The following is a 216,568-nucleotide window of genomic DNA, read 5'->3' as shown; positions in this document are numbered from 1 at the left end:
CTGGCTCCTTGGAACTCAAGCTGCTCTTCCTAATCTTTTGCTTCTGGTAGGACTCAAGCCATCTGTCCCTCACCTTTGGCAGTTTCTGATGCTGTTACCTCCTGCTTAGCATAACTAAAGGTAACTTGGCTGAAGCTGCCATAATTGCTCATACATAAAGCTGGTGGTGAATGGAGTTAAATCCAGAGGGTGGCTGGTCACCTGTGGTGTTCCCCAGGGATCAGTGCTGGGACCAGTTCCCTTTAACATCTTTAACTATGATCTGGATGAGGTAGGTGTGCAGATGACTATAAACTGAGTGGGACTGTTGATCTGCTGAGGCTCTGCACAAGGCTCTGGACAGGCTGGATGGATTGGTCAAGGTGGATTGTATGAGGTTTAACAGAGCCAGGTGCTGAGTCCTGCACTGGAGTCACAACAACCCCATGCAATGCTCAAGGCCTGCAGCATAGTGGCTGCAAAGCTGCCCAGCAGAAAGGGACCTAGGGGTGCTGGTTGAGTGCTGGCTGAAGGTAAGCCAGCAGTGTGCCCAGGTGGCCAAGAAGGCAAACAGCATCCTGGCCTGGATCAGCAAAGTGTGGCCAGCAGGAGCAGGGAAAGGGTCATGCCCCTGTACTCAGCACTGGTGAGGCTGCACTTTGAATCCTGGGTTCAGTTTGGGGCCTCTCACTATCAGGAGGACATTGAAGGGCTGGAGCTTGTCCAGAGAAGGGCAAAAAAGCTGGTGAAGGGTCTGGAGAACAGAGATGGTGAGGAGCAGCTGAGGGAACTGAGGTTGTTCACTGTGGAAAAGAGGAGGCTGAGGGGAGACCACATTGCTCACTACAACTCCCTGAAAGGAGTGTAGTGAGGTGAGGGTTGGTCTCTTCTCCTAGGTAACAAGCAATAGGATGAGAGGAAATGGCCTGAAATTGCACCAGGGGAGGTTCAGGTTGGGTGCTAGGAAAAATGTCTCTACAGAAAGAGTGGTCAGGGATTGGAATGTGTTGCCCGTGGGGCTGGTAAAGTCACCTTCTCTGGAGGTGTTCAAGAAACATGTGGACATGGTTTGATGTCCGTGGTGGTGTTAGTTTGATGGTTGGGCTCAATGACCTTAGAGGTCTTACCCAAACGCTATGATTCTGTGATTCTCACCCAGCACTCAAGTTCTGTGTCTGGTGTAATGTTTAGTGATTACCAGATACTAATTTCTATATTATCCTATAGCAAATTCAATATGTAGCTGCCTTTAAACAGTTATGATTAAATGGGTTGTTGGCATGTTCCATGACTGCTTCAAAGAGCTGCAGCAGATCTGCAAAGATCTGTAAATCATTGCTTCCTTTTAGGGTAGCCAAATTGCTTTCTCCTTGAGGGGTCACCTCTAATGTGCAGCTGCACATTAATTCCATTCTCCATCATACTGCACTGTTTAGGCCACACCTTGAGTCCTGTGTCCAGTTCTGGGCCCCTCAGTTTAGGAAGGAGGTTGACTTGCTGGAAGGTGTCCAGAGAAGAGCAGCAAAGTTGGGGAGGGGTCTGGAGCACAGCCCTGTGAGGAGAGGCTGAGGGAGCTGGGGTTGCTTAGCCTGGAGAAGAGGAGGCTCAGAGGAGACCTTCTTGCTCTCTACAACTACCTGAAGGGAGGTTGTAGCCAGGTGGGGGTTGGTCTCTTCTCCCAGGCAATCAGTACCAGAACAAGAGGACACAGTCTCAAAATGTGCCAGGGGAGGTTTAGGCTGGAGGTTAGGAAGAAATTGTTCACAGAAAGAGATATTGACCATTGGAATGTGCTGCCCAGGGAGGTGGTGGAGTCACCATCACTGGAGCTGTTTAGGAAGAGACTGGATGGGGTGCTTGGTGCCATGGTTTAGCTGATTAGGTGGTGTTGGATGATAGGTTGGACTCAATGATTTTGAAGGTCTCTTCCAACCTGGTCTATTCTATTCTATTCTATTCTATTCTATTCTATGCTATGCTATGCTATGCTATGCTATGCTATTCTATTCTATTCTATTCTATTCTATTCTATTCTATTCTATTCTATTCTATGCTATGCTATGCTATTCTATTCTATTCTATTCTAGTGCCCACTAAGGTCTCCAGTATGGAGCTCTGCCTAAGGTCTCCAGCATGCAGCTCTGCCATTTCTTTGTGTCCTTCCTGAGGGTTTCCTTGACAGCTTGGAAATCCAAAACCAGAGGAATTTTCCTGGGCTCATTGTTGTCCTGGACTGAGCCCAGTGAAGAGCAACAGAGCTGGTGTAGGGTCTGGAGCACAGGTCTGATGAGGAATGGCTGAAGGAAGTGGGGCTGTTCACCCTGGAGTAAAGGAGGCTGAGGGGAGACCTCATTGCTCTCTACAACTCCCTGAAAGGAAGTTGGAGCCAGCTGGGGGTTGGTCTCTCCTCCCAGGTAATAAACAACAGAATGAGAGGAAAAAAGCTAGAGTTGTGTCAGGGGATGTCAAGGTTGGAGATCAGGAAGATGTTCTTCACTGAAAGGGTGGTTAAGCATTGAAATAGGCTGCCCAGGGAAGTGGTCAGTCTCTTCTCTCTAGTAACAAGGGATAGCACAAGAGGAAATGGCCTCAAGCTGGCCCAGGGGAGGTTTTAGGTTGGTCGTTAGAAGAAACTTCTTCACTGAAAGGGTTCTCAAGCACTGGAACAGGCTGCCCAGGGAGCAGCCTGGTTGTATCCCTATCTCTGGAGGTGCTTAGAAGAAGCAGAGACATGGTGCTGAGGAACATGGTTCAGCACCAGACTTGGTAGAGTTAGATAATGGTTGGACTCAATGATCTTAAAGGTCTTTTCCAACTCAGACTATTATATTCTATTATTCCATCCTATTCCATCTTACTCCATCCTATCCTATCCTATCCTATCCTATCCTATCCTATCCTATCCTATCCTATCCTATCCTATCCTATCCTATCCTATCCTGTCCTGTCCTGTCCTGTCCTGTCCTGTGCTCTCTTATTCTGACAAAATGAAATGATGAAAGAAAAAAAGGGAAGTGTTTAAACTACCAGGGTATCCGGGCAGAAAATGAGGCTGTGCATTCACAGCACTAAAATGTTCCTGAAGACAACTCCTGCGGACAACAGGGGGGGATAGAGGGACAGATTCGGGAAACAAAGGAACTGGGACACAGCATTCCAGCGCTTTTGATTCTATCTTAGAATCACAGAATGGTTCGGGTTGCCAGGGACCTCCACAGGTCATCCAGTCCGACCCCCCACCCCGCAGTCAGCAGGGACATTCTCCCCTAGATCAGGCTGCCCAGAGCCCTGTAGAGCCCGATCTTGAATACCTCCATAGATGGGGCTTCAACTACCTGCCTGGGCAACCTGTTGCAGTGTTCCACCACCCTCACGGTAAAGAACTGCCCCACAACGTCCAACCTAAATCTACTCTTCTCTAATTTCAAACCATTGCCCCTCATCCTATCACTTCAGGCCTGTGGAAACAGTCCCTCTGCAGCCTTCTTGTAGACCCCCTTCATGTACCAGGAGGCTGCTATTAGGGCTCTCCAGAGCCTTCTCTTCTCCAGGATGAACACCCCCAGCTCCCTCAGCCTGTCCTTGTAGCAGAGCTGCTCCAGCCCCCTGATTATCCTCATGCCCCCCACTCTGGACCCGCTCCATCATGTCCATGTCCTTCTTGTGAGCAACTACATTGCTCAGAGAACAGATGGAGTGCCTAGTGCAGAGGAACAGTCCAAATCTATGGATTTTTGTGGTCATTTTCATAGCTCTTTCAGACTTTGACAGGTATCAAGGTAAAAGGCAATGAAGCCATGAGATGTTCCTGAGACTTCACCAGTTCTGCCCTTTTTTTGCTTTAAAAGAAAAGGAAGGGGGGAAAAAAAGAAAGAAAAAGAAAGAAAATAATAAAAAGGGGGGAGAAAGAATAAAGAAAAATATAAAAGAAAAAAAAAGAGAAAAATAAAATGAAAGAAGAAAATAAAGGGGGGGAAGGAAAAAATTAAGTAAAGGAAAAAAAGGGGAAAAAGTAAAAAGAAAATTAAAGTGGAGAAAAAATAAGAAAAGAAAAAGGGGGGAAAGGAAAAAAGAGAGAAAATAAAAGGAAAGGAAAAGGAAAAGGAAAAGAAAAGAAAAGGAAAAGAAAAGAAAAGGAAAGAAAAGAAAAGGAAAGAAAAGAAAAGAAAGAAAAGAAAAGAAAAGAAAAGAAAAGAAAAGAAAAGAAAAGAAAAGAAAAGAAAAGAAAAGAAAAGAAAAGAAAAGAAAAGAAAGAAAAGAAAAGAAAGAAAAGAAAAGAAAAAGAAAGAAAAGAAAAGAAAAGAAAAGAAAAGAAAAGAAAAGAAAAGAAAAGAAAAGAAAAGAAAAGAAAAGAAAAGAAAAGAAAAGAAAAGAAAAGAAAGGAAAAGAAAAGAAAAGGAAGGAAAAGAAAAAGGAGAAAGAGAAGAAAAAGGAGAAATCAAATCAAAACACAAACTAAAACAAAAACAGCAAGAAATAAACAGAAAAACAAATCAAACAAACAAAAGAGTTGAAACTGAAAAAAATACTTCAGTCATAAGCTGGAAAAAGGCAAAAAAATCAGGGGAAACAGACAAAGGGGGGAGAAGGAGACACAAACATACACCCACCCTCCAAAACTGGAAAAGCAGATCAAAAAAGCAGATCAAAATCCAAGCTGGTGGAGTTCATCACTGAACCTGCCAACATACCCCAGAGAGAGAAAGCACATTCAGACTCCCACCATGGGATCTCACTAACTAGATCCCAAACCTGGTCAGGAGGGGAAAAAGCTCTTTGTGCACACACACAGATTGCTTCCCAAGCTCTGGGCAATGGACACGTCATGCTGTCAAAGGTCAGGGATGGGCAGGGGCCACTATACTCTTTTGCTTCCTAAAGGGAAGAGAAAAGGAATAAGGGAGAGAAACTGAGGGGCTGGGAAAGAAAACTGAAGCTACTTTAATGGAAATAATAAATAAGATGAAATATATGCAGATATATACAGAATCAATGTGGAACCCAACTCCTCGATGGCAGTTACATCACAGACACCTCTGGGTGACAAGCACTGGGGAAATCCCAGACTGGACTCAGCAGAATCTGGGAACCTGATTCAGGAGCTGGATTCTGGAACTGGATTCAGGAATGCATGGATCAGAACCAAAAGACAGAAGGAAAAGAGTCCACATTGGACCCTGGCCTTTGAAGATTAATAGAATGGAATGGAATGGAATGGAATGGAATGGAATGGAATGGAATGGAATGGAATGGAATGGAATGGAATGGAATGGAATGGAATGGAATGGAATGGAATGGACCAGACCAGGTTGGAAGAGACCTTCAAGATCATTGTGTCCAACCTATCATCCAACACCATCTAATCAACTAACCCATGGCACCAAGCACCCCATCAAGTCTCCTCCTGAACACCTCCAGTGATGGTGACTCCACCACCTCCTCAGGCAGCACATTCCAGTGGGCAATCACTCTCTCTGTGTAGAACTTCTTCCTAACATCCAGCCTAAACCTCCCCTGGCACAGCCTGAGACTGTGTCCTCTTGTTCTGGTGCTGGTTGCCTGGGAGAAGAGACCAACCTCTGCCTGTCTACAACCTCCCTTAAGGTAATTGCAGAGAGCAAGAAGGTCACCCCTGAGCCTCCTCTTCTCCAGGCTAAGCAACCCCAGCTCCCTCAGCCTCTCCTCACAGGGCTTGCATTCCAAGTCCCTCACCAACTTTGTTGCCCTTCTCTGGACTTGTTCCAGCAAGTCAACCTCCTTCCTAAACTGAGGGGCCCAGAACTGGACACAGGACTCAAGGTGTGGCCTAACCAGTGCAGAATGACCTCCCTGCTCCTGCTGGCCACACTGTTCCTGATGCAGGCCAGGATGCCATTGGCCCTCTTAGCTGCCTGGGCACACTGCAGGCTCATGTTCAGTCTACCGTCAACCAGCACCCCCAGGTCCCTCTCAGCCTGACTGCTCTCCAGCCACTCTGACCCCAGCCTGTAGCTCTGCATGGGGTTGCTGTGGCCAATGTGCAGAACCCGGCACTTGGATGTGTTCAATCTCATGCCCTTGGACTCTGCCCATCTGCCCAGCCTGTCGAGGTCCCTCTGCAGAGCCTCTCTACCCTCCAGCAGATCAACTCCTGCCCCCAGCTTGGTGTCGTCAGCAAATTTACTGATGATGGACTCAATGCCCTCGTCCAGATCATCAATAAAGATGTTAAAGAGCATGGGGCCCAGTACTGATCCCTGGGGCACACCACTGGTGCCTGGCTGCCAGCTGGCTGTGGCACCATTCACCACCACTCTCTGGGCTCGGCCCTCCAGCCAGTTCCTAACCCATCGCAGTGTGCTCCCATCCAAGCCATGGGCTGACAGCTTGGCCAGGAGTTTGCTATGGGGAACGGTGTCAAAGGCCTTGCTGAGGTCCAGGTAGACTACATCCACAGCCTGCCCCACATCCACCAGGCAGTCACCTGGGCATAGAAGGAGATCAGGTTGGTCAGGCAGGACCTGCCCTTCCTAAACCCATGCTGGCTGGGCCTGATCCCTTGGCCATGCTCTAAGTGCTGTGTGATTGCACTCAGGATGACCTGTTCCATAATCTTGCCTGGCACTGAGGACAGGCTGAGAGGTCTGTAATTCCCTGGCTCATCCAACCGGCCCTTCTTGTGGATGGGCACCACGTTGGCCAGCTTCCAGTCATCTGGGACCTCTCCAGTGAGCCAGGACTGATGAAAAATGATGGAGAGTGGCTTGGCCAGCTCATCTGCCAAAGATGCTTGAAGATGGTGATCCCAAAGCTTTATCCACAAGATAATGTCCATGGGACAGAAACCCATGTTGGTCAGTTTGGGGTCACTGGTCCTGCCTGCTTCTGCCCACAGGTCCCACCTCTGACTTCCTGCAGGCACACAATTTACCTGTGACCATGGCCTCCCATAGAAGGAAGTCTAAGCAAAAGCCTTCCTGCACCCCAACACCTGACACTAACTCTGCCCCTCAGTGCCATCACTGCCAGAAGCAGCCTCCAGCTGTGCAAACATGCCCTGAGCTTCAGAAAGTGCCTTCAGTCAGCTGAAAAGTCAAACCACTTAGATTTAGCTAGTTCTAGGTCATCACAGAATTAGTTCTGTTCTAACTAAACCACAAAGAAAACCAATTCTGAAGCAGGGCAGACCAAGCTCAAAAATAAATGAGAGGATCTGGCTTTTCTTTGCTGCAGTCTGAACAGAGTAACCAGGAAAGTTTGGATGAAGGAGAAGTAACACAGGACTATGGTATACATCTCAGATGTGTCAGGAAGGAGTTAGAGGCATCAGGAATTCTTTTGATGGGCAGTTTCAATTAAATCAGGGATATTCAAACCTTTGTAACTGGTTTGTTGGGGTTTTTTTTACCTGTTACAAGACAGAGATCAATTAATGCTGCATGTGAACTGGATAAAAAAATGGCTGGTTGGCTGGACCCAGAGAGTGGTGGTGAATGCAGTTAAGTCTGGCTGGTGCCAGTCCCTAGTGGTGTCCCCCAGGGTTCAGTGCTGGGGGCTGTTCTCTTCCATATCTTAATCAGTGATCTGGATGAGGGCACTGAGGGCACCTTCAGTAAGTCTGCAGATGACACCAAGCTGTGACTGTGTTGATCTGCTAGAAGGTAGGGAAGGTTTACAGCAGGACCTGGACAGGTCAGACCAAAGGGCCAAGGCTAACTGTATGAGGTTCAACAAGGGCAAGGGTCAGGTCCTGCACCTGGATCACAACCACCCCACAGTGAGCTGCAGGCTTGGGGAGGTGTGGTTGGAAAGCAGCTTGGAGAGGGACCTGGGGGTGTTGGTTAAGTCAACTGACCCTGAGTCAGCAGTGCCCAGGTGGCCAAGAAAGCCAGTGGCATCCTGGCTTGGGTGAGAAACACTGTGGCCAGCAGGGACAGGAGGTGATCATCCCCCTGTGCTCAGCACTGTCACACCATGAGTGCTGTGTTCAGTTCTGGGCCCCTCACTGCAGGAAGGACACTGAGGGGCTGGAGCATGTCCAGGGAAGGGCAGCAAGGCTGGAGAAGGGCCTGGAGCACCTGGGCTGTGAGGAGCAGCTGAGGGAGCTGGGGGTTTGCAGTCTGGAGAAGAGGAGGCTGAGAGGAGACCTCATTGCTCTCTACAGCTCCCTGAAGGGAGGTTGGAGTGAGGAGGGGGCAGCCTCTTCTCCTGGGTGTCAAGCACCAGGACCAGAGGAAATGGTTTCAAGCTGCACCAGGGGAGGTTCAGGCTGGATGCTAGGAAATATTTCTTCACTGAAAGGTTTCTCAAACACTGGAATGGTCTGCCCAGGGCAGTGCTGGGGTCACCATCCCTGGGGGAGTTCAAGCAGTGTGTGGACCTGGCGCTTAGGGACATGGTTTAGTGCTGACCCTTCAGTGCTGGGTGAAAGGTTGGACTGGATGATCTTTGAAGTCTCTTTCAACTGGATGTTTTCTGTGATTTCTGTGAAATTGCTTTGGTCACTGCTTTCTGGACAGGCAAAGACAAATTTTCTCCTAGAGAAAAAAAATACCCAACACAAAACAAAATCAACTAACTGAAGGCATTTAGGTAGCAAGTGAAGACCCTGATCAGAAACTGTTTTCTAGTCATGCTGGGAGAATGCTTTCAGATCATGTTCAAGATTCCAACATTGTGGATGGCATAGTCTCCCAGACTGGGCCTGCATTCTTAGGTGGATTAAGCCTTATGCTGGCTTCATATCTCTCTCACAGGTGCGAACTTAAGATTTATGGCCCAGTCATTTAGATCACTTCCATATCCTCCTCCTGTGCTTCAACACACCAAAGGCATTGGGTTCCTGGTTGCATGTGTCCTGAAGAGCAGAACAAGGGCTAGGAGGTGCATGTGGCCAGCACTGTGAAACAAATTCCCCATCATGTGTTTGTGGGTAAGATTAGGAAAACAAATTCTGGGGAAAGATCTGATCAAACCTTTACAGTGAGGGTGGTGAGACACTGGAACAGGTTGCCCAGGGAGGCTCAGGACACCCCCTCCCTAGAGGTCATAGAATCATAGAATTGTCAGGGTTGGAAGGGACCTCAAGGATCATACAGTTCCAAGCCCCCTGCCATGGGCAGGGACACCTCACACTGCAGCAGGTTGCTCACAGCCACATCCAGCCTGGCTGCAAACACCTCCAGGGATGAGGCTTCCACCACCTCCCTGGGCAACCTGTGCCAGGCTCTCACCACCCTCATGGGGAAAAACTTCTTCCTAACATCCAATATGAATCTACCCACTTCTAGTTTTGTTCCATTCCCCCCAGTCCTATCACTTCTTGACACCCTTGAAAGTCCCTCCCCAGCCTCCTTGTAGCCCCCATCAGATACTGGAAGGCCACAGCAAGGTCTCCTTGGAGCCTTCTCTTCTCCAGGCTGAACAACCCCAACTCTCTCTGTCTGTCTCCATAGGAGAGGTGTTCAAGGCTGGATAAGGTCTTGAACAATTTGGCCTAACAGAAGGTCTGGAAAGTGGGGTGGAACAAGATGGTCCCTTCCAGCCCAAACTATCCTGTGATTCTATGAAACCTGTGGACAATGACACCAAAATATTTTGCTGGAGAGACACATAACTTGTTTAAAACCTGTAACTGGGATGTGATTTTCTTGCCATGGCAGACTTTGTCAGCTATTCTGCTGGTTTGGGGGCGGGGGGGAGGGGGTTTGTCCCAGCTACTCTGCACATGGAGACAAGTCAGGCTGACCTGGAAGTCATCAGAAAAATAATCTCTTTATGGTATGGCTCAAAAACAAACAATCAAACAAAAAAAAAAAGCTGTAATAATACAGTGAATGATACAAACCAGAAATCTGATAAACCTCTTTTTAAATAGTGATGTTCCCTATCTTTTTAAATACTTCAGGAAGAATTTCACGTTTCCCTTCAGAATGCTCAGCCTTTCACCATCAATACAGCCAGATGTCAAGTCTCAGAGATTAGGATAATAGATGATTGTCTCTGCTCAGCCAGTTGCTCTGTCACTCAGTGACACCCCACATACTTCTCACCCTCAGGAAGCAGAATCAGGGAGAGGAAAGGAGACCCATGGGTTGAAATGGAAAAAAAAAAGTGAAACAGAGTTATATTAGAGTTAACATTAGAGTAATAATACTAACAATAACAACAATCATCATCCTCATCATCACAATAATAATAGCAACAAAGAAGCAGCTGTATCTCTAACTATAAATATACTACCAATAATAATAACTGCATTAATACCATTACTACAATATTAACTATACATATACTACCAATAATAATAACTGCATTAATACCATTACTACACTATTAACTATAAATATACTACCAATAATAACTGCATTAATACCATTACTACACTATTAACTATAAATATACTACCAATAATAATAACTGCATTAATACCATTAATACACTATTAACTATACATATACTACCAATAATAATAACTGCATTAATACCATTAATACAATATTAACTATACATACTATACTACCAATAATAATAACTACATTAATACCATTAATACACTATTAACTATAAATATACTACCAATAATAACTGCATTAATACCATTAATACACTATTAACTATACATATACTACCAATAATAATAACTACATTAATACCATTAATACACTATTAACTATAAATATACTACCAATAATAACTGCATTAATACCATTAATACACTATTAACTATACATATACTACCAATAATAATAACTACATTAATACCATTAATACACTATTAACTATACATATACTACCAATAATAATAACTGCATTAATACCATTACTACAATATTAACTATACATATACTACCAATAATAATAACTACATTAATACCATTAATACAGTATTAACTATACATACACTACCAATAATAATAACTGCATTAATCCATTAATACAGTATTAATAGAAAAGTAAAGAAGGTTATACTCAGCCCACGTAGTGGTTGTGAGCTGCACACTCCCAGCAGTGAACACCAGGTGTCAGGGAAGGTGAGCAACACAGCTCCAGTGAAAGCATGATGTTCACTGCCCTAGGAGCAGAACCCTGGATGAGACTCTCCGGGGAAGGTGGCTTTCATGAGCAGAGACCAACTCCAGATAGCTTTCCAGCCTAAATGTGATGTTGGCCAGCTTGGATCAGATGCCCTGGCTGACTCAAAACTGCTCAAGGCCTTGATCACATTGGAGACCCACACACCACAGCTGGCCAGAAGCAAGCCCAAAGTGTTTTCTCAACCTCATCCTCAGTGAATCAGGAGCTGCAGCCTTCTCAGACATGCAGCTTTCCTGAGGAGAAAACTGATTCTGGGGTTCTATCCCAGTGAAACCAGGACAACAATGTATGGATGTTCTGTCTCAGACCCACAATCCTCTTAATAGAAAGAAAAAACGACTGAAGCATTAGACAAAGTTTCTTAATGTTTGTAAGTTGCCACAGGAGAGATTCTCACATGGATTTGTGGTGGGTTGAAATTACCTCCCAAGTAATTTGGAGAAAATTACATCCCCCCCCCAAAAAAAAGAAAAATTGCTGGACCAGCTCAGTGGGATGGAAGCAAATGAAGCTCTATTTACAAGCAAAACTGCAATCTAGAAAGATGAAATGCTATGGATGTGTAAAAAATATATGCAATATTTACAGGTATTTACAATTTATGAATGACACAAGCACCCCCTTGGACAAAACCAGGGGGCTACCAATGGCTTCCCCCTCTCTCCCCCACCCCAGGACATGGGAAAGAGAAAGAGGAGAAAAGCAAAGAGTAGCTTGTTAATACTTAGCCACAACAAAGAAATGCAGCCAAGGTCAGCAAGCCAGCAGAAGCCAGCAGCTAGTATCTGCTAGAGGGAAGAAACCAAGAAAAAGTTAGCTTATACAGCTAATTTTGTGTTAGCTAATCAGACCAATGGGATTATTTAGACCTTATCATTATTTTCCCTTTACATCCAGTGGTGATTTATTTACATTCTGCCACTTTCTACTCCAGATCTGTGGAAAGTTTCCTAGGCATCAGCCTGAAACTGCCACAGGATTGAATGCCTGGCCAGACAGGGTTATTGAGAGGGGAGAAAAATCCACCAATACACACATCCTTTTTATGTGATATGTGAATACCCCTACACTGGACAAGCCTTCCACATTTAGGGTTTTCTTTCCCAGGCCTCAAAACCTGAAGAGATCCATTTCAGAACAGTTGAAACAGGTCTTCAAAACCATTTCTGCAACAACTTCCCTATCAGGCATCAGTGGGGCAAGAAAAAACACCAAATGCCTTAGTTTTGGGGGGAAAAAAATTAGAATCACAGAATGGTCTGGGTTGGAAGGGATCTCCAAAAGACATCTAGTCCAAACCCCTCTGCAGTCAGCAGGGGGATCCTCAACTAGATCAGGTTGCCCAGAGCCCTGTCCAGCCTCCCCATGAATATCTCCAGGGATGAGACCTGTTCCAGTGTTCCACTACCCTCATGGCAAATAACTTGCTCCAAACCTCCAGTCTACATCTGCTCTTCTCTAGCTTGAAGCCATTGTCCCTCATCTTATCACTGCAGGCCTTTGTAAACAGTCTCTCTGTGTTCTTCTTGTAGGCTCCCTTCGGGTACTGAAAGGCTGCTGTTCAGTCTCCTGCAATGTTTTTACTCTTTGAAGATTCCAAACAGTCAGAGAGTCTATGTTACAGCACACATCTGATGTTTCACCACAGTTTCCCACCCTTCATGATCATGGAAGAGAAAGATGATGTCCCTGGTAACACAGAGGAAGAAGACCTCTCTCTCTCTCTCTCTGGAGTGCCAATCATCAATAAAAGTGCACAGTCAGCTTTGTGGTGAGCTCTGAAACAGTAAAAAGCAGCATTTCTGTACCATGTCTTGACATTTTCCTGCTCAAAGATGTGAAACCCGTGGTTTTGACTGGTATTAAAAGCAAACATATTAAAGTCCCGTTTAGCAGAAGAAATAAAATGGGAAAGCCATGGGCAATGCTAGCACATGAAAGATATTTACCTTGTAATTTCACATTCTGTCATCTCCTGTAATGGGAAAATAATAACAAACTGGCATTAAAATCTCCTGTCAGGGAAGAATGCCAATTCTTGTCTTTAAACCTTTGCACTTCAACTCTTGCCTACCTGTTCTTTTCAGATCTGTTGCTCAAGCATTCAACACTTTACGTGGTTCCCTCCATTATCTCTCTGTTCAACCCTGATTATATACATCAACTGGGAGATGACAAATGGAGCATGAAGACAGCTCACAGGACTACGAAAATCCCCTCCTACAGGCAGTCAGCAAATGAGAAAACCTCGCTGAGAGATGACAAAGTTGATTCCCCCTGCATGTCCCATTCTGTCCAACAGGATGATTCACAGCGTCTCTCTGGGCCATGAGCTGTGGCATGGGTGAGCTCAGAAAGAGAACACACAGATCCAACAACCTCCTTTAGCTTTTGATAGACCACAGGCTGCTTTTTTTTTGTTCCCCAACAAGAAGCCAGAAATACCTGGCCATTTATTTATTTATTTAAGGTGTCCTGGTTTGAGCTGGGACAGAAACAATTCTTTCATCAGTGATTTCAACTTTTATCTCTCTCTCTTCTAACTGCACTTTCTGAAGTTAATGCCTTTATTTTTTTTTCAGACAATGATGTTTAGAGTTACTGCCAAGAGTTGGGTGGCAGAAAGGCTCCTGCTTATACTTAGAATCATAGAATCAGCAAGGTTGGAAAAGACCTCAAAGATCATCAAGTCCAACCTGTCACCCAACACCTCATGACTACTAGACCATGGCACCAAGTGCCACATCCAATCCCCTCTTGAACACCTCCAGGGGTGATCACTCCACCACCTCCCTGGGCAGCACATTCCAATGGCCAACAGCGCTCTCTGTAAAGAACTTTCTCCTCACCTCCAGCCTAAACTTCCCCTGGCACAGCTTGAGACTGTGTCCTCTTGTTCTGGTGCTGGGTGCCTGGGAGAAGAGACCAACCCCCTCCTGGCTACAACCTCCCTTCAGTTAGTTTTAGACACAGTAAGGTCTCCCCTGAGCCTCCTCTTCTCCAGGCTAAGCAACCCCAGCTCCCTCAGTCTCTCTTCATAGGGCTTGTGCTCCAAATCCCTCCCCAGCCTCATTGCCCTTCTCTGGACATGTTCCAGCAACTCAACATCTTTCCTAAACTGAGGGGCCCAGAACTGGACACGGGACTCCAGGTGTGGTCTAACCAGTGCTGAGTACAGGGCAGAATGACCTCCCTGCTCCTGCTGGCCACACTATTGCTGATTCAGGCCAGGATGCCCTTGGCCTTCTTGGCCACCTGGGCACACTGCTGGCTCATGTTCAGCCTACAGTCAGTCAGTACCCCCAGGTCCCTTTCAGGTAGTTGTAGACAGCAATAAGGTCTCCCCTGACCCTCCTCTTCCCCAGGCTAAGCAACCCCAGCTCCCTCAGCCTCTCCTCATAGGGCTTGTGCTCAAGGCCTCTCACCATCCTCATTGCCCTTCTCGGGACAGGTTCAGGAGTCTTGAAGTCCTTCTTGCTGCTGTGAAGACCAATGTCACTGTTGAATCATCCTGTGTAAGATACTAATAGGAAGTATTCTGTGCAAAAAGAAAAAGGTCACACTTTGAGGAAGAAGCAGACAGGACAGGTGACCCAAACCTGACCAACAAAAGATTCCATTCCATATACCACATATTCAGTATGAAGCTGGGGGACCACAAAGACCAAGCCCTCTCCTTCAATGGCCAGCATTTGTGGAAGAGTCTGTCCATTCTTCTGCCTTCCAAACATATGAATCCCTGAATCCAGTTCCTACATCCAGCTGCTAAATCCAGTTGCCATCAGCAGCTGAGTTCAGTCTGGACTCTGAAGAAGTTTAGTATTGGTGTTGCATGTATTTTTATGTATTTCATGCATGACATAATTTTCCTATTAGCATTTTCCATATAATTAATATATTATATTGATGAGTCCAGTTCTGGACCCCTCAGTTTAGAAAAGATGTTGAGATGCTGGAGTGTGTCCAGAGAAGGGCTGTAACAAAGCTGGGGAGGGGTTTGGAGCACAAGCCCATCCTGGCCTGCATCAGGAATAGTGTGGCCAGCAGGAGCAGGGAAGTCATTGTGCACTGGTTAGGCCACACCTTGAGTCCTGTGTCCAGTTCTGGGCTCCTCAGTTTAAGAAGGAGACATTTGAATGTGTCCAGAGAAGGGCAATGAGGCTGGGGATGGGTCTGGAGCACAGCCCTGTGAGGAGAGGCTGAGGGAGCTGGGGTTGCTTAGCCTGGAGAAGAGGAGGCTCAGGGGAGACCTTCTTGCTCTCTACAACTACCTGAAGGGAGGTTGTAGCCAGGTGAGGGTTGGTCTCTTCTCCCAGGCAACCAGCACCAGAACAAGAGGACACAGTCTCACGCTGTACCAGGGGAGGTTTAGGCTGGGTGTTAGGAAGAAATTGTTCACAGAAAGAGAGATTGGCCATTAGAATGTGCTGCCCAGGGAGGTGGTGGAGTCACCATCACTGGAGCTGTTTAGGAAGAGACTGCATGGGGTGCTTGGTGCCATGGTTTAGATGGTGTTGGGTGATAGGCTGGACTCAATGATCTCAAAGGTTAATTCTCTTCCATTCCATTCCATTCCATTCCATTCCATTCCATTCCATTCTATTCTATTCTATATAGAATTGTTATCTATATAATAATATTCTGATTAATATTACTATATTTTCTTTTTACCATAACTGTTTCATTAAAGCTGGTTTACATTTTTTTTTTCCCCAGCCCATTAGTCTCTCTCCTTTAATCACTTTTTCTTCTTCTAGGAAAGGAGAGGAGTTGATAGAGAGAGCCTGTCATTCATTTAGTGGTCAGCCCAGCCTTAACCTTTGACATATGGTAACATAAGAAATGGGTGCATCAAACTCAGAACCTGCTGGAAATGTAACTGTAAAAGGCATGGTGGGTTTTGTGGGGTTTTTTGGCTTTACATTCCTAGGAATGCAACTGAACTGCTCCCTTCCATAAACACATTTGAATTCATTGGATAAAATCCAAATACCTTAGTCATGCTAGGAGGCAGCAGCCATTAGCCTGTGTGTATTAGCTGGCCAGACGCTGGCTACAGAATTCGAATGTGGCTAAAACTGATGCTGCCACATGAGGGAGAGGGGAGAGGGGAGAGAGAAAAGAGGAGAGGGGGGAGGGAGAAGCAGTAGAGGGATTTTTCTCCATTGCCACTCCCTTCAAAAGAGAACCCCGTAAAAAAAGTAAGTCTGTGTTAAATCTGTTAGGGGACTGGAACAGCTCTCTTATGCTGAGAGAGCTGAGGCTCCTTAGCCTAGAAAAGAGAAGACTGATTCGGGATCTTATCAATGCATACAAGTATCTGAAGTGTGGAGATCGTAAGGATGGGGCAGAGCTCTTTTCCGTGGGGGCCAGTGATAGGACAAGGGGCAGCGGGTACAAACTTGAACACAGGAGGCTTCATGTGAACATAAAGGAAAAATTTCCTTCCTGTGAGGGTGCTGGAGCAATAGAGCAGGCTGCCCGGGGAGATTGTGGAGTTTCCTTCTCCGGAGACTTTCAAAACCCACTTGGGCGTGTTCCTGTGTAACCTGATCTAGGCATACCTGCATAAGCAGAGGGGCTGGACCGGATCTCCATATCTGGATCTCCAGAGCTCCCTTCCAACCTCAACCACGCTGTGATTGATTCTGTTTCTCGTGGAACGAATCTCTTTACTGCAAGGGGGTAAAAGATGATTTGGCTGTAGGACTGCAACGACAATGCAACTGTATGCAGATTGCTGTTCAGACTCTGTAGGCACAGAGAAAGGAGGGTATCATGAGGTAAAACAGAAATATACAGCACAGCAGCTGCTCCGTAAATAAATCTTGGTGTAGATAAGCACTAAATCTGGCTTGAAAGACCCCATCACGCAGGCTTACCTGCCATTATGTGGCTCCAGGTGTTTCAGTATCATTTGTAGCATGATTCTCTGTAAATACAGAGGAAGAGGTGTACTGCCTCAAGTTAAGAACCTGCTCAGCCCAGCGTCCTGTTTCCACTACAGGAGAGCACCAAGGGAAAAGAAAAGCAAGGTAAATAGACAGTACCTCCCACAGCCTCCAACTGCTTTCAGTTCTGGGGATTTCCTGAGCCCAAGAGAGTGTTTATTCATCAACTCTCAACACAGCCCTCTTCCAAATAGTTGGCCAATCTCCCTTGCATCCCAGAGAGACACTCTGTACCCAGGGTGCCATTGAGAAAGGCACTGCAACACATCCAGCCCATGTCGCTTAGGATGTGACAGGCCTTGGGCGTATCCTCCTCGACTAACTTCTTTTTTGAGCAAAAACTGCAAGCCTGCTGCATTGTTCCTTTCAAGAGACATGAAGTCAGAGAGACGAACATCCTTGTTACCCTTTTCCAGTACTTCCTTTCTACGAAGCAGGAAACAGAGCGAGGCACAATGCTCACGGTGTGAGCTCACCACAGATCTGTGGAGAGTCGTAAATATGTCCCGATTTGTTCTCCATGCCTTTCTTTGAAACAAGCCTTGTTTGTCCAAACACCAGGCTGGTGTTTATGCAAACCACAGATATCACAAGCCGCACTACTGAGGGGGCAGTGACCAATTCAGATATCGCTATCACTTTATGTAACACAAACTACCCTGCATGCAGCCACCCGGCATTTAATCTACATTATTATTATTATTATTATTTTCTTTTACTGCCTAGTCACCCACAGCTCTTTACAGACAGTCCTCACCCCTGCCAATTAAAGTTTTGTATAGTCAGCAAACATTCCCATCTTGCTGCTTACCCTTTCCTCCAAGGGAGGGATGAGCTGCCAAGCACTGCTTAGCTGCCTCCTTGCACTCAGCTGCTCACTGATGCTGCTCTCTGTGCCTATGAAGCAATGCGTGCCACCACTTGCCAATTAACACCAGCCACTTCTTGCAAACGTGGCTACCAGCAGCCAAGCAGTATCAAGGTCTGGCCTGGCACGTGCAGCACCTGAAAAGCACGGATGCCATTAGGATTATTAACTTACGTGCACCTATCAGCCGTGTGTGTTTAATATTAATCACGGGTATTATCACATGACCAGAGGAAGAGCATACGAGATGGTTTGTGACCCCGTGCTAATGCATAACTATTCATTTTATGGCCTTCCCCACCATTAAGAGAATCAGGGGCGCTGTGTTGGATTAATTCTGGTCACAAGCAGAGCTGGGGGAGAATATTCTGCCGCTTCTGTCCAGTCAGACTGACCCTGAAAAATTAAAAAAACAAACAACCAACCCGCTAGTGTAAGTTTCCAGACCAGTTTCAATTATTAAAGCACCAGCTGCATTGCTGTGGATAGCTGCAGCCCACAGCCAATTCCGTCCCAGGGCCTCGCCTCTGAATTGTCTTTTGTTTGCATCTTCTGATTTTCTTTAAATTCTAATTAGTTTGGTTGCAAAATAACAAAGCCCTGCCCCTTCGAACCCCTTCATGCAGGGTCCCAAACTTCACTGTAACGCAGTTTTGGGGTTGATTTGTGAATGATACTGAAATATATCACCACCACCCCACCCCCCACCCCACCCCCCAAAAAAAAGAAAGATTAAAAAATTTAAAAGTTCACCTTTTCAGAAATTTCTACACTTAGAGAAGCGGGGGGGGGGGGAGAGGGGGGAAGACAATGGCAGAAGCTAAGGAATACAAACATCGTTTTCAAGCATACAATCCCATTTCCTACTCAGGTAGCAAACACTTTGCTTCAGACAACTTTCATTTTACTTCCTTCTGAGGTATTTACCAACCCCCCCCCCCACTCTGCAACTCCAGCGCCAGTGAGCACAAAGGAAAGGGGCAAGGAGGCTGGAGAAACGTGTGCTCACACAGTTCCATTCCATCTGATGCTTCCTGCAAAGCCAGGGTTACAATTTATGTTTGGTGGGGGTTTTTCTTTCTTTCCCTTCATCTACTAAAAGCCCTGTGTTCTAGGCGCTTCTCTTTTGACGGTGAAAGGTGTTTGGATACGTTCACCGTGGCACTTTTCCAACTTTATGCAAACACTGAAGAGCAACCTCGCTTGAAAGTGGACAGTTTAGCACGGCTTGGGTTGTTGCTTTTTAAGGAAGAGGGCTCTGCAATCATCGGCGACGAGTATTTTTAATCGATGGGAGGCACTACCTACCACTCACGCAAGCGTTTTGAACCGCTTAAAAATGTCTTCATCTGCGTTTAAATATACATGTTTAAAAAAATTAAAAAAATATTCCCAGAAGCAGGATGTTCTTTTCTTTTTTTATTTTTTTTTTGCAGCGTCCACAGCACACTCTGCTGGCTGTTGTTTAAAGTTAATGCCAAACGTGGTCGCCAGACTAAAGAAAGAACAAAAATATATACTTTTTTTGTTTGTTTGTTTGCTTTTGACGCAGCAGAAACCTGCAGTTTGTGCAGGTAATTTACTGTGGGTACTTAGGACGAGAACGGAGAGGCATTAGGGCTATGTTCTGATGACAGCAGGGAAGGGTGGTTGGCAGGAAACTAATTTAATGGAAGGGAGAGACTTTTTTTTGGTGGGGGGGAGGGGGGAGTAGAGAGATTCCTTTCTGTGCTGTAAGGTCACACTAATTCGGCATGGAGGCAGGGAGCAGGCGTTTGTACCCATGTCTTCATTTCCGTGGCTACAAGGACAGGGCAGACTCTGCCTAACGGACAAGCAAGGATCACTTGGCTATTCAGTATTTAAGCTGGCTTTATATGAAAGTGGCTTAGAGCCACATTTGCATGACAAAGCCATTTACGCAGTAGCTCATCAATAAGGAAGGCTCCAGGCTCCATTTATTTTCCTTTTGCTCTTGCGGGCGCAGGGATCCTGTGCTACCATTAAGGGTAGTGATGGTGATTTTGCTTAAGAGGTGGTCTTGGTCCTCACACCCAGCATGGCTTGGATCATCATCCAGGGTTGCGAAAACCCACTGTACCAGTAAGAGCCACGGTACTAAATACAGGCATGGGGCTGGTGCAGGCATGGTGCTACTGCAGGCAGAGTGTACTAGGTACAGGCATGGTACTAGCACAGGCATGGTGCTACTGCAGGCATGGTGCTACTGCAGGCAGAGTGTACTAGGTACAGGCATGGTACTAGCACAGGCATGGTGCTACTGCCGGCATGGTGCTACTGCAGGCAGAGTGTACTAGGTACAGGCATGGTACTAGCACAGGCATGGTGCTACTGCCGGCATGGTGCTACTGCAGGCAGAGTGTACTAGGTACAGGCATGGTACTAGCACAGGCATGGTGCTACTGCAGGCACAGTGTACTAGGTACCGGCATGGCGCCAAAGCAGGCACAGTACTAGTACAGGCATGGTGTTATTATAGGTATGGCACTACTAAGGGCATGGTGTGGGGCACGGTGATAGAACAGGCATGGAACTAACACAGGCACGGTACTAATACAGGCACGGTACTAATACAGGCACGGTACTAGTGGGGAAATGGTGCCAGTACGGCCATGATACCACTACAGCCACGGTGGTAGTACAGACATGGTACCGTTTCAGTCCCCTTTTCGAGGAAGAAAACGTGGCCGAGGCGGTTTTGGCAGGCCTCCCGCGGTGGGCTACGGCAGGCTGCCCCCTCCCCACCCCCCGCCTCTGGCGACGGCACGCCGGCTTCCCGCAGAGCGGCGCAGCCATTCTGTTTTCGGGGAGCACACAGCCCGGCCTGTGGCTGCCGGTTCCCGCCCTAGGCCGGGGGCTGGCGGGGCGGCGGGCGTTGCCGCCATCTCCACATTGTGAGCCCAAAAAGGCGGCGGGAGAGAGTTCGGCAGGGCAGCGGCGGGCCCGCCGCATGCCGGCGCCCGGTTAGGGGAGCGCCAAGCCCGCGCGGCGCGGCGGGGACAAAAGGGGCATTGGCTGGGTGACGCTGTGAAGGAATTCCTGCCGTACAGGGGGAGGGGGATGGGGATGGTGTGCCGTGTGGGGCTGGGTGGGTGTTTTTTTCCTCTGGTGTGCTGTATTTTAACGAGGGTTGCTCAACGGCCAGGCGGGAGGTTGCTGCAGAAAGCGCTCGAAAAGGCGCACGCGGCCCAGCGCGGAAATCGCAGGGTCATCGGCTCCCCTCCCCCAACCCCGCCTCACCGAGCCCAAACCGCGGGCCCATCCCCGCGCCTCTCTGCCCCCCTCCTACAAGCCCCGGTCCCCGTCATGTCCCCCGCACCCCTCGGCGTGTCTCGTCCCCCCACCCCATGGCCAACCGCCACGCAGGCCCCAACCCCCGCCCCAGCAGACCCCCCCCAACCCCCCACGACTTCCCGGCACCCCCCGTGCAGCGGCGGCGGGGCGGAGCCCGCCGTGGCGGTGCGGGGAGGCGAGGCGGCGCTTGTGCGCCTGCGCGGGGGGCCTCGCCCCTTTCGCCCCCTCCTCTGCTTCCCTCTCTGCGCCGGCGCAGTGCGGCGGCGGCTCGGCGAGGGGAAGGGCGAGTCGCCGCTGCCGGAGCAGGGGGGCGATCCGCGGGGCTCCGCGCGGCTCAGCCGCCGCCGCCGCCATGGCGGCCCCAGCCTCAGCGGAGGAGGCAGAAGAAGCAGCTCCGATCGCAACGGACGGGCGCCCGCCTCTCTCGGCGGCGGCGCTGGCGAGGATCGAGCGGAACCGGCAGCGGGCGCTGGCACTGCGGCAGGCGCGGCTGGCGGCTCGGCCCTACCCTGCCGCAGGTCGGATGGCGGCGGCGGTGGAGGCGGCTCCCCGCGCCCTTTTTTCTTTCTTTTTCGGTGGTGGGGAGGTGGGGGGGCACGGATGGGAATCGGGGATGCGGTTTGGGGGGGGGGGTAGGGTGGTAAATTTAGTCGCCGTGCCGCCGTTGGGCGCGTAAGCGGCGGGGGCGGCGGAGAAGAGGGAGCGGGAAAGGACGAAGCGGGGGGGGGGGAGGGAAGGGAATGAGGCGCGGGGGGGGGGGGGGGAAGCCGCCGCGGCGCGCGAGGGCCCCCCCCCCCCTCCTCCTCACACGTGGGGGGGGGGGGGGGGCCTCGTGCGCGCGCCTCGCGGGTCGAGCGCCCACGCCCTCTAGCGGTGCCGGTGTTGGCGGCAGCAGCAGCGGCGGTGGCCGCTCCTCCCGCCGCGGCCTTTTAACGGCGGCGTCTGGGTTTGTCTTTCAACTGCAGGCGGCGTGCGGGTGAGGGCTCCCCCCAAGGTCGTGGATACGGGAGGGGGTTTCTTCCTGGAGGAGGAAGAAGAGGAGGAGGAAGAGCTGGGTGCTGAGAAAATCGTTCATCCACCCGGTAAAAAAAACCAAACAAACAACTGCGAAAAACCTCCTATAACGCGCCCCACCTCCCCTCCCTAAAAGAAAAGGAGGAAAAAAAAAAAAGCAAGGCAAAAATTGCTCAAAAGTGCGGCTTGGAGAAAAAAAAAAAAGAACTGTGGAGGGATGGGTAAAGGGAAGAGGTGGTCGGGGCGGCGGGAGGAGGAGGCGGTGCCGTGTGCGTGGAGCGGCGGGGGAGGGCAGGAAGGCGCGGGGGCGACAGTGAGCGCAGCAGGGCGGGCTGGGCGCCCTTCTCTCTCTTTTTTTCTCCCCCCTTTCCCGGGCTTTTTTTTTTTTTTTTTTCTTCTCGTTTCTCCTCCCTTTTTTCCTCCATCTTTTTTTTTTTTTTTTCCTTATCTCCCCTCCCTCGTGGTGGTTTTTTTTTTTTTTTTTTTTTTCCCTGCCTCCTTTTCCTCCTTCCCTTCTCTCTCCGTCTTCCTCTTCACGCGTTTTCCTCTCTGGATGCTCTTCATTTCTTTCGCGACCGATGCTTCCAGCACTTGCTTCCAGCAGCTCAGCGAAATACCGGGTAATTCATTTTTTTTAAAAAAAAAAAAAAAAAAAGAAAAGAAAGAAAAAAAGGATAAAAGATAAAATATTTTAAAAAATTTTAAAGGGGGAGGAAAAAAAAGAAGAAAAAAAAAAAAAAAAAGGAATAATTTTAAGCCGGGGAAGTAGGACACAGCCAGTGCCCTTGAATGTAGCAGCGTGGGTTATTTTCTTTATTTCGCCTATTTTCCATCTATTTCTTTCTTTCTTTCTTTCTTTCTTTCTTTTTTTTTTTTCCAAAACCGATTTTATTTTCTGCTGTTTCTTTGGGGATTTGGTTTTTTTTTTTTTTTTTTTTTTTTTTTTTTTAAATATGGGATTTAATATATTTTTATTTACGTGATGTGAATTTAACGCGGGTTCGTGGGGGTTTTTAATGCATTTTGTCTTTAATGTGAATTTCGAGCTTTTTGTGCCCAAATCTGGAGCGCCGCTGCGTCGTTAACCAACAAAAAAAAACCAACCAACCCACCCCAGATTTTAAGTTGCCGATCGGGTATTTTAAAACGGTTTTCTTGCCTCTTTCCCTCCCCCCCCACCTTCTTTTTTTTTCTTTCTCTCCCCGCTGGGGGATTTCGACATTTTAGCTTCGCGATATTTCTGCCTTTTCACCAGCGCCCCACACCCTCCTCCCTAAAAAAGCAAATGGAGGAGTTGAGGCTCCCAAAAATAGACTCACTTTCTTCTGCGGGGTTGCCTTTGTCTTGCTTTGTTCCGCTCTGAATCAGCAAGCAGAGGGCTGTTGGTGCAGTGTCTCTTTGTTAGAAATCGCCAGATTTCGTTAGGAAGAGTAAACAACGAGTAGGGTTTTTTTTTTTTCTTCCCTTTTTTTTTTTTTCCCCCTTCTCCCTTTTTTATCCCTTCTAAATTTTTATTTATTTATTTAATTTATTATTTTTTTTTTCTTAAAACCAAGCAGGATCGGGGGATGCCTTTTGCTCTAAAGGGTGTGTAGCGGGGGGGGAGAGGGGGGGAGGAGGAGGAAAGGAGGTGGGGAGGGCGATTGGTGGTGGTGGTGGGTTTTATTTTTTGCTGTGTAATTCATAATGTGTCATTGTCTTAATAAAACTGCCTCTGCGTTCGGGAGTGCTGCTTTAAATGATGAAACGTGATGTAAGAGCATGACTATGTGAAGCATGGAGCATCCCGCTGTCGCTAGCCGGGAAAATGTCGCCTCTTTTTTTTGTTTTCTTTCTTTCTTTCTTTTCTTTCTTTTTTTAAAAAATTCCTTTCCTTGATGCAAACGCAATTAAAAAATGTGTGGTGCTGTATGCCGAGCATTAATCTTCCCTTTCAGGTTACAGCTAATAATCCGCAGCCTTTCTTGCCTTTTTTTCCCCCCCCCCCCAACCTTCTGAGGCTGTATGGAAAACATTTTGATTTTTTTTTAATTTTTAAATTTTTTTTAAAAAGAAAAATATTTATTTTTAAAAGAAAAATATTTATTTTTCTAAAATACATTAATTTAATTCATGTTCTGTGCCAGAAACTGCCATGTTAGAGTGTTGCGAGGAGCCGTTCCTCCTCCTCGCTGCGGTTGATTCGCTCGGTCGTTTCTAGGTGGCCCACGGAGCATAAAACAGATGGCGATGACGCCGGAGGGATTCTGCCCGCCGAGGATGAGGCCAGGACTGATGGCCGGCAGCTAAGATGAGTCTGGGCTTGGAGCAGTGCTGAGAGGGCTTGGGGAGAGGATTGTAGTGGAGCTCCATCCCCATTCCACTCCTAGCAGCTCTCTGGCCATCCACCTCCATGTCTGCCGGCCAGAAGAGACGAGGCCCTTGCCAGCCGCCCCAGGCCTCCATCGTGCTCGTCTAGGGAGAGGCAGGTGTGGCTTGAGCTAGGGAGAAAACCGGAGCAGTCCTGAGAAGGCTTTCAGCTACCAGTGCAGCTCCTGTACCACTTCCTGCTCAAGCCACCATCGTCGGACCTCATCCCCTTCTCCACTTCCTGCCGTTCCTGCCTTGCAGGACCTCTGTTGAGAGGGCTGGAATGGAGGAAGTGGGAGGAGGGGATAGGAAGCACTTTTTATGTAGGGAAAGGAGGGGAAAATGTTCTCGTGTACTTAAGCCTTTTTTTTAACTGTCTAAATGGAAACCAAAATGTCTGCGTCTGAATGTTGAAACTCAATACTTGGAAGAAATTCTACCGTTGCATTATAAAACGGGTTTGGATTTGTACTGTATCCTCCTGGAAAACTTGATTAGAGGAGTTGAACCTAGTCTGTAACCAATGCTACAATGTGAATTTTAGTAAAGTTGCCTTTAATACCAATTCCAGATTCTTGTGTTTAACGTGGTAGTTCCTTAAAGAGAAAAGAAATACATACATATATATATATATAATTTTTTTCCCCACTAGCACCTGTACTAGAATTTGACTATCTCATCTGTGGAGACTGTGGCAAAGAATTCATGGACTCCTACCTAATGCAGCACTTTGATTGGGCAACATGTGATAATTGCAGGTATTGCAAATAATCAGGAGAGGGAAGCTTTCTGTAAAAGATAGCTGGTCGTTAATTGCCATCATGTTCGTTAATTAAAAAGGCGATGAGACTTCTGTTTCAGTAACAATATTTAGTGAGAAAGAAAATTGGAAGCTGCTCGTCTTTTGGTGGTTTCCTTTACGGAACGAGAAGCAGCAGCAGCAGCAGTGTCTCATGAGCCTGTCTTGGGGTAGGGGACAGCAGTCGATCTTTACATAACATGGTGGAGACGTCATTGTCTTAAAAGCAGTTGGTGTGGAAGTGCCTGGTTGCAGAGCAGAGCTGTTGCAAAAGCGGCTAGAACGCAGAATATCTGCTCTCGGGAGGCAGAGCAGGGATTAGCGGAGCATTTGCTGTCCCTGTGGATTAACGCAAGGGAAGTTGGTACTTTGGTCGGCACTGGTGGGCCCGGAGGGGGAGGGGTGTGGGTGGTGTGGCATGGGGTCCAGAGGGCAGAACCCCCCCCTTGCCCCCATCGTGGGCAGTCGTTAGTTGACCTGCAAGGTAAGCAGGAGTTTGACCTTGAGCAGGAGGCAATCTCTGCTCTTATCTCGAACACAAAAATGCTCCAAAAGCCATCGAGATAACCAGGGCAATGGAACAGCCACGTGTGAGTGCAGGAATGAATGGGCGGATGGCGGGGGGAAAAAAAAAGCCCAGGATTGGAGCTTGGGAGTTTGCTCGCAGCTTCCTCCCTTACTGCAGGGAGCGGTCAGGGTTGAGCACATGGTGTGGGCAGTCCACAGCCGTCAGGAGACAAAAGTGCTGTCTCTGGGAGGCGAGATGGGTGGAAAATGATGTCGAGAGGGCTAGGAGTGGTTTTCCTTCGGACCGAGGAGCTTTCGCAGCTGAACGCGGAAGGAGAAGCCGTGGTGCATTAGCTTCTGCTGTGGACTTTGAGTTGTAGACAAGCTGGGCTTGCAGCAAGCGCTTGCCTGGTGGCTGTTGTTAGCACTTATTGTTGGGCAGATTGTTCCGGCTCAGGCCATGCCAGTTGTACTTCAGTCGGGATTGCGTAAATGCGGGGCCGGTTTCTTTCTTTCCTTCATTAACTCGTGAATGCTGCTGTGGTTCCACAGTTTTTTCTCCCTTGTCCGTCTGGTAAAAGTCAGAGTCTTCTAATGTCTTTATTTTACATCTGCCCTACTGCTTTACACTGAGAAAGGAGTGCTCTGTGTTGCTAATCTCGTTCCGGGATCTAGAAGCATATGGAGTGTATATTCTCAGGTGATCCAACCTGTCTCACATTACACATTCTTTCTCTCTTGACCATGTGCCGGGCTCGTACTTTTGTCCTCTTGAATTGCATCTGGGTTAGGTGGATGCCTAAAAAATTATTCATACTCCTTTTAAGTCTTCAGTTGACGCCCTCCTGCAAGAGGGCAGAGTAAAAGCCCTTCCAGTAAAACAGGCTCCACAGCCTGCGTTTTGCTCAAACGGGAGAGTTTTTAAACTTAAATTTCAGGAAGCCTGTCCTGGATTTTTGGCTAGACTGCTGGCATCCAAAGTTATTTGCATATGTAAAGAGAGTTAAGGGCTGCCTGAATTTCAGGAATGTTGGGGGGCGGTGGGGGCTTAGATGCTGTTAATGTGCGGTTTTCAGGTGGAGCTTTCTCACCATTGTTTTACATCTTTCCAGAGATCCCGAGGATAAGCATAAGCTTATAACAAGGACTGAAGCAAAGGAAGAATATCTCCTTAAAGATTGTGACTTAGACAAGAGGGAGCCAGTGCTCAAATTTATCGTGAAGAAAAACCCTCACAATTCACGATGGGGTGACATGAAGCTTTATTTAAAACTGCAGGTATAGAAACTTAAGATTTCTTAAGATAGAGGCTTAAGATTTCTTCTTGCTTTTGGGTTGGTTTTTTTGTTTTCTGGTAGCCAAAATGGTGTCACTTTGGGCTCTGACTTCTGAATGACTTTGTCAAAGCCGAGCAGGTTATCCGTGGCTCCTGTAAATTCTCCACGTGGTTAACACGGAAGAGCTGAGGTCCAAATTACTGGAGATTTCTGATCTTATTTTTTAGAGCAATGTAAAAGGTGGTGGTGGGCCCTCAGTGCTCTGCACGCTTAAAGGTCACAATGTGGCTGGTCGCTCGGTGCTAACACTGAAAAGCGCAGGGCTGCTGCTGCTGCTGTTTTATGGCCCTTTGTAGCTGTGGCCTTAGGAGCCAGAGCTCTGCCCTCAGAGGCGGCAGGCAAGGCAAGTCGTTTGTCCACGCCTCTGGTCAATTTTTCGGAGGCTGCTTTTAGTGGGCAGGCACAGAACCGGAGCTGGGTTTCACTTCATTTACTAAGTTACATCCAGCTGATAACTAAAAATGTTACCTCTTGCTGGGGGAAGGAATTCCACCCATGGGAGACAGAGGCAAGACTCAGTTGGCTGGTGTACGTGTAGGGTAACAAAGTAAATTCATGAGTTAGGATAGTTTACGTTTATCATTTCGGGGGAGGCAGGGCAAAACCCCAAACAAACACATTTGTGTCCGTGCTGTAGGTAATCAAGCGTTCCCTTGAAGTCTGGGGCAGCGAGGAATCCTTGCAAGAAGCAAAGGAACTGCGCCGCGACAGCAGAGAGAAGATGAAACAGAAGAAGTTCGACAAGAAAGTTAAAGGTACAAGGGTTAAGCTTAACAACACCGAGAAGTTTGACAAGCAAGTTAAAAGGCATAAGGCTTAAACTCCCATACTGCAGTACCTACAGCAAAGTGCAGTTCTGTTTTGGATTTCTTTCTGCATCTGATTAAGGCGTTCAGAAAACCTTCGGCGTGGCAAAATGGAGGTTTTTCAAGAGCAGTGTGGGAAAGCTGGGAGCAGCCTGGTCTGACCTCACAGCCTGAATGAACCTCTTGTGCTATGAACACGAGGTGACAGAAATCAGCGAGGGGATAGTTCACGATGGGTGTTTTTGACCCAAAATGTGCCATAAATTGTTCCTTGTCCTGACTCGAGGCGAAACATGGATTTATGTGATTTTAAATTGTGCTATCCATGTGCCTTTTCCCCACTGTTCAGGCTGTCCCCAGCTGCTCCTTTACAGACCCCTCATGGTATCCCCTGCCACGATTTTACACGATCCTGGTAAATTTTCCTTCTGATAAATCCACAGTGAGGAGAGCGTTCGACGCAGGGCAGGCGGCCTGCCGTGCTCCCTGCTGCCGGGTGCACGGAAGGGCTGGCAGCAGGCTGCAGTCCAAGGTGCCAGGGTTCAGCACGAGTACAGGCCTTAACGTGACACAGTTTGCAGGCTGCACGGCCCTGGCTGCAAAAATGTGACTCTCTTCTGGCTGTGGGGAATGCTTGCCACCCACTTGCAACATCCGGATCATATCTGGGGCTGGGCTGCCAGCCTGGTGTCTTCTTGAAAGCCCGCTGACTTCACTGCGGCTGCTGCAGAGGCAGCTCTCGGTGTTGGGCAAAAAACCTCTCAGACTGCCAAGTCATTTGGGAGGCTTACTGTGACCTGAATGAGAAGCACTCCTTCTTGGTCATGTGAAACAATGAGGTGGCTCACAACAAAAAAACCCCAACCAAAACCCCACCACCACCACCTTCTCCTCTGCTTTCCACCTGCCTCCCCTTTTTTTGGATACCTTTGAATGGCTTTTGAGTAACAACAGGGGAAAAAAAAAACCCTTGTGGGCAAGGTGCTAGGTCCAGATGGAAAATGCTCTGAGATTTCCTGTCAGTGGAAAATGCTCTGAGATTCCCTGTCAGCTCCTTACCCTTCAGAACACACAAACAAGGTGAAGATTGCAAGGCAAGTCCAAGCTTGTTCTTGCAGCAGCAAGCTTCTCACCCAACATTTAGGGAAGGCAGGCAGCGCAGCCTGCCACAGTCATCTTGGAACCCTTGGAAAGGTGTTTAGCTTGAGAGGTCATTTTCTGCCCTAGGTCTCTAAAAATTCATTTATATATTTTTTTTAAACAGATAAAATTATTTTTATAGATAAAAATATCTAATTAACCTTTTATTTCATCATTGCCACAGTCTCAACACCTTCTTGTGTTTCCCCTCAGAACTGCGGCGTGCTGTGAGGAGCAGCCTGTGGAAGAAACAAACTGCTATCCACGAACACGAGTATGGACCAGAGGAAAACATTGATGAAGATACATATAAAAAGACATGTACTGTATGTGGCCATGAATTAACTTATGAGAAGATGTAATCTTTATTTCCCCCCCCACTTCTTTTCCCCTCCCCACCACTTTCTTTCTTTCTTTTTTTTCAACTTTAATTATCTTAATGGTATTTTGTATTAAAGCCAAATAAATGCTAATTACGAAGAAGCTGTTGCCAGATTCTAAGAGTGATGTTCCTCAAATGGAAGAGAAGAGGAAGCTTTTGCTTTTAAGCTAGGGCAGAAGATGACACACAACAGTTCAATCAACTGATAAACCAGCAGGACAAAAGATAAATTGGTATCACTCTGCTTCGTCTGCTGATGAAATTAAGCTTAACTTCACACTACTTGTCTGCTGGAGGAGGAAGTCTCCTCGGTTTGTCCTCTTATCTGGTTTCCAGTTACTCTGTCTGGCCAGAGGGCAGAGGTAGCTGATGCAAACCCATTCATGCCAGACCCTACCGTCCAGCAGGTTCTGCTTTACTTTGGAGATTCAACTCCATTAAAGGAGAATTCTCTCAAAAGGGAAGCCACAAGCTCTCGGGGAGGGTCTGACACATCTCCACAGGGGGGATTCCTCTGATGCCTTTTTTTTTTTTCTCTTTAACCAAGTTTTGGACCGGAGACCACGCTGGCTGCGGTCTTTGTCACAAATTTGTAAATGAAAAGCACAAAGAGCTGTCCTGAGGGGCAGCTGGGGGGGGAAGATGCATTCCAAGGTAGATAGCTCTTAAGTGCGCCCAAATGGCTCCTTTCAGCCGAGGGTGGATTTCCTTTCAAGTGTAGATTTCTCCCAATGCAAATCTTCCGGACCTTACAGCTGTTGTGGAACGCTGCTGGAAGTGGCCGAAGCGAAGCAACACCCTGCCAGCAGCACCTCTGCTTTTGTTTACCTTTGCAAATGGGGGGCAGATGTCCCTGCAGTCTCTGGGGTCCTCCCAGGGGAGCCTGGGCCACTGGCTGTGCGGGACTGAAGTGTCAGAAGAGGAGAGAAAGCCTCCGGGGAGGCCAGATGGTTCCACCATCAGATCTTTGCTTTTTCAGTGCTCTCCTGTGGTCTGCAGCCCGGGGGAACCTTCCCACCACACTCAAGGGGCTGGGGGAACTGTGAGGCCTGTGAAAGCAGCGTGCAGGGTTGGCTGCAGGGCAGGAGGCAGGTCCTGGCAGAGCTTTTGGTAGTCCTCCAGGCCACGGTTCCATGACTCAGTGGTGTCTTGGGTCCCAGGACTCTCAGGGCAGCTGGGTGGTGTGCGCTGTCTGCTGAGTCACTTCCCTGTGGGCAGGCTGCAATCGGCCCATGGCAAGTGGCACTGGCCCGCCCTGGCCTCGCCTGCAGTGGCACCACCCAGAAGACAGGAGGTGGCGAGGGAGAATTTCCACATCAGCACCCACCTGGGACATGGCAGGATGCCAACTTGGCTGCGTGGGTTGGGGAAGCTTGTTCCACCAGCCAGCAGCACCAGGTAGCACAGGCTCCTGTGTCAGGCTACCTGCAGCAGCACAGGGTAACAGAACCACTCCAAAACCAGCTGCCTCACACCAGCAGAGGCCGACCCTGCCCCCCAGAGAAGTGGGACCTCATCAGCCTCACCAAGGCTAAGTGCAAAGTCCTGCACGTGGGTCAGGGCAAGCCCCAGCATCAATGCAGGCTGGAAGGTGAAAAGTTGGAGAGCAGCCCTCTGGAGAAGGCCTTGGGGGTCCTGGGGATGCAGAGCTGCCCAAGAGATAGCACTGAGCACTGCCAGCCCAGAGCCAGCCCTGTCCTGGGCTGATCCCCAGCAGTGTGGGCAGCAGGGGCAGGGAGGGGATCCTGCCCCTCTGCTGAGAACACCCCTGCAGTGCTAGGCTAGCTCTGGCGTCCTCAGCACAGCAGCGTTGGAGAGGGGCCAGAGGAGGCCACAGCAATGCTGGCAGGGCTCTGCTGGGAGGCTCCAGGCTGAGAGAGTTGGGCTTGCTCAGCCTGGAGGAGAGAAGGCTACAAGGAGACCTTCTGGTGGCTTTTCAGTACTTCGAGGGGCCTCTAAAAAAGCTAGGGACAGACTTTTGAGCAGGGCCTGATGTGGCAGGCCAAGGGGTGATGGTTTGAAACTAGAAGGTCTAGAGAGATGGAAGAATTTTTTCATGCTGGGGGTGTTGAGACCCTGGGCCCAGGTTGCCCAGAGAGGTGGTAGATGCCCCATCCCTGGAACCATTTCAGGTCAGGTTGTTTTGGGGCTCTGAGGAACCTGCTCTAGTTGCAGGTGTCCCTGCTGCTTGCAGGGGGGAGGGGGTTGGAGTAGATGACCTTCAAAGGTCCCTTCCAACTCAAAGCATTCTCTGACTGCTTTGCAACAACGGCCCCCCCCACACAGGTAGGACAAACACTCCCAGTAGCGACCTGCTTCACCTTCATTTATTTTCGTCTTTAATTGTGCATTTTAATTTTGTTTTTCTTTGCCTTTTTTTTTTTGTTTTTTTTTTGTTTTTTCCAACCACACCACATTCCTACAGCATCTTTAAACTATCCACCACCTCATGCTTCAGCAGATCCAAGTCCCCCCAGCTAAAGCCACCCGGCATCTCTATGCCAGCATCTCCTCCTCCTCCTCCTCCCTACAGATCCAACCAGTTGCCCGCTCAAGTCAGGCATTGACACCTCTGGACCTACAAAGAGGTGGGGAAAGGTTGTCCAACAAACTCAAGAAATGCAACCCAAAGCCCATGCTCACCATGGAAATCAAATTCATTTTGAAAGACATTGCTCTTTTTTTTTTGTCATTGGGGTTTGGTTTTTTTTTTGGTTTGAGAAAAATATGGCAGGATTAGGCTTCTGGATCCCCAACACCTGTAGTTTGTCAAGGCTCAGAGGAAGTTACAGGTTTGCAGGTTTTGAGCTGTGTTATCAGTTTTACAGAAGTCATATTTAAAGATGAGACACACAACCCCACCTCCCCCTACCCCAACACCACCACCCCCTACCTATTAGTTAACAACCAGAACTCTGATATTGAGCTGAGACAGTGAGGAAAAAAAAAACCCACAACCAACCAAAATAAACCCAAACCACTATTAATTAAAACCTCTAACAGGATTAAAACATGTCTTAGGAAAAGGAGAATGTAATAAACCAACAATCAACCCACCCTGGAACACAAACACAACTATTGGATTACCCAAGTAACAAAGAAAGATCTGAAGAAGAAGTCTGTGCATGACTGACAAAACCCTTGCATACAGCAAATGTACAACAATTAAAGAGTATCCCCTAGAAGAACAGAGCTGGGGAGGGGGGGGGAGGAGGAGTGGGGGGTGTCAGTCAAATCAGAGAGGGCAGGCAGGGAAAGCAGAAGGGACAGAGCTAAGTCTAGGAGGATCTATGGGATTGGGACAGGGCCACGCACAAACTTCGGCCTACAAAGTAGGAGGTTCTGTTTTTCACCCCTCCTGGCTTGCTCTCAGGAGGTCGATTGGTCAGCATATGGATGAAATGCACCACCAGGTATAGCACTTGGAAAAGAAAAGAGGAAAGTTGGTACAGGAAGAGAATTACTCAAGGTTCCTATTTGGAAAAGAAAAGAGGAAAGTTGGTACAGGTAGAGAGTTACTCAAGGTTCCTATTTTCACTAAGCGTGAACTGAATAGCGGTGGGGGTGAAACCATTTGAACATCCATCTGCAGAGGTGAGGGACCGCAGACAGCTGGGAAACACACCACACACGGAGGGACCTGAGCACCTAAGGCAGCGTCCTCGCCACTCATGGCTGCTCACCCTAGCACAGGCCGCTCTGGTTTGGCCTTTCTGTAGGTGTTAATTGCATAACTCAAAACTAAGGCTACTCTATTTTCAGGCGTTTCTCCTGGCCTGCGTCTCCTGTGAGACCGAGTCTAGCGCTAAAATGCTTCCTGAAGTCACCAGAGCCAAGTGCTTGCCGCCACATTTTAAAAGCAAGGGAAGGGCAGCAAGACGCAGCCACCACAAAGCAGTTGCTATTAAGCCAGGTGAGGTGAGGGCACTTGGTTCAACCCACTGTTTCAGAAGCTGTCCATGAAGTTCTTCTACTGATTGTTTGTAGCTACTGGAATAAAACACTAAGACAAAAACACTAAAATAAAAACAACAAAACAACCCAACATATTCAGCTGTATTAAAATTGTGACCTTCTCAGCTGTGGAAACCCAGCTGGCCTGGGTAATAATTCCTTGTGTGCTTCTACACTGCTCTGAAAGCTTCACTCGAAAGTGTTTCACATGCCCAAAGTTAAAGGCATTTTGTCCTGTGCCATGCCAGAGAACTTACCACAGGGCTCGCTGAGAAGGTGCATTCCCCTTCACACTCACAAAACACTGAGAACTTCCTCTCCTTCCTGCAGTTCCTATGACTTAAGGGCCAGGCAGAGGTAACAAATTCAAATCTATCCTATCTTTATTTGGGGGATTTTCTTTCTTCCTTTTTTTTGGCCTGATTTTTATTTTCACATAAGCAGGAAGGGAGGAGAAAACAAAACAACAACAAAAATATTATCATGAAGTGTCAAACCAGATTAAAAAGACATGAAGAATAATTACATTTTTTTGTTTGTTTGTTTTTGGTTGTTTTTAACTTCACATCTACCCCTCCCCTCCCCCCCCTCCCCCCCCACTATCAGTCTTCTCTTGTAAGGCTTACACGAGAGGCTTACACAGTTTGACTGTGGGTTTTAGAGCACTGCATTTTGTATTATAGAGGAGCACATCAAAAGCCAGGTTTTTTTTTGTTTAAGTCAAAAAAATTTTCTTCTATCCCCATTTTTTTTTGGAAATAAAAATAAAAAGGTTAAAAAAAAAAAAAAAGAAAAAGAAAGATATTTAATTCATTTTCTTTCGTTTTCTGTTTCAATTCATTAAAAGTCCTGCAGACAAGACTGTGCCCGTCAACAATCCTCAAGCCTGCAGAGCACAGAACTGCTGAAACACGGCCAGTATGTGGTGGTCCAGTTCAGCTGTAAACAGGAGGTTCTCCAGGGTCACCATGTACTGCTGGATTATCTGGTGATGCTGGGGGGGGGGGGTAGGAGGGGGGATGAAAAGCAGAAACAAAACAGAAACCTTTACTGCTTCCATTCATATAGAATAGACCAGGTTGGAAGAGACCTTCAAGATCATCGCGTCCAACCCATCAACCAATCCAACCCCACCAAAACAACTAACCCACGGCACCCAGCACCCCATCAAGACTCCTCCTGAACACCTTCAATGATGGTGACTCCACCACCTCCCCAGGCAGCCCATTCCAATGGGCAGTCACTCTCTCTGTATAGAGCTTCTTCCTAACACACAACCTAAACCAGCCTGAGACTGTGTCCTCTTGTTCCGGTGCTGGCTGCCTGGGAGAAGAGACCAACATCCACCTGTCTACAACCTCCCTTCAGGTAGCTGTAGAGAGTAATAAGGTCACCCCTGAGTCTCCTCTTCTCCAGGCTAAGCAACCCCAGCTCCCTCAGCCTCTCCTCACAGGGCTGTGTTCCAAACCCCTCACCAACTTCGTTGCTCTTCTCTGGACTCGTTCCAGCAAGTCAGCCTCCTTCCTAAACTGAGGGGCCCAGACCTGGACACAGTACTCGAGGTGCGGCCTAACCAGTGCTGAGTACAGGGGCAGAATGACCTCCCTGCTCCTGATGCAGGCCAGGATGCCATAGAATTCTCCAGACGTAAGCATCACAGGTCAAATGTTTCTCACAAAGCTGTCCCACGTCCGCAGCACAGAAGCCGCTGACAAGGAAAGCGTAGGGCAGGGCCACTGCTGACTGCCAGGAGAAGACAGGTACTGAAACCCTGTCTTGAGAAGCACTGTGCTTTCTGTAGCTCTTCACTTCTGGGCCCTGAATTGTCCACAGGGCACCACACAACTGCAGAGGTATCCCATGAGATTCCTGGCATTTGTTTGCCTCTGAAGCCTCATACGCCACCGTGGATCACCAAGCCAGGCTGCCCAGAGAGGTTGTGGAGCCTCCTGTCTCTGGAGGCATTCAAAACCTGCCTGGACGTGTTCCTGGTGCTTTACTCTAGGTGATCCTGCTTTAGCAGGGGGGTTGGACTAGATAGATCTTCAGAGGTCCCTTCCATGCTGTGATTCTGTGAACAGTTCAGCCTACCACTCCCATTCTCCCCACAGATCTTCTGCCTGCACAGGTATACTTCTCTGTTGTCCTTACTTTCAGCCAGCCACCTGTGCTTGTGATCTCATTTCATACAGAGCCAAGAACCCCAAAATTATGTTTAATAGATATTCATGCATCTTACTAAAAAGGAATTCTGTACTGTTTTAACCCTTTTAATTAGAGGCATAGAACAGAATCGCAGAACAGACATCCAATTGAGTGGTTTTATTCACTCAAACCTTCTCCTTCATATAAATACAGGAGGAGCACAGCAAAATCTGTGATCACACCTTGGTGTCTTTCTGCAACACGTTCACAGCGTGGGAGTTAATCAAGGACCAGTTATTCCACCCCAGAACCAGAGTTACCACCTAGCCCCACGGCAGCCTTCAGCGAAAATGTGCTGCTGCCACCTACTGCTGTTCTCGTGGAGTGCTCACTGCTCCAGCCACAAAACTCGTCTGGCCGGCCCTGCCCTGCCCCACAGCCCTCCCACACCGAGAAACCTACATACCTGCAGGAAGATCTGCTGCAATCTCTCTATACAGCTCTTGTACCAAGGTGTGAACACATCAATCCCGCCAGTCTCGCAGCGCACTAAGTGCTCAGTTAACAGCATTATGAAACGCTGCAGGAGAGGGGAAAAAAAAACACACAACAATACTCAGTCTCCTCAGAAAGCAGGGTCCTACCCTCAGGTAAGAGGATCTGGGAGGAGGGACAGAAGCTTTGAACTGATTGTAGCGACAGGGCAAGAAGGAATGCATTGAAGCTTGAGGAGGGCAGATTTAGGCTGGAGATTAGGAAGAAATTCTTCACAGTGAGGGTGGTGAGACAGTGGAACAGGTTGCCCAGGAAGGCTGTGGATGTCCCTTCCCTGGGAGGTGTTCAAGGCCAGGTGGGATGAGGCCTTGAGCAATCTGCTCTTGTGAAGGTGCCCCTGCCCATGACAGGGGGGTTGGAACTGGATGATCTTCAAGGTCTCTTCCAACCCAAACCATTCCATGAGTCTATGAACTATTTTGCTTGGCAGACACCGAATTTAGTAAGCAAATAAATTCTGGTTGTTCAGGAAACTGTCTGCTAGCAGAACTCTGCTCTTCAGCACTTGAAACTGAGCAGATCAAGCTCCAGAGCAATCTTTGACTCCAACTAGCCCATAGCAAACCCATCAACCCCTTTCCATATTCTTAGCCCAAGAAGGTGCCTGAGGAACAAGTTACACTTGAAAGCTCATAAATGCAGCAACTGTAAAACCTTCAAAGTGAGAAGAGACTTTGCCCATCCTTACCTGGAATATAACAAGGAAGAGATTCTTCTGCTCACTCTGGGCTGTCTCCACCTTCTCCTGCAAGCGCTCTATCTGCTCCTCCAGGGGTCCATCCTCCCTGTCGCTGCTTCGATCATCGTCATCATCATCGTCGTCACTGTCTCGCTGCAAGTGACAATGACACAGGACTAACTAACCAGCAACCTGTGGATACTGGTCAAGCCCCTCCAGTTCCACATGCCTGCATAGCAACTGGAGAGCTGCAGCTGCTCTGGAGTTTGGGGAGTACTGCATTTAGAAACAGGGGCAGGGTAGGGGCAGGGTAGGGGCAGGGTAGGGGCAGGGTAGGGGCAGGGTAGGGGCAGGGTAGGGGCAGGGTAGGGGCAGGGTAGGGGCAGGGTAGGGGCAGGGTAGGGGCAGGGTAGGGGCAGGGTAGGGGCAGGGTAGGGGCAGGGTAGGGGCGAAGAGACCTTTAGATCATGAGAGTCCAACCTGTCACCCAACACTATCTGATCATCTAAACCATGGCACCAAGCACCCCATCCAGTCTCTTCCCAAACATCTCCTTGGGCAGCACATTCCAATGGGCAATAACTCTTTCTGTGAAGAACTTCTTCCTAACATCCAGCCTAAACCTCCCCTAGCACAGCTTGAGACTGTGTCCTCTTGTTCTGGTGCTGGTTGCCTAGGAGAAGAGACCAATCCCCAGCTGGCTACAACCTCCCTTCAGGTAGTTGTAGAGAGCAAGAAGGTCTCCCTTGAGCCTCCTCTTCTAAGCAACCCCAGCTCCCTCAGCCTCTCCTCACAGGGCTGTGCTCCAAACCCCTCCCCAACTACAGCAGGAAAATAAATTTTGAAGGACAAAAAAAATGCCCAAATGGGGAAGCCCTGAAAAAAACCCCAAACAACAAAACCCCACAAAGATTTCAGAGCAGCTTTAAAGATTTACCAGTCCTTTATCTAGTGGAAACACAGTAAAGGTAATAGCTGTGCTGGCTTTGTCACCACCAGATAATGAAGAGCTTTTTAAAAAGAAAATGTAATAAAGCATAGGTTTTCTAAATGGTGTCTGCTGCAGCAGGGCAGGTAATCCATTCCATGAGCAGTTCTGGAATGTCAGGGCTCCAAGAAATAAAGCACTTGGTGAACTCAGATGAGTCTGGCTGGTTGGCAGAAAAGGAAGACTGGAGACTGTAGTCTATGGTGTTGAAGTGGGGACTTCCTGAACTCGTGATCAGAAGGGATGCTAGAAAGGATCTGCATAGTATCATAGAATCAGTCAGGGTGGGAAGGGACCACAAGGATCAGCTAGTTCCAACCCCCCTGCCATGGGCAGGGGCACACCACACTACATCAGGCTGGCCAGAGCCTCATCCAGCCTGGGCTTAAACACCTCCAGGGACAGTGCCCCAACCACCTCCCTGGACAACCCATTCCAGGGCTTCACCACTCTCATGGGGAAGAACTTCCTCCTCACCTCCAGCCTCAATCTCCCCACCTCCAGCTTCATTCCATTCCCCCTAGTCCTGAGATCCTGAGCAGTCCCTCCCCAGCCTTCTTGTAGCTCCCTTCAGATACTGGAAGGCCACAATTAGGTCACCTCACAGCCTTCTCTTCTCCAGACTGAACAGCCCCAACTCCTTCAGTCTGTCCTCACAGGAGAGGTGCTCCAGCCCTCTGCTCCTCCTCATGGCCCTTCTCTGGACACCTTCCAGTACCTCCAGATCCCTCTTGTAATAGGGGCCATGCTGCTAACTGGGAGCATGGAATGGTCTCAGGGCCTCAAACCCCAAGCAAACCAACAGCCAAACCCACAAAATACACCAAAGCACCAGACTCCTGAGCTCAGCTAACAAAGTCTTAGGGAGGAATACAAGGAATATAGGAGGAAAGACAGAATCTGATGGGTGGTGGTTATATCCAAACCCAGACACTGCTTTAGTCTCACAAGAATCTTTCTGTGCAAAAATTAGCAGCTCAAAACTCCAAAGATTTGCAAAAGGAGCACATGCAACTTGTGACCCACACAGGGCCACATGTTGCATGGCCCTGCTGCAAAGCAAATGAAGCTCACCATCAGAAATCAAAATGGCTAGCCAGAGCCAAGTGAGAATTTAGTTTTACTCTTGCTAAGGGAATTTGCCTTTTTCTCCCATCTGCAGAGCTTTTCTGGCCTCAGAACACTCGAAGGACCAACGGGACCTCAGGGAAAGCAAGCAAGCCTGGGACACTTCAGCAGTAAGGCAACTCACTTCATGCTGGGGACATCAAAACTCCACATCTTATTCCCTCTAAAAGGGGGGATGGTCATGCAACAGCCTGCAGACCTACTCACTGTTGCATACAAATGCTTCCTCCTGGCACAATACTCATTTAAAGCACTCAGTAATAAAAAGCTGCAGCAAGAGCCAAGCACAGCAATGAAAACAGTGGTATGTTTGTTTAGAGACTCCAGAGAAGCTCTCTGCTTCACACAAGGATCAATGACTGCATCTAGACCTTCAACAGTCACAGGAATTTCTTAACTGAGGATCAGTGCAGATGGAGGATGCAAGCAACCAGGATGTGTGCTGGTGGGAGTGAAGGAAATGAGGTGAAGGGGGCTGGGATGAAGCCACACTGGCAAGCTGTGTGTTATTAGTGATCTCTCAACAGAAACTTCTGGAAAAATGACTGACTGGTGCAGGGTTCTTCAAAACCCAGCAGCAGCCTCTGTGCCACGTGCCAGAGTCTGATACCAACTTTGTCCACAGCTTTGGAGCTAGCTAAAGGTTTTATGTGGGTAATCATACTTACAGGCTGCACCAAGAAAAATCTCTCTCACTCTCAGCAAATCTCAACACATTTGTAAACTGACTCCTTTCTGTCACAACTAGGTATTGCATTCAGCCAAGCTTCCTTGGGCCCCATCTTTTGCAGGTGCCACAGAGGAGTGACTTCATCTGATTTTACTGTCCCACTTGGGACCACAGAGCACAACAGCAGCTGCTTGCTCATCAGTTTGTTGTACACAGTAACCCAGCTCATGCAAAGGTGCTCAGTAAAGCTGGAGGAAGGAAGTGAGAGATGCCAGTGTCAGAATCCAGCAGCACCCATCAGAAGAATGGTAACAGCCAACTTTTCCATGGCACTTCTGCATGGAAGCCACAAGAGTACTCATTAACAGAACTTACTATAAATGATTTGTAATTGCTCCTGTTGTTATCTAATGAAGATAATTGGAATCCAGGTTAGAAGGCAAGTGGAAGACACGCTTGTTTTGAAGAGAAGCTGGTAAGAGAGGGCTTGAATAGAGCAAAGGTGCTATGAATTCCCTAATTTTTAAAGTGAATTCTTATGTTATAGCTACCATCAGAAGGGTAGAATGAAGACATGCATCCAGTTTTTCATGTCTTGGTGCTACAGATGACCACATATGGACAGACATGCTTCCTAGGGGTTTGGAGCACAAGCCCTGTGAGGAGAGACTGAGGGAGCTGGGGTTGTTTAGCCTGGAGAAGAGGAGGCTCAGGGGAGAGCTTCTTGCTGTCTACAACTCCCTGAAGGGAGGCTGTACACAGATGGGGGTTGGTCTCTTCTCCCAGGCAACCACCAACAGAACAAGAGAACACAGACTCAAGCTGCACCAGGGGAGGTTTAGGCTGGATGTTAGGAAGAAATTCTTCCCAGAAAGAGAGATTTGCCATTGGAATGTGCTGCCCAGGGAGGTGGTGGAGTCACCATCCCTGGTGGTGTTTAAGGGGAGACTGGATGGGGTGCTTGGTGCCATGGTTTAGTTGATTAGATGGTGTTGGGTGACAGGTTGGACTCGATGATCTCAAAGGTATTTTCCAGCCTGGTTAACTCTGTATTCTGTAAAACCAGCTGAGTGTCACAATTTGACAGCATGAAAGTTGGTATAGCTTTGCTTCAAGTCATAAAAAAAAATTGCCAACAAACTACTCACCCTTTTGTGCTGCCTGGCCAGTCTGGCCTTAGTCTCCTCCAGCTCTTTATGGATCTTCAGAACATGCTTATTCATCTTACGAATTGTGGAATGTAAGATCTCCCAGATATAAAACCTAGGGAAGGCACCAAGTTCAAAACAACAGGTTACACAGCACCCTCAGACAGAAAACTAGAGGCAGTGCCTGTATCTGGGGGAAATAAAAGAAACCTTGGTATCATCTAAGACATCTACTGGAGTGAGCAACACTCAGCATGCAGGAAAGCACATCTGCAATGTCAGAAAGCTTGACTATCATTTATTTCCTATTTTTTTTTTCCAGTAAACTTCCAAACCAGCATACTATCAACATCAGACTGACTTCTCACACCAAACACATCTCCAGTTCTCAGTAAGTGATGTATCAACGGCAGTACAAGATACACACCTCAGCCAAAGGCTGAGCTCCACAAAGCCAGCAGCTACAGAACACACTTTGACTAGAAATGTTTCCAGTCTTGTTCTGCTTTGGCTGATGAGAGGTCCCTTTCAAAATGACATGCAAGCAGCACTCTAGCACTGTAACACACACATTCATACCCCAACTCAGAAGGGCAACACTCAAGTGCGTATTTTGTCCAATGATAAAAAGCTCAAATTGCACTTTCCACCCCCCCCCCACTACTCAGCTTTCTCAGATTAGAACTATGCAGTGGCCACTTAAAGCAGCAATTCAGAGGAAAAGAAAGACAACAACCCAAGACAAATTCTTGTTACCTCGTGAAATCATGGGCAAGTTCTGAGGAGAAGATCCAGTTTGCTACGGCAGCGCAGTCAACGATTTGTGTCCGAATCATCTTGTCCACAAGCACAGCAATCATCTGTGTGTTGTGTGGGAGACATTGAACAGAAGCTCTGTGAAGTATTGCAGCCTCAGACTAAAGCAGAGATGGTTGAGATGGTTTGATGCAGCTCCACATTAGTGATATTACTGGGTCATCTCATTTGAGATCTCATCTTAGGAAGCTGGACAGTTCTAGCCTAAACCTGCTCTGAATAAGGGATCTGTATCAATTACATAAAGCCATTCTGACTTTGTTGCACAACTTTTTCTACTTCTTGTGATGTGTCAATCTTTAGGACACACACTGCCATACAGAAGCAACAAATACAAGCACCCTGGACAAGCAATAGTGTGGCCAGCAGGAGTAGGAAAGTGGTCATGCCCCTGTACACAGCACTGGTAAGGCCACATCCCAAATACTGTCTTCACCTTTAGGCCCTTCACTACAAGAAGGACATTGAGGTGCTGAAGCAGATCAAGAGAAGGGCAACAAAGCTGGTGAAGGGTCTGGAGAACAGGGCTGGTGAGGAGCAGCTGACAGAACTGAGGTTGTTCACTGTGGAAAAGAGGAGGTGGAGGGGAGACTTCATTGCCCTCCACAACTCCCTGAAAGGAGGTTGGAGTGAGGTAAGGGTTGATCTCTTCTCTCTAGTATCAGGTGACAGAACAAGAGAAAATGGCCTGAAATTGTGCCAGGGGAGGTGTAGGTTGCAGATTAGGAAAAATTTCTTTGCTGCAAGGGTGGTCAGGGATTGGCACATGCTGCCTAGAGAGGTGGTGGAGTCACTGACCCTGATGGCATTCAAGAAACCTGTGGAGATGGCACTTTGGGACATGGTTGAGTGGCCATACTGAGGCCATGGTGGTATTGGGCTGATGGTTGAACTCTGTGATCTTAGAGGTCATTTCCAACCAAAACAATTCTGTATTCTCAAAGTGAGGCCTTAGAGACAGAATTCTAGTGTCTGACATCAAAGCATGTCTCAGATGACCATAATGAAGATGCTACTGTGAGCTGGCTCTCCTTCAGCTGCAAGTTTTCAAACATGACAGTTAGCTCCTCCCTACAGGACCTGAAAGAGGACAGAGCCAGTGTTGCACAAGCAGTGGAAGTGCTCCACTTGCTTGCAGGCACTGCTGTGGTTCTAGAGGGGGCTGCAGAGAGGAGGAGTTACTAAAGCAGTTGCAAGCTGCTCAGAAAAAAGGCTTATCTTAGTTACTCATGTGATCGAAAGCCACAGCATTTAAGAACCACAGCCTGCACTGTATTTATCCTTTCAGCCACCCTTTGTCAAATAAGGAAGTGTAACAAAGCTCCTTTTAAGGAAGGAAAATTAAAATAACTGAATGAATCATACAGAAGACTCAGCACTCGACTTTCGAGTCCCAGGATAGCAGCCTATGCTCCATTTGTCCTTCGGTATTGCCAGGAAGCATTTCTGATTACCTAACCTGATCTTCCAACAAACACAGTCCTAGGACTTTGGGAAAACCTCTCATCTCCATGTGAAAGTTTCTCTTCCCAAAGTCACCAGGGACTGCTGATTGTTACTGCTAAGTCACTCTCTGCAGCGCGTGTCACTCATTAGCACAATATGCCCTGTGTGTACTGCTTGAATGAAATCAAAGGATGTTCCCACAGACATGGGAGTAGGGTGAGCAGCATGAAAACAAGACTCTGGACAAGTGCCCTGCTCTCCAGGGATCGTTTCTTCTGTGTGCCAGGGAGGTTGTGGACTCAGGACACAGAGAAGTGCAAGACCAGAAGCAAAAGACTGAACTGTAACAAATGCAAGAGAGGAAAATCCAAGTTCCATGATCCAGTAGGACAGCAGACCTTCCTGTCTCCTGCATGTGACATTTCTAAAAGCCACCTTGATTTATTCATTGAAATCTGACATGACTTTTTAGGCTGGGTTTGAAACCTCCAGCTCGAGTTTGGTCATGCTGCAACACAAAGGAAGACAGAGGAAGAGGCCCTCTTCAGGATCTTCATTAATAATTTGGATGAGGAGATTGAGTGCACCCTCAGTAAGTTTGCAGATGACACCAAGCTGTGACTGTGTTGATCTGCTAGAAGTTAGGGAAGGTTCACAGCAGGACCTGGACAGGTTAGACTGATGGGCCAAGGCTAACTGTATGAGGTTCAACAAGGGCAAGGGCCAGGTCCTGCACCTGGATCACAACCACCCCACAGTGAGCTGCAGGCTTGGGGAGGTGTGATTGGAAAGATGCAACTTGGACAGGGCCCTGGGGGTGTAGGGTAATAGTCAACTGAACCTGAGTCAGGAGTGCCCAGGTGGCCAAGAAAGCCAGTGGCATCCTGGCTTGGGTTAGAAACACTGTGGCCAGCAGGGACAGGAGGTGATCATCCCCCTGTGCTCAGCACTGGTGAGGCCACACCTCGAGGGTTGTGTTCAATTCTGAGCCCTTCACTACAGGAAGGACACTGAGGGGCTGGAGCATGTCCAGGGAAGGGCAGCAAGGCTGGAGAAGGGCCTGGAGCACCTGGGCTGTGAGGAGCAGCTGAGGGAGCTGGGGGTGTGCAGTCTGGAGAAGAGGAGGCTGAGAGGAGACCTCATTGCTCTCTACAGCTCCCTGAAGGGAGGATGGAGTGAGGAGGGGGCAGCCTCTTCTCCTGGGTGTCAAGCACCAGGACCAGAGGAAATGGTTTCAAGCTGCACCAGGGGAGGTTCAGGCTGGATGCTAGGAAATATTTCTTCACTGAAAGGTTTCTCAAACACTGGAATGGTCTGCCCAGGGCAGTGCTGGGGTCACCATCCCTGGGGGTGTTCAAGCAGTGTGTGGACCTGGTGCTTAGGGACATGGTTTAGTGCTGACCCTTCAGTGCTGGGTCAAGGGTTGGACTGGATGATCTTGGAGGTGTCTTCCAACCAAATACATCCTGCAATTCTGTAATATTAGGTTGTAGCAATGTAATTTATTCTGATCCAGTTAAATGGCAGTAAGAAGTAGGTCAGGCTATAACTGTTACATTTTCAAGGTCAGTAATTTGGGAGGGAAGTTTAATATATTAAAAAAAGAAAAATCCTCTTTTTTTTGATGTTTTCACTGTACTGGTGGAGAAGTGACACCTTGCACAGGTAGCTTCTGGGTGCAGGTTTTCCCCTCAAGAATGGGCCACAGGTCACAGAATGGTAAGGGTTGGCTGGAAGTGACCTCTAGAGAACCTAGATAAAGCAGAGCCACCCACAGCAGGTTGCCCAGGATCACAATGTCCAGGTGGATTTGGAAGCTCTCCAGAGAAGGAGACTCCACAACCTCCCTGGGCAGCCTGTGCCAGGGATCCAGCACCTTCACAACAAAGAAGTTTTCCTTTGTGTTCAAGATGGAACCTTCCAGTTGCCCCTTGTCCTGTCACTGGGCACTACTGAAAAGATTCTGGTCCCATCCTCTTGCTACCACCCTTTGGAATTTTACAAATTATAAGGAATTATGAAATTCCTTCCCATTCTTCTCTTCTCCAGGCTAAACAGCCTCAGGTCTCTCAGCCTCTCCTCACAGATACGCTCCAGGCCCCTCAGCATCTTTGCAGCCTCTGCTGGAGTCTTTCCAGTAGTTCCCTATCTCTCTTGAACTGGGGAGCCCCTTGGTCCCAGGGGCACCACTTCTCATAGCCTGGCCTTTGCAGCTGTGAGGTACTGTCCACTTGCAAGCACAACAAAGTGCAACACAACCACACCAGTAAGTAATAAATGAAATAATGAATGCAGGCAAATTCAGGTTGAGTTCCTTATCGATTTCTATTTATGGGAGAATGACAGCTGAGGGAGAAAATAACTGCTGTGAGGAAACTGAACAGCTTAAAACAACTGAGGCACTTTTCATGGGTCTTTTGGGGTGTCATTTCCTCTGGCTCAAGACTGAATGTAATGGCACCATCAGATTGACCAGTTGTGTTCTGAATAGCCACTAACTGCAGCTCTCCTTGCTCTGCCCACACACAACTGTGACTCCAGCAGGAGCTCAGTGGAATAAATGTATGGCTCTCACCAGCAATGCAAAAACACCAAACCAATAAAACCCTTTAAAACCACACAGGTTTCCACATTGCTATGATTTGATAGGAGATCCACATCTCCATTTCAATTTGCACACCTACAGTGCTTTGCAATTTCGAACAGAAACATGATTTTAGCCAATATTATTCTCTTCTGTGACAAAACAGCATAGTATGAATGAGTCAGAATGACAAGCTTTTGCCCTCCCACCATAAACTCTGACGAAGATCTGGCCTCGCTGATGGTATATATTTTGTGTCTATCCTTCATTACAGGCATTAGCAACAAGAGTAAAATGCAAGTCTTTCAAATAAGATGGCAGTAGACAAGTTATTTTTTTAAGGATACAAAGCACACTGCAATGTTTTGTTATTATATATGACCTCTGTGAGTTGAAACTCACAAGGAATGCTCGACATTGCAACCTCTTACCTGTGGATGGTTCTTCCAGACCTCATACACAACTCTCAGGACATGGAGCTTCCCCTCATCACTTTCAGCAAGTGTTTTGAAGACCTCATGAAACCTTTTAATAAATGTAAGCAGTCAGTGGAGGGGGTGGGATTGGGTCAAAAGAGCAGCAGATAAAAGACGACTGGTTTAGATTGTCCAACAGGAGGAAAAAAGTGACTATCTGCAGCAATTCTCCAATGACTATTCCCTGGAAAATATAACCATTCTGACCTAAAACAGGCTACAAAAAGCAACTTAAATCTTAGTAGTGATCCTAGTCCCTGAAGCTGGGACTACATTTCTCATGCTCTTAAAAGCAAGAGGCACTTTCATGCCTCATGTGCTTATCTGTACACAGCTGGATCCTTGGACCTTCCTTTTGACTCTTATCCAATCTGCCCCTTTTTGAGGAAAATGCTGCTAAAAGCCTCTATTTCTGCAGAGTTATGCTGAGGAGTGCTACACAGCACTCAAAACTCAGCCTGCTGTAATTTAACTATAAGCCATAAGGGGATCTTTTTGATAGCATGGCTGCAACTCCCAGTGTGCAGCAGAGAAAATGCCACAGCTCTAAGTATTCATGTCACCCTGCCTCTTGTACTACTGATTGCAGGTTACTACCTACAGCTTCTTATCAACCTTGCCTCTGCCAAGCTCCCAGGGGTATGTTTTCCTAACAGCTTTATGTATCTCAAAGGACAAACGAAAAAACAACTCATTAAGATGCATGTGACTATCTTCCACGGATCAAGACCACTTTAGAGGAACTCCAAAGCACACAGGATTAGAAGTTAGTTATTTTATCTCATTTTGCTCAAAAGAGAAGTGCAGTAAATTTCTTAGAAGTTAAAGGACATCTTTAAGGGATGCACTCTAATATATTCTGGCCAGCCTGATCTAGTGTGAAGTGTCCCTGCCCATAGCAGGGGGGTTGGAACTAGATAATCCTTGTGGTCCCTTCCAACCCTGACTGATTCTATGATTTTAGAATGGATGTTACTCTGCGTTGGTAGACAGAATTTTACAGAAGACTGCTTTGAAGTTTCTTCCCCACCCCCCAATTTATTTTTTGCACAAATGCAGCTGTCCTAAAATCATGTTCATAGTACAGGATATGGTGGGAGGAGCTACCCAGTCAGCCAAACCTAAGGAGAAACCCTTGCTCCTCACCATCATCAGCAAATCAGTAACTCTAAAATGGAATAGTGTTCCACACCCATCTCACGTGTTTGGACTGACATCACATGGCTGAAACGTACACATCTCTTAATTCCACTCACAAATATAACCCAGGATTTCCATGCTACCAGTGAGGTTGCTCTCCCAGTCATACTGCATTTTGGAGCACCCAAGACACGGCTGAAGCTGGCAGGCCAGTCATTGTGTCATGCATTTCACTGCCAGAACTAAACAGTTCTGTAAACCCCCCAAATAATGCACATATTACACTTACTTTGCCAGGGCACTGAAGGAGTGGCTGAAAGACTTGGCAGCTAGGTGGAGCAAAGTCTGAACAAAGACTTCTATTTTCAGAGGGTTGAAGGTAAATCCTTCATCTGCAAGTTATTTAAAGTTGAAGCTGTAAGTACTTCATGTGAAGCATGTAAGCTATGCACAGGACTGCAGAGATAACTTCAGGGTTTAACTCATTTCACACACACACAAAAAGTTTCATCAACAGGGTTTTGTAAGGGAGATAGTATACTAGTTTTGCCATTGAGAAAATGTGCAGGAAGGATTCCAGGTCAGTGAAGAAGCCATCAGAGACACAGACAGCTTATCAACGTGTAACAGCACTGAGGGACAACAGCAGAGAAAGAGCCAAGGGAGATGCACAGTTAGGCATCAAGCTGAAGGCCTGGCAGGCCATAAAGAGAGTGGATGAGGAGAGGGGAAGGTAAGGATGATTAAGATAGAGAGGTTGGCTGTTTAAGACACATGGGAAGTGTCCAGCAAGCATGCATAGCAAAAATAGATTCTAGGGGTGAATGGTGCCATGTCCCCTTCTCTAGCTGCAGTTACCTGCAGCTGATGACAGACAGGGAGGCAGGCAGTCATTAGTGGGTGGTGTCTAAAGCAAACCAGGAAACATGGCAGGGCATAAGAGCACCAAAAAAAAATTGATTAAAAAACCCCAGATCATTGATGCTCTCTGCTTGCATAACAGAACACCTGCAAGTGTTACAGAAATACTCAACCCACTCCTTAATCCACTGTATCCCACTCCATCTCGCCCCCTAAATGACACAGGCTTTAGGAATCAGTGCTGCCTGTGGCTGCAAACCGGGTAAGAACATGAACGGAGTCCCATCATTGAGTTTGCACCTACAAGATACAAACTAGATGACCCTGGAGGTCTTTTCCAACCTTAGTGATGTTATGAAGACTACAACCAGCAGGCTTGGCTATCATATCTGCTGTGGGCCTGCACCAAGGGGAGGGAAGCACTCAAGTCAAGGCACAAGCACTGAATTCTCAGGGGTGAGTGCTAACAGCAGGAACTGCCCTCTCTTGCTGAAGGCAAAGGCAGTACTGAATTCTTTCATACTACTTCTATCAATAATCACAACACACAACTCAGGCACCAGGTTACTTCTGCTAAGAAGAACAGGCCTGCTTCTGCATGCAAGGCACTTACAAAGAAACCCACACCCAACCTAAAAATGGTGTATTACTTCCATTCAGTGGCAAACTGAAACCAGCTGTTACCACAAAAAGCATACATTTCTGTTAACCACCACACTCATCCAAAGGATGGCAGATGGAGGTACACACAGAAGAAACATAACTTACCATCATCATCATCCTGGTTTGGATTAGGCACGTCTTTCAAAATGCTGAAGATTTCATCATTACTGGCCTTGTTTTTAATTGCAATTGTTAAACAGAGTGCCACAGTGTATCCAGGAAGAGACCCTAAACAAAAGCAAAGAGGTCAAAAACACAGAAGCAAGTGAGTACTTCTAACACCAGAGTGCCTCTTAAGACAAACAAGTACACTTCCCAGCTACTCCTAGAACTAGCTGTTTCCACTACCACTGTCTAGATCACTGTTCCATAAATCTGCTCAGGCTGTTCCCTGGTCTTCACATGAAATTCAGAACTTTCAAGTAGAACCTTTAGAGCTGAGGTCAGGTAAGCACTCTCCTGTCTGAAGTTCTGCTTATGCTTCCATCAGTTTCCTACAAATACAATACTTCCTTGCTTTTCCTCACTGTATCTTTGATGATGGCACTTTTATGCTTAAGACTGCCTTCACACCGAGTAATAAAAGGAATGACAAGGTATCCTTCCACCTCGGTCTTTACATCATCTGCTGCCTCTGTATGCTTCATTAAACCATTTGTACTGGTAAACTCTTCTACTGTTTCACAAAGTTCAGAAAATAAACTCACATTATCACTTCATATGCTGACTTGTGCACAACATTGTGCCCAAACAGGGGAAACAGATGAATTTTCCAGTTTTAGGCTTCTGGCAAACAATGCTGCACAACACCACAACCACCTCAGCAAGAGTAACTTCATGTATCTGGATTTTTCTCTTCTTCATAAAGTGACAAAAAGGATTATGTGACAGAGATCCAGGCTTGATGTATAGTAATTGCTCACAGGAAGCATATTTACCCAAAATGATGAAAATCATACGTATTTATTTCAGCTGTGTTCTTCCTTATGAAGACAAATGATATTACAGTCAATCTAGAGTGCTCCCTTGCTCTGAAATACTACTTTCTTCACCAGGGCCCTCAGTGACTGCAATACTTACTGTTACTTTCATCTCCGTATTTGTAAATGCACACTGGATTAGCAGGACTGAGGACAGAAAAGCTTGCAGGAACAATGTCTATTATCCTCTGATGGTAGGAGAGTCTGGAAATAACAAGCAGTAGAATTAAAATGGGAACAACACCACAACATAACTGTTTCCCTGTATTTTGACTTTCACAGAATGGCTTAGGTTGATTATCTGCTTTACTACATTAGAGATCATCTACTCCAGCCTCCCTGCTATGGGCACGGGGATGCCTCTCAATTACACTCAAGGCCTCCAACCCAGCCCTGAACACACCCAGGGCATCCCCAAAACCTCCCTGTGCAGCCTATTCCAGACTCTCACCCCCCCTGTACTGAAGAACTTCTTCCTAAGACCTGGTCAAGCCTACTCTTCCTCAGCTTAAAACCATTCTGCCTTGCTCTATCTTTAGATATCCTCATGAAAAGTCCCACTGCAGCCTTTCTGTAGGATCCCTTCAGGTATTGGAAAGCAGCAATAAGGTCACCCTGGAGTCTTCTCTAGGCTGAACAACCCTGTCTTCCTCAGCCTGTTCTCACAGCAGAAGTGGGGAAGTTTAGGATTGAGGTGAGGAAAAAGTTCTTCACAGAACAAGTAATTGGCCATTGGAATGGCCTGCTCAGGGAGGTGGTGGAGTCCCCATCCCTGGAGGTGTTCAAAAAGGGATTGGACATGGCACTTGAAGCCATGGTTTGGTAGTCATGAGGTGTTGGGTGAGAGGTTGGATTTGATGATCTCTGAGGTCTTTTCCAACCTTACTGATTCTACGATTCTAAGTGACCCAGCCCTTGGATCATCTTTGTGGCCCTCTTCTGGACTTGCTTCAACTGCTCTGTGTCCTTCTTATGCTGGGAACACCAGAAGTGGATGTTGTATGTGAGGTGAGGTCTCACAGGAGCAGAGTAAAGGGGTAGAATGACCTGTTTTGACCTGCAGGCCACACTCCTCTTGATGCAGCCCATCACATGATTTGCCTTCTGGGCTGCATGAGGGCACTGCTGGCTCGTGGCAAGCTTCTCATCAATCAATACACTCGAGTCTCTTTCTTCAGAGCTACTTTCAACCCACTCTGCACCCAGCCTTTCACAGAACAAAAATCATGACATTTACACAAACAGAAAGGTACTTTCTGCTGAGTAGTGAGAGCTAAGTAAACCAAACCTGCTAGTAGATGTTTTTTATTTGAAGTCCATGATGCTAGAGTTTCATCTTCACACAATTAATTTACCTTGTGGACAGATTTAGAAGCTGCCTGTTAGGATGTTTTATGCAAAACATCCCTAAGATGGGCTACAGGAAACTAGTAAGATTTTGGCATTCAAAGCAGAAAAAACAACATTAAACTGGACATTTTCATTTTACTTTCCAGCTTACTTCACTCCCACAGAGGCTTAATTTTGCTCTGAGTTTTCAGTGAAAGGGAAGAATGCCACAGAAAAATGCCATTTGTTTTGTTGCACAATACTTTCACACTTCCTATACTGAATTCACCCAAACCCAGGTGAAAGTTTTAATGCAAGATGCTGAATACCAAAGGCTCTTGGAGCATTTTGCTGTTTTACTTTCCTGTATTTCCTCTCTCTCAAAAATTGTACTAATTGTGTACTCTTTCTTTTTTTTTGGGGGGGGTGGGTTTTTTCTTTGCTTTTTTTGGAGAGCTGCTTGCTTGCTTTCAGGACAATGAACATCAGAGGCACCTAGAATAACCAAGGTGAGATGCTCAGTTTTCAGTATACCTAATTACCAGTTCCCTCCATTTCTCTGAATGCTTCCCATGAATACTGCCTGAACTCTGTTTCTCTCCATGCCTGTGGTGAAGCATGTCTTTTTATAACTAGAGGTGTGCACACCTGAGGTAGTCAGCTCACCACCACCTGCTCCACTTGCTTCTAACTACAGGTGTGCATACCTGGGGTAGTTAGCTCACCATCTGCTCCATTTGTTTCTCCCCCTCTATAAAGTAGTGTCCTAAGTGTCCTACAGCATGTAAGCAGAGTGAGATACTAACACACAGACTCATCATCACTGAAGCTGACTTGCAAGAACACATGTGCCTAAGACAAGAGCCAAGCTAAAAGAAATCTGATGGGATCTAGCAGATCCAGAAGCAAAGATCAAACTTTGCCTGGCATGAAGCTACCAGAAGACCTTACTTACCGCATGCACTTCTCCAGAACTTCTCTCACAAACTTGGGTTTGGGCTTTTCAAGGTCCTGAGTAAGACAATCTGACCTGTGGAAAGGACAGAATGCTTTCAGCAGAAGAATTTATGCTCTAGTCTCCTTTTGGCTGGGGTCTAGACAGGTACAAAACAATCACAGTCCAAGGACAGCTGGAGTGCCTGACACTTAGTTTTACAGTGTAAGCAACTTTGAGACAATGAGGTGAGTTTATCACCATTTCCTTACTGGCCCAACAGTATTCTTGGAATCTCATCTGTGTCTTCCCTTCCCCCACCAGGTTAAAAATAATTTGTGCTGGCTGTCCCTTTCCTTAGGAAAGGAACCTTGTGTGATTTCACAGTCTGTTTCCCCATCACAGGAGTTTTTGAGCTTCTGGATGATTTCAAGTACATTTCACATAAAGAAAAGGCTCATATACAGTCATTTGTGAGACTTGTGGGAAAAAAAAGCATCTTCTGAGAGAGACCCAGAGAAGCATTTGCCATCAAGGAACATCCAGGAAAAGAAAATCATCTCTCTGAAGATTGCTGCCTGGCAGTCAGCTGGGATCTATACTAGGATAATCGCTAAGCACTTAACTCCACATAAGGACAACACAAGAAACTTAAGTAAAGCCCCAAGAATATAATTCAAGAAGGGCTGCACCCCTCTCCACAAAAATACCTGAGCAGATCAGCAGATATGCAGCAGGTAATGGAAGTTACTGGTGGGGGGGGACTTAAACCAAACATGATCCTCCTTGCTACCTGAGTGCCTGGTATGGAAACCTCAGGGGAACCATACTAGGTTAGACATTGATGGAGTCCAGGGAGTTAGAGGAGAGTTCCATGTTTGATATGGTAAGAAAGGATGGCAAGGCCAGCTCTGATGGAACTTCAGGTGCTAGGATTTGGCAGGAGGAAAACAGATCATGAGGTCTCAAGGATAAAGATTATTATAAAGGATTTGGGGTAGGGCAGACAGCAAGATCTCAGACTAAATACAGGATACAAAGAGTCAGGGCAAACCATCAAGAGTAAAGAGAGGAGTAACTCTGGAAAACTTGGCAGCAAATGAATGAGGGTGCAGGACACAAAGGAATCATGTTTCTCCTCCTCCTGTGTAGGGAATGCTGACACTGTCTTGTGATTTATCACAAAGTTCACCAAGGACAGTACAGTGACTAAAGAGATTACCACAATAATCTACCACTGAGTGGTGGTGAACAGATTAAGAAAGATCTCAGAAGGGCTGGTGGAGAGCAATTAACAGGGACAGTGTTGTGACACTTCCTGGATTAGTCTGGGATCTTAGGGTTTTTGCAGCATCAGGTTCAAATCAAAAGAGGAGAAACTTACCAATCTTCCCAGCTCCAACGGAACTGGAAGTTGCTCAAGTGGTGAGAGAACCAGTTAATAAACCTTTGTAAGAAGGAAAAAAACAAGAGTTTCATTAAGTATCAGAACTGCAGGAAAATGAGATTCTCTTGAAAAGGCATTCTACTTTTCAAAAGAAAGCCTAAACTCTAAAGCTGTTACAGCATTAAACAGGCATTTATACTGAGAGATTCAAAAGACAAGACTTCAGAGTCACAAAAGAGCTTTCATGGACAAATAGTCTGCCACATTCTGTGGCTTCACAGAAAAGGGATAAGCCATTAAACTAACAATGAAAACGTAAACTTACTGTGAAAATGCAACTTCCACATTTTTGATGAGTAATTTTAGCTCTCCTACACAATGCTGACCTCACTCAAAGGGCAAAAGTATCACAGTATAACTAAGGTTGGAAGAGACCTCGAGGATCATCGAGTCCAACCTGTCTCCACAGACCTCATGGCTAGACCATGGCACCAAGTGCCACATCCAATCCCCTCTTGAACACCTCCAGGCACGGTGACTCCACCACCTCCCTGGGCAGCACATTCCAATGACTAATGCCTCTCTCAGTGAAGAACTTTCTCCTCACCTCGAGTCTAAACTTCCCCTGGCACAGCCTGAGACTGTGTCCTCTTGTTCTGGTGCTGGTTGCCTGGGAGAGGAGACCAACCCCTTCCTGGCTACAACCACCTTTCAGGTAGTTGTAGAGGGCAATGAGGTCACCCCTGAGCCTCCTCTTCTCCAGGCTAAACAATCCCAGCTCTCTCAGCCTCTCCTCACAGGGCTGTGCTCAAGGCCTCTCCCCAGCCTTGTTGCCCTTCTCTGGACACGTTCAAGTGTCTCAATGTCCTTCTTAAACTGAGGGGCCCAGAACTGGACACAGGACTCAAGGTGTGGCCTAATCACCACTCTCCTCCTGTGTGGCACTCATGCCATTAACTCCACCTCCAGCCAGGTACCAGACACCAGGGAGCAGGTGCAGTACTAGGTTAAGAGCAGCATGCAACTACCAACAGCTTTGAAGACAGAAAACCTGTCACCAGTACTAACTCTCCTCTACAGACAGCTAGACCTGTGACCTCTGAGAAAGTGTTTCTTTGAAGGAGAGGCATGCAGCCAGTCCTCCACCTTCTCAGACTACTCAAAGCCAGAGCCCAGAAAACGATTTGAAAAGCACTACAGAGCTCCAACAAGGATTTCTGACTGCTCTTTTGACAGCCTCTTGAACACTTGAGTGGTGCTTTCCATCATCCCCACGGCAGATTTACCTGTCCACACATGTTGTATTCATTGTATCCAAACGCATGTAGAGCATTTCTGTGGCTTGTGCAAGCTGGAAGTTTCTTATTAAGGACAGAAAATCACTAGGTAAGTCAGATGTTATTCCATTCAGGGTTGTTTGTTTTTTTTTTTTAATAGAATGTCATTGACCTTTTGTACTGAAAGCTCCCTGGGCCTACCCCAAAATCAGGTAAATCACAGTAATCTACAGTGTTAAAAAAAAAAGAGAAGCATATTGTGAGTTCTGTCCTCTAATCCCAGCCTGGTTTTCTTCCATTATTGCACTAAGATTGCTGTCTTCTTCCATGGAAAGCCATAATTTGTGACAAGACTGATATAAGCAGACACCAAGCTCCTCATGGACTACTTCTGTAATTTCACCACTCTTGCTTCATGGGCTGCTGTTGATGCTTATCCACAAACAATCTCTGAGGTTTGAGAAACTATGTGAACATTGATTTTACCCCACAAGGCCTTCACCCTTCTTACTCTGTCCCTATTAACACTGAAAAATTCCTGCATGGACATCCACCTAATTTTAGAGATAGAGCTGGCTCTGACCATTGAGATGATCTGATTTGCAGACAGTACGTGGTATCATGAAGTAGAATGGAAACTTGGGCATGAAATTACCAGTGGACAGACATCTGTTTACCACCCTCCATTCTGTCCTGTAGACTGATCTGAAACAATAATCTAACATGATCTAAGATGGCAGCAAATTAGGGGTAATGCAACAGCCAGCATTAGGTGGGAGTCATGCATGCCTCCTTCCTCAACATTTAACCGTTTTGTCAGACCTTTTCAATGCTCCTAGTGGGAGCACTGTGTGGGAAATCAGGAATTCCTGATTCTTTTGCATCATCTGCTACACTTCCTATTGAAGGGGGAAAAAATAAGGAAAAAAAAAATAGTTCTGGCACTCACACAATTGTTAGAACAAAAAAAATCACCTCTGTCACTTCCTCTCCTTCTCAGTCTTTAACATGCCTGCAACTATGGCACACACTGTCTAGAGCTAAACAGGCTGCCCTGACTGTTTTATTTTATCCCCTCACCAAGGCAGCACTTCTTGGCAAGCTCAGAGGAAGGACCAGAACATAGTCTGAAGAGCCTTGTCTGCTTGCTATATCTAGACCCGTGCTAAGTGGTCTATTCTGCTCTTTCCCATGAGCCTTACAGGCAAAGTTTCATGCAGATGCTGCAGAATATTGCCATTCAGTACCTACTGCTATCCCACCATCTACAGAACAAACAAAAGGAGGACTCCATTGTATGAATGCTGCCCAGCAGCACAGAAAGGATACAACTTGTGGTAATGAGCCAGGCTGAAGTTTGCACAGTTCGATCAGCAGCGTTGTGTACATGACTTCAATGTGTGGTGGAGACGGAAGCTGGAACAGCTCTGCAAATATCACCTGCAGGATAGGAAGGCACAGAATCAGAGCAGAGTCCACTGTGACCTGCACATCCCTCAGCATCACAATAATGGCCATCCATCTCAATTACATATCCAAACCCCCCCCACATTAATCTGTCAAAGAAAAGGAAAAGCTGATAAAGGTAGTGGTAACCCTACGCTGTATTAAACACAGGCCTCTCCAACTTCCCTCACCACTTCATACTGCCAGCACCACACATCTGCTACATCTAACAAAAGACACCACATAACTGCCCATCTCTTCTTTTCTCACCTAAACAAAGCCACAGGTTTGAACTTAAAATTAAAACCAAGAAAATAAAGTACCATTTGGCACAGGATCCTTCTAAGAAAACTCAAAGCCAGCCCTGCAGTTGTGATTTTATTTTCAAGCTTCCCTTTCATATCAGCATGTCAGTCTTTGAGAGCTACAACATTGATCTGTTGAGTTTCTGTTTATTTCACATGCCATTCTCAACTAGATTTAAATTGCATCAAAGGCAACTTTGGTTCATTATTGTTGGTAAATTTCCTCTTTAAACTTCTGAATGAAAAGGGAAGAACTGAAGCTTAAATGAGCAAGCTTTAGAAAAACCTTACAAGTGTAAGAAATCAACATCCATTTATAGACTCCACAGAGAACACATGAAAACACACCAACTAGAACTTGTTATTTTAAGGAAGGACTTAAAAGCACGAAGTGGCTATAAAGAGATGGAGAACATTTCTGTGACAGAGTAATTTGGACCTATTGTTAAGGCAAATATGGGAAGGAAATCTTCTCAAGTAGGAAACTGCTCCTCTCCTTGACACAGAAAATCACAATGGGATGATCAGTCATTATCTGAGATACTGCATTTGTGCTATCCACCACACATTCCTTATCAAGTGTTCAGATTAAGTGTTTCAAACTGACAAACCATGCTTTGTGAAAATAACCAGGCCACAAGAAAGATCAGGACACTGATGATCTGAATGCTTGAACTCTGTCAAGCCCAAGCTGTGCCAAGAGCTGCAGGAGCACAAGTGGGCACAGCAGCCTGACAAACAAATGATGCTCCACAGACATTATCTGTTCACAGCTACCAGAGACATCCACACAGACATCTTTGAGAAGCTACTGAGAGAAAGGCACCACCTTTCAGTGTTTCACACAGATTCCAAGTAGGAAGAAGCATTTTGTTCTTGGCTTGACAGCCTGTGATGTGGAGCCTCAGGGATCCCAGAAGCAAGCATGCTTACAGAATCATAGAATCATTTTGGTTGGAAAGACCTTTAAGATCATTGAGAGCAACCATTATCTAACTTTGCCAAGTCTGGTGCTAAACGATGTCCCTCAGCACCACATCTCTACCCCTCTGAAACACCTCCAGGGGTGGGGATTCAAGCACCTAATGGGGGAGCCTGTTTCAGTGTTTTGAGAACCCTTTCAGAGAAGAAATTCCTCCTCGTGCCCAACCTAAATCTCCCCTGGTGCAACTTGTAACCATTTCCTCTCACTGTGGAAGAAGAGACCAACTCCCACCTTGCTACAACTCTCCTTCAGGCAGCTGTCAGTCAAGAGTGAGAAAGTCTCTCCTCAGCCTCCTTTTCTCTAGACTAAACAAACCACAGTTCTCTCACCTGCTCCTTCTAAGACCTGTTCTCCAGCCCCTTCACTGCCCTACTCTGGACATGCTCCAGCATCTTGGTGTTTTATCTTGTAGTTAGGGCCCATAAACTGAATGCAGTACTCAAGATGTGGCCTCAGCAGTGCAGAGTATTGGGGGACCATTGCTTTCCTGGTGCTGCTTGTCACATTATTGCTGATCCAAGCCAGGAGGCTGGTGACCTTCTTGGCCACCTGGGCACACTGCTGGCTTGTGTTCAGCCAGATGCTGACCAACACCCCCAGATCTTTCTCTACTGGGCAGCTTTCCAACCACAAAGGAAGCCTACTTGGGAAGGTTACATTACACTGTTTGACTTTTATGTTCTCACTTAAACAACACTTTTGTTAGACAGTGCTGCTTCTTAAATTCAGAGACTTCCTGAAACAGTGAAATTTCACTGTTAAAACTGTTGCTGATAGCAATTTGTCACCAACTTGACTGTTAAGAGAGACCTTACAAGAGAGGAGCAGCAAGCAGAATGAACAGAAGCCTGGTGGTTCATTGATAGCAAGCACTCATAAACAAGCTATTAAGTTAATATTCTAAAATAACTCATAATTGCAAGGAAAAGGAAATTACTACATTAATAGTTAAGGTATTTGTACACCAGTCTTGCACTTTTCTTTCCAGTAATTCCATCTGTTTCACATCCTTCTAGCTTCTGAATCAAAGAATGTCCAGGGCCTTTAGGTAACTTATTTCATCAGGGATTGCAGTAACTGTTTGTTGGCATCAATGTACAGCTGAGCATAAAGCACACAGCCAAGCACAGCACCTGAAGATATTGAAGAAAAGGCTACTGGAAGGTACTTCGATAGCAAAGGCAAGAAAATTGTTAATGCTAATATTCTTCTCTTCTAAATTCAGAGTACAAAATGAACAAGCTGACCAAAAATAATGTAAACTTTCAAGCATTCAGAATATTTGGCATTCTGCTGCCAAGAGAAATTCTCAGTCCCGCTTTCATTAAGATAAATCTTCCACATAAGATTATTTCTTGTCATGATTAACCTAGAAATTGCTACTTACAGCTACTTCTTCATAAAGCCTTTATCTGACAGCTTGCTATTATTACTGAAATCTCTTAATCCACTTCAACTTTTGAAGGAAAATAATGAAGTTTTACACAGCTCTGCATCTTGAAAACAGACCTTAGAAAGGAGGCAGTGAAAGAAAACCTATATTCTTCATTTGATATATTTACTTGAAAATCTCTAATATGGAGGATGCTCTGGAGAAAACACAGTTATTCCATTTTAAGTTCTACTCAGGGCCAGCTGAACAAAACTGGCTGAGTCTGATTGGAGATCACGCAGAAAAAAGACCCTGGCATACAACAGTCTCACCTAGACCAGGTTACTCAGGTGTCCTGTTAAGTTTTGAGCTTCCTCAGAGACAGAGAATCCACTTCTCCTGGCAAACACTTCCAGTCTTTAATAACCCTCACAGTTAAAAAACCCCAACAAACCAGAAGCAAGCAAACAACCAAACTAAACAATCCAAAACATTTCTTTTTTTATGATTAAATGGAGTTTCTTGCATTCCAGTTTGCGTCCATTTCCCCTTGTATTTCAAACTTTTTTTCCCCCTAAATGAAAAGTGACTCAAGTGTAGCCATCAGAAGCATCATATGTATGATTAAGACTCTGAGAAATTCCACAACCTGGTTAGCTAGTGCTCTAAGAAATGTCAATAGTTGACCCAAGCTTCCCTGCACCAATTCCAAATGGCAACAAAAACCATAAAACAAACACTCAGATGTATACAACTTGCTCATTTAAAACCCACTGCCCAAATTCACTGCTGACTCTCAAACCAAACTGTAATTTAAAGGACCTACCATGGAACTAACTGGGACATGTTACTCATGAAGCTACAAAAGATGTTATCTGTAAAATCCATACCTCTACTATGTGGTAGTTCAAAGGGATCTTGTTGTTTCCTGGGTAGCTCAACAGCTGTGCAGCACTGCAAAACCAGAGATTTCATTAAGAAGATAATGCAGCAAATGTGATGTAAAGAGCAAATAAAGTTAAAGAAAAGGCTTAATTCTGGACAAGAGGTCACACAAAAGCAGCACAAACAAGTTAACAATCCTTAAAAAAAACCCAAAGATATCTGTCCTTCAATCCACAGAATGCTTAAAACAGAAACAGCACAGGAACACATCAGCATTTTCCAAACCATGACTGCAATGATGCATTCCACCTCAGTGTAGTTTTATCACTAGAATGCTACAATGCTACACAAGACAGTTGTGCGTAAGTAGTCCTGGTGATTTGCAATTCTGGTGTGCATATATATGAAAAGGAAAAAAACCCACAAACACAAAAACAAACAACAGATGTTCAGAATGATTTGAAAGCACAATTAGGCTAATGGGTTATGTAAGAAACTCTCAGGCTTCATCTTTTAATCAGCTCATTACCACCTATCATTATTAGAGGGCAAACATTTCCTGATTTTATTTCTACCTCTCTGGCAAACTTTCACCTCCCTCTAGTCTTTTACCTTCCTCTGAGCACTAACAAAGACTACCCCAGTAACCTCAACAACCCTTAATTTCTGGTTCCTGCTGATTCAAAGAGCTGCAATGAAAAATATCTTTACCACATGCCATCACCAAGAACATGGTTTCCGCCCATTCCTTCCTTAGTACACAAAGTTTGGTGATTTTCATTTGGCACAACACAGCCAACTACCTGTGGTGAACCATCTTAAGTTATTGACTGCCCACATCAGGTATTGCTGAGGCAGATATGAATTCAAACTAATGAAACCTGCTGGCCCTGAAAGGACTCCCCAAATTGAGCTCAATTATCCCAGTCATGTAATCCCAAAGAGAAGAATGCAACAAGGAGTAGGAAGCTGAAGTGTGGCTTGTGAACACCAGCATGCAGTCAGATGCAGATGAACCAACTCAAAGTTCACCATCCCCAAAAACAAGTGCTTGAAAATTTCAGGACTCTCCACAGTATGTCTGCCTGTACTATCAAGGAACTCCCACAGTCCCTCTGGCTCCTGCCATTATCTTTGTATCACAGTATACTCACAGTATTCCAGGCAACAGCTCTAAGTTTTGTCAAATGCACTAGGAAATGTTTAATCTTGAGCTCCTGTCTAACCAGAGTAGGACTCTGATGGCACCAAAGTCATGGTAGTACATAAAAAACACCAAAGTTAAGATCTTCCTACCAAGTCTTTCTCTCTTTCCAGTGGGATTTGATGATGCAGTGAAGGTTCTCTTCTATCACAAATCGTTCAACAGAGTGGCTGCCAGGCATGACAGGTCCCTGGGCAGAAAGAATGAAGACTCATGAAAGATAACTACTCATGTAGCAGGATTATAGGTAGTAAGATATCCAACATAGATTTACAGCTGGGAAAAACAGTCCTACTTTCACATCAACACAGATTTAGCTGCTCTGTATCCTTCAGAACTGAGAAGCTGCTGTGACAGTGTTCCACCCAAACCTCAGACTGACGTTTAACACAAAATGAATACCAAACTCATTAAAAAAACAAAATGGGAACAAAACCAGAGGATGAGGTTAGGTATCTGCTTTTTTCTTCACTCTGTGGAGCCATCATGCAGGCCATCAGCATGGCCTGGGAAAAAAAAACCCACAGCTGAAATGGAACATGGTAAAGAAGTCAGTCCAGGGATGGCCAGGATAGTGTGGAGAGAATATACAGTCATAGTCTTGTTTGTTGCAAAACTCAGAGGCCAATAAGTGAAGAGAAAGCAGCAGATTTAAAGGAAAGTGAGGGTAAAAAGCACTTAGGGAATGCAGTATACATTCTTTTCCTCCTCCTCCACTTCTGTCTGTACATCTGCTGGTGGTAAAGTGTTGAGATAGAAGGGTCTTTGACAGACACCAATTAAGCATTCATTTGTTTCACAATAAACATCAGCAAAATTTAACAGATGAGTATGCAACAATAAATACCTAGTCCAGAAAAAGACTCAACTTCATGGCAGGAAAGCCCAAGCCTCTGAATGCAGTTTTACTAGAAACACTGGAGAATTCAATCAACACTGTCCTTACAAATGGAAGCATCACAACATCTCACTCACAGATTTGCTTAGTGAAGTGGTCACTTAATTTCTGCAGAAGTTCTAAAGCAGATCTGCTGCTGTTCTCCAAACCACTTGCTGCTCTGGGAGAGGGGACATCACATTTTGACCAATATTGCCCAGGAACCTAGATGTGAAACCTGCTCACCACCCACTGCAGCAATCACATACCTCAGGGTCATCTGTGTAGTCAAACATCCTAAAAATAACCCTTGGCATTGGATACACAGAATCTTCAGTATGAGGTGGTGGAGTGAAGGGAGGCAGATTGTGTTGCAGGGCTTCACAGAGAATGCTGTCAAAAGCCAGGTAGGGCCTCAAGATGTGTCGCTCTTGCCAACGGTCTTTCTTCAGCTTCTGAATCTGAGACCAAAGGCAGTCTAAATACTGAAGGAAAAAGGTGGGAAACAGACGGGCTAAGTCTTGTAACAAAGCTGGCAGCTCCCTGAACTATCAGAAAAGCATTTCTTAAATTCAGGATTCCATTCAGAAAAAAAACCTCACAGGTTTTCAAACTGCTGATTCACCAAACCAAGACACAATTGATAGTCCTAAATCCACACAACATTGTACCAAAGATTCACTGATGGCAGATGTTTAACCACCAACAGGCAGCCCAGGAGTCCAAGCATGATGGCCATCCTTTGCCATCTGCCAGTGAACCTACAGCAGTGAACTTCACTTCTGCTGCTGCTCATCGGTGGTGTTAGAACAGATGCAGTATCGACCTCAAAACTTCCAGACACTCCTCAGAACTGCCATGCTGTGCCCAGAGCAACTGAAGCTACTGCATATTCAAAACAAATACAATAGTATCAGATATTAAATACCCTTGCCATTGTTTTCAACACCTTTCTGAGTCCCAGCATTCTCCCAGAGATGGCACAGACACCTGTGTAACTGGCAGTAGCTTTGCTCTTTTTCATCACTCTTGCCAAAAGCAGTCCAACAACTCTGAAGGCAGAAAATGTCTTCACATGGAAGTTTTGGCATGTACTGAAATGACCACACTACAAAATGTGAGCAGAACTAGCAACAGACAGCACCTTAAGTGAACTTTGGTGGTAGTCTGGGCAACACATGGCCTGAAATGCACTCTGCTCATCTCTTCTCCTCTGAACTAAATAAGGTAATTCAGGTATTGGGCAGACAGAATACCCACACTGACAAATGAGTCATAATCAGAGAGCCTATCTCTCCAAATTATGTTAAACAATTGTTAAGACTGTGATTTAATTAGAACAGTGAATAAAATGTAAGAGTGCCCTGTTCCAAAACTTCCAGAAGATGAATTTAGATCTCAATTTCCAACTAAGTTTGTCTTCATACTTTCAGGAAAGAAAAAAAAAAAATCCAGGGGCATCTGAAAAGGCAAATTCTACCCCAAGTTGGCCAGATGCCCACCTCTCCCCTCCAGTGTTTTTGGCTTAATTGTAAAAGACAGCAGAATAACTGCTACACACAGTTTCTACATATGTCCAGAGCCCAGAATGCAAAGCCTCTACAGAGGTTTCTTTCTTCAGAAGGAAAACATTAAGGTCTAAGGAATGACCTTTTCTTCTCACAAATGTCTCTTTATCAAGAAGCCCCAAAACTATTCCAAAACAAATACTACAATTTACATTAAATTCTCACTTCACAGCATTTCCTCAGGAGCTTGTCAACAAAAAAAAAAAACACACTGTCCTGCTCACCCTATAAAAATCTTATATTTATGCCCAGGACTTATGAGAGAATTCCTTATTAAGACCTTGCCAGATTGAATTGTAAGCAGGGGACAACTCAAAGCACGAATACTTTTACAAGGTGCCTCTTCATTTCATGATAAAAGAACACCTTGGTAAAACTGCACTGAAAAGAAAGCAGTCTGAAGTCCACTCACCTCTTCTTGTGGATGTGGTTTATCAGCAGTCCAGACCTGTAGCATGGGGACGTGAATCTTCTGGCGGCGCCTGTTTGCACAAGGGGAAAAAAAACCCCACCAAGAAACAGCCTATAAAAGACTGCTTTAAGGCAATAATTTTTCTCATGTTGAGTGTTCTGCTATTTAATCTCTTCAGCTAATGAAGTCCACAGTACAGAAAACAAACCAGATTTGTGGCTACTTAATTACCTCTATTATCTTATCTTGACAGCAACACTAACACGAAGTACACAGAAAGCAGTCAGTACGCGACACCACTGTTAACATCCTACCAGTATTCACAGCCCTTACAACAGCAGCTGCTCCAGCATGAGCAGAGCAAGACCCTCAACATATCTTAGAACTGAACAGCAGAACTTTTCAAATTCAGAAGTTTCCCCATTTTCTTTTTTTAACTTCCACCCCCAAAGAATGGTCCAGACCTGACTTTAGATGTGAGCTACAATCAGTGCTAATGATCCATACCTAAACAGAGGCCCAACAGGAGTTCTGTTAATGGGTTACTTACTTCAAATAGCTTTCTGTCTGTGACAACAGACGATCCATTTCAGCATCCTTCTTCTCATACAGCTCCTTCCCAACCCAAGGCAAAGATGACAGAAATGCAAACACATACCAGTCACATCGTACCTACAGGATAAAAAACCATGCTGAAACCTAAGCATACAAGCAGACTCCAAAAGACCTTGCACACACCCTCATTTTAAATTTCAATGAAAACACTAGCAAAACTAGTATTTTGGGAGGAAGCAAAGACAGCAGTTGAAGGATGGATGAGCAAGCAATGGAAAAAAAAAAAAACAAAACAAGAGTTTTCACCAGGTTCAATGTGTCTTCACTGGGTTAAGAACTGGCCAGAGGGCCAAGCCCAAAGAGTGGTGAGGTGAATGGAATTAAATCCAGTTGGCAGCTGGTCACAACTGGTGTTCCCCAAGGCTCAGTAGTGAAGCTAGTTCTATTTAATGTCTTTATTAACAATCTGGACAAGGGGAACCATGGGGCACCTTCACTAAGACTGCAGATGGCACCAAACTGGGTGGAACGTTCACGGAATGTTAGAGGTTGGAAGGGACCTCCAGAGATCACCCAGTCCAACCTCCCTGCCAAAAGCAGGATCATCCAGGGTAGTCTGCACAGGAATGCATCCAGATGGGTTTGGAATGTCTCCAGAGAAGTAGACTCCACCACTTCCCTGAGCAGCCTGTTCCAGGGCTCCGTCACCCCCACTGTAAAGAAGTTTCTCCTCATGTTGAGGTGAAACCTTCTATGCTCAAGTTTGTGTCCATTTTCCTGTCTCATTACTGTGCACCACTGAAAAGAGCTTGGCTCCCTCCACTTGACACCCACCCCTCAGATATTGATCATAAAACAGCCCCAGGGCTCTCAGTCTCTCTTCACAGGGGAGATGCTCAAGTCCCCTAATCATCCTTGTGGCTCTCTGTTGGACTCTCTGCAGCAGATCTGCTTGAGGGCTGGAATGCTCTACAGAAAGACCTGGACAGGCTGGATTGATGGGCCAAGACTAATGGGATGAGGTTCAAGCAGGTCAAGTGCTGAGTCCTGCACTTGGGTCACAACAACCTCATGCAATGCTACATGCTTGGGGCAAAGTGACTGGAAAGCTTCCTGGCAGAAAAGCACCTGGGGGGCACTGGTCAACAGCAGCTGAATATAAGCCGGCAGCGTGCCTATGTGGCCAAGAAGGCCAACAGCATCCTGCCCTGTATCAGGAATAGTGTGACCAGCAGGACCAGAGAAGTGTCTGTCCACCTGTATTCAGCACTGATGAGGGCACAACTCAAATACTGCCTTCAGTTTTGGGCCTGTCACTACAAGGACATTGAGGTGCTGGAGCAGGTCCAAAGAAAGGCAATGAAGCTGGTGAAGGATCTGGAGCACAGGTCTTGTGAGGAGCAGCTGAAAGAACTGGGGTTATACAGTCTGGAGAAAAAGAGGCTGAGAAGTGACCTTCTCACTACCTACAATTGCCTGAAAGTTGGTTGCAGCAACATGGAGGTCAGTTTCTTCTCCCAGGTAGCAAGTGACAGGACAAGAGGAAATGGCCTGAAGTTGCACCAGGCGAGATTTAAGTTGGGTATTAGGAAAAAATTAGGAAAGGGTTGTCACAGCTTGGAGCAGGCTGTGTGGGGAAGAGGTGAAGTCACCATCCCAAGAGGGATTTAAAGGCTGTGTAGATGTGGTGCTGACAGACATGGTTTGGTGGTGACCTGGCAGTGCTGGGTTAATGGTTGAACTTGATGACCTTGGAGTTCTTTTCCGGCCTAAACAATTCAATGAATTTTAACACAAACCCTGAGAAGCAGACTTTAAAAATGGCATCACTCTCAAAGTCCTTCTGCAGATCATCAATACACCAAAACAAGCCAGGCACTATGCATTTGCCAAAGTAAAATAAAATTAATTCACTTTAGATATTTCACTATGAAGGACCACATTTTCCTGCTGTGTGCCTGTATTTTCTAATTGCAAGAGGCTCCTCTGACTCATGCTGAGGAAACTGCACACAGCAGTCCCTTTAGTTTGCTCTCTCTGAAACTTCTTAGGTTCTAAGCATGACTATCAGAGCAATGGTACAGAAAAATGGTGAAAACAGCACTAGAGGTGCTCACAGATCTTTTGCTTACTTGGGGTACATCTTCCTCCTGTGTCACACTCACAAAGTTCTCAAACATAGCTACCATTGAGGGTGCAGCTATCACATGACAGTTCACAAGGTCAGACAGAAAACGAACCTGAAAGAGACCAAAAAAACCAAAATCATGCTTCAGTTTTTTCAACTGACCAAACAAGAACAAATAAGCCTCACTTTAATTAAAGAAACCAACAATAAAAGTACAATTTTCATTCAGTAGCACAGAAGGAGAAATACTGCTCATGGTACAGAACCGGATTTCAACCCTGGAAAACAAGTACTGTGCTGTCTAATATATCACTCATCATCCTGCCTGCAGTCTGCTTCACTGCAATAATACTGCAAGGAAGGGTGGGAAACACCAGTATGCATTCAAAGACACACAAAACTTGTGCTACAAAAACCAAAAAACCCAGCTGGTGCTTCTATCTACTCTGAATGGTATCAGATCACTAAAATACAAAAATGGAAGGGGAAAAAAACAACTTCAGAAAAGCTGGAGTGTGCTGCTTCTGAGCTCAGAAATGCATCAGGAAACAGCACTGTTGAACCTGTAGGCCATTATACATGATTAATTCTATAATTACTTGCACATAAACACAGGTAATTACACAGAGAGGGCCTATGTAAAAACTGCTGCCGTCTTCAGACTTCAGAAATCTGACAGACTGACGGCATGCTGGGAATCAAACAGCCCTGTTTGCCTGGGAAACAAAAAAATATCTCCATGGCAGGAACAGATCCCTGATTTGGCTGCACTCCAGTAAGAAATCCAGACTGACAGAAATGGGGATTTAAGCAGAAAACACCTCAGGCAGAGCACTGCTCCTTTTCTGTTTTCCTCTGCGTTCTCTTTCGGCTTGTATCCTCCCTTCAGCCTTAAGGCCTTAGCAGGACCTGAGCTTTCCCAGTACCAGCACAATCCTAACAGACAACACAGGGCTGAAATTCTAGCAATAAAAATCTCACCTATTTTTAATTAAGGGCTCATTTATTAATTAAGGGCACAGCCAGAAGGAGGAGTTCAAAAAAATCAACACAGGTATCCTAACTTGAAGACAGAACGTCGGAAAGGCAATTCAGGCTAAGCAGACTCCTCAGTACTCAAAGCAACTGGAAACAAAGTGCCACACTCTTAACTTCCCACTCACTGCTCTGAACAGCCTTTGACAAAGCTGAGGGAGGATTTCTACTGCTTCTCCCTTCGATGCTAATCTCCCAAGTCATCCGTATATGAGTGTGATGAGGAAAGGTGAAGATCAAGCCAAGGGACAGCACACTGGGAGTACCAATGGGGATTTTATTAAGAAGTGTCCCACAGCTGAGCAGCAGTCTCTTAGCACAGGTACACTGAATTATTACAATCTTATTTTCCACCAGGAGGCTTTAAAAGAAGATGAGGAGCTTGGCTTTTGAATGAGATGCTGCTGAAAACCTCTAACTGCAAGAGCTGAGCAACTGGTTTCAAAGGCAGACAGCATTTAAAACTGCCTGCTTGATCTTAGCAGAATGAAAGCACAGGCCTGATAATAGCCATCAAATACAGCTTTTGAGAACCAGACTGCTCATTTTCTTTTCATTTTTCACCATGACAGCCACAAGGTCACACACCTCTGAACACCAAGGAAATGCCTGACTTTTCTTCAGCTTTTTCTTTTTAATAACAACAATTCTTCAAATTTACTTTGTTTATATTTTTAATAATATTTTTTAACTTAATTTCCACCCCCAACTTTATTTTTCTTTTTTCTGTAGACTTAGGTGGTCAGGATCACCACCCTTCACTGCAATTTAATCTGTCACTGGCAAAACATACAGCTGGAAGTCAATTTTGCAACTGCAGTATGTCTTTTTTCCACCTCAAGGAAGGAAACACTTCTTACATAAGAGACATTTCCTCTTGGTGTATCTACAGTGCACTGCACATTGATGTCAGACTGTAAAACACACTGAAAGGACCAGCTCTTCTAGAACCAGAAAAGGTGAGAGGAAGAGGAGAGAAGGAGGATGGGGAATGATGTAAAAACCAAACCAAACCACACTTACTAAATGCACGGCCTCGTTGTACATATTGACTTTCAGACACTCCTTGAGCTGGCGAATCATGGCTTCCACAAACTCCCCACCAAAATTGTAGTTCCTGGCATTCAGCAGCCCCACCAGCGTGGTATAAACAGTAAGCTTTTCCGGCAGGAGTCGTGCACTGAGGCGCAGAGAAAGAAACACCACGTTAGTTGTTTGCTCGTTGTCTGCCAACTGCACAGCATCTTAGAATCTGCTTGTTGCAAGTTAACCTTGGTCACAGGGAAATGAGAAGGAAAAACATAAAAAGGTGCTGGTGTGATCCTGCAGCTCTATCCCATGGTCAATGTTTTACAGATGATTTTATTCATTTAGTTAGTCAGTTTTGAAACTCCAGATATTCAGAAAGGTTAAGTGCTACTTCCAGGTATGTTGAAGGTTTCTGTTAATATCTTACTGAGGATTTTATTCATTTATTCTTTATTTTTAAACTGCAGATATACAGAAAGCTAAGTGGTACTTCCAGGTATGTTGAAGGTTTCTGTTAATATTTCACTGAGGATTTTATTCATTTATTCATTTATCTTTAAACTACAGATACTCTGAAAGGGAAGTGCTACTTCCAGGTATGTTGAAGGTTTCTGCTAATATTTTACTGACTACTTTTATTTATTTATTTAGTTTTAAACTCCAGATATTCAGAAAGGTTGAAGTGCTACTTCCAGGTATGTTGTGAAGGTTTCTGCTGCTTATTCATATCTGAGTATTCCAGAAGGTGGACCAAATATTAAGTGCCAGAACTTACACAAGGACATAAAACACTGGACCAAGTAAATAATTCAGAAACAGTTATACAGCACCAGCAAGACTGCTGGAGGGGCATACACTCTTTATACTATTAATTTCTGAGCCCAAGTTTCTGAAGTCAAAGTGACTGATTTTAAGCACAGATGCTACTTTTTAGGTGTTTAGGAGGAGACTGGACGGGGTGCTTGGTGCCATGGTTTAGTTGATTAGATGGTGCTGGATGATGGGTTGGACTCCCATTCTGAAAACAAAAACAAAACAGGGTGGAGGGCTTGCGAGGTGCTTTACCCTCCCTGCAGGGCATTTCCCCCCTGGGAAAGCCCTCCACCCTGTTTTGGCTTTGTTTTCAGAATGGGAGTTAACCCACCACAGATGATCTCGAAGGTCTCTTCCAACCTGGTTAACTATTCTATAATACTGTAATCTAGCCCTACATTTGCGGAAGCTTTACTCTTGATGCTCCAGAAAGTAATAAGGCATTGTTTGCCTTACATAGTAACAAAGACACAGATACAAATGGATACAAAGTATCTGCACAGCTGGCGCTTAGGCTACAAAGTAACACTCCTTCCAAGCTTCCCTTACACGCTGCGGCAGGCTCTGCACAACCCCTCCCTCAGGCACCACCCCCTGGGTCCTGAACACAGGGCGCCTCTGCCCCTGCTCTATTACTAGGGAGAGGAAGGAGAGCTGCCAGCCACCACGGAGCCTGCTCGTGGCTCTTGGTGCTCCCAGCTCCCCTCCTCCAGAGAAGAGGTTCATGAAGACATGGGTATTTCGCTGCCAGAGAAGAGGAAGAAGCAATGAGAAAGCAGCAGCAATGTGTGAAACAGGAAGAATAAATACACAGCTTTGGTGCTCTTCAGCATTTTATGGCCCAGCACCTGTGTTCTCATTGCCACTGTGAGGCACCTGCTCTGAGCATCTGCACACATTTCAAGTCAAAAAGGCATTTTCTTTGATTTCCACCTACCAGAAAACAAGGTTACCCCTCTATTGTATTTTTTTTTTTTGGCTTGTAGTGAAACAACCTCTGTGCTATAACAGCACTAAGAAACTAAAACCATTCTTGGCATTTAAACTACCTTAAAGACTTAAACTTATGCACAAAGAAGGCAGCACCTCCCAGATTCCCAGACCTCCCACATACGTACACAGTGCATAGTATTCTTAGTATCTTGCTTTTGTAATTTGGCAGATCAGCCTCCAAAACACCAGCTAGGCCCTCCAAGTTGCTCTCCAAAGATGAATTGCTCTAAAATAAAACACATGAAACAAAAACTTTCGTCATCAGGCAACACAAACCATCTCCTGACTTCCACATGGAAGCCAAGGAAGTTGGGTGACAGCATCCCTTTTATGCCACCTCCCTTTTTGGAGCCACATTTCAGTTCCCTTAGTAGTAAAGAACTGCTCTCACTTGCCTGAAAGAAAGAGCAATTACTCCTCAGAAGAGCTGGACCTGATCATCTACCTCCCCCACCAGCACCTCCAGTGCCCTGTTGGGATGCAAGATCTAACAGTGCCTCAGGGACATCCTGGTGAGCTGACTGAACCTTGATTTTTGACACAGCATAAAATAAAACATCTTCATCACCTGTTTTCTACCACACCACTACTTTTGTCCTTGTCCTTTTATATCCCACTCCCTTGCTCCCCCACTCTTCTGTCAGCCTCAGATCCTGCCAGGAATTGGAACTTGTGCCTTAGATAGACCAGGTTAACTCCTCTGCATCCCCAATAGACTGGAACCAACACTACCACTGTGGTTTGAAATTTCCCCCTCCTCACCCCCCCCCCAGCATTAACTTTGCCAGACCAGCTCAACTGGAAGCAAATGAAAGCTGTATTCACAGGCAAAACTATAGAATGCAATGAGTATGTACAAAATATGCCGTATTTACAATATTATACAATTTTTACAATTACCAATCCCTGAACAGTGTGGCCAGCAGGAGCAGTGTAGTAGGTTGAGAGAGGGCTTAGCTCTCCCTCCTCCACAGAGTAAGAAACCACAGCTAACTCAGTCGAAGAGCAAAAGCTATATATTTACAAGCATATATGGAAAGCAGGTTATATATAACACAATATATACAGGTATTTACAATATATACACAGAAATACACAGCAAAGACAAATAACACAACAAAAATCCCTCCCTCAGGGAGGGATCCCCTCTTTGGAACCCCCTCTCTCCCCCCCTTACCTCCCTTTTTCCCCAAAAAGGGGTTAGAGAGAGAGAAAGGCAAGTTACTAAGGAAAAGAGTTGTTAGCAAGCTTCAAAAGCCCATGCAGGATTAGTGTTTGCTTATCTGAAGGCCAAGTCCAGCAGTTCGCAGAAGAAGCAGGCAGGGAGAACAGGCTGAAACACCCAACTCCCCCAACTCCCAAACCGAACAGAACTGAGGAAAAAATTTTCCAACCGCTTCACAATCTAAAGCTGAATTTTTGTTTATCAACCAATGAAATTCGTTTAGAATATCAGAATGTTTTGGTTCTAGTACCAAAAACATTAGCCAGTGTGTTCCAGCAGTGTTTGTTCTTAAAGGCACAGCCTCAAACGACCACAAGCAGGGAGGTCATTCTGCCCCTGTACACTGCACTGGTTAGGCCGCACCTCGAGTACTGTGTCCAGTTCTGGGCCCCTCAGTTTAGGAAGGAGGTTGACTTGCTGGAACGAGTCCAGAGAAGAGCAACAAAGTTGGTGAGGGGTTTGGAACATAAGCCCTACGAGGAGAGGCTGAGGGAGCTGGGGTTGCTTAGCCTGGAGAAGAGAAGACTCAGGGGTGACCTTATTACTCTCTACAACTACCTGAAGGGAGGTTGTAGACAGACGGATGTTGGTCTCTTCTCCCAGGCAGCCAGTACCAGAACAAGAGGACACAGTCTCAGGCTGCGCCAGGGGAGGTTCAGGCTGGATGTTAGGAAAAAGTTCTATACAGAAAGAGTGATTGCCCATTGGAATGGGCTGCCTGGGGAGGTGGTGGAGTCACCATCACTGGAGGTTTTCAGGAGGAGACTTGATGGGGTGCTTGGTGCCGTGGGTTAGTTGTTTGGGTGGTGTTGGATTGGTTGATGGGTTGGACACGGTGATCTTGAAGGTCTCTTCCAACCTGGTTTATTCTATGTATTCTATTCTATGTTCCACTGCCTGAACAACCCCTGTCCCAGTAGTGATTTATTTATATTTTCCTACTTTCTGGCCCAAAATCTGTAACAAATTTTAAAGTCATAGCCTTAAAACCACCACAAACACCCACAGGCACAGGCTGATAACCAGTTGTGGCTGTTAATCATCTCTTGGAAGAAACACCACCAACGTTCAAGCGACTGCTCCAGGTAAGTATTGAGGCTTTGTAAAACTGACAGCCTTCCAACTATCGTATTTACGAAGCTTAAAAACCCACCGGGGGTGGCCGCTACAGATGAACCCCTAACAGCCAACACACAGAAAAGAGCGGGAGGGAGAGGAGGGGAGGAGAGAGAGGGAAGAGGGGGGAGTGTGGGGAGAGAGAAATAAATGAATCAACAACCCGCTTTAACATTCCGAGCTGCTGCCCGGGGCTCGGCCTGGCAGCGGCCCACTTACCTTCTCTCCCACCCTGCAGATCAGCGACTCGAGCCTCTCCTCGATCTCCGACGGCTCGGAGGTCCTTCGTCTCTTGTGGGGCTGCCCTGCTCCAACACACCGACCACACCGTTACCTCCAGAGTCACCTACACCCCCCAACAGAGTCCGTCCCCCATTCCCCACCACCCACCCAACCCAGCCGGCCCTCCATCCGCGCCCCAAACCCCCTTCCCGCCGCGCTGCGCTCCGGCCCAGCCTGCCGATCACGACTCAGTGCGTGTGTGTGTGAGGGGAGTGTGCAGCGGGCGGGTGGCGGCGGGCACTCACCATCGCTGTCGTCGCTGTGTCGCCGCCGCGACATGTCCGGAGGCGCTGAGCGAAGCGGGGACGCCTCGCGCGGGGCGGGCAGGCGGGCAGGCAGGCAGGCGGCCGCGCGCTCCTCTCCCCCTCCCCGCACTCGCTTCCGGCCCCGCCGCGCTCCTGCTTCCGGGCGCGGCAGGCCGCCGCTCTGCACGTTCACCACTATGGTTCGCCCGGCGGCCTGGAGGACTTCCGGGCCGAGCGGCCGGGCCGTGAGGCACCGGCAGGAAGAGGAAATCTGGCGTTTCCCCGCTGTTCCCCAGGCGCTTCCTGGGTGTTTCCGTACTTTCGCTGGGCTATGGGGCCCTGCCTATCCGCTTGAGGCCGAAGATGGTGCCGGGCGAGGCTCTGCCACTCTCTCCGGAGTCGCCGCGGGGTAGCGCCGCGGCCCAGGCCGTCGCCGCCAAGAAGCAGCGCGCCTTCGCCCGGAGGAAGGTGGGTCGGTGCCGGGCGCCCGGCTCTGAGCCGACCGAGTCTGGGGCCCGACTGAGTCGGGCCGGCCGACCGGTGTTATTGGGCGGGAGCAGCCCGCCCATGGGTCGAGGGGAGGGGCCTGCCGGTGTATCCCGGTGTGGGCTCTCCTGGGAGCTGGGGGAGGGTGAGCGGAGCGCTGTTAATGAGTGGTGCTTGTGTTTCAGGCCTTCTCCCTCTTTGTCAAGGCAAAAGAGGTGCCGGCCGCTGCCCGGTGCCCCGCCGGCGGAGAGGCCGTGCGGTGGCGGTGCTGCCGGCAAGCCTTCGAAGAGCTCTCCGGCATTCATAGGCATGTGGCTCTGCAGCACGCCGCAGACATCGGGCAGCAGGCAGGAGTGGCTGCACCGCAGACAGCTGCTGAAGAGAGCTCCTCCAGCAGCCCGGCACCTGCAGGCAAGGCAGGTGGGCTTAATGGGCACTTCTGTAGCAGTCCTGAGATCTCCTCTACACTCCCAGACACAAGCCACATTAGCCATGAAGATCTCACAAGGTAAGAAAGTCCCTCGGTGGTTTAGAGGTGTGGTGCTGGCTGGGAGTGGGATGCTGGTCTGCTTACACTTTACAGAATCATAGAGTGGTTTCAGTTGGAAGGAGGCTTCAGAGGTCATCCACTCCAAAGTCCCTGCAGTGAGCAGGGGCATGTGCAACTAGAGCAGGTTGCTCAGGGCCCCAGACAACCTGACCTGTAATGTTTCCAGGGATGGGGCATCTACCACCTGGGCCAATGTTTCACCACCCTTGGTGTAAAAGATGTCTAACATCTAGTTTGAATCTCCCCTCTTGTCATTTGAAAACATCATCCCTTGTCCTGTCAAAACAGGCCCTGCTGAAAAGATTGTTCCCATCTTTCTCATAGGCCCCATGTAAATACTGAAAGGCCACCAGAAGGCTTCCCTGGAGGCTTCACTTCTTCAGGCTGAGCAATCCCCAGCTGTCTCAGCCTGGCCTCACAGCAGAGGCCTTCCAGGCCTCCCAGCATTGCTGTGGCACCTCTGGCCTCGCGCCCAACAGGTCCCTGTCTCTGCTGTGCTGAGGACTCCACAGCTGGCCCCAGTGCTGCACTTGATGGGAACACCTGTGTGCACTGAAAACAGCAGGCTTTGTGTCCTGCTGTTGAGAGAAACTTGAGTGGAGCACACTGTAGGCAGAGATGGTTCATGCTGCACAAATGGGACTGCTAACAAAACAAACTCAAGAAGTATGAATGTGGGAGCTTTTCCTCAGTTCACATTCTTCCACTTTGAAACATATCAAAACCAGCAGTGCTAATCCCTCCAAAGTTTGTTGTTTTGCCTCCTCCCTGCATCTGCCAGAAGAAAATAGTCTGTTCTGTGAATTGTTACTGCCAACAGTACACTTTTGTGCTTTAACTCTTAACATCCCTCTCTGTTTATCCATCTTTGCCATCCTGTGGACAGCAAGGTGGGAGAAGTACTTCTGTATTACTGTTACTGTGAGGTGAAGGACCCAGAGAAACTCTGTGCTTGGCAAAAGGCTCTGTGCCAGCATCTGCACCTCACTGGCAAGGTAAGGTTTTTAACAATGATTGTATTAACCAAAAACCACCTTTACTTTGTGCAGGACTGTGGGCCCTGTGGGGAATCAAGTGCTTTGCACCAGAAGGTGCTAGTCTGTTATGATCCCTTTAAGAAAGGCACTCTGTAAAGCATCATTTAAAATGCTATTTAAGAGTTAACATGATAAAAATAAAGTGATGCAGATAATCTTAGACCCCTTCTGGTGATGAAATCCTTGAGCTGTGCAGCACTGAACCAGCCTCTGACCCATTGCACGCTGTGCATACCCTGTTTGTGCAAAGGTTCCATCATTTTCATCATTCAAACTGTTACAGGTTGTTGTATTATTTTGCCTGTTTTTAGGCAAATAAGAATTTTCATCACTGTACTGTCCAACAGAAAGGTTATTCCCAGTGAGAACTTCCTGGTGCACTTTGAAATAAAGGCAAGGACACATAGATGGTGTAATCATTGCTATGGATAGGGAGCTGCATGCAGGTGTCTCTGTTAGGATTATCAGACTGGATTTGTCCTGTGGCTGGAGAAAATGTGCAGCACAGCACAGCTTGAAGGCCAAGCTGGAGGAGCAGCACTGTTCAGCTGAGCCTGAGCTTGCCCTGGTTGACTGTGATGTGCATCACTATCTCCTCAGTGCAGTCAGAATCACTACACAGAGTCACAGAAAGGCTGGAAGGGACCTCAAAAGCTCATCCAGCCCAACCCCTCTGCCAGAGCAGGGTCACCTATACCAGGTCACACAGGAGCACTCTGTCTCGGGCCGGAGAGGGAAAGAGACTCAGTTCTTTTGAACATTCCTGTGTTGTGAAATGAGAGGCACAAATGAGGCCAAAATATCAACAGCTAGCCTATTTATTACACAAATAAAGTGGATGGATCAGAAGGGGAGAGAGAGAAAATAGGGAGGGAGACAGAGAAGGGGGAAGGAATTATATTACCACACCCCTCGCCCCCCAAGACAGTTTGAGTCTGTGGAGGAAAGGTGCTGCAGGAGATGTTGGCTCTGTAGAGAAAGGGTGCTGAGGCTTTGGCTGGAGAAGAGATGTGGCCCTCTGGGCAGCCTCTTCAGCTCCATGAGTTGGAGCAGGCAGACCTTAGGGCACAGAGAGAGGGTTCTGCTTCTTGCAGGCTCCATGATGATGTCTCCATGATTTCCTCTCCTGGTATTCTCTCCATTTTCCTTCTCAGCAGCCTTGTCCCTCTCCTGTGTTTTTCTTCATCTGTGTTTTCCTTCTGTGTTTTTCTTCTTCTGAGCCAGTAGTTGCTCAAGTCTTTTATACAGTTTTTAGTCTGTAGCTATGTGTCCAAGTATTGTCCTTCAGGGAATCAGGTGGTGAATCCATTGTCTCACCATCCTCCCCTCAGGGGTACCTGATGGGTGGAGACTATTTGTCTTCCTCGGTCCATTGTTGTCAGGCCAGCTGTGGTCCAGTGAGCAATGTTATCTAGGCACCTTCCCAAGAGTCCTTCCAGTGACAACAGCCCAATACCCATCAGCTATTGTCTGGGCAAGCAGCAAAGGTGATTTTATCTTTGTTGAGTCACACCAGGAGAGACAAGCTTTAGTCTCTCACACACATCCAGGCAGGTTTTGAATATTTCCAGAGAGGGAGACTCCACAGCCAGCCCTGGGCAGCCTGTTCCAGCATTCTGTTACCCTCACAGGGAATTTTTTTCCCCCTGATGTGTCCATGGAGCTTCCTATGACTCAAACTCCACCCAGTGCCCCTTGTCCTGTCAGCCTGGCTCCATCCTCTGGGCACTCAACCTTTACATATTTATCAACATGAATGAGGTCACCTCTCAGGTTCCTCCTCTCCAAGCTACAGAGCCCTCAGCTCCCTCAGTCTCTCCTCATAAGGAAGATGTTCCACTCCCTCCATCATTTTTGTGACTCTGCACTGGACTCTCAAGCAGTTCCCTGAGGTCCTTCTTGAACTGAGGAGCCCAGAAGTGGACACAATATTCCAGATGTGGCCCCACCAGGGCAGAGCAGAGGCAGGGGAGATCCTCTCTTGACCTACTAACCACAGCCCTTCTAGTCCACCCCAGAATAGCATTGGCCTTCTTGGCCACAAGAGCATATTGCTGACTCCAAGCTGTGAGGAATGGGACAAGAGCAGCTGACACCTTAGACCATACCACAGGATAGCAGTGCTCATTCCTGCACAGATCCTTTGTTCCTTTCATTCCTGGCAGAGTAGCCCAGGGAGGTGAGGTGGCTCAACTAGCTGGTCTTGAGGCTGGGAGCAGAGGTGAAGTTCAGCTTCACAAAGCTGGCTGTGGGGAGAAAGACTTTTTTTTTTTTTCCCTTCAAGAGGGCTGCTTTTTATCTTTATCTTGTCTTTCTGGGTAACTTCTTTTTCTGTGCCAGTGGTAGGCACCTTCCCTGCTCTACATTAGCACAGGTCTGGGAGTGAAATGTCCTGACTCATTCACTCTTTTTGCTCAGTGTCTGGTGGTTGATATTATTTTTCTGTTTTTATTGTTAATAACTAATTTTTATTATTATTTTATTTAGTCTCTAAGACAGGTACAACACCTCTCAACCAGCTGTTTCTTTCCTTGCCTCTTATATTCAGTCTTATTTTTTTGGGTGGGGGTGGTGTGGTTTGTTAATTTGTCAGTGCTGGGGATAAAAAGACTCACACTGAAATGGCACTGTTATGCAAATTCACATTTTGCTTCCAGCTTCTGTGAGTCATTGGGCACAATCACATTGTTCTTATTCAGGCAGACTTCCAGTGGGGATTTTAATGCTGACTGCAGGATTTGCCTGTTCACTGGTTACCATTTCTCTGGGCCTTGCACAACCTCTTTGACTGCCTTGATGTAATTTCTTTTGAAATGGCTGAAAAGTGGTTACTGGAGTATATTTCCTCTTTTATTTACTGTCTTCCTTGTAGTCAATTTCAGTTTAATGCCTTTCCCCCTCCCTCCTTGCCTTTCCCCCTCCCTCCTTGCCTTTCCCCCTCCCTCCTTGCCTTTCCCCCTCCCTCCTTGCCTTTCCCCCTCCCTCCTTGCCTTTCCCCCTCCCTCCTTGCCTTTCCCCCTCCCTCCTTGCCTTTCCCCCTCCCTCCTTGCCTTTCCCCCTCCCTCCCAGTCATATTTTGCTGATGCCACTGTGCTCTTATTTTTGCTGCTACCAACCCTTAGCCCCAGCTTCTCCTCTTGCCTCCTAGGTACGAGTTGCTTCAGAAGGGATTAATGGGACAGTTGGTGGAAGCAAAGTAGCTACCAAACTCTACATTGAAGTTATGCTTTCCCAGCCTCTATTCAAAGACATTTTGTGTCAAGAGGATTTCAAGGTATGCAAAAAAAAAAAAAGAAAGAAGACAATGCCTATGTAGAAATTTATGCAGGACATTTCAATTTAGAGAAAGAAGCATGCTGCTTCTTGATAGTATTACTTCCAGCAGTTCTGCTCTCCCAACACTGATCTTAGCCAAGGGTTCCTCACCTCTGCTTTGTTTAGATTCTTAGCCAAGGGTTCCTCACCTCTGCTTTGTTTAGATTCTTAGCCAAGGGTTCCTCACCTCTGCTTTGTTTAGATTCTTAGCCAAGGGTTCCTCACCTCTGCTTTGTTTAGATTCTTAGCCAAGGGTTCCTCACCTCTGCTTTGTTTAGATACCTCTGCTGCTTTTCACCAGCCATGCTAGTGATCATGAGTAGTTGCAACAGCTGCAACAAGCTTTCACAGCTCTGGGTGCAGTTGCAAAGCCACCCATGCAGAGGATTGATAAAGTGTACTTCATACCCTCCATTATTCAACTAGCATTTGCTCCCAGCTTGACTCCCAGGCCAGCTATTCCCACACTCTGCTCTTTACCCTGATGTGACATCCTTGCCTAGAAGCCTGCTGGTTGAGGTTCATGCAGGCTTTGGTAGCCATACAGGTGCACTGACACTGTCTTCTAGGGAAAATACACAGGCAATTGAGAGTATTTTTCCTTGCTAGTGACTGGCTGAAAGGATAGTGAGGTGCTAACTTCTGCTTGAGCCTGTGAGCTGATGGTTGTCTCCAGGTGGTGTTGGCAGCTGTGGCTGGCACTGTGTGGCATTCTGGTAGGCTCTGAATGCCCCAGCACTGTAGTTACTGTGAGGAAGGAGGGATGCTGCTCCTACAGCATTTTCATTTTCCACATGGTTTTATTTCCAGAGAGTACCACTGTTTTGTTAATCTCCATAAATAACTAGACCAAGGGAGCTGTGAAGTTCAGATCTCGTGCAGAGCTGCAGCGCTGATTCAGCCTTAGCTCTGAAACTGTCTGTTGTGCCTGGCTGAATTTCCAGAGTGGATGTGACCTGTTAGTTACAACCATGTGTAGATGCAAAAGCAGAACAGGGGTGGAATTTTACCTGAACTTTGGCAGAAGCCTCAAACCCTCCATCATCTCTCTGGGCATCAGCACCCGTGCATTAGTAGATGATGGTGTTTTCTGTCTCACAGAAAAGCCTCTGTGCTATGAAGACAAGGGCATAAAAGGAGTGAAAACTTGTTTGGGTTATGAAAACATTCAGTGGCCAATGTAGTTGCTGCAGACTGATAACTGTGGTAGATGCAGAGCACTTATCTTTTGTTTGTTTATATGTCTTGATAGTACTTCAGCTCTGTGTGAGGTTCAGCCCTGCAGAAATCCTTGCTTCCTGTCTTTGCAGAAGGGCTGCCTATGAAAAAGAGCTGGATGAGACCTCCAAGAGGAAAATCCTGTGCTTGAATGTGGGGGGCAAGGGGTGTCAGACTCAATTGTTAATAGGTCTTGAGCCTGGCCAATCTCCTATGTTCTCTCTTTCAAGCCCATGAACCACTGCAGTCTGCACTGTGCGTGTCATGACTGGAGGGGGTGAAGAGAACTGCAAGGTTCAGATGAGTCAGTTGTGATCTGGTGATTTAATATTTCTGTCAGGGTCACTGTGCTCTGTGGAGGGGTCTTAATTTTCTCATGATAGGTGCTAGTGATGTTGTTTCTAAGGTCTTTTCTCCTTGCCACTCCTCAGTGGCTGCACCTCATGCTGAATGGTGCCTGCTCACCTGCTGAGTAGTCCTTGGGCATAAGACACTTGTCTACCAGGTCCTCTGCCTAAACTTCATCATTTAGAGTGTGGATTTCAGTAGAAGAGACATTTCTTTCCCTTAGCCACTGAGACACTTTCATATTCTAGTGAGCTGTAGAAAATGAGTGGGTAATTTTGACACCTGACAAGTTTTGGTGGATTGTTTTGTGTGGTTTTTGTGTGTGTGTGTTTAATTTCCTAGAGCAGTGCAGGAGGATCTCAGTGCTTCCCAGACCTTCGAGTTGGAGTATTCAAGGAAATTGTACCTATGGGCATTGATCCAAAGATAGTGTCTTACAAAGAAACTGGTAAGTTGGTTTAATGGAAAGTAAAACCCCTCACCCAAGTGAGGGATAAAATATCTCCATTAAAAAACATTTCTGGAGAAGAGAAGGCTCTGAGAGACCTAATAGCAGCCTTGCAGTACCTGAAGGGGGCCTACAAGAGGGATGGGGAGAGACTGTTTACAAAGGCCTGCAGCAATAGGACAAGTGGCAATGGTTTCAAACTAGGGAAGAGTAGACTTAGATTGGATGTTAGGAACAAGTTCTGCACACTGGAACAGGTTGCCCATGGGGGTGGTTGGGGCCCCATCCCTGGAGCTATTCAAGGTGAAGCTTGGCAGGGCTCTGGGCAGCCTGATTTAGTTGAGGATGCCTCTGCTGACTGCAGAGAGGTTTGGACTGGGTGACCTTTGGAGGTCCCTTCCAAGCCAAACCAAACCATCCTATGGTTTCCTTTGGCACAGTGGAGACAGGAGAAGCAGATACAGAAACAGGGGCAGGGAATTTACTGGCCCAGATTTTGAGCTGATAAATGTTTAGCTGCCTCAAAAAAAAATAAGTCATCAGAATTAACTTTGCTTCTTGGGGAACAGTAATAATTCCAGTGACACAAAGCAGTTGTTTCATTTTGCAATAGGGAATGAATTCTTTTAGTGCTTTTAGTCAGGGAGTAAAGTCCTGGACAGCTGGTAAAGGTGAAGCTGTGTTTGGAAAGACAATGCAGGAATGTACTCATATTTGTTCTAAACCACCTGTAGATGCTTGAGACTGCTCAGAAATGATGCTCCAGTAGTGCCTGTAAAGCAGAGCCAACTTCTGCAGTCAGGCTCATGCCACTCCCCTGACACAGGCTGCTACCTGTAGCTGTTTAAGGTGAATTAAGTCCCATCAAGTATTACTGATGCTACACATCTGCTGTAAGGACACTTAGCCAGGTGGTGAGCAGGAGCAAATAGCAATTAACAGAGACGTTTGGGCCTTTGGTTTATTGTTCTGTTGTTTCCACCAAGAGTTTTTTTGTGGGTGGTAAGTTTCTACAACATATTTTAGTGATTTTTGGCAGGGGCTAATTATTTTTCCCCTACCCCCCTACCCCCCAAATTTTTGGCAGTTTGTGTAGTTCCACCCCCCCAAAGTTTTTTCAGGATGTGTGTTAGGGTATTTCTTTGCTCATTCTCCCCCCTCCCCTTTTTACTCCTATTTTACACCTTTGTATGGAGGTGGTTGCCATTACTCTGCCAGGTTGCTTGTGAGGTGATTTTTTTTTACTAAGGTATTTTGGTGGGAGAGGGTTGGGTGGGTTTTATTTTTTTCAGTAGGTTGAATCCTAAGTCCTGAGCAACCTGAAAGCTGTGAAACTTCATGTAAGTGCTAGTTGTACTGAAAACAGTAAATTACAGTATCACAGTATCACCAAGGTTGGAAGAGACCTCAAAGATCATTGAGTCCAACCTGTCACCCAGCACCTCATGATTAGACCATGCCACCAAGTGCCACATCCAGTCCCCTCTTGAACACCTCCAGGGATGGGGACTCCACCACCTCCCTGGGCAGCTCATTCCAATGGCTAACAACTCTGGGAAGAACTTTCTCCTCACTTCCAGCCTAAATTTCCCCTGGTGCAGCTTGAGACTGTGTCCTCTTGTTCTGGTGCTGGTTGCTAGAGAGAAGAGACCACCCCCTTCCTGGCCACAACCACCTTTCAGGTAGTTGTAGAGGCCAATGAGGTCACCCCTGAGCCTCCTCTTCTCCAGGCTGAACAAGCCCAGCTCCCTCAGCCTCTCCTCACAGGGCTGTGCTCAAGGCCTCTCCCCAGCCTTGTTGCCCTTCTCTGGACACCTTCAAGTGTCTCAATGTCCTTCTTAAACTGAGGGGCCCAGAACTGGACACAGGACTCAAGGTGTGGCCTAACCAATGCAGAGTACAGGGGCACAATGACTTCCCTGCTCCTGCTGGCCACACTATTCCTAATGCAGCCCAGGATGCCCTTGGCCTTCTTAGTCACCTGGGCACACTGCTGGCTCAAATTCTCATAGAAATTTCCCATTTTTATCAACAGAGAAGTGTTTCACTGGAACAAAAAAATGCATTTCTGTACATTTCTGTGCCTCCAAATGTAAGAAAAGATGAGCAGAGGGAAGGGAGACATTTTTTTGTTTGTCTTCACTTTCTTCTTCAACTGCAGAGTTGCCAGGGGGACATAACAAAGGCCACAGATGCAGGTGCCTGTCTGCTGCTGCTGCTTCTGTCACATGGAGCAGTGTTTGCTTTCCTTTGTCAATGGGAAGCCAAACGTGAATAAACTTGGCAGGCATGGGTGGTGGTGAAAAGTCTTTGAACCATCACAGGCATTTTTTTGGTGTGGAAATCTGAGGAGACTCTGGATCAGCAGGATCATGAGTAGTATTGTTTTGTAGTTCTGCTGCTCACTTTTTTTTCTTCTCCTTTTTTTTTTGTGTTAAAGGAATCCATTTATCCCCTCAGGAATTTCATAGAGAAGTAGAGCAGTACTTGTCTCAGGCCAGTCAAGGACAAAGTGATACCATCTTGCTGGACTGTAGGAACTTCTATGAAAGTAAAATAGTAAGTGGTTCTTTGTGTGCTTCTTGCAGTGTGGCAGGTGCTGGAGGGGGGGGGCAGGCATTTGGCATTGTGAGGGTTTTAACCTTACTGGAGGAACAGATTCTATCTTCCAGACTGTTAATTGTGCAAAATCCAGGCTGGACACAAAGGACTTTTGAGGGTGTCAGGTAATGATAGGACTAGGGGGAAGGGGGAAAAAAATACCAGAGTGGATGTTAGGAAGTTCTTCCCCATGAGGGTGGTGAGACACTGGCACAGGTTGCCCAGGGAGGTGGTGGTAACCTCATCCCTGGAGGTTTTGAAGGCCAGGCTGTATGTGGCTCTGAGCAACCTGCTGTAGTGTGAGGTGTCCCTGCCCATGGCAGGGGGGTTGGAACTGGCTGATCCTTGAAGTCCCTTCCAACCCTGACAATTCTATGATTCTGTGATTCTATGACCTGCTCAGCATGGAGCCTACCTGGCCAAATGCTTCTACAGTTTGGGACAGGAAGAGGACAAAGGACTCCATACAACATTAGTGACTACCACATAGTTTGAAGTAAAAGTGTCATGATTTGTAAGGATGTCTTCCAGCATTTTTGCCTTGTCCCATGTGACAAAAAGAGCAGGGACATCTGGCTGCCACATTCAGCAGTCCTCCAGCACTGCTGTGGAACGTCCTTCTCCCTGACAGTTCTTTTCTGTTTAGCTCCCTCTCCTGTCTTGGGATGAGGCATGCTGTGTCCAGAACCCTATCACAGATTTTAACAGGTATTTTTTTCATCCATAAATGCAGCTGAGGAACTGCCTAAAGCAGCTGCAGTGAGCTGAGTGTTCTGGCCCAAAGGTTTGTCGCCTCCTCTGGTTTGAGGCGTCGACTCTTACTGCATAAGGCTGCTGATGACCAGTTGCATGGGCACCTGTTGTTATTGCAGGGCCATTTCCAGGGTTGCCTGGCTCCAGATATCAGGAAGTTCAGCTATTTTCCCAGCTATGTAGATGAAAACCTGGAGCTTTTTAAAGACAAGCGTGTCCTGATGTACTGCACAGGAGGGATTCGCTGCGAGAGAGGCTCCGCTTACCTACGGAGCAAGGTGAGATTGCGCCCTGAGGGCACAGCTGCTGGGGGCTTGAGAATGCTCTAAGGGCTGCTCTTCTTTTCTTTTACTGGTAAACTCTTTAGCACAAACTGTTCAGTGAGCAGGTGGGGAGAGATCTGTCTCTGACACACTTTTCTAATGCTGCCTGTGTTGGGTAGTTCAGTGCAGCTCAGGACGATCCTCATGGGTTAGGGTTGCAGCACTGATTGCTCTGTGCAAACAGTTAATGACTCATTTGCTGAGGAAAGACATTTGTAAGTCTGCCCTGCCCATTGTAGTGATGGTTTGAGAGCATTCTGCAATGTTTCCACAAGCTCTGTATCGATTGGGGTTGGACAGGATGACCTTTCAGAGTCCCATCCAACCCAATGCATTCTGTGATTAGCTAGGTTGGATGGGGCCTGGAGCAGCCTAGTCTAATAGGAGGTATCCCTGCCCATAGCAGAAGGTTTGGAACTAGATGATCTTTAAGATCTCTTCCAACCCATTCTATGACTATGTGCTCTGAGGTCTTTACTGTATCCCAGAGTGGTGAAAAACAACCAGCCAGTGCTTTTCCCACTGTTGTGGTGTTAAATCCACCACACTACATTGTTCTAGTTGTGCTTTCCATCCCTCAGGGAGCAAGGGAGCAGCACACATGTGCTCTCCAGAGATTTAAACCATTATTTTTATTCTCTCTGCTGCACCAGTATGAACCCTGGGAAGTTCTGCTCCTGCTCATGGCTGAGTGCAGAAAAGGAGACTAAGCAGCACTTCACAGAGGTTCCAAAGCATTTGATCTGTGTTGCAGCTAACCTCCCTCAGGTGTGGGGGTTAACAACTTTTTTTGTGTGGTGGTGGTGGTGTTGACTGTAACATTAAATGGGTTCATGTCAACAAGCCAGCACTGTGGAGCTGCCCCATAGCCCTTGGTGGCACTGCCTGGAGTAGTAGGTGCATGTGGTGCCATCTGATGGCCACCGAGAAGCTGCTGCTTTTCACTGAGCCCTGGTGTTGACATCTGCTCTGGCAACACTGGCACACCACTGCTGCTGCTGTCTCCTTCAGCTTTTCTGCTAATATGCTTTTAAACAGGCAGTGTGCAGAGAGGTTTACCAGCTAAAAGGTGGAATTCACAAGTACCTGGAAGAGTTTCCAGATGGATTCTACAGGGGGAAGCTGTTTGTATTTGATGATCGTTACGCCATTTGTTCCAACGAGGATATCATCTCAGGTAGGACTAGATAATGTGAGTGCAGAAGGCTGGGAAGCTGTTGGCAATCATTTCCACAGAGGTGTGCAGGGCAGGGGCAACCAAACTGGTTAGTGTAGTTCTTCCTCATACTCACTCTGATCTTCCAGGGCTGTCGCTTTTCATGATGATTGTCAACGCTGTGGCTTGAGCACATAAAATAGAAATGAGGGAAAAGTGGGCCACTAAACAGAGTTCCCTAAAACTGGAGCAGTAGAAGGAAGCATTCCCTGTGGAACAGCTGCTGTTAGGAGCCATCTGCAGCTACAGAGATGAATCTCAAGCACCACTGCTGACATTACCCACTTGTTGGCCACACTGCTGATCGGTCTCTGGTTGGTCAAGCGACCAAAGCATTAAATAGTTCTTCTGTCAGCTGTTCTCTGCTCCACTGATCTCATAGAGGCATCAGTGCAGACTGCCAGACACTGGGAGAGTGGTGGCACTAGGCTCTACAGCACTGTGCTCTTTTCACACTTGAAAATCTTCTGTAGCCTGTAGAATTTCAGTGAACTGTTAAGTTGAAGTTCTTAAGAACATTGCCTGGTCTCCTGGCTGGGGTCTTTCTCTTTAGGTAATGCAAATGAAATACCTGCTTGCTTCTTCTCAGTTGCCAGGTACAGGTAGATGGAATTTGTCTCTAGTTTGTTTTTGTTTTTTTTCCCAGGAGGCTGTGCTGGTTTTTCCTCTGAGTGGGAAACTCATGGAGCATAACCTCCCATTCATTCCTCCTCTGCAGTTACTGTTACACGCCATCAAGGTGCCTGGCTTGGTGTAGAAACAGAGCCTGGTCTGCATACCTCACAGCCATCCCTACAGAAGTTTCAGGGGGAAGTGCTGGGGTAGGCAGCTCTTGGTCCAGCTAACCCTTTTCAGTGAAAGGGTCAAAACCTGTCTGATGTTGTGGCACCCCACCTGCACAAGCTATTGCTTCCAGGTGAAAGGAAGTCCCACGGCACACCCTTCCGCAGCAGGACACGTTCCGGCCTGCTGGCTTAATTACCACCAGCACATCTTTCTTCTTCTCTTTGAATCTGTCTAATTGGAACTAGAGGAAGCACTAATGAGGGCTTTTCTCTTTTTCCTGAGAGAGACAGCTGTCCTAATTTTTCTCACACCAAAATTCAGGCACCTGAAAATTTAGCTAGATTGCAGAAAACTTGGAAGGCGATAGATAGCCACTTACATGAGGGATTGAAGCCCTTTGGGTGCCAGAAAGAAGCTTCTGTAAGGGGTACAGATGGGGGAAATGTGGGTGCTGACTGTTTCTTCTCCTCCCTCCTCCAGCATGCAGATACTGTGGGACACTGTGGGACCAGTACAAACTCTGTTCCAGCCAGCACTGCCGGCAGCTTGTTCTGACGTGCCCAAGCTGTCGCAGCAAAGGTCTCACAGCTTGTTGTCCTGTTTGTCAAGAGAAGGAGCTCCAGGTGACTTCAAGGGCTTCAGGGCAGACACTGAAGGAGGAGTGTGAGTGTACCAGGAGACGGCCAAGGGTACCTATTGAAGACGTCTCGCGGAGGACGCTGGATGCAGGGAAGGATTAAGCTGCTTGATCAGCTAATCTGATACCTGCTGGTGTGAGAGGCTTCAGTCACCAGAGCCCTGTTTCTCACTCAGTGAGGTTTGGAAATCATGGAACTGTCTTGGCTTGGAAAGTCCTGTTCATATGCTGCCTTTCAGCCTAGAGTACACCCTGAAAACCATCCATTACTTGATGTTTAATTACCAGAGTGCCCAACTCATCACCAGCACTACAGAGTTCCTTTCCTTGGGCACAGTCTTGTAGTCTGGTGGCTTCTACTATGGGGATCTTTTTGAGCAGACTGTGTGCAATGGGACACAGCTGCTCACAACTCAAAAGAAACTAAAGAGACATGAGAACAATTCCATTATTTTCCTCCTGCATGGAGGTGGATCTGTCTGACCTCTCCACTGATCATGCTAGGATGTGAAAACAGCAGATGGATCAGCTGGGTGTGGGTATGTGACCAGATTAGAGCTGAAGGTGTTTTCTTGTACACACCATCTGCCTCCATCTCTTGCTTCATACCAGTGAGAAGCAAGAGGTGGTGACCTGAAGTCAGTGACTTGACTCCTCTGTAAAACTGTCTGAGGGCACCATAAGGATCCTTCTTGTTACTGGAGCAAAGGCCCATAGATACTGTGTGTCCAGCCATACTTGTGTGTGACCTTTAGAATGAACATTTCTCACTCTGGAACAGGTTTCCCAGGGAGGTGGGTAGATGCCACATCCCTGGAAACATTCCAGGTCAGGTTGGACAGGGCTCCAAGCAACCTGCTCTAGATGAAGATCTCCCTTCTTACTGTAGGGATGTTGGACTAGGTGGCCTTGAAAGAAAGTCCTTTCCAACCCCAACCCCTTCTGTGATTCTATGATTAACAGCAAAAGTAATTCTCATTTCAATCACAGAATGCTAGGGCTTGGGAGGGACCTCCAGAAAAAGTCCAATCCCAGTGCTGTGTTTACTCTGTCTCTCTGGGAGGCATTGTTTCCCCCAACTTGCCCATGAAATAAACAGGGCTCAGCTCTGCTTGTGCTAGAAGAAACCAACAGCTTGAAGCATGTGGGAGCCAAGATATGCAGAGGGGGGAGCACAGAGACAGTCAAAATGGCAGCCTGATGGCACTGGGAGTGACATGTGTGCATAAATGGCAGCAGCAGCAGCTCTAAAGAGTCTGCAGGATCCTTTGTCCAAATTTAACAGGTCAAGGTTTGGGGAGCATTTGTGCTTGGGTTGTGAGATGCTTATGTGCTTCCCAGCTCCTGTTAGAGGAGAACTTGTCTTTGCATTTGAAGGCATCCACAGCATATGAGCTCAGAACACTTCTCCTCCTGCTGCTTTTGTGTGCCTGATGCTGCAGAATGCACAGAAAGGTTCCATTAATAGCATAGGAAATGTGTCTTGACTGAAAAATGTCATTCTTGGTACTAAGAAGCAGTTAGTCACTCAGAATCACTGACTGATTTCTTGTCCTTTTGTTTTTTTTACTGGCAACTGCTTTTACAAGCAAGAAAACAGTTTTACTCAGGTTTCTGCAGCTGCTTTGTGGCAGTTAGGGCCATGTTATTTCCAGGCAGACTGTAACTTTTCTCCTCACAGTGCTATTAACTCAGCCAGACCTCATTGTTGGCTTGACTGGCCACTTGAAAGACGTGGGCATTGGTTCCACCAAAGCCATGGCAAGCTTCTTGCTTCCAGAAATCAACAGTTCAGCAGCTGTCTGTGTGACCTTTGTGACCATTCCTTTCATGAAGCAAAGCTTTGAAGCTTAGGAAATCTTCCTGGGATGGTATTTAATAGTAAATGTGTGCACAGCACCTACTGGAGAAGAAACTGGGGGAAATTCCCATCAGGAGACACCTTCAGCAGAAGTCTGCCCTGTGGTTCCCTGGCATCTTACTCCCCTCCCCTCAAGCTTTGCTGGCCACATAACTTCTGTGCTTTTTGAGGACTGGAATATTTGTGGGGAAAACATAGAAGCTCTACTCATAGGCTTGGTCTAGAGCACTGATGGGAGTGCCCCAATTTGCATATGATACTTCCCCCCTCCCCCCCATGTATTATTAGACTGACAACCCCCCCCAGTTTTATCATTCAGCCTATCAGCAAGTCTGGAGCACTACTGTAATCTCTCTGGGAGGGTGTTTCTGTATCACTTTGCAGTACAGAATGGCAACAACTGTGTTTTGTATGTAAACTTCTGAAACTCCTGTGGTGATAAATGACTTTTTTAGTGCTTCCACTGTAATTTTTTGAAGTACTGCTCAAATACACTTCACCTGTTTTGTTGGAGGTGCTTGAGTCTGCAGAGGTGAAGGCTGACTCTTAGCTAAGCTGTCTGCCCCGTGGCAAGACCTGGCTATGAGGCACAATTCTGAGAGCTGGCAGCTGGAGGTTCTACCTGAGAGCCAGAGGGGAGCCATGGGGCCTCTTCTGGTCCTTGCTGCACTAAGGAAAGGTTTGAGATGTGCAGGTGGAGGACCATAAAGCCAGGTTCCCTCTGCTGCAGAGAGGGGAAGAGAGGGGGAAGAGACACCCTTAGCCTCTCTCTTGTGAGTTGATCCACAAGCAGCTTCTGTACCCTGGCTTCTGGATTCGTTTTGTCAGAGTAACACAAATAAGGACTTGCCACTGTGAAATGCTCAGTGGTAATGCCTGAGAGAAGGCAGGATAGCTCCAGGAGAGTTGAGAGTTAAGCAGGATTGGCTGTGACTGCCAGATGCTGCACTCAACAGATGGCTCTTTTTCTGCTTTTCCTGGGGAGCTGCTGGGACAAACGGCACTCCATTTGCTCTTAAATGCCACCATTTCGGAGCTCCATCCCTGCACAGCCTGTCTCTGCTGCACAGCTCTCAGCTCTCACAGGCATCTTTCAGCAAAGCAGCCCTGTGAGGGTCAGCTGAGGAATCTGGAGCGATCCTGCCAGCTCCATTTGGGCCGCACGGTTAAACTGGATGCTGCCGCAGCGGCACGTCAGGCAAGGTCCTTGCTGTGGCAGCACCCCTGGTAGCGCTGCTTGCTCTGCAGATGAATCTCCTTGCCTGCCTGGGTTTCTCAGCACCATCAGGATTCCTCAGGATGAGACTGATTTGTGTTCTTCTGAGGCCAGTGGAAGAGGTGAGCCCCGTACCATGCAAATCTAAGCTCAGCTGGAGCAACTCTGTGGCTCTGGTTTGATGGTTTAGTTGGCTGTTTTGAAGTCTTCACAGTGCATGTGGGAGAAAGAGGCTGTCTGACAGTTTTCTAGGGGTGGGGGGGGGGTGTTGTTTTTTGTATTGTTTTGGTTTTCCAATAGATTTTCAACTCTTTTTCTCCTGTAATTTTTGTTTAACAGGGAACTTTGTGGGTAAGGAAGAAGCTATAGTGAAGCAATGTTTTTTTTTGACACCACTGGCTCATTTATTAAGATTTGAAGACCAACAAAAATGTTTCACACATGACTGAAAGTAATTGTTTCTCTGCTTTTCCTTGGTCTTGAGCTAAACCATGGGTGGCTTTAGTGCACAAGCTCTGAGAAATCCGTGGGACTTTTGCTGGGATGTGTGTGCAAAGCCTGCAAAACTTCAGTCTCAACAGCATTTTTAGCAAGTCAGAGCATTTTCTAGGGCATGTTGTCATCAGACCCAGAATATGGCTTCAGCACAGGAGTGCTGCTGCTTAGGAGAGTCCTCCTACCCAGCAGGATCTCACCTGGGTGTTAATACTGGGAGTTCTGGGTGGGATGGTGCTGGGTCAAATCCACTGCCTGTCTGGGAGCTAAACAAGCCTGTGGGGAGTTCCTTCCAGGAGGCAGGCTGACAAAAACCAGACAGGCTGTGCCAGTTCAGGCTATTTCCCCTCACAGCTTTTCTAGTTCACCACATTTATTGTTGGGTTTTATGCAGACCTTAGGGACAGGCAGTAAAAAGGAACAATCCCCAGCAGAACAGAGTTTAATTAATGGGCTTGGTTATCTAGACAAAACAGTGAAGAGTGAGAATTTGACTTGCTTCCACTGAATAGCTGGACACAAATGCTGCTAGGATCAGGAAACTGAAGGGAGTGGAGGTTAGAGGTGAGGTCTCCTGTTTTGCTGGTGAGTTTGGACATCTCTGTGGGGTTAGGTTTTTGCATCACACCTCTGAAGGTCGCTGCTTTTCCTCTGACATGCCTCAGACAGAGGGGATGTTAACCCACCCTAAACCCCTCCATTTTTTCAGACTCTGCTTTATAATTGGTGGCCTTAAGTTCCATGTAATCAGGGGTGGGGGTGGGGGGGGTGGAGATGAGGGGGTTTTTGGTTTGCTTTCAATTTTTTTTCTGACAGACACAAGGATGCTTATGAAACAGTATCCCCAACTAAGTGACTGAGCAAATACTGGTTAAAAAAAACCAACCAAACAATAATAATAATAATAATAATGATGATAATGATAATTGTAATTCACAGTTACTGAAATCAGCCATGTTTCCAGGTAGTAGAAGTACTTGTTGAATGAGTTGTTCCTCTAAGTCAGTTGAGATCAATTTGGGAGGGGAAAAAAACAACCCAAAACAAACAAACAAACAACAACAAAAAAGAGAGAAAAATAAAAGTGGGTTTTTTTTTTTTTGTGTGTGTGTGTTAATACTTCTCTAATTCATGTGGAGTTGTTATCTTTCACTCACTTGTGCATACCACATCCTAACTGTGCAGGAAGTTCATAGGAAAGAAACAATATTATAATCATAATAAATCAGGTCCCAGGTTCCTAAGAGTCAACTTTTAACACTGGGATGTACTCTTTAAAATTGGCAGGTAGTTACTGGCTTGAACAGTTTCCAACTCTACAAGTTCTACTGGATAAAAAATCCTCAGCTACAGCCACTAGTTAATTGAAACAACCCTTAGTGCATCAAACAGGACGGAGGCACCACAAATACTCTGTCAAGGCACTTATTGCCTCTGGGTTTCCACATCGCGGCACACAGCAGTGGGAACGACTTGCCCCACCCCTCGCCACGGCCCAGCAGCTACACTCCAGTTCTGCACTTGGGGAAGATAGGCCCGTTCAGCTCTGCAAGTCTCCTCTTCCTCACTGAAAAAGAAAACCAAGGGGAGTCAGTGGCAGCCATGGGGAGGCGTGGGTGGCAAAGCTGCGCTGAGCCGCTGCGGGGTGGCGCTGAGAGATGAGCTTGCTGCCAGGGGAGAGAGAGGACAGCGTTCACTTCTGGATCCCTGCTGCACACAGCAGGCACAGCCTCAGGCAGGTTAAAATCAAGGGCATAAAGATTTGAGTTTCTATTCCTATCAGTGGTTAAGGCCAGAAGCTATGTTCATTTAGCCTTACCTCCCTATATCCTCTCTCACCGAGTTTGTCAAGGTCTGATGTTGGTGCTGAGTGACGCTGTGACAGCAGCAGGAGGTGGGCACAAGAGGTTTTTCCTTTGCTAGCTTTTTTCTGAAGTGACATTTCAAATAAATTTAAAGGGGGAAAAAAAAAAAAAAAGAAAGAAAAAGGAAAAAGTGCCACCTCTGGTAGTAATTTTTAACAAGCTCCAATTTCAAATAATGAATTTTAAAAGTGGCACTTCAAAGAGCGACTAAAAAGCTGCAAATTGAAACAATCATTTCAAAAGGTGCAATTTCAAACAGCAACTAAAAAGCTGCAATTTTAAAATAACAATTAAAAACAGTGGCATTTCAAATAATAACTAAAAAGGCGCAATTTCAAATAACAATTAAAAGGTGCAATTTGAAGTAATCACTTTAAAAGGTGGCAAATTCAAATAATAACTGAAAAGGTGGCATTTAAAATAATAACTGAAAAAGGTGTCAATTTCAAATAATAATTAGAAAGGGTGTCAATTTCAAATAACAACTGAAAAAGGTGTCAATTTCAAATAATTAGAAAAGGTGGCCATTTGAAATAGTCATCTGAAAAGGTGGCCATTTCAAATAACAACTGAAAAGGTGGCATTTCAAATAACAAAAAAGGTGCAACTTCCTATAATTAAAAAAAGGTAGCATTTCAAATAATAAAGAGGTGCAGATTCAAATAATATTTTTTTTTAAGTGCCCTTTCAAATAATTTCATTTTTAATTGCCATTTCAAATAATTCTTTTAAGTGCCCTTTCAAATCATTTTTAAGTGCCCTTTCATATAATTTTTAAGTGCCCTTTCAAATCATTCTCTTAAGTGTCCTTTCATGTAAATTTTTAAGTGCCATTTCAAATAATTTTGTTTTTAAATGCCATTTCAAATAATTTTTAAGTACCACTTCCACTCATTTTAAGTGCCCTTTCACACAATTTTGTTTTTAAGTGCCCTTTCAAATCACTTTTTGAGTGCCCTTTCATATAATTTTTTAAAGTGCCATTTCAAATCGTTACATTTTTAAATGCCATTTCAAATAATTTTTAAGTACCATTTCCAATAATTTTAATTTAAGTGCCCTTTTAAATCATTTATTTTTAAGTACCATTTAAAATCATTTTGGTTTTAAGTGCCTTTTCAAATCACTTTTTAAGTGCCCTTTCATGTAATTTTTTTAAAGTGCCATTTAAAATAATTTCATTTTTAAATGCCATTTCAAATAATTTTTAAGTACCATTTCAAGTAATTTTATTTTAAGTGCCCTTTCAAATCACTTTTTAAGTGCCATTTCAAATCATTTCGTTTTTAAGTGTCATTTCAAATAATTTTTAAGTACAATTTCCACTCATTTCAAATCATTTTGCTTTTAAGTGCCCTTTCAAATACCTTTTTAAGTGCTCTTTCAAATAATTTTGTTTTTAAGTGCCCTTTCCCATCAATTTTTAAGTGCCCTTTCAAATCACTAAAAAGTGATCTCTAAAAAATCAAATCACTAAAAAGTGCCCTTTCATATCATTTTTTTAAGTGCCATTTCAAATCATTTCATTTTTAAATGCCATTTCAAATAATTTTTAAGTACCATTTCCAATAATTTTAAGTGCCCTTTCAAATACCTTTTTAAGTGCCCTTTCATATAATTTTAAGTGCCCTTTCACACAAGTTTGTTTTTAAGTGCCCTTTCATATATTTTTTTAAGTGCCCTTTCAAATAATTTTGTTTTTAAGTGCTCTTTCAAGTAATTTTTAAGTGCCCTTTCAAGTAATTTTTTTAAGTGCCCTTTCAAATAATTTCATTTTTAATTGCCATTTCAAATCATTATTTTAAGTGCCCTTTCAAATCACTTTTTAAGTGCCCATCATTTTGTTTTTAAGTGCCCTTTGAAATAATTTAAGTGCTCCTTCATACATTTTTTTAAGTGCTCTTTCATATAATTTTTTAAAGTGCCCTTTCAAATAATTTCATTTTTAAATGCCATTTCAAATAATTTTTAAGTACCATTTCCAATCATTTTAAGTGCCCTTTCAAATATTTTTTTAATCATTTCATTTTTAATTGCCATTTCAAATCATTCTTTTAAGTGCCCTTTTGAATAATTTTTAAGTACCATTTCAAGTCATTTTAAGTGCCCTTTCAACTAATTTTTTAAGTGCTCTTTCATATAATTTTTCAAGTGCCCTTTCATACCAATTTTTTAAGTGCCCTTTCAAATAATCTCATTTTTAAATGACATTTCAAGTAATTTTTAAGTGCCATTTCATATCACTTTTTTAAGTGCCCTTTCACATAATTTTAAGTGCCCTTTCAAATGATTTTTAAGTGCCCTTTCAAATCATTCTTTTAAGTGCCCTTTCCTATAATTTTTTTTAAGTGCCCTTTCAAATAATTTTATTTTTAAGTGCCCTTTCAATTAATTTTATTTTTAAGTGCCCTTTCAAATAATTTTATTTTAAGGGCCATTTCAAATAATTTTTTTAAAGGGTCATTTAGAATAATAGTTAAAAAAAAATATGTATTCAAATCCCAGTAATTTTTAAAAGTGCCATTTCAAATAACAGCTTTAAAGAAGCATAAAATGCCATTTAAAAATAATAATTGAAAAGTAAATTAAAAACTAAAAAAAAAAAAAAATTTTCAAACTATAAATAAATAATTAAAAAAAAAAAAAACCAAAACACATAATTTCTTATCTTTATTCTCCACCTCTCTGATCACAGATAATAACGTGGGGAAAATCGGTCTCATTCTACTCTTGAAGATGATTTACAGCTGAGGATGAAAGGAAAAAACCCAAAACCCACACTCATGAGGTTAAAAAAAACCACAACAACAAACAATAAAATAAACCCCCCAAAAATAAAAGTGTAGAGAAGAGGCCAGAAGTTAGCTCACGAGGATGAGAGTGGAAGCCTTCGTAGCTGTTTCATACAAAGCACCTCAAAGGACAAAACCAGAAAGCTATAGGCCCAAACCCAAGTTGTGGCAGCGTCAGGTGGTGGTAGGCAAGAGCACTGGAGTGGAGCAGAAGCAGAGAGCTGTTGCTGACAGGGAGGGAAATGAAAGTTTGTGGGTTTGCTTTCTATACTTATGTTTTGTCCAGTAGTGAAGCTGAGGTGCTGTTGCCAGAGACCATCACACCGAGGGGTTTGTGCTGCAAACAAGAAGCAGGTCAGACCAAAAGGAAGGGTGAGAGAAGGAAAAGGTACAACCATCATCATCATCATCACCACCACATGGGAGGCAAGCTGTGAGCTCCTCCCTTTACCACAGCAACAATTAACCTCCTAGATCCAGCTCTTCCAGGTGATTACTTTGTGCTCCAGGTGATGCCCAAGGGCAGCGCAAGGGGCACTGGGTGGAAGTTGAGGCATAGGAAGTGCCATGGAAAGAGGAGAATTACTTCCCTGTGATGATGACAGAACACTGGAACAGGCTGCCCAGGGGGGTTGTGGAGTCTCCCTCTCTGGAGACATTCAAGATCCACCTGTGTGTGTTCCTGTGTGATCTGCTCTGGGTGATCCTGCTCTGGCAGGGGGTGGGGTTGGACTGGATGATCTCTTGAGGTCCCTTCCAGCCCCTTACATTCTGTGATTCTGTGAAAAACCCTTGCAGAGGACACAAAAGCATCTAAGCCTTTCCTGGTGCATCCACAGGCAGAATAAATATTCAGTGACCCGTGCTACTGGATGTTCTGTGTGGTCACTGAGGAACTGGCACACACCTCCCTGCTTGGCTCTGCTTCCTGGGAGCGTGGCACTGGCTGAAGCAAGGCTGATGTACTTCTTGTTAAAACACAAGGTAGTTGTAATCTCTCTAGATGTGTCTTCTCTCAGGGAACAAGAGAGAAGGAAGGAGAGGAAATGGCCTCAAGTGGTGCCAGAGGAGGTTTAGGTTGGGTTATCAGGAGAAACTTCTGCCCTAAAAGGGTTCTCAAACACTTGAACAGGCTCCCTAGGAAGGTGGTTGAAGACTCATCCCTGGAGGTGTTTCAAAGAGGCAGTGCTGAGGGGCAGGGTTTAGCACCAGCCTTGGTAGGTTTAGGGGATTGGTTGGACTTGATGGTCCTAAAGGTCTTTTCCAACAAAAATGCTTCTATGATTAAACACAACAGCCACTTAAACCTATGGCTTTTGTCCAGTAGTGAAGCTGAGGTCCTGTTGCCAGAGACCATCAGACCGATGAAGTGTCACCCTGCCTGTGGTGAGCCCTATGCAGGTTAGAATACCTGGTTCCAGTGTTCCTCCATTTCTTCCTGGCTGGCATTTGCATGTCAGAGCTTTTCTCAGATCTTGCCAGCTGGCCCTTGCTTTTTGAACCCAGCAGTGCTTGTGGTAAGCCCCCCAGTCCATCCTCTTGCTCACAGCAGGGTTCTGCCTACCACTGGGACAGGGCAGATGCTGGTTCTGCCCTTCCAAGCTTGCAGATCCTCACCCTCACAGGGAAGAATTTCTTCTTAAAGTGAAAAAACCCAAACAACAAAACCAGACAATCTGCAAACTTTAGCTTGTTCTTCCCACATATTCCTGCTGCTGCTGCTGGGAAGGAGCTTCTGGCTATCATGTTTGTCACCAACCTCACCTATGCAGTTAGGAGCCACTGAGTGTGGCTGGCACACAGGCTGGGTTCACCGTGGCTCTGCTTGACTCCTTTCCAGTGCTCTACAGCAGCTTGCAGCCAAGCATTGGAAAGCCCCTGCCACTTGCATCAGCTGAAGGGGCAGTTTGCAGACCTGCCCACGTTTTTCTTCACTGTGAACCTGCTCTGGCAGGAGGGTTGGACTAGACGGTCACCCGTCATCCAACCTCTATCTTTCTGTGATTCATGGAGAACAGAAAAGTAACTCCAAGCTATGTGTCTTCCTGTTCTGAAGGGGGGGATGGGCCAAGTCCCTCTGCCATCAAAGATCAGCTCTACTGCTTTTCATCTCCTTGTTAAAGCAGGAATGAAGCTGGAGGAAGACAAGGAGCTGGCAGGAATCCCGAGTGCTGGCAGCTTGCAGCCATATGTTGTGTCACGCGCTGCGCTGAAGCACGTTAGCAGCTCTCGGCCCCTGCCAGCAGCACCCACTGGCACTGCCAAACACACTGCCTTTTCTGGGAGGCAGAGCTGCCCAGTGTCTCCAGGGCTGGGGCACGACTCATTGCCTTCCTGACAGCAGCTGCATTGGGGTAGCAGTCAGTGTTTTCCTTTCAACCAGAGCAGGGTGGATTTAGGTTGGACATCAGGAGGAAGCTCCTTGCAAGGAGGGTGGTGGTGGAATGCAGGAACAGGTTGCCCAGGGAGGTGGTGGAGGCCCCATCCCTGGAGACCTTCAAGGTCAAACTTGGTGGGGCTCTTTGCAACCTGATCTAGTTAAAGATGGAATGGGCTGCCTGGGGAGGTGGTGGAGTCACCATCATTGGAGGTGTTCAGGAGGAGACTTGATGGGGTGCTTGGTGCCATGGGTTAGTTGTTGAGGTGGGTTGGATTGGTTGATGGGTTGGACATGATGATCTTGAAGGTCTCTTCCAACCTGGTTTGGTCTGGTCTGGTCTGGTCTATTCTATTCTATTCTATTCTATTCTATTCTATTCTGTTCTGTTCTGTTCTGTCCTGTTCTGTTCTATGTCCCTGTTCACTGCAGGGGGGGGTTGGACAAGATGCCCTTCGATGTCACCTTCCAATACAACACATTCTATGATGTCATCTCCTAATCCAACACATTCTATGATGTCATCTCCTAATCCAACACATTCTATGATGTCATCTCCTAATCCAACACATTCTATGATGTCATCTCCTAATCCAACACGTTCTATGATGTCATCTCCTAATCCAACACGTTCTATGATGTCATCTCCTAATCCAACACGTTCTATGATGTCATCTCCTAATCCAACACATTCTATGGCTCTATAATTTCTCCTTGAGGCTCAAAGCATCACCAGGCCCTCCAAGAGGTGGTTTCTAGCTCGAGCACACCCACCAGAGCTTTCAAGCAAGCAGTGTCATCTTCCAATACAACACCACACATTCTGTAATTCCTCCTTGAGGCTCAAAGCATCACCAGGCCCTCCAAGAGGTGGTTTCTAGCTCGAGCACACCCACAAGAGCCTTCAAGCAAGCAGTTCTGTCTTTCTACCACCAGGAATTGCTCAGAGAGTGAGGGAGGGACCTTCCTGTGGTGCCCAGCTTGCAGCCAGCCCCCAACTCACCTAGGTCATTGTTATTCATCATGGCATTGGAGGCACGGAGCCGGGGCCCTTGCTGAGTGAAATGGTACCCAAACTTCAGCAGGGTGGTGTTCTTCTCCAGCATGTTTGCAATCTCCATTTCCACTTGGTTGCCCAAGGGCTGGCTCTTTTGAAAAACAGAAACCCAAGCTGGTCAGGTCAGAGGAGGATTCAGAGACAGCACTTAGATCTGCCCCCTCCATCCCTTCCCTCCTTTCTTTGGACCCCTTGGTGCATTTGGTGTGTCTGGCTTGGAGGTGGTGAAACAAACCACTGGCCTGTTCCTGGCACAATAATGTGGCTCCAGCTCCTCCAGCAGACATTCCCACAAGTCCTCTTGCCTAAAGACTTTATTTCTTGGGTACATGTGCAGCTGAGAGGTGTCTGGAGAAATGACAACCTTGAAGGAAGTCACAGGGCAACAAAGCTGGTGAAGGGGCTAGAGAACAAGTACAGTGGGGAGTGGCTGAGGGACCTGGGGTTGTTTAGTCTGGAGAAAAGGAGGCTGGGGGGGGACCTTCTCATGTTCTACAACTCCCTCAGAGGAGGCTGGAGTCAGGTGGGGGTTGGGTTGGCTCCCCCAGCAAGTGATGGGACAAGGGGAAATGAGCTCAAGGTGCACCAGGGTAGGTTTAGGTTGGATGTTAGGAAAAGTCTCTCCCCTGGAGGAGTGACCAAGCCCTGGAAAAAGCTGCCCAGGGAGGTGGTGGGGTCCCCATCCCTTGAGGATCCTCTCTCATTTCAAGAAAGGAGTAGACATGGCACTTCAGGACATGGTTTAGTGGCCATGGTGGTGTTGGGTTGATATTTACACCTGATAATCTTAGAGGTCTTTCCACTCTTAATGATCCTGTGGTTCTATGAACTCTCAGTCACCTGTCCTCGAGCTCCCCACAGCAAAACTGCTTCACCACTTCCCCCCTGGGTTTCTTGGGAAGGCTAAACTTGTCGTGGCGATCTGTACCCCTGCACACTCTGGAGCTCTCCTTCTCTTTCCATTTGTGTTGTAGCACAAAACAACCAACCAAAACAAAAACCCAACCAAACAACCCCCCCCCAACAACAACAACTTAAACCACACACACACACACCACCCACCCAAAAACCCACCCAAAAACCCCCACGACAAAAAAAGCCAAACCACAAGCAAACAACAACCAAACCAAACCAAACCCAACCCCCAAACAAATAAAATACCCCAACCCCAAAAGTTCTGTTTAGTAGACATTTCAACCTTGCAAGTCTTAAGAGCAAGGCATGATACTGGAGAGCTCCACCACCACTCCTCCAGAGCAGCACCAGCAACCCAGCAGGCTGCTTGTGTGCCGCAGCAGCTCTAGGTCATAGCAGACGCTGACCAGGAACTGCAGCAGAAAACAAGTGGCTGAAGCCTGTCCAAATCAACCTGGCAGTGGTAGGAGGCTGCCACCTTCCACCTTGAGCACCTGTCCCAGTTCCCCACCACCAGGACACGCTGAGCTGATGAGAGCTCCCGTGCTTCACCTGGTTGTCGATGCGCAGCTCTACGAGCGAGGTGTTGCCCTGGAGAGCTTCGACCAGAGCCAGGATCCCCGACCCTGAAATGAAGTTGGACTCCACGTTCAGGCTCTTCAGTGTGTTATTGACCTTCAGCATTTCTGCCAGTGCCTGTGGGTAGAGGGAGGCAGCACAAAATGGCAGTCAGACAGGTCGGAGCAGGGCAACCCAGAGCAGCTGGGAAACAAGACCCTTCATCTTCAGAAGAACCTGGAGAAGAGGAGGCTCAGGGGAGACCCTCTTGCTCTCTACAGCTCCCTGAAGGGAGGTTGTAACCAGGTGGGGGTTGGTCTCTTCTCCCCCTAATACACCCCAGAATGGCATTGGCCTTCTTGGCCACAAGAGCACATTGCTGGCTCATGGTCAACCTTCCATCCACCAGGACCCCCAGCTCCTTTTCCCCTTCACTGCTTTCCAGCAGGTCAGTCCCCAGCCTATACTGGTGCATGGAGTTGTTCCTTCCCAGGTGCAAGACTCTACACTTGCCCTTGTTGAACCTCACCAAGTTTCTCCCTGCCCAGCTCTCCAGCTTGTCCAGGTCTCACTGAATGGCAGCACAACTCTCCTGTGTGTCAGTCTCTCCACCCAGCTTGGTGTCACCAGCAAACCTGCTGACAGTGCATCTTGAACATGATGTCCTTACATGAAGAAACCCTTAGGGCCACTCCCACAGTGTGACAGTCCACAACTGCCTTGTGACAGCTTCATCTGTCCCTCTCCTAAAGCCAGCATGGTGATGGGAGGGATGCTGGCCAGCACTGGTCCTGGTCCAGTCCAGGCTCCCTGCTTGCACTGTTCCTTCTGCACGGCTCCTGAGATGCTTCCCACCACAGCAGGCAGAGAGAGGAGCATCCATCTCCTCCAGCTCTCTTTCCACATCTGAGATATGTTGGGCTTTTTACACCCAATGTATTTTGGCTGAGGACTCTCAAGCTTGGACAAAAGAGGAGCCTGAGGGGTCCCCTCATTCATGTTGATAAAGACGTGCAGGGCAGTGTTGGGAGGATGGAACCAGGCTCTGCTCAGGGATGTCCAGTGATAGGACAAGGGGCAAGGGGTGCAAGCTGCAGCAGAGGAGCTTCCTGGTGAACATCAGGAAAAAACTTTTTCACTGTGGGTGTGCCAGAGTGTAGAGCAGGCTGCCCAGAGAGGTTGTGGAGTCTCCTTCTCCAGAGAGATGCAAAATCCACCGGGATGTGTTCCTGTGTGACTTGCTCGAGGTGCTCCTGCTCTGGCAGGGGGGTTGGACTGGATGATCTTCCAAGGTACCATCCAACCCCTAACATTCTGTGATTCCCAGGTGGCATCAGAACAACATTAATCACTTCTGCTTCCCTCAGTGGGTAAGGCCAGAAATGGGCTGGCACACTCCCAACCTCCCTGACCTGATATCATGATTTAATTTCTTATGTGGCATGGAAGGACTGAACTGCATCGTGAAACAGACAGACCAGGAGGTGATGCTTGTGCAACACTTGGCTCCACAGTTCCCCTAGCCTTGCACAGTGCCCCACAGGCCTTCAAACAGTGCCAGCACTGCCTTTGCAGGCTTCTTGCCCAGTCCAGAGAGCTTGAAATAATCTGAGGGATCTGCTCAACCCCTGACAAAGAAGGGGGTTGAGCAGTAAACCTGTGATACATGTGTTGCTTGACACCCAGGAGAAGAGGCTGCCCCCTCCTCACTCCAACCTCCCTTCAGGGAGCTGTAGAGAGCAATGAGGTCTCCTCTCAGCCTCCTCTTCTCCAGACTGCACACCCCCAGCTCCCTCAGCTGCTCCTCACAGCCCAGGTGCTCCAGGCCCTTCTCCAGCCTTGCTGCCCTTCCCTGGACATGCTCAAGCACCTCAGTGTCCTTCCTGTAGTGAGGGGCCCAGAACTGAACACAGCACTCATGGTGTGACAGTGCTGAGCGCAGGGGGATGATCACCTCCTGTCCCTGCTGGCCACAGTGTTTCTCACCCAAGCCAGGATGCCACTGGCTTTCTTGGCCACCTGGGCACTGCTGACTCAGGGTCAGTTGACTGTTAACCTACACTTCCAGGTCTCTCTCCAAGATGCATCTTTCCAGCCACACCTCCCTAAGTCTGCAGCTCACTATGGGGTTGTTGTGACCCAGATGCAGGACCTGGCCCTTGCCCTTGCTGAATCTTATGCAATCAGCCTTGGCCCATGGGTCTAACCTGTCCAGGTCCTGCTGTAAAGCTTCCCTACCTTCTAGCAGATCAACACAGACACAGCTTGGTGTCATCTGCAGACTCACTGAGGACTCCCTCAATCCCCTCATTGACACCACATACCAGAGGTGCAGAGCATCTCATATGCACCACAAGGTGCAGAAGCCATTGGTCAGTAGCTCCAAAAATAGCTCACCCAGGCAGGTGTCCTGTCACAGCTTCATGAGGATGGGCTGGCAGTACTTACAAAAGCCACAGGGTCATTGCTCCTTGTCCCAACTATACTGAACTTCTTCACATAGGTGTTGTTTTTCAGTGCTTCTGCAAAAGCTTTCAAGGTTGGTATGGGAATATTCTGTGGAAAGAAATGCAGAGGGACAGGGTGAGGCCATGGCCTATAAGAAGGAATGAGCAATGTGTCTAAAGGATGCTTGCTTATCTGAGTTCCTACAGTGTGAGGCTTATCAATTACTGAGCACTTCACAGAATCACCAAGGTTGGAAAAGACCTCAAAGATCATCAAGTCCAACCTGGCACCACAGACCCCATGACTAGACCACGGCACCAAGTGCCACATCCAGTCCCCTCTTGAACACCTCCAGGGATGGGGACTCCACCACCTCCCTGGGCAGCACATTCCAGTGGCTAACAGCTCTCTCTGGGAAGAACTTTCTCCTCACCTCCAGCCTAAACTTCCCCTGGCACAGCCTGAGACTGTGTCCTCTTGTTCTGGTGCTGGTTGCCTGGGAGAAGGGACCAACCCCCACCTGGCTACAACCTCCCTTCAGGGAGTTGTAGAGAGCAAGAAGGTCTCCCCTGAGCCTCCTCTTCTCCAGGCTAAGCAACCCCGGCTCCCTCAGCCTCTCCTCATGGGGCTGTGCTCCAGACCCCTCCCCAGCTTTGTTGCCCTTCTCTGGACACCTTCCAGCATCTCAACATCTTTCCTAAGCTGAGGGGCCCAGAACTGGACACAGGACTCAAGGTGTGGCCTAACCAGTGCTGAGCACAGGGCACAATGACTTCCCTGCTCCTGCTGGCCACACTATTGCTGATTCAGGCCAGGATGCCCTTGGCCTTCTTGGCCACCTGGGCAGACTGCTGGCTCATGTTCAGCCTACTATCAACCAGCACCCCCAGGTCCCTTTCTGCTCTCAGCCACTCTGACCCCAGCCTGTAGCCCTGCATGGGGTTGTTGTGGCCAAAGTGCAGCACCTGGCACTTGGACTTGTTGAATGCCATCCTGTTGGACTCTGCCCATCTGTCCAGCCTGTCAAGGTCCCTCTGCAGAGCCCTTCTGCCCTCTAACAGATCAACCCTTTTCACAGAATCATAGAGTTGTTGAGGCTGGAAGATCATCAAGTCCAGCTGCTCACCTAGAGCTCACAATCCCACCACTGCTGCTAAGCTGCTGCCACCAAGCCACATCCCTCAGCACCACATCCATGCATCTTTCAAACACCTCCAGGGATGGAGACTCCACCACCTCCCTGGGCAGCTTGTTCCAGTGGCTGAGAACCCTTTCTGTGAAGGGAATTTTCCCTGATATCCAACCTGATCCTCCCTTGGCACAACTTGAGCCTCTTTCCTCTTGTCCTGTGACTTGTTGGATGTGAGACCCCCCAACCTCTTTTGAGGTAGTTGGAGAGGGATGCACCAATTCCCACCTGTCTAAAATTTTAAGTGGTAGCCTCAACTTGGATGTCTTGCCACATCATTTGGGTCCTGCCATATGGCATTATCAATAGTCAAAGCCACCTGCAGAGCCACCACCACACAGAGCCTAGCAGCTTGCCACCTTCACTCCCACTTCTCCAAACCATGTCCTAAAAGTCATGAGTCAAACACACACAAAAAGTTCTTGCCTGTCATATCCTCAGCCTGGGGCATTCAGGGTCAGTACCCAGAATATTAAAGTAAAAAATCTTTGCTTACAGAAAGGTGCAGGTGGCCATGGCTCAAGTGTCTTCTATGTGCATGTGGGGTCAACCACATCCTAGCCACGTGAATAGGTCATCCTTCAACAGACCTCATGGGATGGGTGGGGGAGGTCCTGGAGTCAAGGAGGACAGGTGGAAACTGTGTTTTACTGGGTGTCTTATCTGTCCCAGAGGCATCATAAGTGGTGCTGTGTCCTGATATGGTTCACAGAGTCACACAGAAGGGGTGGGTGGGAGATGGAGAGGGCTACCTGCAAGAAGGGAGGTTTCTTCACATTTCCATGACAAGTCTCACATGAGCAATGAAGCCTTAGGACAAGAGAAGATGGCCTCAAGTTGCACCAGGGCAGGTTTAGGTTGGATATTAGGAACAATTTCTTTGCTGCAAGAGTGGTCAGGCATTGGAAGAGGCTGCCCAGGGAGGTGGTGGAGTCCCTGTCCCTGCAGGTGTTCAACAATTCTGTGGACACAGCCCTCTGGGACATGGCTTAATGACCATGGTGGTGTTGGGTTGACATTTGGATTTGATGATCTTAGAGGTCTTTTCCAACCTTAATGATTCTGTGAGTCCATCCATTAGCCTGGAGAAGAGGAGACTGAGGGGTGACCTTATTGCTCTCTACAACTACCTGAAGGGAGGTTGTAGACAGGCAGATGTTGGTCTCCTTTCCCAGGCAGCCAGCACCAGAACAAGAGGACACAGTCTCAGGCTGCACCAGGGGAGGTTTAGGTTGGATGTTAGGAAGAAGTTCTACACAGAGAGAGTGATTGCCCATTGGAATGGGCTGCCTGGGGAGGTGGTGGAGTCACCATCACTGGAGGTGTTCAGGAGGAGACTTGATGGGGTGCGTGGTGTTGTGGGTTAGTTGTTTAGGTGGTGTTGGATTGGTTGATGGGTTGGACATGATGATCTTGAAGGTCTCTTCCAACCTGGTCTATTCTATTCTATTCTATTCTATTCTATTCTATTCTATTCTATTCTATTCTATTCTATTCTATTCTATTCTATCATTTTATCTTGCATAAAGAGCCCCTCCACCAAATGTGCCAAAGCATCCTGGGGCTCCTTCAACCAGACAGGCTGGAGAGAGGTCTCCCAAGCTACACAGCTCCATTCTTCCAGGCATCTACAGGAGTCCTCTTGCTACCAGCCTGACACCATTGTCCCACAGCAGGCAACAAGCCCTGTTGCTCAAAACAGAGTAGAAAGGAGCAGATACCATGATATTATTGAGGTTGACTTCCTCGAGGTCAGGATCATTGCTCTGTATTAGTTTCAGGGTTTCCTCCACATCGGTTGAGTTTGGTTCCTCATCTGGAACTGGTTTGTACTGTGTGGGTTTAATCACACCTGCAAGTGAAAAGCAAGACCTGTGAAGCTGAAAGCACCCTGAACAGCAGCACTTCCTCTTTGGGTGTGCTCCTTCTCTTCCAGAAGCAGGTTCAGGAGAGGGAAGCATGACCTGACAAACAGAGACAGGCTGAGGGACTGAACAAGCACTGGTCAGCTTCACCTGTGCTCATGTGCATCCAGAAATGCTGCCCAGCACCTGGGCCAACCAGCACAGGACAGCTGGTGCCTGCTGCTACATGCTCCCAAGGTCCAAGCCTGTGGTGATGGAGAGCAAGCTGCCTGCATGGGGCTGTGCTAGCTCCCAGAAGGTGCAAGGGCAGCCAGTGACACCCAGCTGCCTCAGAGGGCAAGGATGCACCAGAGACAGCCCCAGCAATCAGAGGTTGCTCTTGACACCCATGGCTGTCACCTTCAGCCTAGAACTAATTCCCAGCTTCCCCATGCTACCTGCTTCAAAGCCCAGCTGCCAGTGCTCTAAACCACTTACTGTTGAGCCCTTCTTTGTTGACAATGGTGCTGCTCCCCAGTGCCTCATAGTACTGCTGGTTGCTCATCAGGGTGTGCATACCAAGGATGGCTACAGAAACAGAAAAGGAGAACATGACTTGGGTTACTGCAGGGCTCCAAACCCAGGGTAGCACACATAAATGCTGTGCTGCCTGGGCTGAGGGTCTGCAGCACACTGGCCTGCCCATGGACAAGCACAGCAAGGTGGGGCCAAGCCCCTCAGCTCAGAGGTGCTCCCTTGTTTATGCCAATGTATATTCTTCATAGGAGAAGAGCAACATCATCTTGTGGATGACAGACAAACAGCCAAGGCTTCCCACTAGCTGACTTGACTCAGCATCATGCAAAAATAGCAAGGGAAGAAAATAACAGACCAAAACCAGGCTAATAAATACCCTTGGTAGGATTTAGTCAAGGGGTCCAGTCCAGCAGGAGCCTGCACCTCCCAGGGATGTGGTTCCAGAACTTGTTGGGAGCCATTCACAAGAGCTTTCCCACTGACAATACATCATGGCTGACAATGAGCCTTGCTAAACAGGCAGCAGTGAAACAGTCTCCTGCTAAATGAGCCCTGCTAAGCAGGCTTCTCATTGTCCATATTGAGACTGCAGCACAGCTTGTACCACATCAGCTCCCCTGCTGCCACTTCAAGTGTGTTCTCCCAACAGCTGCAGAAGGAGCTGCCCCAAACAGCCTTTCTGCAGCACAGATCTGAGGATTAGAAAGGCAGTTTCATAGAGCAGGGCTTTGCAGGAGCTCAGTAAAATGGCAAAACCCAGAGATGCAGTGCCTGGCCAGGGTGCTTGTGTTGGAAGCCTCAATGGAAGGAGGGGAGAAGAAGGGGGGAAGGAGAAGGGGAAAAGGAAAAGGGGGGAAGAAGAAGGGGAAAAGGAGAAGGGGGGAAGGAGAAAGGGGGGAAAGGAGAAAGGGGGGAAGGGAGAAGGGGGGAAAGGAGAAGGGGGGAAAGGAGAAGGGGGGAAAGGAGAAGGGGGGAAAGGAGAAGGGGGGAAAGGAGAAAGGGGGAAAGGAGAAAGGGGAAAGGAGAAAGGGGAAGGGGAAAGGGAAGGGGAAGGGGAAGGGGAAGGGGAAGGGGAAGGGGAAGGGGAAGGGGAAGGGGAAGGGGAAGGGGAAGGGGAAGGGGGCAAGGAAAAGGAAAGCAACAGTCACACCTGAATGCCGAGTTCCATGTGAAACCCTTTTACCTGCAATGTCACAGAGCTCTGCATCAGAGGCATTAGCAAGGGCTTCCTCCAGCTCCGGCTCCAGAGTCACACTTTCCAAAACTGGATCCATTGGCTTCTGCTTGGGGATCCAAACTTTTCCTGCAAAAGCCAAGTGAGGTCACTCCCAGCAGGGCCACAGCACCTGCTTCACAACGAGCCCTACAGATGCATCTCTGTAGGGTGGGGTTTGCACAGCAGGAAGGGCAGAGGAGCACAAGGACCTAGAAAAGAATCAGGAGACACCAAACCCCTTCCCTTGATCTTAGCCTGGATCCTGCTGAGATGCAAGCCAGGAGGCATCTGCCATGTGTTGGAGAGGGTTCAGGGGAGGGCCACAAAGATGATCAGAAGGCTGGAGCACCTCTCCTGCAAGGACAGGCCAAGGAGTTTTCAGCCTGGAGAAGAGAAGGCTCCAGGGAGACCTACAGCAACCTTCCAGTACCTGAAGGGTCTACAGGAGAGCTGGAGAGGGACTTTTATAAGAGCTTGTAGTGATGGGACAAGAGGCAATGGCTTTAAACTAGAGCAGGGTAGATTGAGATTGGCCATTAGGAAGTTCTTTACTCTGAGGCTGGTGAGGCACTGGAACATGTGGCCCAGAGAACCTTTTCCTTTTCCTTTTCCTTTTCCTTTTCCTTTTCCTTTTCCTTTTCCTTTTCCTTTTCCTTTTCCTTTTCCTTTTCCTTTTCCTTTTCCTTTTCCTTTCCCTTTCCCTTTCCCTTTTCCTTTCCCTTTCCTTCTCCTTCTCCTTCTTCTCCTTTTTTTCCTTCTCCTTTTTTTCCTTCTCCTTCTGCTTTTCCTTTTTTCCTTCTCCTTCTCCTTCTCCTTCTCCTTTTCCTTTTTTTCCTTCTCCTTCTCCTTTTCCTTTTTTTCCTTCTCCTTCTCCTTCTCCTTTTCCTTTTTTTTCTTCTCCTTCTCCTTCTCCTTTTTTTCCTTCTCCTTCTCCTTTTCCTTTTTTTCCTTCTCCTTCTCCTTCTCCTTCTCCTTCTCCTTCTCCTTCTCCTTCTCCTCTGTTTCTTTTCTCCTCCTTCTCCTCATGCCTGGAAGTGTTTAAAACCAGGCTGGATGAGGCTTTGAGCAAGCTGGTCTGGTGGGAGGTGTCCCTGCCCATGGCAGGGAGGCTGTAACCAGATGATCTTTAAGGTCCAATCCAACTCAAGCCATTCTATGGTTCTGTGTGACATCTCCAGCTGTGGAGCTGGACTCTTCCACCAGTGCAGAGGGCTGCATCTACAAAAGCTCAGCAGCACATTTGCACAGGATGATGATTGCTCCAGGGCACAGCACCCAGAAAGCCAAGCACAGCCTCACCCTGCAGGACTTCACTCCTCTGAAGCCTGCATAAAAGGGATAGAGATTTGCCAGCACTCACATGGACCAAGAGAGGCCAGTGGCCTAGATGCAGCACTGTTCAGGAGCAGTCCTACCACTGAGACAGCTCCTGCTGCTAACTCCACATGCATGGTGGCAGGGAAATGGCACATGAATCAAGAGAAGGTGGAAAGGAGGTGGTGAAGGAGGTAAGGGATAGCAGTCTGTTGTCTGGCAAGCGCACAGGATGCAAGGAGGAGCAGGCTTGGGGCACCTGGTCTCTCTCAGTGTTGCTGCAGGGGACAGTAGGGCAGTGTGGGAATGACCCCATGGATGTGCCAGAAGCAGAGCTTCGTGCTCTGTCTCCTGGCACAGCAACAGGCCAAGGAAGAGGCATTTTCCCTACAAGCCAGAGGTGCAAAGCAAAAGGCACAGCTGGTAGTGCAAGGCTGCCATCTCCTCTGCTCACTTGTGGCCTTTTCCTGGCGGGGGTTGCCCACGTGGACAAGGCGTTCATGCAGTAAGTGATGCAGCTCCAAGCCCAGCCATGGATGCCACAGGCTCCCTGGCACTCACAGAATCACTGAGGTTGGAAAAGACCTCTAAGATCATCAAGTCCCAACCACCAACCCAACACCACCATGACCATTAAACCATGCCCTGAAGTGCCATGCCTACACATATATGAGCACCTCCAGCAGTGACTCCACCACCGCCCTGGTCAGCCTTTTCCAATGCCTGACCACTCTTTCTGTGCAGAAATCTTTCCCAATAGCCAATCTAAACCTCCCCTGGAGCAACTTGAGGCCATTCCCTCTAGCTGTTACTTGGGAGAAGAGGCCAAGTCCCACCTGGATCCAACCTCCTTTCAGGGAGTTGTAGAGAGCAATGAGGACTCCCCTCAGCCTCCTCTCCTCCAGACTAAGCAACACTAGGTTCCTCAGCAGCTCCTCACCAGACCTGTGCTCCAGACCCTTCACCAGATTTGTTGCCCTTCTCTGGACGTGCTCCAGCCCCAGAATGTCCTTTTTCAAGTGAGGGCCCCAAAGCTGTACCCAGATTTCCAGGTGTGGCCTCACCCACCCAGTACAGGGCATGAGCACTTCCCTGCTCCTGCTGTCATAGTGTTGCTGATCCAGGCCAGGAGGCCATTGCCCTTCTTGGCCACCTGGGCACACCCTGGCTCACATTCAGCTGCTGTCAACCAGCACCCCCAGGTCCTCTTGTGCTGGGCAGCTTTCCAGTCACTCTGCCCCAAGTTTGGAGCACTGCAGGGGCTTGTTGTGACTTCCCCATCCCATTGCCCAGGATGATCAGCAGGCAGGCCAGGACCCTTTCCTTGTTGGAGCCAGCTGTGTCCCAGAGAGACATGGGGCAGTGGATGTGGCTCATGGCACTGCATGGCTGCTGCCAGCTCCTAGCTGCTCTCACCAGCAGTGGGTGGGCAGATCTTTTTGTGGAGGCTGAACAGGTAAGGTCTGAGATTTCACACAACCAACACCAAAGAGAGAGGTCTGTGGTGTTTTAACATCCCATGGCAGGGGGCAGTTTGTTGGGCAGACCCAGCTCTGCTGAAGGATGGGAGAGGGAGGGATCCCAGAGCATTCTGGAGCAGTCCCCTCCCCTGAAATAGTCCAGGATCACTGCAGAGAGATAGAGACTGCAAAGCTCTCAGCCTGGCATGCCAGCCAGGACTATTTTTATCCCTGCTCTGAAACCAGAGTCAGCAGCACTTAGAGGAGAAACAAAGATCCTGCTGCTTAAAGATGTGCAGAAACAGAAGGGGCTAAATTTAGCCTCAAGGAAGAAGCAACTGTGCTGCAGATTCCCCCTTACCCTGGTAAGAAATGGAGGCTGCTATGAGCAGTCTTTGGCACAGTGGCCCAACTCCTGCCTGTGTGCTGCTGCCCTGACCAAGAGGGCAAGAATCTGCCTCCTGGGACACAGCTGCTCTCACAAAAATAGGCAGGCTGTCATGTGTGCACCAGGCACCCTCTGCAGCTAAATGTCTAGGGAGGGCTGGCCCCTTCTGCCCTGGCTTGGTGGGGAGACCCAGAACCATTGTCCCACCAGACACATGGCTCAACAAACTATCAGGCTGGCTCATCAGGGAGCAGTGAATTTAATTCTGCCATCACACAGCAACTCCTTTTTGACATCTCAGTGTCCAAACTGTGTTTGGACAGACACAGTGTTGGAACCTCTGTGGTTTAGTCTTAGGAAGTTTCACATCTCAGCCATGCTTTACTCAAGTTTGAGCTCCCAGTGGTGCATGCAAACACAGCACTGCAAACCAGACTGCAGCCTGCATGCACATGCCAACTCCTACCCTGCCCAGCAGCACAGCCAGGGAGAGCTGGCCCGTGGCAGAGCAGTAAATCACCCTCCAAACTGCAGACATGGTGATTTATTTCCAGCTCTGCAACAGCTGTGTGGAGGTAATTTACTATCTCTGGCTCACAGTCAGGGTAGCAGTGTCTTCACTCAGCAGCATGTTATGAGTGAAAATATGTTTAATGTGCTTGAAAACACATCAGGTGGAAATGTGAGTAGCTCAGGACAGAAGATGAAGACTCAAGATGCCCAAAATACCTCCACCTCCTGGGTACCTCTCAGGCTAGCCAGGAAAGCAGCCAGTGCTGGGCTAGGCTGTGCTGGAAATTGACAAACCACTCCTCCTGAGAGCACTCAAATTGCTCTTTTCATAGAATCACAGAATGATTTGGGTTGGCAGATCATCTAGTTCCAACCCCCCTGCCATGGGCAGGGACACCTTCTACTAGGATCAGGCTGCTCAGGGTCCTGCCTAACCTTGGCTTGAGCACCTCAGTAGAGGGGACACCTACCACCACCCTGGGCAACCTGTTCCAGTGCCTCACCACCCCCAATGTGAAGAATTCCTTCCTCATCTCCAGTCTAAATGTCTCCTCAAGATTCAGTCCATTCCCTCTTGTCCTGCCTCTTCAAGCCCTTGTAGAAAGCCTCTCTTCATCTTTCCTGTATCCCCCTTCAGGTACTGGAAGGCCTCCATAAGCTCTCCCAGAGCCTTCCAGGCTGAACAACCCCAACTCTCTCAGGCTGTCCACGAAGGGAAGGTGCTCCAGCCCTCTTTGTGGCCTTCCTCTGGACCCTTTCCAGCAGTTCCATGTCCTTCTTTCATTGGAGCCCCAGAACTGGGCACAGCACTCCAGGTGCTGTCTCACCAGAGCAGAGCAGGGGGCCAGAATCACCTCCCTCACACTTCATTTAGAGAACCCTGAGGTTTTTATGACCAAAAGGTAGGAGCTCCACTTGTATTAAATAGAGAGATTTAACAGACACTCACATCCCCACACATTTTCATGCACTTCTTTTTTTGACATGGGGCAGCCAGTAGTGCAAACAGCATAGACCCAGAACTTCTGCTGCAGGGTGACCATGGTACAGAGTGGGGGGTGGGGGTGGGGGTGGAAAGCTGCTGAGAAGCTCCTGGAACCCAGAGGCAAGAATATCATCTATGTCATGGGGACCATGAGCCATGTCAGGTGATATTCAGAGTGCTAATGGGGGCAGGAAAGTTCTTTGGATAATAGGACATGTCCCTGAAGAACAGGAGAAGATGACAGAAGGAGAAGCAGGGCACATCCCTCACTTGCAGGCTCTAGGGACACACAGATCAGGGGACACAGTGCAGGAAGAGAGAAACATGCAGGCTGCAGGAGACTGAGAAATGAGGCTGGGGCTGTCAGGAGGCGTCGAAGACAAGACAGGAATTGTCTGAGGGAAGCTGTGGAGTTTCTCTGTACCAACATGAAGGTCAGAGTGCAGGGGTGGAGCATGAAGGGCAATGGTGGAAGGCAGAGAACACCCTGCAGAGCTCACAGAAGAGCAGGGCAGAGGAGGAAAGACAGAGGAAAGAAGATGATGCCTTCCCCAGAGCTTGACACAGCTGCAGTGGGATGGTGATGGAAAGAGGCTTTGCAGTGGTACAGCCTCTGTCCATCACTTGACATATTGAGTGGGAACCAGATAAGCAAGCTGATGGACCTCTTGGGCACAGCCAGACAGCCTTGGCTGAGGCTGGGGAGCAGACTGAGCAGATCCATCCCCATAGTGGTGTTGAAGTGAACTCATGGTTAGCGCCAGGGGTCAGACACAGTCCCTGCACTGCGTACGCGCTGTGCCTTCACCCCGACGCGGCACAGAGGATGGCCATACCTCTCTTTTCACCCGTGAAAGGAACCAGGTCTTCTCTGTCTTTAATGTCCTTTGCCTGCTTTTCTAGGTGGGCCATGAGTTCCTCCCTCTTGAAGGGGCCAGTGGGTGGCTTTTGGGTCTGATCCCGCTGCCTGAGGCCAGCTGGCAGCAATGCGTTCTAGGCAGGGAGAGAAACAGAGGTTATCTCTGCAGGCCAGCACACCCAGCCATCAAATGCTGCCCCCTCTCCCTCTTCCCTCAGTGCTCTCTCCTTCCTCCACATTGCTGCACAATCTGCTCCTCCTTGTGTCAAAGGTTGTCTCCAACCCCACTGAATCCCACATCACCCAAGACCAATGATGCTCCTTTCCCCCTCTGGTTTCAGCTGCTGGCTCCACTACAAGGTTTCCATGCTGCCAAGTGGCTGTTTCTCTAGAACAGCAGCTCCAGCCCTTTCTGTGGGGCCTCTCACCCACCACCCCCTGCTCCTCCTAGCCCCTTCCCACATCCACACCATTTCTGCTGCCTCCCCACTGCAGTCACAGCAGCAGAACCAAGCTGCTAAACTCAGTCCACCTTCTCCTCCCCAGATGTGTCTGTTTGAGTTCCCACAAGCCCAGAATAGAATAGAATAGAATAGAATAGAATAGAGTAGAGTAGAGTAGAGTAGAGTACAGTAGAGTAGAGTAGAGTAGAGTAGAGTAGAGTAGAGTAGAGTAGAGTAGAGTAGAGTAGAATGGAATAGAATGGAATAGAATAGACCAGGTTGGAAGAGACCTTCAAGATCTTCACGTCCAACCTATCAACCAATCCAACCCACCTAAACAACTAACCCATGGCACCAAGCACCCCATGTCCCAGCAAGTATCAGTTCAGGGAAATCACAGAAAGGCAGGGGCTGGAAGGGACCTCTGGGGATCACCTAGTGCAATCTCTCTGCTAAAGCAGGGTCAGCTAGAGCAGGCTGCACAAGAACATGTCCAGGTGGGTTTTGAGATTCTGCAGAGAAGGAGACTCCACAGCCTCCCTGGGCAGCCTGCTCCAGCACCTTCAAAGCAAAAAAGTTCTCCCTTAAGCTGAAGTGAAAGCTCCTGTGATCTGGTTTGTACCAGCTGCCCCTTGTCCTGTCCCTGCCCACCGCTGGGAAGAGCCCAGCCCCAAATCCCATGGCCAGAGAGCTGCGGTGGCCGCTTCTGCCTTTCACCACAAAACCAGAGGCAGGGTCTGGCAGAGGAGGTCACACTGATGTGGAACAAGACCCCTGAGAACCTCAGCACCTTCAGGGAAGGGCAGGGCAGGGCAGGGCAGGGCAGGGCAGGGCAGGGCAGGGCAGGGAAGGGAAGGGAAGGGAAGGGAAGGGAAGGGAAGGGAAGGGAAGGGAAGGGAAGGGAAGGGAAGGGAAGGGAAGGGAAGGGAAGGGAAGGGAAGGGAAGGGAAGGGAAGGGAAGGGAAGGGAAGGGAAGAAACCAGGTTGGAAGAGACCTTCAAGATCATCAAGTCCAAACCATCACCCAACACCACCTAATCAACTAAAAACCATGGCACCAAGCACCCCATCCAGTCTCTTCCTAAACACCTCCAGTGATGGTGACTCCACCACCTCCCTGAGCAGCCCATTCCAAATCCCTCCTTGCTCCCCAGTGCTTTCAGCCACCATGGGAAGCTGCTTTGTGCCTGACACACATGGCACATTAAGCACCTGCTTGCACTTAAATATAGAACAGCCTTAATGCAGTAAGACTATTCCCAGATTTGGCACTAAGCATGTGCTTTAAAGCTTTGCTGGGTGGAAGTCAACACTTACTTTTTAAGACACCTGAGGTGATTTTGAACAACATGCTGATGTTTATTGCTTTATTTCAATATCTTCTTTTTCCTCTTTTTTGGCCCCATGCCCACTTGACAAAAGCAATTCATTCTGGGCCCCACCCTGTTCAATATCTTTATTGATGATCTGGATAAGGGCATTGAGTCCACCATCAGTAAATTTGAAGATGACACCAAGCTGGGGGCAGGAGTTGATCTGCTGGAGGGTAGGAGAGCTCTGCAGAGGGACCTTGCCAGGCTGGACAGATGGGCAGAGTCCAACAGGATGGCATTCAACAAGTCCAAGGGCCAGGTGCTGCACTTTGGCCACAACAACCCCATGCAGAGCTACAGGCTGGGGTCAGAGTGGCTGAGAGCAGCCAAACAGAGAGGGACCTGGGGGTACTAGACAATGGTAGGCAGAACACGAGCCAGCAGTGTGCCCAGGTGGCCAAGAAGGCCAATGGCATCCTGGCCTGCATCAGGAACAGTGTGGCCAGCAGGAGCAGGGAAGTCATTCTGCCCTGTGCTCAGCACTGGTTAGGCCACACCTTGAGTCCTGTGTCCAGTTCTGGGCCCCTCAGTTTAGGAAGGACATCGAGACACTTGAAGGTGTCCAGAGAAGGGCAACAAGGCTGGGGAGAGGCCTTGAGCACAGCCCTGTGAGGAGAGGCTGAGGGAGCTGGGGTTGCTTAGCCTGGAGAAGAGGAGGCTCAGGGGAGACCTCATTGCTCTCTACAACTCCCTGAAGGACGGTTGTAGCCAGGTGGGGGTTGGTCTTTTCTCCCAGGCAACCAGCACCAGAACAAGAGGACACAGTCTTGAGCTGTGCCAGGGGAGGTTTAGGCTTTAGGTGAGGAGAAAGTTCTTCCCAGAGAGAGTTGTTAGCCATTGGGATGTGCTGCCCAGGGAGGTGGTGGAGTCCCCATCCCTGGAGGTGTTCAAGAGGGGATTGGATGTGGCACTTGGTGCCATGGTCTAGTCATGAGATGCTGGGTGACAGGTTGGACTTGAGGTCTCTTCCAACCTTATTGATTCTATGATTCTGTGATTATCTTTACCATTTAAATTCATTATAATTTAAGGTCCTGCACTCAGGCTACACCTCTGCTGGCAGATGTTCACCATTACTTCAACCTTCCTGCCCCTTTCACAGGGTGCTGCCCTACTCTGTGTCTTCTGAGGCAGCTGTAGCCAGCCCATGTGCTCAGCCCCAGGCACTATCCTGCCACCTCTTCATCATTTTCCTGTGTTGCAATTAAAAATACTGATGATGCAATCCACAGTGCCCATCACATCCCCTCCCTCCCCCCTCTAGAAACACTAGCTGTGTTGTTGCAGGAACAGGTTCTCACTTGGCAGTGCCCAGCCTCATCATCTAAGGTTGCCATAACCCAGAGGCCTGCCAGTTGGCTCTGACAACCCCTGCTAGAGCCATGGGACAATGTTGCCTGATCTGTTAGAGGGTAGGAGAGCTCTGCAGAGGGACCTCGACAGGCTGGACAGATGGGCAGAGTCCAGTGCCATGAGATTGAACACATCTACACTTTGGCCACAACAACCCCATGCAGAGCCACAGGCTGGGGTCAGAGTGGCTGGAGAGCAGCCAGGCAGAGAGGGACCTGGGGGTACTAGACAATGGTAGGCTGAACATGAGCCAGCAGTGTGCCCAGGTGGCCAAGAGGGCAAGTGGCTTCCTGGCCTGCATCAGGAACAGTGTGGCCAGCAGGAGCAGGGAAGTCATTGTGCCCTGTGCTCAGCACTGGTCAGGCCACACCTTGAGTCCTGTGTCCAGTTCTGGGCCCCTCAGTTTAAGGACACTGAGACACTTGAACGTGTCCAGAGAAGGGCAACAAGGCTGGGGAGGGGTCTGGAGCACAACCCTGTGAGGAGAGGCTGAGGGAGCTGGGGTTGCTTAGCCTGGAGAAGAGGAGGCTCAGGGGTGACCTTCTTGCTGTCTACAACTCCCTGAAGGGAGGTTGTAGACAGCTGGGGGTTGGTCTCTTCTCCCAGGCAAGCAGCACAGGAACAAGAGGACACAGTCTCAAGCTGTGCCAAGGGAGGTTTAGGCTGGATCTTAGGAAGAATTTCTTCATAGAGAGATTGGCCATTGGAATGTGCTGCCCAGGGAGGTGGTGGAGTCACCATCACTGGAGGTGTTTAGGAAGAGACTGGATGGGGTGCTTGGTGCCATGGTTTAGTTGATTAGATGGTGTTGGGTGATAGGTTGGACACAATGATCTCCAATGTTTCTTCCAACCTGGTTGATTCTGTATTCTGGTGCAGGGCATTAAACCTGCAGGCACTGGATCCTTGCTTCTGATCAGGCCACCCTGGAGAGAAATTTTGGGTGTTTGGGTGTTGTTTGGTTTGGTTTTGGGGTTTTTGGGTTGTTTGTTTCTAGGGCCTGTGTTTCCCTCCATTTTTGGCAGAAAATCCAACCCCCCAGGTTTTGCAGAATAGGAGAATTGCTTCTTTGCAGCCTCCCAACATCACCAGGAGCTGTGCATATGCAAGCACGGGGTCTGCTGGTGCCAAGCAGTGAATGGAATGGCATGGAATGGCATGGAATGGCATGGAATGGAATGGAATGGAATGGAATGGAATGGAATGGAATGGAATGGAATAGAATAGAATAGAATAGAATAGAATAGAATAGAATAGAATAGAATAGAATAGACCAGGTTGGAAAAGACCTTTGAGATCATCAAGTCCAACCTATCACCCAACACCATCTAATCAACTAAACCATGGCACCAAGCACCCCATCCAGTCTCTTCCTAAACACCTCCAGTGATGGTGACTCCACCACCTCCCTGGGCAGCACATTCCAATGGCCAATCTCTCTTTCTGTGAATATCTTCTTCCTAACATCCAGCACTGGCTCACACTGGTGCTGCAAATGCCAGTGCCCACCACAGCCAGGGCACACATTCCAGGGCAAGGGCAAGGGCATATCACAGGAAGAGGGTCATGGAATCAAGGAATGCACTGGGATGGAAGGGACCTCTAGAGTTCATCTAGTCCAACCCCCTGCAGTAAGCAGGAACAGCCCCAACTAGCTCAGGTCCCTTAAGCAGCTCATGCTTGCAAGGGCAAAACTGCTTCTGCTCCTCTGTGTGCAGTCTCCTCCCTCCTCACACTGAGTGCAAGCTCTGCAAAGGATCCCCCTGAAGCACAGCTTGCTAATGCAGCCCATTCCCCCACAACCACAGAGGCTCACCACCCAGCAAAGATGGTGTTAAAAACAACTCACATCAGGATCCAGCTCTTCCAGCTCATTCTCTAACTTGGCCAGCTCCTCCTCTGTCAGAGCTGCAAGGATGGCCTCTTCATCCAGGTCTCGGTACTTTTCCAGCTCCTTTCTGTAAGACATCTTGGAGGAGTCTGGTGAACCTCACTCTTATGCCAAACCAGGACCTGAAATGATCACAAGAAGCATTAACACCAAGCACAGGAGCAGTGACTAGGATGTGTGTGGACGCTGAGTGCCCCAGAGCTGCAGGAGATGTATGCTTAAAGCATGGCTGATTTCAAAGCCAGCTCAGGTTGCTCAGGGTCCTCCATGTCCACATCCTGCATGCAAGCAATCCTGCATGAAGGTGGAACAACTTCAGTAGCACACTGGCCCACCATGGACTTACCAGGCAGGACTTTGTAGAGGAGCCTGGCTAGAGAGGCCTTTCTCCAAGCAATGCTAGGATTAAGCCCAGCCCAGGAGGGATGGGCTGGAAAAAAACCCTAACCTAACCTTAGGTGGGCCAAGAAACCTGACCCAGGTGGGCAGAGAGACCTGGCCCCCTCCCAGGGGAAAGGGTTCCCCAGTCAAAGCCACTTCCTGTCCACAACCCTATTTAAGGTGGGGCTAATGCCCTGCCTTGCTTCCTCTCTCCCACCTTTGGCTATCTGACCCCCTGCTGCTGTTAAACATGGGGGGGGGAGAGGGGGGAGGGAGGCTGTTCCATGCTGTCCCAGACATCTAAGGGACTGCATCCAAAGAGAATCCCTCTTACATCCAGAGAATCCTTTGCCAGCTGTGCCTGGTTTTGTATACCCTTGTTATTTATCCCTCTCCCTTATACCCTTGTAACCCTCCTTCAAATGTCCTTTTATTCTATTTCTTTTGGTGAAACTCAGCTTTTAACTGCCAAATCGATTCAAGACTGCTTCTCCCATAGTTTTACCTCTCTCTTCTCCTCCTGCCTCATTGTGCTTTCCCTGCCAGGAAAAGGGGAAGAGGGGAGGCAACCTGAATCTGTTCCATTGGGCTTTTGAGCCCCGGGGGAAGCTTAAAGCAGAACAAGATGCTAATGAAGTGCCCTATACGTTTACCTCCTTGAAGGGCTGACAATCAACCACGAATCACAACAGCCTGCAGCTCTCCTGCCCTTACAAGCCCCCAGGGGACACCTCCCCACACGTGGCCCTCCCAGTGGCGTTGTCACCATGTGAGGAAAAGAGATTTGTAGCACCACTGAGCACTCTGAGCCCCGGAAGCCTCCACGAGCCACAGCACCCTGAAGCCGCAGGCGTAGAGGAGCCTGGCTGGAGCTGCCTCTCTCCAGGCAGTGCTAGGTGTCAATGAAGGGCCCTATCCCTGCATTTCCTTCCCTGAAGGACAGGCCGTCAAGCACGAATCACAACAGCCTGCAGCTCTGCTGCCCTTACAAGCCCCCAGGGGACACCACCCCCACACGTCGCCCTCCCGGTGAGGTCGTGGTCGCCAGGCGGAGAAACAGATTTGGAGCATCACTGAGCGCTCTGAGCCCCGAAAGTCCCTAAAGCCACAAGGAGATCAGGAAGTATTACCCACTGGTCTTCAGGAGGCTGCTGGGTGACCCACCTCCCCCCCGGCAACCCGTGCGTGCCCTGCTGCCAGCTGAGCGGCTGCCCTGCGCGTCCAGCCCCGCAGCCCCGCAGGAGGCGGGAGCGGCACAGCGCAGTGACCTCTCTGGATAATCCCTGCCGACCCAGGCGGGGTGGCCCCTGGCTCCTAATGCCACACAGCCTCACACACACGGAACTGGAGCTCTGCCAGCCCTCAGAGGCTGTGGTAGACCTTCCATGAGGTCAGCTTGTGCGAGATAGGGAGGCGGGTTAAAAATAACATTCACTACAATGTGTAAGAGAGCATCCAAGTACCCTCCTCCCCTCCCCTCCCCTCCCCTCCCCTCCCCTCCCCTCCCCTCCCCTCAAATCTCCTCTCCTCATTTGAGGTTTTCTTCTCTTCTCTGTCTTTGCAAAGTCTGGTTCAGTTCCTGAGTAGAACATTGCACTCCAGACAACGTCAAGCAACTTCTCCTACAGTTTGGGAAACCAACCAGCCAACCCCCAAAACACCCCAAAACCAAACCCCAACACAACAAAAGGTTTGCTGTTGTCTCAAGTGTCATCTGCCCTACATCAACAGCAAGGCCTGTGCATTATTTCAAGGAGAGAAATATCCTTTCCAGTGTCTATAAATGGCCTCTTCTCAGCTTCTGAAGGGTGTCAGAGCCCCACCCTGGGTCACATCTCCCCATCTTTGCTCAGCCTCTCAGGGCAGATCGTGCTCTTTATTAGCAGAGGGCTCCCTTTATGCCTCCTACAGCTGCAGCTGCTGCTCCAGATAGGAACCTTATCTTCAGCTTGGCCACAAAAGGGCACAAGAACACACACACACAGAGGGCTGGACAGCAAGCCCTTAAATTTAGAGCTGTCATCTGGTCAGACCTTTGGTTTCTCAGTAGAGGGATGGCAATTCCTGCAGCACTCACATTCCTGCCACTCAACACTTCGGAGGTGGAGCACCAGGAGAGGGTCCCTCCGTGGTGGGAGTAGGAACAGCCACCCTAGCTCCCACAGGCAAGACCTGAGAGGCTGAAAAGCAGCTCTGAGTGAGGCTGGTTTGCTCTGTGCAGCAACAGCAGCCTGTGGGCAGCAGGGCTGAGGGCAGTCAGAGTGAGTGATGGAGGAAGAACAACCTGTGGGGCTCAGTGGGTTTGGCCAAGCTGGGTGGTGGGACCCCAGCACTCCTGTGCTTGACCATTCCACTGCAAGGCACCTTGAGCTGCAAGGCTGATGTGCTTCAGCTATGCAACCATGCACCAGTCAGGGGAGGAGCCTTGTCCAGCAGCTCAGCACCAGCAAGGCTGTGCTTCAGGTCAGCATAGGGGAGAGCAGAACCTTTACCACCATTGTTCACAAACACACACTTCTTGTCACAGCAATTGCTGCTTCTCTGATGTGGGAGGCAGCCTGGACCTGGATCTGGAGCTGTGCTGCTCCCACTGCAACCTTAGATGCAAGAACCATGACTGCTCTGTGTTTCACAGTAAATGTTTAGTTTTGAATTACTCTTGCCATAGGATCACAGAATCATAGAGTTGCTTCAGTTGGAAAAGACCTCTAAGGTCATCAGGTCCAGCAGCCAACTTGGAATGAGCTCTTAGGTCATCATATCCAACAGTCAAATTGGAATGACCTCTAAGGTCATCAGGTCCAGCAGTCAACTTGGAATGACCTCTAAGGTCATCAGGTCCAACAGTCAACTTGGAATGACCTCTAAGTTCATCAGGTCCAACAGTCAACTTGGAATGACCTCTAAGGTCATCAGGTCCAACAGTCAACTTGGAATGACCTCTAAGGTCATCAGGTCCAACAGTCAACCCAACACCTCTATGGCCATTAAAGCATGTCCTGAAGTGCCATGTCCACATATTTTTTGCACACCTCCAAGGGTGGTGACTCCACCACCTCCCTGGGCAGCCTGTTCCAATCCCTGACCACTCTTGCAGCAAAGACATTTTTCCTCATCTTCAACCTAAACCTCCTCTGGTACAACTTGAGGCCATTTCCTCTCATCTAAGGAGCTGAGAGCAGGCAGGAAGGCAGTAGAATAGAACAGAACAGAACAGAACAGAATAGAATAGAATAGAATAGAATAGACCAGATTGGAAGAGACCTTTGAGATCATGGAGTCCAACCTATCATCCAACAGCATCTGATCAACTAAACCATGGCACCAAGTGCCTCATCCAGTCCCCTCTTGAACACCTCCAGGGATGGTGACTCCACCACCTCCCTGGGCAGCACATTCCAATGGTGAACAACTCTCTCTGGGAAGAACTTTCTCCTCACCTCCAGCCTAAACTTCCCCTGGCACAGCTTGAGACTGTGTCCTCTTGTTCTGGTGCTGCTTGCCTAGGAGAAGAGACCAACCCCCACCTGGCTACAACCTCCCTTCAGGTAGTTGTAGAGAGCAAGAAGGTCTGCCCTGAGCCTCCTCTTCTCCAGGCTAAGCAACCCCAGCTCACTCAGCCTCTCCTCCCAGGGCTGTGCTCCAGACCCCTCCCCAGCTTTGTTGCCCTTCTCTGGACACCTTCCAGCATCTCAACATCTTTCCTAAACACAGGAGCCCAGAACTGGAGACAGGACTCCAGGTGTGGCCTAAGCAGTGCTGAGTGCAGGGCACAATGCCTTCCCACCCAAGGCTGCTAAGTTCCCTGCAATGCCCACACCTGCCACGCACACAGCAATCTCCTTCACGGCTACATGAGGACAGCTACCACAGCCCCTTCCCGGCAACCAGGGAGACTGGCCTGAGCAGCAGCTTGTCTGGCCCCAAAGCACAGCCTCTGTAGGGCTGACCTTGTCGTCTCCTGCTGGAAGGACAGAGATTGTCAGCAGCAGGAGGCGTAGAGGCAGGACAGACGTCGGATGTCAGCCCGCGCAGGCAGCGCTGCTGGGCAGCGCTTCAGGTTTCAAAGCTCCTTGCAGAGATTTGAAGCTGGGGCTGCATATAGCAAAAGGCAGGCCCTGAGGGCTGAGGACAGGTGCAGAGCTTGCTGAAACACAGCTGAAAGCCCCACGGAGGGAGCTGGGTTTGCGACGTACCCCAAGCAGAGCTGCGTGGAGGGGACAGAGGGCTCGCAGCTCCACCGGTGGAGCCGGGTGGTGCCAGGGACTCACGCACGGCGATGGGACAGCTTGTACTGATCCCCTGCCCACCTAACAGGCTGTGTGAGTCCTCCAGCACAGCCTCCAGGCACAGAGCTCTCACTTGCTCTCCCTTATCTCTGCATTCCAGGGCCCTTCTACCCTATCTGGCTGGCGAGTGCTGAGAGAAGCAGCAAACAGACCGACCCATAAATGGGCAAGAGGGGTCTGCACTGCAGGTAAAACCTGCCTAAAGCTTATTTGTTGTCACTTATGCCACGTGCTGAGGTCCCCCCCCACCCCAAGCAGCTCTCCCTGACCTGTGCCAGGGTTCAAGCAGGGGTTTAACACAGGTCCTTGAGCTTCAGGGTAAGGACCACTTGTTGAGCTTCATGATCATCCTGATTATTTCAGCATTTCACAGCACTTGGTTGTCACTTCCACAGCTCCAGGGGCTGCAGCAGGCAGAGTTTGGTGCTTCTTGAGACACCAGCCACACTGAATCACCAGCAAAAGGCAGAGGAGGGGAACTCTGTGTACTGTGACCCTTGATGAGAGCCATGGGTGAAGGAATGAACACCCAGGCAACCCTTAAATCTACTGGGAAACTTCTTCTGTGCTTTGAAGTTGACCAAGGTCCTGGTTTCTGAGGCAAGGAGGTGGCCAACAAGCCTCACCAGCATAGATAATGGTTATCCATGGGAAAAACTACCAAGTCTGAAGGCAGGATCTAGGGTGAAAGCTGGTTTTGAGCAGCACCAGAGGCAGGAGCTAACCCTGCCCTGAGAACAGTTCCCCTTTGGTAAGATATTTTCATAGCTTAAGCACCAACCTGAGTTAAAGTTCAGAGAAACTCTTTGAACAGTGTGAAAACAGCAAACCACAGAATCACCAAGGTTGGAAGAGACCTCAAAGATCATCAAGTCCAACCTGTCACCACAGACCTCATGACTAGACCATGGCCCCAAGTGCCACCTGCAGTCCCCTCTTGAGGGGACCAACCCCAGCCAGCACCACTGCAGTTGCCACAGTTCCCTTTTCCCCCTGTTTTCCTTCCTTGGGCTTTCAGAGCACCTTCAAAGACCAACACCAGGGTGCATTTTTCAGGAGCCCCTACATCCCTCAAGTGAGCAGCTCCCACAAACTCCAGGGAAGCTCTTTCTGCCCACACACTGAGACCTCAGTGAGTCACCCAGGTGTGAATCCATGGGTCATGGTGTTCAGGTGGAAGGACCATGTGCTCCACCTTCCTTGCAGTTCTCTGGAGCTTCTCCAGTCTTCTTCCTGAGACTTGCAAAGCCCACCTGCACACAATCCTAGGCAAGCTGAGCTAGGTGCTGCTGCTTCACCTCCAGAAGTCCCTTCCAACCCCCCCACTGTGCTGTGAGTCTGTTTCCTGAATGGAGACTGTTTTGATGTGGCCTCTCAGTCCTCTGACAGACCTTAAAGCCATGAGACAACTCTTAACAAAACCTCACACAGGACTCAGAGCCTAATTTCTTGCCAAGGTGCAGGGGTGTGCAGAGGGCCCATCAGCACAGGTGCAATGTGGAGGAAGCCTGCAGCTGACAGGGAATGAAGGAGGGAGGGGGGGGCATTTGCAGGGAGGTCTAGGAGAAGGTGGGTACCAGAAGCACCTGGGGAAGGAGGAGTCACTACAAGTGGTAGAGCTGTGGCAGACTCAATGGGGATGTAGGCAGTGGGGTACAGGGAGGACTGGGGAGGTGGGGGGCTTTAGGGATTGAAGGGTATCAACCCACCAGAAACTGACTCTTTGCTGGTTCTGGTTCTTATGGGACAGCCTGTGGAGCCTGGGCCTGTATCCTAGCATTACTCAGGTGCTGGTGTGCAAGAATCTGACTCCACTTGCCCTGCTCCCTCGAGTCACTGAGCACCACAACATCACCAGTACCCAGGAGTTCTGAGAAGAGACCAACAAATTATGGCCAGATCCAGTAAAAACAGAGGGGAAGGTGCACATCAGCTCCAGCTGAGAGCACAGCTGAAAACCTGGGTCTATGCCAGTTTTGCAAGACCCAGTAGGAAACCAGAGCAGAGCACAGGAGGAGCTGGACCCATCCCCAGGGTCATCACATCCAAAGTCTTGACTGCTGGCTGCTCCCCAACACCTTTCCATCACCTTGGCCCTGGCAGAAGAAGCTGCAGGTGTGCAGGAATGGTCTCCTCACAGTGCACAGGTGCAAATGTCACACCTGCAGCCAGTGGTCCCCTTTCTGGCAGACACAACCAAGAGCCCAGCAGTGGCCTTGCAGGTGACCTCATGTCCCATACCCATGGTGCAGGCATTGAGAGGTGTGCCTGTTTCGAATGAACATGCTTTGCTCTTGCTGAGCATCAGCTCTTTGGCTTGGAGAAATGAAAGGAAGATTAATGTCTAAAGCCAGCCCTTTAAAGGGGGCTCTTCCTCTTTGCTTAGCACCCCAGAGGCTGGAGCTGGGTGCTTCAGGCAGTTCCAAGTACTCCTCAGTAGAAGACAAGGTCTTGACAAGCTGAAGAGACAAGTTCAGGAACTCTGGGATGAGCAGGAGGTTGGGACACAGACATGAGGAGAAACAGGGGGAAATTAACTTCTTTAGCCTAGAAGAGGAAAAGGCTGCAGTGGGATCTGATTGCAGTCAGTCTGTTGCTGCCTAAAGGTCAAGGACTTCTGGAGAACAAAGGACCAGGCTTTCCTTAGAGATGCACAGGAGAGCAATGGAGAACCAGATGTGGCAAGGGGAAAACTTCTTACTGTAAGAGTGGTGTAGCCCTCAGACAGAGACAAGAGAGATGGTGAGATCCCCATCCATGCTGCTGTTCAGCTGGACTAGGCCAGATCTATCTCTGGGGCTGGGCCTGGTCAGAGGAGGACACTGGACTAGGAACTTCCAGAGGTCCTTTCCTATCCACACCTGCTCTCAGAAGAATCCATAGGTCTATGCAGCTGCCCAGCTTCCTTCTCTAAACACCAGGAGATCACACAGCATGTGAATGGGCTCCACACTGATCCCCTGCCTTTCACAAGAACCTCTTTTCCACACTCACTTCATTTACCCAGCTGTGGCAAAGTCCTCTCTTCATGAGGTTCAACAAGACCAAGTGCAAGGTCCTGCATCCGTGTCTGGGCAATCGCAAGCACCAATATAGGCTGGGCAGGGACTGGCTTGAGAGCAGCCCTGAAGAAAAGGACTTAGAGGTGCTGGGGGATGAGAAACTCAACAGGAGCCAGCAGTGAGCACTTGCAGCCCAGAGAGCCAAGCAGAGCCTGGGCTGCATCAAGAGAAGTGTGGCCAGCAGGTCAAGGGAGGTGATTCTGCCCCTCTGCTCCACTCTGGTGAGACCCCACCTGGAGCTCTGTGTCCAGTTCTGGAGCCTCTGTTCCAGCAAGGATCTGGAGGTGCTGGAACATGTCCATGGAAGGGCCACGAGGATGAGCAGAGGGCTGGAGCTGCTCTGCTATTAGGACAGACTGAGGGAGTTGTGGTTGTTCAGTCTGGAGAAGAGAAGGCTCCAAGGAGACCTTCTTGTGGCCTTCCAGTATCTGAAGGGGGCTACAAGGAAGCTGGGGAGGGACTTCTTAGGGTGTCAGGGAGTGATAGGACTGGGGGGAATGGAGCAAAAATAGAAATGGGAAGATTCAGATTGGATGTTAGGAAGAAGTTGTTCCCCATGAGGGTGGTGAGAGCCTGGCACAGGTTGCCCAGGGAGGTGGTGGAAGCCTCATGCCTGGAGGTGTTTGCAGCCAGGCTGGAGGTGGCTGTGAGCAACCTGCTGTAGTGTGAGGTGTCCCTGCCCGTGGCAGGGGGGCTGGAACTGGCTGATCCTCGAAGTCCCTTCCAACCCTGACAATTCTGTGATTCAAGTCTGAATTCTGAGTCCAGCTCAGCACAAGAGGGTTTAGCTGCTTTCCCCTGAAACAAACTGTTAAACCACTCTGAGCTCAGACATCATTGAAGGTCCCCCTGGTCAGGGCCCTTGCTTCTGCAGCATGACAGCAAGTCACTCAGCCTCCAGGAGACCGTCACAGTGCCTTGCTTTGCAGCTTTCTCATGCTGAGGAGCCCTTGTGCAGCTTGCAGAACAGCCAAGAATCATCTTGAAAGATTCACAATTAAACAGAGCACACAGAATCACAGAAGCATTCAGGTTGGAAAAGACTCTCAGGATCAGCAAACCCAACCCAGGACCCTGCTCTGCAAGGTTCACATACCCCCAGGCCCCACATCTGAGCCACCTTTAAACACATCCAGGCTTGGTGATTCCACCACCTCCCTGGGCAGCACATTCCAATCCCTGACCCCTCTTGCAGTGAAAAAAATTGATCCTGATGTCCACTCTAAACCTACCTAGTGGCAGCTGGAGGCCATTCCCTCCTGTTCTATCACTAATTACCTGGGAGAAGAGACCAGCACCAGCCTCTCTATGATGTCCTTTCAGGTAGTTGTAGAGAGCAATGAGGTCTCCCCACAGCCTCCTCTGTTTCACACTAACTTTTGTAACTTCCTTTGTCGTCTGTTTTTCTTTTGTTGTTGTTTTGTGAGTCCCTCATAGCCTTACTCATTTGTTCAGTCTACTTTGAATTCTCAGAGCAGCTTCTAAATACCAATTGCCACCAGTAAGTGCTTAGAAGGGTAGAGATGGCCCTGGGATGCACAGTGCATATATCCACCCTCTGTGAGGATGCTGTCTGGAGAGAATACAGATTGTAATTTAATGGACAAATTGACTAAACAAAAGAAACAAACAACCTAAAAAAAGCTGAAGAAATAAAACCCCTAGCTCCAGAAAAGGCTCCAGTTGTCAGAAACACCTCTATGCAACAGGGCATGTGTTAAAAACATATGCTTGGACACTGTGTTAGACTTCACAAACTTAAGCCAGCAGAGGAAATCAGGGAAAATTCTGTGCTGCTTCCCTTTCCTCAATAGTGTGTGTGAGCTGTCAGACACAAAGGAGTTGATGTCCCCAGCCCTTGCTCAGCAAGCAGTGCCCATCACAGGTATCTTCACCCCTCAGCTCTTCCACAGCAGAGCTGGGCAGTGCCAGCACATTCATGCCCTGTATGAGAAGAGTGGAGTCCAACAGGATGGCATTCAACAAGTCCAAGTGCTGGGATCTGCACATTGGCCACAACAACCCCAGGCAGTGCTACAGGCTGGGGTCAGAGTGGCTGAGAGTGGCCTTGCAGAAAGGGACCTGGGGGTGCTGGTTGATGGTAGGCTGAACATGAGCCAGCAGCGTGCCCAGGTGGCCAAGAAGGCCAGTGGCATCCTGGCCTGCATCAGGAGGAGTGTGGTCAGCAGGAGCAGGGAAGTCATTGTGCCCTGTGCTCAGCACTGGTTAGGCCACACCTTGAGTCCTGTGTCCAGTTCTGGGCTCCTCAGTTTAAGAAGGACATTGAGACTCTTGAATGTGTCCAGAGAAGGGCAACAAGGCTGGGGAGAGGCCTTGAGCACAGCCCTGTGAGGAGAGGCTGAGGGAGCTGGGGTTGCTTAGCCTGGAGAAGAGGAGGCTCAGGGGAGACCACCTTGCTCTCTACAGCTCCCTGAAGGGAGGTTGTAGCCAGGTGGGGCTTGGTCTCTTCTCCCAGGCAAGCAGCACCAGAACAAGAGGACACAGTCTCAAGCTGTGCCAGGGGAGGTTTAGGCTGGAGGTGAGGAGAAAGTTCTTCCCAGAGAGAGTTGTTAGCCATTGGAATATGCTGCCCAGGGAGGTGGTGGAGTCACCATCCCTGGAGGTGCTCAAAAAAGGCTTGGGTGTGGCACTTGGAGCCATGGTTTAGTTTTCAGGAGGTGTTAGGTATGAGGTAATAGTTTGGACCTGATGATCTCTGAGGTCTTTTCCAACCTGGTTGATTCTGTGATTCTGTGAGTGGACAAAGCCAGGAGGTGCTCCAGACCGTGCGAAGCTCTGTCACGTCAGAGCAGAAAGCAGAGCTCAGTACCCATCTCTATCACTCCAGGCAAGCCAAACATCAATTGGAAAGGCTGAAGAGGCCCTCCCAGCTTCCCTGCAAGAGGGTCATGCCTAATGAAATCCAGCTGGGAATCATCTGTCCCTTCAGGAAACTCAGATTCCTCCAGGGAAGATCCAGATCTTTGGTTTGATAAAACCCTCTCAAGCAGCAGCTGTTAACCTGAGACACACTGCGAGCTGCATCTGAAAAGAAACTTCTGGAAGGAGGTATTCTGGGTCTGCCAGAGCACACTGTGACTCCTGCCTGTCTCAATGACATGCTGGCCATGCCAAACACCTGGTGCTGTCTGGAGTTACTGACACCATCCAGAAGCTCAATACGCTGTAGACGACACTTACTGATGATGATGAAGATGATGATGCTGCTCCATTCCCGTGGGGATCCTCATGCTGGAGCTGTGTGAGAGACTAAATCTTGTCTCTCTTGATGTGACTCAACAAAGATAAAATCACCTTTGCTGCTTGCCCAGACAACAGCTGATGTGTATTGGGCAGTTGTCACTGGAATGACCCTGGGGAAGGTGCATAGGTAAAGGTTGCTCAGCAGACTGCAGCTGCCCTGGAAATGGGCAGGGGCCACTGCTATCCATACTCTCTGGAATATGCATACCTAAAGACTGTATAAAAGATCTGAGCAACTGCTGGCTCAGGAGAAGGAAAACACTAGAGAAGGAAAAGACCTGGACAATGCCACTGAGAAGGAAAACAGGAGAGAGGGAAAACAGGAGAGAGGGAAAACAGGAGAGAGGGAAAACAGGAGAGAGGGAAAACAGGAGAGAGGGAAAAGACGAGAGAGGGAAAAGAGGAGAGAGGGAAAAGCCCAGGGCAGTGCTGCTCTGAAGAAAAACAGAGAGGATACCAGGAGAGAAGAATGACAGAGACATCCCCATGGAGCCTGGAAGAAGCAGACCAAGAGTAACCCTCTCTCTGTGGCCTAAGTTCCACCTGCTGCAACTCATGGAGCTGAAGAGGCTGCTCAGAGGACAGCACAGCCAACAAGGACAGCATCTCTTCTACAGCCAAAGCTGCAGCACCTTTCCTCCACAGACTCAAGCTGCCTTGGGGAGGGTGAGGGGTGTCGTAATATAATTCCTTTCCTCTTCTCTCTCCCTCTTCTCTCTCTCCCTCTCTGTTTTCTCTCTCTCCCCTTCTGATCCATCCACTTTGTGTAATAAACAGCCTCGAGGGCTGTTGACATTTTGGCCTCATTTGTGCCTCTAATTTCCTAACACAGGAATATTCAAAAGAACTGAGCCTCTTTCCCTCTCTGGACCGAGACAGGCTGACATTCCCATCCTTGCCCTTGAGAGCTCCATGGCAAACAGCTTGTTGTTTGAGGTCATGCTCACACTGTGGAAAGCTCCCTGTGCTCATCCAGAGTGACCTCTCTCTTCCTCCATTCCCCTCACGACTGCTAAGGGGAATCTTAACACTGGTTGCACTCTCCCAGGTGTTTGTTTCTCCCTTACATGCCCGGAGGCACAGCTCACCCCGTTCCTAACTCGACACTCAGGAGCTGCCTGTGCCTCCTGGCCCTCCTCCTCTCCACACTCCAGCAGCCTGCAAGCCACACAGCTCAGCACTGCCTCTCACCAAGCCAAACCTTCTCACCAGGGCCACCCCTCAAACAGCCTGGATGTTTGCTGTTCAGGCAACACAGCATGGCGGGGAGAAACTCTTTCAAAGCCCAAAGGCAGACCATCCCAGCTGTGTCTCCCCTCTGCATGCTTTTTTTCAGGCCCACACTTGTAAACACAGTCATGTGTCCTCCTATATTTGGAGAGAGGTCCTCTCATGCACCTGGCCTGCCCTTAATTGCTTAATTACTAATCCCTGTGAAAAGTGTGTGGGCACACTTGAGTCATTAGTGTCGCTGTGCTCTCAGTTCCTGCTCTGTAACCCAAGCCCTTCCACTTGGAAACTTCACAGTTAGCCCCATCTCCTCTGAAAAGGGACCCTGGGTTTCTTGCCTGTCAGTCCTCAGATGGACTCCTGCCTCCCTGGCATGCCCTAGCTGGCAGGGAGCAACTGAACTTGATGGCTGCTGTGTGAGCTCAGGAGCAGAAGGGCTCACACTGAGCAGTGCCTCAGACCTTCCAGCAGGTGATGTCCTGTAAAACAGAGGCCCTGCCAGACTGCCCAGGGCAAGACAAACCTACCCCTGCATGCTCCTGAGCCCACCCCCCTGGCTAGTGCAGCTGAAGCAGAGGAAGTGACAGTGAAATGCTCCACCAATCTGCATCTGATAAGCCCTAGAGATGTGGGTGATGAATCAAAATCAGAGTCAGATGAGTTTTCCAGCAGCAAGGAGCATGTGGTGTAGGCTGAGCACCAAGTGTGAATCAGACCTTTCACCGAGTGGGGCCCTCACACAATCCTCCAAGGCCTGGAGAAATAAAGATACCACCTCCACCTGGGAGAGACAATGAACTGCACAGTGCTGGAGCAGGGCAGAGCTCTGGAGAAGCACTGCTGAAGCCTTGTTTCCATCTTCTCCTGGGGCACCTGCTGCTGGCTGCTGACAGCCAGGGTATCCTGGGCTGGGCAGACTGTGATCTGACCCTGAATAACCTCTGATGGGGACTGATCTGGTTCACCAGTGGCGTCCCCCAGGGATCAGTACCAGGCTCCATCCTCTTTAACATCTTCATTGATGATCTGGATGAGGGGATTGAGTCAGTCAGCAGCAAGTTTGCAGATGACACCAAGTTAGGAGCAGATGTTGGTCAGTCAGAGGGTAGAAAGGCTCTGGAGAGGGACCTTGACCGACTGGACAGATGGGCAGAGCCCAATGGGATGGCATTTAACAAGTCCAAGTGCCAGGTGCCTGCACTTTGGCCACAGCAACCCCATGCAGAGCTACAGGCTGGGGTCAGAGTGGCTGAGAGCTGCCAAACAGAGAGGGACCTGGGGGTGCTGATTGACAGCTGCCTAAACATGAGCCAGCAGTGTGCCCAGGTGGCCAAGAGGGCCAATGGCATCCTGGCCTGTATTAGGAATAGTGTGGCCAGCAGGAGCAGGGAGGTCATTGTGCCCCTGGACTCTGCACTGGTTAGGCCACACCTTGAGTACTGTGTCCAGTTCTGGGCCCCTCAGTTTAGGAAGGACATTGAGACACTTGAAGGTGTCCAGAGAAGGGCAACAAGGCTGGGGAGAGGCCTTGAGCACAGCCCTGTGAGGAGAGGCTGAGGGAGCTGGGGTTGCTTAGCCTGGAGAAGAGGAAGCTCAGGGGAGACCTCATTGCCCTCTACAACTACCTGAAAAGTCGTTGTAGCCAGGAAGGGGTTGGTCTCTTCTCCCAGGCAACCAGCACCAGAACAAGGGGACACAGTCTCAAGCTGTGCCAGGGGAGGTTTAGGTTGGAGGTGAGGAGAAAGTTCTTCCCAGAGAGAGTTGTTAGCCATTGGAATGTGCTGCCCAGGGAGGTGGTGGAGTCACCGTCCCTGGAGGTGTTCAAGAGGGGATTGGATGTGGCACTTGGTGCCATGGTCTAGTCATGGGGTCTGTGGAGACAGCTTGGACTTGATGATCCTTGGGGTCTCTTCCCACCTTAGTTATACTGTGAGACTGTGAACAGGTACAAAGAACACCCTCCCAAGAGGGTGATGCGACTCCAAGATGGGGCACCAGGGATGTGGGCTCTCCGTCCTGTGGGGGGTGCTAGGGCTAACAACTCACAGCCTGTCTGTCTCAGGAGAGATCTGATGTGAGGTGGGGATGGTCTAGAGTACTGAGAAGCCACCAGTGCTGGGTCCTGTGACAAAAAACCCAACAGCAACACACCAACATGTGGCTGTTGAGGAGCAGCATGAAGCCATGGAACACAACTTTTCTGTCATGCAGCAGTCTGGTAATTTTACAAACTAAACACATTTTGACTACAAGCCCTGGCCTGGAATAGAGAAGTGAAGGCAAGAGTCTCTCCCAGCTCATGAGTTGCTAATGGCTGTCACAGAGGGAAAGAACCAGAAAGCAGATCCCAGCCTGCTCCCCTTGTGCTGAGCTGGGCTTCCACAAAAGCTCCACCTGCCTGGAAAACAGCAAAACAGACACCCAAAAAACACCCAACCCCAAACAATTCATCAGCAAATACAACATTCAGTAGCACCTTGCTCTAGGGGGATGGAGTTACACATAGAATCATAGAATTGTTAGGGTTGGAAGGGACCTCGAGGATCAGCCAGTTCCAACCCCCCTGCCACGGGCAGGGACACCTCACACTGCAGCAGGTTGCTCACAGCCACCTCCAGCCTGGCTGCAAAAGCCTCCAGGGATGAGGCTTCCACCACCTCCCTGGGCAACCTGTGCCAGGCTCTCACCACCCTCATGGAGAAGAACTTCTTCCTAACATCCAATCTGAATCTACCCATTTCTAGTTTTGCTCCATACCCCCCCAGTCCTATCACTCCCTGACACCCTCAGAAGTCCCTCCCCAGCTTTCTTGTAGCCCCCTTCAGATACTGGAAGGCCTCAAGAAGGTCTCCTCAGAGCTTTCTCTTCTCCAGACTGAACAGCCCCAACTCTCTCAGTCTGTCCTCACAGCAGAGGAGCCCTCTGCTCATCCTCATGGCCCTTCTCTGGACATGCTCCAGCAGCCCAGGTCCCTCCTGTAATAGGGGCTCCAGAACTGGACACAGCACATCCCCATGACCATACAGCATCTCTGCAAATGACACATCAGACTGTCCTTTGGGGGAGTGAAAGAAAAACCATGGGCAAAGGAGGTCAGTGACAAGCCAGACCTAGCTACCCCCTTGCCTGTGTGATTCCCCCCAACACACCAAGCAGGAGGGGAGACAGCAACATATCCCCCAGATTATGCAAACTCCCCCCATAGTATCTAGAGAAAAGCAGCAAGCAGAACATCACAGCTGAGAAAAAAGTGTGGAGAAAGAGTGAGTCAGGCTGTAGAACAAAGCAGTGATGAAGGAGGGGGCAAGGAGAAAAAAGGAAAAACAGAGCCCTGACCAAAGTGAAGCAGAAGCCTGGAAGAGAGCAGCTGTGAGCTCAGCACAGAGAGTGCTTGCTGGAGTACCCAAATGCATGGAGCTGATGGCAACAGGTACAGAGGCTGTCAGCAGGCAACTGTGCAGGCTCTTTCACACCACAGCAAAAGGCATCTGGCACAGGGGTGCCAGCACAAGGCCAGTGGGGTCAGCGCTGTAGCCCAGCTCCTCCTTCCAGGGGGAAAAGATGAAGGGCCCACCCAAAGTAAGGCTGGCATGCTCAAAGGCTTGCCCACCACCTGCTCTGCCAGCTGAAGGTGCCACCTCCTGGCACCAGCGCTGCCTCTCTGGTGAGGAGTGAGGAATTCCTCCTGTGCTGCTGCTGCTGCTGCTGCCTGAGCCGGCAGGTCACGCAGGAGGAAGGGATTTTATAGGCACTCAAAAATAACCTCAGCTGCGTGGCCCAGCACCTTTTCTGGCCCGGGGCCCAACAGCCAAGGAAAGATGTAAAGCAACTAGAGAGAGGAACCTCTGCCTGAGGGTAGGACAGCTGCTCCAGAATAGGTAGGGGGGCAGTGGGGCAGCAAGGTCTGCCCAACAAACCAGCTAGGACCGTTTCAAAAGCGGCAGCAGACAGAGGAGCACATCAGGGCGGCACATGAAGTGGAGGCAGGAGCTGCATCTAGCTTGAGGGAAAGTTATCTTTGAGATAGGAGGTGCCTCTCGAGCCAGGCAGTGACTAATTCAAGCCAGACAAAGTATAGCCATGGAGAACACACCGCAAGAACTCAAAGGGATCTCGCCCCCCCCCGCTCCTTCCCCGGTTAATTTGTACTTTTCCCATCGCAAGCAGCGGAGCTTTCTCGTGATCCACCCCCCGCAGAACATCTCCTAGCAGAGCTACCAGGATCACCAACGCAACAGCAGCAAAAAAAAGAACTACCAGCTCCCTTCCCTACCCGCAGGGCCCCTTCCCACCCACCTCTTCCAGCACCTCCCGGCTCTCCCTGTGGGCTCCCGGTTGCCTGCGGCGGGGGCCACAGCCCCTGAGCCCCGGGGACAGCGACTGCCACCGAGCTCCCACCCTCCGGGAAGTACGGGCGCGGGGATGCATGCAGGCATGCAGGGGTGGAGGGATGGAAGCAGGGATGCAGGCAGGGTACCCCAGCGCCCAGCCCGTCCCCCCAGCTCTCTGCCGGGCGCAGGCAGCACGGGGGCGGCCGCTATTTATGTCGAGCCGGTGCCACCCGGTGCCAGCCAAATATTTTGGCCACATAAGGACTGTGCCGTGCAGTGCCGTGCCGTGCCGTGTCGTGACCGCCACCCCACCGCCCGCTTACCGCACCCGTGAGCCAAGCCGTGCCGAGCCGAGCCGTGCCAAGCCCGGGCGGCGCGTCCTGCCCGCGCCGGCTCCGCCGCTGCGGGGGGCGGAGGGTCCGGTGCCAGCCCCAGCCCCGGTCCCGCTCCCAGCCTGGCCGTCACTCAGCGCGGGGACGGCCCCGTGGCTCCTCCCGGCTTGGAACAGCTGCGCCCGGGTCCCGGGTTTGGGCTGTCCCTGCCCGGAGTTCCCCAAGCTGGTACCCGTCACGGCGAGGGGGATGCGGAGGGTGGCAGGGTGAGTTTCCTTCCGAAAGGGGCTTTTTCCTGCTTTCAACAGTTCGCGCTGAATCTGGGCTCTGCCTTTTGTCCCGCGGCAACTTCTTCCGAGCGCCGAGACAGCTCGCCAGCGAGATGTGCACGCCTCGGGTCCTGGGGGCAGAGCCCACCCCCGGGCTGCAGCCGAATGAAGCCCTTCCCCTGGGAGGAGTGGAGCAGCTCTGGGATTGGGGGGCACAGGGCAACTTTCAAGGCTCAGCCAGACCCAGTCACGGCCACCTTGGCCTCCTGGGTGTGGACAGCCCCACTGCCAGCACTGCTGGAAGCTGCAGCTGACAAGTGTGGTTGCTTCATGAAAGCTGCTTCCCCCCACAAGTGACATCGGTGCCAGTGCAGCTACCAAACTCTGTCCTATTTTACTGTCACATCGCCCCCCACATCTAGGAGGTGGCAGCCACCTTAGAGTCATAGGATTGATAAGGGTGGAAGGGACCTCGAGGATCAGCCAGATCCAACCCCCCTGCCATGGGCAGGGACACCTCACACTGCAGCAGGTTGCTCACAGCCACCTCCAGCCTGGCTGCAAAAACCTCCAGGGATGAGGCTTCCACCACCTCCCTGGGCAACCTGTGCCAGGCTCTCACCACCCTCATGGGGAACAACTTCTTCCTAACATCCAATCTGAATCTACCCATTTCTGGTTTTGCTCCTTTCCCCCCAGTCCTATCACTCCCTGACACCCTCATAAGTCCCTCCCCAGCTTTCTTGTAGCCCCCTTCAGATACTGGAAGCCCACAATTAGGTCTCCTCAGAGCCTTCTCTTCTCCAGACTGAACAGCCCCAACTCCCTCAGTCTGTCTCCATAGCAGAGCAGCTCCAGTCCTCTGCTCATCCTCATGGCCCTTCTCTGGACACCTTCCAGCACCTCCAGATCCTTCCTGGAACAGAGGCTCCAGAACTGGACGCAGTGCTCCAGGTGGGGTCTCAGCAGGGTGGAGCAGAGGGGGAGAATCACCTCCCTCGACCTGCTGCCTGTGCTCCTCCTGCTGCAGCCCAGGCTCTGCTTGGCTCTCTGGGCTGCAAGTGCTCACTGCTGGCTCCTGGTGAGCTTCTCCTCCCCCAGCACCCCCAAGGCCTTTTCTTCAGGGCTGCTCTCAAGCCAGTCCCTGCCCAGTCTATATCAGTGCTTGGGATTGCCCTTGACCCAGATGCAGGACCTTGCCCTTGGTCTTGTTGAATACCACAAGAGTTGACTTGGGCCCAGATCTGCAGCCTGTCATGGTCCCTCTGGACCTTCTAGAGAGCTAAAGAGCTGTGGCTGCTTAGTCTGGAGAGGAGAAGACTGAGAGGGGATTTAACAAATGTTTATAAATACCTGAGGGCTGGGGCTCAGGAGGGAGGGGACAGGGACAGGCTCTGCTCAGTTGCACCCTGGGATAGGACAGGGGGCAATGGATATAAACTCCAGCACAGGAGGTTCCACCTCAACAGGAGGAGGAACTTCTGCACTGTGAGGGTCACAGAGCACTGGAGCAGGCTGCCCAGAGGGGTTGTGGAGTCTCCTTCTCTGGAGACTTTCAAGCCCCATCTGGATGTGTTCCTGTGTGACCTGTGCTGGGTTCTATGGTCCTGCTCTGGCAGTGGGGGTTGGACTGGATCTCCCTTCCAACTCCTAACATCCTGTGATCTCCCTGTTCCAACACTTCCAGTCTGAAAACATCAGCAATGAACACAGGAACACAAAAGGAAGCTTTCAGGCACTGTGAAGGTTTGAAGTGAGGGCTTTTTCATGGCATAATTCTTCTCCACCTTTCTTGTCTAACACAACCAGCACATGAGAATCTAAGCCTTCCAAGGTTTGCCCCATGCACAGCAACTGTGAAAACAGAAGGATCAGTGTGGTGAAACACAAAGAGGGTTTGCAACAAAAGTCTCCCCAAATGCCCAAAGAGTTGTCCAGGGGTAGAAACCTTGGAGACAGGAAATATTTAGGGGATGGAAAAGAGGGTTCTCATGTCCTTACTTCCTCAAAGTGACTTGGGGTGAACACACCTGGGAGAGGAAAAGAGGTGAACTTTGTAAGCTTGACACAATACAACACGAGCCAGCAGTGTGCCCAGGTGGCCAAGAGGGCCAAGGGCATCCTGGCCTGCATCAGGAACAGTGTGGCCAGCAGGAGCAGGGAAGTCATTGTGCCCTGTACTCTGCACTGGTTAGGCCACAGCTTGAGTCCTGTGTCCAGTTCTGGGCCCCTCAGTTTAAGGACATTGAGACACTTGAATGTGTCCAGAGAAGGGCAACAAGGCTGGGGAGAGGCCTTGAGCACAGCCCTGTGAGGAGAGGCTGAGGGAGCTGGGGTTGCTTAGCCTGGAGAAGAGGAGGCTCAGGGGTGACCTCATTGCCCTCTACAACTACCTGAAAGGTGGTTGTGGCCAGGAAGGGGTTGGTCTCTTCTCTCTAGCAACCAGCACCAGAACAAGAGGACACAGTCTCAAGCTGCACCAGGGGAAATTTAGGCTGGAAGTGAGGAGAAAGTTCTTCCCAGAGAGAGTTGTTAGCCATTGGAATATGCTGCCCAGGGAGGTGGTGGAGTCCCCATCCCTGGAGGTGTTCAAGAGGGGATTGGAGTGGCACTTGGTGCCATGGTCTAGTCATGACGTCTTGGGTGACAGGTTGGACTTGGTGACCTTTGAGGTCTCTTCCAACCTTGGTGATTCTGTGATTCTGAGGTGGAATAAACAGGAAAGTGGTGGTTTGAGAGTGCTTGTGGTTCACAGCCTTGGAAAAGCAGGAGATCTGCTCTGGTGTTTTTAATGAATTCATTCTGTTTTCTCTGGGTAATGAGTATCAATTTTCCAGCTTGCAAAATTCACAGTGATCCACACAGCATGTCTGACAGTGCTGCACTTCCCTTTTAATTTTCTGGCTGGAAAGTTAGCTTGGGTGGGGTCCCACTCCCCCAGCTCCACACCCCAAGGCAGGATAAGCTCTGCACATCCTGCATCCTCCCTGTTTTTGGCATTTATCATGAAATCAGAACTCCACTGCATTTCCAAGCTTCCCCCTTTCTCTTTGGAAAGATCACCTAACACCTAACCTGAACTTAACCCTGCTGCAATTCAAGGCCCTCCTGTGGCCAATTTTTTCCTACATGTAAACCCTGGTGAAAACTTTTGAGTGCTCCTCTTCTTAGCCCCCTCCTCTCCAGACTAACTTGGAATCCTTCTGCTTAAGGTAGGTTTCCTAGACTTGTTTTTGCTTTGCCTGGCTTCTCTGTAATTAATCCACACCTTGCCTGCAGGACAGTGCCCAGACCTGTGTGCAGTGCTTCTGTGGAGGCCATAGGAACAGAAAGATGACCTGAAACAGCAATCCCACCTACCAGCTTGACCCCTGGTGAGGGGTCCTGCATTCATGGAAGCAGAGAAACCACTCACACAAACCCCAGACACAGACTGAAGCTAAAAACCAGCCAGCATTCTGTGTGAACTGAACAAACTACACTGAGCAGGCAGCTCTCAAGCCTCCTAGGGACAGCAAACTACTTGCAGGAACTACTTCATGGATCAAGAGCTTGGACAGAGTCAAAGTGTTCAATATGTGTTCAGTATTCTGCATGTTGGTGGTTTTTTTTTGCTTCCCCTAAGCCAGAGCACAAAATGTACTCAAATAGCTTCGTGGGGTCAGTCAGTAAACACACCAGAGAACCTTACAGGCTGGCAAAAGAAGTGACATTAAAAGGAGATGTGAAAATGCAGCTCTGCAGCTGACATCACAGGCAGTGTAAGAAGGCAGCAGGTAAGGAGCTGAATTACTGCAGAGAACCTGCAGCATCATGGGCTACTAGCAATGGAGCTACTTAGGGCTGGGGTGGCACTGGGTAGGAGGTGTGAATCATAGACTCACAGAATCATTTGGGTTGGAAAAGACCTTTTGGGATCATCAAGCCCAACCATCAACCTAACCCTGCCAAGTCTGGTGCTAAACCATGTCCCTCAGTACCACATCTCTGTGTCTTTTAAACAGCTCAAGGACAGGGATTCAGCTACCTCCTGGGGACCCTGTTTCAAGGTTTGAGAACCTTTTCAGTTTCTTCTACTGTTCAACCTAAACCTCCCCTGGGACAACTGGAGGCCATTTCCTCTTGTCCCATATCACTTGTTACTAGAGAGAAGAGATCAAGCCCTAGCTGGGTCCAGCCTGTTTTCAGGCAGTTGTATAGAGCCAGAAGGTCTCTCCTCAGACTGCTTTTCTCCAGGTTACACAACCTCACTTCCCTCAGCTGCTCCTCACCAGACCCTTCACCAGCTTCGTGGCCCTTCTCTGGTTCAACTCCAGTGCCTCAGTGTCCTTGTAGTGAGTGGCCTAAAACTGATGTGGCCTCACCACTGCCAAGTACAGGAGGAGGGTCACTTCCCTGGTCCTGCTGGCCACATTAGTGCTCATACAGGCTAGGATGGGACCAGGTAACTTCTCTCTCAAGTAAAACACTTAAGAGCCTCACTTCACCATGCTTAAATCACAGGATCACAGGATGTTAGGGGTTGGAAGGGACCTCTGGAGATCATCAAGTCCAACCCCTCTGCCAGAGCAGGACCACAGAATCCAGCACAGGTCACACAGGAACACATTCAGAAGGGTCTTGAAAGTCTCCAGGGGAGGCTCCACCACCTCTCTGGGCAGCCTGTTCCACTGCTCCAGCACCCTCAACAACAACCACCCTCTTGTGTCTGACCAAGCCCATGTTAACTATCAGTTTGGATCAGAGCAGCAGTTCATGGGCTTCCTGCTCAGTCCACAGAGGCTCTCCTGTACCCTGTGTACAGTGTAGGCAGAGAGAGACACTCACCAGGCTTCCAAGAGGAATCCTGCTACCTAGCTCAGACCTTCTCCAGAGCTAAACCAGGATTAGACTAAGAAGGTGCCACAATGTAATTCTCACATGCTTAAGCAGTTGGTCCATGCAGGTCCTTTCTCCCACCCTCATGTCACACATGCACTGCACCTCTCAAGTCATGGTCCCTTTTCTGCCCAGCTTCCTCCATCCATGCAGACAACAGGCTGGCAGAATTTCTTAGATGAGCTTGTATGTAACTGGAAAGATTAGATAGCTATTTACAGCAAAAAAAACCACATTCTTGCTGCTGGCAAGTGTAAAGCTTCAGTGTTAACAACCTATGGCAAGCAAGCTCAAATTAAGGCAGCAGACTGAAATATAATCATGTCTGCATCTCCTCTAAATATTTCTAAGGCCCAAAATAAAGTAGGCCAAAAATACTGTGTTCAGAGGACTTCAAGCACCAATCCCCAGTGGTCACAACACAGTGCTTGCTCCTGTCTCCAGGGAGCAGCAGTCCTTGGATGTGTCTCAGAATCAGGCAGGAAAAGGAGCTATCAAAGGAGAGGGAAAGGAATGCCTCAAATTTAGCAACAGGTGGAGGAGGTGGGGTGAAGAGGGGGGGTGTGGAGACTTTGGACAAGTGGTATCACTGCTGAAGAACAGCAGGCAGATTGGTAAGCACACCAAGTGGAGACCCTCCTGTGAAAAGTGGAATCCTACAAATGCAAATCTTCTCTCAAGCCAGGTCCTTTCAATTATTCCACTCTTAAAACACTGAGGAAGGGAGGGAGGGAAAACCCACCAATAATGCCTGCCTAACACTAAATTCAGGAATACTGAGGGCTTCTTCCATGCTTCCCAAGTAATTATAAAGCTAAACAATCAAGGGGGAAGTACACAGCAACAGCTATGAGACTAAAAAAACATCCCACCCCACCCCACCAGCAGAAGGGAGGGAAAGATCACAGGAGAAAAACCCAACACTGTTTTACTGATAAATAACTTTGTTTGTTTGTTTGTTTAATCTTTCCAACCAAACATTCTAGCAGTACAATAGCTGAACAAAGTGCAAATCTTAGAAAGTCAACTGAAGTCAACAGAACTCAAAACTTGTTAAACACAGAATAGAGACTTTTATCCCCTCAGTAATAATATCACCTTTTGTCTCCAAGGCCATGTAGTAGTGGTTATATTTATCTCCCAAGCTGGTTACTCATTGGATAGTGCTAAGGGATCTGAGCTGCTACGTGTCAGAAGTGGGTGATTAATCATCCTTTGAAAACTCCACAAGACTCTGAGACACAAAATCATGGATCCAGATATCTGTTTCTGGCAGAGAGGTGTCCACAAGGAAAGTGACTATTTTTCGATCCCAGGAGTTAGTGCTCTCATTGACTGCCTCTATCTGTGCCACCAAGGGCTTCTTCTCTACAAGATTCCGAAACACTATGGATGCCTCTTCTGACCACTGCTGGCTTTTCACTCCTAGGACAAAATGGAGAGCAAAACAGAAAGTCATTTCCAGGCTAGACCAACCTGAGTGATCGAGTTTGTACAGAAAGCAGGGCAAGAGGGGTGGGGTGGGTAAATAATGACTTGAGGAAATAGATGTCCAAATGCTACTGAATGCAGCTTAACTCTAGAAATGAAACACAAGCTCCCTCATCTCCCACACAGACAAGCCTAATTATTACAGACACTAGGATATTTGGTTCTTCTTGAAGTCTAAAGATATGGGGAAGCTTGCAGAAGTGAAAGGCAAAGGCACTGACTCACTGAGCAACTCAAAGTGCATCAGCTGCCATGCATGATCAAGGCATATCAGGAAATACAACAACAAGGAAACTGAAGATCCTTTCAGAGCAAGCTGTTTCTTTGTTTTCTGCCTGAGGCTGCTGAAATTATTTGTCCTCTTGGCCTTGCTTTAGATAAACTTTCCTTCATCTCAAAGTAGCATCTGCTACTAAAACATCTGCCAAACCTCCAAGCCCCAAACCAGATCTGCAGGGAGCAGAAACAAGAAGAAATGCTTAAATGCCTCACACCTGCTGCTCTATTTTTGGAGAGCAGCATCCCACAAAGGCAAGCCTGCCCAGGGGATGTGATGCTATAGCACCCAAACAGGTTTCTGAATGCAGCTGCAATCTACAAAGAGAGAAGTGGCTCCTGCAGACTTGGAATTCAGTCTCCCCAGACCACCACATCTAGACACAGAGAGCTCAAACATCATGCATGAATACCCAAACAACAACTTGTGGAGAAAAGAAGCAAAGCAGCAAGGAGACAGCACTTTGCTTTTACTATTAGCAGCAGCTTGCTGTTGATAGGGAAGGACAACATAGGAACACAGCTCCTGGCAGGTTACAAGAGGAACGAGAAGTCAACAGCTCATCAGCAGTTAAGGTAGGTTAATTAATGCTAGGGAAAGCTGGTAGAGAAGCAAATGGGATTTTACAAGGGAATGGATCAGAGACTGAGAGACAGCAGGCATGGAAAACCAAACAAGAATAAAACAACAAGAGAGAAAAAAGTGGAAGAATAGCAAGACAATAGTTACCGGTCGTCCGGGCTCAGCTGGCCTGCTTTGACAATAGGAAGCAGCTCAGAGGCCAGCTTAACTATCTACTTGGGATTCTGTGAAGCAGGAAAATGGGATGATTTGTAGGCTTGCTCAGTTGGATCCTGTGCTACCCCAGCAGACAGACTCAGCTAGGGATCAGCTTCATTTCAGCACTGCCATCCTAGGACCTCAAAGCCTCTCGGTAACGCATCCATCATCACTAAGTTTAAGCAACCCCTAAGGTCACACTGAGGCGATGAGGGGAAGAAGATCCACAGAGGGCAACCTGGGATATCAGAGCACCAACTCTGTGGCCTGTCACTGTAGACAAGCACATTCTGTAACTGAAGACTAGGCTAGTGCTGACCAAACAGTGGCAGAAAGCAGCAACTGAACAGGATGAGACGCATACATCTGAAAGCAAGGCAGAAAGGAAAAGAAACCATTTGGAAGAAGAAAGCAGAGACAGCAAGGAGAGGTCAAAGTTTGCTTATGTCTTTTTTTCATTCTGTCAGATGTATGCACACTGCCTGTGCCCCACAGTCACAGAGAAACTGATTTTATCTTAAGTCTGTGGAAAGCCCCCACCCCCTTTGTGGACTTTGTCTGAGAACATCAATATTACTTCAAGCAGCCCTGGATTCCAAGCACACACTGGAAAAGAGTAAATTGCAAATGGAGGCAAGAAATGCAAGAAAAAACTTCTCCAGAAACTCAGCATCTAGGTGTTTTTTTTTCTTCACTTTATGTAGCTTAGGATAACCAGAACATAAGTTCTCAACCAACAGGTGAGGTAAGCTCTTATCAACAGACACACCGAAACTCTCACACTTTGCAATGGGTTTTACTTAAGGATCCCACAATCCTTCAGATTTGATTTCACTCTGTCCTTTACAGTACTCAACATGACACAGATCCAAATGATAAATATTAATGGCAGTGAAAAGCAGCTGCTGGGAAAATGTGATCAACCTTCAGTGTTACAGGTGGCAACCAAAAGTGCTGCACTCAAATAAAGAGCGAAAGATGAGCCAGCAGCACCAGCTATGCCAAGGAGAAAAACAAGAGCTTTGATGACCTCCTTCCCCATGGCAGGGGGCTTGGAGTAGATGATGTCTGAGGTCTCTACTTAAGCCATTTTATCATTCTGTGACATCAGCATGCATGAATGAAGCATGCTTTTGCAAGCAGGTGCATGGTTTCTTCAGCAGAAGATGATGACACCCACTTAACCTTTGGCTCTGTCCACTTTCTGTATGTTTGGTACCCCCCTGCTGACATTAACATAACAGCATTAAAAAGCCCAACAATAATGATAATAATAATAATTAAAAGAAAAGGTAAATGCTTACTACCTACCTGCAAGCTGAGCTGTTATAGCTTGGAAAGGAAGTTTCCTGAATGTGTCCATGAGTGGCTGGACTTTCTCTACGCAGACAAACTCATGTTTGCCATAGTCCACCTCATACACTGACAAAAACCCATTCCTAAGAATTCCTTTTATGATGACCCTGTACCACCTACAAAGGGGGAAGACAAACAAAACCAAAACCAATCTGAATTTGTATTCACACACTTGCCTCCCAAGGCACAACAAAAGTCACATGCAAGCAACAGATCTTAACCCACAGGCTTCCAAGACCTGGGACTGCGTGACCGGAAGTCAACTCTTCCAAGTGCAGTCTGGAAACATCTTTCAGACTGCAACCTCATTTACTCCTTTAATCTCTCAGATGCTGTTGGACAGCTGCCACCTCGTTAACAATGCAGACAAAGCAGAGCAAGGCTTGCCTAGCTTAGCAGAGCTAAGCTTGCCTCCCAAAGACTCTGTTTTTAATTTATCTACTTACTGATTTCCAATTTTAGCTGCGTACAGCTTGTTTTTCTCAATGTTCACAGGTTTCTCCTCTGCCCTGCTGTAGTAGAGGATCATTTCTTCCATTAGGGCTTCCAGATTATGTAGCTCCTTCCAAGGCTGGACAATGAAGTGACCTGGATGGCAGGCTACCGAGACATAGACATCCATGAGCTCACCAGTCTTTGACAAGGGCAGAGGTGGAGGCATATCGAGGGTGGGCGCCACACTGCTGGGCTCTCTAGCTGCATCAGAGAGGCTCTTTTCTGATTTTCCACTGGCAAACTGTAGAGCTGAGACAGTGTCACTCGTCACTTTGGTGGAGCTGGTTCCACTGGGGGTGACACTCAAGAAAACATCCTTCTGATGCTTCCACAAGTCTGCATTTTTGATCTGCTGGTTGATGCTGTGATCCGCGTCTGAGAGATTCCCCGGAGGGAACAGGTAGATGTGAGCCATCCCCTTTGACCCGTCCTGTTTGACCAGCTGGGGAAACAAAACACACTCTGACCCCCCACTTAACAACTCTTAAAAGGCACAGCTGATGTTGCACACAAGTCTAAAGCCTGTAACAGTTCACAGAATCACAGAATTAACCAGGCTGGAAAAGACCTCAGAGATCATCGAGTCCAACCTGTCCCCCAACACTGTCTAATGAATGACACCACGGCACTAAGTGCCTCATCCAGACTTGCTTTTAAACACCTCCAGGGATGGTGACTCCACCACCTCCCTGGGCAGCACATTCCAATGGCCAATCTCTCTTTCTATGAAGAAATTCTTCCTAACATGCAGCCCAAACCTCCCCTGGCACAGCTTGAGACTATGTCCTCTTGTTCTGGTGCTGGTTGCCTGGGAGAAGAGACCAACCCCCACCTGGCTACAACCTCCCTTCAGGTAGTTGTAGAGAGCAAGAAGGTCTCCTCTGAGCCTCCTCTTCTCCAGGCTAAGCAACCCCAGCTCCCTCAGAATACAGGAGGGTAAAAAACAGAATGAAGGGAGGAAAAAAAACCCAAAATTGCAGGGTGGAAATCCAGAACTGGGGGTGGGGGGAACCAGAATTAGGGGAGGGAACCAGAACTGGGTGGGGGAGGAACCAGAATGGGGGTAGGAAACCAGAATGAAAGTGGGAAAAAAACAGAAGAGTGGTGTGGGGGTGTGGTGGGACACAGACCAGAATAAAGGGGAGAAGGCAGGGGGGAACCAGAATATGGGGACACACACACACCAGAATAAAGGGGAGAAGGCAGGGGGGAACCAGAATATGGGGACACACAGACCAGAATAAAGGGGAGAAGGCAGGGGGGAACCAGAATATGGGGACACACACAGAATAAAGGGGAGAAGGCAGGGGGGAACCAGAATATGGGGACACAGACCAGAATAAAGGGGAAAAGGCAGGGGGGAACCAGAATAAAGGGGGACACACACCAGAATAAAGGGGAGAAGGCATGGGGGAACCAGAATATGGGGACACACACACCAGAATAAAGGGGAGAAGGCAGGGGGGAACCAAAATAAAGGGGGACACACACACCAGAATAAAGGGGAGAAGGCAGAATAAAGCAGGGAGGGGAGGAGAACCAGAATAAAGGGAGGGGGCAGCCAGAATGAAGGCAGGGAGGAAAACAGAATAATGGGGTGGGGGGAGAGAATAAAGGGCAATGGGGTGGGGGGACAATAAAGATGTGGAAAAAACAATAAAGAGGGGGAAAACATAAAGGGGGGTGGTGGGGGTGGGAAGCTTCCAAGCATGTATCATGCATAATTTTCAAGTAGCAACAACAATTCATTTACCAGCAGATGTGCTACACTGATAGTAAAGCACTGAAATTTTGAATTGGTAAAGATCCTGGCAGTTCTTCACACATTCTTCCACTGATTTTCCTAGCCAGGGACAAAAACTTCCTGCAATTACAGCACACATCTGTCGTCTGCTGTTTAATCGAGCAAAAAACACAGCACCAAACAGAGTATCCTGGAAGAGGATGCTCAGAAAAAGCTAAATGCAACAAGCCATTAAGTCACAGACCAGAGGAGCTGTGCTTCTGGCCTCCAATGTCATAAAGCAAAGCAGAAAGGCAGAGGGAAGCTACACAACACTTCTTCAGAGTGCTGTGGCAGCACCTGGAATCAGATTTTGAAGGGGACATTAGCTTTCAGCCTGTAGCCCGTAAGAGATTTCACCTTAGAGGGGTGTTTGCAGTTCCATTAAACTGGATACCTTTCAAACAGGAATAGTTTAATCTCAAAGGTAACAGTAATTCTAAGTGTACAAGAGGATATTTCTGGACTAGAAGGGGGGGGTTAAAAAAAAAAAAGGCAAAAATACTTCAAGCTGCTTTCCAAGAAGAGAAGAGGAAAAGGCTATGTCCACAAGAGGCATAAAAAGAACTTAATCTTAACTCAATTTTTCATGTGGTGAATCACTAACAACTGTACTCCTGACCATCAGCACAATGTGAAAGGCTAATGTGAATGTTGCTGAACTCTTCAGGGGGAAAGAGCAGCTTTTAACAGGCTTAAGCAAGTTAAGTTTTATGCCAAGCGTCCTAAGGAAAGGACTCTGTGTCGAATTTATGCCCAAGGGCTGGCTACAGACTTCTAAAGTTCTGTAGCAATGTGGTAGGTTGAGAGAGGGCTTAGCTCTCCCTCCTCCACAGAGTAAGAAACCACAGCTAACTCAGTCGAAGAGCAAAAGCTATATATTTACAAGCATATATGGAAAGCAGGTTATATATATAACACAATATATACAGGTATTTACAATATATACACAGAAATACACAGCAAAGACAAATAACACAACAAAAATCCCTCCCTCAGGGAGGGATCCCCTCTTTGGAACCCCCTCTCTCCCCCCCCTTACCTCCCTTTTTCCCCAAAAAGGGGTTAGAGAGAGAGAAAGGCAAGTTACTAAAGAAAAGAGTTGTTAGCAAGCTTCAAAAGCCCATGCAGGATTAGTGTTTGCTTATCTGAAGGCCAAGTCCAGCAGTTCGCAGAAGAAGCAGGCAGGGAGAACAGGCTGAAAAACCAAACTCCCCCAACTCCCAAACCGAACTGCACTGAGGAAAAAAAAAAATTTTCAACCGCTTCACAATCTAAAGCTGAATTTTTGTTTATCAACCAATGAAATTCGTTTAGAATATCAGAATGTTTTGGTTCTAGTACCAAAAACATTAGCCAGTGTGTTCCAGCAGTGTTTGTTCTTAAAGGCACAGCCTCAAACGACCACAAGCAAAAACAAATTTCACAGGACTATAGAATGCTTTAAGTTGGAAGGAACCTTGAAAGGTCATCTAGACTCACAGCCCCTCACTGTGAGCAGGGACATCTACTTGACCAGGTTGCTCATGAGCCCCACCAAATCTGACCTGGAATGTTTCCAGGGGGCATCTTCCACCTCTCTGGGCAATTGGCACCAGTGTTTCACCACTCTCAGTGTCAAACATTTCCTCTAGTCTGAATCTCCCTCTTTTGGTTTAAAAGCATCACTCCTTGTCCTGTCACAACAGGCACTGAGAACAAGTCTTCCTTGTCAGCTGCCTTGAAGAAATGAAAGGCCACCAGAAGGTCTCCCTGGAGCCTTTTCCAGGCTGAACAACCTTAACTCTCTTAGCCTGGCCTCACAGCAGAGGGGTTCCAGCCCTCGTATCACTGCTGTAGCCTCCTCTGGCCCCAGCTCCAACAGGTTGATATCCTTCTTGTGCATGATTTGTGCAAATCTGATGAGTGGTTACATTCCCTAGGGTTATTCTTTCAATGCTCTTCCCACACCCTTCTGGATTTCAAGTTCCATTTTGACTCTTTACCTTCATGCTAAAGTCAGGACAATTCATTACAGTGTCTCTCAGGCACAGCACAGCATCTGGAGTCCACATGCCAGTGTTAGGTGGTAAATCTGCCAGGCAGCATTTTACAGCCTAAGGACAGAATTAAATACATGAGGTGTAATTTAGTGACATGGAAACCAGTGCACAGGCTCCTACTCACATGAACTCCACTGATGCTGACAGATTCAGCCATGGCTGACACACACAAAAAGACAAACCCAGCTGTTAACACAGAGTACACAGCAGCATCAGGTCAATACACAGGACCACATGATTATTTACTTCAGCAAAGATCTACCCTCAGATACACTCCAATGCTGAATGCTACTGAACAGAATTTCAAGCAGCAACACTACAAACACTGCCAAGAGATCACAGAATTCTTTTGGTTGAAAAAGACCTCTAGTACCATTGAGTCCAAGCATTGACTTAACACCACCATGGACATTAAACCATGTCCCCAAGGGTCATGTCCACAGGTTTCTTAACATCTCCAGGCTTGGTGACTCCACCACCTCCCTGGGCAGCCTGTTCTAATCCCTGACTACTCTTGCAGCAAAGAAATTTTTCCTAATATCCAACATAAACCTCCCCTGGTGCAACTTGAGGTCACTTCCTCTCATCCTCTTACTTGGAAGAAAAGACCAACACCCACCTCACTGCAACCCCCTTTCAGGGAGCTGTAGAGAGCAATGAGGTCTTCCCTCAGCCTCCTCCTCTCCAGACTGACCAATCCCAGTTATCTCAGCTGCTCTTTATAAGGCCTGTCTTCCAGACCCTTCACCAGCTCTGCTGTCCTTCTCTGGTCACTCACCAGCAACTCAGTGTCTTGATGGGTTAAAAGCTAACCTTGCTAGAAGAGATTAGCTTTAACAAATCTTTATACCTGAGGAGGTATTGCAATCACTTCTCTGAGGAACTGTGGTGGGATTTCTCTAAGTTCTGACACCTTCACAGTTGCAACTGTTCCAGTATCCATGAACTGCACATCAAGTGCCCTTCTAGTGTGAATAATCCTTATCTGAAAGAAGAAAGAAAGGGCACCATTTTGAGGTTTAAAAACCTAACAATGAGGCAACACACTGTAACAGGTTCAACAGAAACCATGGGTTTGAATTTAGATGAACAAAAAGAGCCATTTCTTTATGGGGAAACTGCTCTATGGCTGCTCTTTGCATGCTTCTTACCTCCACACGTGCCAGCTTCCCTTTGGAAGGAAACAAGCAGATTTTGCCACAGAAAGGCAGTGATACATTAAACTCAGATGCCTGCTGCAAACAGAAGAAGGGGAAAATAAAAGGAAAAGTTAAAAGCACAGAGCTATTGCTATCTGGCACTCACCCATTTCAAAAGCTACACATGAAACAAAGAGTTCTGAGAGGTAAAAAAATACATTAAAATATCTTTCCAGCCTGAGAAGCATTTCTTACCATGATGGTTTAAGCTTTCCCAACTGGTAAAACTTTAATTCCAAGCTGTGTTAACTTACAGGGAAGCAAAGAACAAGAAATGCTGGAGGAAGAAGAACAAGGCACATTTGGCATCACAGAATCTGAAAGCACTGACCCATTACTTTCATGTTCTGAAAGGCAAAAGCAGATTAGAGCTGTTACAACCAAATAAGCTCCTACCTTATACACTGGAACACATAATCTGTAGAGGTATTTAACAACCCAAATTTACTACTGACTCAATTGAATGTGTCACAGAATCACAGAATGGCTTAGGTTGGAAGGGACCTCAGAGATCATCTACTTCAACCTCCCCACCATGGTCAGGGACACCTCTCAACTAGACTCAGCTGCTCAAGACCTCATCCAGTCTGGCCTTCAATATTCTCAGGAAGGAGGCTCAGCCTCTCTGGGCAACCCATTCCAGAGTCTCACTGCTGTTGCACTGAATAACCTCTTCCTACGATCCAGTCTAAACCTACTCTTCCTCAGCTTCAAACCATTTCCCCTTGTCCTACTGCTAGACAGCCTCACGAAAAGTTCCTCTCCTGCCTTCCTGTAGGACCCCTTCAGGTACTGGAAGGCAGCTATAAGGTCTCCCTGGAGTCTTCTCTTCTCTAGGCTGAACAACCCCATCTCCCTCAGCCTATCCTCATAGCAGAGGTGCTCCAGCCCTTGGATCATGTTTGTGGCCCTCCTCTGAACTCACTCCAACAGCTCTGTGTCCCTCTTATGCTGGGGACACCACAACTGGATGCAGTATTCAAGAGTGGGGTCTCACAAGAGCAGAGTAAGAGGGAAGAATCACCTCTCCTGACCTACTGTCATGGGAGTGACATCCACCACAATGGTCCTAAATAACAAGACAATGGTTGCACTGTAAAAAGCATGAAGAAACTCCATTTCAAGACCCATCAACACCTTAGCCTGTTTACATCCTCAGGAAAACAAAACACCCTCAAGCTGCAAAGTCAAGGCATTAAAGATTCTTTGCTAGCCACAAAACCTCTGTCCAGAAAATATGGATTTTTCAAACACCTGTCTGGCTGCCTGCTTTGTCTTGCCAAGTATTTCAGGGTTCTACACACTTTCCTTCAGTGTTTAGCTCACTTGAAACTGAATCTCAGTAACTCAGACATAGAATCACAGAATTGTTAGGGTTGGAAGGGACCTCACATGTTCAATATAAAGTATTTGCAGATGGTCTGTGTTCTACAACCAGTGTTAAAGCTTCACCTCCACACCTAAAAACACTCTGACAGGAGTAGTTTCACAAGCAGCACTCTAACAGGACCTTCAAGAACCTGCATTTCATGGTTTGATTCTCTAAGGCTCAGCTGAATGTTGAACAAATTAGATTCTCTTAAGAATTCCTCTCTTTTATATAACTTCTCTGGAGTCTAGCAAGGTTGCTGCACTGTTTGCACATGGCTGGTGGAACATCAGACTTCTCTGCCACATGCCTATTTTAAAGCAACTTGAAGACTTCTGAAAACACCTCCTATACACCAATTCCAGTTGAAATTAGCCATGACATTCAAAAGCTTTTCCATCTAAACATAAAAAACTACTTTGCTGTGAGAGTGCTGGAGCCCTGGAGCAGGCTGCTGAGAGAGGCTGTGGAATCTCCTTCTCTGGAGAGATTCCAAACCCACCTGGACCACCTGCTCTGGGTGACCCTGCTTTAGCAGAGGGGATGGACTGCATGATCTCCAGAGGTCCCTTTCAAGCTCTACCACGCTGTGATTCTCCAGTTCTAAGGGCAAAAGGACAATCTATGCTGCAGATCAGATCAAAGCCACCAAACCTCCAAGGAGGCTAAGCTACAAAGAGCAGAACTTGCTTACAGTGTTTTATTGTCAACTTGCATGGTGTGCTGTGAGCCAGGCTGTTTTCATACCTCAACTCCATCATGCAAGTAGAACTTCCATTAAAAAAAAACCAACAACAACAAAGACAAACCAGGCTTTAAACCCATCTGATGTAGTTTGCCCTGGAAGCTTCCCATTACAAGCCACACTGTTACAGTTCTAACTACTGAAGGAAAGCTGTAAGCAGTTACTGAAGCCTTAGAGACAGCTTGTAAGCAAGAAGGAATCAGAGATTTTCATGCTGAAGGATGCCCTCCATAAATCTGGGAAGAGAAATTATAACCTGTTTTGAATAGTTTATGGCTGCCTCAAACTTGAGATTTCCACAGTATCACAGTACATTAGAGGTTGGAAGGGACCTCCAGAGATCAAGTCCAGCCCCCCTGCCAGAGCAGGATCACCCAGAGAAATCCACACAGGAATGCATCCAGGTGGGTTTTGAAAGTCTCCAGAGAAGACTCCACAACCTCTCTGGGCAGCCTGCTCCAGGGCTCTGTCACTCTCACTGTAAAGAAGTTTCTCCACATGTTGTGGTGAAATCTTCTATCTTCAAGCTTGAACCTGTTGTTCCTTGTCTTATTACTGTGCACCACCAGAAAGAGATTAGCCCCCTCCACTTGACATCCACCCCTCAGATATTCATACACATTGATGAGACCCCCCTCCTAGTATTCTCAAGACTAAAAGCAGCCCCAGGGCTCTCAATCTCTCTTCATAAGGGAAATGCTCAAGTCCCCTAATCATCCACGTGGCTCTCCATTGGACTCTCTCCAGCAGGTCTCTGTCTCTCTGGTACTGGAGAGCCCAAAATTGGACACAGTATTGCAGGTGTGGTCTCAGCAGGGCAGGGCAGGGCAGAGCAGAGGGGTAGAAGAACCTCCCTAGACCTGCTGGCCACACTTTCCTTGCTGCACCCCAGGAGCCCATTGTCTGCCTTGGCCACGAGGGCACATTGCTGTCCCATGCAGAACTTGCTGTACGTGACTGGTACGCTCTGAAGAAAACTAAATGACTTCACCTCTTCTCTCACCACAGAACCTACCTTGTAATGGAAGAAGTCTTCTAGTTTCTGCAAGATTTCAGAAAGTCTGGACAAGCCTTTAGAGGGAACTTGGCAATATAGGCTTCCATCAGAGAAAACACTGGTGACCCTGACGTTTGTGTAGAGCACATCTACCTGCGATGGTTAAGAGTTTGTCAAGGGGGAAGAGAACCACACACACAAACTTAGCACACTGCAAAGTACTGAGTTTTGTCAGTCTAAGACCTTAGCAGTCAATGATTTTAACTAGGAAGGAAACAGGAAAATGGTACCTTTAAGTGCAGCTCAAGGGACTTGTCATACAGTGCCTTCAGACAAGTAGCGTTGATGTTGATATCGTCTTCTCCCGAAGTGTCATAGAGAACAAGAAGAGGAACATCTCCCCTCTCCAGTATTTCCACAGCAAATATCTTGGAGCATGTCTGTGATTCCACAGCCTTTACCAGGACAGGATCATCACAGAAGACTTCCAGTCCTGTAAGACATGTCATACTTTCTATGTATCACTGTATGTGAAAGAAAAAATAATAACCAAGCCTGTGTCCGACCAGGAACCTCCCCAGGAATCAGGATGTAGCAGGAAGGCTGTACTGCAACCTGGCTGTACTGCAATCTTGCTTGCACTGACAGATTTGTACCTTTTTAACAGAGAAAGAAAGAAAAAAGAGGAGAGAAAAAAAAAAAGAGGAAAGAAAAGAGGAGAGGAAGATGAAAGGAGAAGGGGAAGACGAAAGGAGGGGAGGAAGACGAAAGGAGAGGGGGAAGACAAAAGGAGAGGGGGAAGACAAAAGGAGGAGAGGAAGACGAAAGGAGGAGAGGAAGACGAAAGGAGGAGAGGAAGACGAAAGGAGGAGAGGAAGATGAAAGGAGGAGAGGAAGATGAAAGGAGAGGAGGAAGACAAAAGGAGTGGAGGAAGACAAAAGGAGTGGAGGAAGACAAAAGGAGTGGAGGAAGACAAAAGGAGAGGAGGAAGACAAAAGAGGAAAAAAGGAAAAAGAAGAGAAAAAGGAAAAAGAAGAGAAAAAGGAAAAAGAGGAAAGAAGAGAAAAGAGGAGGAAAAGAACAAAGAGGAGAAGAAGAACAAAGAGGAGAAGAAGAACAAAGAGGAGGAGAAGAAGAAAAAAGAGGAGAAGAAGAAAAAAGAGGAAAAAAGGAAAAAGGAGAAAAAGAAAAAAGAGGAGAAAAAGAAAAAAACAGGAGAAAAAGAAAGGAGAAAAAGAAAAAAGAGGAGAAAGAAAAGAAGAGGAGAAAGGAAAAAGGAGGAGAAAGGAAAAAAGAGGAGAAAAGAAAAAAAAGAGGAGAAAAAGGAAACAAAAAACCAGGAAAGAAAAAACAGAAAAAGAAAAAAAGAAGAAAAAAAGGAGAAAAAGAAAAAAATAGGAGAGGAAAAAAAAATAATAATAAAAATGGAAAAAAAACCAGATCCCCTAAACAAACAGAAATATCCTCTACAGAAAGAGTCCAAGCAAATAAGTAGAGAAAGAAGGAACACTAAAATAATCCAACCAAACCAAAAAAGCTCATCCATGGCAATTTTACATCCTTGAAAATTAACTTTTTTAAGGCAGAAATGCCAGTTTGTTTTAGGAAGGTAAATACTTTCCAGGGCAAGAGTCACTTTGACATAACTAAACAGGATCCTATTTAGGGCTGTTGCCTGCCCTGGCCACAACAGGTGTGCCTCATTTCTTGTACAAGCAGCTGTGCCTGTACATAGCTTCACACATCAGCAAAGTTTCCTTTGAGTTCTTAAAGCCTGCATAAATCAAAGGGACAAAGACATCCAAACCAAGTACAGAAACAACTAAGCTCCATCACAGACACAGACAGCAAGGTCCTCTAATATCAAAGTTTCTTTACAGAACTCTCCTCCACATCCTTCCTTTATTCCTCTTCCTTCTTTCCAGGAGGACCTGTGTCTGCTGAGACTAGCTGTCTCGGACAAAAAAAACTAACACCTGTTTTTCTCTCACCTGCCAGTTTACATTTTGCAGCTTGAAATGGAAGAGAAGTGAACTGTTTCTGCAGTTTGTACACACTGCTGCTCTCAACAAGCTCACTGAAGCCGTGGTCAACGTAGCACACCTGATAATGGAAGAGGGAACAAAGGTGACAGGTCACGAATGTAATAGTAAATGTGTTTCCTTGAGTCTAGGGAAAAGTGTGCTCAGTTACCACATTCTCTGTGCAGCCACAGAAATGTCACTTTTCACTGGTTTAGTACGACACAATGCCATTAATCCCAGCTTTATTTCACTGCTTCGGAGTTTTCAGGGAAAGCCTCCTTGTCAAGACCTCTCTGTCCTGTTTTGGGCCCCTCAGTTCAAAACAGACAGGGATCTGGTGGAGAGAGTCCAATGGACAGCTACTAGGATGATTGTGGGGACTTAAAGATCTTTCCTGTGAACAAAGACTGAGGGGCCTGGAGCTGCTTAGTCTGGAGAAGGCTGAGAGAGAGGATCTTATCAACATCTATAAATATCTGAGGGGTGGGTATTAGAATGAAGGTGCCAGGCTCTTTTTGGTGGTGCCAAGGTCAAGGAACAACAGGTACAAGATGGAACACGGGAGGCTCCACCTCAACATGAAGAGAGACTTCTTTATGGTCAGGGTGACAGAGCCCTGGAGCAGGCTGCCCAGAGAAGTTGTAGAGTCTCCTTCTCTGGAGACTTTCTTAACCCACCTGGATGCATTCCTGTGGGGACTCCCCTGAGAAGGGATTTAATCAATGTTTATAAATATCTGGGAGCTGGGTGTCAGGAGGGAGGGGACAGGCTCTGCTCACTTGCACCCTGTGATAGGACAAGGAGCAGTGGATATAAACTCCAGCACAGGAGGTTCCACCTCAACATGAGGAGGAACTTCTTCACTGTGAGGGTCACAGAGCACTGGAACAGGCTGCCCAGAGAGGTTGTGGAGTCTCCTTCTCTGGAGACTTTCAAGACCCTGCTGGATGTATTCCTGTGTGACCTGTGCTGGATTCTGTGGTCCTGCTCTGGCAAGGCTTTGGACTTGGTATCTTTGGGGGTCCCTTCCAACCCCTAACATTGAACTGTGACCCTGCTTTGGCAGGGGTTTTGGACTCTATGATCTCTGTAGGGCTCTTTCAACCCCTAACATGCTGCAATTCTGTGATCCTCTGCAACTGCTCCACAGACTCTCAATAGGGAGCAGTGCTTGGAAGGACTCAGCACATATCACCTCAAACAATGTCAGAAAGGTTTTGAGAGTGCTGAAAAGTAAAACACCCCTGGGGTGCCATTCTATGTTTTGCCTTTTAACAGCATTAAGAGAATGATCTGGATTTATGCTTTGTTACAAACACCACAGCCTGTACGAGATACCAGTAAAGAAACTGCTGACTGGCAGCAAATAACTGGAGCTAAAGAGAGAGAAAGAAGGCTTTGACAGGGATCATGCAAAATGTCTGCATACCAAACACTGAAAAGGGAGTCTGAGCACTGTTTCAGAGGATAACCAGCAAATGCTGCAGTAAACCAGTACCCTTCTTTTGGCTGACAGCTCCAGCTATACCTCCATTGGAGGTGAGCTTGCTACCAATGTTCTTCTCACTTCTCTAAACCAAGCAATCCCTCACAAAACCAAGCTCTGACACACCCCTCCAAGTTCCAGCTGAAAGGAGTAGCACTAACTTTCAGAAAAGTTTAAATTCTATTTCAGTATTTATGAAACCATCAACTTCAGAGCTATGTTAAAGCAGATCTGGGTAAAATGTCACCTAACTGAGGGGAAAAAATCCCAAACAGAAAGTTATTATTAATGTTTGACTAGACAAGAAATAATTGAAAAACCTTTTTCATACCACAGATTCACTGAATGGAAGATCTAGCCCAACCCCTGCCAAGGCAGGTTCACCTAGAGAAGGTCACACAGGAACACATCCAGGTGGGTTTTGAGTATCTCCAGAGACAGAGGCTCCACCACCTCTCTGGGCAGCCTGTTGCAGTGCTCCAGCACCCTTAAATTAAATAAGCTCCTCATGTTCAGATGGAACTTCTGATGTTCATTTCATGCCCACTACCCCCTGGGCACCACTGCATCCTGCTGATACCCAGCCTTTTAAGTATTTGTGTGCACTGATGACACTTCCCCCCCCCCCCCCAGTCTTCTCTTCTCCAGAGTAAAAAGATCCACTCATAAGAGAGATGTTTTAGTCCCCTAATCATCTTTGCAGACCTTTGCTGTACCCTCTCCAGCAAGTCCCTGTCCTTCTTGAACTGGGAAGCTCAAAACTAGACACAGTATTGTCACCACAGCTAACAAGAAGAGGCTGTCTGGCCTGGCAAACATTTAACAGGGGAGTCAAAAAATCTCACAGGGGTTTAAATAAAATGCTGCCTCTAACTCCCAGAATACCAGATCTACCTGGAAGGGAACACAATCACGCTCTCACTGTCTTGCTATTTAGTGCATGTAATAGATACTTCAGTACAAGACTTCAAACAAGGCCTATCAGCAAGTGAAATTTGTTCTTTCCCTTCCTTTGTCCCACTCCAAATAGTCTTAGGAGGAATGAGTCTAACAGCACCATTCACAGATTCATAGAATGGTGTAGGTTGGAAGGCACCTTGAAGAGCATCCAGTTCCAACCCCCCTGCCATGGGCAGGGATGCCTTCCACTAGATCAGGTTGCTCAAGGCCTCATCCAACCTGGCCTTGAAAGCTCCACCAGAGGGGGCACCCAAAAACTCCCTGAGCAGACTGCTCCAGTGTCTCACCACCCTCACCGTAAAGGATTTCTTCCTATCATCCAAGTCCAAATCTATCTCCTCAAGCTTAAAGGCATGCCCTCTCATCCTGTCACTACAAGCCCTTGCAAAAAGTCACTTCCCTTCACTATGAGATGCCCATTTTTCAACACTAAAGTGCCACAGGGCCCAAACTCAAGCTATTTATGGGGAGAAAACTGAAAGACTGTTCAATTTTGTCAGCTGCCTAACTTCAAAGAAGTCTTAACTTCTGATGAAAGTGAAAATAGAAGTACTTCAAGAGCAGGAAAGGAGAGAATGCTAGTGCAGTGAACTCAGGACTGTGCATCTAAGGGCAAAAAAAAGACTATTCCAAATGTTTCTCCAAGTGCCCCAAAAAGTAATTGCTTGCCTTTATTTTGTTGTCTTCTAGAGAAATTATCCGGGCACGCAACCAAGCATCTTCTTCAGCGTGTACTGCAACCAGCTGCCCCACACTCAGGACATGAGCTACTGACACCCTGCTGTTCTGGCTATAGAAAGCTTTCATGTCATCTTCCATTTGCTCCTGGGCTGAAGAATAGTCTTTGCCCACGTACCTGGAGGGTTTTACAAAACAAACAAAGTAAACAACCACCACAGGGAGTCAGGACGCAGCTCCCACAAAGCTGAAACGTTTATGTGCAGACATGGACAGGCATTTTGTAAGCACAGCAGTATCCAAACTCTGTTCCCCCTCAACAGGGTTGTAAGAAGAGTAACTGACATGAAATGTGGTATTTTTACTGACAGCTAAACGTGCTCCAGCAGTGCAGAATCGAACATGCTCAGCTAGATCTTTACCAAGAGCTCTGGATTGCTACAACCATGTGAAGCAGCTTGGCCACATGAGCAGAGCACTCTCTGGGACCAAGCAAGAAAGAACTTGGTCTCTTCTCCCAGACCAAAGAGCTTGTCTCTTCTCCCAGGCAACCAGCACCAGAACAAGAGGACACAGTCTCAAGCTGCACCAGGGGAAGTTTAGGCTGGAGGTGAGGAGAAAGTTCTTCCCAGAGAGAGTTGTTGGCCATTGGAATGTGCTGCCCAGGGAGGTGGTGGAGTCCCCATCCCTGGAGGTGTTCAAGAGGGGATTGGATGTGGCACTTGGTGCCATGGTCTAGTCATGAGGTCTGTGGTGACAGGTTGGACTTGATGATCTTTGAGGTCTCTTCCAACCTTGGTGATTCTGTGTGTATAGGTCACCTCTGAAGTTACTCATTCACAAAACACCATCTTCATCAGGTTGTCAATAAGGTTGATTAAAACAAGGTGTTTACAATAGCCTCTCAAGTCAGCTGTCAAACCAGGTGCTGTTTACGCTCAGCCTTCAGAACAACCCTGGAATTAGGCTGCTGACCTAATGGTTCATATGGCAGCAGCTGGTGTGGCATAGATCTTCTTTAATAAACTCTGTGACTGTAAACTCCAAATGGGGAGTCCTGAATGCTTCAGAAACAAGATTAGAGCAGATAAAAGGAAAACTTATTCCCAAATGCTTATTAGTGGCTCCTACTTAACTTTTTCTTCAGTACTGCTCATTTTGACCATACAGTTTGGATTATTCCCCCTGTTAAGACTCCAGGTTTATTCTGGAGGTCTGTCATGTGCCTAGGGTTACTGCACTATCATATATTATGCTAGTTTTGTTACACAGATAAGATTAAACCAGATCACACTCCAGGGAACCCTCCTTTTCCTAACCTCAGCACCTAACTGCCATTGCTTTTCAGAGGGACAGCCCTTTATGTTTCTATGTAAGCACCCACCTGCTTGGTAATGGACAAGGAACAGGGTGGCAGTCACACATGTGCCACTTTATGTCTTAACACTTGTTTCATAAAGACACTCAACAGTATCTTAACAGAATGCAGAAGGACCAGAATTTCCTGCCTCACTCACTGTTTTCTGGCCACAGGTGAGAACCCTACAGAAGAAATGTTTTGGGCTGCTCGAAGCCAACTGAAAAACCATTGGTTAGATTCTTTGGCAAAGAATCTTGGAAGAAAAACTACCCCAAAAAAAGGTGTGTGAGAGACAAATCTCTATGTGCAGATGGCCCAAGACTGCAAGTGTGCTTCCAGTACCATTTTTCAGTCATCAGCTGGAACCAATCAATGTGTCCAGAGAAGGACAACAAAGTTGGTGAGGGGTTTGGAGCACAGCCCTGTGAAGAGAGGCTGAGGGAGCTGGGGTTGCTTAGCCTGGAGAAGAGGAGGCTCAGGGGAGACCTTCTTGATGTCTACAACTACCTGAAGGGAGGTTGTAGCCAGGAGGGGGTTGGTCTCTTCTCCCAGGCAACCAGCACCAGAACAAGGGGACACAGTCTCAAGCTGTGCCAGGGGAGGTACAGACTGGATGTTAGGAAGAAATCCCTCACAGAGAGAGTGATTTGCCATTGGAATGGGCTGCCTGGGGAGGTGGTGGAGTCACCATCACTGGAGGTGCTTAGGACAAGACTTGATGGGCTGCTTGGTGCCATGGTTTAGTTGATTAGATGGTGTTGGATGATGGGTTGGACACCATGGTATTGAAGGTCTTTTCCAACCTATTCTATCCTATTCTATTCTATTAATTTCTATTCTATCCTATCCTATCCTATCCTATCCTATCCTATCCTATCCTATCCTATCCTATGCTATCCTATCCTATCCTATGCTATCCTATCCTATGCTATCCTATCCTATCCTATCCTATGCTATCCTATCCTATCCTATCCTATGCTATCCTATCCTATCCTATCCTATCCTATCCTATCCTATCCTATGTCAAGGATTGCTGCTGGACTGTGAAAGGAGCAAACACATAAAGTTCAAGACTGAGCATTCCAATAGAGAGAATGCTCTAGAGAGAAAAAGCATATCTAATATTCAGCTTTAAGGCCACTGGGTTGGATACTGCTGACCACCAATGAGGAAGGGGAGCATTTGTTGCCACAGTGAAAGACCTGTAAGTGACCTGCACATAGACTTACTTGAATCCTAATCAGTACCTCTGAGAATGATTTAAACTACCTAATGAAAGCTAAAGCTGCAGAAGCTGGGGGGTGAAAAAAACCCAGCTCAGCACAGTTTATGACCACACAGTTGCTCAGTTCATCATTTGAAGAGATGTATAAAATTTTAACATTAGTCTTGCTTTGAAATCATTTTCAAAATTAAATGCCCTCCTTAAAAAAAAATATAAAAATAAAAAGGTGTTTGGGGTTTTTAGTTTGGGTGGTTCCTCTTTTCTTTTTTAACTAAGATTTGTGCATTTTATCCCAACAGGGAAGCACAGAAAGCTTATCATGGTATTTGTTGGAGCACCACAATAACACGGGTGTAAGATTCATAGAGTGGCTTGGGTTGGAAGGGACATTAAAGATACAACCCACTTCTTCCCACAGCAACCCCATGCAGTGCCACAGGCTGGGGTCAGAGTGGCTGGAGAGCAGCCAGGCAGAAAAGGACCTGGGGGTACTGGTTGATAGTAGGCTGAGCATGAGCCAGCAGTGTGCCTAGGGGGCCAAGGCCAATGGCATCCTGGCCTGCATCAGGAACAGTGTGGCCAGCAGGAGCAGGGAGGTCATTCTGCCCCTGTACTCTGCACTGGTTAGGCCACACCTCGAGTCCTGCGTCCAGTTCTGGGCCCCTCAGTTTAGGAAAGACATTGAGACTCTTGAAGGCGTCCAGAGAAGGGCAACAAAGCTGGGGAGAGGTCTGGAGCACAGCCCTGTGAAGAGAGGCTGAGGGAGCTGGGGTTGCTTAGCCTGGAGAAGAGGAGGCTCAGGGGAGACCTTCTTGCTGTCTACAGCTACCTGAAGGGAGGCTGTAGACAGGTGGGGGTTGGTCTCTGCTCCCAGGCAAGCAGCACCAGAACAAGAGGACACAGTCTCAAGCTGTGCCAGGGGAGCTTTGGGCTGGATGTTAGGAAGAAGTTCTTCACAGAATGAGAGATTGGCCATTGGGATGTGCTGCCCAAGGAGGTGGTGGAGTCACCATCACTGGAGGTGCTTAAGAAGAGACTGGATAAGGCACTTGGTGCCATGGTTTAGTTGATTAGATGGTATTGGGTGATCACAGAATCATAGAATCACCAAGGTTGGAAGAGGCCTCAATGATCATCAAGTCCAACCTGTCACCACAGACCTCATGACTAAACCATGGCACCAAGTGCCATGTGATAGGTTGGACTTGATGATCTTTTCCAGCCTGGTTAATTCTATTCTGTTCTAATTCTATTCCACTGTGCTCTATGCACTGATCAGCAGCCAAACCAAGCAACATTAGCAGGTTACTGTAGGATGGAAGGAAGCTCATCTGTCCTCAAAAGTGGTAACTGCAGTGTAATCTGAACACAGTCAAGTCAACCTTGTGGGCAAAGCAGCACCCAGGGGCAAAGCAGCATTTAGTTAACATGGAACACTACTATCTGTTAGAGTAGAGCTACTTTAAATAGTCTTCCAAAGTCAAGTCAAATCTGTTTGATTCTCACACAACTGATCATCTCAGCACAGAAGTTCCAGGAAATGTCCATTTAAGCAGACAAAAGTGGGGCTTTTTGTTTGGTTGGTTTGGTTTTGTTGTTGTTGTTTTTCTCCTCCCAGTTTCACTTTCATAATAAGTCAATTAACATGGGGGGAACCAAAATCAGTGTTCCTTGATAAATCACAGACATTTGGATATATTTCTGGGATGCCTATCTGGCAGTTTTAGGATATTTAATGTGTTTTCTGAGTGCAGGCAGAGCCATCTGGATAGGGAAACTTATTCTGAGGCAGTGTCATATTCATCACCATAGAGATCTATCAAGTTTCACCTGTAAGCTTACCACAGACAATCATGTTAGGAGACAGCATGTGGAGTCCCCCAAATTTTGTTGCTATTGTAGACACTCCAGTTGCAGAGTTTCTGCTGACTTTGTGAAACAAATAAAGCAAGCCCTGCAGCCTCCTGCTTTCCATTCTCTTATGGCACACCTGCACAACATGGATGTGTGCATTCATAAACAAAGCACATAAAGAAAAGATAGGACTGAAGTACAAACTTACCTAATGAGGACCTCATTAGTGTTTTTGAGTTCTAGCACTATGACAGACACAGATCCTTCTGATGGAATGATCAGAGGAGGAACAGTTACATTCTCTGGATACTGGTCCTTGGCTTCTTCATGCTGCTGCTCAGCTGTGGCCTTCCCACTGCCCTGCCTCTGGAGTTTTTCAGCGGCGTTCTGATTTTCAGCAGTGCGTCTTTGGGGTTTGGCATAGAGGATGGCCTTCCTGGGGACTTCAGAGACATAGTCCACCACACAGACATCTGAGAGCAGGTCCAGGTTATTTAGAATGTCTTCTGGGAATTTTGCTTGGTAAGTATCTTGGTACAGCTTGGGAAGGGCATTAGCCCAAAGACCACTGGAATACTTCAGCAAGATGTTAACAACTTTCTGCTTGAAGTCACTACTAAGTGGTGCAGGTGTGGCCTCCACGTTTAGTTTTGACAAGGGGTCTGCTTTTGGAGAAGTAACATTCTGAGATGCCCTTTCTCGCTCTGGTGTATCACCTTTTGCTCCTGGTGCATGGCTTTTTGCTTCTCCTTTCTTAGGAGGGTAAAGAAGCCCGTCCGTCTGATCACCCCGACGTACCTTCTCCACCTTGGAAAGCAGAAAGGGGAGTCAACAACCAGATGCACCTCTGAGTCTAAATCATTCTGCCAGCTACGTTTTTACAACACTCATTTTATACAGTGGACATCCACAGGGAGCTAAGCCTGAGGCAGGTACTACAGGGCAGTATTTCTGGTAATGCCTCCCCCTCCAGTTTGAAGGACACCACACACAGGACTACACCAGGGTGGGGCAAATCTCTCATCCATGCAATACAACTTGGACTTGCTTCCAAAGAAGTATCTCCCTCTCTTTTCTCCTAGAAGGACCATAAGGTGGTCTTCTGGTCTCTCTTCTCACATGCAATAATTGACAGGAGAAGAGGAAGCAGGCTCAAGTCATGCCAAGGGAGGTTCAGGCTGGGTATTAGGAACAATTTGTTAACAGAAAGGGGTGTCAGGCACTAGAACAGTGCTGCCCAGGGAGGTGGTGGAGTCACCATCCCTGAAGGTGTTTAAAAGACTTGTGGGTGTGGGCAGAGTGACGTGGTTTAGTGGTGGCAGCTTGGCAGTAGTGGTGGGATTGTGAGCTCTAGGTGAGGACTTGACCATCTGAAAGGCCTCTTCCAAGTGTGATGGACACTTTCCATAAGTCCACTTTTTGCACATTAACCACTGATCTCCCATACAAGTAAGCAGATAATAAACAGCAGTTTCTGCCTCAGTTTGCTGAGGGAAAGGGGATTTGATTGCACACTTCACTAACAAGAGGACACCTGTCAGGCAGCACTGCAAAGGCTGCCTGCTGTGACAACAGATGCAATTCTGAAACTGAGGAAGACACTACTAGATCATAACAAATTTAACACTAAATTTGATTAGGCCATTCTAAACCATGCCCACAGCCTCCTTCCAGATCCAGATGTTTTGCCAGTCCATATGTCCCTACCCTTTGCTAAACTCAACTACAAAGATTATAATCTGAACTCTCAACCTTGGAAGCACCATTTGAGACCTGTAGAAACAGTAACTAGCAATAAAATTCCACTTCCCAAAGCTAAGCAGCTGTGCAGTTTTAACTTAGATCCCCAGCAGAAACACCTATGTAGAACTGAGGCAGCAAAAGCAAGAACAACTACTGTCAGAGTTATTCAGGTTCATGTGGGTCCACCTTGATGTTCCTTCCTCAGAGGAAGCAACTCAGTATAGTTTCCTGGATCCACATCACATTAAAGATTAAAGAGGCTGATCACTGCACAAAACATTGAGTAGCTGATCTCATTGTAGTTTACCTGTTACTACTCAAGAGGTAGCACTTCATTTAATGATACTCATGTCCACACCCATCAGAAGTTTATTATAAACCTTGCTAAAGCAATTACTTGCTCTTCTGTCTTAGCACCATACAATAAGAGAACAACAAACAAGCCTTTAAGTATTATCTTACACAGCAAGCATAATACAGGCCACTCATTATCAAGGTAAGAACATTCAGTTGCTATAGATGGAGGAAACAGAAATGGCCATTACTGTGTCAAGAACCTTGTGTTTTCTTCTGTGTGCATCTTTTCATGCTCAGCCCAAAGTGCAACAAGATGATGTGAGTTGAGTCAGCAAAGGCAACCAAGGGTTACCACACAAGTGCATTTCCATAAGCTTGCTGTGCACTACATTGTCTAGAAAGGTGCAAAAGCAGGCTGTCAAATGGTTCCTCAGAAGAGGTCTTGGTCAACTTCTAGGAACACTAGCATGCATGCCACCTAAAACTGACACAGTGGAGCACCTCTCCTATGAGGACAGGCTGAGAAGCTTGGGGCTGTTCAGTCTGGAGAAGAGAAGGCTCCAAGCAGACCTTACTGTGGTCTTCCAATATCTGAAGGGGACTGATCCCCTGCCTTTCACAAGAACCTCTTTTCCACACTCACTTCATTTATCCAGCTGTGGCAAAGTCCTCTCTGCATGAGGTTCAACAAGACCAAGTCCAAGGTCCTGTATCTGGGTCACGGCAATCCCAGGCACTGATACAGGCTGGGCAGGGACTGGCTTGAGAGCAGCCCTGAAGGAAAGGACTTGGGGGTGCTGGGGGAGGAGAAGCTCAACAGGAGCCAGCAGTGAGCACTTGCAGCCCAGAGAGCCAAGCAGAGCCTGGGCTGCATCAAGAGAAGTGTGGCCAGCAGGTCAAGGGAGGTGATTCTCCCCCTCTACTCTCTGCTGAGACCCCACCTGGAGCACTGTGTCCAGTTCTGGAGCCTCTGTTCCAGAAAGGATCTGGAGGTGCTGGAAGGTGTCCAGAGAAGGGCCATGAGGATGAGCAGAGGGCTGGGGCTGCTCTGCTATGAGGACAGACTGAGGGAGTTGTGACTATTGAGTCTGGAGAAGAGAAGGCTCTGAGGAGACCTTATTGTGTCCTTCCAGTATCTGAAAGGGGCTACAAGAAAGCTGGGGAGGGACTTCTGAGGGTGTCAGGGAGTGACAGGACTGGGGGGAATGGAAAAAAAATAGAAGTGAGTAGATTCAGATTGGGTGTTAGGAAGAAGTTCTTCACCATGAGGGTGGGGAAGTTGGGGGGGTGATATGTCTAGGGGGAATGGATCCAAGCTGGAACAGGGGAGATTTAGATTAGACATTAGGAAGAAGTTCTTCCCCATGAGGATGGTGAGACATTGGCACAGGTTGCCCAGGGAGGTGGTGGAAGCCTCATCCCTGGAGGTTTTGAAGGCCAGGCTGGATGTGGTTCTGGGAAACCTGATCTAGTGGAAAGTGACCCTGCCCATAGCAGGGGGGCTGGAAGTAGAGGATCCTGAGGTCCCTTCCAGCTCTGGCAATTCTGTGAAATAGTCTTCATACATACAAAAATTATACAATTAGATAATATAATCAATACTATAATTAATATAAGATAATTAGACAAATAAATAGACAATTCTCATGCATTTGTGAAACCTTCTTTATTAGTCCAAACCAAAGTATTAATGTTTTCTGCAAGAGTAAGACATGAAGAGGCAAAATATGTCTAGCAACCTTCAGGTCCCTGGGTTCATGCAAATGAATCCACAAGATTTAAGGTTCCAGTGTTTCCAAGTAGACTCACTAAACCAAGGAGACAGTCCCTCTTAACTGGAGGCAGATGAGAGGTGCTGCCCTATAGACATCCATTTACTGAGGAATACCTATCCACTATGGCATAAAATGAAAACAAATCATACAAAGGTCCTCAGGGTACCACTGGTACAAGTTCTCAAGCAGATCTGATAGTCAGCTGAATGTAAGAGATAACAAAACATGTCAGTCCATGTAAAGTAGAAGGACCAAAGACATCTTGAATGATGCACAGGAGGAAAAAACCTGTACTTGTGTCCTCTACTATCAGGAATCTTACTGTGCCTCTTGAACCACAGAGAAAGAGAGGAGCTTGGCTAAAAACCCAAACAAAAGCTTACCAAAAGACTTGCAAGGCTTTGATACACCATCAAGAAACCAAAGTCTACCAAGTGGCCCCAAGAAAAAAAAACAGGGCAGATAATGACATCCTAGATACAGGTGTGTGGTGGGACATCTTTATCAAGTGTGTGTGCACAAGATTGAGGAATTTGTTCAGATCACCAGCCAAGGAGACTTAAGCTTCAGAAAATACTTGGCCTTATCAGGACAATCTGTTTGAGCAGAAAGAAGCTGGATGCAGAGGTCTGCCTTTATGCACTCTTTCTCTTAAGCTAGCTCTTTTTAACTGGTGCTGCAACAGAGGGAAACAAATTTTAGCTGAAGGGACTATTAAACCTTACACAAAGACTGGCAGCAGACTAAAGAGAGAAGATCCTTAGAGGTCTTTAAGCCTCTTAAATCCAATAATAGCTCTGTGGTTTTCTACACATTGAAGCTGTTTTAAAGAGACTGTAGATGCTGACTGAGCAAACCACTTAGAGACAGGGGGGAAAAAACAAACCCAGCTGTTTTATTGTTTCAGATTACTTCAATAAGCTCAAGTGGACACCATTAGACTACTACTTCTTGAACAGAAGTTTATGTTCAAGGTGCAAGGTGACCTCAAGGATGCACAACACTACAGAAACTTCTAATCATCAACTTGTGAGCAGCAATGCAGAATGCCCACCCTTTCTTCAGCACAAATACCTCAGCTTAGCTTCCAGTGGAGTTTATAGACTTGCCTGCAAGGTGGTTCTTATCAGCATGGCTGGCAGGCTTGCTTTGCAAGCACAACAAGCCTGCTGTCACCTCTCCCTCAGAGAGCACAAAGCAGAGTCAGAAGCTGTCAGAATGTGTTATCAGGGCAACAAAAGAGAATCATGTTTGTTCTGGGCCTGAGTAACAGAGGGAACTCTTAAAATGAAATTAAAATACAGAGCCCCAAAAACATAAAGCTTCAAATAACAAAAAGATAAATACTGACACTGCAGCTGAGTCAGTGGAATGCAGAAGAGCAGCAAGTCCACTCCTTCTGACATACAGATATAGGTGGGATGAAGGCAGACACGCTCCTCTGTGTGTTGCCAGGACAAAAGCTGTTTATCTGTGTGCTTGACAAGGTGCAATAAACCATACCACTAAGAGATATAATCAAAAGAAATGACCAAGATAACACCAAGTCTTGTTTAACTGTGTGTACAGTGATTGTCAAGGAGCAGATACACTGGCAAACTCCTACAGCATCATGACCTTCCAGGAAGGGAGTGAAGAAAACAGCTCTTGGAAATGAGTTTCTAGCCAGGGGAAGTGTCCTTCACTTTCAAGGGTGCACTCACAACTAGAACATGCAGCAGTTTTCTGCCCTTCTTCTGTAAGGTAGGGAAAGGGAAGGCAGAGTGGAAGTTGGCATTTAATGTCAGAAACGAAGTCTCATCATATGTGGCAAACAAGAAAGGTTTGGCTTTAAGATACTTGGTATCAAACAGGTCCTCAAAGACTTCTTCAAAATGCATTGATCAGAATTGTCACTCTGATTTGACAGAATCATTCAATGGCTTAGGTTGGAAGGGAACTTAGGAGATTATCTACTCCAACCTCTCCACCATGGGCAGGGATGCCCCTCAACTATATTTGGTTGCTCAAGGCCTTGTTCAATTTGGCTTTGAATACCCCCAGGGAGAAGGGCTTCCACGATCTCCCTGGGCAGCCTGTTCCACAGTCCCACCACCCTCATACTGAAGACCTTCTTCCTCAGATCCAGCCAGTTCCTGACCCAGCACAGAGTGCTGCTGTCCAAGCCAGGGGCTGGCAGCTTGGCCAGCAGTTTGCTGTGGGGGGCAGTGTCAAAGGCCTTGCTGAAGTCCAGGTAGACCACATCCACAGCCTGCCCCACATCCACCAGGCAGTCACCTGATCATAGAAGGAGATCAGGCTGGTCAGGCAGGACCTGCCCTTCCTAAATCCATGTTGGCTGGGCCTGATCCCTTGGCCATCCTTCAGGTGTGCAGTGATTGCCCCCAGGATGATCTGCTCCATAATTTTCCCTGGCACTGAGGTCAAGCTGACAGGCCTATAATTCCCTGGCTCATCCAACCGGTCCTTCTTGTGGATGGGCACCACGTTGGCCAGCTTCAAGTCATCTGGGACCTCTCCAGTGAGCCAGGACTGGTGGAAAAATGATGGAGAGTGGCTTAGCCAGCTCATCTGCCAGCTCTCTCAGCACCCTGGGATGGATCCCATCCAGTCCCATGGACTTGTGGGGATCCAAGTGGCTCAGCAAGTCCCAAACTACTTCCTCATGGATTTCCAGGGCATTACACTGCTCCCTGACCCCATCACCCAGCTCAGGAGGCCACTTGTCCTGAACTCCTACCTTGCTGTTAAAAATTGAGGCAAAGAAGGTATTTAGAACCTCAGCCTTTTCCTCATCTTTAGTTGCAATGTTCCCCTCCAGGTTCAGTAAGGAGTGGAGGTTCTTCTTGCCCCTCCTTTTAGCATTAATATCTTTATAAAAATGCTTGTTATAGTCTTTCACAGCTTGAGTGGCCAGCTTGAGTTCTAACTGGGCTTTTGCCTCTCTAATTTTTCTCCTACATGATCTAACAACATCCTTAAACATATCTTGAGTTGCCTCCCCCCCCTTTCCAAAGGTGATACAGCCTCTTTTTTTCCCTTAACTGTGTCAGGAGCTGCTTGCCCAGCCAGCCTGGTTGCCTTCCCTGGCAGCTCATCTCTCAGCACATGGGCACAGCCTGTTCCTGTGCCTCCAAAAGAAGGGCAATGAGGCCGGGGAGAGGCCTCAAGCAAAAGCTCTATGAGGAGAGGCTGAGGGAGCTGGGGTTTTTTAGCCTGGACAAGAGGAGGCTCAGGGGAGACCTCATTGCTGTCTACAACTACTTGAAAGGAGACTGTAGCCAGGAAGGGGTTGGTCTCTTCTCCCAGGCAACCAGCACCAGAACAAGAGGACACAGTCTCAAGCTGTGCTAGGGGAAGTTTAGGCTCAAGGTGAGGAGAAAGTTCTTCCCAGAGAGAGCTGTTGGCCATTGGAATGTGCTGCCCAGGGAGGTGGTGGAGTCACCATCCCTGGAGGTGTTCAAGAGGGGACTGGATGTGGCACTTGGTGCCATGGTTTAGTAGTCATGAGATGTTGGGTGACAGGTTGGACTGGATGATCTTTGAGGTCTTTTCCAACCTTATTGATCCTATGATTCAAGAGCTCCTGTCTGAAGTAGGTCCAAGGGTCCTTATGTCATCCAGTTATAGCTTATATCCTTGGGATCCACTCTGGCTTTCAACAGCTTCTAGTCCAACATGCAATCAGTTGTTTTGCATAGGAAGCTAACTTCTTACCCTAAAAATGCCAAAAGGATACATTCAAAGGCTTGTGGAGTTGGAACTTGACAGGAACAGGACTGGAATATGCTGCCCAGAAAGGCTGCAGAGTGTCATTAAAAACACAACTTGATACAACCTTGGGCAAACTCCTCATGGAGACCCTGCCCATGGAAGGGGGGTGCATCAGGTAATCTCAAGAGGCCCTTTCCAACCTCAGCAATTCAGAAATGCTTCTGCAAGATCAGAACTGGCTGAGGTTTTTCTGAATTTCAACTGAATGTCAGTTTATCAGGACATAAGAACTACCTCAAACACCTGCAGGCCTCCTACAATACTAAGACAAGGAAAAATGATTTTTAAAGGTATTTTATTTAATAGCCTTTTCTTTTGATGGTAGACCAAGGATCCTGAGTAGCAAGATATCCCCTGTTCAATTTCATCCAGTGCTCAGGGCTGGAATGGTCCAACCCTGTGAAGCTCAGGAGTGTTTCTAGCTTGTCCCCTTCTTACCCACCCTCCTCCTTGCCCTCCCACTTGATTACCTGACACATACTCTCCACAGTTCCTCATGGTTTTGACACTGACTTTTAGTGCAAGGTTTTACTCACAACTAGTTACAAGGGCAAGTGAAGCAGGAACAAGGGAAGATGCAGTCAAACCACTCATGATTAAGACTTGAGTTACACAGCCTGTTCTAGCACTGTGCTTGGGCAGCAAAGCTATTCTGGATCTTGCATCCTCAAGTGGCTCCTGTCCACGTGCACTGTGACACCATCTTCTCAGAGATGACTGAGACTAATTGCACTCTGCCCTGTGCTGTGTTACAGACAACACATCTGGGTAAATTTTAGGCAGAACATTGTCTTCTGTTCACTGAGCTCCATTCTAAATGGCTACTGGCAGTGTGCCTGGTACTGAAACACTGCTAAAGCAAACTGTCAAGTCAAACTGATTTCTTCACCAAGCATGGAAGAAGGAAGCTGTCATAATGCTAAGGCTCATCTGCAGGAGACAGTCTGTAGGGCTTGTGTAAAACTCTGCAAGCTTTTACTGATACATACCACCAGCCATGAGAGCCTGCCTCTCCTATGATCCTCTGGGTCTGAGGGAGTTGGGGTTGTTCAGTCTGGAGAGGAGAAGGCTCTGAGCAGACCTTATTGTGACCTTCCAGTATCTGAAGGGGGCCAAGAAAGCTGGGGAGGGACTTTTTAGTGTGTCAGGGAGTGATAGGACTGGGGGGGAATTGAGCAAAACTAGAAATGGGGAGATTCAAATTGGATGTTAGGAAGAAGTTGTTCCCCATGAGGGTGGTGAGAGACTGGCACAGGTTGCCCAGGGAGGTGGAAGCCTCATCCCTGGAAGCTTTGAAGGCCAGGCTGGAGGTGGCTGTGAGCAACCTGCTGTAGTGTGAGGTGTCCCTGCCCATGGCAGGGGGGTTGGAACTGGCTGATCCTTGAGGTCCCTTCCAACCCTGACAATTCCATGATTGTATCTCCTCCCTGTGCAAAGTACATTTCAGCTCATAAGAACACACACTATCTACTGTGTATAATTACAGCTGAGTTTTTACTTCTCTCTAGTCTGTTTTTCTGTTTGGAATGATGAATTTTGCTTCACACAGCTTAATCATAGCACAGAAATTTCTTCCCTCAGAGCAGAACACTGGCATAGCTGAACTTGCTCAAGGAATCCAACTGGTTACTATGGCAATCTTCTCCTCTGAGCACACCTGTTTAATCCACTCTGAATATTAAAAACACAGCTGCCAGATGTAGTGGTATGTGGTATCCAGTTCCCCCAAGAACAGAGATAGGGCCTGTTCAGCCTGGAGGAGAGAAGGCTCTGGGGAAGCCTAACAGCAACCTTCCAGTACCTGAAAGGGGCTGCATGAAAGCTGGGGAGGGACTTTTTAGAAGGGCTTATGGTGACAGGATGAGGGGCAATGGTTTTAAACTAAAGGAGGAGAGATTTAGACTGGACATTAGGAAGAAATTATTTACAGTGAGGGTGGTGAGACACTGGAACAAGTCATCCAGGGAGACTGTGGATGTCCCCTCTGTGGAGGTATTCAAAGCCAGGCTGGACAGGGCCTTGAGCAGCCTGGGCTAGTGGAAGGTGTTCCTGGCCATGGCTGGGGGGTTGGAACAAGATGATCTTTAAAGGCCTCTTCCAACCCAAACCATTCTCTGATTCTGTATCTGTAGATGTCACATGTAAAGAAATTTGGATGCTTTACTTCAAAAATCCTGCTTTTTCCTAGGTACCTGCTGCTGTCAAGTAGGGCATCAGACTAGGAACATCTCTGTCCTGACCCAGTACAACTTTTATAAGGCCCTGATTGAACCTGCCTGTATGTAATTATTCCACAGGTGTTCCTTTCCAGCCAGTCTGGGGACTGACATCTTTCTTGTAGTGAGGAGGACTTGTGAGAACAAGGTTTCAAAAGAGAAGAAATGAGACAGAAGTAGGATGGCTAAAGTGGGGATTATTAACTAAGTAAATAATCAAAAGTAGAAGATTCTGCTATGACAAAAACCCCCAGAAAGGTAGGAGAGTCATTGCCAGTCACCATTTTTACCAAACCACTAATCCTGATGGAGACAGAACAGATCTGACCAACAGAGCTGGGGAAGCAGAATCATCTTCTCCTGAGTGAAGCCTGTCTGGACAGCAAAGACTTTCTGGGTATTATATAAGGGTGGTGAGAGCATATTTATTCTCAGCCAGTTGCTCATTAAGGCTTGGCTATAACCTGTGAGTGCCAGCCACTACCTAATTACTTTGTACTTCTGCATTTAGCTGTGCAAAATATGTTGCTACAAGCAAGATGCTCAAGAAAGCTCACCTAAAGAGGGGAGGTAACAGGTTAGCCTTGATCCTCTAGTAGGTCCTCTTGCCTGAAAGGTGAAGACTCAAAGCAAAGACTGTCACCCTGCAACTGACAGTGATCTTTGGAGACTTCACCTCAGGATGTAGGAAACATTTCCATTACTGGTGGTTGTAACTTAAACACAGAAATGAGAATTTCCCAGAAGTCAAAAGTTAAATTCCTCCCTTTCAGAGAAGAGTTTAGGGATGTGAGCTGTTCAGAAGTGAACACTGTCACCAGCAGAGTTGCTCAGGTGAAGAGCCTGGAGATGCTGAAAGCATCTAGCAAGGTTTATTGCCTGCTGGTTTGTAACTAATCTACTGCTGATGAGCATGCATTCAACATGAGCATATCTCTTTAAGAAGGTACTGAGAGAAACACCAGGCATTTTGTTCTCTTCTGAGGCTGGCAGACACTCCAAGTGTAAGCACTCAACAAGGCAGAAGTAATGCAGGAATTAGTCATGGAAGCATCTCTCCTGATACTGAAGAGTACAGTCAGCCCTCTGGCACTTCAAAGGATCTAGAGAGCTGTACTCTTGCAGACAAACTGAACCAGGAATGAGCACTGATTATAATTAAGATGTATGGTAGCCTTCAAGAGGAGACAAGGTCCCAGTTCAAACACCTCCATGCCAGAGCCACAGCTATGGTTTACGTAAGATAGGAAGCTGAGGTTGGCTTTACAGGCTCATTAACAGTGGCCCTCAAAGACTGACTGTGCCAAGACAACTTGATAGTTCTGACTGCTGTTGTGCTGTGCCTGCCATATGACAATGTCTCCATGGATTTAATGACTGCTTACTTACACTAAAGTGACTTTATTTACTTGCTAGAAAGAAGGCGGCAGACTGAGCAAAGAACAAGCACATGGACAGTGAGCACAGCCTGAAGGTCCTGGCTGAACAGTAACATTTTGTCTGGAGTATTAGCTACCAAAAATGGACTAAAATTTGCTGCCTGAATTCAGTAACTCTGGCTACAAAGCCTTATGTTTAGTAACAGCTTGCTCGGTGGATAACACAAGAGCTGATCGCACATCACCCAAGCAAGCTCCTGCTGTCTGCACATGTAACTGATCTCTGCAGCAAGATACCACAAATGCATTTGAGATTGTGTTAGAACACCACCAACACATGAAATGGTCATGCCTGAAAAGCAAAATGTTTAATCTCAGTGAACCCCCATATCTTGTTTGGGTGGTTTTGGCATTTGAAGTTGCTGCACAAGAAAATACTGAGCAGCATGTACATGAAAAGTCACTTCAAGCAGAACTTCAATATCCTTCTAGTACCACAGTTTGAGAGATGATGATGAAGGAGAAAGTGTCCATTGATGCAGGTCTGGTGAGGAGCAGCTTAGGCACCTGGGGTTCCTCAGCCTGGAGTAAAGAAAGGAGGCTGAGGGAAGACCTGCTCTCTACAGCACCCTGAAAGGAGGTTCAAGTGAGGTGGGGGATTGGTCTTTTCTCCCAGGTAACAAGTAATAGGACAAGATGAAATGTCCTCAAGTTGCACCAGGGGAGGTTTAGGGAAGAATTTATTCCCCAAAAGGGTTGTCAAGCCCTGGAAGAGGCTGCCCAGGGCAGTAGTGGAGCTCCCATCACTAGAGGGCTTGAAAAGCCATGTAGATGTGGTGCTGAGGGACATGGTTTAGCAGTGGATTTGGCAGTGCTGGGTTAAGGGTTGGCCTTGATGACCTTAAAGGTCTTTTCCAGCCTAAACCATTCTATGATTTTATAACTGGCCTATGAAGCTAAAAAAAAACCTTGAAGCAAAGTGTCACCATACCCTAAATGAACCACAGAGGAAGAAGGAAAAGCACAGCAGTGGTTTAGACCCTGAACCCAGTGGTGATGGCAAGTGACATGACCCACCTCCTCTAAGTGGAGGCTCAGCCTGATACCAGATCCTAATATGAAAGACAAGCATCCTTCTGCTGACTAAGAGGTACCAGACACTGTGGGTGGGCAGGAAGGGGCTGAGCTGTAATCTCTCCCTCCAACATTGCACCTATTATTGTACCATAAGCAAAATTACATAACCTGGACTTAAGATGTGAGAAAAAACCTGTAAAAAAGCCTATGGAAAGATAACAACAGACAGATCTGAGACTGTTCACACTGGTTTTGCTGGTATCTTACAGATTTAAGAAGAGACAAACCCACCAACAGAGAAAAGCATAAAATGCAGTGGGGAAAAAAATAACCCATGAAACATCATGAAAAGCAAGTACCATTAGCTGCTGTTTGGGTTTGTCAGTGTTGAAGACAGTTAAAAAGTGGCACCTCTCCTATGAGGACAGACTGAAGGAGTTGGGGCTGTTCAGTCTGGAGAAGAGAAGGCTGCGAGGTGACCTCATTGTGGCCTTCCAGTATCTGCAGGGGGACTACAAGAAGGCTGGTGAGGGACTGCTCAGGATCTCAGGTAGTGATAGGACTAGGGGGAATGGAATGAAGCTGGAGGTGGGGAGATTGAGGCTGGATGTGAGGAGGAAGTTCTTCCCCATGAGAGTGGTGAAGCCCTGGAATGGGTTGTCCAGGGAGGTGGTTGAGGCCCTGTCCCTGGAGGTGTTTGAGCCCAGGCTAGATGAGGCTCTGGCCAGCCTGATGTAGTGTGGGGTGTCCCTGCCCATGGCAGGGGGGTTGGAACTAGCTGATCCTTGTGGTCCCTTCCAACCCTGACTGATTCTATGATACTCTCTCAGCAACCTGGAGCACCTGCTCCAAGAGGCCACTGAGGCTGACCTCAAAACAAGCAACTGTTGGGGTGCTGTTTTGAAGAGCCATTGTTACAGTCTAGGGAAAGGGGGAGCTGGGATGTCTCTCTCCACTGCTACAGACTGTGAAAGGAAAAGCAGGACCACGTAAAACAACATTTGGCAGACGAACACTCAGGAACCTGCAGGGTACATCTTCCACAACAATGTCATCACTCAGTACTTACTGTGCAGACATGAGGCCAGTTCTCCAGCTGATGGAGCACTGCTGTGCTGAGCTCCTCCCAGTACATTTCCCTGTATATCTGTGGAACCTTTGACACCCAGACACCACTGCTGCACTTGTTCAGGATCTCCGCAATGCGGCTTTGAACCTCCTCGATACGGGCGGCAGAAGGGCCAGAGACAGAGGTTTGTGTCTTCCCAGGGGAGGCATTCAAGTGTTCTGTCAAACAAAAAACCAGACAACCTTGAAGTAAACATAGCCTTCTCAGCAAAGAGAAAAACAGATGATTACTTACCTACTTAAAAATTAAACATGGAAGCTGCCAGCATAACATCAACTCTACCATGCAGCTGTCCCACCCAGCATGGCTGTTTCAGTCACTTTTCTGTTGGAGCAAGCCATGGGAAACCTCAAGACGTTTAGTTATTGACCTGAAGCTGAATTTCCAATCACTGCAGTTATTTTCATAAGGCACTGCTAAATGTTTTCTTCTGAAGGGATCCTGAAAGAGGTTACAGAACCCTCAGCCATGCTCCTGCTGAGAGGCTGCACCGAGGCAGCGTCCCGAGAAGGACAGAAGATCATTTCTTTAGGAGTACAAGCACCAAGATACAGCAGCACACCCAAAGGTGTTCTTCTGTATTCATTCAGAGGTACAAACCAGACCAATGATTTGCTTTTCATTCTAAAACATGTGCTGCACCCAGCACCCAGCCTTTGTGTGCTACTCCATGCACTGTGTGTAGGAGCAAGGCAGTCGTTACCCCAGTTGGCTGTTCCCATCACTGGAGCTTGCCTGCTTCCTCATCTCTACTCTCCACCTTTTGGAGGAGTGCATTTGCTGCCAGACCTGAAGCTTCACAAATCAGCCTGCCAGGTCTCAAAGAAAGCAACCTCTCCTGATCTTTAAGGGTTCCTCCAACCCAACCCATTCCATGATTTGGCAAGCCCATCAACAGCACAACTGCAGAGAGCCCAGAACACCACAAGGGTCTTTTCTGGACAGCTAGGTTAGTGTGCTGCTGTGGCAGTGGCCAAACTACCACAGCTGCTTACTCCTGGAAGCCAGAGTTTCACTCTCCTGCACCAGATCCCTATCCTGGCAGTGAAATTCAAGCATACTCCTCCTCAATCTACTCACACTAGCTTTGTGCTTGGCTTTAACAGTTAGTACCTGACGACAGCGAGGCAGAGAAGTAAACACACACATTTCTCCAGCACCATGAAATCAGTAGTGAGATAGTTCACTCAAAGACCCAAACCTGTCTTCATTCAAAACAAGCACCAAGATGGACTCTTCTTAAGCTAACACCAAATTTGAGATGAGTAGTAAACAACAAGGGAAAAACAAAAGGGCAAACATACCACTGGAATCTAAGGAAGAGCTTCTGGAGAGATGGACTTGCAACTCCTTTGGAAATCGTGATGGGACAGCTGGTTTCTTCTCAGATCTAAAAGTTTGAAAGAAAATGGCTTTAAAGCATTCTGCTGGCTCTGGGCAGCACTCCTGCCTGTGTACAAGGCCTACACATAAAATGTATTTCATGTATTCCCAGCAGTCAAGACCTACAGTACTCACAATGTCCTGGCTTGGAAGACCACCTGATCAGCAGTTACTGAACAGATCAACAGGTGGTTTCCAGCTTTTTCTCATTATCTCATGATTCATCCTCAGATTGGAGGTTAGGAAGAAGTTTTTCATTATGAGGGTGGTGAGAGACTGGCACAGGTTGCCCAGGGAGGTGGTGGAAGCCTCATCCCTAGGGGTTTTGAAGGCCAGGCTGGAGGTGGCTGTGAGCAACCTGCTGTAGTGTGAGGTGTCCCTGCCCATGGCAGGGGGGTTGGAACTGGCTGAGCCTTGAGGTCCCTTCCAGCCCTGACAATTCTATGATTGTGAGAAACAAAACACACAGTGAAAAGACATCAGCATTGGCCTCCTACAAGAGGCTGACAGAGATGAAGAGCAGCTGATGCAATCCACTTGGGACTTGTGCAAAGCATTTGACACAGTCCTGCACAACATCCTTGAATGTTAAGTAGGAAAGACATGGAGCACTTGGTGCCTAAGGGGTTGGCTGAATGGTCACTCTTGCAGAGTTGTGGTCAATGGCTCCAGGTCCAACTGGAGACCATGTGGTTCAGTTGGTAGCACACAAGACCTTTAATGGGGAAGGTCGTGAGTTCAAGCCTGCAGTGGGCACTAGTGTCCTCCCTACTCTAGTCATGAGGTCTGTGGTGACAGGTTGGACTCGATGATCTTTGAGGTCTCTTCCAACCTTAGTGATACCGAATACTGAATCTTTCTTCAAGGGCTGGCACTGAGACCAGCACAGTTGGGAACACCTTTGTCAGTGGTATCAAGTGTACCCACAAGTTTGCCAGCACCACTCAGCTGTGCAGTGTGGTTGGCAAGTCTGAGGGACAGGATGTCCTCCAGAGGAACCCTGGCAGGACTGGGAGGTGGGCCCATGGGAGCTTTATGAGATTGAGATTTGACAAGGCCCAGTACAAGGTCCAGTGACTGGGTCAGTGCAATCTTCAGCATCAATCCAGGGTGGGGAGTAAAGGGCTGGAGAGCAGCCCTCTGGAGAAGGACTTGGGGGTGCTGGTGGATGCAGAGCTGGCCATAAGGCAGCACTGAGTGCTGCCAGCCCAGAGCCAGACCTGTCCTGGGCTGATCCCCAGCAGTGTGGGCAGCAGGGGCAGGGAGGGGATTCTGCCCCTCTGCTGGGCTCTGCCGAGACCCTGCCCTGCAGTGCTGGGGCAGCTCTGGAGCCCTCAGCACAGCACAGACAGGGACCTGTTGGAGCAGGGCCAGAGGAGGCCACAAAGGTGATTAGAGAGTTGAAGCACCTGTCCTGTGAGTAAAGGCTGAGAAAGTTGGAGCTACTCAGCTTGGAGAAGGCTCCAGGGAGACTTAGTGTGACCTTTCAGTACTTAAAAGGGGCCTACAGGAAAGCTGTGGAAGGGCCATATTTCAGGGAGCATAGTCATCAGACAAGGGGTAGTGGTTTCAAACTGAAATATGGTAGATTTAGACTAGATGTAACAAAGAAATTCTTTTACTGTGAGGGTGGTGAGGCACTGGAACATGTTGCAGAGAAGCTGTGGATCCCCCATCCCTGGAAGTCTTCAAGGTCAGTTTGGATGGGCAACCTGGTCTAGTGGAAGGTGTCCCAGCCCAGGTGGCAGAGAGGTTAGAACTAGATGATCTTTAAAGCCCCTTCCAACTTAAACCAGCCTATGTATTACCTGGCCTACTACCAGGCCTAGTAATACAGTTGATGGTCTTACATTTTCTACAATCACCCTCTCCACTTGGTCCTTTGAACATGATGATGCTTTATGCTCTTTCTTGGTAGCCACATCAGAGTCTCCCAGAAGTATTTGTCTTCAGGGAAATACCTGCAACTACACCTCAGGACCTCAAGGTCTGTTTGTGGATACTCCTGTCTACAGTGTTTAAACAAATTCTTCTCTCAAGTGCTGTCCCACAGAATGTCACACTTGCAAGTGCTCCTCAGCTGCTAGAAACTGCTCCCAGCAAGAGGCCTCCCAGCCAAGGCAGCAGTAAGAGAACAAAAGAGCAGCCTGGCCCTTCTCAAACGCCTGACCAGCCTTGCAGCCTTGCCAAGCCCCCATGTGAAGCTGTAGCCAAGCAGACAGTTAGCATTTCACCCCCACAGATCACTGTTCTGGAGCAAAGGGAAGACATACTCATTGGTAAGGCACATTCAGCTCTGCTCTCTGGCCCTTGGGCAGTGCTGTCTCAGGAGAGGAACCAGATGGTGGCCACCAGTGGATGCTGCCTGCTCATCCAAGCAAGGGAGTCATCAGGACTCAAAACTTCTCAGCCATGCCATTCTGTCCAGCTTCAAGGGTCTCTGCAGTTGGCCTTACAAGCAAGGTCTCTCCCACCTCCTGTGGGTTTGAAGTTTCACAGCAGTGTGTTTCTGATGTGAACTTACCAAGTGATGCTACAAAGACAGCCTCAGATACTGCAAGAGAGGGACCTGGACAGGCTGGACAGATGGGCAGAGTCCAAGGGCAGGAGATTGAACACATCCAAGTGCCAGGTTCTGCACATTGGCCACAACAACCCCAGGCAGTGCTACAGGCTGGGGTCAGAGTGGCTGGAGAGCAGCCAGGTGGAGAGGGACCTGGGGGTGCTGGTTGATGGTAGGCTGAACATGAACCAGCAGTGTGCCCAGGTGGCCAAGAAGGCCAATGGCATCCTGGCCTGCATCAGGAGGAGTGTGGTCAGCAGGAGCAGGGAGGTCATTGTGCCCTGTGCTCAGCACTGGTTAGGCCACAGCTTGAGTCCTGTGTCCAGTTCTGGGCCCCTCAGTCTAGGAAAGATGTTGACTTGCTGGAAAGTGTCCAGAGAAGGGCAACAAAGCTGGGGAGGGGTCTGGAGCACAGCCCTGTGAGGAGAGGCTGAGGGAGCTGGGGTTGCTTAGCCTGGAGAAGAGAAGGCTCAGGGGAGACCTTATTGCTGTCTACAACTACCTGAAGGGAGGTTGTAGCCAGGTGGGGGTTGGTCTCTTCTCCCAGGCAAGCAGCACCAGAACAAGAGGACACAGTCTCAAGCTGTGCCAGGAAGGTTCAGGCTGGATGTTAGGAAGAAGTTCTTCCCAGCAAGAGAGACTGGCCATTGGAATGTGCTGCCCAGAGAGGTGGTGGAGTCACCTTCACTGGAGGTGTTTAGGAAGAGACTGGATGAGGCACTTGGTGCCATGGTTTAGTTGATTAGATGGTGTTGGACTTCATCTCAAAGGTCTCTTCCAACCTGGTTAATTCTATTCTAACAGTATCTGCAAGAGGGCCTGAGAAGGCAGCAGGAAACAACCTTGCAGCTACCTTCAGCAGCTCCACCATGTCATCTGGGTGTGACAAGCCAAGGAGGACAAACAGCCTGTTTCCCTTCCACACAAAACCATGCAGTGGGGCAATGTGGTCATGAAAATCTCTTAGCAAAACACCAGGGAGCAGTAAAGAGGTGGGACACAGATTCTGGTAGCCACAAGGGAGCTGCCATTTGCAGCCCCACTGTGGGATTTCACTACAAAATGCTGGGTGGAACACCAAGACAGGGCAGCACCCAGACAAACTCTGTCACTGGGAGAACATCTTGCCAAGGCAAATAGCACAGATCAGGCCAGGACTGGGAAATGACCCAGACTGGGAAATGAGGCCCAGACAAGCTGTGTCACCTGCAGGCCTTCTCCCAGTCAACACTGTGCTGGGATCACCCAGCCACAATCCCAGGCACAGGCTGGCACTGCTTCCCTCAGTCTGTGCCAGCTGCCTGGGAGGCTGGTGGGAGCCCAGGACTTGTGGGGATGCTGCTCACACCTCCACCCCTCGCCACACTGCTTTGAGGTCAGGACCTCCCAGCTCAAAGCAGCTTTCCCTCCTGCCATTCCCAAAGCAACCACAGCAGCTCTGGGGGCACAAAACATCCTCAGCAGCAGGGACACTGGCCAGTCCTGCTTTGAACTGGCCAAACAAGTGTTGAAACAAATCAATCCAGTCACAAAGGCCACTTGACAGCCTTACATTTAAACAGGATATGATCCTCTTCTTCATGAACCCTCCCTCTAATGTGTCCCCTAGCTAACAGGACAGTATCTGGACCCTTGGCAGCAGCACAAGATGCCTCCTTCTCCACAACTACTTCAGCTAAAGCACACTTCACCTGTGGCTTCTCCTCTTGAGTACAGCAGTTATAGACAACGGCAGAACAACATTGCTACCTGAAAGGATCTCAGGGGAAGCTGCCAAAGGAGCAAAGCTGACAATCCAAGATGAAATGTGCCCCTTTGGAAGAGCCAGAAGAGGGCTGACATCTACCCAATTTTATTTCAAGCCCTACAAAGCTTCAAATACAACAAAAGTTGTGGAATGAGAAGGAGAATCAGGAGAAAAAAATGCTCTGATGAAGAGTGCCAACCTAGCCAAAAGCCTTCTCTCCTGTCTGTGTCACCCCTCTCCTTACTTAGGGGACACGATGTCAGTGTGGGACTGAACATCCCACCAGCTGCTTAGGTTAGCTCTCCTGGGCCTCTCTCACTTCTGGTGAAAAATGAATTCCTCTCCCAGCCAAAACCAGGAGAAGAGCAACTAACTTGTCAAGAACTGCTCTGCCTGTCCTGAGACAGAAGATCTCTGCCTTTTCACAAGTGGCACTTCAAAAAACCCAACCCATCTGCAAACACAGGAAACAGAAGACTTATGGACATCTCCTACCCTCCTCTGTGCAGCAGCCTTCTCAAGAGAGCTGGGGACAGGTTTCCTCCCCTGCAGCTCCCCCCAGCTGGCTCTGGAGCAGCAGAACAGGGGTTAGCTCAGTCCACACTCACAGCATTAGCAGCTGTGGTGCAGCAGGGGCTCATCTCCAGCTCCCCCACTCCTCTCAGGCCTCACTCCCCTCACCTGCTGCTCACCACACACCTCCCTTCCCTGCCCTTTAACCACTCCTCACAAGGCCACTGCCAGCTCCTCCAGCTTCCTCACTGCTCCTCACACCACTCTCCTCTCCCCTGCCTCTGGATGGCTCCTGCTGCCATCTCCAGCTGCCTCTCCACACTTCTGCCTGGCCACAGCCAACAGGCACAGCCTGACTTGCCCATGGACACCAGCAGCAGCTCCTACCCTTGAGAGGGGCCCTGTCCCCCCAGCAGATCCACCTGGAACAGGCATCATGGGGAGCTTCCCAAACAGAGTGACCCCAAGAGCACTGCCAGAGCCAAGGGCCCCTTCTGCAGCAGCTGCAAGGTTCCCAGGCACTGCCACCAGCCATCAGGAAAGCTCTTTGCTCTCAGCCACAGAAGCTGAGCTGCCTGCTGCTCTCACCACTGCTCCCAGCCCATCTTCCCCTCCCCTCTGGCACCCCCCCCAGGACACCCCCAGGACTCACACAGGACACTGGGGCAGCACACACCTGCTCTCTGCAGGGCTTCCAGAAACAGCAGGCACCAGGCAGCATGAAGCTGCCACTCTGCTGTGGAAGCAGCACCCACTGACACCTCCATTCAGGGACAGGCTCACTTCTGACCCAGCCCACTGACCCCCAGGGGATTAGCACCACAATCACAGCTCCAGGGACTCAGCCCAGCCACAATGAGGGACCAGCAAACACTTGCTCACCACCATCAGCTGATGGCCCTGGGCAGCTCAAAACAACCCAGAAAGAGAAATGATGGGGCAGCAGCTGGCTAAAGCCACTGGGATTAGGGAGGCTCAGAGGGGGCTCAAAACCAGCCTGGCCCAGCAAACCAGCTAAGCCAGCAAAAGCCCAGCTCCAGCCCTCAGCTCTCCTCACCAAACATGGGCAGCCAGCTGCTGGGGCCCAGCACCCCAGGAAGGGCCACAGAGACTCAGGCTGCAACGGACAGGGGTAAGGCCAGAGGCAGAGAGCAGCCACCTGCAGACAGCCCTGGCCATGGACAGGCACCATAACCTCTCACCTGCACACAGACCTCCTCCTGCTTTCCATTGCCCTGGCCACAGCATCTCCCTCCTGGGGACTGGGTAACAGAGACATCCACAGATCCCTTGGCTACATTTCCCCCCAGGAGACATGGGAACAGACCATGGGGCCAGAGTAGCTACAGAATCACCCGAAGAGAAGGATCACCCACCTCCCTCCTGAGTACCCACGTCAACTCCCCCTTCTGCAAGGCTTGGATCCTGGATTTCCATGTCCCAAGACACACTGACAGGATGGTCCCCCCCAACAGTCACAGACTGACCTGTTCACCACAGTGACGTGTCTCTGCATGGGGATCTCTTTGGGTGGTCCACTCCCAGCGGCTGGGGGCAAGGCAGAGCGTGCACTCTCCACGCCGGGTTTCACCACGCCGTAGGGCAAGCCCCTGCCTCGCGGCTGGCGAGGGACCGGCCGCCTGCTGCCTTCTTCCGACATGCTCAAGGGCCTGGGCTGGCGCAGAGTTCCTTTGGGCTTCCCTAGAGAGTTGGCAGATGCAGCTGTGAGCAGAGCTCCTCTCCAGCCAAGCCAAGCAGGCCTCAGGCTCGGCAGGTAGCTCCCTCCTGGGAGTGCACACTCGAACAAAAGGCAGTTGAGAAGGATGCTGTCAGCCACAGCCGTAGCCCTCTCTGACACAGCACTGTGGCTCACACCCAGGGCTACACAAACCACAGCCTCCACCACACTGTTGCAGCAGGCAGAGAGACAGAAGACCCATCTCCCCTTACCCTCTTGGCAAAGCTGTGCACCTAGGAGGTCCCACAACAGGTCATGTCCCAGTTGGAACCCATGGTCAGGCTGCCCTTCACCACCCAACAGTAGCAGTAGTTCCCACAAGAGGTGTAGCACATGCAGCCTAACTCCACCTCGTTGGCCACCTCCTGCATCACTGTCCAAAGGGTTTCTTCTTCTCCTCTACCCTGACCTGCAAGTGTCTTCCAAACTCCCAACTACACAGTGGAGGTTGCTAAGTTAACACCTGCAGAGGAACACACCACATGGCCTTCAGGCTACAGGGAGAGAACCAAGCTCTTGGTCACTCCCCTGTACCACACCAATTTTCCAGTGGGCTCAAGTAATTCTGAGGGCTGACAGTGAACCAATTTGCCTTTCAAAACCATTGCTGTTTATATTTTGTTCTTACACCTTTCACCTTGAGATTTACTTTCCTAAATTCCATGTAAGTGATTTCAGACACTTTGCTCCAACTTCTCAGCATCATTTTGGGAAACACCAACTGGGATATGAGTCACCAGTTCAGCTTCCCAGCTAGGGAGTAGATCGTTGGGCTGGTCACAGGAGAGCAAGAAGCAGCAAACCCTTTGTTACAGACAAGAACAGGGGAAAACAAACAAACTAGGAGACTCACTGCTGCTCAAGCTGCAAACTCACAAGCAGATGGGCCTTGCCTGGGCCTGATCCTGAGGTACCCCACTGACAATGACAAAACAACAAAGGAAATGACACAACACAAAGGAAAAATGAGCCACACGCTCTGGGAATGTGCTGCTGCAGCAGTTTAAACAAAAAGGCACAGGGGTACAAAAAAGCAGCCCCTGGATATCATTACTGTGGCACCAAGGCACATGCATGAGCAACAGGAGCTGCTGCAACATCCCCAGATGATGCTTCAGGAGCTTACTCTCATTGTAAGGGCATGGCTCATCCCTGTGCCAAGCCCAGCCTCAGAGACTGAGCAGGCTCATTGCCACACTTCTCACCCACAGCTCAAACATGTTTCTCACAGAAGCATGGGTAGCTGGAGGTGAAGCCAAGGTGCTCTTTTACCAGGATCATTCACATCTCATGTCTGTGCTTGGGAAGGGGCTCCTCCCTGACCATGGCTTGCAAGCATGAGCACTGCCTGCTCCCAGCAACTCCTCACCAGGATCATGCAGCTCGTGGCCAGGGGTGACACAGCCTGATGGCCAAGACTCCTGCTCCAGCAGCTGCACAGCTCTTCCACCAAGGCAGACCCTCCTGCTGCCTGGGGGCTTACCTGCTAATGCAACTGGAGAGGTGTTCTTCAGCCTCATCTGGCAGTTCACCTGCCGTCCCATTTTCCTCTTGGAGCTCCTCTGCCGGGCCACCAGCTGGGCAATCTGCATAGTCTCACTGCAAGCAACAGCATGGCAGATGACCTTGGTGGAGGAAGAGGACAGAGAGGAAAGCAGCCTGTCAGGCCCAAGCTCATCCACAGCTCTCAGAAGGACTTCCAACTGTTTCCATGCCTGTAACTCTCCTTTTGCAGCCTAACTCCAGAGTCAGCAAAGCAGACAGCCAAGTCCACCAGAGCCCCTCCATCACCTTCCCACATTAGGCTGGGCCCTGCCAGGGAACAGCCTGGATTCTCACTCCCATCCTACAGCCTGACCACCTCCCTTCACAACCCTAAGAAGCCATGGGTTTCCAGCTTGCTCTTGCTCCTCCTGCCAAGACTTGCCACTCACTGAACAGGTGCAGAAACCCTGCTCCAGTAATCCCCCTGCATGTCAGGCAGGCACTTTGCCACTCAAAGGAGATAGGACCCAAACTTTTGGACCATTCAACTGCTAACAAATGGACAGGTACTCCCCCAAGGCTCCACAGGGACACAGCCAGCCACCCCAAAAACCCTCAGTGAAACACAAGAGTCTTGTGGTCTCAGAGGCTCTCTCCATTGGTCTCAGCCATGCTTTGTGACAGTGGTACAGATGAGAAAGGGGTCCTTGCACAGCACCACTACCCTCATATCCATGGCCCCCAACAAGCACAAGAGCTGACAGCTCAGAGCAGGAAAAGCTCAGGGATTTGGCCAACACCTCTGAAATTTAGCCAACAGCAGCTTCAGGAAGGACCTCTTCTCACAAGACAGGGAAGGCAACCAAAGCAGAACAACTTGAGTGCCAAGACAAAGAAGAAGCAAGTGATTGCTAAGCAACAACAGCTTGCTCCAGAGCTCTCCTCAGCCTCCCAGGCTGACACAAACAGCCCAGGGAAATATGGGCAGAGCATGAACAACACTAGGAACAAGGCAGTGCTCTTGGCCTACAGCAGTGCAGCCCAGATCATCCTTCCCACCCTCTTCCTCCTTCACTGCACAGTCAGCACCTGCACCCAGCTGGCTCAATCAACAGCCACTGGAAGATGGTCTTCTTCTGAGGGACAGCTCTGCCATCCAGGGAGCTCCTGCTTATGAATCTGACAGTGTACCCACTGCAGAGTCAACACCTACACACAAAGTGTACCAGCAGGGCTCACCACTGCTGTGGTTGAAGGTAAGGGATCAGAGAAAAGTTGAGGCTGGAAGACACATCCTAGAGGCCATCTCACACAGCATCTCTGCTCTGAGCAGCATCAACTAGACCTCAGTGTTCAGGATGTTGCCCAGGTGGGGGCAGAACATCACCAAGGATAAAGACTTCTCACCTTTGTGTCCACCACAATCCCCAGGAATTTCTCCGAGAAGCTACTTTCCAAGACTGCACTCTTCCCCAGGTGCAGCAACTGGCATTTCCCTCCACTGAACTACACAGCACTCCTGTTGCTCTATCTCTCCAGCTTGTTCAGGTCTCTGACTGGCAGCACATCCATCTGGTCTATCACTCCCTCCTATCACCTATAAACCTGCTGAGGATGACCTCTGTCCCGTCATACAGGCCACCCATGAACATGTTAGATAGCATTTCCCCAGCATCAGCAGCCTCTGGGGCATACCCACTGGTGAATAGTTTCCTGATGGGTTTTGAGACACCTTTTCTGGGACAGGCTGCCAGAAACCTTACCAGAATTCAGACAAACTAGACCCAATACTCTCCTCTCACCCAGCTCACCATTTATCTCATTTGCAGGGGTACCATTCTGGCCACACATGATTTTCTCTTGACAAAGCCACACTGGCTGCTCCTATTTCCCTTCTTGCCTTTCACACGTGTGCAATAGCTTTCCAGACTCAGCTGCCTACTGTGCACCCAAAGAAAGTGCTTTTCATGATGGAATTGAGCAGGCAACTTGTTCATCCATGTGGGCCTCCTGCAGCCCTACCTTTAAAACAGTCACTTAAGTAAGAGAGAAACTCTGTCACACAGTGGACTGCACCAGACTGAGTCTTAACTCATCTTAAGCAAAAGGTGAACCTGAAATCCCTGCCACTTCACCCTTTCAGAGGGATCTGTGCAACAACCTGTGTTTGAGCATGGACTTGAGAAGGCTTCAGTGAAATGCAGCACACCCAAGGGCCTTAGCTTTCCATCTGCTCTGTGTTCTCTCTCCCAAGCTTTTCTGTTGTTCCTGTGTTTTCTCCTGCTGCCTGCAGAGTTAACCAGGTGCTTTAAGGACTCTCTTCAGAAGCATGCTCTCAGAACTGGCAGTGCTCTGGGAGCTGTGCTGGAGGCGATGGCACTGTCTTGGCTTTCACATTGTTGAACTCACCAACAATACATGTAATTTTCTCTTAAGGCTATGCATACTTGCTCAAGCAGTCTTTTTACCCCTCCCAGGTTGCCTCTACCTGCTCCCACCTCATGCACACTTCCATTTTATGGTTGAATTTTGACAGAAGTTCCCTGTTCATCCATGTCTGTCTCCTGCCAGCTTTAGGGTTTCTTGCCCCTGATTATTGGGATGGACCACTCCTGAGAATGGAAGGGCTGTCCTTGAAAACCCACTACCTCTCCTGGACCCCTCTTCTCTCCAGGATTGTATCTCATGAAAGTTTTCCAAGCACATTCCAGAACAGGCCACAGCCTGATCTCCTGAAGTCCTGGTCTCTTGATCCTGCTGAATGCTTTATTCCCCTCCTTTCAGGCTCTTCAACACCAGCTCATAGTCACTGCACCCAGGGATGTTCCCAGCTTTCACATTCCCAACCAGTTCTTCCTTATTTGTAAGCCAGGTCCACCAAAGCATCTCGTCTATCAGCTCATCACTTGTCTCAAGAAGCTGTCATCAGCACAGCCCAGCAATGTTCTGGATTACCCATGCTTGGCTGTCAGATCACTCCAGCAGACAAGGCAGAGGCTCAAGCCCTCTGTGAGGACCAGGGCCTGCAAATGTGAGGCTTATTCCAGTTGTTGGAAGAGATCACCTGCTTTATCTGCCCCTTCTTCCCAACGAGGGCATTGGTACCAGATCCACCCTAACCTCCCCCATACGCTGGTGCCTCTGCTGCCCACAAGCCATCAGCTCTTGCTGCATCCTCAGCCATCCAAGGCAGAGCTCTGAGCACCCCCACTGCTTTCACATTTGGAGGTGCTCACACAAACTCCCCCTCCTCACTATCCCAGCCCATCACTCCTCAGCAGCCTGTGTCCATCCATGGCAGCACAACAACACTCTCCATGACCCAACCAGATCACAGCCCTGAAGGGCAATGCAGACCTCCAGCTTCTCCTGGTTGTGCCCCACGCTGTGGGCAGTTGTGTACAGGCACTTTGAGATGTGCCCAGCTCTGCCAACTGCCAGAGATGGGTACAGAATAGACACCTGATCAGGTTGGAAAGGACCTTCAAGATCATTGAGTCCAACCTATCACCCATCACCATCTAATCAACCAAACCATGGCACCAAGTGCCTCATCCAGGCTCTTCCTAAACACCTCCAGTGATGGTGACTCCACCACCTCCCCAAGCAGCACATTCCAATAGCCAATCACTCTTTCTATGAAGAACTTCTTCCTAACATCCAGCCTAAACCTCCCCTGGCACAGCTTGAGATTGGGTCCTCTTGTTCTGTTGGTGACAAGCACCTGTTGCAGGTGCACAGCATTTCAGAGTGTGAGTCCCCTTGCTGTGTTCTCTGTAACTTAATCCTCATCCTGGCTACAAACTGAAGAACACACCTACCACATGAAGGAACAGATGTCAGCCTTCATCTTGCCTGTATTCAAGGAGGCTAAATTAGCATTTAGCAGTAAGAGGAACAGAGGAATACTTTTATCATTGCTTTTCCAACACCACCAGTCTATTCAGCATCAGTTACCCAGGCAATATGCACCTCACACAAATCCTTTGATTTAAGGAGCATGGGCTGAAGGTTGAACCTGATCATCTTAGAGGTCTTTTACAACCTTAATGATCCTAGGATTCTCTGTAGCACTTTAAGATCAATTTGTGTCATTCACTGCCCACTTTAGAGGATTGCTTGTTGAATAAATGTTTTGTGGTGTGTTCTGCACAGCTGCCCCAGCAGTAATGGAAATCCTTTCAGCAAGACTACCTAGCCTACAGCCAGGATCAGCTGCTAGCAGATCTCTGTGAGAGTGCATCATGCTTTCCTGCCCCACCATCCCCCAAAAGAATGAAAGGGAGAGGCAAGGGTCTTGGCAGCCTCTTTGGAGGACAGAGCCAGGAAGAGAGACTGCTGGACTGCCTGCTCTTACAGCAGGCTTGCTGTGGACTGTCTGACCTTATAATGGAGCTCAAACATTCTGGAGAGACACGAACAAAGACCAAAACATTACTCTGAAGTACTGACCAGGTCCTGCATGAGGAAAGCAGGGGAAGTCCCAGCTAGTCACTAGTCCATGCCAGTGTGTAACCACACTTGCCATCATCTGCTCAATGTCTGCCCAGCAGCAACATGAGGATCATAAAAGTGCAATGTGGGCTCAGTTTTTGCATCTCTCCTGCTTCCCAAAGTGTTTGCAGGGTGCTTCCCTCACTTACCTCAGTCATGGAGAGCACAGTTGGCACTTCTAAACCCAAGTGAGTCTTGCTCTACTACCTGAAGACTTCTGTTTAGTAGCTTTCTCCTTTTCCAGCTCCCAAAGTCACATGTCACTCTTTGCTTACAAGCTGTCACAGAGAAGGCACCACCTCCACTACTATCCAGGAGGCCACAAGCCTCTCAGCGCATTAGAGGATAAGTGAGGCTCTCAAGGGAATGGGAGGATACCAGATTACACCCTGCAAGGCCCTAGTTAGAAACACATTGGCTACCTGCCAGAGACACCATAAGGAAGCACCATAAATGTTCCCTTCTTGGAGCAGGTGAAAAAGAACCTTGAACTTGGGTGTCTGCTGCAAATGCTGAGCTGTGAAAATGAAGCAAGGGAACCTCTGGCTTAAAACCAGCCACATTTCCACACATCAACACAAAACTCTTTACAGCTGACCAGGGAGGACCTAGTTCCGAGTTCCCAGGTGCCCAAGCAATGCAGCTGAGCCAATGAGGAAGCTCAGCCTTCAGTGCTGTCCCTCCAGACCTGCTGCTGCAGCCACACATTGTGACAAAGATCTGCCACCTTTCCCTCTCCTACAGTCTAGGCTTCAGGAATTGAGACATGGTTTCAACAAGATGCTTCAAGCCCTCTACTCAAACAGATCATCTACAAGTCATGCAAGCTACAACAGCCACCAAGAGAATGCCTTCTGACTCAAAATCCAGGAGCTCCACACTACAGGCCAAGGAAGCTCGTGGTCCTGGCAAACTGCTTGCAATCTGGCAGCCATCAGGAAGCAGCAAGGCCAAGGGATACTCTCTGTGAAAACTCTCACACCAGGCCAACAGTCTTTGCTGAGCATGTGCTCCACCTCCTCCTTGATCCCTGAGCCAACTCCTTGTCCCTTGCAGCCTTGCTAAGCTGAGGTGGTGTTGCATCAGACTGCCCACATGCAGGGGCTCTTCCTCACCTTAGCAAGTCTTCACAGTCCTGCAGCTCATGACAGGCAAGAGTGCTGAGACTAAATCAACCACTGTCAGGCTACAAGCAATAGCACCCACAACAGCTCTGCAGCAGGAATGTGATGATGCTAAACCCCACCCTGAAGAGATGATCAAGACAAGCACACAAATCAAACTTCTTTAAAGTCTCAGGACAACCCACCAATACTCCCACCCCCCAGGCATCAGAAATGCTGGGAGAGAGGCCAGAGGTCTACAGCCGCACAAGCTCTTTCCACACAGAACCGAGGTTTCTGAGGAAACACTCCAGGACATTCTACCCTGGGCAAACACTGCTTCCTGGTCTACAGGCAAGAGGCACCTGGACACCTGGTCCATGCCACAGCTTCCACTTCTCCCAGCACTAGTGCACCACGTGTGCTACAGTACTCTCTTCTCAGGAATCCATGGCACAGACAAAGGTAAAGCCATGAACCACGCAGGCTTTGCAAACATGAGAGAAGCCACCGCTGAGCTGTGACTGATTCTTACCTCTCCCATTTTGTTCCCTTCCATCCTGACCACTCCTGGGATGCTTGCCAAGTAGGTTTCCAGTGTGCCATATCCTAGGTGCCTGAAGGGAATCCACTCACCGGTCAGGGATTTGTATTCACCCTGAAGCTCTGACAAAGGTACTCCGTTTTTGAAGGGATGGAGAACAGCTCGCAGTGTTTTTGCAATAAGTTCAGGGTCCTGCATCTTCACCTGATAAGAGAGAGAAAAAACAAAGAAGGGATTTTTACATACATGGGCTAAAAATATTGGGTTTAACTCCTCTACCTCCCGCCTCCAACAAGCAAGGATTCAGCGGCTCATCTTTGGAGACTTTTGATACTTCTGGGTTGTAGGGGTCTGCCAAGCATGGGGTGGCATGAAACCATGAAGTATGATGTCAAAAAGAAAACCAGCTGAAGGAGCACAGCAACCCTGGTCTCTGCCAGCTGTCCACATGGTTCAAAGAGAGGTGGGCCTGCCTGTGAACTGGCCCATGCCACTGTCCACAGGGCCAGGACCTCCAAGGGCAGCAGAGCAGGGACCTATTACCTCCTGACTTTGGCACCCAGTCGTCACCCCTCTCATGCCCCACAGAAGTTCACAGCCACTCCTCCCTCATGCAAACCTGCAACCCCACACCAGCGCCCCTGGGGTGCGCGCCAGCTCCGCCATGGAAGCCCCATGCACCCAGGCCATGCCGTGCCATGCCATGCTACGTCTTACCCACAGACACATGATGCCTTGACGCCACAGATGCCTCTTCAGAGAGAAAACCCAACAGAAGTGAAACCCATTCGCTGCAAGCCAGGGTCTGCAGACAGCAGGAGCACCAGAGAGGCAGGGCCAGCACCACCCCCCTCCTCAGGGGGTGACTGCCCCATTCAGAGTAACATGCGCCCACCACTGTGGCACGAGCAGCCTGCTGCTTCATCTCCAGCAGCACCTTGCCCGCTGCCACAGGCAGATGCTGCAGAAGACACCTGCCAGGAAGGGCTCCCACCTGGCAAGGCTGAGCAGCACAGGTGGTTTCAAAGCAAGTTGCCAGAGCTACCCAAAGCCTCCCGCTCCCCTCACAGCCCTGCACTCAGGGCTTCCTCCAGAGCTGGAGAGCCACACACGTGAAACACCAGGAGCTCCAGGCACAGCACAGCCAGGCAGACTCAGTGCTCCTGGGCAGGTATTCTGCTCTCAGGCACTCACTCACCCCAGGAACAGACTCTCCACGGAAACCTCACCACCATGACTGCTGACTGAAGCCAGACAGAGCTCTCGCACAACCCAGGAGCGAATCTGCTCTCAAAGCATGGGCTGCATGCAGGGGTGAGTCCTGACAAGCTCATGTGCTAGGAATGCTTCACCTTCACCCCACAGCTCATATCATAATATCACAGTTATCAGTCAGGGTTGGAAGGGACCACAAGGATCATCTACTTCCAAACCCCCTGCCACAGACCTCACACTAGATCAGGCTGACCAGAGCCTCATCTAGCCTGGGCTTAAACACCTCCAAGGCTGGGGCTTCAACCACCTCCCTGGACAACCCATTCCAAGGCTTCAGCACTCTCATGGCGAAGAACTTCCTACTAACAGACGGCCCCCTCACAGTCAGTGGCGTGGGAGAAGGCAGTCTCCACTCTCCTGAAGTCTCTCTAGCTCAAGGCACAGCAGGACAGTCCCTCACACCAAGGTGGGCAGCGGCTGTTTGCACACCTGCACAGTGCTCCCTCCTAACAGATGCAGCACCAGGCAGCTGCCTGCAACAGCAGCACCCCACATCAGGCTAGTCTGTGGTGCTCTCTGCAGAAGCAAACCTCCCCTCACTGGTTCCCTTTGCTTAGGGGACCTTGGGCAACACATCGAGGCAGGCAAATCCCAACCCTCTGCGCATTCCTGACACCACGACACATTTCCGTCTACACAGTGGCTCTTTCTCTACCTTCCTGCACCCAAGTTTACCATAGACCAACTTGGGTGCTGCACAAGCATACATAACATGAAGTCCTGTACTCCAACACTCCTTGAACAGCTTCACTTGACTAACCTGACTGTGTCTGTGTGTGTGTACACGTGGTTTACACACAGGCACACCCACATACCTACACCTCTACAGAGAGCCCTGCCCCACACACGTTTACACAGGCATGCCTCCCTCACCCAGCAACTCCTGTGCTTGGTGGTCCACCATATTTCACTGACTGCTCCTAGAACCTCTACCAAAGCTGATTTCACAGCAGGTCCTGCTCAGCCAGGGGCCGCAGAGATACTGTGTCCAGGAGGAATGCACATTGAACACATGCACTTGCACATCTCCAGCTGGCAAGGGGTGGTGGCCACACCGAGCTTCTGGATCCTTCTCTCACCCTTTTAGAGACTTAGCAGCTGGCGAACAGAGCAGTGTGGGCTCCATCCCCACCCCCCCCAAAGAGAGGAGGTGGTGGTTAACCTGCTAGAAGGCAAAGATCCAGGGAGTTCACATCTTCTTGGGAGCCACTCAGTATCACTCAGTATCATATGCTGGACAAATGTGTAAGTGGTTTAAAGTTTTAATTGTACAAAAGAAGCAAACATCCAAACATTCATTCAGAAGTACATTAAACAGCAATATGCAGTTTTGTCTGCAACTGTCTTCCAAGCCACATGTGTACAAGAGACCTGAAAAAGGCAACAAGAAGCATTTTGGGGCCTTTTTCTCTCCTCTTTCTTTTAGATAATACACCCAAATTTTAACTCTATAGCTCCTTAAAGTCTTCTTACCTCAAACACCTGCATTTAACTTCCTGCTCCAGTGAATCAATGCAATATCCATTTCTAGCTGGGCAAAGAGTGACAATAAAGAAAACTTATAATAACCTGGGCAGGCAGTATCAAAAGTTGATTCAGAAGAGGAAACCTCAATAGAAAAAGGAAGGGGGCAGGGGTGTGGGAGGACAAAGGACAATATCAAGCCACCTTCAGATAGCTCTGCAGCACACCAATACTAAAGGACTGAGTAGGATCAGAAACAGCAAACAATGATACCATAAAATACATCCTCCTATACTATACGACGGGGAGGACTATTCACTTAGTTTAACAAGCTGACAGATACGAGGGTACAGAGGTTAAACTGGAGGCAGTCTTCAACTCACACCTGCACGACACTCCCATTCCTACAGCGGGCAATAAAGCAGAGAGGACTCGCAGTGCAGCAGCGGTGGCAGCAAGTAATGCACTGAAAGCAGAAAGCGAAACAGCTCAGGAGTGGCTTCTGAAGCTTTTCCTAAAGTTCTTTTTCCCGGTTAGCTGCTGTGAAGTTGGGTCACTCGACAGGGAGGACATTCACCCAGCAGCTCACTGCCTGCAGAAGGGAGGACAGCCTGGTCAGAAACATAGCCCCAGGAACCTCCATCAGCGCACACCCTCCAAAGCAGTCTCCTCCGGCACGGGAAACGAAACTGTTTTCGCTATCAGTTAAGAGACGACCGGGCTCCGGCGGCAGCACGGTCTCCACGCTGCAGATTACTACTGAAGCTATTAACAAAATCAACGGAAGCGAGGACAGCTTTCCAGCCGAGAAAGGGCAGGCTCCCCTGACAGCCACACTTCTAAAAGACACACAGACAGCACCCTGCGGAACGCACGACGCAGTCACTAACCCGCTGAAGCCGGGACACTTGGTCACAACGCAGAAACAGAGAGCAGCAGCCTCCCGCTGAGTGGCAGCGCCTGGCCCTTCGCGCTGCCTCTCCCGCACAAGCCCGGGCGGGCTCCCGCCCGGCGGGGCTCCGCTACTTCCTTACCACCACCTCAACCCCGGCGCTTTCAGATACCGGCCAAAGCCTCTTCCCCTGCTGTCACTGCTGCCGCCGCCACGGGCCGGGCCGGGCCGCGCTGCTGCAAACGAACGGCGCAGCAACCCTACCCCGGCTCCGACTAAGCGGCCGCGCAGCCCCGCCCGCGCCCGAGTGACTCCAACTGCCCGCTCCGCCCGGCAGCGCCTGCTGCGCAAGCGCGCCCCCGCCCGCCGCCCGCCTAAGGGGGGCGCTACGCTGAGGCGGCGGCGGCCATCTTGGAGTGGTCCGCTGCTGCCTGTGGCGGAGCGGCGGCAGCCCCGTGGCTCTCCGCCGGTGTGGCCTCACTTTTCCGTGTGCCTTTCCTGTGCGGCCGGTGGCGCCATGGAATCATAGAATGGTTTGGGTTGGAAAGCACCTCCAAAGGTCATCTAGCCCAACCCCCCTGCAGTCAGCAGGGACATCATCCAGTGGACCAGGTTGCTGAGAGCCCTGTTGTAGAGACTGACCTGCAATATCCTCTCCAAGGATGGGGCCTCAACCACCTCCCTGGGCAGCCTGTTTCAATGAGCTTCATTCTAATGTCCAACCTAAATCTATTCTAATTTCAAGCCACTGCCCCTCACCCAGGCCTTTGTAAACAGCCCCTTGCCAGCCTTCTTGTAGAATCATGTAATTGTTTTGGTCAGAAAAGTCCTTTAAGATCACACCCAGTCCAAGCATTAACCTGATGGTTGGATTTGATGAACTTAAGAAGTTCCTTTTCAACCAAAACAATTCTGAAACTCTAACTCAAGACCAGTGCTGAACTATGTCCCTGGGCACTGCACCTCCACTGCATCCTTCAAACACCTCCAGGGGTGGTGGTTCAACCATTTCCCTGGGCAGTCCATTCCAGTGCTTGAGAACCCTTCCAGTCAAGAAGTTTCTTCTAATACCCAATCTAAACCTCGCCTGGTGCAACTTGAGGCCATTTCCTCTCATCCTGTCGCTTGTCACTGGGACAAGAGACCAACCCCCACCTGGCTCCAAACACCCTTCAGGAAGCTGTCAAACCATAGAGGCTGCCCTAAGCCTCCTCCCAGCTCCCTCAGCCCCGCCTCATACAACCTTCCATGGTCAGCAGTGTCCAGCGTCGGGACAAAGGGTAACAGACACAAACTGAAAGGCAGGAGGAGCCACTTAAGTGGTAAACTCCTCACTTTGAGGGTGCCAGAGCACTTAACAGGCTGCCCAGAGAGCTTGTGGAGTCTGGAGAAGAGAAGGCTGTGAGGTGACCTAATTGTGGCCTTCCAGTATCTGAAGGGAGCTACAAGAAGGCTGGGGAGGGACTGCTCAGGATCTCAGGTAGTGATAGGACTAGGGGGAATGGAATGAAGCTGGAGGTGGGGAGATTGAGGCTGGAGGTGAGAAGGAAGTGCTTCACCATGTGAGTGGTGAGGCCCTGGAATGGGTTGTCCAGGGAGGTGGTTGAGGCCCCAGCCCTGGAGGTGTTTAAGCCCAGGCTGGATGAGGCTCTGGCCAGCCTGATCTAGTGTGGGGTGTCCCTGCCCATGGCAGGGGGGTTGGATGTAGATGATCCTTGTGGTCCCTTCCAACCCTGACTGATTCTGTGATTCTCCATCTCTGGAGATGGGTGTGCTCCTGCATAATTTACCATGGGTGCGCCTGCCTTGGCAGGGGGATTGGACTAAACAACACTCCCTTCCAACCCATACCGTTCTGTGATTCTGTTGCTCTCCAGGCTCTTCACCACCTTTTTTGCCTTTGTCTGGACCAGCTCCCCTCACTTGTAGTGAGGGGCCCAAAACTGCACCCAGTATGAGGCATGGCCTTACCAGGGGCACGATCACTTCCCTACCCCAGTGGCCACACTATTGGTGGTCCAGACGAGGATGCTTTTGGCTTTCTTGGCCCACCTGAGCACATCACTGTCTCACGTTCAGCTGGCTGCCAACCAACACCCCCAGGTCTTTATTAGTCCTTTCTCTGGCACTCCTGTTACAAGGCAGCAGCTGAAGCCACCCTCTTGAGGGAGAGACCAAGGAATGACAGCTCAGTGCATCTCCTCTGCAGGGAATGCAGGTTAGGTCTTAAATGAACTCAATTGCTTCAACTTCTGAGTACTGAAAACACCGCTGACTTTAGTTCTATGGTTACAGCTGTCTGTTAACACCTGTACAAAAACATTACTTGGGTACACATCTCCTCGGGGCTGGGATGTGTTTGGGTATCACCTAGGCTTTGTCCTCACCACCTTGGGCCTGTGGCACCCTCTCAGCAGGGCTTCTCCTGCTCAGCATGCAGCTGCTGAGCTCCAGATGCCACATCTGCATGGGCACCTTAAGCAACGCACACTTGAAACCTTTACATCTGTGAGGCTGGGCTCTGGTTGTGCCCTCCAGCATCCCAAGCACATGGCAGAACTATACATAAGCAGGCTTTCTTATTGGTGTCCACACAGATGGTCACCAGCTGTGTGCCATCAGGACTCGTGAAGCTGGCTTCATTGCCTGCCACCAGCAATGGAGAGCCCCTCACCACCCTGACATCGAGGTGCCTGCCACCTAGCAGCTCACCTGCAGCAGCATTCCTTTCTCTGCAGATGTCATCCAGATTGAAGAGAACATGAGGTCAAGCTGCAAGATGGCAGGTTGATGGAGGGCTGCCAAAGGCAAGTCAGAGGCTGGTCCCACAGAGAGAGCCTGCAGGCACACGTGCCAGGGCAGAGGCAGAAATGCCGAGCCTCACCTAGGGTGTGCCTATGAAGGGTTCACAGTAATGACTGCCACCCATGACTTGGTGACAACCTTCTTTGGCCACAATCATGACAGCCTCCAAATAGTGCTTCCTGTCAGAGCCCAGTTCCTCATTTAGATGATCTACACACAGAGAGTCAAATGTTCAATACAAAGTTCATTCATCTGAGGCTGTCTGCCCTTACAAGGATTTTCCATTCAGTAGGGTGATGCAGCAATCAGAGTATACACAAACATTGCATTTTGCAGACTGCTGCATTTCCCATATTGTTGTGAATCTCATCACTGGCCTCTAGAACATGCTTACTGTCACAACACTGGCTGTGCCTAATTGCCAGGAAGGGTTATGTGGGTTGCAGCCAGCTCAAGCCTGAAGCTCTCTCTTTAAAGGTCCTTTGCTTGCTGTTGTTTTTGACACTTTTGGACTTGTTGTGATGAGCCACCTATACACTCCCTGTGCTGGTCTGCTTAAGTTTATTGCTACAGAGTCTGCAACATGAAGTCTGTGTCCCACCTCTTCCCAGTCCACGCCTGCACTCCCCTATGCTTCTTGCTGCAACATCTCAAGAACTTCAGTATCATACCAGACCTGTATTTATCTCACTACCACACTGTGCTAGTAGTGCATACAATGGTTTAGGTTGGAAGAGACCTTAAAGATCACACACAACCCCATCGCGGATGGCCACGGATTCCCCACGACGACGGCGGATTCCTCTGGAGGAAGGCCTCCACACGTGGGGTAGGCCGCACCACGGGGCAGGAGGCCCAACCGCATGGCCGGCAGCTCCCTCCGGCAAGGCAGCACCAGATAGGAAAGCAGGAAGCCAGAGAAAGCCACCCACGCCCCCTCCCCCAGCCATTACATGGAGTCAGGAAAGGGGCGGGGATAAACCCGATCCGGTAACGCCCACCTGGGGGCTGGTAACGCCCACCTGGGGCTGGTGACCCCACGTGCATGTAGGGTGGCCCTTAACCCGCTACATCCTAGGGTGGCCCTTAACCCGCTACATCCTATCGCTTCAAGCCGTTGTGTGAAGTCCCTCCCCAGCTTTCTCCTGACCCCTTTCAGGTGCTGCAAGGCTGCTCTAAGGTCTCCCCAGAGCCTTCTTTTCCCCCGGCTGAATAACCCCAACGGCTTTGACACCGTTCCCCATAGCAAACTCCTGGCCAAGCTGTCAGCCCATGGCTTGGATGGGAGCACACTGCGATGGGTTAGGAACTGGCTGGAGGGCCGAGCCCAGAGAGTGGTGGTGAATGGTGCCACATCCAGCTGGCGGCCAGTCACTAGTGGTGTGCCCCAGGGATCAGTGCTGGGCCCCATGCTCTTTAACATCTTCATTGATGATCTGGACGAGGACATTGAGTCCATCATCAGTAAATTTGCTGACGACACCAAGCTGGGGGCAGGAGTTGATCTGCTGGAGGGTAGAGAGGCTCTGCAGAGGGACCTGGACAGGCTGGGCAGATGGGCAGAGTCCAACGGCATGAGATTTAACACATCCAAGTGCCGGGTTCTGCACATTGGCCACAGCAACCCCATGCAGAGCTACAGGCTGGGGTCAGAGTGGCTGGAGAGCAGTCAGGCTGAGAGGGACCTAGGGGTGCTGGTTGATGGTAGACTGAACATGAGCCTGCAGTGTGCCCAGGCAGCTAAGAGGGCCAATGGCATCCTGGCCTGCATCAGGAACAGTGTGGCCAGCAGGAGCAGGGAGGTCATTCTGCCCCTGTACACTGCACTGGTTAGGCCGCACCTCGAGTACTGTGTCCAGTTCTGGGCCCCTCAGTTTAGGAAGGAGGTTGACTTGCTGGAACGAGTCCAGAGAAGAGCAACAAAGTTGGTGAGGGGTTTGGAACACAGCCCTGTGAGGAGAGGCTGAGGGAGCTGGGGTTGCTTAGCCTGGAGAAGAGGAGGCTCAGGGGTGACCTTATTACTCTCTACAACTACCTGAAGGGAGGTTGTAGACAGGTGGGGGTTGGTCTCTTCTCCCAGGCAGCCAGTACCAGAACAAGAGGACACAGTCTCAGGCTGTGCCAGGGGAGGTTCAGGCTAGATGTTAGGAAGAAGTTCTATACAGAAAGAGTGATTGCCCATTGGAATGGGCTGCCTGGGGAGGTGGTGGAGTCGCCATCACTGGAGGTTTTCAGGAGGAGACTTGATGGGGTGCTTGGTGCCATGGGTTAGTTGTTTGGGCGGTGTTGGATTGGTTGATGGGTTGGACGCGATGATCTTGAAGGTCTCTTCCAACCTGGTCTATTCTATGTATTCTATTCTATGTATATTTCTCAGCCTGTCTCCATAGGGGAGGTGCTCCAGACCCTGTAGTCATCCTATCATAGAATCATAGACTCAATAAGGTTGGAAAAGACCTCAAAGATCATTCAGTCCAACCTGTCACCCAGCACCTCATGACTACTAAACCATGGCACCAAGTGCCACGGCCATTCCCTTTTGGAACACCTCCAGGGATGTGACTTAAGAGAAAGATACACAAGAGACTCAGCCAGTTTCTTGTATTATGCTTCTATTTCAGCACCAGACACAGGTAGAATCATTTCAAAAGACCTGTGTACCTTCAGACACTTTGGGGCAAACTTTTATACAAACAGTTATCTGTCTGTCATGACAGAGGTATGTCAATATTTTGCAGAGAAGTCCAGGTTCTTCCTATCTATACAGAGATTATCTATCTAAAAATAGCAGAAGTATACATATCATCCAGGTGTCCATTATCTAATACAAAAACCATCTTGTCTAGGACTAACAGAAGTAAGTCACTGAAAAATCCTGCTATTCCTTATCTATGCAGAGGCTGTCTGCCAGCTCCTCTCCCCCTCCCTGCATTTCAGCTAACAAGAGGAAAATTCTTATCTACTCTGTTATTCTGTTAATGAGACTATTCTGTTCATCAGATGATGACTCCACCACCTCCCTGGGCAGCACATTCCAACGGCCAATCTCTCTTTCTGCAAAGAACTTTCTCCTCACCTCCAGCCTAAACTTCCCCTGGCACAGCTTGAGACTCTGTACTCTTGTTCTGGTGCTGGCTGCCTGGGAGAAGAGACCAACCCCCTCCTGGCTACAGCCTCCCTTCAGGTAGTTGTAGACAGCAAGAAGGTCTCCCCTGAGCCTCCTCTTCTCCAAGCTAAACAACCCCAGCTCCCTCAGCTTCTCCTCATAGGGCTGTGCTCGAGGCCTCTCCCCAGCCTCATTGCCCTTCTCTGGACATACTCAAGATCTTCATGGCCTCCTCTGGGCCACCTCCAGCAGTTCAATGCCCCTTTTATACTGGGGGGCACCAGAACTGGACACAGTGCTGCAGATTTGTTCAGCCCAGACAAGTGATTACAGCTATCTTCTTTACTGGACCAGGTATGAAAAAGTAAATGAGCCACATCAACCTTATAAATCTATCTGTCATGGCTAAAACAAGTAAAACAGAGTTGCAGGCAGGCTAAGGCACACAGAGCATGCTTGATAGCCCCCAGTCTGAGGCCTTGCCAACTCAATGCAGGGTTGAATCATCACTTGTTGTTAAGGGCTTCACAAACTCATGTAAACCCCACAACTATTATACTTGCTAAATTGCTGTGATAAGGTGTAGAGACAAGCTGAGCACTCATGAGGCTAGAGGCCTGTCCAACAGGCTCCATGGTGGGGAGCATACTTGTTCCCTCCTCACACTCTGGGTCTGGAGGATCAAGCATGGAACTTGAAAGTACAACCAGTGTGGAGTGAAGTTCTTCTGGCATGATGTGCAGCTCAGCTCCTGGGATGTGCCCCAGCTAGAACCACTGTAGGCAAAGTCCCCTGTTAAGAGAATGAGAGGGTTCTGCACAAAAATGTCAAACAGTAAGCTTAGTATTCACAGCCCTGTGACTGCAGCAGGAACTGAGAACTTCTTTGGAGCCTACCAGATACCTCTAAAGCTCTGGCCTGGTTAACAGGAGGAGGTACAACCAGGACAGCCAGGCCACTGCTAAGGGCGTGGAGCTACTTCTTTATGACTTGCACCAAGCAGGTCCTCCGTGAGCTTATTAGCTTTGCCTGGTCCTCGTGCAGCATGCATGCAGACAACCACACTCCTGGCAAGCATGATGGAAGCCCCTTGGCTTCACTGTGTGGCTGTCACAGTGGCTGCCACACCTTCAGCCCCAGCCTCAAGTCCATCCTGGACTAGTAGCCATAGCCCTCAGGTCCCTGGCACAAGGAGCCTCCGAGCGCTTCCCAGTCACCAGTGAGGTCCCTGCAGCATCATGGTCTGCCCTGGAGCTGTGGTAGGCTCCAATAATGGAGTGTGTCTAGCATGTCTGTGTGTCCAGCTGGAACCCTGGCAAAACTAGTAGGGTCTCATCTGCACACTGCTCCTGATGAAGGAGATCAGCTGGAGCTGATCTCACTGCTCCCTGACTGCACTTGGAAGGAGTCTGAGCCATGGAGGAGGCCAAAGAAGAACACAGCTGGTTGTTATGTGTGGGCTGCAGCCAAACATGCTCCTTTCCTTGCAGGAGCAGGCAGTACTCGCCTGGAGTTCACAGCTGCCCAAGAGGAGGAGGGCAAGCAGATCCCAGGCTTGTTTCCAGCATGACACAAGGTAGCTGTGACTCTAGAACTGGGAGAAAGTGTGGGATCAAGGCCATAGTGCCAATGAGATGGCCAGAAACCAGAAACAGGAGCAGGCAGAGGAGACAAAGGGAAGGCAGAGCAGAAGGTTGGACACTGGCAAGTCACAATAAATCCTAGGCTGCATTAAGAGGAGTGTGGCCAGCAGGTCAAGAGAGGTGATTCTGCCCCTTTACTCTGCCCTGGTGAGACCCCACCTCAAATACTGCATCATAAGAAGAGCACAGAGCTGTTGGAGTGAGTCCAGAAGAGGGCACAAAGATGATCCAAGGGCTGGAGCACTTCTGCTATGAGTATAGGCTGAAGGAGCTGGGGTTGTTCAGGAGGAGGAGAGAGAAGAGGAAGAGAAGAGAAGAGAAGAGGAAGAGAAGAGAAGAGAAGGGAAGAGAAGAGAAGAGAAGAGAAGAGAAGAGAAGAGAAGAGAAGAGAAGAGAAGAGAAGAGAAGAGAAGAGAAGAGAAGAGAAGAGAAGAGAAGAGAAGAGAAGAGAAGAGAAAAGAGAAGAGAAGAGAAGAGAAGAGAAGAGAAGAGAAGAGAAGAGAAGAGAAGAGAAGAGAAGAGAAGAGAAGAGAAGAGAAAAGAGAAGAGAAGAGAAGAGAAGAGAAGAGAAGAGAAGAGAAGAGAAGAGAAGAGAAGAGAAGAGAAGAGAAGAGAAGAGAAGAGAAGAGAAGAGAAGAGAAGAGAAGAGAAGAGAAGAGAAGAGAAGAGAAGAGAAGAGAAGAGAAGAGAAGAGAAGAGGAGAAGGCTCCTGGTGTACCTTATAGCCTTTCAATACCTGAAGGGATCCTACAGAAAGGCTGCCAGACATTCTTAAGGCTGAAGGTGAGGAGAAAGTTCTTCACTGAGCGAGTCATTCGTCATTGGAATGTGCTGCCCGGAGAGGTGGTGGAGTCACCGTCCCTGGAGGTGTTCAAGAGGAGATTGGATGTGGCACTTGGTGCCGTGGTTTAGTCATGAGGTCTGTGGTGACAGGTTGGACTTGATGATCTTTGAGGTCTCTTCCAAGCTTATTGATTCTATGATTCTAAGAACTAATCTGGAAGAAGCAGTGCCCAAAGCAAGGACAGAAGGTGGGAGTGAGGGAGCACATTGACAGGTGTCAGATATTTAGGGCACAGGGTCAGGGGCAGAAGACAGAGAGAGGCCCAAGTGCAGGAAAGATTGGAGAAGCACCCATTGCCTTGTTTCCTCAGACAGTGAGAGGTCTTGCACCCCAAACCCTTCTTTCTCATGTACTCTTCAGTATGTCTGTGGATGGGAATTGGCCTGGACTCTGTGTTTGCAGGGTGCAGCTCAACTATTACCTTTTTAGCTATGATTGCCATTCTCTCACTTCAATGCAACTTGGTCCTAGAGTCCAAAGAAAGCCTGAGGGAGTGATGGGAAAGGGATGTGTTTCTTAAATGTGAAATAATTGCTTTCTGTTTCTCCTAGGCATGCCTACAGAGTTATGATAGTGAAGCCCTGGGTATGGACAGAAGCTGAACACTTTTACCACCTGCTGCCAGAGCTCTGCTGTGAGATGACCACAAGATGGAGATAACCTGGCCAGACTGCTGAGGATGCTTGCAGCATGCAAACCTGAGCAGCTCAGAGGCAGTTTGAGAAGATGCTCCTGGACATTTCTCAGCTGTTGGTGAGTGAGCCACAGAGCTGGGAAGGTTTGCCTTCAGCCTGGTCTGATCTGTTATCTGGCAGCTGGCATAGTGAGGAGTGGGCAGGGGCAGCTTTGTGAGCTGTCTTAATCTACTGAGGTTTCAGGAGTTGAACAAGTCCCCAGGTTATGCAGCATCCTCTTGCTGCAGACCATGCCAAAGACAAGTTGCAGACACAGACAGTTTCCATCCTTTGGTTGCACTCAGTGTGTTCTGTAGCCCAGTGCAGGCAGCTGAAGAGCAGAGGAAACCTCGGGGATACCTCACCATGTTGGAGAATACCAAGCAGTTATTTGGCAGCTGTGGGTGCATTTGCCCACAGCTTTAAAAGGCTTAGCACACTCTCAGCAAAGACACCAAAAATCAATGAGTGCAGGAAGCTTATGGTAGGGTCTGGTCTGCAAAGGCTGGTGCAGGCCCCCTGCCAGGCTTTCTGTTCAGGGACTGTGAGACAGACAGATCAAACAAGTTTCACAACACTGACCTCACCTACATAGGTTATCAGATACACCACCAGTACTGGCTCTGACAGGAAGCTGTGGGAAAGGCCAAAGGCATCCTGGCCACATCAGGAGCGGTGTGGCCAGCAGGAGCAGGGAGGTCATTCTGCCCTGTGCTAGGCACTGGTTAGGCCACACCTTGAGTCCTGTGTTCAGTTCTGGGCCCCTCAGTTTAGGAAAGATGTTGAGATGCTGGAAGGTGTCCAGAGAAAGGCAACAAAGCTGGGGAGGGGTCTGGAGCACAGCCCTGTGAAGAGAGGCTGAGGGAGCTGGGGTTGCTTAGCCTGGAGAATCATAGAATCATAGAATCAATCAGGTTGGAAGAGACCTCAAAGATCATCAAGTCCAACCTGTCACCCAACACCTCATGACTACTAAACCATGGCACCAAGTGCCACATCCAATCCCCTCCTGAACACCTCTAGAGATGGTGACTCCACCACCTCCCTGGGCAGCACATTCCAACAGCTAACAACTCTCTAGAAGAGGAGACTCAGGGGAGACCTTCTTGCTGTCTACAACTACCCGAAGGGAGGTTTTAGCCAGGAGGGGGTTGGTCTCTGCTCCCAGGCAGCCAGCACCAGAACAAGAGGACACAGTCTCAAGCTGTGCCAGGGGAGGTTTAGGCTGGATGTTAGGAAGAGGTTCTTCCCAGAAAGAGAGATTGGCCATTGGAATGTGCTGCCCAGGGAGGTGGTGGAGTCACCATCCCTGGAGGTGTTTAGAAAGAGCCTGGATGAGGCACTTGGTGCCATGGTTTAGTTGGTTAGATGGTGTTGGGTGATAGGTTGGACCTGATGATCTCTGAGATCTTTTCCAACCTGGTTAATTCTGTATTCTGTAAAGACACTGAACACAGTGGTGGGAGCAGCTTCTCCCAGCACCTGTGGCCACTGGCTGTCGTTCATTGCAGAGGACTAAAACCTGCTCCTGGAGCAGGACAGACATCCCTGACAGTGCTGGCAGTGACAGTGCAATGCCACCTGCCACATGTCACAGGATCATAGAATGGCCTGAGTTGGAAGGAACCTGAGAGATCATCTAGCCCTACCCCCTTGCCATGGGCTGAGACCAGGCTGCTCAAAGCCTCATCCAGACTGGTCTTAAACACTTCCAGGAATGAGGTGCCTGCAGCTTCTCTGGGCAACCCATTCCAGTGCATCACCACCCTCACAGTAAAGAACTTACTCCTAACATCTCATCTAAATCTGCCTTGTTTCAGATCATTTCCCTCAGTGCTCCAGTGTTCATGAGATCCCCTGACTATCTTATCAGGGGATGATGGGCAGGCAGGTGCAGAAGAAGATGACCTGGAATGCTTTTTGCTATCAAAGCTTTAATGTAACCCATTGAGATTTACACCTTTACATGGCCTCCAGGGGAAGTTTAGGCTTGAGGTGAGGAGAAAGCTCTTCACAGAAAGAGAGACTGGCCATTGGAATGTGCTGCAAGAGAGGTGGTGGAGTCACCATCCCTGGAGGTGTTCAAAAAGGGATTGGACGTGGCACTTGGTGCCATGGTTTAGTACTGATGAGGTGTTTGGTGACAGGTTGGACTTGATGATCTCTGAGGTCTTTTCCAACCTTATTGATGCTGTGATTCTTTTCCTTCTCTCAAGTGATCACCACTTCCTCTTATTCTTGCAAGATCTGTTCATAAGCTCCTAAGGATAAGAAAAATACAAACACCCAGCATGGCCACCACCCACTGCCTCCTGGAGGTGTGCAAGGGCATGTGCTCAATGTGCTCCTCCTTCAGGGCACAGAAAGGCTGCTGGTGGCCAGGGCAATGGAAAGCAGGAGGAGGTCTGTGTGCAGGTGAGAGGTGATGGTGCCTGTCCATGGCCAGGGCTGTCTGCAGGTGGCTGCTCTCTGCCTCTGGCCTTACCCCTGTCCGTTGCAGCCTGAGTCTCTGTGGCCCTTCCTGGGGTGCTGGGCCCCAGCAGCTGGCTGCCCATGTTTGGTGAGGAGAGCTGAGGGCTGGAGCTGGGCTTTTGCTGGCTTAGCTGGTTTGCTGGGCCAGGCTGGTTTTGAGCCCCCTCTGAGCCTCCCTAATCCCAGTGGCTTTAGCCAGCTGCTGCCCCATCATTTCTCTTTCTGGGTTGTTTTGAGCTGCCCAGGGCCATCAGCTGATGGTGGTGAGCAAGTGTTTGCTGGTCCCTCATTGTGGCTGGGCTGAGTCCCTGGAGCTGTGATTGTGGTGCTAATCCCCTGGGGGTCAGTGGGCTGGGTCAGAAGTGAGCCTGTCCCTGAATGGAGGTGTCAGTGGGTGCTGCTTCCAGAGCAGAGTGGCAGCTTCATGCTGCCTGGTGCCTGCTGTTTCTGGAAGCCCTGCAGAGAGCAGGTGTGTGCTGCCCCAGTGTCCTGTGTGAGTCCTGGGGGTGTCCTGGGGGGGGTGCCAGAGGGGAGGGGAGGATGGGCTGGGAGCAGTGGTGAGAGCAGCAGGCAGCTCAGCTTCTGTGGCTGAGAGCAAAGAGCTTTCCTGAGGGCTGGTGGCAGTGCCTGGGAACCTTGCAGCTGCTGCAGAAGGGGCCCTTGGCTCTGGCAGTGCTCTTGGGGTCACTCTGTTTGGGAAGCTCCCCATGATGCCTGTTCCAGGTGGATCTGCTGGGGGGACAGGGCCCCTCTCAAGGGTAGGAGCTGCTGCTGGTGTCCATGGGCAAGTCAGGCTGTGCCTGTTGGCTGTGGCCAGGCAGAAGTGTGGAGAGGCAGCTGGAGATGGCAGCAGGGGCCATCCAGAGGCAGGGGAGAGGAGAGTGGTGTGAGGAGCAGTGAGGAAGCTGGAGGAGCTGGCAGTGGCCTTGTGAGGAGTGGTTAAAGGGCAGGGAAGGGAGGTGTGTGGTGAGCAGCAGGTGAGGGGAGTGAGGCCTGAGAGGAGTGGGGGAGCTGGAGATGAGTCCCTGCTGCACCACAGCTGCTAATGCTGTGAGTGTGGACTGAGCTAACCCCTGTTCTGCTGCTCCAGAGCCAGCTGGGGGGAGCTGCAGGGGAGAAACCTGTCCCCAGCTCTGCTCTCTGCTTTGTTGAGGAGTCTGCTGCTAGAGGAGTGAAGATCTGAGGTACTGTGCCATGCATGAGAGATTTATTCTGCAGGAACTTCCACCTCAGGCCTGCCTTGATCCAAGCACTGTGACACCAAGTTCTCAGGCCATGTAGACCCTGCCCTACCAACTTTTCCATGCCTGTGTACACAGAGGCCTGGTGTTGGGGCTGTTGAGGCTTTGCTCCCCACCAGAGTCCTCTGGTGTTTGTCTAGGGGTCATGCAGTCATTGTCCACCCCTGTGCAGAGTGCTCTGGGGTCTGGCCTTGAGCTGGGCTGGGCTGGGAATTTCAGGCTTCTACTTGAATAGCAGAGCTGTGAGTCCTGCAAACCTTTCCCACCAAGGCTGCTCCCACTCTTGGCACCCTAGGACCTGGCCTTGGTGCAGTGCTGGCCTTTGGTGCCCACTCTTGAGCTCCAGGCCTTGGTCCTCATGCGGTGAGAGGTCAGGATGTCCCTCTGCTGGGAGCTGCAGGGCATGGCCCTCACTGACTGGCTGAGACATTGTTCACCCAGCTCACCCCAAGCCCAGCTTTCTGTCTCCCCCAGGCTGCAGGCATAGCCCCCACTGTCTTCACGGGGCGGGATCAGAAGGAGCTGGCCAGCCCATGCTTTGCACCAGTGTGGCCATGGCACCACCACTGCTCCCAGCATGGGTGGTGGCTGTCTGGGTTCCTGTCCACAGCAGGGATGGAGACAGCAGCGTGGAGAAGACAGGGGGAAGGACCATCAAAGAAAGCTCTGCAGACACTGGGAGATCAGCCTCATAAACCCATTCCCTCAGCACCCCACCTCTTTTTTTCTCCCCAAAGTGATGGTGATGTTGGAGGAGGATCACTGTAAAAGAATGGAACATGCCTTGTGTGTGTGTGTGTGTGTGTCTGTGAACCAGACAGCTGTAGGCTCAGCACCTTTGCACAGCTCCAGAACACCACTTCCCCCGCAGTGAATTTTTAACCCTCGGCAACCACGGGTCGAGTGGTCTGGCCAGGGGCTCCTGGAAGCCTTCCCCAAGTCAGTGGAGGGTTTTGCTATCCTCAGTCAGAAAGCAAGAGGGCAGCAGCCTCCAGTTTAACAGCGAGCACAGCAAAACCCGCGCAGCTGTGCCCAGCAGAAAATGGCCTTGTTTGGGTATGAAAAGGAACTGCCAGAACGAAGGTCCCGGCTTTGGTAGCTCGGTACTTCAGTGACACCGCTTAATTTTGTGCCAACGTTCAGCACAGGCCTTGGCAGACACCGAGGTGGACGTTTATCATTAACAGAAACTGAAAAGCAGCTCCCTCCACCAGGCAGATACCGCTGAGACTTTGGACAGGTTTCAGCAGGGTGAAGTTTAAAGTTTATGTGCAGAGCTGCTGACACACCACAGTGACAGGGGGTTGGAAAGAAACCCACACAACGTTCACTTCTAACCCCAAGAAGCCTGAAAACCCTGCTAGATGTTTTTGGAGGAGAGCTTATATGGCAAACCACTGTGCAGAGCAGTGGCGAGTCCTGGGAAGGGAATGGATGATGAGGAGTTAGGAGGAGGATGGAGGCACTAGCTGGAGGCCAGGGTTGGCAAGCTGATGTGGAACAGTGCAGAAGAAAAACGTGCCTCCTGGTCAGCTGAAGCAGTGTCTCCTCCTGTAGCAGGTCTGGTGGAGGCTCTTCAGTTCTGGCACCTCCTGGGTGAGGTCTGTTTCCACACTTGTGTTGCAGATGTGTGGAGACTCTGTCACACAGCCCACGTAGCACCCACAAGTTTTGTCTGGGCAGCTGTCACAGGGCAGCTGTGGGGTCTGCAGCTTATGAGACAGAGTTGTAGGAGACTTGCTACCAGCTCTGTTCCAAAGAGGAGGCTGCTGCAGCACAGGAGAGGAGGCCAAGGCATCCTCTTGTGACAGAGAGATGTTGGAGCAAGACCTTTGAATGTGAGGTTTTGTGGTGGCCCATGTGACTGGACTGATTTGTTTCAACTTGGCCAGTTCAAAGCAGGACTGGCCAGTGTCCCTGCTGCTGAGGATGTTTTGTGCCCCCAGAGCTGCTGTGGTTGCTTTGGGAATGGCAGGAGGGAAAGCTGCTTTGAGCTGGGAGGTCCTGACCTCAAAGCAGTGTGGCGAGGGGTGGAGGTGTGAGCAGCATCCCCACAAGTCCTGGGCTCCCACCAGCCTCCCAGGCAGCTGGCACAGACTGAGGGGAGCAGTGCCAGCCTGTGCCTGGGATTGTGGCTGGGTGATCCCAGCACAGTGTTGACTGGGAGAAGGCCTGCAGGTGACACAACTTGTCTGGGCCTCATTTCCCAGTCTGGATTGAGGTGCTGTCTCTGCAGCTTCTCTGGGTGTGTTTCCTGATGCCTGCCTTGATCCCTTTCTGAATATGAGCCAGCATACGTCTAGGTGGCCCAAACAGCAACAGCATCCAGCAACAGTGTGGCCAGCAGGACCAGGGAAGAGATTTGCCCTCTGTACTCAGCTCTGGTGAGGCCACACTTCGAGTACTGGCTTCAGTTTTGGAGCCCTCACTCCAGGGAAGACATTGAGGTGGAGTGTGTCCAGACAAAGGCAATGAAGCTGGTGAAGGGACTGGAGAACAGGTTCTACAAGGAGCAGCTGAGAGACCTGTGGTTGTTTAGCCTGGAGAAGAGGCTGAGGGGAGACCTTCTGGCTCTCTACAACTCCCTGAAAGGAGGCTGGAGTGTGTTGAAGGTTGGTCTCTTCTCCCAAGCAGCAAGTGACAGGACAAGAGGAACTGGCTTTGAGTTGCTCCATTGGAAGCTTATGGTGGACATGAGGAAAAATTTCTTCAGTTGAAAGGGTTGTCAAGCCCTGAAGAGACCAGGAAGGTGGTTGAAACATCATCTCTCTTCTTGCTGCTTTGCTCTGGGAGAGACACTCACCAGCTTTTGCTTGACCTTGGCTGCATTGTTTTGGCTAAGTCTAACTTCTCTGCTCCTCTCTCTTCTCCCTTCTTTTGTACAGGGGGGGTAAGGGAGAGGCAGAGAGGGAGAAGCTAGTAGCTTCCCCTGGTCTTTGACCAGGGGGGGTTCCTTGTGCTGTTTGTTAACTCTAAATATTGTGTATCTGTACATATTCATTGCATTCCATTGTAGATTGTAGTTTGCTTGTAAACACAGCTTTCATTTGCTTCCAGCTGAGCTGGTCTGGCAAATTTAATGCTGGGGAGTGTGTGTGTGGGGAATTTCAACCCACCACACCTTCCAACCCCCACCATACCTTTTAACCCCCACCATTCAGTGATTCTGTGACCAGAGAGTAAGTGAGGTGCAATGCTAGGTGAGCAGGACAGGAGGGGCTGCTGGAAATGGCTCACTGGGCTGCGAACCAGATCCTTGCTGTTCTCTCAGGGATCAACTTCACTGGCTACAGGCAGCACATTGTGGCACACTGGGAGCAGCAGAGCTCTTGGGTGAGCTGTGTAGCCATGAATCATCCACTGATGCCTGTGGTGTCTCACCCTGAGATGGCACTTTACTGCCCACTCTAGCAGTGCTCTGCTGAGAAGGAGGATCAGAAGTTTCATCACTGCCTTCTTCTTCTCAGTTACTGGAGCGTTAGATCATACTTCTTTTCATTTGCAGGACTGGGTGTGAGGATGAAAGGTTTTGGTTATGTCTGCTGAAAATCAAAGTCCATCCAGCTCAGCCCATGCTGCTTGTCTCACAAACACGTTCCACAAGCCCAGCTGCAGCACCCATGGAGGTGTCCCAGGTCCTCCAGGTATGTGTCTTCTACACAGCAGACAGCTGTCTGCTGTCATTGCATGGCTGGAATAGGTGCTGGTTGGAAAGGTATGAAGTTGAAAGGAATGTGATGAGCACTACGTTGTAGTGTGCCTCAATGTCCCTAGCACCTGAAGAAGGAGGAGGTGGAAAATGCCACTTTGCTTCCCCTAGGTAACACAGAAAGGGCAGTTTCTCTTCCATTTTTAAGGCAAGCTAGTAGGCACATAGCTTGGTTAAATCATGATCACTTCAATTTTGGGTGCTTTGTGTTTCACCTACAAGAAGATCAGTGCGCTGTGTCCTTCCCCTCTATTCCCAGAGCAGCAGTCCTAGGTTAAGTTTCTCTCACCTAGTTGCAGCTGCCTCAGAGGTTGGTGACTTGCAGCCCAGCAAGGAGCAATCAGGTTTACCCTGATGTGCTGGAGCTAAAAGAAGCCCTCCTGCTTTGCAACCAGTTCTTGAGCAGAGTGAGGAGAAACAGCTACTCCATGCCAGAGGAAGGGTTCCTGCAGCAGGGACATCCCAAGTACAGGTGTCAAGCACATGGACCCTACCAGCCCAGGAGCTGATGGGTCTTGACCTCTGGGGTGGTCTCTCCACCCACAGCAGGGCAGAGTTTCCATCTGGACTTTGATCTCTGGACAGCCCTCCCTCTTGAGTCCATCCAGGACAAGGTCCATGGGTTCTGGCCCTTGGGTTGTGTAGGCCAGGTCCACCATGGCTCACCTGAGCCAGGCACAATGGGGCCTGCTCCCCACCCCCTGAAAACACCAGCTCATGTTTCTAGAGGAGGACAGTTGTACAAACCCACCTTGGAAAACCTGGATCACCATTCAAGTACCTCACAAAGGCAAAATGCTCAATGCACTCTGGTGGCATCCCAGATTCTACCAGGAAGTGCCACCCACAGAAAGAGGGGTTCTAGAAGTGCTGGAGTGTGGCAGGGGTCAAACTGTGTGTAAGCTGTCATCTTAGAAACTCAAACCTATGAGGTGACACCACTACAGCACAGCCATGCCCTCAGGGAGCATGGCCCAACCTCAAGCAGCAAGCCTGCCTGTAAAAGCAGTGCCCAGCTCAAGTGTACTCCATTGCACTGCTGCATCCAGCTCTGCAGCCCCCAACACATGAACTTGGATCTGTTGGAGAGGGTCCAGAGGACAGCCACAAAGATGATCAGAGGGCTGGAGCACCTCTTCTGCAATGACAGGCTGAGAGAGCTGGGGCTGTTCTGTCTGGAAAAAGAGAATGCTCCAGGGAGACCTTTCAGGCTTTCCAGGGCCTACAGGAAATCTGGGGAGGGATTTTTAACAAGGGCTTGTGGTGATGGAACAAGAGACAATGGTTTTAAACTTAGAGCAGGGTAGACTGAGATTGGATGTTAGGAGGAAGTTCTTTACTGGGAAAGTGGTGAGACACTGGAACAGGTTGCCCAGAGAAGCTGTGGATGCCTCATACCTGAAGTGTTTAAAACCAGGCTGGATGAGGCTTTGAGCAGCCTGGTCTGGTGGGGGAGGTGTCCCTGCCCATGGCAGGGGAGGTTGGAGCTGGATGATCTTTAAGGTCCCTTCCAACTCAAGCCACTCTGTGATTTTTTTTAAAGCAGGACTACTGCACAGACATCCAGGGTAGAAGAGATGTTGTATTCTTCACAGACAAATTCTAGTTACAGGTCTCTGGGACTTGTCAATAATGCTTAAAGAGTATACAGGATCTCCAACCAGTGCAAAATGTACAATCAAACACAGAACACATATTGCCAAATATATACAGAACTGTTCCAGGAACACAACCCAAGGACAAACAGAGGTTTAAATACAAGAGAAAAGTTCCATCTTATATAAATTAATATTTGTTTGCTTTCCCCCCCCCCAAACCAATGACTCCACTAGGCAAATGTTATTTGGTAGACCTCAGTTTCCACAGCATAGTGATTTGCAAGGCAGACAACTGAGAAACAAGTGACATCATTGAAAAACAAAGCCTCTTTCTGACACCCCATCCACAAGTCTAGGTGTGTGATAATGCATTACTGGTCTGAGGCACACAATGTGGGAAGGGCTTTCCACCTCTTCAATGCTTACACTTAGGCTTTTTGGTGTCTTCTTGGTGTTTTGTTTTTTTCTTCTTGTTCTTTCTTCTCCTAAAGAATTATTTGGTGCACAAAGAATAAGCACTAGACAACAGCTATACTTAGCTCAGTGGTCAGCTTGCCTCAGCTTGTTGGACCATGATGATTTATTACCAGCTAGGACATTCACAAGAAATGCTGTTAAGACATCTTAAAGAGTACATTGATATTAAAATAGCATTCTTAAAACTGCTTGAAGTTGGATGATTTAAGTAACCAGAGGTGGAAAACAAGAGTTACTGAAGCAATAGTTAAGCCATAGTTGAAGAGTTAAGAGGTCACAGGTGGCTCCCTAGTGGGAGGGAGAGTGAAGTCTATAGTGAATTATACAAAGATGAGATGCTCTCTTCCAAATAACCAGAGCCTGCAGCTTCAAGGTACTCTACACCATTGCTAATGGAAGTAGCCCAAGGACAACTTGCTTTTGGCATGTTCAGAAAGCTGGAGTTACACAGCTATTGCTATACTACAGATCCCCAGAATTTTTGCTTTAAAGTAGCAGTGAAAGGCTTCTGTAAGCACCTAAAAATTACACAATAAATACTCAGTAATTATTTAAGCACCTCTTACTACCCAGTTTGGCAGGATCAGCAGCACACAGGCAGGGATGCCACAGCCAGGCAAGCTGCTAACTGCCTGCCTTCAGAAAGCAAAAGGGCTAAGGGGGTGGCACACCCTGTGGACAGTGAGGGAGAACTCTTGAGTGCCAAACAGCCAGCAGGCTTGTGACACTCCTGCAGCCAAAGCACAAGAAGGGCAGGCTCTCTGCTCCTTGACCTGCCACGGTGTGTGTATGGGGGGGCAGGCTCTGCCTTCTGCAGCTGATGTCTGCATTGGGAGTTGCTGCCAGAGGTGTAACACAGGATACACACGACACAAACAAAGCCATATCTGAAACTGCCTTCTAACTAACAGGCTTGAGCTGTGCACAGTGACATGGTAAATGGGTGTGTTGCTGGGAGAGCTCAGAGGGATCAACTACACCACTATGAGTACCCTATGAAAAGAAACCACCTTTGCTTTGGGATGCATCTTTTAATATCTGCACACATTTATTTAAAGGCTTCCAGACCAACTCTTTCAACAGCACTGATCTGCTTATAAAACATTCTCATAAATCACCCTCACAAAAAATAAGTCCATCTCTTGGAAAAGGCATTCAGCACTTTGTATCAGTAGAAACTCTGTCCTGTGAGCCCGTGGCAGGGAAAGAAAACCACAAACAAACAAACAAGCCACAATCTGCATTTAGATCTCTCCCAAAAAGGGACATAATCAGGAGTCTAAACCAGAAGGCATTCATTTCATTAGCTGTCATGGGAAGCAGAATGCTTCCAGGACATGGAAAGGCTGCACCCTTTCAACTGATCATGGTATGGGTTTACAATCAATAGTCACTGTCCTGTAAACATTGGAACTGCTGGTCTAACTGCAGGCTAAGGTTAGTGATTTGCATTCATTTCACTGCACTCCACACACACACACACAATGGCTACACTGTCAAAAAGAAATCAAAAGGATAGAAAAAAAAACAACCCCAACAATAAAAACCCCCAAACCCACATTAAATAAGCCAAAGAAACAAAGGCTTTGAGCTGGGTCTTGCCTACAAGCCAGGTGTCGTATCAGTAAATGCTGACAACATAAATACAACTTTATGCATTATAAAATCAGTCTAACAAATCTAAGTCTGAGAATAGCAGCCCATTTGTAATTGTTTAAATATCTCTCTGTCTCTCTAGCTATATGAACTTTCAGCCAGTCAGCTATAAATACATCCTGTGATGGGAGGAAGACACCATCTCTCATTCCCAAGCCTCCAAGGAGGGCAGAGTATCAGAGATGGATGGAGCAAGGAGAGCTGCTGTGGAGGGACAGCTCCTCAACAGCTGCATTTTACAAACTTGTTTTCATTGTTACCTGAAAGTGCATCATCTGTAGAATCATCCCCATAAGAACAACAACAACAACAAAAAGAGTACAATCATTGCCATTTCGTCATGCTCTAAGCCTGTCTAACCTGCCTCTTCTGGTAAGTGCAAAAGAAGTGTATGAAGGGAGACATGCACTGGTGCATACAACATCCAGGCCTGACAAGGAGGTGGTGCTGTCACCATGAATCCAAGGTAGTTCAGTAGTTGCTGAGTCTTTGCTGCAGAGCTGTTAAAAGGCTGAAGGAGAAGCTGAAGGAGGAATGAGTGACTAGTCTAAGCCCAAACAGCCAGAGCAGTGGTTTAGAGCAGCAGCTCCACTCCCCAGCTCTCACAGGCACTCACCACCATGTGCCCAGGCCTCTGTCACCAGTTCCAGGACAAAGGCTGGGCTCAAGGGGCAGAAGAGGCAGCCCAGCAGAAGTGGTTACTCTGAGGGTTGTAAGGAAGAGATACGAGGGGCAGACTGAAGGAGCATCTACCACCTGGGCTCTGGAGTGCACACCACCATCGTGCCTTCAGCTGGTGGCTGTGCAGCAGGGTCACACTGTCAGTACAGTACAGAACCTGGTGTGACTTTTACCTAAGTCCTCTTCAGCTTCTCTTACCTCCTCCTCCTCCTGCAAGATCAGCCCTCATTAGATAATGCCAGATTCATACTGCCAACAGACTAATGTGCACATGTAAATGCTTGGTGGTCCCAAACAGCTGATACTCAAAACATTATCTGCTCATTTGTACAACACTTCTAAGGGGGCAGCTGTAAAGATTAATGAACAGTTGTCTGTAGCAGCTTAATTAGTTTTGTTCCTTATTTAAGTCTTGCAGGGGACTATGCTAACAGCTGCTTCTGGTGTTTGAAATGCTACCATAGGCATTGCCACTGATCTCAGACACAGAGCCTTGATTAAACTGCAGAAAGAGCAAGAGGAGCTCCGGCTGTGCTCATGCAGAGACTGTATTGTGCTTTCACTGTATTGCTGCAATGTCTTGTTGGAGAAATACATGCCATGAACCTTAGTGGGGCCAGTAAGAAAGCAAGCTCTGCCTCCTGTCCAGAAGTGGTGAGGGGAAGATCTGGGAGTGCTCTCAGAATGTTGTAAGACAGCACAAGCTGTACCAGCAGGCACTGAGAAAGGAAGTACAGTAAGGCCTGTTCCGAAAGGCTATGTATAGACATATGTACACACATGCACATACACACAGATCCAAGCAAAAAGGTTTTGGCAACACACTTGCTTTGTTTAAAAAGTAAGGTGATGAGAACATCAGCAACTTGAAACTACACAAGCCAAGTGTAAAAGCCATGGCCAAGAAGCAGCAGGGCTCCTGCAGCAGCAGCTGCATCTTCAGGGGTGAGCTTTGCAATTTCAGTGCTCCTAACTCAAGACAGGGGTAATGTGTTGTCATAGGTTTCAACCAACTGACCTCCTTCTCCAGCCTGCAGCAGTGGAGTGTGTGAACTGCACTGTGATTTCCAGGACCTTTCTCTCTTCTG

The 216,568-nt window shown here is 48.5% G+C and overlaps 5 protein-coding genes across 10 annotated transcripts; 2 read left to right on the top strand and 3 right to left on the bottom strand.

Annotated features, from left to right (window-relative positions):
• The first annotated feature begins 21,424 nt into the window (after positions 1-21,424).
• XPA (XPA, DNA damage recognition and repair factor) lies at positions 21,425-29,505 on the top strand. The gene is made up of 6 exons (XM_054178670.1): positions 21,425-21,707; positions 22,155-22,271; positions 25,205-25,310; positions 26,971-27,136; positions 27,833-27,950; positions 29,355-29,505. The coding sequence occupies exons 1-6, from the start codon at positions 21,542-21,544 to the stop codon at positions 29,501-29,503; spliced, it is 822 nt and encodes a 273-aa protein (XP_054034645.1). The 5' UTR covers positions 21,425-21,541; the 3' UTR covers positions 29,504-29,505.
• A 4,790-nt stretch (positions 29,506-34,295) lies between these two features.
• On the bottom strand, positions 34,296-73,228 carry NCBP1 (nuclear cap binding protein subunit 1). Its single transcript, XM_054178796.1, has 23 exons — positions 73,159-73,228; positions 72,851-72,936; positions 70,416-70,516; positions 68,479-68,635; positions 66,425-66,532; positions 64,288-64,409; positions 63,738-63,807; positions 62,027-62,242; positions 60,973-61,070; positions 59,682-59,745; positions 56,013-56,123; positions 54,693-54,757; positions 53,404-53,466; positions 52,041-52,115; positions 49,857-49,960; positions 48,882-49,004; positions 47,542-47,644; positions 46,068-46,161; positions 41,547-41,650; positions 40,791-40,905; positions 36,866-37,009; positions 36,089-36,202; positions 34,296-34,471 (listed from the first exon to the last, which is right to left on the bottom strand). Exons 1-23 carry the CDS (start codon positions 73,190-73,192, stop codon positions 34,358-34,360), a joined length of 2,385 nt encoding a protein of 794 aa, XP_054034771.1. The 5' UTR covers positions 73,193-73,228; the 3' UTR covers positions 34,296-34,357.
• On the top strand, positions 73,191-87,631 carry TSTD2 (thiosulfate sulfurtransferase like domain containing 2). The gene is made up of 10 exons (XM_054178737.1): positions 73,191-73,408; positions 73,455-73,762; positions 73,813-74,152; positions 75,081-75,189; positions 78,380-78,505; positions 80,455-80,560; positions 83,001-83,119; positions 84,034-84,192; positions 85,276-85,414; positions 86,720-87,631. The coding sequence occupies exons 1-10, from the start codon at positions 73,191-73,193 to the stop codon at positions 86,977-86,979; spliced, it is 1,884 nt and encodes a 627-aa protein (XP_054034712.1). The 3' UTR covers positions 86,980-87,631.
• A 4,028-nt stretch (positions 87,632-91,659) lies between these two features.
• TMOD1 (tropomodulin 1) lies at positions 91,660-134,993 on the bottom strand. Of its 3 annotated transcripts, none has more exons than XM_054178588.1 (10): positions 134,706-134,993; positions 117,784-117,947; positions 112,743-112,899; positions 107,214-107,333; positions 105,992-106,081; positions 105,371-105,501; positions 102,461-102,568; positions 100,007-100,150; positions 98,486-98,630; positions 91,660-92,015 (listed from the first exon to the last, which is right to left on the bottom strand). In XM_054178588.1, exons 2-10 carry the CDS (start codon positions 117,901-117,903, stop codon positions 91,951-91,953), a joined length of 1,080 nt encoding a protein of 359 aa, XP_054034563.1. In that variant the 5' UTR covers positions 117,904-117,947; positions 134,706-134,993; the 3' UTR covers positions 91,660-91,950. The 3 variants fall into 3 exon arrangements, with proteins under 3 accessions (XP_054034563.1, XP_054034564.1, XP_054034565.1); XM_054178589.1 differs by having other exon boundaries at positions 134,711-134,993; XM_054178590.1 differs by lacking the exon at positions 134,706-134,993 and adding an exon at positions 122,403-122,419.
• A 5,932-nt stretch (positions 134,994-140,925) lies between these two features.
• Positions 140,926-194,692, bottom strand: TDRD7 (tudor domain containing 7). 4 transcript variants are annotated; one of them, XM_054178884.1, is made up of 18 exons: positions 194,573-194,692; positions 191,661-191,748; positions 190,935-191,147; positions 184,801-184,942; positions 183,067-183,280; positions 176,678-176,763; positions 175,314-175,531; positions 162,192-162,790; positions 157,536-157,722; positions 154,388-154,499; positions 152,686-152,888; positions 152,414-152,548; positions 149,237-149,320; positions 148,936-149,070; positions 148,029-148,139; positions 144,212-144,702; positions 143,721-143,881; positions 140,926-141,286 (listed from the first exon to the last, which is right to left on the bottom strand). In XM_054178884.1, exons 2-18 carry the CDS (start codon positions 191,670-191,672, stop codon positions 141,066-141,068), a joined length of 3,324 nt encoding a protein of 1,107 aa, XP_054034859.1. In that variant the 5' UTR covers positions 191,673-191,748; positions 194,573-194,692; the 3' UTR covers positions 140,926-141,065. The 4 variants fall into 4 exon arrangements, with proteins under 4 accessions (XP_054034859.1, XP_054034861.1, XP_054034860.1 ...); XM_054178886.1 differs by lacking the exon at positions 191,661-191,748; XM_054178885.1 differs by lacking the exon at positions 194,573-194,692 and having other exon boundaries at positions 149,237-149,317; positions 191,661-191,905.
• Between the last annotated feature and the right edge of the window lie 21,876 nt (positions 194,693-216,568).

Source organism: Dryobates pubescens, chromosome Z (assembly GCF_014839835.1).
Source record: "Dryobates pubescens isolate bDryPub1 chromosome Z, bDryPub1.pri, whole genome shotgun sequence".
In the NCBI taxonomy this organism is placed as follows: domain Eukaryota; kingdom Metazoa; phylum Chordata; class Aves; order Piciformes; family Picidae; genus Dryobates; species Dryobates pubescens.
This window is presented reverse-complemented; position numbering and strand designations above follow the sequence as displayed.

Bases quoted from the DNA above. Each gene is read 5' to 3' on its own strand.
- TDRD7 (XM_054178884.1), bottom strand. The intron at 149,321-152,413 runs GTAGGTTCTGTG...TTCTGTTTGCAG, and splicing joins AAGACTTCTTCCATTACAAG to CAGGCATCTGAGTTTAATGT. The intron at 143,882-144,211 runs GTAAGTAGATAA...CCCCCTTTGTAG, and splicing joins GCAGCTAAAATTGGAAATCA to GTGGTACAGGGTCATCATAA.
- TSTD2 (XM_054178737.1), top strand. From the start codon at position 73,191: ATGTCCGGAGGCGCTGAGCGAAGCGGGGACGCCTCGCGCGGGGCGGGC. The intron at 74,153-75,080 runs GTAAGAAAGTCC...TCCTGTGGACAG, and splicing joins AGCCATGAAGATCTCACAAG to CAAGGTGGGAGAAGTACTTC. The intron at 80,561-83,000 runs GTAAGTTGGTTT...TTTGTGTTAAAG, and splicing joins AGTGTCTTACAAAGAAACTG to GAATCCATTTATCCCCTCAG.
- TMOD1 (XM_054178588.1), bottom strand. From the start codon at position 117,903: ATGTCTTACAGAAAGGAGCTGGAAAAGTACCGAGACCTGGATGAAGAG. The intron at 112,900-117,783 runs GTGAGTTGTTTT...CTCCCTGCCTAG, and splicing joins TGGAAGAGCTGGATCCTGAT to AACGCATTGCTGCCAGCTGG. The intron at 100,151-102,460 runs GTAAGTACTGCC...CTCTACCCACAG, and splicing joins GCAATGACCCTGTGGCTTTT to GCACTGGCAGAAATGCTGAA.
- NCBP1 (XM_054178796.1), bottom strand. From the start codon at position 73,192: ATGTCGCGGCGGCGACACAGCGACGACAGCGATG. The intron at 64,410-66,424 runs GTAAGCAAAAGA...TTTATCCTGTAG, and splicing joins AGGAGGAAGATGTACCCCAA to GTACGATGTGACTGGTATGT. The intron at 61,071-62,026 runs GTATGTGATTGC...CTTTCTGCCCAG, and splicing joins ACTACACAGATGACCCTGAG to GGACCTGTCATGCCTGGCAG.
- XPA (XM_054178670.1), top strand. From the start codon at position 21,542: ATGGCGGCCCCAGCCTCAGCGGAGGAGGCAGAAGAAGCAGCTCCGATC. The intron at 22,272-25,204 runs GTAAAAAAAACC...TTTCCCCACTAG, and splicing joins GAAAATCGTTCATCCACCCG to CACCTGTACTAGAATTTGAC. The intron at 25,311-26,970 runs GTATTGCAAATA...ACATCTTTCCAG, and splicing joins GCAACATGTGATAATTGCAG to AGATCCCGAGGATAAGCATA.